The following is a 245,180-nucleotide window of genomic DNA, read 5'->3' on the forward strand; positions in this document are numbered from 1 at the left end:
CAACTCTACAGTAGACTTAGAGTTAATGAAGTCTATCATCCTCTTTGCAAACTTTGATCTGTCTAGATCTTTTTGCTTATTTTTAATGACCACCTCCTCCATATCCTGAATTAGTGTTTTTTCTTCAGATATAATCACCAGAAACTCCCAAATACCTCTGATAACCTCAATAACTTCATCCCATAGGATTTCTCTGGCTTGAATTAAGGACATGTTGCCCTTCATTTTCTCCTTTAGCCTTTTGATTTCATCTTCAGCCCTCAGGAGATCTTCCCTGTATTTCTTGGCATTATCTCTTTCCCTTATTGTTTCTTCTTCACTTAAATTCAATAGTTTGCAAGTTGTTTCTAACTCTCTTTGAGCTTTCTTCACATCATGCTTAGCCATTTTAAGCTATGTTCCCAATTGTAGAACCTGTGTTGTTGGATCATCTGTGTTGGCTGGCATTACCACTGTACAAATATGAGTGTCTACCTGTCTTTGTAGCTTGTCCAGAGTTTCTTTAAGTAAAGAAACTTCTTCAGTCTTCTGCAACACATCTTGTAGGAGCTTTTCATTTTCATTTTCTACTTCAGCTATCCCTGCAACTAAGGGATGCTCACCTGTAAGAAGATCCAAGTTCTTTTTCAAAGATCCAATCTCTGATTTAGCAGATTGCAACAACTTTTGAACAGCAGGTTGGTCATCAGGATTGACCCCTATTTTAATGATAATCTTCTTTAGCTTGTCAACTTAAGCATTCAAAGCTCTGGAGTTAGCTTTCCCCAGCTACTGCATTTGTCTTATATAGATAATTTACAATCAACTGTCCAGTTTGCATATGCAGATTGACCTTGTAAAGAATTGGAAGCTTGTGAGTGTCAACAATCAAATTTACAGTCTTGAAATTGCTAGAATATCCCACTAATATTTATGTAGGATGAGAAAAAGCAATTTTGAGTTGACTCTTCTCCAAATCCATGGCAGATAGCATTCTTGTTTGTTCAGGGGTTACCTAAGACTCAGCCTGAGCTTCCATATTTAAATTCATCTTCTGATTTTTCTCAACTATTTGAGCAAACATACTTTGAATTAAAGGAACTTGATCATGAACAAGTTCTTTGGAGGATGGGGAAGCAGCGGCACCTTCTGTTTCTCCTAACTAAATAATCAAACCAGGTTGTGCCAAAGACATTGCATCCTGAAGCTTGATCCTTTTTGTTGCTTCAGATTCCTCCTCATCCAAATCAATAACTTCCTCTCTAGCCCTCTTGACTCCTCTTTCTGTAATGCTAGGGGTTTCAATCTCTGTCCCCTGAGTGTTTTGCAAGCCTCCATTTGCCAATTTTTTGTCTCAGGTCTACTTTCATGTATAAAATTTGAATAGCCATTCTCCAATCTTCTCTTTGAAATAATTTGGTGAGGGTCATAAGCCCACTCAACCTCCTGTAAAAGACACATATCATTCAACAATCTTTCAACTTCTTGGGCAGCCTGTCTGGTGTTTACAATGAAGGGTCCCACTGCTTTAGGCAGCTTGAAGAAAAAGCCTTTCTTCATAGGGACAAAATGAACTTGATCAACATTTAAGCTTTGCCTTATAAATTCCAGGGAAAAAAGCCTCATTGGCACAAACTTAGGTAATCTATAAGGCTTGACAGAGGCTCCATAAAGCCTAATCTCTGCATGCTCTTCAAAGATGAACCAATCCCCACATCTCACATCCTTACTCAATTGAAGACACTCTTGAGCTTTAGGAAAGAAAGTTGGGGGTAGGCTTCCATTCAGAATTTTATAAGCCACTGGAAGAAATAAGGAAGTAAACTCAAATAAACCACTATCTCCTGGATCACTCCTTATTAGGTCTGTCTAGAATACCACTGATTGCTTCTTTTTATTGATATCAACAACATTTAACCCCAAACCAGAGAAATGTTCAGCATTCTGGTACAAAAATAAATAAGTAATGACTGAAGGAAACTTGAAAGAACCAGTGAGAGGCAAAGTCATAAATTGAGTATTGATAGCATCTACCCAGAATGTTGGGATGTCTAGTACTACCTCAGGCTTCATCATTAAGGAGAAAAATCCCAGAACAACTTTATCTACCTGCTTGGAGTCTTCTTTCCCTAGAATCTTAGCAATTACTTGCAACACAGGTCTTATGTCAACTGCAAACATTTCTAAAGAGAAAAGATTTCCATCTAAGAAGAATTGACTAGATTTAGGAGCTAAGAAAGAAGTGACATGAGAAAGCTCCTAAGGAGACATACTATCATAATAAGAAATCAGGGATTCTTCAGTAAATGTGGTGTAAGTTCCTAACACAGGGTAATTCAAAGCTTGGTGTATTAACTATGAAGTTACTTGAAAAACATTTTCCCCAGACTGATTCATTACAAAACATTTCTTGGGGTACATTGTTGAGGATAGCCATTGAATAAATTCATGAAATAAATGAGGTATGGGAACAAAAACGGCTAGAACACCTGAACTAACCATTTCCATGAATATAGGAGACTTCTTATGGTTCAGAATGACTTCTTGATATAATGAAAGATGTTTAATTGTACAGAGGGTATCAGAAATATCTCTTTCAACATCCATTAAGGGGGTATGAATAACTGATGAGGAACTTACTTTTTGGGCCATGGTGACTGTAGGTGACAGATACTAATGACAGTTACTGGCACGGTTGTTGACTTGGATTCGCTGAACTGGCTGCAAGACTGATTAATATTAAAACAAGACTAAAACAATGGGGTTTTGCTGATCTCTTATATATAAAATAATCAAACGTGGGGAAACAAAACTGTAATTAATGAACTTAATTAATGGAATGACAGGTGAAGTGACGGGGAACAATGGATGAAGCGGTTGATAATGAATGAGGGTGGCGGATGACGTGGAGGAGATGAGATGGAGTGAAGCGATGAGGGTGGCCTGTTGCGGGGGTAGGGAGTGTAAGGGATATTCATCGGGCTTGAACCCCTGCAGTAATCTTAGGCCGTAGATCTCGGTCAACCAGCTTGATGTCATGGTCAACTGCGGGGGTTGAGCCTGAGTTAAAACTCATGCTTGTTGCTCCCCCACAGAGCACTTTATCTACCTCTCGATCCCATGCTCACTTAGATTTTATGATACTGCTCGTACTTTAATATGGGTCGGGGCCCACCTTACATCGGCTTTGAATGTTGTCATCAATAAATAACTGCTTTGAACTTTTTATTCTCTTTTAATTTTTGGAATATAATATCTGATTTTTATTTTTGTTCATTTTTTATAAAATTAAAGAATGAATTTTAAATAACAATAGATGCTACAACATCTGGCTCCACCTAGGGATAGTGCTTTTGCCACAGAAGCACTAAGAACCGCAGATCAGTGCCTTCACCTCGGGCATGGAGTCACATATTGCTTATCCAATTAAAATTCTATGGAATTTGTACAATGAATTCACTCTGGTATCTACAATGATAGGATGCTTGTGCTTCAAAACTAGAAATAATGTTTGAGGTATTTCCCATTGACAGGCAGCTGTAAAGATTCACCATCAAGATTCTCCAGGAAGAATGTATTATTTGCCCTGGCTTCTATAATTCTGAATGGGCCATACCAAAGAGGATCAAACTTACCATGTTTACCCTTATCTTCTCTTCTAGTATCCCACCTTAATACTAGGTCTCCAACTTTAAAATCAATCTCCCTAGCTTTTCTATCAAAAATACTCTTCATCTTTGATTGATACATAATCAAGTTATCTCTTACCTTATCCCTGTTTTCACTTAACTCTACTACCTTATTCATTCTTCTTATCAGGGCATTGGGTTCTTCTTTTGCCTCCTGAATCATTGCAATCACAGGCTTCACTCGCTGACTTGGGAACAGAGCCTGGGTTCCATACACTAACTCAAAAGGTGATTTTCATGTAGACCTTCTTGTAGTTACTCTAGTAGCCCATAGAGAAAACTTTAACTTGGAATCCCAGTCTTTCTGGTTCTCTACAATAGTTTTCTTAAGGATCTTCATCAATGTTTTGTTCGTGGATTCAGCCAATCCATTTCCCTGTGGATGATAGGTTGTTGAATGGGATATAATAACATAATACTTTTGACAAAAGGCACTAAACTTACTTGAACTGAAGACTTGAGCATTGTCTGTTATAATTTTTACAGGGTGTCCAAATCTGCTGAAAATATTCTCCTCTAAGAACTTCATCACCACCTGGTCATTTGCCCTTTTAGTAGGCATAGCTTCTACCCACTTGGTGAGATAATCAATAGCTGTAAGAACCCACTTGTGTTGTCCACTTGAAGGTGGGTTAATATCTCCAACAAAATCTAATCCCCATTGTCTGAATGGTTCTTCTATGAAGACTGGGATCAAAGGCAAGGGAGCTAGCCTCTTCTTCTCAGCAAAAAGCTGACACTTCTGACAGCTTCTGACAAACTTATATGTATCACCAAATAGAGTGGGCCAATAAAACCCTGCCTGGAGGATTTTATGTGCAGTAGCCTTCCAACTATAATGTCCTCCACATAAATTCTCATGATAATCTTTGATGGTTTCTGTGAATTCATCCTCTGTTAAACATAACAACAAAATTCCTACAGGATCCTTCCAATACAATCTGCCCTCAACAATCACATATGGTTGTGCTTTGATCTTTAATGCTCTATACTTTGTTCTATCCAAGGATTGAGGACAAGAGAGAAAACACAAATAATGGACTATATGCTTGTACCATTCTGAACATAAAAATTTATACCTGATCTTCATACCTGGATCTGGTTTTTCTTCACCTTCTTCAATTGTTCCTTCATTCACAAGTGTCAGCAAGTTGATTCCCAATGCCTGAAAGTTTGACTCTGTCAACATCTTTGCCAATCCTTGCCCTTTCACCAGCTTTGTGGGCTTTATGTCCAAGTCATACTCTTGGATCTTGGCTATCCATTTTCCTCTTTTTCCTTCTACATCACTTTGGACTAATACATCCTTTACTGTAGCATTTGGCACATAAGCAATGATCTGTGACTGCAACACATAAGTTCTGAAGGCCTTTAGGGCTTTTACCAAAGCATATACCTATTTTTCAAGAATATTATACTTTAGTTCAGCATCCTTGAGAATCTTGCTAAAGAAAGCAACTGGCTGCTCCTTCTCTTCATCATTTTTCTGCAACAAGACAACAACTATTGAATTAGGTGATGCGAATGAAAAAACTTGGAAAGGCTTTTGATAATCAGGGCTTATTAGAATTGGAGCTGCTTGTAATGCTTCTTTTATCCTAGAGAATGACTCTCTAGCTCCCTTGGTCCAATGTACTTCATTCTCCTTCTTCAGCATATTTGTAATTTCCTTTACAATTTCTACATAGTTGGACACGAACCTCCTTAAAAAGTTTATTTTTCCCAAAAATCTTTGAATGTCTTTCTTACTCCTGGGTAGGGGTATTTTCTGCATAGCTTGCACTCTTGCTAGATCTATCTTCACTCCATCCCTAGAAACAATGTGCCCCAACAATTTGCCCTCTTTAAGAGAAAAAATAGACTTCTTAGGATTCAAGGAAAGCCCAAACTTTCTACATTTCTCAAAAGTCTTTTTAAGATGGTTCAGATGCTCCTCATTAGACTTAGAGAAAACAGTAATGTCATCCAAATATATCACTACAAACTTGTCACCCACAAAAGCAATGTCCATAGCCCTCTGAAATGTAGCACCTGCATTCATCAGCCCAAAAGGCATTCGAGCGTACATAAAAGTTCCCCAAGGAGTTGTGAATGCAGTTTTTTTTCTGATCTTCTTTATCCACAGCCACCTGATTATACCCAGAGAACCCATCCAGCATTGACATCCTGAATGATCCTGTTACCTTCTGCAATACATGATCCATTTTAGGTAATGGGTAGTTATCTTTTAAGGAAGCCCTATTGAGATTTCTAAAGTCCACACATAGCCTTATCTCTCCATTTTTCTTCCTTACAGGCACTAAATTGGCCACCCAGTCAGAGTACCTGAGTGGAACTATTATTTTGGCATCAAGCAACTTTTTGACCTCTTTCTCAATTGATGGTAAAAGTAGTGGATTTATCTGTCTAAGTTTCTGCTTAAATGGTTTTATCCCCTCTTTCAAGGGAATCTTGTGTTGAATAATACTTATATCATATGTTTTGAGATCCTCATAGGACCAAGCAAAAACATCAATATAGTCCTTAAAAAGCTTAAGATATCTTTCCTTATAATTAAGTGGAACTCCATCAAATAATTTGATTAACCTGGGCTCCTCCTGAGTTCCAATATTATAATCTTGAATGTGCTCATCCTATGGAATTTTTTCTGAACTGATAGCTACATCATTAGAGTTAAAAAGTCTTTCAAGAGGGACAAGTCCCCTTGGCAGAATATTATTTTTCAATTGAAATTTTTTTTGATTAACAATAGAATTTTTCAAACCACTTACTTCTGCACCTTCTGTTGCTTCATCTTCATCTTGATCAATCTCGGTATCCTGAAAATCTTCAATCATAGCCAAAAATTCCTTAATCTGCTGATCATCTTCAAATATCTGCCAATGCTTTATATTATCAGGGACAGAAGGCCTATGCCTCATTTCAACCTCATATCTTAGCTTTGGATTAATAGGAGGCCTAAAAGTACTAGCAGCCACAGCCAATGAGTCTGCTAATCTGTTTCCATCCCTTGGAAGGAACTGAATGTTGAAAGCTTCAAAGAAGTTCTCAACCAAATCCCACACTTCATTTCTGTATGCCCTAAGCCTAGAGTGTTTTGTCTGGAAGTGGTTTTTAATTTGTTTTATAATCAGCTCTGAATCTCCAAAACAGAAATTGACTTGACTCCCATTTGTTTAGCTATTTGCATAGCAATGATCAAGGATTCATATTCTGCCACATTGTTTGTTGCTTCGAACTCCAATTTAAAAGAAAAGGGGAACATATTACCTCCAGGTGCAATTAGAAGGAAACCAGCACCTGTTCCTTCCTTAGAATAGGCTCCATCAAAGAAGCACTTCCACATCCCTTCTGTTTGCAGCTCTGTATTTACACTAGCTGAAGTAAGCTGCTTCTGGTTATCTTCAGCCAATTCTGCATTATCATGCAGCATGAAGCAAGCAAAGTCATCTTTCTCCTAGCTATATACAGGTGAATTGCTTGCTCCATTTTTTGTAATTGTTTTTACAAATCTAGTCTCTCTATACAACCTCCTTTCTTCTCCACCAAAAGTTGGTATGATAGCATATGTAAAATCTAGCTTCAAAACACCACCCAATTTAGCCCCCCATGACCTAGATAGTAACATTCCAAACCTAGCAGGGATATCTGCTACCACTACATCCATTACCAAGCTCCTAGTTGGGATCTGGGCTAGTGACACCACCATATCTTTAATGACCCCCAAACATTTGACTTTATTTGAATCAAAAGAGTATAGGTCTCTATAGGGTTTAGTAACTTGTAGGTTTAGTTGTTTCATCACTGACAATGGCATAAGGTTATGTGAAGCTCCTGAATCAAACATACAATTATGCAAGAGGAAATCATGGATCAATAAGGAAATATAGAAAGGAGGTGTTGAAGGATCTACCTCCTCCACATGTGGACCAAAAACCACTACTGGTTTATCATCCTGCAGATTCACAGTGTCATTTACATTCACATTTTCTTTTAGATTGATAAACTCAGCAATCTCTCTTTGATAGACTAGTGTTTTGACCAACTCTGTGAGGGGAACTTGAATTCTGATTTTTTCCAATTCTTTGGTAAGACTAAACACATGACCCTGTTTAGTATTCTTTTCATTTTCATCTTCACCTCTCTTTATGACTGAAATCTCTTTTGGAATGGAAAAAAGTTTTTCTAAAGGGATTTTTTCACTTTTGTCTTGAGAAGACTCACCTTGAAGTATTTGAGTCTTGCTATTTGTATTCTATTGTTGCTTTCCTTTACTTGTTTTGCAGGTTGGGGTTCTTGTGGAGTCGCCTTTGGTAAGGGAGCTGGAACTTGCTGCTCACCTTCCTCTTCTTGACTTCTAGATCTTTTCCTTGATCTCAAGTCATATTTCTTATGTAATTTTGCCTGCATAAAATCATTAAACTGTTTCCAATACCTAGTTCATCTTCTCCCTCAACACCTAGTTCATCTTCATCTACTGCATACAACGTGGAAATCTGATCATCATGGTCCCTGGAATGCTCTGGTACTTCATCAGGATCTGCTTCTATATACAGTGGTGCTTGAATCTGATCTTGATCTTTTCTCTCCTTCTACAGAATTTGCAGAGGTTGTCTTCTATACTCAGGATTAAAATTCCTATTCTGTTGTGCTTGCCTCTGAGAATTCTTACTTTCCAACTCTAATTTAATCAATTTATTTGACAAAGTTTTAATCACATTACTCATACCTTCTAATGTTTGGCTTTGAGAGGATTCCACTTTAGACTTTCCCTTATCTTGGATAGGCTGTGTCTCTGGTGTCTTACCTGTAGCCACCAGATTTGCTTCTATCTCTAAGGCATCAGTTTGGATCTAATCAAGGGTTGGGTATCTTCTCTCCCTCAATGTAAATCCAAAATTTGACTCAAAATCCCCTGCAAAAGTTATTTTTGCACCAACAAGAGGGGGTTTAATTTCTACTGGAAGACTATTGTACAATTTATTAAACCTTCTGATGAATTCTACAACACTTTCATTAGGCTTCTTCTTAATAGCATTGAACTCTGTGAGTGAATATCCATGGTCTCTTTTCTCCCCCATCTCTGAATGAACAAGTGCTCCATCTCTTCCCATGTAGGAATAGAGTTATTAGGAAGTCCTTTAAACCATTTTCTTGCTTCGTTATCCAAGGATTGCACAAAAAGTCTTAGAACAACATCCAAATGTTCAACATTTAGGTTTTCTGCAAAATTACAAAAGACTGCTATATGATTCTCTGTTGTTTGTTCATCCTCTCCTATGAAACGAGGAAGAATCTTCAAATATTCTTGTGGCATTTGATTCAACTGTGGTGGCAATTGAATAGGTGCATACCTATTCATCAAGAATGCAGGTGCTGCCATATTGCTCCTGAACTTACTGAACCCTGATTTCTAGCAGATGTGGAAACTGACTGAGGGGTAAATGGAGTATGAGAAGGTGGCAATGTAGTTATAGGTTCAGGTTGAATAATTATAGCAGGTACTAAAAAAGAAACTGACTCTAGAGACTGTTCTTGACAGTTGGGTTCTTGTAATGAGTTGACTATACAAGGTGACTCTTGGTCAATAAAAGATGAATGTTTGAATGAAAAATGAGTTGAACTGCTGCCAAGTGTAGATAGTGTAGGACTTGGTGTTGTGAGGTATCTGACCTTGTATGAGGCCTTTTTGGAGCCAGAGTTATTAATTTTGGTTCACTTCAGCCAAATATTTCCTCCTCACTAAACAACCAGAGGAAAATATTGAAAACCCAGGGAAAAGTGTTCGTTTTCTTGTCTTCTCCGAAGGTTCTCAAATATCCTTCATAAATTCCTTCCGGGATAGTCAATGCAGAATGACCACATGAGCTCACAGTGTAGTGGAGGCATCAAAGAATTTAACGATCTTCATATTAATTACGGGGAAGATTTTTTTTAGTATATATACACACACACACACACACAATGAGCTCGATTGTGATGGTTTTGCATAATGGTTAAATAAATTTAAATAATAATTAATCAGAAATAATTAAATAATAAAAAATAATATATATAAATTAATTAAGCTAATTACAATTAATTTAATTAATCTAGATTAGTTAAATAAATAATAATATTTACAAGTTAATTAAGTTAATTAATTAAATGATTATATATTCATAGCAAAATTAGTTTAATTTTAAAAAACAAAGTAAAATACAATTTTATATATTTAAGCATAGGCAGTGAAAATCACCCAAACTTTGAAGAGACGTTATTTTCAAATTGTATGTCCAAATGTAGCAAAATTTGAATCGTTGTGAAGCTAGTGAGAAACCACACATAATGAAGCAATAAAGTAAAAATCCAAGAAAATTAAAAATCCCACAAAATTAACAAAATTCCAACATGAATGGAGTGATATGACCAAAATTTACATAGAGGGTCCCCATATCTTTTGTAAAAAAAAAATTGCGGGGGGGGGGGTTGGTTGTGGCCACAACAAGGTGGCATAAAGTTTGACTCCAGACTAAAAGGGAGAAGGGGTTGGTTTACAATATTCCATGTGAAAATGATGAAGAAGGTCACATGTATCCTTAGATCGGGAAAGATAAATTCCTTCCTTTGTTTGTAATATTTGTATGCCAAGGAAATAATGCAAATAACCTTCATTTCAAACTTCTTGTTAAGTCTTGATTCATGTGGGTTAGAATTTTAGGGTCACTACCAATGAGGATAAGGTCATTAACCTAAAGAACAAATATTATGATATGACTTCCACCTTTGTTAGTGTAGACATTAGGTTCAAAATGGAATCTAGAGAATTCAGTGTCAAGAAGAAAGTTATCCAATTTTTGCATACCAAGCTTGAGAAGCTTGTTTAAGACTATAAAGAGATTTCCTATGGTGGAAAACAAGGTTGGATTCACTCTAAATATATCTAGAAGGTTGTTCCTTGTAGATTTATTCTTATAGATCCCCATATAAGAAAGAGGATTTAACATATATCTAATAGACCTCCCATCCATGTGAGGTAGTAAGGACTAGAACAAAGTAGATGGAATTCATTTTGATGAAAAGGGCAAGGGTTAAATTGTAGTCAATTCCTTCAACTTGAAAGAATTCCTTAGGAACTAACCAGGCCTTGCGTCTTTCAACACTTCCATCTAATGCATACTTAGTTTAATATGCCCATTTAGATATGATGACTTTTCTTCCTTTTGGAAGAGGTACAATTTCCCAAGTATCATTTTCCATTAAGGAATGATATTATTCATTCATTATTGTTTCCCAATCTGAATGGCATGAAGCTTCTGCAAATGTTTCTAGATCATGAGTCTCTGAAAATTAAGCCACAATAGAGGATTCTCTTGGAACTGTGAATGAGTATGATGTTTCCCTATAAGATCATTGACAAAGTCACTGCAACTTCTCGTGTTGAATGGACCCATCAGGGAAGTTATGGAATCGATGCAGGTTCATGTTCAATGGACTCATATGGAGGAAGGTGAGCAAGTGAAGGTGGATTTTCATCCTAATTTTAATCATTTAAAGAAGAAACCATAATAGGAATATAAGGTGGCACAAACACCAAAGATGACTCGCATGTCAAAGAAAGCATGACCACCAAATTAGGATTGCAAGCCAAGAAATTTTCATCAAATTTAACATATCTTCTGATGAATATTTCATTGGAGTGAGGTTGAAGAAATCAATAACCCTTTACATCTTTAGAATATCCAAAAAACACACTTCTTGCTTTTAGGTTATAAAACTTTCCTTTTTTCATTAGGAATGTGAGCTCATGCTACATTACCAAAGATACAAAAGTGACTTACATTTGGCTTAATGTTAGTCCATCTATCTTCTAGTATTATATTTCTTAAATCCCTTGTGGGAGTATGATTTACTATCTAATTTACATAGTTGGTTGCTTCCACCCAATAATCAAGACTTAATCACTTAGATTGAATCATACAATTAGCCATTTCCTTTAATGTACCATTCTTTCTTTTGGGAACACCATTTTGCTATGGTGTATATGGAATCATATGTTTCATTTGAACGCCCTATAGTGTAGTAAGTTGTGACTTTGTTGTTGAGATATTCACCTCCACTATTTATTCTTAACCTTTGTAGTTGATGTCCAGATTGTTTTTCTACAAGGGCCTTGTATGCCAAGAATAAGTCAAAAACTTCACTCTTTAATTTTAAGAAATAAACCCAAGTACATTTAGAGAAGTCATCAATGAGATTTAAGAAGTACTTGAACCCAAAGAAGGAAGGAGAAGGAAGTGGATCACACAAATCAATATGAACAAGTTGCAAAGTGTTTGAGGCATGCCAAGAGGCACTTAAATTGTCCTAATGATGTTTGACGAAAAAAAAAAAAAAAAAAAAACTAGCAAAAACACCATTCCTACAAGAAACAATAGGAAGAATGGTCATCGTATTGTGATTACATAGTTTCTACAATGAGCGATAGTTTATATGAACAAATCACTCATGCCAAAGTTTTCTCAAGTTATCACTATAAGTAATAAAAATTGAGGGAAAAGGTGATGACCCAAAGTTGTCAAACTTGTACAATCTAGTAATATCATCAATTATTCCAGTGGAAAGGACATGCTTAGGATCTTTTAAATCCTTAATTACAACTTGGTGAGGTGAAAACTCTATTATTTTACCTTCACTTGAATGAGTGATCTAATATATTGATAGAAGGTTGTAGGAAAGACTTGGAACACATAATACATCATTGAAATGACCATTATCTACTTGAACTTTTCGAGACCCACTTGCTGGCAGTGAGACAATTATTATATGATACTAAGATATCTTCATCAGGACTAGTGATACTAAGGTATCAACAACAAATATTTTTTTGGCGTTGCAATCATTAAGAGAGAGAAAATGTCTTTATCTTTATCTATCTAGGTCGAATTTATGGTAATAATTTTGTTACAATTTTGTCATCAATCGGGGATCGTAAGCTTATGAAGTGTTAATCAATATATATATATATATATGCAAAGCTAATCTCAAAGTGTTCAAAACTTTTAAACTATCACACCACTTCCCAGATTAATAATAAAGCATAACCCACAAAAAATTGTTGCTCATCTAATGGTGAATTGTTAAGGTAGCATTGCAAGATGAGTGTAACACCCTCCTCCCACATTTACCCAAGTTAACCGGTCTGATGGGGTAAAAATGTGACGAGAGGCTACTATGATCTGATTCAACTCCCAATGTACAATTAAGGAAGTGGAACCAAAGAAACAAAACCATTATGACCATACACACATGCTACAGAACCTTCAAGGTGACCAACCCCCTTAGGCAACTTGAAATTTCACTAATATGAACCCCCAACCGCTCTCATGACAAGCTATGCATGTGACTGAGGCCTTCCAGTTGCTTCCACGGCATGGCTATGGCAATGACTATGGACTTTTTCAGCTAGTTCTGAGCCAACAACCCCAGATTATGTGCCACATTTTCAGGGCCAGGACTCAGGCCACTGCCCAGAACTTCATGAAACCTTTAAAAATGATAAATGACATTGAAACAAAAGTATTAATGCAAACACTTGATCAATGACTTGACTATACCCCTACTATCTATGATAGGTGTTTCGTCAAACATGTCACAAATATGTAATCTACAGGTCATAACAATAGATCTGAGCATAGGGGTCTCATACTTATCTGAAATTCGTAAAGAAGCATTGTTGCCTTATTACAATAGTTGCATTATCATCTATTAGGTCATATATTCATTGTACTTTCAACCACTAATAAAAACATGATGGAAACCATACATCAAGTTTGTCATAAAACATACTCATTGTTATGCTCCTATACCAATAGGTGTCATATTTCATGATTGACTGGTAAAATCCCAAATATGTTCATCCTTTCCATGTTGCAAAGGTTCCATATTTTGAAAAAAATCAAAAAATTAAAAAATGAAAGGAGGGTATGCCCTAAAAGAAAGATCAAAGGGCAAAAAAGAATGAAATGGTAAAAAAGAAGGAAAATGAACCCCAAATGAAGAAGACCAGGAAAGTGTGCTAGTCCAAAATGCCACTACTAATCTATTTTTGCAAAGAATCTCATGGTGCACAGTTGCTTGACTCTTGCCACAGTCGATGGATAGCCAAACAGCGTAATCTTGGCCAGTTCATGTTTAAATTTCTTGTTTTAAAGATAGAGAGAAAAATCTGTCCAAACAGTTCAAGCTTGGCAGATAAGTAGTTAGGTAGAGAAGCAAAGGTGCTCAACAGCTAAATCTGAGCCCCTAGAAGAAATAAGGGTAGACTTAGATAGGATGGCAGTTAAAAGAAAAGAAAAGAGTAAGGGTTTGCTAGTTTAAATGCACCCAAGGAAAAAGGAAGAAAAAATGTTAGATATAATAGGCTGGGTAGGCAGTTTTGATGTTGCAGAAGCAGGTTTATCAGTAATTTTGTCTTTCAAAGGTGATTCATCTCATGGATATCATAAGTATCATGGCAAGGTGTGGCTACAAATCAGGTGATGCATGTCTAACTTCCCTCCGTACTTCTACCAAAATCACTCACTAACCTCCCCATAAGGATGTTGGGATCTACTCAATACTCCTAGTTCACTTCATTTCATGAAAAAGACTAAGTGAAACTCTGTTTTTACTTAGGATAAAAGAAGCCACATTTCTTGTGTAAAATCCTTACTTTCCCTATAGCCTAAGATCATCACTTAGCGCTTCCCATTTCATGAATCACATTAATTACATTTTAACTTTATTATTTAACTCCCTATGGCTATTTCCCCTTTCCCGTATGTTATTAATATATAAAAACCCCAAAATGTTTAATATTCCCCGCCTCGGTTGTAATATCAACCATATCATTATATTTTTGGGAATTAGTGGTTCATCTGGAACCATGTAATAACCCTCCCCGTGCAAATATTGGAAAATTAATTAACGCCTGGTTAATTAACCATTAATCCCCCCGACAGCCAATAGCACATGCCCCGAGAAGTCTTAAACCATAACAAATATTTCGTGGGTCCCGCGCCGTGGTCCTCCACCATATCCCGTTGACCGCCAATCGTTTGATCATGGCCCACCGATCGGACGGCCCACAGCAATATCGCGGCGCCCTTTCACACCAATCTTTAACGCTCGGGGAACGATGGTATTCCCGTCGTACCAAGGGACGCGTGGCGCCGTCCCGTAGTGCTCTCTACCCTCCCCTCCGATACCACCTTGGCCCAAAAGCGGTGCGGGCTCAAAACCGCTTACCGCCCTCGTTGCCTCCCCGCTGACGTCATCGCCACGTTGCCCCGCTACACGACAAAACACCACGTCATGCTGACGTCATCCAAAAAAAAAGGTGCCAAAAGCCCGCCAAACCAATTTTTGTTAAAAACCTGTGAAAGTGTCGTAGTGTCGTTTTCGTTTATTTCTATTGGTTATTTTCACGAGACCACTGCATGCGATTTACGTCCAAGCATCTGCTCGACCATAAAGTTCGCCACCCAGCCAAATCAAGTCCACAATCCTGTCCTCCAGCTCGTCCCGCAACCTGCAATCCGCACAGTGCATTGTTAAAGACAGGTATTTACCTTAATTTTGTTTCCAAACCCTGTGAATTTTAGTTTTCTCTGCAAGTTGTCCAAAGGACCCAAATTCGAGTTCAATTCACCGTACTGCCTTCAAATAAGTGCACCAGAACCACTGCTCTTTACCCATTTTTGCCAAAAACCCTGCAAATTTCGTTTTTCTCTATAAATTTCACCCAGTGAGCTAAATTCAAATCGACTTTGGTCTGCAATTCCCGGAGAAAAGCCCCAGAACTGTTGTTTTGCCTACTTTTGCTACAAAAACCCAAATTCCAATTTGAAAATCACAGAAAATTGAGCAATGGAAGCTCCGGTGGCCCTGAACATTGCTCCCCTCAATGCACCTCATAAAGACCTGGAGTGGTTACCCCTGGCCGATAGAGATTTTCAAATCCAAGACTTAACTGGTAATGAAAGCCACCTCCAAGCATTTTGTGAAATTAGAAACAGTCACAGAAGTAACTCTGATTTATATGGAATATGGGAATCCAACCTGCCCAGGTACTACCTCCCCTCAGTCAATGTTTTTCCTGATATAATCCGCTTATGTTGTGCCAATTATGAACCTATACAAAGAGCAGTCAAGAGTCCATCTGGAACTGTCCTCTTTTATATAACTCTTGAGTCCATAAATGAAATGTTACACTTAAAACTCATTATGCCTCCGGCTCCTCTTTCTATGGGATTCTTACTTGAGCAGGGCCCTAAAATACCAAACTCAGAGATAACCCGCATTGCTCAAACATTCATGAGACCAGATTGCCAACCCAAATTCCCACCTCCCTTTCTACATGTCTGGTTCGACAAAGCTGGAAGATTCATCATTGATATGATATCCTATGTCCTGGGATTCAAGACAAGTGAATATGTTGATGAGACCACCCTAGTTTTGTTGTCCACATTTACTCCAGGACAGCCCCTTCTGTCAAATATGACTATGCTACTTTCATTGCCAACAAGATCCATGACCAACTCTTGAATCTAGACAGAGAAGAATTCTTCAAGTATACCTCTTATATATATCATTTGTTCCTATATTTCCAAACAGACAGTTTCCAGTTTCCCATCAGAAAATTGGATTCTAAAGGAGAAAGGAGGTCTGTGATCTTTTGGACCTCAATCTTCCATGAAGTCCATAACTCTTCTTACACTTACTGTGAATTGATTGATTTGTTTATACATCTGGTCTCCTCTCTATTGATGAGAACTCCTCCTAGAATCTCTGGTGATATGCAGAAAATTTTATAGCTCTCCAAAAGCTACAAAATAGGTGACTGGTACTTCTACCAGAATCACACTGAGATCAGGATATATGGCTGTGAGCTGTGCCCCTATAAACTGCCAAAATATGTGCCTATGAGACTGTTTGCTCTAGAATATTTCAGGCAATTTATCAACTCAGATTTGACTCACTTTTACGGTGCAAAGAAAAAAGCTCAGCTGAAATTAAGAAACCAGTTAGGCCCTTTTATCATTAACAAAAAGGAAGCATGGCAAGATGCTGACAAGATATTGGGAGAACAACTCAAATTAAAGAGGAGCTTTTGGTGGGTACCCTATGACCCAAATGGCTTTATCACTGAAAGAAAAGTAAAAAATAGGCTATCAACCTATAAACATTGTAGGATCCCTGAAATAGAGCAATTTTCTAATCAGGATGAGTGGGTAGAGGGCACATTGATAGAAGAGCTTACTGAGTAAGAGAAAATGGAACAAGCTATGAAAAATCTAGAAAAGACTCTTGACCTCGACTCTTTTGGACAAGTATTTTTCAAGTTGCCTCAACAAACCGAAGTAGGTACATCATCTGCTGGAACTTCATACCAACTTGCCCAAGAAAGCACTACACCAGCTGCAGGGACATCAAAGGGTAAAGAAGTGCTAGATGCAAAGCATCACATAATGACAAATCAGCCAGCAGCATCCAAGGAACAGGGCCAAGGGCAAATTCCTCCTGTCCAAACCAAAGCACCAGAGGTACCAACATTACAGACTCCTCTAAATGAGGAAAAGGGCAGGAAAAGAGACAGAGAAGAAGCCACACCTGTAAGTGGACCAGCAGAGCAACCAGGGGCAAAAAGGCAAAGAATAAATCCTCTACCTGAAGAGGAAATTATTGAGGAAACCATAGAAAGCCCAAGAGGCGAGAGGGCAACCAGCCCACAGATCTCCCTGGTAATAGAAACATCCACCAGCTCTCATAGGCAGGACCTAGAAAGGCAGCATAGTGTGGAAGTTTCATCCACAAGACCATCAAGCAAGCAGGCCTCAGATGTCAAAAGAACATTCACAGAAATTAAGGCTAGAAATGATCCATTGAGGCTGCAACTTTATGACCAATTTCTCAAGATGACCCCCGCCAACCAGCAAAGGCTAATGTCTACATATGACATTAAAGAAGGAAAAATGATCTTGAGCCACTTTAAGCCCAAGGTGCAGCAACCACAGTCAGCAGCTGACTACATTAGAACAAACCTGGAGATCCTTGCCAAAGACATTCATCCTATGGACCAGATTGAGTTGCACAAGCAAACTGGAGAGATGGTCTACTCTACATTGGCAGATAAGGCAATGTTGGCTTATAAATTGTAGAACTCATTAAACAACACATCTGCCCAACTAGATTTGGAAAAGGCATCTTCTTTAGCCAAGGACAACAGGATAAAGTCCTTGGAGGATATTATCATTGAGTTGGGGCATGATCCTAAGGATGCCAAAGGAATAAAAGCATTGATTAAAAAGAAGGAAGAGGACATTGCTACCCTCAGGAAACAGTTGAAGCTGCCTACTACCATGCATCCACAAACTACAGAGGTTGTACAGCAAAAAGCAGAGGAGGACATGATGGACTTGCTGATGAGAATGAATCAAAGATTAAGTGAGATAGATCAGGCCTTGGAGAAAGCACCACAAGATAAGAAGGGAGAGTCGACCTCCCAGCCATCTCAAATAACTCCAACAGTCACAACTACTCCTCCCACAACTACAACATTAGTGCCTCCCACTGTCCCAGCATCAGCAGCAGGTACTTCAGCAACAACAACAACAGCAGGCAGCAACACTACTATGACCACAAAGGAGTTAATAAAAGCTATGGAGGAATTAAAACTCCAAGTATCAAAATTAAAAGAGGCCAAAGAGAAATTGGCAAAATTAGAAGTGAGTTATGAAAAATCTAAAATGACTGTAGCAGAAAAGACAAGAGAGGTGAAGGCACTAGAGAACAGAGTGAAAACATTGGAAAAGGACCTCTCTTTAGATAAGCCTCTGGGAGAAATAAAAGGCATTTTGTGGGCTAACATTAGGGTATCCATTAGTAATGTGTGGGGATCTATTCAAATTATATATGAGCGGATTGACTTGATAGCAGCAGCCCAGGTGGAAATTCAAAAGGCCAGAAATTTATTGGGACATATGCCCGAACAAGCCAACAGGTTAATACATTTTTTGAACACTAAGACCAGTGAAGAACTAGCAGCACTGGACATCAGAGACAGGACAGGCACCATTCTAACAGTCAAAAGAGTTCTGACCATGAGAACCCTGATGCAGAACTTGGAGAGGAAGAGCCAGGACATGCAAGTGGAGGTAAATTCTTTTGTAGAAAGATTTGCAGTTTTGCATGAAAGGGGCTTGCCAAGTCTGGTGGGAAAAAATGAACGCCTGTTGAGACAAGCTGAGTACACGCACAGGTTGAATAAACATGTTGCTGATCAACTAAATGCATCATCAAGTACTTCAGCAGAGAAAACCCTTCCATCTAGCCAAACTCTCTACAACAACTTGGAAAATCTCTTCTATATTGAGCATGAAGTGAAACATCTCTTTACAGTCCAGCCTAACTTCTACAGGTACACAGACGCTGATGAGACTTTCAGAAAGCTGCAAAGACATCAGTTACCAGAAGAGCAGTGGTGGCAAAGCATGTTGGAAATCCTATAGGCACATTTCAACTTTTGTTTTACCCAGGATACAACAGATACCATAAAGCGGAGGGAGGAAACGGATGAGAGTTATGCGGGGTAGCAATGTATCAAATCAAAATTAAATGCACCCGAGGAAGCCAGGGCAGCAGCGCAGAATATCAGTGGAAGCAGCCACCAGCCGACTCACCAAGTTTACAACCAGCACATCGCACCAACTGAGCGGCCAACACAACAACAATTACTTCTTCATTTATTTCTCCTTGTTTCCAAGATCATTTATTTCTCCTTTTAAGTAGGTAGAATGAGTTATTGCTAGATATTATCTCATTGAGATATTTTGTAAACACTTTTGTACAAATACCTCCCCAAGCGAAGTATTCGGGGTTGGTGATACATTTATTGGACTGCACTGTAACTCTGAAAACCTTCTGAATACAAAAGTTGTTGGAATCCATTGTTGCTGGACTCTCTGGATGTGGAATTGATAGCAGAGGACTATGTTACAGAATTCCTGAATCATTTTGTGGATCAATAAGTCTCTCTTACTTGTGTTTTCAATTTCTGTGTTTACTATATCATATATGTTTCATGATCTGAATAATAGGGAAAAAGAATAACTCAGAATTTGTTTGCATGCACTCTGAGTTCAATCTCTGTTATTATTAATGTTTTCTTCAGAATTAGCATAAGCAGGAATTCTTAACTGCTCCTGTTTCCCCTGGTTCTTACATCTTGAATATTAGCTAAGGAATTCTTAACTGCTCCCTAGCAATATTCATCCACTTTCCCTCTGTCAACATGATGAAGGATTCTTAATTGCCCTTCACCCACTGACTCCATCCCACCTAATTCCAGCTTATAAATTTTTCCATGATTGATTACCTTGCTCTGTAGTACCGCCCTCTGGCAAAGAAACCATATCCAGCAGTTCATCCTCATAAACTCCATTAGCCCAATGGACCAAAATTCTCAGATTTACACCCCTGATCTATTGAATGTCACCACCCAAAAATCAAACAAACCCTTGTGCTTCATAACTAGCCTAATATACCTCAAAACAAAGCTAAATCATAAAGAGAGAGCCCTCTCTGGATGCAGATAGGCTAGAATCTGTGTCTAAAAGATTGGTCTGTGGTTACCTCAGCCGTATTCCCTTTTCTACAACTTTTGGGGAACAACCTGAATGATAACACTCATAACCAACATATAACCAACAGAAATACAAGGATATGACAACCATAAAATCCACACATAAGCCAGTACATTTACACACGATATACCGAGGAGAAAGGGCTTTTATTAATGAATGAAAAATCCAACTAGATATGGGACTCCCACGAACCACTCGACCATAGATTGGTTGAACCAAATATTTCTTTCAGCCAATCACCCACGTGCCATATTCCAAGCATGAATGTGGGACTCAAAACCAAACCAAATCAAGTTTCCCCAGGCTTTATCGCAATCCCACCAAATCACTAGGCCCTAAACAACCATGGATGCCATCATATTTCTCCACCTAAATCATGAGGAGCTTGCCTGTCTCCTAGTCTCTAGGCTTTACCGTATATCTCGCCATACAACGTCGAGGATTCTTAGGCCTAATCAAGACTCCACCCACCAGGATTTACCATATATCCTGCCATTCACTGACCAAGGATTCCTAGGCCTGATCGAGGGCACACACCTCCAGGATTTACCTTACATCTTGCCATACAACGGTTGAGGATTCCTAGGCCCACCAAGGCACACAAAATCTAGATTTACGCAATCCCAGTCCGGTTCAGGATTCCTAGGCCATGTGTTCTTTCTTTCAAAGATCACCTCACTTAGTTTCAAAACCATTCGGCAATCCAGCTCAACCAAATACAAGAGAACCCACCACACCATGGCTATCCGCAAAAGGAAAGGTTGTTGAAATTTGCAACAAGAAATGTTAAAAATAGTGTCTAGAAATTCCAATTTAATTTGTCCTTGAATTAAATTGTGAATTAAATCAAAATTATATTCTCATAGCAACTTGTAATAGTTAATTAGATTAAATTGACTTAATTGACATAGTAATTTCGAGTTGGAAGTCTATCTAGAGTCATGTAGAGTGATCCCTAAATTTTAGGGGCCTAGGTTGAGTTCTTTTGAGTTGTAATTAGATAACTCGGTCTAACTGAGTAATAGTCAGTTAAACTAGTTCTAACTATTGGACGAACTAGTAGAGGTCTAGTAGTGGAGTAGCGCATCAGTGCCACACCAGTTAACTGAAGATTCACTCATAAACAACTCATGCATTTCAGTTCAGAGGAAGACCCTGTTGAGATTAGAGTTCAAGGACGGTGTACTATTAGTTGTATAATTTTCCAAGTTGTACAGATGGTGCATGCAATTAGTTGAGGACCTATGCTTGGATTGCGTAGTTATGGAGAGGGAATTGCCATGTTAAATAGAAGTTAATTGCCTTAGGGATTGCACAAGAAAGTAGGGTCTTGGAAGGCTAGTAAATTGGCTAAGTGTTTCCTGGAGTCAGCCTGGGAAGCAAAGAGTTAGATTGTACTAGTGCGGGAATTGTTCAGGAAGAAAATGCATTGTAATTTATTCTTAGATCTTTTGGTTAATGCAATATAGATAGTCAGGGTTTTTAGCAGTAGCTTTCCCTAGAGAAATATTGTGTTATGTGCGATTGATATTCTTCCTTTTCTACTTATTGTTTTCATCGATCAATTTTGGTTTTCGCTAAAGAGTAGAGTAGATTATTGTCTTGTGTTTTAGCATATCACATAAGTTGTTGAATCTATAGTAAAAATATACATGGTATCAAGTTGAAGACAGTATAGAAGAGGAGAATTCGAGTTTGTTGTGCAAGTGAAATCGAATTTGCAAGTTCATACTTCAGAGTCAATAATATGTCATTCTACGGTTTGAGACTTGAGTATGCCCTAGAGGGAAGATCGAATTACATAGCTTGGAAGGATAGGATGGAGGTAGTGCTGGAAGACAATGGCCTCAAGGAATTCATAGATCATGACATTCCTAAGCCTCCAGCATCTGATGCTAAAGATATGGTTGAATGGAGAAAGTGTGTGGAAAAAGCAAGAAGGATTATCCTGGAAGGAGTTCGAGATCACATTGTCTCGAATATCCATGGTAAGGACACTCCATACTCAATGTGGAAGGAATTAACGAACCTGTTTCAAAATAGCAGTGACCATAGGAAGTTGGCACTGAAGGACAAACTCATAAAGATCAATATGGAGAAGGATGAATCAATTCTGAATTACTTGACCAAGTTCACTCATTGTCGGGATGAGCTTGGAAGTCTTGGGATTACTGTTGCCGAAGATGATATGGTGAGCCTATCTCTTCTAGAACTTCCCAAGAGATGGCACAGTTACCATGACTCAGTCAATGGGAGGGAGAAGCTACCAGATTAGGAGCGGTTGTGGTCGGATTTGGTACAGTAATAGATTCGGAGGAACACCGGAGATGGGACCTCTTCCAAATAAGTGGAAGAGGGCTTTGCTTTAGTCAACAAAGAAAAGAAAACCAAGGGAAATAATTCCCAAGGTGAGGCAAGCGGAAAGAAGAAGTACTTGTCAAATGTCAAGTGCTTTCACTATCACGAGTACGGTCACTATGCCATGAATTGCCCACAAAAGAAGGAAAGCATGAAGGAGCCAACAGTAGCAGAGGTAGGTGAAGCTCTAGCTTCACAATTCAAGCTTGATTTCACTCTCATTTCATGCATGACTAGCACTGTAATGGGAATCATGTGGTATCTCGACAGTGGTGCCTCGTTCCATATGTCAGGGAATAGAGATCTCTTCAATGATTTTGAGGAGAAAGACCTCAAGCAGAACATAGAGTTTGGAGATGACGGGAAGTATAACGCTATAGGGATTGGTACAGTTACCTTTCAGAGGGAGTCTGGTTCCCCTCTCAGAATTAAAGATGTGATGTATGTTCCAGGACTAAAGAAGAATCTAGTTTCCATTGCGGTATTGGAGGACCGTGGCTATGATGTGATTTTTAGTAAGGGAAAGGTTTTCCTTAGAGACATCGCCACATGAAAAATGAAACAAATCGATGTGCGAGTCAACTTATATGCTCTCAAGGTCAAAGATGCATGCAAATACTTGAGGAGCAAGGCAAAGGTTAGAGACTTGGTGGTTGAGAGGGGGCATGAATTACCTCTCAACATGAAACCCCAGAAGCAACCTCAGAAGCAGACTCAGAAAATTCTAGAGCAGCCACAACTAGAGAAGCAGAGACGAGACTGAGTGGAGAGATCCACTCAAGTAGAGAAGATGCAGTCGCAGAAAGTTGTGGAGCAACAAAAAATAGAGAAGCAGAGAGGAGACCGAGTGGAGACATCCACTCAAGCAGAGACCTCTAGTAGGGGGAAATTTCAAGCCAAGTGGGCAGAGGGAGCACATGAAGCCATACCTCTAGGTGAGAGGTGGGGCGATGTGAAGTATTAGTCCCAAGGGTGTAGAAATTTGGGCAGGGTCCATTGATAGGTTTTGTCTCATGGATCATTACCTTGCTATGGGAGCCCACAATACACAGTAGCAGGATGGATCAGTGGCAGTTGATGCAGTCAGATATTAGAGTGACAGAGGCAGGGACTAGCAACAATCATATACTATGGAGTGCATAGCAGAGTTGATAGAAGTGCAGATCGCATAGAGGCAGAGTCAGCAGAAGCGTAGAGTTTTCATTGGACAAAGGCAAAGCTAGTAGCAGTCAGAGATTATGGTGACAGATGTATCATACTGATTCAGTTTAATTTTTTTATTTTTATTTTTTATTTTAGAAGTTGTAGTAGCAACAACACTAGAGAGAGGTGTTGCATGCAGAACATTCCAAAGGTAACGGATCGGGATAGAGTTGAACTCCTTTCTTCTAGAAATTCCAAATTTATTTGTCCTTGAATTAAATCAAAATTATATTCTCATAGCAACTTGTAATAGTTAATTAAGTTAAATTGACTTAATTGACTTAGGAAATTCAAGTTGGAAGTCTATCTAGAGTCATGTAGAGTGATCCTTAAATTTTAGGGTTCTAGGTTTAGTTCTTTTGAGTTGTAATTAGATAACTCGGTATAACTGAGTTATAGTCAGTTAAACTAGTTCTAACTGTTGGCGGAACTAGTAGAGGTCTAGTAGTGGAGTAGTGCAGCAGTACATCACCAGTGCCACACTAGTTAACTGAAGATTCACTCATAAATAACTCATGCATGTTAGTTTAGAGGAAGACCTAGTTGAGATTAGAGTTCGAGGACAGTGTACTATTAGTTGTATAATTTTCCGAGTTGTACAGATGGTGCATGCAATCAGTTGAGGACCTATGTTTTGATTGCGCAATTATGGAGAGGGAATTTCCACATTAAATAGAGGTTAATTACCTTAGGGATTGTGCAAGGAAGTAGGGACTTGGAAGGCTAGTAAAGTGGCTAAGTGTTTTTTATGTAAATCCTCTCTGCGGACAGATACAATCTCTCTAGCCCAATGAGTGGGTCTAGCAACCTAAGTGACAATCTACCAGACACTTTCCTAAGTTGCAGTTGAAAAGAGAAACAAAGAAGATGGCCTACCTCGTTCTGATGTTATCTCGATCTCCTTTGTTAAAGACCTTGAATCACTTGTGTCACTGGCTTGTTCCTATTGCTCTCAGCATTTGTGCACCTGCACAAGATATCAAGACACAACAAGGGATGCAAATACAAACACCATATTCAAAGGCAACCTACTTAACTAATCAAGTGATGTTGAGATAGATGATACATGAGCATACACATCAATGGAAAATGAACCAGCAGTTGTGTATTAATAGAAAATAAGGGGAAGCATACAACCAAGCCTTGATGTTGATAGGCTCTCCTTGAAATGAATATCCAAGTCCAAGCTAAGCTCTCCAAGCCATGAGTAGCATATAGGCACAATCTTAGCATAAGGGTGAAAATAGGCATAGACCAACCATTTCTGAATAGGAATAGATGAATATATAGGCAGGGAAAGGGAGTTAGGATCTCTCCAAAGATAGGAGTAGGCCCTCATCTCAAGGAGGTAGCTCATAGGGATAATACCAAGAGCCCAAGTTGGGAGAATTCGACCTGAACAACCTCCAGCTCGTTGCCCTAGAAGCTTCAAGATCACAAAGCTTCTCATCCTCTTTGGGAAATTTTCCTTTTTGGGGATCATTGTGGGTATACAAGTGAACAAAGGGATGCCATCGTGGGTCAAGCGTGATGTAATAGGCAACCATCATGGTTTTTAACTTCATAACAACGATGAGTCTCAAAATTATGGTTTTAGAGCTATTTCTTCAGGGGAAAGCTCAAGGGATTTTCCAATCAATGTTTTAGGGAGGATATAAGCTGCATATCTGAATGAGTACACTGCATGATGGTCATGTTTCAGGAACTTCAGGGTATTTCACGGGGAAGTGCAGGAGGTGTGACAAAATACTGTGTAATAGATGACCCCTAAAGCATGAAGGTAGAACAGGGAGTGATGGCTGAGATGCTTTATGAGCTTTTGCAAGGACAAGGACAACCACTGTCAGGAGACCTGCAAATCAAAACACATATATACATATACGTATCTGATATTAGAACATGAGTCCAAAATATGGACACAGCCATTCAGATAATGAGGACTATATGAAAAGATCCATGGTATGGACACAACCATCCAGATAACGAGGATCATCTGTAAATCTAAGATCCAAGGAATGGGCATAGCCATCCATAATGGAAGGATCGTCATAAATGTAAAGTCCCATGGTATGGTCACAACCATCGCATAGTAGAAACATGTGTACAATCATGAATGATATATAGCTCCATGTAGCCTAAGTCATAGCAGACTAAACTCAGGGTCTTGTGCTCTATCCCAACCTGATCAAAGCATGATTTCTTACATGCGAATGGATGTGTCGAAGTTGAACATGCTAGAAAACCACCTAATTACCGGTCAATAATGTGAAATGTTAACAGGCATGAGAGAAACCACCAGTAATGACAATGGCTCTCAAGGTACAACAATACAATCCCTGAATGTGAAAAATGAATTTGGATTCGAACACTCATGGAATAACCCGATCGAAGGCCAATGATGAAAACATGTCGTCAGATGCAAAGAAATTGCCATTAAGGTATGCAAGCTCTAAGGTACTAAAGGGAGTTTTTAAGTCATCTTCCTGGATAATAAGCTGAAGTCGACATGAAGTGACTCGGCAAATGAGGGCCATGATGAATCCCTCGTCATCGACACGAAACAAGGAATAAAGTGGAATGAAATGAATATGATCCAAGACTATAACAAAGTTCAGACAATGTATAGGTAATAGATTGCAAATAGGACTTCTCTTGAACATCGACGACACGACTCCGGAGTGTGGCAGAATTTGACTCAACATAGGACTAAAGGTCATGATGACAAAATGGAATAGTCAAATGAGAGGTAAAAATGGATCACCCAAACCCGGGAGGACAAGTGACTGAGTGAGGATATCCCAAACCCGACACGAAAGCAGAAGAGTGTCATGTTCAAGAGTGACATGCTGCCTATACAAGAGATGTTTCATTTTCATTTTTCCCCACTATTTCTAGTGAGTACCCCAATTATTTTTTAACACAATCTTGAAGGGGATAGCATATGCTTGTCATGTAAGTTCATCCTTCGAATGAATCCATCCTAGTAATTTTTACGAGTCCTAAGAAGGAGAAACTTGGTCTCATCATGGTGACGAGTCTTTTGTCGTAAAAAGTTTTTAACGAGCCCAACGAAAGGATAACTCGGTGTCTTTTTCATGTTTAGATAATTTGAAAAAGAAACGAAAATGAAAACCCCATCATGTCCCTTTTCGTAATTTGTCTCTCGAATCCAAAAAGGTAGAAAACAATATTCGAGAGAACCTCTTGAGCATGTCGATCAAGGTGTACCTTTTTCGTAAATAGTCAATCTCAGCCCGAAAAAGGGGTAAATGTATACTGAGGTGACATCGATTCATTTAATTTTAACAAGTTCGAAATGACAAGTACTTGGCGATCTTTTCATGTTTCGAGAGTCAGAAAAGAGCTTAAAGATGACTCTAGCGGGGTTCCTTTTTCGTTTATTTTTAACGAGTCTGAAAAAGAGATAAAACAAAAACTCGTGAGAATCAGTAAAAAATAATCACTGTCCACCGAAAGCACCTGTAACTGCACAAAGAAATGCACCCATCACTAATATCAAGAAATAATAATAAAATATTATTAAAATATTGACAAAAAATGACTTCAAAACTTATAAATAACCAAAAGTAACATTATTTTTTACCATTTCACCATAGTAAGTTTTGAAAGTGCATTTGTGCCCTAATTTGCTCAATTTTCAAGTGACCATTGCGGGAGATTCAGGGCGCCATTTCGCGAACCATCTGCAGCGAGTAAGAGATATGTCCTTTCTCTTGCATTTCATCACATTTTCATGCATTTTTAATGGAATTTTGTGTGCTAAAAGGGAGGATTTTCAAATTTTTGAGCGTTGGTGATCATCGTGGGTTTGGTCATCGAACCCGCAATAATCACTCTTAAGCTAAATTACGCCCTCGATGACACCGCAATGTAATTAAAAACATAGGCAATGGTGCTGGGGCAGAATTTTTTGAGGAAAAACTCTTCTTTTAAGAAAAAAATCTCAATTTCAATCCATGAAAAAGGTTTTAATTGGTGTTAAATGATGTTTTGTAGGAGATCATGGTTCTGGAATGGAAAGAAAGAGGCCATGAGGCCAAAGACTGCCAAGCAACCTAGAATCTAGAATGCATCAATGCCTTGAGAGACTGTGGGTTGTCAAAGTTCTTTAGGACCACAGGACTGAGGGCTCAGATGGAATTATTGCCCTATTTGATCAGTCTTTGGAATGTGGATCGAGATGTCTTCATAATCAAAGGCCAGGAACTAGAAACAGAAGAATCAGACATCTGTTTCATCATGGGATTGTCCTGAACAGGAGAGAGAGTCAAACTCTTCGGATCTCGCCCAGGTGGTGAGAGTACTAGTGCTCTTATTAAGAGGCATTACCTAGGTGAAGAGATGACGAGGGGTGGGAAGGTGACGATCGCCACGGTCACCAACAACCTTCTTTTACAAACCATCCTATACCATAGCTCGTGTATCTAAGATGCAATCCCTACATGAGAGTTTAAAATCCCAATTACAATATGGAATTGAGTGTCCGACCCCCCACCATATTCAACTAGTGTGGAGGCCTTCTGGCGAATATGAAAAGACAACTAACCAAAGGGAAGTAGGGAAACCTTAAACAATTTGGGTTCGGCTCGATACTGGTGACTTTCTTCCTAGAGCAGGTGCCCTTATTCTGGTATCAGTGGGCAGAGGTACCAGATCCTTCCCCCCAAGACCCGAGGCTAGTGAGGTGGAGTCAACTCATGCCTCGAGGAGGGACGAGTCAGCAGATGCACTACCCTCCACAGTTTTTTACTTGGCTGTAGTGCCAATTACTCATGGTGGACGATTATGCATATGCTGGCACAGATTTTAGATGGGATCCAGATCTACCTCTGCCACTGGGAGAACAGTGGACTGATGCAGGTAAAGACTTGTTTTTTGGATTTTTTCAAGTCTTATGATTTTTTTGTAAAAGTGTAAACTAAGACTCGACTTATGATAAATGTACAGATGTGGGACCAGAAAAACCGCCTGGCATGTCTCCAATAGCATAGCAGGTTGCTCATCAGATAGTGGGCGTTGACTATGAGGAAGGGGCGGACCCCTTAACCGAGATGGAGCACAACCTAGATGTGATTACTCGGGGAGTTCCAAAGTATGCTACTATAGACGAGGTGCCACTGCACTAGCAGAGACACATAGTGGGAGTATCTGCAAGACTGCATCGGTTGTTAGGCCGAGTGATCAAAGCAGTCTCGTGCTACCATGAGCACCATGTAGGCTGATAGCCTTTCTAGCTATTTTACACATTTTGTAGGCTTTGAAAGCCAAGTGTCCCAGAACACTTTATTTTTTGAGATTTTGATGTAAAAACTTTGACAGACTCAAAATATATATATATGCATGTTTTATTTTCTACTTATGCGTCCAGAATATGATCGGTTTTAGAAATGACGCAAATGTCTATCAGGAACATAATTTTCTAATGCATATTTCCAGTAATCGAACACGTAGATACATATGCAATATTTGTGGATTTCTCACTGAATAATGATTGTTTAATTGTAACACAATGAGCTGTGAATCTAACTTGACAACTAAATCCCTAATGTCAAGAGCAACTGCTTTTGACAATAGTTCAATGACTGCACTGTATTCGGCAATATTGTTAGTTGTTCGATCGAGGCATATACCTTGTAAGTTAATCAACTCGCCATCAAGGGCGAAGAGTGCCCAAGTTGTGGAAGACAAATTTCGTGTGCTACAACAAGCACCATCAGCAAAACTGACATAATGACTTGATGACATCTGCAAACCAAGTGGAACACAAGGCAAGAAGAAAAACACATGTCTGCAAAGCAAACAAACACACAAAAAAAAAAAAATTCACACTAATGAATTCACACACTAATGTACAAAAAGATTACACGAATTTCACGCATAAAACTTTTTCAAATACAACCCATTTCGGGGTTGTGACAATGCATTTCCTTCGTAATCAACTAGCTCATAGGTGCCTTTTTGCAAAACACGTTTGACAATATATGGCCCATGCCACATAGGTTCGAACTTTCCAGCGCCTAACTTATCGTTAGCCTGATCATAAAGGAGGACCAGGTTGCCTTCCGCAAAAGTGCGTGGAGAAACGGTTTGGTCAAAATGAGTTTTGACACGCTTCTTTTGGGCTCAATAACCATTGTAGCGATATGACAGGTCTCATCAAGCCTCTCAAGGTAGAGTAATTGTTCCTCTTCAAGCGAGCTATTCGGAAGGAGTTCGATAGCTAATTTAAGCCAAGGGATTTCGCATTCGATCAGAAGAGTTGCCTCTAAACCATAAACCAGCTGGAATGGAGTAAATCCAGTGGTTGTCATAGCCGAAGCCCGGTAAGCCCATAGAGTTGAGAATAGCATAAGATGCCAATCTTTCTTGTGTTTCCCAATGGTGCGTTGAAGCATAGTAACCAAAACTTTATTGACCACTTCAACTTGGCCATTGCCTTGTGGATAGTAAGGAGTCGAGCTATCATGACAAAGGCCAAACTGAGAAGTCAACTCTACCATCATGTACTGACGAAAATGTGATCCATGGTCAGTAATAATGGCTTGAGGAATGTCCAAACGGGCTATGGCGTGGTTGAAGAGGAACTGAGCAGCAGTGATACCGTCAGCATTATATGTGGGCATCGCCTCTTTCCATTTAGTGAAGTAGTCGAGGGCGACGATGATATAGCCATGCCCCCTGGCCGAACGAGGGTTACATGTCATGAAGTCTATGCCCCATTTAGCGAATGGGCCAATAGTAACTACTGGGTTTAAGGGTGCTGGCAAGGCGTGATGCTTGCAGTTAAAAATCTGGCATTCATGGCATTTATGAACAGCCATAATACAATGTTTAAAGATGGAAGGCCAAAAATAACCTGCAAGGAGGATTTTATGAGCAGTGGTGTAGCCTGACATATGACCACCACAGGCACTAGAGTGGCAGTCATTCAAGACCCGTTCAGCCTCTTCAAGTGTTAGACATTTGCGAAGAACAGAGTCCACACCGACTTGATATAATATATCACCAAGAATCTGATAGGGTTGGGACTGATGCTAGATGCGGCGTCGTTTAGATCGAGACAAATCAGATCGGAAGGTCTGGGTTTGAAGATAAATGATAATATCTCTATACCATGGGTCAAGAGTGTTGATGAGAAACAGAGCCTCATCAGGAATCTACTCATTAAAATCAGTAGAAGTGCTTGCAGACGAAAGGGCACATATCAACTCAGCAAAAACAAGTGATTTATTTGATTTTACGGCTGTAAACTCCAAATCAAACTCCTGCAAGATAAAAATCCATTTGGAGTATTTTCCCCCCAGTAGTTGACGAGTCAATATATAGGTCATGGGGTTGCAATCGGAAATCACCGTAGTTTTCTGTAAAAGGATATAATGATGAAATCTTTGGACAGCATGGATTGTTGCCAAGGCAAGCTTCTCAACATGGGCATATTGAGATTCAGTGTCAAGGAGATTTTGGCTTAAATAATAAACCACATGTTTGTTTCCATCGTCGTCATCCTGAACCAACACCATAGAAATGGTAGTATCAGTTGCAGCCAAGTATAGGAAATAATCGCATCAATAATCAGGGGGATACAGTAAAGGAGCACTGATAAGCATGTTTTTCAAAGCATCGAAGGATTTCTGGGCAACTTCATCCCAAATGAAAGGGATCCCCTTCTTAAGCAAGCGAGTAAAACCCTTGGCGAGTTCAGCATAGTTAGGAATGAATCGACGAAGAAAGTTAGCCTTTCCTTGCAGGCTTTGCAATAGAAGCAAAGAGGTGGGGGGGGGAGGGCAGGGGGAGGCGCCTGGGGGGGTAAGTTGACAATAGCCTCAACTTTTAAAGGATTGATTCGGATACCTTCACGGGACACCATAAAACCCAAGAGTCGACAAAATTCAATGCAAAAAACACACTTGTGCGGATTGAGACGAACGTTATCGCAGAAAAAATGGATCTTAATTGGTCCGGATGGCTATGACACCTAGCAGAATGGGTTGGTAATTCGTCAAGATAAGGTTGAACAATGTGACGAATATCATGAAACACATAAGACATTGCTCTCTGGAAGCTAGCGCCAACATTTTTTAAACTGAAAGGAAGCTTCTTATAGGAAAAAGTGCCCCATGGATAGATAAAGGTCGGCTTATGTTGATCAAAAAGTGAGGTGTTGACCTGGCTGTAGCCAAAAAAAACCATCCATAAATGAGAAAATATCACTCCCAACACACTCGTCGATGATTTGATCGATAAACGGAGTGGGATAATTGTCTTTTGGACATGTGCGATTGATGTCGCGGTAATCAACACATACGTGAATCGTGCCCTGCTTTTTAGCAATAGGGACAATGTTAGACACCCAATCTGTCAATGGGATTGGATAGATAAAACCAGCTTTTAAAATATTTTCTACTTCTGCTTTAATAGCAACAACCTTTCGAGGATGCACGAGACGAAGCTTTTGACGAAAAGGCTTTGCACCAGGATAGGTAGGTATTTCATGCACCACTATTGTCAGATCAATACCAGGAATTTCCTCGTATGACCACTCGAAATTCTTTGAAAAGTTCAGTGTAAACCCTCATCTCATCGAGAGAATAGGACACCCCAATATGAATGTTCTTGACAATTCCAGGTTTAATGGAAATGTCAAGAGGCATAGTTGCAGTAATGTTTCCCATATTACCCTCAGACAGGACTTCGTGCACCAAAACAGGTGTTTGAAGTGGATGCATTGGGCAATGAGAAACAAATGCTTCAAGACATGAAGGCATCTCATCGAGGTTGGGAAGAAATGAAGAACGATGATGGAGACCATTCCAAGGAGTTTCATCCAAAGACATAACCTCAACGATACTCTCGTCGATGGGGAATGTCTCGTTCAAAGGATCCGGAGAATCCCAAGAACCAAGCCAAGGAGATGGCACATAAGTATCTAGGTTCATACTGAAAACAACATGACTTTCTAAAGCAGCTGTTGAATCCAAGACAATTTCTTGATAATCTTTCTCTAATGGACTTAACAGCATAGAATCACCAAATGAATCAATTTGAATTGGAGTAGGAATAATCCAAGGATTTGTAGAAACCGAGACCATATTGATCGAAGTGACATTCGGAGGTGGGAGAGTAAAAGTACCCATTAAAGCAGAGTCTTTGAAAAGACCTGCCCCAACACTCTCATAAGTATTCTCGGTATTTCCCACATATGGGACATTGTCGTTTGATGTACCGGAAGAAAAAAGAGACATTTGGTCAACGATGACAATTTTTCCTTTGTGAGGAAAACGAAGCACCCGAAACAAAGAGGAAACCAGACAAAACATAGCATGGTTCCATGAACTATTTTTGTATGATTAGTTTTTGTTGTCCTAATAACAATTACAGATTTCTAAACATGTGCTTGCTTATTGCTTCTTGTACTAAAGTTTCATTAGTTGTTTGTGTATGTAATCAGGTAAATTTCCTTAAGTTTAAAATGACATTCATAAGAATAGCTTCAAAAAAAATATTGAACTATAGACATTCAAAGTATAGCAAACCATCAAAGAGACACTTTAACGTATTGTTTTGATGAAGGAGTTCGCCCCTCCTGGGCTACATCTCCTTGGTCCAGCTTCCATGGCTTCGGCCTCTGTATTAGCTCAATATGGAAAAAATTTGTTTCTAAAAACTCTATGGCTCTTGATACCTGCACCAATATGTTTAGAATGTCCAAATTAGCCAAGAACACCTCTTCCTGAGCTCAATTTGGTCGAAAATTGCCTTCTCTTTGACTCAGTCAATCTTTTTCCTAGAAAAGTTCCGCTAAATCTGGAATAACTCAGTTAGCATGCTAAATGTGGAGGTAGGCCCGAAATTGGGGGCTCCACCAAAAATGCCACCAGACTAAACTCGGAGTTAACTAGTGTTTAACTGCGCTTATTAGCTTTAAACCCAGATTAATTAACAATATATTTGTGATTCGCGCAAAGACCACAGAGTTAGTGTTGACCACAACCGTCGGAGTTTTATGTGGTCACATGTGGTAGTTATCTCGCAGTTTTGGAGGTGACCGTGGGCTTCCGTTGACCGCAACCACCACAATACACGTTCACATGCCATATGTTAAACCACTGGAGGTTTTTTTGGGGCGCAGTTAACATAACCGCCTGCCAAACCGTTGTGGAGTTTGGTGTGATTACATGCGAAAACTGTTGCGGTGTTGGTAATTGTCTGTCACGGTAAAATAAACTGTATGCAGTTAAGCTCAATTGTGTTCACATGGGGGAGGGTTGGCCTGCAGGCTGGCCCTCCCCTAACCGCCCAAACCCACATCGCTTAACTTTAAATATAAATGGAAAACATATGGTGTAAGAAACACCGTGTAGTGGAGGTGGTTAGGACTTGTGGATGGTATGTCGGAGGTCGCAAATTCGACCCCGACCTCCACCATAAAATTTTGTTCCACTTCCGAGACTATTAAGGCCTTTTGGAGGTGCCACATGGCAACCTCCAAGCTTGCCATATGGCATTCTTTCATTGGCCCAAAATGAACCAATAGAAACGTGCCAACACACCACCTGAAACCCAATGAAACGATGCCACTTGTCCATATGTGATACATTGTTGACCATATTTGACTATGCCTAGTCACTTGCCACGTCAATAATACGGATTGTTGACTATGCAGCAACTGGTTTTTTTTTTTTGAAATTTCGACTGCTTAGCAAAGCAATCAGAGCACAATAACTTTCTCATACGAACTCCATTTTTGACGAAACGAGTTGCATTATGATCATTTTTTCGATACAAATGTGGTCGTTCAGGTTTCTATCCATTATGAGAACTTTGATTTTTGAGCTAAATACTGAGCACCTAATCATTCCTCCCCACTAGAAGCCTTTTGGACCCCAAAAGATACTATCAATTGTTCAGCATGTGAGGGTACAGCTCCCTCACCTTCTCGATCTGCAACTATTTGGATTGAGAAGGATTTTGTCCCTTGAGTCCTACTCTAAGGTATTCAACATCCCCTCTCTTTGAAGTTTTGGTTCTTCTATCAAGTTTGAGATCGTGCTGAAGTTCATCAAGATATTCTAGCGAGAAATCATCTATTGATGGCAGCTGAACATGCTCTCCTTGATAATCAATCAAAGGAGGCTCAAACAATCTCAAATTCTCAACATTAACAACAAAGTATATTTGCATATAAGGAGGCAAATCAAGCTTAAAAGCATTGCTACCAATCTTTTCCAGAATTTTAAAAGGACCATAACGGATTGGCTTAAGTGTTTTACCTTCCCCTTGAAGTCTCTCTTTGTTAATATATAACCAAACTTTGTCACCAACTTGAAATTTTTTATTAACCCGGTGTTTGTCATGCCTTGCCTTGTAGCTGATTTGACGTTTCTCAAGTTGTTCTTGCACTGTATGATGTATCAACTGAATTTTCTCTATGAACTTCCTTTCCTTATTGATGTCACTATGACCATCGATGGTGACATTTTTCTCAAAGATGAAGTCTAATGGTGATCTTGGCAAGTACCCATAACATGCCTCAAATGGAGATGTGTTTGTGGAAGAATGCTTTGCCCCGTTTTATGCATGATGTATGTAATGCAATTGTTCATCCCACAACTTGGGATGTTTGCTGCAATATCCTCTAAGAAGATGAATAACTATTCTGTTGACCACCTCGGTTTGTCCATCTGTTTGTGGATGAAAGGTTGTACTCTTCTTCAACTTTGTGTCCATCATGTCCCACAAATTTCACCAGAAATTCCCAACAAATCGAGAATCTCGATCACTTACAATAGAAGTAGGAAGACCAAAATGAACCCAAATATTTTGGAAGAAAAGATGAGTTGTTTGTTCAGCTGTAATTTTATTTTTACATGGTGTTAGTATGCACATCTTGCTGAACCTGTCTACAACTACGTACAAGTAATCATGACCTTTCCTTGACAATGGAAGACCTCCTACAAAATCTATTGTGATACTCTCCAATGGAAGTGAAGGTACCGAAAGTGGAGTGTATAAACCAAGTTTCCTATTGCTAGGCTTACTTGTAGCACATAAAGAACATCCTCTTATGAAACGAGAAACATTATCCAACATGTGTGGCCAATAATAATACCTTTGAAGATTCGCTATTGTCTTGCCTACACCAAAGTGTCCAGCAATCAATGAAGTGTGCACCTCCCTTATGATATTGTTTCTTTCTCCCTGTGGAATATACAACTTGCCCAAGTGATACAACAAATTGTTATGTACATGATAATCCAACTCTTCAATTTGGTTTCCTTGACTCAAGCTTGCATATACTTCTTGAAAGTCATTATCATTTGCATATTGTTCTATGTAACTTTCATGCAAAACAGAATTATGCTTGAGTATAATAGATGAATTTACAATAGGCCTTGAAAGCATATCAGCTACCTTATTGTAGATTCCCTTTTTATACCTGATAACCAAATGAAATTGTTGTAGAAAGCCCATCCATCTGAAATGTTGTAACTACTGCAACTTTGACTATGACTGTAAATACTGCAATGGTTGATGGTCGATATGGATGATGGTCTCCTTCCCCATCAAATAGTGCTTCCATTTCTTAGCACTTTGTACCAATGCAAAAAGTTCTTTGTCATAGGTGGGATGGTTAGTTACAGCTCCATTAAATATTTCAAAATAAAATGAAATGGGCTTACCATGCTGCAATAGAACTACTCCCATGGCATAGTTGCTTGCATCCGTTTGAATCTCGAATGGTTGTCTAAGATCCAGAAGTGCCAATACCAGTGTTGAATTGATATTTTGCTTCAAAGCATCAAATGCTTTCTGTTGTACATCTCCCCAATGGAAGACTTTCTTGACACTTGTCAATGCATGTAATGGAGTTGCAATGGGAGAAAAATTAGCAATAAACTTTATCCAAGATTGTGTTGCCCCTAAAAATCTTCTTACCTCTATCACTGTATTGGGCTTGGGCCAATTCAGAATGACCTCAACCTTAGAGGGGTCGATCTTCAGCTCACCTCCTCCAACAATGTGTCCCAAATGCACCAAAGAATTCTTGCCAAATTCACACTTCGACATCTTTAAAAACAACTGTTATTTTATCAAGACATCTAGTACTTTGTTTACATGCATGACATGTTCATCTCCAGATTTACGTAATATGAGTATATCATCTAAGTACACAATGACAAAGTCATCTAGAAATGGTCTCAATATATCATTCTTTACTCTCATGAAAGTAGCTGGAACATTTGTAAGACCGAAAGGCATAACAAGCCACTCAAACAATCCTTTTTTAGTTTTAAACATGGTTTTCCAGATGTCTTCTTCAGCTATCCTAACTTGATGATAACCACTTCGTAAGTCTAACTTAGTGAAATGCTTTGCATACCTCAACTGATCAAGCAAATATTCAATTATTGGGAGTGGATAATGATTATTTACCTTGATTTTGTTCAGTGCACGGAAATCCACACACATGCACCAAGTTCCATCCTTCTTTGGCACCAAGACAATGGGCGAACCACATGGCGAAGTAGATGGGCGTATGATACCTTTGTTCAAAAATTCTTGAATTTGCTTTTTGATTTTCATGCTCTCCATAATCGACATGTGATACATGCCTATGTTTGGAAGTGGAACATCCTGTTGCAGCTGAATCTCATGTTGAATTCTCCTCTTGGGAGGTAACCCCTTGGGTTCCTAAAACATCTCGCCATGCTTGCTTACCACATCAAACAAATCATATGTCAATTTATCATCACAACCTTCAAAAGATTCATAATCAATATTATTATTTTTCTTCAAAAGATTCATAATCAATATTATTCTTTTTCTTGTTCATGAGAAGCACAAAAATTTTACTTGCATTTACTAGTTTCTTCATATGCCCTGCATTAACCAAAGAAATCTTCAGCTTTTTGCGATGGGCTCTCACAATGTACTCCACCCCATTCTTTCGTAATATGTATTTGTTGTCATGGCAATAAAATATTGCTTTCCTATCATACAAATAAGGACTACCCAAAATGATTCCTAAGATGTCAAGTGGAACTACATCTAAGTCAACTTCATTAATGAACTTTTTAGTAATGGCGAACTTGAATAAACACTTCCTTGTAACCTATAAGTTTGCATTGTTAACTATCCAACCCAATGGATATGGTTTATGATGAGGTACAGTTTCAAGGTTTAGTTTTTTAACCAAGTCTTCTGCAATCAAGTTTGATTGTGACCCACTATAAAATAATGCATCAATATTTGTATGATTTGAAATCACTCTTACATGAAATGACTCTATTCATGATTCTTCATTTGGAGTGTTGTTTTGACTATGTGATGAACTAGTGCTTGCAATAGTTTCTTTCCCTTTTGTAACCATGGCTGAAATCTTGGTCTCATCACCAGAGTCTAAACGAAGGTCATGTTGGGTGGTAGCGGTCGTCTTTTGTTTTCCCTTATTGTTTTGTTTCTTAGGCCTTAATTCGAGATGCAATTTCCAGCAGTGGGCTTCATCATGCCCCTCTTTGGAATGGTGTTTGCATGTGATTTTCTCCCCTTCTTTCTTCACACTTGCATTCTTCTTTCCCTTCCATTTTCCACCCTTCTCTTTCTCCTTGCCCTTGAATGGCTTCCTCTTACTACCCTCTTCCTGAATGTCATTTCCTCTAGATTCAAGGTGCGTGGCTTCCACACATACCTCATCCAAATTATTTGGATTGAACATAAGGATGGTATGTTTCAAATAGGAATGTAAACCCCCAATATATTTCAGCAATGTATCTTGGAAATTCATATTCACTCCTAACAACAAAGCCCTTTTCCTAAACTCCTATATATAATCTTGGAATGTTTAGCCTTTAAGTTGCCTAAAATTTCGCCAACTCATAATGGCTTTTTGCATATAGGCTAAAGGATAAAATTGTCTTTTAATTACATAAACAAATTCAACCCAAGTAATGGATATCTTACCATGGATTTGCATTTCCTCTTGAGTCTTTGCTTCCCACCAAACTAATGTTGCTCCTTCTAGCCTCAATGAAACCAACTGGATTTTTATGTCGTCTTCTTGAAGGTTTTGAATTCTACAGTATACCTCCAACTGTTTAATCCAATTGTCCAACTTTTCTACATGCACCTCTCCATTGTACATGGGAAGTTCGAATTTTATGTCCAATTTGAGTAAGGGAGTCTTTCCTTTTGGGGTTTTTGAATGAGTATGGGCAATGTTAGTGGTGGTAGTGGAAGATGATGCTGTGTGAGATGATGAAGATGATGAGGAAGATAATGAGGATGGTGGAGATGGAGGTGGATTTCCACCATTCCCTTTCGAATCCTTCTTATCATATTTTTTATCCTCTGAGCTTCCTTCTCCATGTGGAGGCTTAGAACTCTCTCCAACCATTCTAGTGTTCCTCTCTTCATAGAGGACTTTAACCATCTCAGTTAAAGTGAAGAAAGCTTTCTTGAATTCTTCCTTCTCTGAAGAAGGACCTTCATCTCTCTTTCTCCAGACATAATGGTTGTGGATTCAAGCTCAGAAATTGGCACTGCTTGTACCTCTTCAATCTCAGTTGAAGGCAAAACTTGAGGAATTTCAAGTGCAACTCGAATTGGAACTTTGGGTGGTGGAGATTTTGGCCTTGTGGCTCTCCTTCTTCTGGGCATTGCCTCAGGAGTTGCAACCAATGACTTCCCTTCTCCTTTCTACAATTTTAACCTTGTAAGCATCACAATTTTGCAACCATTAAAACCCTAATTGCACAAACTCAAGCAATCAAGCAATTCAACATTTTCTCTAATACCAAGTTGATCTGCTTTTGTATGATTAGTTTTTCTTGTGCTAATAACAATTACAGATTTCTAAACATGTGCTTACTTATTGCTTCTTATACTAAGGTTTCATTAGTTGTTTGTGTATGTAATCAAGTAAATTTCCTTAAGTTTAAAATAACATTCATGAGCAAAATAGCTTCAAAAACAAATACTGAACAAAAGACATTCAAAGTACAACAAACCATCAAAGAGACACTTTAACATAGTGTTTTAATGAAGGAGTTCACCCCTCCTGGGCTACATCTCCTTGGTACAGCTTCCATGGCTTAGGCCTCTGTATTAGCTCAATATGGAAAAATATTGTTTTACAAATATCTATGGCTCCTGATACCTATGCCAACGTGTTCAGAATGTCCAAATTAGCTAAGGACACCTCTTCCTGAGCTCAATTTGGTTGAAAATTGCCTTCTTTATGACTCAGTCAGTGTTTTTCCTATAAAAGTTCCACTAAATCTAGAATACCTCCAGTTAGTGTGCTAAATGTGGAGGTAGTCCCAAAATTGGGGGATCCACAAAAAATGCCGCCAGACTAAACTCGGAATTAACTAGTGTTTAATTGTGCTTATTAGCTTTAAACCTAGATTAATTAACAATAAATCCGCGATTAGCGCGAAGACCACGAAGTTAGTGCTGACCACAACCGTCAAAGTTTTATGCGGTCACATGTGGTAGTTACCGCGCAGTTTTGGAGGTTACTGTTAGCTTGACCGCCGGCTTCCGCTGACCACAACCGCCAAAATACACATTCACATTCCATATGTTAAACCGTCGGAGATTTGTTTGGGGCACAGTAAACATAACCGCTTGCCCAACTGTTGCGGAGTTTGGTGTGATCACATGCGAAAACCGTTGCGATGTTGGTAACTTTTCATCGCGGTAACATAAACTGTATGCGGTTAAGCTCAATTGAATTCACATGGGGGAGGGATTGCCTGTAGGCTAGCCCTCCCCTAACTGCCCAAACCCACATCCCTCCCCTAACCACCCAAACCCACATTGCTTAACTTTAAATATAAACAGAAAACATATGGTGTAAGAAACACTATGTAGCAGAGGTGGTTAGGACTTGTGGATGGTATGTTGGAGGTCGCGGGTTCGACCCTAACCTCCACCGTAAAATTTTGTTCCACTACCGAGACTTTTAAGGCCTTTGGGAGGTGCCACATGGCGGCCTCGAGGTTTGCCACGTGGCATTTTTTCATTGGCCCAAAACGAACCAATAGAAACGTGCCAACACACCACCTGAAACCCAATGAAACGATGCCACTTGTCCATTTGTGATATGCTATTAACCATCTTTGACCATGCCTAGTCACTTTCCATATTAGCAGTACAGACTATTGACTGTGCAGTAACTGGGCAGATTTTTTTTTGAAAATTTCGCCCGTTTAGCAAAGCGATCAGAACACAATATCTTTCTCATACGAACTCGGTTTTCGATGAAATGAGTTGCGATAGGATCAATTTTCTGAGACAGGTGTGGATGTTCAGGTTTCGATCCATTCTGAGAACTTTGATTTTTGAGCTAAATATTGAGCACCTGATCAATCCAACTTCGCCCGAGAAGAAGGTTGTAATTGAGATTCACATCTACAACTTCCACTTCTAGCTCAACGGTCTTTCCTTCCAACGTGATCGACAAGTTTGTGAGAATACCATATGGATGGGAGCCTCTGCCATCAAAGGCCTCCAAAGTGTTTGGGGACTAATTGAGGGGAGGAGAGCTGATGGCCTTCCAACATGAAATCAACAAGATGCAGGTGGAAGCACCTTAATCAATAACAGTATGATGTATCGTCTTCCCTTTAATAATAACCTGAATCAGAAAAGCAATCTGATGGGGAAGACGAGGAATGTGGTTTTCAAGATCAAAGGTAATTAAACTCGAATCGGAAAGATCAATGACACATATAGCAGACAACAATGATTTTCGTTGCGTTGGACATGTTTGGAGAACTTCCAAAGTAGACATTGTCGAAGGTGCTTGAGCTAAATCCTCAACAATATTATAATGCTATGCAACTCTAGCATTCAGATTATAAGATGATTTCTGAAGTACACCCTTGGGAGGTGGTCGGATTATGGACTCATTGTTAGGACGTTCAATGTGGAGCGGACCAGAACTGGATGGAGTGGAAGTAGAAGGTATATTTGCTTTTGCAAAGTTTGATAGTCCTTTGTTCGAGTAGCAATCGAAATAGGCAATGAACCTTGCATCATGAAAACTTGGGAACCAAAGGAGGCAGAGGATTGTGGTTGGTCTACCAACTGTGTCTACTGAGATGGAAATGGTTCTTTCAAAATAGTCAGAGTCCCTTTCAATAATCGGTTAACTTCGAAACGTTAAGGACAATCCTTGGTATAATGGTCTTCCTCACAGATGAGTTAAGGATATTTCGTCTTCCGCTTGGAAGCATCATCAGCGGATGATTTGGGTGGATCTTGTTTCTCGGTATTGGTTTTGGCTTTGACTTTACCCTTTTTCTTATCTTTTGAGGTCTTATCTGTTGCGGTATACTAAACAGCATGTACCTCGGAGGATATACTAGGATTTGACAAATTTTTCGAAGGATTATTGGAACCAGTGTTTGAAACACATTTCTGCTTCGAAGAAGCCTTAGTGGAAGGTTGAGACACTAAACCGATTACACCATCAACAGGTGGTACATCGGGAGACTTTGAGGTTGTCGGATCCGAAGATGGTCTTGGAGCATCAGGAAACATCTCATATAACGTGCCAGATTGTGAATAGACTAAGTCTAGATACTGAGCACGAGCAATAGCTTGTTCTTCAGTAACACATCCACCCATAGCTATATCCTTATCAATCTTGTTAATGAATGATTTTGTGAACCATTCAATCAACAACTCATCAGAAATATCAAATTTGATGAGGCGACGTCGATGTCTCCATTCATGGATATGATCGGAAATGTGGGTCGTTGTATCTTGCTTAAGGGATGTGAGAAAATGAGTGCCAGTTTCATATCGAACTGACAATTGGAAGTGGGTGAGGAAGGCCATAACCAAAGAGTTAAAGTCAGCATAGGTAGCTCAAGGCAACTCGATATACCATTTTGCAGCAACACCTGTTAAGGTTCTCTAAAAGAGGCAGAGATGGATAGAATCGTCAACATATGAATTTGAAGAGAAACATAAGTGATATGTCATCCCATGGGCTTGCGAGTCCTCTTTAGACTTTCCTTCGAATTTAGGGCAATTGCTTGGAATTTTGGTAGGAACTGAAGACCAGTCAGGCGAATGGAGGATGGGATCATTCGTAAGTCGTGAAACATCAGGCAGTTCCAACGTAGCCAAGAAGGGAAATTGCGGATTGAATGGCATGTAGGGCCTTTGAGGAGGCCCAAACTGCGGGTTCCAACCTTGCTAGTAAGAATTCTACCCCCACAGTGGAGAATTTGACCATACGGGATTTGATTTTGGCCCCACTAAGGGGTACCTTGACCATAAGGTGGATTTTGTCCAGGGTAGATTTGGTATTGGCCTACTATAGGCCATTGATAATAATTATACGCAGCATACAGATTGTAAGATTGTTGGACCTGTTGACCTTGGACCTGAAGAGATTGGCCATGCTACTGCAGGGGTTGACCTTGTGTCTGCAAAGACTGAGCTTGCTACGGAGGTTGACCTTGCTGTTGCAAAGGTTGACTTTGTTGTTGTAATGGTTGACCTTGCTACTCCAAAGGTTAGCCTTACAGATACAAGGGTTGAGTAGGCTACTGAACAAACTGAGTTTGTTGTTGCAAAGGTTGTTGAGACGGCTGCAAAGGTTGCCCCTGTTGTTGCAAAGGTTGCCCTTGTTGTTGTAGCGGTTTCCCTTGCTGCTGCAACGGTTTCCCTTACTGCTGCAAGGGTTGTTGGACATTTCCTTGGGATATACCCTGTGGGTATTGGTAATTTTCGAATTGAATCTGACCATATCTGCTAGGAATAGCGGATTGAGCAGGTTGTACATAAGCTCCTGCATGTGGAGTGTAAGGTGGATTTACTAAGGCTTGCAAACCATAAGGGGACATAAGCTTGTTGGAGTGGAATCTGAGCCATATAAGGTTGTTGGTACTAGATATTACCTAACCCAGATGGACCAACAAGGTTAGGAATACTACCAGAATAAGGTTAATTGACTCCAACCATGTGAGTTTGTAATCCACTCACTTTGGTTTCACCTGACACGAGGAATATTCGGACTTTGACCCCCAGGTAGTGGCACACTCTGCCCACTTGATGGAGGGGTGGAAGAACTAACTGAAACCTGACCTGAAATAGTTGGTTGCACTGGAATGGACGGTTGAAACAACAATACAAGTTACGCTGGAATCATAGGTTGAACAGGAACTGACATGACAACAGTTTGTACAGAAATTTGAGAGGTCGCGTTTGGAATAAATAGACCAGAAGTAGGCATGGCATTGGAAGACCAAATGGGATTTTGATACAAAGATGAAGCACTAGGAGTTCCTGAAACTAACTGGGCTAGGGTTGTATAACCAGGTGGAAACATGGGCCCACTGGTTTCAAGAAGTGTGTGAGATGGGACTCTTCTTATAAAAGGAAAACCTTTTGGAGGAAATTCATACCCTTGTTCATCATCGACATGAGGAGTATGAGTAGCGGAAACTTCTGAATGACCCGGAGAAGAGGTTGGGATCTCACCTTCTGAATCCATGGGTGTAAATAACCGGCGACAAGGAATCCGAGATGTGCAAGAAGGATAACTCCAAAGGAATACCAGGCTAATCATAAGGACTGTAAGGACACTAAGGAGATATCACAACAAGATCAAATAATGGATTCGGCGGATGAATAACAAGCCTCTGCAGACTCTCAGGGGTCTGTATAGGATTGTCAAGGGTCTCAGGATCAGATTCTTGAGGTGACCAGGAATCCGATGGTGGTGGACGAGAAGATAGGGGTTGGATACTTGAAATAATCCCAAGTTCAAAACCTTGATCTTCAAATGATTGAGGAAGCTCTGGATGAACTCCTTGGGAGGACACTTCAGTATCAGACAACGAAGGGGAACTTTGTGGTGAAATCAATAGTTCAGCCACGATGACTTTCTCTCAAGAGAAGAAAAGGAAAAGAGGTTCGTTGAGGGCTGATTAAAAATAAAATTTACAATGATTTACTCAAGATGGGGCCAAGAAGCAACTGCATGGGTTCGACATGTTTATCATGGGCAGTTATTTTTAGAAACAAAAAAAATTCCTTTTCATCTTTTAAGAGTCGAGAAAAGGACGAAAAGGTGACTCTAATCGTTTTCATTGGTTTAGCGAGCTTGAAAGGACAAGTGCTCGATGATATTTTCAAATTTAAGAAGTCAGAAAAGATCGAAATGACTACTCAGGTAACTCTAGGCAAAAAGGAGTACCAAGTAATCGTGAATTGCAATATACACCTTAGCAAATAAATTTACCAAGGACTTGACGTACGTGCAGGCAATCTCCCCGAATGTTGTGTTTGGTGTATCACGTTTACAAGGTGACAGACTCGGCTTCCTATGGATAAAGGTTTGCAACCTATGAGGGTCTCCCTTTATATACTCAACGGTATGGGGAGCACAAGTCCATGCTAGCACTGTCTAATGCAAGAGTATTATGAATGACAGCTGCTAAGTTTTATAGACACCGGAACACGTCTCTAGCCTAGACCACTAAGTATGAACGTTAATGTTTCAAATGCTCCTTAGATTCATTGAGGTAAATTTTAAGTTTATCTTTGAATTAAGTTTCAGTTTTGAGGGCTCAACGATGTCACCTGCTCCTAGAATGCAACTAAATGATGAAAATGAAACTTTTCATTCGATGAAGGCTATTATAACAAAGGAAGAGAAACACCCAATCAATGCATCAAACAATCCAAAAGCATCTATACAAAATTTTCAATGCAGTAATGCAAAACATGAAATCTAATCTTTCATTTCATAAGCAAATGCAATTCCAAAATAAAATCTTAAAGCAATATACCTTAAGATATAATGATGATTTCCTTTTCACTTTAATGCAATCAATGTAATCTAGTGCAAAAGAGCAAAAGAGAATGCAAACAACTCAATAATCATGAAAATATCTTTCACATTGATGATTTTGAATGCAACAAATGCTTCAAAAACTACTTAAAAGATAAACACTTTCACTTTCGCTTTTCGAAACTCAAAATTGAAAGCAAATACTTCCTTTTAGTTCAATCAAAACAAACAATTTTGTAATCTATTGCTTGCCAACGCCACTAAAGTGATTTTCAAAGCATCTACTCGATTCAACATTAATGAAAACAATTTTATACCAAGGAACCAAAAGTGACTTGCAAAAGATGTCTAGATGCAAAAGAACTCTTTGAACAAAGGTAATTGATCTTTGAAGAGCAGACCAATGAGTGAATGAAGAGTGACCTAGAAACCTTAAGAACCCTAGAAAGCAAATCAAGCTCCAAACGCACTTAAACCAAAGCAAGAGGCAATTGCAGTCAAACAAACATGTCAACCAAGACAATGACACAGTAATCACACTGACAAACCACTGCTAGAAGGAAAAAAAACTAAAATCAAGAAGAGAAAACCTAATTTTATTTAACTTCTGGGATCATTGCACCTATCAAGGAAAAACTAGTGATAATTGCGACTATAATCAAAACATCCGCGATGTCATCACGGTTGTCAGGGAGAAAACTGTGATGGTAGAGAAAGATAAGATCAAACCAAAAAATCTTCAAGGTCAGCAAAAAACCAAGAACCTTCAAGCAATTACTAGTAAGTGAAAAAGTTACAGACAAACAAACAAGCCTGAAAATGGACGGTTGGTCAAACTCAACACAAAAGCAGGATGAAGGATTGAATGGAAAGGATTATAACTTCCCCAGTGGAGTCGCCATTTTGTTGTCTAGGTAAATCCTCTCTACAGATAAAGACAATCCCTCTAGCCCAATGAGTGGGTCTAGCAACCTAAGTGACAATCTACCAGACACTTTCCTAAGTTGCAGTTGAAAAGAGAAACGAAGAAGATGACCTACCTCGTTCTGATGCTATCTCAATCTCCTATGTTGAAGACCTTGAATCACTTGTGTCACGAGATCGTTCCTGCTGCTCTCAATGTTTATGCACCTGCAAAAGAGATCAAGACACAAAAATGGATGCAAATACAAACAACATATTCAAAGGGAACCTACTTAACTGATCAAGGAATGTTAAGATAAATGATACATGAACATACACATCAATGGAAAATGAACCAGCAATTGTGTATTGATAGAAAATAAGGGGAAGGATACAACTAAACATTGATTTTGATAGGCTCTTCTTGAAATGAATATCCAAGACCAAGCTAATCTCTCCAAGCACTCCCTCTCCAACCTAAATGAGTAGCTTATAAGCACAATCTTAGCATAAGGGTGCAAATAGGCATAGACCAACCATTTGTGAATGGGAAAATATGAATAGATAGGTAGGGAAAGGGAGTTAGGATCTCTCCAAATATAGGAGTAGGCCCTCATCTCAAGGAGGTAGCTCATATGGATAATACCAAGAGCCCAAGTTGGGAGAATTCGACCTTATCCACATCGAACAACCTCTAGCTCGTCACCCTGTAAGCTTCTCATCCTCTTTGGGAAAATTGCCTTTTGGGGGATCATCGCGGGTATACAAGTGAACAGAGTGATACCATCGTGGGTCAAGTGTGATGCAATAGGCAACCATCATGGTTTTTAACTTCATAAGAGTGATGAGTCTCAAAATTAGGGTTTTAGAGCTATTTCTTCAGGGGAAAGCTCAAGGCATTTTCCAATCAATGTTTTAGGGAGGATATAAGTTGCATATCTAAATGAGTACACTGCATGATGGTCATGTTTCAGGCACTTCAGAGTATGTCACGGGGAAGTGCAGGAGGTGTGACAAAATACTGTGAAACACTAAGTGTTGACCAGAGTCAGCCTAGGAAGCAGAGAGTTAGATTGTACTCGTGAGGGAATTGTTCAGGAAGAACAAGCAATGTATTTTCTTCTTAGATCTTCTGGTTAATGCAATATAGATAATCGGGGTTTTTAGTAGTAGCTTTCCCAAGAGAAATATTGGGTTATGTGTGATTGATATTCTTCCTTTTCTGCTTATTGTTTTCATTGATCAATTTTGGTTTCCACTGAAGAGTAGAGTAGATTATTGTCTTATGTTTTAGCATATCACATAAGTTGTTGAATCTACAGTAAAAATATACAAAGGCAAGGTTGAAGAGGTGTGATGACAGTAAGAGAACGAAATACACACATGCATGTACCATGCATGCCAAATCTAGCAAGGAAATCACACATGTAAATCGATACCTGCAAATAGTCTCGTTGTAGCTGCTTGATCTTGCTCTTCCTTACTTGATCTTTGCTTCCTCTTTGCCTTCTTTGCTTTCCTTGGACAATAGTTTAAGTGTTCCTAGAAAACTCTAAGTGTCGAAGAGTGAGAGAGAGGGAGAATAGAGAGAGAGCTCGAAAACTAAACTGACTAAAAGGTACCAACTAATCCTCAGAAACCTTTTTATTAATGAGGCCTCTATTTTATTCAATTTCCATTATTTTTCCTTAATTTTCCTCCTCACATGAAACCTGTGACCTTTCACCTTCCTTCTCTCCTAATTTCCATTATTTTCATAAATAAAATGTCAATTAATGCCTCGTGCCTTTTTCAAAGCCTTTGCCAATTTCCTTAGCCATAATTAACCAAAGGAACACCCTCATTAGGATGTTTTGCCCAACATCCAACTTGGAATAAGTGTCCCATGACCTTGGTTATTATTTTCCTTTATTAACTTTATCACATGGAATTTTGACCAGGGTTGTCATAATGAGTACAATACTCGACAACACTCTTTAGCATTGCAATTTGAGTACAATACTTGACAACACTTTATAGTTGTTACATCTAAGACTTTTGTGATCCATATTGTAAATAGTAATGTCTTTCGGATTAATCACATCATAATGATGTGACTAATCTAAAAGACATTACTATTAACACTTTATAGCATTGCAAGTTGAATATAACCTTTTAAACTTTAAAATACTATGTCTTAGTTCACTTTGGAAATTAGATTGACAACCTTAACTAAAAGCTATCAAAACAGGAGACTAACATTTGTAGACAAGATTTCTCATGGGAAGTTACCAATCAATGAAAAATGGAAAGCATGTGCAAAATGTATGGTTCTATTAACTTATTATGGTTCTCAATGGATTAACAGAAACAAGAGTTAATTCGAAACACAAACCATATAAAGATACATGATCAAATAACACTATTATTGGATCATATTTAAATCTACTATAGAAATTAAATGAATCACATTATTGCAAATGCATAAGAAAGATCTAATTAAGGAATTACTTCTTACATGAAGGGGGGTCTACCTTCACTCTGTAACAAGCGTGATACACACCTATGAACAAGGGAAATCACCAACAATTGTATCCAAATTATTATCTCAATAAAACATCTCAACATGCGGGAATGCACCCAACGATCAGAGTGATTGGAGAGTACTCCTAATTTCTAACAAATTGCATCCATTCCCCCATTGTCTATATCTTTATTTTTTTAATACAAAAAGGAGGAAAAATACACTCTTAATGAATCCTAACAATATACAACAACATTCTAACAACATATTGTTCTTGGAGAAACAATTACAACAATATTTGCCTTATTTGAGAGGGTCACAACTCAACAAGGAGGTTAATATCCTCATGTACAACATAATCCAAACTATGGAAGCCCAAAGGAAATCTAGAGAATAACCAATTTATCCTTCTTCTTTTTTTCCAAATTGAGTGTCGATTTTGACTTTTTGTCAATTCTAAGGATAGCTGCAATTTGGGAAGATTGATGTTAAAGATCCATCCATAACTCTAAAACCATTTAAAATGTTTGAAAGCAGAGCATTACTCAATTTTCTATGTTGCTCATAAAACCCATGTTTTACTTTTTTAATATTCTTCTTCGTTGGCTCTAAAATCAAAGTGGAAATTGACTAAGGTTATTATTATTTGTTTTTATTATTATTTAATTAAAAAAATATTTTTAAGGTTATTCTTATTATTATTTATTTAGTTATTTTATTATTATTAAAGTTATTATTATTTGTTTTAATATTTTTTAAGGTTATTATTATTATTTGTTTTTATTATTTTATTATTATTTATTTAGTTATTTTTATTATTGTTACTATTTTATCGTTTATTACTATTGAGGTTATTATTATTTGTTTTTATTTTTTTATTTTAATATTTTTTAAGGTTATTATTATTAATTGTTTTTATTATTTTTATTATTATTTATTTAGTAGTAGATGTTGTTATTATTATTATAATATTTTATTTTTTTTAATTTTTTTTTAATTTTGAAATTTATTATTATAAACTCTAATTTGATTTTATATTTAAATAATTAAGATATAATTTAAGTAATTTTTTAACTAACTTTTTAAGTATCTTTTTCCCCTTAACTATTTCTTAACCCCCTAACAACTAGTTTTTAATGGCTATTTCAAGACCCGAATGCTTCTCTGCTATTTAAACTTTTGTTAAGACTGTTTTTCTCACCATTTGTCCTGAGGATGAACCACATTAGTTGGTTCGAAATGTCGACCCATTCTATAACATGTGATTAATCCGGAAGACATACTGATTATCGATATGGATCACAAAAGTCTGAGATCTAATATTTTTAAAATTGTTGCAGATTTGGAGAGAAAGCTTAATTAAATGCTACAAATTCACACATTTGACTTGGGTGCACATTTCAAGGAAAGTAAAACCATGTTGGGCATATGGGGAATAAAACCTACGCCCCTAATTTTGCTAGAAGTGGTTGCACATATCCCGATGAATGATTCGGCTACAGGAAACTGGACTTCTTTGGCTACAGGAATTAAACTCAGAACCGTCATTAGCAAAACCAACCATAATCCTCTTTAATTCATCAAAAATAAAGAAAATAAAAGGAAATTAGTTACTTTGTCGCTTGTAAGCTTGTTGTAGTATAATCATGAAGAAACATGGTAATAATGGTAATGAATGGGTGAATAGGTGAGCTAAACAAAATGTTTTAAATGTTGAAAAAGATGACAAAATGGTGACTCAACAAGCCATATTATAAGATGCTCTAAAATCAATAAGCCACTCATTTGAAGAAGAAGTAGAGGTTGCATTGAAGGAGAACCCAAAAGCAAAAAGTGCATGCTCGTGGGAAGAAGTGCTAGAAGATGAATCGAAATTGATGTTGTGCCTCTTCATTGCTCCTTCCAAGGCCTCCATCTTTGACTCTAAATGACAATATTTCCCACAATATTTGCAATGTTTGTTAGTCTTCTTACTCTTTGATTTTAGTCCTTTGTCACGAATAAGAGTAAAAGTTGGTTGAGAGGGTTTAGGACCCTTATTTTGCTTGTTGTTGTGAAGATGTAGCTTCTTTGGATTCTTGGTTTGATATTTCTATTGGCTCACTAAGGCCTTGCTAGATGTACCTAAAGTGTTGATCACTCCAATATGCAAGAGTTTTTCTTGCTTTCTAATGAGGGAATCACATAAAGACTCAAGAGAAGGTTTTTATAGGATTGTGGATCTTCTCTAGTGGCATAAAATGTAAATACAAAAATAGAATATGTAGAACCAAGTTTAAAAATAATAACATATATGCAACATTCATCCTCTAGATCAACCTTACAGTCTTTAAGTAAATTTTTAAGTGTTTTGAACTTAGATAATTAATATTCATTGCAAGAGAAATCATTAGGACTTAAAATCATGATCTGATTTTCAAGCTAATGAGATCTAATAATACTAGGCTCACCAAATATCATTTTCAACTTTTCCTAGACTTCATCTAGGTCATCAATTCCTTGAATGTGGAATTACTATGAGAAACAAACATTTTCATTATCCACTTACTTTGTGATTCCTATTATCCCATTTGGCTATCTTATCAACATCAATGGGGCCTTTTTCTTTTCTCAAGGTAATCTAGTACTACTTCTTTACACATCATTCATGTGGGATTTCCAAGAGAAATAGTTCATATTAGGAAGCGAAATTTCACTTGGAGTGACCATATTAAAATATACAGACAATATGATTTCAAAATATGAACTTGACTATATGGATGGAAAGCTTTAGAAAAAAATAGGTGGTTTCAAAAAAACGGAACTAAAAAAGAACTTTGAATGTGCAAGTTATGCCCTTTTAAAAAAAAATCATTAACGGTAATAAAGAGTCATGTGAGAGGTAGAAGTTGGCCCACATCATGATGGATGTTGCTAAAAAAAAAGTGCTCACTAGCTTTGCCTTTAGACTCAAATTTACAAATAACTTACTTTATGAAGTGAGGCACTTTTATAAAACAAGTGAGAATCATTCTGACAATGAAGTTACTTTATAAATAAGAGTTGTATGCCAAAAATAACTTTAAAATGATTAATCTTATTTTACAGTGGTTCACTTTTATAATACAAATGAAATACATCTTACGATAAAGTTATTAAATATCTTAAGTTTGCACAAACTTTGTGAAAAAGGTAACTTAAGAAACGATTTGAACTCAAGAACTCTTACTAAATAAAGTAAATTTTAGCCAAGTGAGCTAGTGCAAAATACTCAACAATAATATTGAACAAGAATGAAGTGGTAGTAGTTGTTGTTGTGTGTGCTTACCCAAAAAAAGTGTTCATCCAAAAATTCCAAATACTCAAGACGATGGGTTAGATCTCTATCAATTTACACGGAAAATGAAAGTTTTATTTTTTCTTCTGATTTGTTGAGATCACACAAAGTGCATGACAAAGAGTATATGCAGTCAAGAAAACACTTTTTGTTTTGTTTCTGATTTGTCGAGGTCACGCAAAGTCCAAGGCATAGAGCATATGTAGACTAGAAATAGTAACAAAGTGAAAAAAGAACTTTTTAACAGTGTTCTGGACATAATGGAATAGTATTTTTCAGACACTTTTCAGACGAAATGAAAGGTGTTTTTAACTAAAAACAATGTTAGAACATAATGGAATAGTCTTTTTGGGGAAAATTATAGATAGAAATAGTAGATCTCAGAAATGTGACAACACGGATTAAAGATCTAGATCAACAATGGGAACAACTCTTCAAACACGCTTTGATACCATCTTTGAGAAAATAGGGTATTCCATATAGTATGAACCACTTTAGTAGCCACTCGTACAACTGGATCAAAAATCATAACACTAGTGTTTTTACATGGTTAAACCCCTCTATGAGGGAAACAATCCACACTCCGGACCAACATGCCACTTAAGGCAAATTTATTATTAAAATAGAAACTTTTTTATACAAGAGTTCTCACAATTGATCATCACCCATGACCCTCCATGCTCTTTAAATAAAAACCATGGACCAAATAGGTGTTAAGCCACTAATCAACAACCATTAGTATCAAGGAGAATATGAGCAGTTGTATCACTTTATGTTCAGAACATATTATGACCGTTAGATTATAATGCAACTAATGCATACTAAAGAAACACGCTTTTACCTAATAGATACATTATACTAAGTTGAACTCAACTAACTCCTATGTGCCTAAATATCCTAACATTATGTACATGACATCAAAGGAAATATTCTCTTTCAAAAAAAATTATAACATGTCAAGCCTTTGTAAGGTTCTTTATCTTTCGCTCACCAGGGGCAGCGCAATTGGCGATTGACGTGATATGAAGCATTATGTAAACCATGAGATTCAAGGTTCAAATTCCTTGTGGGTCAAGCCAACAAAAAAAAAGGTTCTTTATCATCCATTGAATTGTGTGTTCCATTATTTCTATGACCCTAGTTGATTATGGTAGGACCATTGCAATTACTATGAGCAATTAGATAACTCGATGTCTAAAACATATTGTGAGCATCAGATTACATTACAACTAATGCATACTAAAGAAACACACTCTTACCTAATAAACACATTATACCAAGTTAAATTTAACTAACTCTTATATATCTAAATATCCTAACATTATTTACATGAAATCAAAAAAAATATTCTCATTACTAACGAGCTTGAGTCAAGCCGATTCTTTATCTTCTATTGAACCATATATTCTATTATTTCTATAACTTATTTATTAGCATAAGACCATTGCAATTACTATTACTCATGATTCTTCTATTCTTATTCTCATGTCCCTGAACATACATTAATACAATGTATTAAGGAAGAATATCTATTAAATTTATTTTTTCCTTTCTTATATAATCTCGATTTGCAGCCATTCATTCACATTACCTCTTAAACTTTCGTGTGATAAAATTTTGAGCTACGCTCACATTATTTAGTAATTACAAAATATTAGTTGCTCGGGCTCACAAATATCAGTTGCTTCAAATCATAGATGTCACTGGCTTGGACTCATTATGTTTTTATGCTACTTAAGTCATTGTGTTTCTTATTTCACTCAATCTCTTTTAGATTGCAAATTGTTCTAATGATCACAACTTCTTGCCTTTTCGTATCTTTTGCGAGAGTCTTCTATTTTAATTCTTTGTGGTTTGTAAGGATAAGTTCATGAGATAATATAATATTTTAAGGATTCTCCCATGTGAATGATTACTTTGTTGGAAATAATACTGAGAGGGGGGGTGAATCAGTATTATTAAGTACTTTTAACAAATCTTCTTTAATTGTACTTTAAATTATTTTTGCATGTCAGTACCATAAAATAATGAGCATGAACAAAGAAAACAGATAGTCACACCAAAGAACACAAGATGTAAGGTGGAAACCCAATGTGGGTGAAAACCACCTGCTGCAATATGTCTATATCTTCTTTCAAATTAGAAACTCCTTTTACAATGGTTTTATACTGGTGCAATCCTTTACCAGTACGCAGGCTGCAACCTGCAGAGAGCTACAACTCTCTCTTGTTTTCCAGTCTCTCCTGGAAGGGAGCTACAACCCCCTATTTCTTTTCTTACAAGGACCACTTTTCATAAATTTTCAAACTGGATCCATAAACATCAAATGATCATCAAGTATAAGAAAATCACCCAGTCAACTGTAGTAATCATATCAACAATAATAGAACTAAACCCAGAACACCTTATCAACAGAAAAATACAGCCAAACAAAATGTCTTAAGACAGATACGCAGTTTTTATTTCTCTGGTCTGCGTGCGTACGCACTTCACCTTCTGCTCCCCTGCGTATACCCGCAGAGACCCTTCTGCCGCACTGCGTGCCCACGCACTGTTTCTTCAACCGCACTGCGTACTGTTACTGCAGGTATGCAACCAGAGACACTATCGCGCCGCGTACTGTTACTGCAGGTACGCACCCAGAGGTACTATCGCGCCGCGTACTTTTACTGTGCGTACGCACCTGAACCTTTGTCACTCTGCATACCCACGCAGTTCTCCTTCTTCTGCTCTGCATACCCACGCAACTCGCCTGTTTCTGCTCTGCGTACCCACGCAGATCTCCTGTTTATGCTCTGCGTACCCACGCATCTTTCCTGTTAAACACCTGCGTACTTCTGATTAGGGCCGAATTGGCAGTCCACCGGAGTGGCACAGTTGCTCAAATCTGATCATGCGCTCGAGAGATCACCCTTCACAGATTCGCTATCAACTTCTCTTACATATAGATCAAGCTTTTAAGACCATAACCCAATATTTCAGATCTTAAGATATTCAATTGCAAAAGATGCTTAGCCAAGTGATCTCCTTTGCTTTATATAGGCAAGCTCCTCCTAAAATCATGGATCAATACCACGAGCCAAAACCATAATAACACAAATACTGTCAGCTAAATACCAAGGGTTAAACATAAGAAACCCCACGTGTGCTTTTCTCTGCCTTGAAATGAGTGCACTGGGGGTACGCACCTCCTGAATGGCTGACCTACGTGTCTGGCCGCGGTCCCTTCACGGTGTACCTGCGGGCACGCACCTTCTGAACTGATCTCCTGCGTACTTCTTAATTTTCAACATATTGAGAGCCTTGCCACGGGTGTTGCCATCAAGTACAACATCTGTAACATATAGCCATACCAGAAACATAATGCCAACAATCTCCCCCTTTGGACTTGATGGCAACCTCAAAAACTTAAGCTTCATTCTCCCCCTTTGACATCAAGGGCAAAGGGTTATGCTCCCCCTTAGAACATGCTCCCCCTGAACATGAACCAGATCTGTAAAGAAGAACCATAATCCACCAGATAGAGACATATTGCAGCTATATTCAGACCAGCTTCCATGATCTCCTTCTGTACATCCTCCATAATGCCAACAATGCATTATATGCTCCCCTGAACCTGTGCCATCAATCTTCAACCAATCAGCCACCAGCACATGTACACATATACCCCAGATGAACCATGCGTACAACCATCAATCAGAAGAGTTTCAACAATAAGATGATGCATCAACAACCCCCAGCTTTTGCCTGAGGTATTCAAAAGTGTCCCTGGGCAATGGTTTGGTGAGTATATCAGCAACTTGTTCCTTAGAAGGAACATACTCCAACTTGACCTTCTGTTCAAGCACTTGTTCCCGAAGAAAATGATACTTGATTGGTATGTGCTTGGTTTTTGAATGCATGACAGGATTCTTTGAGATGCTGATTGCACTTGTGTTATCACATAAGATGGGGATGGGGGGTGTACAAGTGATTTGAAAATCCTGCAAAGTCTACATCATCCAAAGGAGTTGAGTGCAACAAGATGCAGCAGCAACATATTCTGCTTCAGTTGTAGACAAGGCAATCGAACTATGTTTCTTGTTGAACCAAGATACCAGTCTGGAACCCATAAAGAACGCACCACCACTTGTGCTTTTCCTGTCATCCACGCTTTCGGCCCAATCTGCATCTGTATAAGCATGAAGTGTGAGATCTGTATCTCTGGGATACCATAAACCATAATTTTGAGTCCCTTGAAGATATTTGAAAATTCTCTTCACTGCCTGAAGATGGGTCTCCTTCGGATTTGCCTGGAATCTTCCAACTATTCCAACTGCATGCATGATGTCCGGTCGGGTACCTGTTAAATAAAGTAAACTTCCAATCATGGATCTGTAGGTTGGTTGATGTACTGCTGCAGATTCATCATTTGCACTGAGGCTACATCCTGTGACCATGGGTGTACATACTGGTTTTGCATCTTCCATGCCATATTTCTTCAAAATCTGTTTGAGATACTTGGTTTGAGATAAAAAGATTCCTCCTTCCTTTTGTTGGATTTGCAAACCAAGGAAATATGTCAGTTCTCCCAGCAAGGACATTTCAAATTCTTTCTGCATGACCAAGGCAAAGCTTTGACTCATAGCTTCTTCATTGCTGCCAAAAATAATGTCATCTACATACACAACAAGTATTAGTAATTTGTCATTTTCAACTTTTATATAAAGATTGCTATCTGCTGATCCTTTTGAAAAACCTTGTTGATGAAGATATTTGTCCAAACGGTAGTACCAAGCCCTTGGAGCTTGTTTGAGACCATAGAATGAACCCATCTGGCTGCTCAATGTATACTTCTTCTACCAAGTCTCCATTCAGAAAGGCTGATTTCACGTCCATTTGAAATACTTTGAAGTTTTGAAAACTTGAGAGAGCAAGGAACATTCGGATGGCCTCAAGTCTTGCAACAGGAGCAAAGGTTTCTTCAAAGTCTATTCCTTCTTGTTGCGCATACCCTTTACAAACAAGTCTGGCCTTGTTTCTAATTACTTCTCCATTTTCATTCAATTTATTTTTGAAGACCCATTTTGTTCTGATAACATTCTTATCCTTTGGTCTAGGAACCAGCTCCCAAGTGTTGTTCTTTTCGATCTGCTCAAGTTCTTCATCCATTGCTTTCACCCAACATTCATCTTTGCATGCCTCTTTCACATTTTGTGGTTCAGTAGAGGAGAGTAATGCCAAATAGCTTGAAGCTTCTGTAACTGTTCTTCTTGTTTGTACACATGCTTCTTTCTGCCCCATAATCTGAGATTCTAGATGATTCTTCTAAACATATCTGGATGGAGTCTTTTCTTCTATTCTTGTCTACTCCTCTGGTTCTTCTTGAGTTTCTTCTTGAGGTTCTTCTTCTTCATCATTCTTTCATTGAGGGTAGCCTTCATCTTCTTCGATTTCTTCATGATGTACTTGCCTAGGAATGTATCCCTTCTCATCAACCACTACATCAATGTTGTCAACAATTCTGCCAAGTCTTTTATTGTAGCATTTGTATGCTTTGCTATGTGGAGAGTAACCAAGAAGAATTCCTTCATCTGCTCTAGGTTCAAGTTTTCCAAGCTGCTCATCAGTATTCTTGATATAGCATTTGCTCCCAAAGATTTTGAAGTGCTTTACCGAAGGAGTCTTACCACTCCAGAGCTCATGAGGAGTTTGAGTGTTGTTCACCCGAACATTTGTCTTGTTGAGAATAACAACCGCAGCATGTGCAGCTTCACCCCAGAAAGTTGCGGGAGTTCCTGACTCATCAAGCATAGCACGAGCCATTTGTTGGACTGTTCTGTTCATTCTTTCCACAACTCCATTTTGCTGAGGAGTTCTAGCTGTAGAGAATTCTCTTCTTATCCCATGTTCTTCACAGAAATCGAAAAATTCATTTGAGGTAAACTCCCCACCTCTGTCGGATCTGAGGCACTTGATTTTGTGACCTGATTCATTTTCAACCAAGGCTTTGAAAGATTTGAATTTTTCAAATGCTTCATCTTTGTGCTTCATAAGTCCTAACCAGACAAACCTGGAGAAATCGTCAATGAATAATATCAAGTATTCTTCTCCTCGAGGTGTTCTTTTCCTGAATGGACCGCATGTATCTGTATGTACTAGCTCAAGAGGCATGCTGGCTGATTCTTCCTTCTCTGGAAAGTTAGTTCTGGTTTGTTTTCCAAACTGACATGATTTGCATATGGTGTTGTCAGGAATTTTGATATCTGGAAGATCGCGAACTGCCTGATATTTGCATGCTTTCCTTATTTGTGAAAAACTTAGATGCCCCAATCTCCGATGCCATAACCAGTGCTCATCATCCTTGCTCAGATAGCATTGTTGTTGTCCTTCTTCAAATATGTACAAATTATTTGGAGTTCTTTTACCTTTGATCACTGTTTTACCTGTATCAAGATCACGAACAAGACATCCATTTGATCTGAATATCACCTCGTTTCTTTGATCACACATCTGGCTGACACTTAGAAGATTATGCTTCAATCCATCTACATACAAAACATTTCCAGCCTTGACCTTTTCTTTTAACTGAGCAATGCCTTTTCCTTTTATAGTTGCAGGAGTATCATTACCAAAAGAAACTTTCTTTCCTTTTTCTAGAGCAGAATATGACTCCAGTTTTTCTTTATCACCTGTCATATGCTTCGAACATCCACTGTCAATGTACCATAGATTTTCCTGTCCCTCTGCATAAAATGCTATCCCACATCTTTATGTTTGTGGTTCCTTTATTCTCCATGTTTTGGTGCTTGAGGCTTGTTCCTTTTTCTGCTGAAACCTGCTCCTGCATTCAGAATCTTCATGACCAAAGTTATTGCAAATAGAACATTCAACTTCATTTTCAAGAACCGAAAAGTTGTTATAGGTCCTTTTTGTAATCCCGGTCATACTTCTTTATTTTTGAGCTTCTCTCGTCATGATCGTTTTATATGCAACACATTGAGCTGCTTTGTGGCCAAAGTTATGGCAAGAAAAGCATTGTCCATTGAAAAAACTTCTGCGGTTATCAAGTCTACCAGCCAAATGATTGTAGTTTCTATTGTCATCCATTCTTGAACCAAATTGAGAAGATTTTACCTGTGGCTGGTTGTAGCTTTTGTTCACCCTTAAGACGGATTGCCCCTGATAGTCTCTGTTTGCAATTCGTCCCTGCTTTACCTGATGGTCTTCATTGTGCTTTTGCTTATTTCTTCTTGCTGCATCAAGATAACTTTTTGAGGTGGATGCTTGAGAAGTTTCTCCATTATAGCCCAGACCTGTCTTGTTTAGTGGAGACCGCTGCACATTGATAATCTTATCCAAAGTTTCAGATCCTTTGGCAAACTTAAGATTAATAGCTTTTGTTTTCTCAATCTCTTTTCTAAGACCAACAATTTCACCTTCTAATTTTTCAAGATGTTTTTCCTTTTCATCAATTTGAAATTGTAGAGTATCAATGATCATATTCTTTTCTTCTATACATCTCTTGAGTCTAGTAATTTCTTCATAAATGTTATCCACATCTATAGCATCCATATAATCATCATCTTCAAATGCCATTAACAATTTATATTCATTACCTCGTTCATCTTCATCACTGTTTGATAGACCATCACTGTCTTCATGAGTGCAGTAGCTCTTCTTATTTGCACTATGTTTCTTGTTCCATCTAGCAGGTTCCTTTCCTTTATCCTTATAAGGACATTTTGCAGCATAATGACCTACTCTTCCACAAGCAAAACATTTAAAAGGTAACTTACCTCTAAACCTTCCAGAACCCCTTTGAAGATTTCTGACAAAATTTGATTCTTCTTCTTCTTCTTCTGGGACGTGACTTGCTTCATAAGCAACTTCTCTTCTGTCTGAAGGACCTCCCTTTCTCATTTCATAAGCAGTTAGAATTCCGTGAAGCTGAGACATAGTAAGAATTCGTAGATTTTCCTTTTCTTCTATTGCAGATACTTTAGATTCAAACTTGGGGGACAATGATCTTAGAACTTTTTCAACCACAATAGCCTCTTTTATTTCTTCACCCAAATTTTTCATGCAATTAACAATCTCATCTACCCGAAGAAAATAGTTAGCCACACTTTCATCATTACACATCCTGAGGTTCTCATATTGAATCCTGAGAGTTTGAAGTTTAGCACGCTTTACCTGTTCATCTCCTTCGTAGCTCAAGACAATCTTGTCCCATATTTCTTTTGCGGATTGATATTGCATAACCTTTACGAATTTTGTTTGAGATAAGCATCCCAGCAAAGTATTGACTGCTTTAGCATTTGTTTCATATTTCTTCTTTTCGGCCGCATCTGTAGGAGTAGTTGAAGGAAAAGCGTAGCCTGTATCTATGATATCCCAAACTTCTGTACCAAGAGATTGAAGATAGGCAGTAACTCTTACCTTCCAATAATTGAAGTTTGTCCCATCAAAAATTGGTGGCCTGATTGATGCTTCCCTCTCGTAGTTGCTCATGATGAATGATCTTCCTTCAAGCGATCAAGCTTCTCCGAAGGACCTGGCTCTGATACCAATTGTTGGAAATAATACTGAGAGGGGGGGTGAATCAGTATTATTAAGTACTTTTAACAAATCTTCTTTAATTGTACTTTAAATTATTTTTGCATGTCAGTACCATAAAATAATGAGCATGAACAAAGAAAACAGATAGTCACACCAAAGAACACAAGATGTAAGGTGGAAACCCAATGTGGGTGAAAACCACCTGCTGCAATATGTCTCTATCTTCTTTCAAATTAGAAACTCCTTTTACAATGGTTTTGTACTGGTGCAGTCCTTTACCAGTACGCAGGCTGCAACCTGCAGAGAGCTACAACTCTCTCTTGTTTTCCAGTCTCTCCTGGAAGGGAGCTACAACCCCCTATTTCTTTTCTTACAAGGACCACTTTTCATAAATTTTCAAACTGGATCCATAAACATCAAATGATCATCAAGTATAAGAAAATCACCCAGTCAACTGTAGTAATCATATCAACAATAATAGAACTAAACCCAGAACACCTTATCAACAGAAAAATACAGCCAAACAAAATGTCTTAAGACAGATACGCAGTTTTTATTTCTCTGGTCTGCGTGCGTACGCACTTCACCTTCTGCTCCCCTGCGTATACCCGCAGAGACCCTTCTGCCGCACTGCGTGCCCACGCACTGTTTCTTCAACCGCACTGCGTACTGTTACTGCAGGTATGCAACCAGAGACACTATCGCGCCGCGTACTGTTACTGCAGGTACGCACCCAGAGGTACTATCGCGCCGCGTACTTTTACTGTGCGTACACACCTGAACCTTTGTCGCTCTGCATACCCACGCAGTTCTCCTTCTTCTGCTCTGCGTACCCACGCAACTCGCCTGTTTCTGCTCTGCGTACCCACGCAGATCTCCTGTTTATGCTCTGCGTACCCACGCATCTTTCCTGTTAAACACCTGCGTACTTCTGATTAGGGCCGAATTGGCAGTCCACCGGAGTGGCACAGTTGCTCAAATCTGATCATGCGCTCGAGAGATCACCCTTCACAGATTCGCTATCAACTTCTCTTACATATAGATCAAGCTTTTAAGACCATAACCCAATATTTCAGATCTTAAGATATTCAATTGCAAAAGATGCTTAGCCAAGTGATCTCCTTTGCTTTATATAGGCAAGCTCCTCCTAAAATCATGGATCAATACCACGAGCCAAAACCATAATAACACAAATATTGTCAGCTAAATACCAAGGGTTAAACATAAGAAACCCCACGTGTGCTTTTCTCTGCCTTGAAATGAGTGCACTGGGGGTACGCACCTCCTGAATGGCTGACCTGCGTGTCTGGCCGCGGTCCCTTCACGGTGTACCTGCGGGTACGCACCTTCTGAACTGATCTCCTGCGTACTTCTTAATTTTCAACATATTGAGAGCCTTGCCACGGGTGTTGCCATCAAGTACAACATCTGTAACATATAGCCATACCATAAACATAATGCCAACATACTTTACACTTTGGAATGAGTAAATTCTAACACATTTAACTACTTCAACATAATTCAACATCAACCATTCAGTAGGATTAATATAATTGTGTGAGTATTTAAGTTGTTTGACGCCATTTATTTTGTTCATTTCAACAAATTTTAGCTCATTTGATTGTTCCATAATGTAGAATGGAACATTAAATAATTTGTTATTTATTTTGGTACTTTTTGGGTGGAAAATTGGATTGATTGGTTTATACGACTCATTTTAGGTGCAAATCTTGTTTTAATGATGTTGTGTATAAAAACTTCCAAAACTTATTTGAGGTCTTAAACAATCATTTTGTGAATAAATTTTGGTGCCTTCCAACATTGTTTTACATGTTTGAGAGCATTTCAATAACATGAAAATCACTTGAATTAAAATTTGTATGGGGAAGTCATATCCCTTGCAAGTTGAGTTATCCTACTGACCACCATGATACAAGTGGATGTCACATCAACTTACATTACTCACACTAGTCATGTGTTGACTTTCAAGAATATTCTAGAGGGGCCAAGACCTTAACCCTAATTAGGAGTCCAAGCATGCAAAATCCTAACCCTAGCCAACACTAAATAACTATCAAATCATGTTAAATATTAGGGTGCTGGGATATGAAGAGGTTCTATTCTCATTATATTGTTTATTGTTTAATAGTTAAGCAAATCATCTAGGAGTGGGATATTGAAGCATAATAGAGGAAGTAGAAGATCCTATAGGAACCAATCAAGCCATGGTGTCCACAACAACCCCATAGTGAATGCACACTCTTTGTATTTGCATATCATAACTAGGAAGAAGAGAGCAAAAAGTAAGCCTTGCCTTCTAGTCCCATTTTCCCTAAGGCACATCTTGTGTTCATTATGTGGATGACATGTTGTTTTCTTAGCTTCTTTCACTTCACTTTCAATTTATTTTAATATTTCAAGTATTAAGCTAGTGTCAATAAATACGAATCTTAAGCACTGCATAAAATAGATTGTAAAAACTTCTAAGATCTATTGTGATAAATTGTTCTACTCAAATATCCAAACCAATTTATAGATCATTGTAGTTACTTGAACTGTTATGAATGTCAACAAATTGTTTTTATGATGAAGTGGTTTCAAAACATTGTTTTAAATATTTTAAACTATTATGAGTTGACTACATGTGACTTGATGAAGTCGATATGATGAGGTTTTGTATTAGATTTTTATCATAAAATTTAATTTAGATATGGTACTTTGTTAAATGAGTTATCATTATTGCGAAACATGCATTTAGCAAAGGTCTTCAATATTATTGTATGGTTCTAATTTAAAAATAAATAAATAAAAAAATAAAATTAGGGAAACTTTTATTATTCTAAGAGTAAGTTTAGTGGGGTTTTCACTTAAGATATATATATATATATATATATATATAGAGAGAGAGAGAGAGAGAGAGAGAGAGAGAGTTGATGCACAATACACATAAACAACAATAGGCATCAATGTAGTTTCTCTCTCTCTCATACACACACACACACATATTTAATGCATAAAAAAATACATGATACATTGATGTGCGATATATATAAACACAATGCTATAAACAACCACAATCGTTGATGTAATTTAATTGAAATGAAGTACTTGTGTGCATCATCAAAATATGAGCATCACTCATGGATGTGTTCTTAAGCCACATTCCTACTTTGGAGTGTGAGGCATGATTCTCCCATATTAACATTATGTATCAGTGTGCTTTTATATTGAAAGCACGTTATAGGCTCCCCAAATCACTAGTAACAATCCATGTGTCGACACACGAACTATATATTAACACATTAGTTCTTTGATGACATCATATATCACCAATGCATCACTATATTAAGATTGATCCAAATTGGATCAACAAGAAGATCGATTAAAATAGAGTTGACTAAAAATGTTTTTTTCTAGGTTATATGCCCAGGGAAAACCCTTAAGTGTTTCCCCTTATTTCGAGGATGGTAGCTACAGAAAACCCTAGAATAATCAAGGCACAAGATCAATCAACAACTAGGGGTGAAGCTATTACAATAATGTACTTGTTAAGAGCCTATCATGTTATTTGTGGGAATTGAACTCAGGAGAGGAGTATAACAACATTCCTCCCAGCCACCCAAACTAAATCCACTTGATAGAATTAATGTGGAAAATGAACTTGAGTGAGAAATATAACAACATTTCTCTCAACTACTTAAACCAAACCCAATTGATAAAATGGACCAAAAAATTACCATCATTATTATTATCAATAATAATATTTATTTTCATATATTATATAATCATATTATTTATTAAATTTAATATATAAAACTCAATAATGACATACACTTTTTTGTTTCCCGCGAGAAAAGGTATACTTCGAAATGTTTTGTTAAACATTTTATTCATCATATTAGTATACATAATTCAACATGTTACAACTTGTTATAGACATACCCCGTGACATCCTACATTGAGATCATTGCTTGCATGAGTGATACAATGTAGGAATACTAATATTTTTCTGAACTTTTTTTCGACAAATAGCTCAATATACTGTAATGTTTTCAATGGAAGTAAATTTGATGTGTAAACACTAATAAGTTTAGTGATTAAATTTAAAAGACTATTTTTAATTTCAAGGTGAAGGAATTTTACTTTTAAGTAAACTAGGTATACATTTCAAAAGAAAGTTATTTTCAAAATTATCAGCCTTCTCAACTTTTGTACCATTAAAAAAATATCTATCCATAAAATAAATTACAATTAAGTGTAAGTGTAATTTAAAAAAAATTAATAATAAGAGTATTTTGTAATTTTAGATTTGAGAGTTAGTTTAATTGATCAAGTTTTTGTCAATAAAGTACATTTTCTATTGATAGGTTACGTGTTCAATTTTTTCAACATTTCTGGAGTTAAGTTTTGTGCTTGAGCTAGCCGGGAGTGATCTCTTCTTGCAGATCTACTTGGTATAAGTATTTCATAGATGTAATGACCACCAATCTCCAAGGTTCGTGAACCACAGAGAGAGAAAGAGAAAGAGTATTTTGTAATTTCAAATGTAATATTCTAGAAAAAAAAATCTATAAAACTAAGAAACTATTTTTTTTGGGGGAATCGTGAAATTGTAAAAAATGATAACATAAAGCTTTTACAGAAGTTAGAATTAATTTTTTTATAAACGTCCATATAAGAGGATTTTTTTCATGCATCCATATGATGCTTGAAGAATACATCTTGGATTTTTCTTTTCAATAAATCTCATTAATACTTAACCATGGGAATCGACATTCTTTAAACTCCCAAGTGCAGCTAGTATGTTCATTGTAAATCTCGTTAGAAAAGAAGAAAATGTAGTAAACCTTGAAAAGGCCTTTGTTGTGGGATGACAATTATATCAACACTGTAAGAGCCATGACTAGAGCCTGCTTGTTTTATAGACCTCTAGGAACATGCAAATCTAACAAAGTTTCCAATCAAAAGAGTTCTCACTTTTTAGAGGTAGCAAAAAATCATCCGATTTTGAAAAATGTTGATTAAAAATACACCTTTTTTTGGAGCATATTTTTGACGTTTTAAATTTTTTTATGTATCAAGTAAGAACAATTTTTTTAAATGTTTGTGATTTTCATGTTGATTTCGAAAAGCATTGTTGCGACATCAATCCCTTTTAACAGTTTAACAATTTTTGAAGCAATTGTCTTTTTCATCTTCCCTCAGATATTTATTTTTCAAGTGTTTTTCAGGTTTGTGTTTTTCTGCTTTTCTTTTCATTTTTTTTGTAATGAATTTTTTTTTTTTGCATAGTAAGAAAAAAGAGGTCAATATTTTAAAGTTACGATTTTCTATATATTTATGTATCATTAATTAATATTTTAATGTACATCAAACAATTGTCACTAAAAAACTATAATTTTAAACATGTAGCAAAAAATACACATTTTGAATGATCATGATGATGATGGTGGTGGTTAACGTCCACTGAGACCAAATTGGTCTATCGGGCCTATAATTTCTTAATTTCTAATTCTCTGGCTCCTTGTCTTTCTTGGCGAGATTGGTGATGTAGCTTTCTTTTTCTTTTCTACGATTTTCCAACTTCCTTTATCTTGCATCTCCCTCATCTCTTCTGGTTCTTGGGACATTGGTGTCTTAGCTTCGCGATCTATTGTGTTCGTCCCTTTGGAGATAGTCAGAGAAGAAGTTTGGTCTAGGAGATTTGCTTCGCTGTTAAATGAAGATTTATTTTGCACGTTATTCGAAACCTCATAACTGTCAATGCTTGAGGGGTTGTTGAGTTCACATTTTTGTTGTTGGGCGGGGCTTTCCCCTTGCTTGTCTTGAGAGTTATTTCTATCTTGCCCGATTTCTTGTAATTGAGAGTTTTCTGAGTATTCTTCTTGGATGACAGTGTAGTGTTCTTTTTGTGCTCCTTCCCACCATGTAGATCTGTGGTGATTTTTTCTAGTAAAATTTTTCTGGGAGACTTTTGGGCAATTTTTGGCTAGGTGGCCTGTCTCAAAGCAAGATCGACATCTGAAGAGGACACTTTCATAATCGAGTTTCTGGTTCCATACATAGTCTTTACTTGTTAGGTGTATTTCCGCTGGGAATCCGGCATTGAAGACCATTTCTACACAGATGCGTGCATACGTGGTTCTGGCATATTCCTCTGTTTCTGGGCACCTGCAGTAAAATTTCCCAATTGCATTTCCAATGGCTTCTAGCGAAGAGAAATTCCAGAGATGCAACGGTAGATTTGGCAATCTCACCCAAACTAGTGTTGAGGTTATGACTGTTGTTGAGGGATCGAAAGATGGGTTCCATGGCCTCATGAATAGGCCTGATTTATCCCAGAACCAAGGTCCAGAATCTAGAATACATTGTCTGCTTTCACGGTTTTCAAAATCTACTATAAAGAAACCCCTAGCACAGGGGTAGATATTAATTGCATCAGGAATTAGAGGCTTCCATACCTCCGAGATCCAATTGTGGAGCGCTGTCAGCTGCGGCCAAAAACCATTGAATCGGCATATTAGGGCACTTTCAGAGAACTTCAAAGCCTCATTGAGTGAAGCCTGAACCACCTGGACAGTGGGAGCTGGGGCTTCACTCACGATATGGGCAGGAGCTTGCCCCCCAGAGGCAGACGAAGAGCCAACAACTATTTTCGCGAAGCTGGGAGCCATCTAGAGAATGTTCCTTTATGGAATTAGGGTTTGCCGAAGGGATTGAGGCATACACGAAGGTTCTTAACCCACGGACGTTCTAGATCCGAAGGTTTTGGCGAATCGATTCTGTTAAGGGCCACAAATCTAGAGAGCGGCAGAGCCGCACATCTAGACGAGCCGTAGAGTATATAAAGAGCCGCAGATCCGCCAAAAATAAAATTACCCTGGCCTTCGATACACTCCCAGAAAAGTGAGATCCGCTCTATATCTAATGTATACCAATTAACGCTACTCCGATGAATTAAAAACGTTGTATCTAAACCATGCCCCAACTTATACCGGTCAACTATACGAGCCACAGACACGCAGACGAGCCACAGAGCCTGGACGAGCCGCAGAGCCACAATACTAGTCGCAGACGAGCCGAGACCAGCCGCAGAGCCTGGACGAGCCGCAGAGCCGCAATACTAGTCGCAGACGAGCCGAGTCCAGCCGCAGATACTCTTTCTCACAAAGCCTGGACGAGCCGCAGAAAACAAACAAACAAAAAACAAAAACAAAACATTTTCTATGAATTTTATGTCCAAAAATAATAATATTCACTTTTTTTTTTCAAAAAATAATGATTCACATAAAAATTAAAGTGAAAATCAGATAATACAAATATTAAACATATAACAACAATAATTGAATATTTATTCTTCTCCTAAAATCTCAAAGTCAAAATTACAAATATAACTAAGGAACAATTCTCAAAATTGAACTTGATTTGCAAGCATAAATTAAATTTAATCAACAATATAATATAAATATAAATAAAAACGCAAAAAAAAAATATTTAAAATAAAAAAAAAATAAAAAAAAATAAAATACCCCATTAAAAACACATTAAAAAAACTCAAAAAAATATTTAAAATTTTAAAATTTTTGAAAACAAAACATTAAATAAATATAAAATAAAATAAATAAATAAATAACCAAAAAACAAAAAAACCATTTGAAAAATATGTCCCCCACTTTAAAAAAAAATTAAGAACATATAAATTTTAAAAAATAAAAAATATACATTTTCTTTTTTGTTTTTTTAATATTTTGATTTATATATATATATATATATTTAATTAGGACATTTCATTTTTTTAATGTTTTTTTAATGGTACATTTTATTTTATTTTAATGTTTTTTGTTTTTGCATTTTTTTAATTATTTTATTTTACATATATCTTTTTTTTATTTTTTAAGTGGGGTATTTTTTTTAAATTACATTTTTTTATTTTAATATTTTTTTAATACACTTTTTTTTTGAAGTTGTTTTTTTTAATACCAGCTATCTATTTTATATACATATGGTTTGGTTGTTACTTATGTTTCAAATGGTCTGAATTCAATTCCATGTTTATGTACAGGCATGCTTGTATTAATGCTTAATTAATGTGACAAATGCTAATATAACACTTAGTTAGCTAATGAACTAGACAATGATCATTGGTGGAAGCGATATCCCGGGTACTATGACTGCAAATACTACATCAAATTCAAATGGAACATATAAAAATTTAGCATCAATCATGAGAAGCGTCAAACCGAATCAGCTACACGCCAAAAGAAAAAGCACTACCAACACACAACGACTAAAAAGACACTATGTACAAAGCACTATGCAGCCTTATGGCTTAGGCTGAAGACTTCTTTAGGTAGAGCCCATTACGAGGCTCAGGGCAAGGATTCTTAGGTAGTTTAGGTGGAAACCAACCTCCATTAGGAGGTGCGGAGGAACCTTGAGGGTCTAACCATGGGTGTGCCTATGATGAGGGTCAAGGAGGTCCCTCAGAGACTGCATCATCATGTGGTCAGTGTACCATGTCCTTTTGTCCAGCTACTGAGGTGGGTTGTGAATGCTATAGTCTATTATCATGAGATTCATGCACCTCGAGATGATTAGATGATAGTCTCCTCCCTTTTTGTACCAGCTATGAATATATAGATCTATTCCTTCAGATGTATAGACTCTGTATCATGATGGCCATGCAGCCTTATTTTGGACACTACATCTTTTTTCAACATGATGTACCAGCTATCTATTTTATATACATATGGTTTGGTTGTTACTTATGCTTCAAATGGTCTAAATTCAATTCCATGTTTATGTACATGCATGCTTGTATTAATGCTTAATTAATGTGACAAATACTAATATAACACTTAGTTAGCTAATGAACTAACCAATGTGTTGGAACTCTTTCCATATATAGTCATACAATAACGTGTCATTCTGATCTGTTTATGATCTAAATAACTGCGCTTAGCACCCCCGCTCATTGAACGGCTCTGCTGCAATGGATGGCAGAGGGTCCGTAGTACCCTACCCCGAAGGCCGGGGGAAGCACTGGAGTGATCCAGTAGCCGGGAAGGGGCCTGATTGATAAGTGCCTACTGCTACACTTGGCTCTACACATTGACAGAGCTAACCCCTGTCCATCGGATGTGTCTGACAGGGTTGTTGGCTTGTTGGGGCCTAACCTAGGTTCAGAAGTGATTTAGCCAAACAAATCGCAAAACTACCGGCCCTTTCGGCAACAGTCTGCCGTGCGCAGACTGAGGTCTCACTCGAGGTAGTATGGGAGGGTGCTGGAACCAGGTTTCCGCACCCTAGGGATGTCTTGATGAAGTCTGGGAAGTTCGTGAACTGATCTTGCGCGCTTGCGCCGCTCCACGTAGCCGTCTGACCTTTGCGTAGCTCTATAAAGAGCGTGAAGAGGCCCTATCTAGATCCTTTTATCCTTATGATGTTATTATTATAGATCTTAACTTAATTATGTGGGCCCAATATTCTCCTCAATCGTTCAACCTTCATAACAAGTGCGTGCAATCATAAACTGGAAAGAGATGTAAAGATATAACAAAAGCATAAACACACCGATCTACGAGCAGATGCACAATATTTCATAATCAACTTATCTTTTATTAATCTTCTGTTCTAGTACAATCCCAACCCTGCCCTGCGCACTCAGCTACAGGGGTCCGCGCACACAGCTGCGGACTCTACCAAGCCTCTGCACACACAGCTGTAGAGCCTCTCCTTACTACTACAACCCAAGACTCGGACTTACAGACTCAAAGCGAATTCTTTATTCAAAAACCCATATCACTTAAGATCAAGACTAAAAACTAACTTCTACACTTAGAGCCTCGCTCTATTTATACATTCCCATGGTCCGCGGACCATGGGTAGGCCGACACATTCTATATTAAATTACAATATTTTAGGGCGGACAACCCTAGACTCTCACGCTCCGCGCCCACATTTTGCGAGGTCTTTACATTACATTGACAAAAACTTGGCTTTAAGCTCCAAAAACCCGCTATGGGGGGATCCGTTGCCCAACAAGGGTTCAGGGGGGCGGGCTGAAATCCTCCTTCCTTGTGAGTGAATCTCTAGATGCATGGATTTTTTAACGGACAAGGGGGGGCCAGAGTGAAGCCTATGGAATACAATATCCTTGGGATACTAATCAGTCGAGGGCCTATCTAGATATGGACTCTATCCTGCCCCATATGGAAGGTGGGGGCCTCCCCCCATATGGAGTAGGGATCTATGCCCTCGACTTGTTGGCCCCGCGTGCATAACTTTTTCTCATGCTGGATCTCCAAGGGCAGGGTTCGAATTTGAACCTACAGGTATGGTCATGGGTGACCTCCGAGGTAGATATCTGGGCGGGCGCCATAGATAATTTGTTCTAGGGTCTCCCTGGTCGAGTGCACCATATATAGAGAAGCGATTGGGACCAAATGAAATTGGCGACAAATGGGTGACAAATGGGGGAGCGTGACTGTAGCTACACAAATACATACAGGAGGTGGTTACTGCACAACTCTAGTTGGGACTCTATCCAGTCTTGGTAGGCTCATCTGATTGGAGTGGAGTGTTATTCGGAACGAGAACTCTATTCAGCTTTGAACGAGAGGCGTTCGGAGTTGCGTGCGATTATTTCGGAGAGAGGGTTGGCCCTATTCTCTAAACGGTATTATCATTGGTTTTTGATTCCTCTTCTATGGAGCCGATCTATGGCACTAGCTTAGCTTTATATCTCCCCCAGAACTAAACTCTCCAGGGAATAGTCAAACTACCCAGGGAATGGACAAAATCCTCTCCTCGGGAATATCCTAGGGTAGAAACCACATACCATAGGGTAGGGTGTGTATATAGATAGAGAGTCAATATAGATATAGATCCTAGTAACCCAGCTACTGCTATCATTCGTATTCTTTATGTATAAGCCTCGACCTCCATCTATACAGAGGGGGTTTTTGACCGGACCAGACAGTTCTGTTTCCGACCGCCTTATATTATCTACAGGAGATCGGAGATTGGGGATTGGAATTATGACCGGATAGGGATAGATTCATTACCAGATACCGGATACCCGCCCTATAGAACCATTAGGGCCTGATTGGAGATTGGAATTATGACCGGATAGGGATAGAAATAGGGATAGGTTTCTTACCCGATTAGGTCCCAGACCGGACCGGATTAGGTAGTTTAATGACCGCCTCCCCCACCCCAATAAGACCGGCCGCCACAGACCTACCGTGATTCAGCAGCTGATGAGGATCCTTATTCTGCTGCCTTTTCTCCTACTTATCCTTACTATATATATATAGTGGGTGTGAAAAAGCTAGTTTACACAATGGGTTGGGCCGCATTCGTTCAGAGTGATCCGGAAGTCCTGTGTTTTTTGAAATAAACCACCTTACTAATGAAAAAGAAGAGTTGAGTTGCTCGCCGAAGAAAGAAGCGTGAATCACCTTAAGAGCCCTCTATCCGAGGCAAGAGCTCAACCATACCATAGATCAGGCGGATATTTCCTCTCCCTTACGGTCGAGCCATGCTGTAGCATCATGTCCTGTTAGTCGAGAACTATTGGGGGCATCCTCTCCCTTATGGTCTTTAGGCCTTACTAACCTTGAGATGCGAGGTTGTTTGGTCCTTCTTTTGGTCCTTGTCCAATCAAAGAAGGATGGCTCACCTGACAACGGAAGGTGAGGAAGGCCTGGGTTGTTTGTTCTTGTGAAAGTGGCGCATCTCTTTTTCTTTGGCATCTTGGATGATACTTGTCTTTATTTGAGGTACTATGTGTCTTTTACAGCATTTTACTTTTTATTAATGTTAGTGTATGCATGAGTTACTGCAACCCTACGTTGCTTGCTTTAACCGGTATACTTAATATCTTTGTTAAGAACACGAGAGAAGCATTGTTGGTAATAGATCCCTTCATCATAATTTTAGACCTTGTCATTCCAAGTAGGTCCTCTAGACCTAGTAGTACCCTACGTGCTCCTACTAGGCTACGGAATACGTCACTGTTTAAGAGAGTTGCAAGACTTGACTCCATTAACCCTAGCCAAGGCACTGACCTAGTTTATTTATCTCTCATAGATACAAATTTGGTGGAGAGAACCTAAGTCATTCTTCCCAAAAATACCTAGGCGAGCCTCTTCTTGCCTCGCCTTCCATCCTCCTTCACTTTCTACCTTCGCCTCCTTCACTATTGACTTCGCCTTCTTATTCTCTGTGTTATTTTGACTCGTTTTATGGATGCCCCAGACCTAGGAACCCTAACGACCTAGCCCAACTTGCAACGAGGAAACCCCCTAAGACCTGATCCCATTTCACTTTCACCTCGCCCTAGGACACTTACTTAAGGAGACTACAGTATTGAACCCTGGTTGAATAGATCATTGAAGCCACAACTAGCTCAGCAACTCTCTACTTACCTTAGTTAGATTCTTCAGAGCATCAAACCCTGGATACTTCTTCATTAATAGCTACAACATTAGGAATATTCTTAGGTTGAATTACTAGTAATTACCACTCTTCTATCTCAAGAAGCTAGTGAAGAAGGAGCTTTCAGACATTAGAAACAGAACCACATATATTCTTTATATTAGGAGGAAGCCCTGCGGGGCCACGACACATAGGTTAGTTACCATCATTGGTTACTCTTAGGAAGGGACAGCAATGGGTACGTCCTCGCCCCCACCCTAGCCCCTCGGATATGGATTCTTAGATTAGGTTTTCTCTCTTGGTTCAGAAGCAATGAATTCTTTTATTGCATTATGGGGAAGCTGACCATGAATCTCTAGGTCTTATTCCTTTTAGACATAAGGAAGGATGGAAGGGAGAGACAATAGAAATAAGTAGAGTTTAGATTGGAAGTATTTCAATGTGTTTTTTATTAATAACTCAAGGTATGATTATTCAACATTGGTTTCACATGCAAAAAAATGTTACCATATAATGCTAATAAGAAAACACATGTTATGGGCATTTCCAAATTCTCATTTTGTACCAAATGAAATATGTAACCAAGAAATGAGTTGTAGTTTGAGAGTTACACGATCCCTATCTTTACATTATCAATGCTTATTTTCATAGCCCCTATGGGCCCCATCATCTATATCGAAACCTTTCAAGAAGTCGTCGTTTTCCTTTTCCCCTTTCCCAATTAGGAGAGCACCAGTGCCACTCCACTCCATTCACTAAGATTGAATAGAACCCCTCCACGTAATAAAAACAGCCAAGAGGGCCAAACAGTTAACCCGCATAACCAGAAGGGTAGATAGTCGGCTCAAAACAACATAAACTCCCCCAAGGAAAAGAAAATATGTTTGCCCAATCCGATGTGGAAGAGCCAGAATAGGAATCACTGTAGAGAAAGAGTCTGAAAATCTAGACACTAGCAATAGGTCTCAGATTGGCGAGGGCCTCTTGGGCACTCCTACTCTTATCACGTGGTCGCGGAAATGTTGGGGTTTTTACCAGGTCCATTTCATTTGGTAAACTCAATCGACAGATTCGTATGCTTCATTGATATACGATAGCAGTGGATCAAGGTAAGTAACTGAATGAATCTTCAATTGATGGAACCGTATCTGCTCGATCTTGCTTTCAAACTACTGCATCCGGATCTGAAACTGGCTTTGGGATTGGATTTGTATCTCGATCTACACCTGGATGATATGTGATGAACAGATTTGGACAAGCATCTGCCTCTGATGAGGGGGTTCTTGTTGGTGGTTTTGGGTCATCAAGTTAAATTGAATTGACTGGGGTAGGAAGGGGTGATGCTTCCACTAGCGCTGGATCCCTAATGAATGGAACTGAATTTGCATCCGCATTTAGATCCTAAGAGTATAGAACTGAAAGTGCTATTGATGGTGGCAAAACTCTTGCTAGCTTTGGCTTTGCCCCTACACCTGAAGGATATGAAATTGGCACTGCTCACGCTAAGGGTGGGTCTTTATCTCGATTTGGTGAAACCCCTTCTTCTGTTTCAAATGTTTTTGGTGAATCACCGGACTATGTTGCAATAGATCGTGCCTTTGCCAGGAGAGAAGAGCGACGCCGAACCCTCCATGTGGTCTGTGAATTTCGAGGTCATGAAAGGTGAAGTCCAGTGACTGGTTCATAAAGGGAAGATACTGAGTAAGCAGATCGTAGGAATAGAAGAGTATCGATAACATGTGTATGACCTGCCTATGCTCTCGCTTAGGGAAGCGAATATCATAGTGGAAAAACAAATAGGGTAGGCATTCCCTAAGCTCTAGGTTAGCCAGTCAGTTTAGGTAGTGAGGTAGGTTAGCCGGTAAGCTTAGTCGTGTCTTGTGTTTCTGTCGTTAAGTAAGCCAGCCACTATCGTGTCTTAGGTAGTTTAGATGGAAACCAACCTCTCTTAGGAGGTGCGGAGGAACCTTGAGGGTCTAACCATGGGTGTGCCTATGATGAGGGTCAAGGATGTCCCTTAAAGACTGCATTGTCATGTGGTCAGTGTACCATGTCCTTTTTTCCAGCTACACCGGTGGGCGGTGAATGCTATAGTCTATTATCATGAGATTCATGCACCTCGAGATGACTAGATGATAGTCTCCTCCATTTTTGTACCATCTATGAATATATATATATATCTATTCCTTCAGATGTATAGACTCTGTGTCATGATGGCCATGCAGCCTTATTTTGGACACTACATCTTTTTTCAACATGATGTACCAACTATCTATTTTATATACATATGGTTTGGCTCTTACTTATGCTTCAAATGGTCTGAATTCAATTCCATGTTTATGTACATGCATGCTTGTATTAATGCTTAATTAATGTGACAAATGCTAATATAACACTTAGTTAGCTAATGAACTAGCCAATGTGTTGGAACTCCCTGGAACATGACCATAAAAAAGAGAATCAAACTGGAAGAATTCGCACCTTTCAACACTTTTGAAGTAGAGTAGGATTTCTAACCAGATAGAGATTATTCAGCTGTTATACCACTAACTGTGAATCCAAATGTGCAACTAACCTGCGAATACCAAGAGCAATGGCTTTAGATAGAAGTTCAATGGCTACACTATATTCCACAATGTTGTTGGTTGCAAGATCGAGGCATATGCCCCCTGAACTCACCAGTTGGTATGTGGGTGAAAAGATCAGTGGTGGAAGCAATATCCCGCGTACTGTGACTGCAAATCCTACATCAAATTCAAATGAAACATATAAAAATTTAGCACCAATCATGAGAAGCATCAAACCGAATCAGCTACACGCCAAAAGAAAAAGCACTACCAACACACAACGACTAAAAAGACACTATGTACAAAGCACTATGCAGCCTTACGGCTTATGCTGAAGACTTCTTTAGGTAGAGCCCATTACGAGGCTCAGGGCAAGGATTCTTGTCGTAATCGATGAACTCATGGGTCTTTGATGGCATCATATGTAACACCATGACGGGGCCATGACACATAGGTTCGAATTTCCACGTTCCTAAACTATCATGATTCCATTCATGAACTAGAACCAAGTAGACTTAGCTAAAGAACGCTAAGAGAGACCAATTCTTGACCATCTCTCAAAGGAAGGGAAGGGACACATAAGAAAGGAAGGATAAGTAGCCTGCTAACTCACTCATTTATATGGGTTGGGAAACGTCCTTGCTTATAGGGACATTATACAAGATGGAGGGTAAATGTAGACCTATCAAAGACCTCTCTCAGGTAGGTGACATTCTATAAGAAGGTATAGGAAGAAAGAGTCTCTAGTAAGGTCCATTCTTCAAGCATACAGATAGTGTATGATCTAAGTAGTCATTGTCAGTTCTTAGGAAGGTGAGTGAATGAGAAGGGATTTGATCCAGCCATAGAGTAGATTTCCCTATGGCTACCTTTTTATGTAAATACAGCTACCTACCTTGGGAAATGCGTAGATTTGAACTACGGGACCTTGCCTTCGGTAGGGTTCAGTCCAACCTAGAATCATTTCCTTTTGTTAAGTCGGTTCGATGGGGGGTACCCACCTACATCTGCTGGTACTAAAGGTAGTGCCTCATCCATTAGGTGAGTGTCAGTCAGTCCCAAAGGGGTAAGAGCCCAATCCTTATCAGAGGTGACTTCGTGTGTAGCGTCGCTGGAGCAGCGTAGGTCTCTTAGACCGGAGTTGTCCCATCGTCTGCAATTTCTTCAAGCTCTGGATTGAAGTTCTAAACGGACCTTTCTGAATTGGGCCTTTTGTCAAGCCTTTCATCTTTGAAGTCGGACCTTGAATGTCAATGCATCAAATCAACAAAATCTTACCAATCATACCACTATCTCTATCGTTCCCCCTCCCTGTGGTCCCTGCAACTGCAATGGTTGGTGCAATGTGAGCCATTAGGTTAGGCCTATTCCAAGCGTACCTACAATATCTATGCTTCTAAATGGTACGCAACGGGTGAATCGAGCTTTGTGTCCTAGTAGGGGTACCTTGATAGGTAGAGGTGCAAATAGAAGTCAATGCCCAAGTGTAAATGTTACGTGCCTACATATCTGTACAGGTAGAATGCTAAGTGAGGATACTACCGACCAAGGAGGTAGCTTCCTGGGGGTTCCTAATACCCGTAGAAAGGGCGGGGGTATTTTTTGTTTTTTTTGTTTTTTTTAAATTGTGTTACTTTTGTTTTTTATTTTTTATTTTTTTTAATGTTTGAAAATTTACCCAAAATAAAAGAGTGGTGATGCAGCGTAAGTTGCATGTGTGTTTTCATGTTTTTTGCACAAAATAATTTGGATTTTACTGCCATTTTTTAAAAATGTTGAAAATTTTCCCTGAAAAAGAAAAGTGTTGATGCAACATCAACACTTTTGTTTTTGAGTTGTTTTTCCATGGTTTTGGGGGTTTTTTTTTTGCTAGAGTCATCGTTTTGAGGAAATAGTTCTCGTTTGATTGGAAACTATATTATCTAACGCGATTGCAATGATTGCTTATTATTTAGGCTAAAATGTATATGATGTGGAGGTTCCTAATATGATACAAGTACAAACTTAAAGGACTTAATCATCAAGACCACCAAGTATGTTATTCTTATTGGGGATATTGATTGTTCACTTTATCTCCTAAACCATGCAAAAGCACTTCTAAGTGGATGTTAAAGTATAACCCCTAATGCATAAATTCAATGATAACTACAATCATGTTGGACTCTTTGTAGTTTGCTTAAGAATCCTGCACAAGTATTAAAAATGTTGTTGCAAGCATTGATTATGGAAATGATACATCTCATAAACATTGGGCCTGAGGCATGAGGAAAGAGAGATATGGGGCATTCTTAAAATATTTGACACACAATGTATTATCACACTAATATCAATGTTACTCGAGACAATAAGGGATGATCAATATGCCTATAATTGAGAAAGGGATGATCAATCCAGTGAACAAGGAAATGAGAGTTTGATGATGAATATAATTAAACGATTAGAATTTGACATGATTTTCACCATTGTAATCCCAATTTGTATTATTAACAAGGATTTTTTTCATGTATCATTATATAAAATTAATTAAGAACATACAAGTTATAAAATTTCATTTAGCTTAATTACTTTTTTTCCCTACCAAAATCATCAACACTTTTGAGTGAAACAAAATTAAACCATGCATTATCTTTACATTGAGCTTGACCAAAACTATAAAAAAATAATGTATCATTGAGAGATTTTACATTCAATTATTAATTTTGTGTGTGTGATTTTTTAATCTAGAGGAAGTAATAACTTGCTAGGATTACCCAGGTTCAAATTTAGTTGGATGCCACTATAACCCCTAGGCTAGTGCTAACAACCTGTAAGTTAGTGCCTAACATGAAACTTGTGACTTGGAAATGATTGAGACGTCTAGAGACACACCCACAAGGGTGCTCCCACTCATGGTGGGGGTGAGGGATGCGTGGGGGGGGGGGGGGGTATCTACCCTTCTAGCCTTATCATAATGGGCCAACATGTCATTTGTGGGAATCAAACCTTGGTGATAGGAGAACAAACCATCATCCCAACCATCTGAGCTATGAACCCTTGACATCAATTATGTTTTGTTACCATTAAGTAGCTATTGCAATAATGGGGAATCAATAAATTAGATACTAAGTATTTGAGAGGTCGATTCCAAATGTGCTCAAATAATAATTAAATATCATGTACCAACACTATAAACATGTCATCACTAATAACATACAACTATTGAATATCATTATGGTGATAATGGGGTTCAAGAACAATAATAATGAATGCAATGCCAATACTCATACTGACAATGATTAACAATGCTCATAACACATGGATTCAAGTAAGGAATTAGAAAGGCAATGTTTCTAAGCTTCTCCAAGAAGCTTTCAGTCACTGACATTTAAACTAGTGGATACGCCAATCGTAGGATTATGTGGGCATCAATTGTGATGGATTTAATGTTGTGAAAGACTACATTTTTTTAGGGTGCTTCACGGACACTGAGTGGCCGCTACATCCACGGGAAAATCCAAGTAGATCAACCCGAAGGGACCTACCCGTCAAGCAAACTAGCTAGACTTAACCCTAAGGTCATCGAGGAGATTCGACCCCGTGACCTCCCGATAAGCGAGGTACTTAGCAACAAGAACTCGACCAACTGAACTATCCCTTGAGGCTTTGTGAAAGACTACATTGTATCAAAAAATAGATAGAATTAATGAGAATAGAGATGATTTTAGCCTTTAGATATCAAAAGAAAGTACTAAGTGTAAAACCATGAATCTTGATCATATTTTATTCAATATCAAATTTACAATGGCCTTTTATTGAGAACTAGAAGTTTAGATATTGATGGGTTGTTAAAAATGTAACTTCTTTTGAATGTTTATAATATTTATTACCCTTTATAAATGATAAATGAATTACAAATATATATATATATATAGAGAGAGAGAGAGAGAGAGAGAGAGAGAGAGATACTCTACACTTTTTCTCAAAGAAACAGTTACGATAATTTTATTAAAAAGGAGAAAAAAGAGAGTTGGGATCCGACCCAGAACCGTTACATTTCTTCAAAATTACCAGTAAACCATGTTGGATTGAGCATAGAGGCTCAATCCAATCTCTCAAATAATTTCCCCATAATACAAAAAAAATATTCCCATTCCATCTAAATACTTTCCAGAAAACTCCCAAGACCAAACTGCATTTACATTCCAGTTTCATTGTTTGATATCTACCAAAGGGGTTTAATGTGCATTAACTGGAAAAAGTCATCAATTTGGGATTGTCTTCGTAGTTTTTTATTTAATTCTACTTTTGCTTCTACGATTTATTTCTTAGAGTATCTCCCCTGTCCTCTTTTGGAATTTCCCATTTCTTGACTACTTTTTTCATCTCTCGAATTCATCATTTTATTTTTAGCCTTTCTAGTCAATGCTTTCCCAGTATCTGCCTCTGATTCCTTTGGAATTGTGAGCATGCTTCCCATTTTTTGCCCCTCGCTTCTCATCATGGCTTCCCCTAGCCCTGCCTCTAATACTTGGTTGTCCACAATCATGCCTTCCATCCCCTGCTCCTGATTTTAATTTCTAGCGGGTCCTAAATGATTTGTTGAATCTGGGGTTGTTCCTTGTTTCCTAGATTTGCATCTCTTGTGGGGACTACATCTTGGATTTCCTTATTTTCTTCTTCATTACTCAGCGCTTCTTCCCCTTTCTTTGGGTCTTATTTCTCCATTTCTTCTTGAGTTTGGTGTGAGTTTGTAGTACCTTGAAGGGATTAGCTGAAGATGAGGCCTTGTTTTTGTTTTGCACCTTAGGGTTTCAATTTGAGACTCATTTTTCTCTGTTTTCCCCCTTCGTTGAGTCTGCCATAACTCGTTCTCAGTTGTGGTTGCTTCATCCCCTTTGTAAAATTGAGATTCCTTGCAATTTCTTGCAAAATGTCCGTACTCATGGCATATTTTGCACTTGAAAGGCAACTGCTCATAATTGAGAATCTGGCGATGGCTCCATTCTAATTTTGTCAAGTTGATCTCTGAGGGTAATACTTTCTCTAAGTCAACCTCTACACATATTTTTGTGCAGGTGAATTATTGACCTTTTGGTTCAGCACGATCCAAATAATAACCTAGCCCATTTCCAATTGCCTTCAAACAACTCTAGCAAGCGAGTGATGGTCTTTGAAGTTTAACGCACACAAGAATTTCATTTGGAATGTCTTCATCTGGGTCAAAATCTAACGACCATGGAATCAAGTATATTCCTTTGGATTTGAAAACATATGTGCCATTTATGAAAATAATATCTTTGTCCTCTTTATATTCGAAGGGGAATGCAAAAAAATTGTTAACTGCAACATAAATATTGAGGTTTCCTTTTATCTTTGGTTTCCAGGAACTTTTAGACCATTGCTCTATGGTCTTCAAATATGGCCACATTGCCATAAATCTACCCACAAGGGCTCTATTAGAGAACGATAATGAAGTCTTGCAAAACCCTACAGGGAGAGTGACAAAGGGGATTATTTCTGGCCTATTAATGAAACGGGAATGTGAATTATTATACGGTCGTTTTCTTAATGAAACCACCAATTCATGGAAGGCCTCTACTTCATCGCAAGGAGGAGGGGGGATCTCAGGCCCCTAAGTCACTGTCGCACTTGGACGAGTCTGCCACCTAAATCGGGTGCGTTTAACCGATGAGCTAGAGGACGAGTTGATAGGCGCGTATATATACGACGGTGGCATCAAACCAAATGGAGATCATCCAAGCGAAGAACAAGTGTGAATACACGATACAGTGGAGAGTCGAGACGGGCTAGGTGGATGAGCCCGTAGGTCGGGCGATAACACAAAAAACGCAAAGTGGGTTGGGCAAGGGTGACCACAGCAGAGGCGGGTCGACCCGTCGCAAATCTGGGTGCGGTAGACAGTCAGGAAGGGCGACCACAGGTGGGTGGGCCTGCACAGTGGGCAGATACGGTGACAAGATGCAGGGCGCGAGCATGGGAAAGTCTACACAGGGCGCGCGAGTGTGAAAAATATGACGGACGAGCCAAGGACGTCGAGCGTGGGCAAGTCTACACAACGAGCTGTGGTCGGGTCATGCAGCAGGCCGACCAACCGAGTATCTCACCGGAACTATTGTAAAACTCATAAAACGGGTTGAGCTCATCTCCTCAGAAGATTAAATATTTGCAAGAGTTATATTTAACTGATATTTACATGGAAAACATGTATCTTGCATTTACAAAGATGTTATGACTGTTAGTTAAGAATTTCCACGCTTAATTGTTATAAAATGATGAAAGATGAATTAAGTAGGCGTAGTCCGGGAAATGTGAAAGAAACTAATGTGTTGAAGCATTTAGTCGATGCTGCACATAGCTCAATTCAGGAAAAAAGAATTAGGGTCATGACATATGGTATTAAAGCTAGTGCAACAACAAGATGCAGATACCAGGTATGTATGCAGTCTGGAATTTTGGAAAAGAAATCTTGGATACATAGTTTGGGGTTTATTGACTTGGAAGTTCATGGAAAAACTATCCAAGCGTTTGTGGACATAGGTGCCACACACAACTTTACGACAACAATGTTTGCAAGAGAATTTGGGTTGCAGATTGTTCCATCTAATGTGGAAGTCAAAGAAGTGAACTCGGAGGCTAAGGTTCTGGGATTGGCAGATGAAGTGACAATCCGAATTGGAGACTGGCAGGGTCGATTGGACTTCACAGTGATGGAGATGAACGACTTTGACATGATATTGGGGCAGGATTTTCTGAAGGGCAATAAGGTGATTATTGTCCTGTTTTGCGATGAGATTATGTTGATTGGAGGCTCACGAACTTGGACTTTGCCAACTCATAAGCAAAGGAAAGAAGTGAAGGTGCAGCATGTTTCTGCCCTAAGCTTGAGGAAGGCAATGCGAGATTCAGATGTGGAGACATATGCGACAATCATCAAGGAAGTTGACAACGATGATGGAGTGGGGATGCCTGTTCCAGCTAAGATTTTCGGTGTATTGGACAATTATGGAGATTTGATGCTCGATGAGCTACTAAAATCACTTCCACCGAGGCGTGTAGTGGACCATAGCATTGAGCTAGAGCTAGGGAAGCAACCTCCTGCGAAAGCTCCTTATCGTTTATCAGGATCGAAATTAGAGGAGTTGAAACGACAGTTGAAGGATTTGGCTAATGCAGGTTTCATACAACCTTCAAGGTCCCCATATGGTGCTCCATTATTGTTCCAGTGAAAGAAAGATACAAATGAGCTATGGATGTGCTGTGATTATCATGCTCTCAACAAGCAAATGATAAAGAACAGGTATCCTTTGCCACTTGCTGCATATTACTTCGATAAGCTTGCGAAGGCCCGAGTGTTTTCCAAGCTAGATTTGAGGCATGGGTATTATTAGGTGCGGATAGCGGAAGGAGATGAGAAGAAAACTGCGATTGTGACAAGGTATGGAAGTTTTGAATTCCTTGTTATGCCTTTCGAGTTGTGTAACGCTCCTGCTACATCTTGCGCTTTGATGAACGATGTACTACGTCCATACTTGGATTCGTTCGTAGTAGTATACTTGGACAATATCATGATACACATTGATAACATGGAGGATCACAAGAAACACTTATCTTTGGTGTTTGAGGCGCTGAAGAAGAGCTAGTTGTACTTGAAGAAGTCAAAGTGTATGTTTGCCCAGACCAATATTCCGTTCCTTGGACACATTGTGGGTCAAGGACACATACAGATGGAGCCTAGCAGAGTGAAGGTGATAGAGGATTGGGTCAAACTAAAGAATGTCCATGATATGAGGGTGTTCTTGGGATGACCAACTAACATCAGAAGTTTGTAGAAGGGTACTCCAAAGTGACATCGCCACTGACAAACCTTTTGAAGAAGGAAAAGTGATCGAATTGGATGGAGAAGTGTCACAACATTTGAAGACTTGAAGAAGAGGATGGTTACAACACCGATATTGAAGTTACCTAGCTTTGAGAGATCATTTGAGGTGCACACAGATGCTTCAGATTTTGCGATAGGAGGATTTCTTATGCAAGATGGGTATTCGGTGGAATATGAGAGTCAGAAGTTGCAGGATAGGGAACGACGGTATCCGGTTCATGAGAAGGAGATGACTGCGATCATCCACTATTTACAGGTATGGAGGCATTACTTAATTGGGAAGCCTTTTGTTGTCAAGACTGACAACGTTGCAGCGAGTTATTTTGCATCACAACTAAAGTTGTCAGCGAAGCAAGCTCGTTGGCAAGACTTCTTGGAAGAGTTCAACATGACAATTGAGTATACACCGAGTAGACTCAATGCAGTTGCAGATGCCCTCAACAAGAAGGGATAGTTAGCCGCACTTGAGGAGGAAGAAGAATGGGCAGAATGAAGTAGGAGTCGAGTACAGATGCCCGATGAGATGCAGCATAGACTTCGAGCGAACATTGAGGCAGATACTCAAGCCCAAAGCATCTTGAAGCAGGTGAAGGAGGGAAAGACATCGAGTTTTTTTCTACGAGATGGACTCTTGTTCTTTGGGAACTAACTATACATTCCAAATTCATCGGGACTTAAGAGGCACCTCTTGAAGGAGTGTCGCGATTCTCCATGGGTTGTCCATCCAGGGCAGCGTCATTCTTTGGCATTATTGGAGAGAGGATTCTTTTGGGAGAAGATGAGGGAGGATGTAGAGGAGTATGTTCATATGTGCATCATTTGTCAGCAGGACAAATCAGATACCCAGAGGCAGGGAGGATTGTTGCAGCCTTTATCGATTCCAGAGAGACCATGGATGAGTGTTTCGATGGACTTCATCACTCAGTTACCACAGGTACATGGGTATAATGAAATTATGGTCGTGGTCGATCATTTTTCCAAGTATGTCATCTTCATTCCAACGAAGATACCATGTGGAGCTGAGAATACTATTGAGTTGTTCTTCAAACATATTGTGAAGTATTGGGGAATTCCATTGAGTATTGTATCGGACCAAGATTCGCGTTTTATAGGTGGGTTTTGGACCACTTTGTTCAAGTTGGTTCAGACACAGTTGCTGCAGAGTTTGAGTTACCATCCGCAGACAGATGGGCAGACTGAACGGATTAATGCATTATTAGGGGACTACTTGAGACATTATGTGACAGCTGATCAGAAGATTTGGCTTGAACTCTTGGATGTGGCTCATTTTAGCTACAATATGCAAAAGAGTTCCGCAACCAAGTATAGTCCATTCAAGTTGGTGAATGGACAAGTGCTAATTTCTCTGCACACCGTGTTATCGAGAGGATTTATGAGGAATCCAAAATTGAAGAGATTCTTGACAGCATGGGAGGAAACCTTGGATTTAGCAATGGTGCACTTACACGAAGCAGCAAGGAGGATGAATAAATGGCTAAATAAAGATAGATGGGACGCACACTTCAGTGTTGGAGATATGGTTTTTATGAGGATCAACGGAGATCAGTTTCAGACACCGAAAGGGACTGTGAGATCTTTGACGAGGAAGTATGAAGGGCCATTCCAGGTAAATAAGTGATTTGGAGAGGTTGCCTATGAGTTAGAGCTTCCGAACCACATGCGTTAGAAACATCTTGTGTTCCATGTGAGTCAACTCAAGAGATGTCAACTTGATGCACATCAGCCTAAGAGGATGGAACCATTGAGGGGACCAACCATGATTGTGGACAGGCCACACCTTATTCTAGAGAAGATTTTGGATCTTCAGACTATGGGTGTTGGGAACACAACACGACGGGAGTTCTTTGTTAAATGGAAGAACGCACTGGAGGAGAGTAGCTGGGAGATGAAGGATTCACTATGGAGATGGAGGAAAGAGATTGTTGAGTTGATGAGAGTATCTGTATTTCTGAGGACGACAATGGCTTCTGGTGGGGGAGGATGTCAAGTCCCTGAGTCATCGTCGCACTTGGATGAGTCAGCCGCCTAAACCGGGCATGTTTAACCGACGATCTAGTGGACGAGTCAATAGGCGCGTTTAACCGACGAGCTAGGCGGGCCCGCACATAACTGATGGGTGGATGGGTGCACTTAGCCAACGAGCTGTGGTGGGTGAATTTAACCGACGATCCGGGGTGAGCACATTTAATCGACGATATGGGGAGTGCCAACACCGAAAATCGACTAAGTGTTGGACCCATGTGACAAGTTGGTTTATAGGCGAACAAGTTGGGCGATGGCCGACACGATGGGCAGACGCACACTAGGCCGACGAGTTGAGCATGGGCTGACGTGTAAGAATGGTGAAACATTATCAGGGATGGGTTGGCCGGACATAACCGAGCCCCCTCCCCACAATCGAACGTATATATATACGACGGTGGCATCAAACCAAACGAAGATCATCCAAGAGAACAACAATTGCGAAGACATGATACGGTGGAGAGTCGAGATGGGTCGGGTGGATGAGCCCGCAGGTTGGGCAATAACACAAAAAACGCAGAGCAGGTTGGGCGAGGGTGACCGCAACACGGGAGAGTCGACCCATCGCAAATCTGGGTGTGGCGGATAGTGGGGCAGGGCAACCACAGGTGGGCGGGCCTGCATGGAGGGTGGACACAGTGACGAGTTGCAAGGTGCGGGCGTGGGCAAGTATGCACGGGGCGCAGACAGTATGACATACAAGTCGAGGACGTTGGGCATGGGCAAGTCTGCACAGTGAGCTGTGGTCGGGTCGTGCAGCAGGCCAATTGACCGGGCAACTTGCTCGAACTGTTGTAAAACTTATAAAAACGGGTTGAGCTCGTCTCCCTCGAATATTGTAAATTTGCAGAAATTATATTTAACTGATATTTACATGGAAAACATGTCTCTTGCATTTATAAAGATGTTGTGATTATTAGTTAAGAATTTCCACACTTAACTTTTATAAAATGATGAAATATGAATTAATTAGGTGTATTCCTGGAAATGTGAAAGAAACTAATGTGTTGAAGCATTTAGCCTGTGCTGCACGTAGCTCAATTCAGGAAAAAAGAATTAGGGTCATGACAGGGGAGGCCCCTCCCAGGCCGACTACCATGAGATCTCAACATAAATTGTCATCGAGAGTTGCAGAGCTGAACTCGAAACCTTGGTTTAATTTTTAAATTACTCTACATTTTTTAAAATACTTTTTTCAATAACAAATTTTAAATTATTCAGGTAAGATAACTATAAACCCCCTTTAAAAAAAACCAATTTAATTACTATCTATAAGTATAAACAATCTTAATAATTTGAGATTCAAAATATAAATGATAATCTTCATGCAAATCAACTCATCAACATGTTAAAATGAAAATGAAATGATATTTTAAGGTCCACGAGACTAAAAATAGTCTATGAGACCATTAGTTCCTTGTTTTTTACTTTTTGCAATTCAATCCTTTTCCGATTCAAACTGATGATGAGCTGGCCCAACCTTCCAACAATCCCCTCGCTAAAAAGACAATGCCAAGAAACTGATGCTAAGATGTCCTCATAACTTTCTCTGATGTGTTTGAATGCATCACATTCCAAAATGAAATGCTTTTCTAATTCCACAACCCCATACGTGCAAAATATACACACCCGTTCTTCCCAAGCTTCTTTAGGCCTTTTCCACTGTCCTATTTCACACCGAAGTTGATGTGAGTTGGTCCTTAATTGAGCAGTAATAACCATTTCCCTCCACGAAATGCTAGCTCCAATGAACTCTTTTTGTTGTAGATCAGATGTAGGGTTGAATTCCTCAATGTAATATTTCTTCTTTCTACCCAACTCTTTTACCCATACCTTTTTACGAAAATTATCCATAACAAAATCCTTTATCTCCTTACTATTTGTGGGACAAACATTGAGGTAGATATTCCATTTTTGCATCCATATGTAGTTTTGTTTCATCCATGTTTTCTTTCTTTCACTCATGCCTTCATTGAAGATAACATTAGGCCATCTACCTACTCTCATTTGCAAAATTCTTTTTAGATATCTTATGAGCCACACCATAGCAATTACTTCAATGGGAGTTGCTCCTGTTTCACTCAACATTATCTCATAAGGTACTTTACTTTTTATTTTGAACTTGCTCATGATCAAGCATTTTTGGATTCTCTCAATTTGTTTCCATTTTGAGATGGGAGTGCTGCTAGCCACAGTTCACACCCATATAGCATCACTGGACAAACTAGGAGTCCAAAAAGCACTTTAATTGTTTTCCAATCCCATAACTCTGTCTTTCTACATCTGTTTTAAAGAGCATATAATGCTTTCCACCCTCCTAAAATTCTATTCTTTCTGCAGTTCTCCCAATTGAGTTTGTTGTTGAAATCAATCCCAAGGTACTTGTACTCATTTACTTCTTCAAGAATGTTGTCTTCAAAGAAGAAAGTATGTTGGCTCTGCTTCCTTTTATTAGAAAAACTATTTTGGTCTTGCTAGTATTGACTTGCATCCCCACTGCTCTACAAAAATGCTCAAGGGCATATAAGTGCATTTGCAATCCATGGGTCGATTTATAAATCAATACAATATCATCAGCATATTAAAGAAGTTTGATCACAAACTCCCCCAACCGAACACCATCCCCACCTTGCAGATTTAGCCACTCTTCCAATTTATCAATATATAGACCAAAAAGAGTAAGGGATAGAGTGCAACCTTGCTTGACTCTAGTGTCACTTCTAAAGCTTTCTGAAATACATGCTGAGGTTCTAATTTTGACTTTCACTTCTTCATAAAGTCCATGGACAGTGGCTCTATAATGCACAAGAATTTCAATTTCTTCCATTCTACGCCACAACATATCCCTAGGGACTGTGTCAAATGCTTTTTTGAAGTCAAAAAAGCAGCAAAATACTTCTTCTTTGTCCTCCCAAACCTTTTCAACAATGTTTCGCAACGTGATGCCACTATCCACTGTAGAATGTTTCGGCCTAAAACTTGCTTGCCCTCTTGCCCTATTTTCTCTTACTTCTACCCACTTACTAATTTTGTCTTCTACCATGCTGCCGAAAAGCTTTGCAAACAAAGGATTGATCATAATTGTTCTGTAGCTTGATGGATTATTAATGTCTCCACTTTTAAAAAGGGGTATTGCTAGGCTAGTTGTCTAGTCTCTTGGGAATCCTTGTTGAATGATGTTATTGAATATTTCCATGATGTGGGGCGCAAGAGCGTTCATTCCCCATTTTAGATACTTTGCTTGAAGTTCAACCAAGTCCTTTGCCTTTCCTGTTTTCAACTTCTTAATTCCATTCTCCACCTCTTGTAATGTGAAGAGCTTTGAATTTGTGTTGATCCTAGGGGGGACTCCACCTCAGATTCTTTCTCATAGAGTTGCCTTATATTCAAACCATTGATGGGCTGTAATATTATTTTCAATTTGCTTCTTCCTTGGTTGTAGTTCCTACCAGAAAAGCTTTGGATTATTCTTGCTTAAATATATTGACTCTTCTCTTCTTGTTTGCATGAACTCATCTTTTTTCCTTTTAAGTATTTGCTTATATAGCTTTACATTCATCTTCTCCTTTCATGCCTTTTTCAAGGTTCTCCTTGCCATTTTTCATTCCTCGTCAAACCAAGCATTTACAGGAAAACAATTTGATTATGATTTCCTATTTTTTGCTCTTTTGCACTTCTCAAGTGCACTTTGAATTATATTTGTTAACTCATGACTGTTGAAGCTTTTGAAACCAGTTTTACCTGTTCGAATTAATCTCTCTAACATTGTCTTGAAGACAGTACAATTTTCTTGTGTTAGTTTTAGAAGAATTTTGCCCCTTTATAGTGATTGTTGAGAGCATTGGGTTTTCCTCCTATGCTGCCTTTCTTCTAACCATGATAACCTTATATAAATTGGGTTATGGTCTGATTTTAAGTCCCAAATATGCTCTCCAATACTATCTTTTCTATTAAGCTTTGTGAACACATCACATAGTCAACGACACTTGCCCCATTGTATGTGTTGCAAGTGAAGTTCCCAGAGCTTTCCATCTATCTAGACCATTGCAAATAATTAAGTTGAAAGCCCCACATAGTGTAATCAACTCCTTTCCAAAATGATTGCTAACTTTGCCATCTTCAGAACACCTCACCCATTGGGGATTCTCCTCTTCAATGAGCCAAATAGGATTGTTATCCTCTTTGCAACAAAGAATGCTAGCTTTATTATTTGTTGTTCTAGCATTGAAATCTCCCACTAAAATAACTTATCCCTGCTAAGAGTACATGGAAATATCTTGTTTTAAAGCTGCACACAGATCCTTGTTGTCAAGCCCCTTATTTTTGTAAGTTTTTTAGACTTGAGGGGCAAAATAGCATGTTGCAATTCTTATGTGATTCTCATTCTCTGATACTTTCAACCATAAATATTGTTTATTTGCATCTTATTTAATTAATTGAATGTGACGACCTTCTTTTTCTTTCACTAAAACTAATATTCCCCCATACCCTTTGCCATTTTCTGCTACCTTGTTCCAAATTTCCAACTTCAAATAACCGTCAAACACATGAGTTTTGCAACCATCATGCTCATGAGTTTCTGTGAGACAAATTATGTCTCTACCTTCTGCAATAGGCCCTAACCTAGGTCCCCTCCTCCAAGGGTAACCTCTACAATTCCAACAAACTAAACTTAGGTAGACCTGAGTAGGATTTGACTGCTATGTAGTTTGGCACATAAGACTCAAATTTGAGTCTTCACCCCTTTTTGTCCATGCTTCTCTTGTTGTTTTCATCTCTATTATTGAATTCTCTGTTTTTTCTTTACTGCCAGCTTGCTGTCCTAATTTACCTGGAGGCCCAAACACTGCAATAACGGATTTCCCATTGTACAACCATGCCTTTTTTCCTTTCATTTCTTGTTGTTCTAATTTTCTCCACTTCATCCCTTCTCTCCTCTTGTTGTTTTTTGGTTAAATCTTCATCGAGGAAAAAGTGTGAGCCTTTCAAGAGTTTCTTTTTGCCCAAAAGTTGTCGTTTGTCTTATACACTTTCCATGGTGACTTTTATGGGTCGAGGCCTCTCTTCGCATATCCTCCCAACCCTTCTTGCTTGACAAATTTGCCCTTTCCAATGTAGTTTCTCTTTCAGAAAGTCTCTTGTCAAATTGAGAGTACTTTCATTCTTCCCATAATCTTTTATTCCCCTGATAATAAAGTTTGTTTTCCTGTCCTATCTTTCTTTGTGTTCTATTTCATGTGCTCTACGAGCACTTGCATCTTCTTCTTCCTCTATCCTTATGTAACCATTAGCATCTTCAGCTCTAGCTTTGATTTCTTTTGGACTATCTTTCCCACTGTTCATTTTTGCCTTCTCTTTGGAAATGTATGTTTGCTGAGATACTTGTATATCTACCTGAATTTGTTTAGAAATTATCACATCCTTGTTTGTTGTTATTAATCTTTTCATGCTTTGCCACACTATCTTCACGCTTTGTCATTCTTGTTTTCCTGTCTCTAGAGCCTCTTGTAATATTGTTACCTGTTATTTTAAAACTCTATTACCTTCCATTAGACATCGGTTTGCAACTGTGATCTCTGAAATTTTGTGGTCCCTTTCCTATTCTCTAGCTTCCAAAATCTCCAACCTTGTCCTGGCCTTCATCAGTTCTTGGACATATAGATATGATGACCAAGTAAGAGGTGTATATGTGGGAATGTAAATAATTGATTATCCTTTATTTTTGTTTCTCTTATTTATTTTCTTTCTCTTGATTGGTTTTCTCCTCATTTGTCCCCATTTAAGGCGAGCAACCCTACGCCTTAAAATGCCCTCATATTGCTTTGCGTTTACCCAAATCCACTTTCTTATTTTGTCTGTTGAAGCAATTTTGACTTGACCCAAATGATTTGTTTCCACAAAATCTGAAATTCCCTTGCTCTTTATGCCTTGGCTCTTTTAAACGTTTTCCATGTTCTGAGCGTTTACCTGAAGTTAACCTATGAGTAAACGAGACTGTGATGTAGCAATGTGAACCCTCTTCGCTCACGTCTGGCACTCTCACGTTTTCCTAGCACTCTAATATTGAACATCACTGTCTTGTATTCTTAGTCGTGTAAAATCCGTGAAAAAAAGATATGTAGAAAGTTCTGTCGGCTCTCCTCTATCTTTAACTGTTGTGAGCCCACTTGTTGTCTTTAACGGAGAATAAAGGTTTTGGGGTTTTTTTGAATTTTTTTCTATTTGTTACTCTCGGACTCCTCACCTTAGTTTTTCTCAGAGGCTAGCGCAGATCCGTTTGCTCCCCCGTCAATCACCTTTGTTTGAAATGGGTTGGTCATGCTACAGCATAATCAGATGTTTTGTCTCGAGGTTTGTCATGGATTCCTTCACCCAACATTTTGATGGTTGAAGTAAATTGGAGATTAAACCATCATGGTTGAGATGGCACATGGGTTTGATATACTAAGTATTATTGATGGCCACTTTGTTTGACTTGGTCTTAGAGGATGAACTTATTTATTTTTAAAATTTGAAATAATGATGATACAATCATTATAAATTTTTTTAATAATAACTTTATAGTAAACAACACTTTTATATTGAAAAGATTTGTTTTGAATCTAGTGAATAATTATTGTGGAAAAGACTCATCTTTTCAATCTAGTGAACACCAATTATGAAAATACTCATTCAATCTTGTGAACACTTCCCATTTACCAATATTAAAGGGAAGAAACCCTAACTATTATCCATACCGATCTAAGCACTTTGTTAATTTGGATATTGGAATCCAATACTCAAAAAGGTTTTAATGGAATACTCATTACACCCCGTGTTTTTTATTGCTGCACTATCCTATCAATAAAGCATATTGCCCTGTCAGATTGACATTGAATTGACACGTGGCAACGCTATGATTTCCCATTTAAGCCTTTTGTTTTAAAAATTGACAAGCTCCTACTTTTTACTTTCTTTACATATGTGGATACCCACATAAATGAAATAATTTATTTCACTCGCTTTGTTGGAGAAATCATCTTCCCAATTGGGAGGTTGACTGGTTGTTAAGCCATATATCATTTTTCTATGTGTAAAACACATGGTTATTGCTCATTGTGGTGACCCACTTTCATCTAACTCATTCTGCAATTAATTTTTTATTATTATTATAATATTAAAGTATAAACAATTCAAAAGCAACACAACTACGTATAATTTACGTCAAATTCAACGTTATGTTTTTTATAAGATAAAATTGTTTGGGACAAATATCCATTTTCTTATTTTGGATGAGATATAGTTAAATGTAATTGATTTACGATATTGTAAACATTTTTTTAATTAAAAGGTAGATAGATGAATCTATTTCATCAATTTACTATGATATTAAATATCTATTTTCGCAATTAATTTTTCATATGATATTTGAATGGATCACATTCATATTTCTAAAATAAAAAATTTGTTTTATATAACATTGTAGTTATTCTATTTTTAAAAATATAAATATTTTATTTATATATATATATATATATATATATATATTTAATTCTCAAAACAAAAATCGCAATTTTCATTAAGATGTTGAAAATTACATGTTGTAGATGCTTGAAAGCATATGTTGTAAGGGTGGATTTCCACTTGTCTGTGTGATACTATAAAAAATAATACTATCCCAGGTTGGGAGACTGATAAGTTATACATATGATATGTTTGTCAAATAAAAATAACAAAAATATATACATGAATAACTGAGAAAAAATATGATCATAGTCATATCTCAGAAACCATAGAATCAAGGCCTGTCTACCCCAAACTATTGTTGGTCATCATAAGGTCTATGGAAGTATCTGTAGAATTCATGTTCAGTCTGCTCCTGGATCATCCAGAGCCCCCATTGTTGGTGCGTGGCCTCCTTGGATAATCTGTCAGAAACCTGGTTGTGCTCCCTATATATGTGATGACAAGAGATATAATCAAATTGTGATTTCAGAAGCATAGTCTCATCCAAAATGTTCCGGAGTGTGTGCACGTGACATGCATATTGTTGGTTAAACCAATTTATGATTAGTTTTGAATCACCAAAAATTTGTATGTGACGACATCCCTTCTCAAGTGCAAAATATAGTAAATGTCTGAGTGTAATAAGTTCTGCAAAATTATTGGTTCCATCTCCCAGTCCCATCTGGATTCTATAAGAATGATTTTCAGTGATATGTAGTAACACACCCCCACCACAGCCTTGTTGCTGTGTTGAACTGTCAAAGTATGCCCAAGGGATGTTCTTGTCGATAATCTCAGTTGTGATATTGCGAGTAATGTGAGGGCGATCATCATTCGGTATACTGTTATAAATAGTTATGAGGCGTGTTGATGCGTGTGTCCAAAGTGGAGCGGTACCCATAAAGATAAGTTTGTTTCTCTGCAGCCAAATACACCAACATATCAGGAGAGGGAGGTTCCTAATCTTGGTTGGGTGTGCAACAGACCACCACGATTGCCATGCTTCCAATATATTAGCTCCATGCCAACGATTGGGAAGGTGTAGGCTTTCAAGTACATTATGCCATAATGCAATAGTAATAGGACATAATAGAAATAAATGCTCTCAAGACGGGGCCTCGCCAGATTGGAGGTCACAGGATCAATTCCCGAAAGCTCTTGGGGTCAGCTCTTGCAGTAGGCCGCGGGGCATCAAGTGCAGATTTTTCCAACGGACGTAGCGCCACCCGTTGACCGAAGGTGTCAGTGAACCATGCAAAAAATAATAATAATAATAATAATAATAATAAATTAATTAATTAAATTAAATTAAAATAATAATAATAATAAAATAAAAAATAAAATGCTCGATAGATTATGATGCATGCTTGCATAATATACACCAGGTTGGTCCGAAGTATGATCACTTCTGAAGATTGTCCCCTGTAGGGGCTTTGTTGCGGAGTATACACCACATGAAAATTTTACTTCTAGGAGGTGCCTTCAGCTTCTAGAGAGCGCACCACCACCAATCAGATGCAAGGGGCTTGTGAGCGGAATAGATGAGAGGATATCCTTCCTTAGGAGAATAGGAACCATGTTGTGAGTGTGCCCAGATGAGCTCATCCTCTCCCTTAGTGATCCAGACATGTGATTTTGAGAGTGCACTAATATAGGATTGCCAATCATTATGCCAGATGTTAGGAATGTCCAATAGATCAGTGGATTTCCAGGCTTGATAAAAGATAGTAGAATTGTCCAGATCAACTATGTGAGCAAGTCTATTGATACCTGCGTTCGAGAGGAAGTGAAGAAGCTCAAGGGGAAGATGAAAAGCATTCCCACATCCAGACCAAGGATCCATGCCAATACATACTAGATTACCATTACCAATCCTCTAGGTTAATCCATCATGGATGTATGATAGAGAGTTCAGAACCGCTCTCCAAACTGTAGATATATTTGTTTTGTTCCATGTTGGTCGCCTGATCCAATCAAGTATATGGAGTGGATTAATATACTTCTGTATGACCACCTCAGTCCATAGATTCTTTGAAGTAAGAACTTGCCAACCCATTTTGGCTGCTAATGCTTTAGCAAAGGCATCTAAATTTTTCATGCCCCATCCGCCCCATTTCTTTGGGAGAGCAATGAGGTCCCATCTTACCCATGCATATGTATGGCCTTCTTGTTTCCCTTTCCATAAGAATCTGCAACACAATTGTTGTATTCTATGCAATATGCCCCTTGGAATCCAAGCCAAAGACATCCAGTACACCAGTGTAGCTTCCAATACAAATTTGATAAGAGTGAGTTGTCCAACCCTAGAGAGCCATCTGTGGTGCCAGATATTCAGTCGCCTTTCAATTTTTGCCACAAGCCATACCCAGTCAACTATCTTATACTGTATGGGCTTGAGTCTAAATCCCATATATTTAAGGCCATCATCAAATGGGAGAATAGTGTAAGGAAATCACTGATGAGTAGTGAGAGTTTCATTGTGGGAACAACCAACAACAGTCAGAGTTGATTTAAGTTGATTGCATTCCATGCCTGTGGCAAAGAAGAAGGATCTGAGGATAGAAGAAAATGCAGTAGTGTCACCAATCGATCCATTGAGGAATATGAGGACATCATCAACAAATAGTAGATGGGTAAGAATGCAGTTATTGGTGATTTTGATACCCTGAAGTCTTCCCTGTCTTTTTTCCTCAGATATATACCGACTCAAACCTTCCATGACCAACAAGAAAAGTAGGGGAGAGAGAGGGAAGCCTTGTCTAAGGCCTTGCTCAGCATGAAAGAAGGAAGAGGCAGAACCATTGATAAGTACACTAAATGAGACATTGGTAATACAACACATGATCCATTGGATGAAAGCTAAGGGAAAGCCCAAATGAGTCAAAAGCATTCTCAGGTAAAGCCAGCTAGTACGATCAAATGCCTTTGCTAAATCAATCTTTAGGATCATACCTTTAAGCCTCTTGATCTTGATGGAATGGAGGACCTCCTGAGCAATACCAACAACTTCATGAATCTGACAATGATTAAGGAAAGCAAACTATTCTGGAGAGATATGCTCAGATAAAATAGGTTTAAGGCGGTTGGCAATAATCTTGGCTATGATCTTATAAATACAATTGTAGAGAGAGATGGGCCTAAAGTCATTAAAGGTATGAGGGGAGTCAAATTTGGGTATGAGAGCAATGAAGGTTGAATTAAAAGCATCATACATTCAGCCACTTACTCGACATTCTTCAATAACCTGTAGCAGATCATTGCCAATTACTTCAAAAAAAGCAAGATAAAATTCTACCAACCATCTGTCCGGTCGAGGGCTCTTGTCTTTCTTGAACCATTTGAGGGTACCTTCCAATTCGCCCATAGATACAGGCATGATGAGATCCTCTACAGCTTCATGATTGACAAATCTAGGAAACAACCTTGCCACTTTGATAATCTTAGCAAGAGTAGCATCCTGTGGTGCTTTGTAGAGCCGACTGAAATGAGTAGTACTGAGAGTGGCCAGTTGATTGAATGATTGTACTCGATGTCCAGAATCATCCTCCAAATTCCAGATAGTATTAATGGCTTGCCGACCATTTGCAAATTGATGATAAAATTTTGTATTATCATCCCTAAATTGAAGCCAAATGGCTCGACTCCTAAGACGCCAAGTTTCCTCTCTATCCTTTAGGATTATGGTCCTCTCTGCTTCAAGTTTGATAAGACAATCTTTTGTTTCAGCTGATTCAAATCCTCAGCCATCCGCACCAACCAGATTTTCAAGTTCAATTTCAATATCATTAAGGAGGTGATCGTCCCTTGCTCTTTTTCTCTGGCCTAGTCGATAGTTTTGTGCTTGAGGCAGAGAATTTTTTTAGCAAAATATTCAGTGAGAGTCTGTCCAGGAGGAGGGGGAAGTGCTTTCTAATAATCAGTGACCATTTTGGTATACTCCTCATCCTTGAGCCAGGTCGAGTTGAACTTAAAAGGGGATTTTGGCTTGCCATATGCACTTGAAAATTTAAGGTATATGGGAGAGTGATCAAATAATCCTTTGGATCCAACCCATTTCCTGTACAGGGATAATCGACCTAAAAGAGATTCTTTGATGAGGAAATAGTCCAGCCTTCTGGCAAGCATAACCTCTCAAGTCCCTCGATTCCACCAGGTAGGTTGGAGCCGAGCCATAGGAATATCAATAAGGTGATGATATTCCAACAGAAGACTAATGGTATTAGATAGAGGATCAACCTAGGCGTTGTGACCCCAAGAATTTGCATGGCCAATGGAGAAATTAAGATCACCCCCCAAGATGATGTTATCAGCTTGCATGTATGAAGTATTGAGGAGATTTTCCCAATATGCAGCTGGATGAATACAGTGGCCATATACATTGATCAGTCTCAAATCCCTCCCAAGATCAGAAGAAAAGATGTCAGCCCCAATAATACCACCCCCCCCCAAATATTGAGGAGCTTGACAGCCCAAGGGTTATAACCAAAAGTGATACCCCTAGAGCGACCACAGACATCAAGAGCATGAAAGCGCTAACCAGATATAAGCGCTTCAAGGGAAGGGACAATTTGGTCAATGAGAGCAAGGGTTTCCTGAAAGAATGTGATATCCACCTTCTCAAGTTGAAGCATTCTCCTAAAGGCTAGTTTTTTAGCAAGACTAGCCATCCCACAACAATTGAATGATAACCACTTCATGGAGAACCAAGGGAAGGGGATGTCATAACTCTAAGGACCTTGCCAATGGAAGGTTGTCTGCCTTGCGCTACGTCTAATCCAGCTTTGATGATAGCCTTTGATATATGGGAATGTCTGCCTTTGGTGGGTTTGATGGACATGGTGGGGGGGACAATGCCAATGCTGTAACAGCCATCGGATGAAGATTCGACCATAGAACGGAGGAGGTAAGGATGACTCGGTTGGGAACCACTTGAAGTCTCAGAAGAGGGTGCAGTGAGAGGGACATCAGGGACAACAAGGAGGTATCAGAAAAAATGGGCGGGGAGGATACTGAGGAGTAGGAAAGAGGGGAGTGGACAAATGTAGGTGCTGAAATGCAATGCGACATAGATGCACAATGATGAGATTCAGGAATAGAGATAGTAAAAAGAGGGAGAGAAGTGGAAGGATTACTCGAAGTGATGACAACTGTGACTGCACGTGATTTGGTGATGCGAGGTGAGGGAGGGCGAATAGCTTCCTTGCTCAGTCCATGCATCTGAGTAGATGTCTTTAGGGGGTGCCCAATAGTCTTTGCAGGCCTCTTGTCCTCTGATCTTGATGGAATATCCGGAGTGTTGTGATCAGGCTAAGATACGTATGCAGAACTGGAAGCAAGCAATGGACAATCCTTCTACAAGTGCGCAATTTTATGGCACCAAAGACATCTGTAGGGAACCCCCTCATAATCGAGAATCTGGAGGCGGCAGGTGTTCCTCCACAGAATTTGTGTAGGTTTTAACCACGTACAGAAATTACCTGCATACGAATTCAAAATCACAGAAAAAATAAACAATGCGAGAGCATAACACATATACATAGAGATTTTCCCTGGATCCCAAAACCGGGACTACTAGCTTGATTTTTCATTATTATTCCTTTCAATGTTACAATACATATTTATACATGTCGAAGCATCCAATACCATGGACCGAAAACCATCGTGTCCAAAACCATGGACCGAAAAACCATAGGTAGGTTCGCCCAACCTAATATAGGGTCCAAAAAAATTTTCCCGGGGCGCTGCCCCGCCCCCTCAAACCCCCCTGTGACCCCCCCGCTGCGCAATCGGCGCAATAAAGGGGGGCTCCGCCCCCCCTCTAACTCCCCGATTCACTACGTAGGTTAGTCGTGGAAAGAATATAACACAACCCAACAATCTCCCACTTATTGTTTTCTTTCCACAGGGGGCCACAGGAGAGCTTAGCCATTTTTCCAGCCCTGAAATGCCCATTGTTTCTCTACACCAAGAGAACTTCTCAGAGCTCACAGATTTTGTCAATGCATCTGCAGTATTCTTCAAAGTGTCCACCTTTACCAGCAACACCTTTTTGTCTTCTATCATATCCCTCACAAAGTGATACTGAACATCAATGTGCTTTGTCTTTGAATGATAAGCAGGGTTCTTTGCCAAGAAAATTGCACTTTGGCTGTCACAGTGTATTCTTATAGCTCCCTATACTAACCCCATACTTGAACAGAATCTCTGCAACCAAACTGCTTCCTTGCTTGCATGAGTGGCTGCCATGTATTCTACCTCTATAATTGATAGTGCCACTACAGATTGTTTCTTACTCATCCAACTGACTGCACCTCCAAATAGGTTAAACACATACCCACTTGTAGATCTTCTTTGATCCAGATCTCCAGCCCAGTCTGCATCAACAAAGCCACGAATATCCAACACTCTGTCCAATCCTGGTCTTCCTTGGTAGCACAAACCATAATCACTAGTGCCACGCAAATACCTGAAAACCCGCTTCACTGCTGTCCAGTGCTCCTTCCCTGGTTTTGACATAAACCTGCTCAATACTCCCACTGCATGTGCAATGTCTGGTCTAGTACAGACCATTGCATACATCAGGCTACCGACTACACTCGCATATGGAACACGGGACATGTCCTCTTCCTCTTCTTGTGTCTTGGGACACTGTTCAGTAGATAACCTCACACCTACAGGAATAGGAACCTTCATCGGTTTACTATCCTGCATATTAAACCTCTGCAGTATTGTCTTGACATACTTCCTTTGGTTTAACCAGAGCTTCCTCTTTGCCCAATCTCTTTTAATTTCCATGCCCAAAATATAGTTTGCAGCACCAAGATCTTTCATGTCGAATTTGGAGGACAATTGGGTCTTCAAATCCTGGATAATCTCTTTGTCATTTCCAACCAGCAACATATCATCCACATACAAGACCAGATAAATAACACGGTCACCAATTAATTTAAAATACACACAGTGATCTGCTTTGCTTCTGGTGAAGCCAAGTCCCCGTATAAATGTATCAAATTTCTGATACCACATCCTTGGTGACTGTTTTAACCCATACAGAGACTTCTTTAACTTGCATACCAGTTCTTTCTTTCCCTTCACCGCAAAGCCTTCAGGTTGCTTCATGTAGATTTCCTCTTCCAAATCCCCGTGAAGAAATGTTGTCTTCACATCCATCTGTTCTACCTCAAAATCAAAAGCAGCAGCAGCAGATAAAAGTAACCTAATAGAAGTTACCTTAGCAACAGGAGAAAAAATATCACCAAAATCAATTCTCGACACCTAGGAATAACTTTTTGCTACCAACCGAGCTTTGTATTTCTCCACCTTCCCTTCTGCATTTGTCTTCTTTTTGAACACCCATTTGCTGCCAATGGGTTTCCTTCCAGCTGGCAACTCCACTAGATCCCAAGCCTCATTTTTGTGCAAAGATGCCATTTCATCAACCATGGCCTCTTTCCAGAGTTTTCCATCCTCTGAATCTACTGCTTCCTTCACAGTTCTAGGATCATCATCAGTAACAGACAAAGCAAAATTTGAACAGAAAGCAGATGGACTATACCTTTCTGGCTGCCTTCTTTCTCGAATTGATCTTCTCAGAGCCAGAGTTTGTGGCTCTTCATCTTCTGATTCCTCCTCTGCTGCAGAGTCTGATTCTTCCTCCTTTAGCTCAAACTCTATCTTCTCAGGTTCCTTTGGTTGGACTTCATGTTTAATAACATCTTTTACCTCTCTGAACACCACATCTCGGCTGTACACAACCTTCTGTGTGACTGGGTTCCAAAGCTTATAACCCTTTAAACCATCCTTATACCCAATAAAGATGCACTTTTCAGATTTACTATCCAACTTGGTTCGTTTCTCCTTTGGAACATGTACATATGCATCACATCCAAATACCCTCATATGTGAAAGAGAGGGTTTCTTACCAGTCCATACTTCTTGTGGAGTCTTATCCTCCAATGCTGATGAAGGTGACCTGTTGACCAAGTAACATGCAGTGTCCACCGCCTCTGCCCATAATTCCTGTCCTAACCTGGCACCACTGAGCATGCTTCTTGCCCTTTCCATCAACGTCTTGTTCATTCTTTCTACGACTCCATTTTGCTGAGGTGTATATGGAGTAGTCTTCTGCCGTGCTATACCACACTTCTTACAGAATTCTTCAAATTCCTTGCTACAAAACTCTCCACCATTATCTGTCCTCAGCATCTTTATCTTCTTCTCTGTCTGATTTTCCACCAGAGCCTTAAATTCTTTAAACCTGTCAAAGACTTCAGATTTCTTCTTAAGGAAATATATCCATGTATTCCTTGAGAAGTCATCTATAAATGATACATAGTACACAGACTTACCTAGTGATGAAACCTTCACAGGTCCAAACACATCACTGTGCACAAGCTCTAATATATGTTTCGCCCTCTTAGCACCAGAGGGGAAACTCACCTGATTCTGCTTCCCATATACACAATTTTCACAGAAATCAAAATCCAGAGAGCTATTACTCATACCTTCTACCATACCTTTACCATGAAGTATTCGAAGGCCCTTCTCTCCAATACGTCCAAGCCTTTGATGCCACAACATGGTCTTCTCTCCAGAGACCACTAGATTTTCAGCTCCACTTTCAGGGACCACAGAACTATTGCACCCATCAACAATAGTGCTACCTTGCAGCTTGTACAGAGTTCCAGTCCGAACTCCCCGCATCAATACCAGTGCTCCCCGAACCATCTTGCAGGTATCCTTCTCGAACACTATTTTTACACCTGCATCACCCAACTTGCTTACAGAAATCAGATTTCTGGCCAATGGAGGAATATGCAGAACACCCGGAAGTGTTCTAACCCTTCCACCTTGCAACTTCAACTTTACTTTTCCGCGACCAATGATTCTAGCCTTCCTATCATCTCCTAAGAAGACATCACCACCATCGTATTTCTCATACTCACATAACCACTCTCTATGGGGAGTGAAGTGAAAGGATGCACCTGAGTCAATCAACCATGCCTCATGATCTACATGTGTACTTGAAGAAGCCAAGTACACATCCCCATCTTCATCTGAGGTGGTTTTCGCCTCTGCAGAAGGAGCATCATCAGATCCCTTTCCTTTATCAGGAGCTTTATATTTACAGTCCCTTTTGAAGTGCCCTTCCTTTCTGCATTTCCAGCACACCACCTTTACAGGTTTTCCTGGAGATTTAGATCTCCCTCTAGATTTAGATCTCCCACTCGATGACTTATTTTTGTTTCTATTCTGGGACCGTCCTCGTACAGACAAGGCATCACCATTCTGGCTCTCCATATTTTTCCGTCTCATCTCCTCCGTCAGCAAGGCTGAGACTATTTCATCAAACTGCAAAGCAGTTGCATTGCTACCTATTGCAATAACCAGACTATCCCACGAATCTAGTAGAGAACACAACAAACTGATGCACTTATCCTCATCTGAAATTTTAATATCAACAGACGCTAACTAACTTACCACAGTATTAAATGTGTTCAAATGCTCTGTCACCGAGTCTCCATCTTTCATCCTCAGGTTATACAGCTTTTTCTGCAGGAACAGTTTATTCACCAGAGACTTAGATTGGTACAAAGTCCCTAACTTGTCCCACAAAGCCTTCGCCGTAGCTTCCCCTGATACATTCAGCAATACTGAATCTGAGACACACAATCGTATTGTGCTCTTTGCCTTCCGATCCAACTTCTTCCATTCTTCATCGATCACTCCCATTGGTTTAGTACCTGGATCTACCGTGATCCACTGATCTTTATCCACCAACAGATCCTCCATCTTGAGTTTCCACAACTCAAAACTCTGACCATTGAACTTCTCGATCTCTATCTTTCCGTTGCTCGCCATCTTCTTTCACCACCAGAATCGATCTCACAGATCTCCCACTGAACAGGGTCTACCACAGGCTCGAGTGAAACCCCTCAGCAACAAAGGCATCCCCTTGAAGCCAAAACCTGGCTCTGATACCAAATGTAGGTTTTAACCCCGTACAGAAATTACCTGCATACGAATTCTAAATCACAGAAAAAATAAACAATGCGAGAGCATAACACATAAAACACATATACACAGAGATTTTCCCCTGGATCCCAAAACCGGGACTACCAGCTTGATTTTTCATTATTATTCCTTTCAATGTTACAATACATATTTATACATGCCGAAGCATCCAATACCATGGACCGAAAAACCATAGGTAGGTTCGCCCAACCTAATATAGGGTCCAAAAAAATTTTTCCTGGGGCGCTGCCCCGGACCCCGTAGAGGGGGGCTACCCGCTCCCCCTATGACCCCCCCGCTGCGCTGAAGGGGGGGCTCTGCCCCCCCTCTAACCCCCTAGTTCACTACGTAGGTTATTCGTGGAAAGAATATAACACAACCCAACAATTTGAAGGTTTTCCTCCAAACCTTCTCATGTATCTAATGTACCAAGATGCGAGCCATAGCCATATTCCCTGTAACGATATAGGTTTTATCATAGTCCAAATAAGTCCCCAAAGCATTTCCAATGCGTTTAAAAAAGTCCTTAGACCATAAATGTAGCGGTAGTCCAGGAAATTGAACCCATATAGGGCCAACCCCCATATGTTAACGTTCTAGGTCAAAAAGGAGGCTCCATCTCTTAAGTAAGACCAGAGCAAGCTCTATGTGCCAGAACTTAGATAAAACTCAGGGAACGTATTCTGAGCGCTAGAAACAGAGAGAAAACCATCCGCGTGATAAAAGTAACCACCAAAGGGAGGTCTTCTAACACTTGGCCCCAAATCTCTAGTATCCCTTGTCTGAGACAGGTGGCAATGTAGGAATGTCCCCAAACCCGGCCAACAAGAACCCTACTTGTAGTGTCGAGCACGTCACCCATTTGTAAGTCGTCGCTGAAGGTCAATGAGATATTCTTGCTCCGGACCTTGATTCCCTTGTACTTTTTTGCAGTCCGGGGCACTTTTCCTGTGGAGGGATTGACAGGGGGATCTGAGGCAATGCCATGTCTTGAACAAGCCCTAGAACCTTCTCCCAAGTCAGGTAGTGGGAGGGAGGAGCCTTAGAAAAACCAGAAGTAATAAGGAAGGATACCAAAGGAAGGGGGAAGGGGGCGGATGGAGTAAATGTAAGAAAGCACTGGAGGACTAGATCTGGGGGATTAGTAGGGTAAGGTGCCGTAGAGGAGGGTATACCCATGATATCCGGTGAATTAAAGGATGTAAACGGGTCCAAGCAGGAGGCAAAGAACTGAAGGGAGGTCAGATAGGGTGGAGAATAGTCAGAGCACGACAAGTAAAAGGATGTGTCCGGTGAGCTAGAAATGGGCAACTATGATGAAGGAGGATCGATCGGCGACATAAAATTCTAAGACTGAGCATAGGGATGAGAAAAAAAGGGTGCCGAGAAAACCCTAGGGTTGCTCACTAGTGTCGAAGGTAACTGTAGTGAGATGGTAGAGGAGGTGGCCGAGAGATGTGGAGGAGAAATTGTCCAGATATGCATTGATTCGAAAGGATCCTCAGAGTAGTTGACCATGTCAACCTCCATCTCAGCTGACAGACAGTGAAAGGATATTTGCAAAATATTCGCGCCCACTGATAGAGGCCCAGACAAAAGCACCAATGAAAACCCCAGGTGCCAGAATAACAGAAAATAGAAAGTGCCAGCAGAGAGCTGCAGTCACTGAGGTAGGTAGAATAGGGTCTTAACCACAGTCGCAAGCTGAAAGAGCCCTAGCTGAGAGCAAACGAGAGTTGGAGTCTTGTGATCGTAGAGCCATCCTTAGTCTCCGTCCCAACAAGTTTTTCCAAATTACCAAAAATTATTTATTATGGCGCATATTCCTTTTAATTATTACATTTGAATCATTTATAAAAATAAGTAAAACATATTTTTGAAATTTAAAATCTTAAAAGGAACATGAAACATCTTTAACCTATCAATTAACAAAAAATGAAGTGTTATATATGAAAAATTCCATCTCATATTACAATATGAAAATCTTAATAAATAAATAAATCAACATATTAAATATTTGTAGGAGATGGTAATTTAATGATAAGGTAAAGTATCTTTTTTTTTCTCGTTAAAACTATTCTATTATATACATAAACAGATAACAGTTACATCATTTCAAAACAGAAAGAACCAGCTGCCTGGAAGTAATGGCAGCTTGGAACAGCTGAGACTGCAATGTCCGAGGACTTAACCAGACCAAAAATAAACCAACCCTCGCAGGGGCGCCAGCAGAGCAACAGACTAATCCCGCGCAGGGGAAACAAACACTTCCCAACCACAGAAAAAAGATTCCAGAACCCAAACATAGACAGTTTGCCATCAGCTTTGGCATAAAGACAGTAACATAAAACCAAAACATAATCAAAACAGCAAGAGAGGCCGAAAGTCCTAACAGATGTGCCGCAGAGACCTGGAACGAAGGCGCAGCTATTCTTCAGGTTCCTCCTCAACCACCCGACACCACCCGTATTCCTCCACCTCCGCTGCAGTTGGAGCGGTTTCCATGTTGACATCTTCTTTTTGGCTGATCATCGCCTCCTGAGCCAGAGGGCTTTTTGAGACATTCCCTGGATCTGCAGTGGGCGTCTTCATGACTTTCTCTGAGCCGTCAGCTGGCTGCTTCCCCCGACTGTCTTTAGTATCGCTGCCATCAGGGGACTCTTCGATGAAGAGAACCGACACATGGGCGCTGATCCGGGGACAGTTCAAAGAACTGTTGAAATTGAAAATGGCAGAGCCGAAGGCGGGCGAGGAAGCAGAATCAGGAGCGCTTGAATCCAGGAATTGACTGGACTGAAGGGGGTTGGCTTCAAGGGTGCGATGGCAATGGCAATGGCAGCAATGGGGAGAAATTTCATCTACAGGAGGGCGCGAAGATCCTCCACGGGAGGTGCCTCGACGGCTGAGCATTCGCTGTCGAGGCCGAACCATGATTGCAGGGCCCAAATGTATAGAGCGCAGAGCGAAATTGAGAATCAAACCAGTCCCGGGGAGACCACGAACAGGCGGTGGGTTGGCCCAGACGGAAAGGCAGCCGCTTGGAGCTGCTCGCAGCTCCAGAGGTTGCATAAACATACCCTGAGGTTGAACAATGAACAGACCATAAACAGGCGCAGTGAAGCCCAACCCACCACTGCATTTATCATACCTGCCTGCTCCTCGAAACCCGTCCGCCATTACTGCAACCTTCATGTGAGCCGAGGAGCCGGACCCTGGCTTGCGTACAAGGGTGGACGGAGCATTTAAGCTCCCCTGGTATATGTCAAACAGACCACTCCCGCGCGGCTGAAAACAGGCCTGCGCCCATGTGTGTTCCTTTCGACTGCGCATGGCTGGCAGGTGGCCGCATTTAAACGCACGTCCCATCCTTTCAATCACCTGCATCCGGGGAATGATAAGGTAAAGTATCAATATGCAAATATTTTATATTTAAATTTTGCTAGATAAAGTTTTTTTGTATATGTAATTTATGAATCATAGTTTACAATTTCTAAATACAAAGTTGGCAGTGTTTTTTAACTTGTTACATTTTAGTAGTCATTCTAGCAACTCTTCGAATACAACGATACCAAACAATTAACTTGGAAATAATCAAATTAGTAGTCTCTATAACATATGTTGATTACCTTTCTTAGGCATGTAACAACATTTCAATTGCTATAAAACTTAGAGCATCACAACCTACAATCTATTATAAGTGTAAATCTATTCAATTAGTTGGTATATTTAATATTGAATGGTTTAAGTTTACTTAAATTCAAATATTTGATGAGGCATTTTTGAAAATGTATTTTTAATGAGATATTTGGTTTATTGTGAAAAAGTTTCGTTTTGTTTTTTATTTTTATTTTTTATTTTTTAGGAGAATCAATAGACCTATCGCTTATCATTGAGGAGACATGGGATCAAGTCAGTGGGATCGTAACTATACTCTTCAGCCTAGTACAACCACCCATAAGCCTTATTAGTCAGGTAATTTGAGTTTTGAACCTAGGTGAGGCCCCTATATTGGTTGACAAACACCTTCAGATGTGGGATGTCCACCGTTCAACCTAGCCCGATGAGTTGTTCATTGTGAAAAGGTTAAACGAATAGACATTGTCCATATGTATGTCATGTTGTTAACACTAACCTCAAGCTTATAGTGCATTGTTACACTAGCATACAATTTATAATGTTAGTTGAATTTGAACCTGAATCTTGTCCAAATAATCTCAACTAGTTACCAATTCCTCCAAATCCTAAAAAATAAATAATTTAATTAAAATTTAATCAATATAAATCATCTTAATTTAATTATATAAAATATTAAAAAAAAACCTAAACAATATACAAATTTATCAAATACTTATTAATCCGTATTTATTTTGAGTGGTTAGGATGAATGATTGTAATCCTCCTTACATAAGTTTAATTACGACAAGTGATATAATGAGTATATTATTGTGATGATTTTAAGCTTGCTCAGTTATTGTAATGCATTTTCACTCTAAAGTATATTTTATCCTTACTTACATAGTGGAAGGTGGAATGTTTAACTAATAATCAAATACTTCAATAATTTTTTTGTTGGTAAGTTGAGGTTTCTCTTCTATTAGAAAAAATATAATGTTCAAGCCTTACTTGTTAGTGGCCTGCCACTCGGGAAACCATAACGTTGACAAAACAACAAGCAATTAGTGGTAAACCAAGTCTCAAGTAAAAGATCACAAGCCACGAAACCATACATTGACATAGAGTTTGATAAAATGAAAACTCTAGCCGAGACAATACTAGAAAAGGCTTGGTAAACAAGGTAGACACCATGAAATCATTAACCCTGGCTAGATATGGAAACTTGCAAAATTGAAAATCATGATGGATGCAAATCATGGATAACCTGAGGCATCCACCTCTATGGGACTAGGCTAATCCTTGGTGTCTCTACTTATGAAAATTCTATTGCAGTTAATCTAATAATTATTCACCTATCTTTTAATTGATTATTTGACATAACAAATTAATTTATTGCAAATGCTGAATAAAAACACAATTGCAAATTTCACCAAATAATAAACCACATAAACTAATAAAATTACACACAGAAAATAAAAATCGATATTTTTTCACAAATTGTCCCTGGAAAAAACCCAATGCAGGGAAAACAAATTCTGTAGATGAGGGTTTTATTATTCTTCAGCAAATCTGTAATTGAAAATTACATAAACTACTTGTTGTAAATTGGCAAAGCACTGACAAATTATTTCCTTCACTTCTACAAGCTAATTCAACCTCCTAGAAGCAAATCGGTCCTTCAAAATCAACTTGGCCCTCATCTATGGCCTCCACTCGGCCCACACGTGCGTCCTAGAGAAAACTTAGCCTCCACTGGCAATTCGCACCTCTTGGAAAATTATTTCGGCCTCCACTAGAAAATCGATCTTCACTAGCACACTCGATTTTCCTCCTGCAAATTGACCTCTCCAACAAATTTGTCTCGTCTCCAACAAATCAACCTTCTTTTGGCAATTGGCACCACCTGGAGAAGTTTAATCTCTGCAGAATAATTCGACCTCCCTCTGTCATTAAGAAAATGGACGTCATTGTGAAGAAAACTCTTGGACAAATTCGTCTTCAATCAATGTTGAAACCCTTTGTGGGTGTCCCACGCTATCACTGTGCATCAACTGAATTGAATTGTATCTCCAAGATGCCCATCAACTTCTTCTTATAATCCCTCGTTGAGCAATCAATGACCACGATCTAATCTCAACTGATGGTTAGGATCATCTTGATTCCATCAAGTTACTTTTCTAAAATTCACTAGAGAGAAATCATCTTGTCTCAATTAATATTAATTAATTAATCTTTTTTCCTAAGTTAGGCTTAGGAAAATAATTAAAAATTGGTTAATAATCTAATTAAGGCATTTTTCCTTAGAAAAATAAACTAGGCTTGGAGATAATTAATCCTCTTGTGTTCTTATCCTCATTAACACTTCCTGAGACTAGAACACCTCTTTGAGCTACATAAACTAACACTACTGTGACTAGAGCTTGAAGGTAGTTGCTCATCTATGTGCTTGAGATAAACCTCATCTCCTTTTGATGCAGGATCCCTAGTTTGACATTTGAAGAATTGCTTCCTTTGCCTCATGTGTTTTCCATGACGACTTTCCCCAACAACAATTTGATTTTCCAGTATATATCTATAGTGAAATGGTATTGGTTTTGTCTTCCTCAAGTATGACAAAAGTTTGGACCTTAGTCTAAGATGTCAACTAAGACCTTCGAGTCTAAAATACAAGCATGATCGATTTCCACTTCCGCCTCGAGCTCATGTAGTTCCTCGTGAATAATGTTAGGTATTTATTCAACAAAATCCCACGATGAGGCCTTTGCATAAAGATGGGCCCTCGAACTTTCTAACCCCCTAATACTACTGCCACCCCTATAGACATGAGCATGTTGTTGGATCATGACAATAGATTCATTAACACCGTAAGCAAAGGACTAGAGGAAAATAGGAGCACTACACAAGACATGACAAGGGAGAGCTAACTAGAGAGGAGGAGAGAGTCTCCTTTCAATTGTAGAAGGCAGAGATGAAGAGGGACCCCTCTTCTGGAGAGAAACTAGAGATGTTGAGAAAATAAACGATTGAGCAATTAAGAGTAGCGATAGAAGCGTCGAGTTCCAGAAAAGAAACCATGAATTGCAATGGGGTTAGACAAGAATAATGGCAATGATGGAATGGGTTTTTGGAAATGATGGAAGTGGCACAAAGACCATCACATACTAAATAAAACTACATATAAATAAAATAAACTACATTTGAGCTCTCCAAGATTTAGCAACCTCCACCTACTTCGATTAAAATCTTGCATGCTCCACCTTGTAATATGATTCAACACTGGGAAGGCACATCACACATAGTTATTGTGCTAGGTAGAGCCTACATAACATCTCTTAACCCTTAATTATTAGCTTTATTAATATGCTAGTTCTGACATTTATTGTTATAATTTTTATATTAAGAAATAATTTATCTAAAAATGTATTTTTAATATATTAATAGCTTCAAAATGCTCAATTAATTAATATAAAGCACTTAAATAATATTTATGATTTTAAGGTCATGGCCAATCTAGACACCAAATTGGTGTATGAGACCCCCTTGTTCGTGAGATAAGAGACTCACCTCCGTGCAGTGATTTGGTGTATGAGACCCTTTTGTTTATGGGACAAGGGACCTACCTTTGCGTAGTGATTTTTTTGTTCACAAGAAATAGTACTATATATGTATTAATCCGAGCCCGATCACGACAAAAAATGACGAGAGATTTACAATTTAGCTACATTGTCATTGATAGGCTTCATAAGTTCCAAACTGACCATCCAAGCCCATTTTTCTTTCAAAATTACAAAAAGCAACTGTGCAACTACATAATTACTAGTGTAAACCTTACAAAATTGCCATAATAACAAAATACATTTAAAATTAGACATTAAATAGACATATATTGCAGACTACTCCTCAACGTTAGTTGGAATGTTGAGATTGAAGCCAATGTTTCTTCTGTTGGTTGGTAGTTCTGCATGACCAACTGAAATTGGAGGTCTTCGATCTTGCTTCTCAGTGCATCTACTTCATTCTCCAACTGCCGGATTTTGTTACTCTTCTCGATGTTCAACTCGTGCATTTTGCAAGCCTTTGCTCTATGATGTTGAAGACTCTTCTTAAGTTCTGCCATATTGGCATGCAGTTCGGAATGCTCCCTATCGCAAGAACCACATGCGGGGGGGGGGGGGGGAAGAGAGGGGGGAAAGGCCAGAGGTGGACACTTTTCCCACTTAATTTCGGAACGACCAACCAACTTGCCTGAGCATGGGCAACGACGTCCACTGGAGCCAGCGTCCATGATGCCAAAAGAAAAATGGTCCCGAGAGATAATTGACGCTGAGAGACAATTAATAGTGAGACTTTATGACCTTTCCCAGTGAACCAATTGACGCTAAGGGGCAGGAAACCCAACGAAATCCCAAATGATCAAACAGTGGAAGGACCTTTCACAGTGGGGCTCAACTATATATTTGTTCCAATTCCACTCTCCCAGCCCGACCTGAGTCGCCAAAAATAGACCCTCACCAGACTGGGGGAATGAGCTTCCCCCAATGACCAAGATCATCCACTGACAACCCAGACTCTTCCAAAGAATCCTATCTCCTACGACCCTCTGGATAGAGTCAAACACCTTCCTATTGCAAAGGTTTGGACAATTAATCAACATTTTATAAAGATGTCCAAACATAAACCTCATGTGGTTGTGAAAGGCGACGAGCTTACCTCCGGGATCGCACTGCGATGCCATGATTGCCTCGGTACATGAAACGACCTTCACCTCAAGCATCTAGACCTTCACGCGAGTGAACCATTTGATCCATATCAGGGGAAGTAAATGCGGCTCTCTCTATGAGGGTTTTGGCATTGAAGTTGCTTGATTATTCATGCTCCTGACCCAGATATGAGGAACAGACTGTGACGTTCCCACACTTAACATTACCTCCATGCCAAGCGACCTTACCTGCTTAGGATTGCTACCTTGTGTCGAGAGATGAAGTGGGATATTACTCAGCCGATGTTAGATGTGAGGGGAGAGGGGGCACACATAGAGAGGGAGGATGAGATAGAGGCAGGGAGGTTGACGTGGATGCAGGGGTGGAGGGGGAAGGTGATGAGGAGGCGAGAGGGGAGGCGGGAGGGGGGGTGAAGTGGAGGGTGATGTGGAGGCGGGGGTGGGGAAGAGGGAGGGAGAGGAGAATATGGGGAAGGAGGGTGAATTTTCCCGAGGGGAGGAAGGGAGAGAATTTAGGAGTTGTAAAATCCTCTATAACCTTGTTTTTCGTCTTTTGGACAAGATCCTTGTTGGAGGGGAGGTATTTTATCATCCAAAATAAGGTTTTCATTCAATGGCTTAAGGGATGGGTAAATAACCTTCAATTTTGTTGACCATTTTATAACCTTCTTTCATTTGGCAAGCCCTATTGGCTTGAGTATCCACTTCCTTATTTAGGCCTCTTAGGATGTGGAAAAATTGCAGTTTCACAAATAGAAGTAGCATGCCAAGTGCTCTCTTGAGAATTTGATTAAGCTTATTATTCCGGCTTGAAGATTTAGAGCTCATGTGTTTTATAACCAAGAGTGAATTGCCTAAGATGTTCATTTCCTTAATTCCCTTTTGATGAGCTATATTGAGGCCAAGATATAATCCATAAGCTTTTGCTTGGTTGTTGGTCTTCTTTCCCAAGCCCCAGGCATACCGATCAACAATTATTCCTTCGAGATTAATGAGAATCCCTCCCCCTCCTGCCACCCCACCTCTGCTTAGTGATTTGATTGCTAAATATAAAACACTTAAATAATATTTATGATTTTAAGGTCATCGCTAATCTAGACACCAAATTGGTGTATGAGACCCCCTTGTTTGTGAGACAATAGACCCACCTTCGCGTAGTGATTTGGTATATGAGACCTCTTGTTTGTGGGACAAAGGACCCACCTCCGCGTAGTGATTTGACTGCTAAAGTCTAGCAAAGACATACATACTATACCCCTCTGGTTTTGAACCTATGACCTCTTCCAATCTAACAAAGACATATATACTCTACCCCTCTGGTTTTGATCGTGTGACTTCTTAGAGGGGAACACATGCTCTTAACAATTAAGCCCACTCAAACTATATTAAAATAAAATTAAAATTAGCTCAAGCTACTTTACTTTACATCATATTTATAAAGTCTTTCAGTAGAAATCACATAACAATTTTTTTTGTTCGACGCGTTTCGAACCAACCAATGTGGTTCATCATTAGAACTAGATGAAAAGGCAGACCATGACAACAACGACTTCAGTAGAGAGCAACGTAAAGACCATAATTCCAAGTAATGGCTATTTTTGAAAAATAATATTATTAAGTAACGGCTAGTTTTTGAAAAATAATATTTAAATTAATTTATTAAAATCAAATATTATTAAAAATTCTATTAATGGAAATATTTGATTTTAATAAATTAATTTAAATATTATTTTTCAAAAACTAGCCGTTACTTAATAATATTTGTTAATATCATAATTTAAATATTATTTTTCAAAAATAGCCATTACTTGAAATTATGGCCTCTACATTATGGTCTCTACATTGCTCTCTATTTAAGTCGTTGATGAACAACACTGGTTGGTTCGAAAAAAAAATTTGTTACGTGATTTCTACCAAAAGTCTTTTCGTAATTCATTATGGATCACATGAATTCAGAAATCATATTTATATATTTAATCATAATAATAATTGATTATTAAATTCACACTAAAATGGTTGTGCAACCATCCATAATAATTATTATTTACAAGATAAAAATCCTTATTATTGGGATTTTTTTTTCTTCACTTGTGTATTGATTTTGTTTGTTTGTTTTTTCATTTATACATTAAAAATTAATTCATAAAAAATGGTTGTTTTACTACATTAGTAACTAGTTGTCTTTAGTGAGACTTTTAGGAAGTTTTTCACGTGAGATTTTTGGGTCTAATTTCTCTAAAATCTGGTAAGAATTTATTGAAATCACAACCTTTATAGGTAACTCTTGCAAAATCAAAGTGCCCTAAAGAATTTTCAAGGTGCTGAATCCATATATAAGTTGATAAGTATTTGATTTTTCAAATATTTTCATTAATAGAATTTTTAATAATATTTGATTTTAATAAATTAATTTAAATATTAATAATATTTGTTAATATCATAATTTAAATATTATTTTTCAAAAATAGCCGTTACTTGAAATTATGGCCTCTACATTATGGTCTCTACATTGCTCTCTACTTAAGTAGTTGATGAACAACACTCGTTGGTTCGAAAAAAAAAATTGTTACTTTTGATTTCTACCAAAAGTCTTTTCGTAACTCATTATGGATCACATAAATTCAGAAATCATATTTATATATTTAATCATAATAATAATTGATTATTAAATTCACACTAAAATGGTTGTGCAACCATCCATAACAATTATTATTTACAAGATAAAAATCTTTCTTATGGGGATTTTTTTTTTCTTGTATATTGATTTTGTTTTGTTTTTTTCATTTATACATTAAAAATTAATTCATAAAAAATGGTTGTTTTATTGTTTTTAGCGAGGCTTTTAGGAAGTTTTTCACGTGAGATTTTTGGGTCTAATTTCTCTAAAATCTGGTAAAAATTTATTGAAATCACAAGCTTTATAGGTAACTCTTGCAAAATCGAAGTGCCCTAAAAAATTTTCAAGGTGCTGAATCCATATATAACTTGATAAGTAATTCAGACACAATCAGAATGCCTTAAAAGTTTTTCCACCAGATTCTCACACCAACCATTCTAAAAACAAATCACACTAAATACAACTCCAATTAATAAGACAACTCCCATTAATAACTCTACTAGAATCATTGCCGATCCACCTAACCGTTAAAACTAATTATCGCTAGCATATTATAAATAAAAATAACCACGCACATAATAAATTAGATTGAACAACTGTCTCTCAATCGAATTCGCAAACTCTTCATTTTAAGCTCATGTGACCAGGTGGACAACTTGCTCCCACATCTCGTAGTCGAACTTACGTGGGAGATTTGAGAGTGGCCCGTCACTACCTTTGTTGGTATCTTCTAATTCTCAAATGTGATTTTTTTGGTTTGCTTCTCGGCTATTTTTGGCTGTATTTGAATAAAAATCAGAATCTACATTTACTGTACTGTGTCGTTTAACCTCCTGTTGATGGATCAGAGATGCATCTCAGGAATGTCATGGATCTGAGCATTCACAATTGAATTTTATTGCTGACTGACTGGTGCTCCAGTGGCGGCTGCTGCTGGTAACCTGTTAGACTTTTCTCATAGGCTCTTTGGCTTCGTTTCTGTGACAGGCAGAGCAGTTTCAGGTCTCTGCCAATCTCTGATGCTGGACCTCTTCGATTTCTCTCATAGGCTATCTGTCTCCGTTTCTGTGATAGGCAGAATAGTTTCAGGTATCTGTTAATCTGATGCACATGTATTTGCTTGCTTATTCTGCTCTCTGGCTTGGGAAAATGGAGAATTTGGTTTCTATATATCAACAGTAACTAAATTTGGGGTCGCTTAGATCACCTGTTTAGCCTATGCAGGTTACTGTTATTTGGGGCATTTCTCTTCTGTCAGTGTGGTTAAGGATTTCCATCTGTGAACTCCCATTGTTGTCTGTCTTATACTTTTGATTTTTGGGTTCTAGTGTATCTAAATAATTTCATATTCTGGGATCTTCATTTCATTACACAGTTTCATCCAACAACACATTTTTTTGTTTGGGATTGAGCAGATTTGGGTGGGTTATGGGGAGCCCTTAAGGAGACAAATGAAGTGGAAATAGCCATTCATGTTTAGAGGAAGGAGCACAGTGCATTCTGAAGGCTGAACAATGAGACCGATTACTTCAGATTCTGATTCCAGCAGCAGCAGCCGAGCTCAACTATATTTGAATGTCTATGATCTGACCCCTTTGAACAACTATATGTACTGGTTTGGCGTCGGCATCTTTCACTCTGGGATTGAAGGTGGGTAACTTCTTTTATCTTAAATAACAGACCTGTTTAGGGGCTATTATGTGTTGGCTTTTATCTCTTGATCCGACTGCTGCTAATAGATCATCACAATATATGTTTTGCATGCTTAATGTAGATTCTGCCACTTGGGTTAAAATAACACACACTTACCTGTATCTAGTTCTTCCAACTCCGGAATTTGGGAGATTGTCGATCTTTTCATGCTTCAGTCCTAGATTAGTATAAACATACCTCATTGTAACAGAAAAGTCAGTCGCTGCCCTTGTTTTTATCATAGAAATGGGATTCTATAACTCTGCGAGCCTTCTTTAGTTGGCTCTGCTCTGAGCTGGTGATCTGCGTCAAAACTCCTGGTCAAAATCATCTAGACACAATTTTTGTTTAATAAGTTGGCTAAGCTTTCCTGTGTTTTGTTAAGTTTATGTTCCCTGAAAATTTTTGAGCGCTTAACTCCTTATCTTTTAATGAGCCGAGCGATTGCCGAGTTACTTGATTCTCCACTTAGGGTGGAGTCATTGTGGAGTTACGAGTCATGTGACATTGGTTTCTAAAATGCCATCCTTTGTAAGAGGGAATCATAATAAGCCTTAACAATTGGTCTGAGGTCGCGGTTCATATTTTTGGAGAGCAGTATTTTGCCTCTCTTATTTGTGGACCAGGGCAAATTGTCAGCTATCATTAAGAAATTGGGCCTGCTAATCTTTAAATCAGACACGAACTGATAGTGTAGAGGGTAACAAGTTGGAATGGAAATAAAATGTTGCACTTAAAGCGCTATTTGACAAATAACTTATGAAGGCAATTTTCTTTTCTTTTTTATACTTGTTTGTTATATTTGCTTCCTTAGAAATACAGAGAGAGATAATCCTAGGGATTTTATTTTGATGATGTATCATAAATAATTTGTTTCTAATTTCTCTTCCTAAGCCCAATACTATTACCATAAGTTCCACATGAATTATATATTTTTGTGCGTACCTAAAACACTCTTTTTTATCTCAGCTAAAACCTAAGATATTCTGGTCTGATTTAGAATGAATAGACTTAAGGTTAGCAGCAAATGGAGATACGATCACAGCACTTAGTTTCTTGATTGTGATTGCATTCAAATCTCTTATGCTTCTTGATCACTTTGTAAAGTGGCAAAAGAAGGTATGGCCTGAATGACTGAAGTTGACTAATTTGTTGAGGGTCAAATCTGCCCTCTTGACCAACGTTGACTTTTCTGGTTAGGGCTATTTTGCTGCTGTTATAAATTATCAGATTTGTAAATTGTACTATCTCTCTTTGCTGAACTATTGAAGACTAAAAGAAGATTTCATCAAGGGTTTCCCCACATTGGGGTTTGTCCCTGGTTGGTGCCACATCTTGTGTCCTCTTGTCTGGGATTGTCTTCTACTGTTTATGTTTATGTTCTATCTGCATTTTACTTTCATGTTGATGTGATTGCTAATCTGAATTTTGACATTGGGCTTATAAAGAAATTGAAGTAATATTGCTCTAAAGCATAAATCATACCATTGTTGCCTAAAATTAACATGGTATCAGAGCTGAGGTGAAGACAAAGCCCAAGCAAGAGTGAAAGAGCAATCACCAAAGACAATTGGACAAGGACAAAAGGTTCAATGGGTTCATCATCCTACTTCCTGGCTGAAGACAAGCTCCATGATAAATCTGACTATCATAGATGGAAGGTGTCTCTTGATTTGACCTTGGAAGAAAAAGAAGCGATGGACTATGTGCAGGGTAAAATCCCTGAACCTCCTTCAAATGCACCCACTGCTGCGAAGACCAAACAAGAGGGCTGAAGTCAAAGCAAAGAAGATTATCAGGGATTCCCTTGACAAGCATCTGGTGGCCTACGTCTCTAAATTGAAGACCTCCAAGGAGATCTATGACAGGTTGGTCGACATGGCAAGGTTAGTAATGCTAATCAAATTCTATTTTTCAAGAATAAGTTGAAGGATATTAAGAAGGGCAAGGACTAGGATATTCAATCCTATTTATTGAGGATTACTGAGATCAAGAATGATCTACTCTCGATTGGAGAAGTCATTCCTGACAGGGAACTTACACTCACCACCCTTGGAGGACTCCCACCTGAGTGGTATATATTTAGAACCAGCATTCTTAACAATGATCAAATTCCAGGGTTTGAAGAATTGATGTCGAGATGCATTCAAGAAGAAACAAGAATGGTGGAGCAAGAAATTCCTTCTAATAAAAGCAACCCCACTGCATTCTCCGCTCATGCCAAAAGGAGAAATAATGCAGGGTCTAAAGGTCATTTCCATGGAAAGCCTGGATCTAAGGGAGGAAGGAAGGGCAGGGGCTTTGTTTGCAATAAGTTTGGCCACTATGCAAGGGAGTGTCCAAATAGAAGGGACACATCGCATGATCACAATCATTCCAGGGGCAACTTCAACAACAACGATCAAAGGAATGGCAGGTCTAGTGGCAAAGGAAAAAGGAATGCGAGACATCAAGGAAATGGTTGACCCTCCAAGAAATCAAGGAACTCCAGGTATGGAGAATCAAATGTTGTTAACAATAATCAAAATGAGTACTATCTTATATCGGCCCTCTCCACTGCTTCTCCTCCGGACACTTTGGAAAATTCGCTGATTGATAGTGGTGCCTCAAGGCACTTCACCGGATACAGGGAAGACCTCTCCAATCTGATAGAAAAGGAGACAAATTTGGAGATCATCCTTGGAGACGATGCCACCTATCTTGTGAAGGGAGTAGGGAATGTTACCCTTCAATTGAATCAAGGTAACACTTGCAAGAAGTACTATATGTACCTGATCTCAAGAAGAACCTGGTGTCCATTTCAGCCATGGAGGACAAAGGATTCAAGGTGGCATTTATCGATGGAAAGGTACGTGTTTGGAAAATAAATTTTAAAGGTACTTTTACTCTTGGGTTCAGGGTTGACACTTGTATCAAGTTGGAGGAAGTCCATTGGGAGCCATGTCTTGCGACACATCTCTACAATCAGAACTATGGCACTGGAGGTTTGCCCATTTTCATTATAAGGCCCTACCCGATGTGAGACATATGGTGACAGGTATGCCCGAGATGTGCTGAAGAAAAACTTACAAGGGGACCATTCCCCTCAAGTAATAGCCACAGATATATTGCAATTGATCCACTCCGACATATTTGGTATGATGCCTGTAAACTCTTTGGGAGGATACTTATATTATCTCACTTTACAGATGATTATTCTCGCAAGACCTGGATCTACTTCTTGAAGAAGAAGGATGAAGTTTTCATCTGGTTCCGACACTTCAAAGCCTTGATCGAAAACCAATCCGAGAAGAAATCAAGATATTGAGGACTGATAATGGGACTGAGTACGAATCCAATTAATTCCAAGATTATTGCAGAGAAGCTGGCATTAAGAGGGAGACTACAACGCCATACACTCCTGAGCAGAATGGTGTGGCTGAAAGGAAGAATCGCTCTATTGTAGAAGCAGTTCGTGCCGTGCTTCATGATCAAGGCCTTTCGAAGTTCCTATGGGCTGAAGATGCAAATACTGCTGCATATGTTCAAAACCGATGCCCTCATCAACCATTGGACTCCAAGACTCCCAAAGAAATGTTCACTGGTAAGAACCCTTATGTCTCTCATTTTAGAATTTTTGGAAGTACTGTATATTTTCATCTACCGAAAGAGAAAAGAAGTAAATTGGGTGCATCTGGGAAGAAATGAATCTTTGTGGGGTACAGTGAAAATTCTAAGGGATATAGAATTTATGTGGTTGGTCAAAAGGAAGTTGAGATAAGTCATGATGTCACATTCAATGAAGATATGGCCCTCAGGGAGATCAACAACCTTCCTATCCTAAGGAAGGACAAAGAAACTGACACCGGAAATTAAGGTGCAAAAGAGGACGAAACTATGCTTGATGTTGATAAACCTATGGATCCTATTGATCCTCCTCCTCATGAGCCCTCCTCCTCCAAAAGGAGACCCTAATGGCTTAGGGAGACTCTCGAAGACGCCGAGAGACACATTACACCAAGGGGGACTTTCCGTGAAAGCAAGAAGCCGAACAGGGATCAAGGATACTTGACCGTCATGAGCACTATCATTCAAAATGAGCCTTCATCATTCGAAGAAGCCGTGAAGCATCAAGTATGGAAGGATGCTATGAATGAAGAATACAAGTCAATTATGAAGAATGATGTTTGGGATGTGATCCCTAGATCCCAAGACAAATCAGTTGTCACCTCTAAGTGGCTCTACAAAATCAAGCATGAGTTGATGGAAGTGCAGACCTTCTCATTCATAAATGTAAGAGGGAGTTGGCTTCTGAATTTGAGATGAAGGACCTAGGACTGATGCACTATTTTCTAGGGTTGGAGGTCTGGCAAAAGCCAGGTAAAATTTTCCTCTCTTAAGGAAAATATGTTGTGAAGATATTGGAAAGATTTGGGATGGTGGACTGCAAGCCGGTGACTACTCCGATGTAACTTAACTTTAAGAAGTTATGTGGTAGTGCTGTTGGACCTGAATTGGGAAATGCTTCTGAGTATCATCAACTCATAGGAGCATTGATGTTCTTGGTGAACTCCCATCCGGACATATGTTTTGCAGTTAACACATTGAGCCAATATATGATCGAGTCTCATCATATACATTGGATTGGTGCCAAGAATCTTTTGAGATATCTTCGGGGCACAATCACTCATGGATTGAGATACACTGTCGGAGATGTGAGGCTGCATGGTTATTCTGAAACTGATTGGGCTGGCAGTGTGGTGGATCGCAAGAGCACTTTTGGATGTTGTTTTTCTTTGGGTTTTGCTTCAATATCTTGGATGAGCAGGAAACAGAAATTGGTTGCCTTGAGCCATGCCGAGGCCGAATACATAGCTGCTAGTATGGCCTCCTGTGAAGTTGTCTGGTTGATGAAGCTCTTCAGTGCGCTGTTTGGACATGTGCTGGATACCATCGTGATCCTCAGCGACAACCAAAGTGGGATCCGATTATCAGAGAATCCTGTGTTTCATGATCGCTCCAAGCATATACATATCAGGTACCACTTTATCCAGGATATGGTACAACGGAGAGAAATAAGGCTCCATCACGTTGGGACTGATGAGCAGGCCGCCGATATTTTGACAAAGCCCCTGGGGAAGGTCAAGTTCTTGGCCTTCCGAGAACGACTTGGAGTCGTGGAGAGACCCTCTTATGAGGGTCCTGTATGAGATGGACATTGAGCTCTGGGAGCTGGGGGTACTTCTTGGAGCGATGAGCAACCATAGGGTCAGTGGTTCAGCCTTCCCCTAGTGGTTTGCTGTGTACAGGGTGAGTGGTTCATCCTTCCCCTGCGATACACCTTGTCAACATGTAGGCAGGATGAGTGGTTCATTCTTCTCTAGCTGAGACATCCTACCCATGCAGTCTGGGACTCATGAGAAGTACCTCTCATTTGGCCAATGTGTAGGGAAATGAGGATAGGGACCATAGTACTACCGATGGACGCATCGTGTACTACTGTACTCCCTATGCTAGGATGACTGATATTGATCTGGGATCAATTGGAATTGACTTCAGGTCAGTGAGAGTGGTATGAGACTCTCTCTTTTGATTGGAACTGACTTCGGGTCAGTAAGAGTGGTATGACACACTCTCCTTTGGTTGAGATTGACTTCAGGTTAGTAGATAAGATAAGATAAGATAATTTTATTAATGTCCAACGAATGACCACAAAGTAGGTCAATGGGACTGTCGGTTACATAAGGGGCCGTGCCCAGTAGGAGAACCAATCGGTCTCCTCAGAAAGACAAATGCTGAAAGGAAGATAGAAACTAAAAACGAGGCGGGTTGGGAAGAGCGTATGGAGCTCCGATCCCGGTCACGCCTATTGATCTCTAGACTGCGTCATAGTATCACTGGTGAAGAAGATCCTGGGGACGCGGATGTGGGAGTCTGCTACTCCTAACATCCGAGGCCGAGAGAAAAGAACTGTGGGTAGTTCAGTAGGGTTTGCTGGTTTGAAGCGGTGGGCGCTGGTTGCCTCCCATTGTGTTGTCTCCATGATCTAATGATTCTGGGCCGCCTCTCGGGGAGATGCCTGGAATGGTTCTGCTGCTGGGCCCTCGTAAGCAAGGGGCCTCTCCTCTTAACTGAACGAGGGTCTGTCGATCTGTGTGAGCCGGATTGATCGGTACTCGGACTGGTTGATCTCTTAACTCCTCGGGCTGAGGGGAGGTTGGAGGATATGCTCCCGATGCTTTAGAGTTTCCTGGATGTAAAGTGCGACGCATCTCTGGTCTGTGTAGTTGAAGAAGCTGAATAGGTTCTGTGGTCCTCTGAACAGACAGTGGAAGCGACCTTTAATCTCATAATATATCGGACAACCGAAGATGAAGTGCCATTCGGTTTCCACCTCCTGTGTATGGCATAGCCGGCAAATCCTGTCAACTCTCTCTATCTGGTGGTCTGTCTCTACCCGAAGCCTATGTGATCCAACTCTGAACTGCCCGAGGGGGATCCGAAGAGCATGCATCCAATGTCGAAGCGTGTACTGGGGGCGAACTATAAGCCCGTCTCTGATACTCAAGAAGTGTTCTGCATAGAACGCCATCTTTGGACGCAGGCCCCCCGGAGGGTTAATCCATGTGACCCGGATAAACTGCCTGTAGATGTCTTCCTTGATGATCTTATTAAGTTCCTGCCTGGGGGGGAGTCCTCTGGGGGCGTTCAGGGAATACCGAAAGGGGGGGAGATGATCTATATGGAGACCCACTGACTCGAGGAACTTCGAGACCCCTGTATACCAACACTTGGCTTTTCCTGGTTGGGTGCGGTCGATGGCCTCAGAAGAGCAGTAGGCTAGATAAGGGTACCTTTCGCGTCCTTTCAATGTATCTGCGAAGCTCCGGGATCGGTGAAGAAAGGAGACCAGTTTGAACGCTGTCTCAAGGCGGAAGGGCTGTGCACCAAATTCGGCCAATATGATTTGTTGTGGGATAGTATGCTTGCAACGGATAATACATCGGAGGAGAAGGGTTTGGACTCTCTCAACTGCTGCCCAATCTGACTCAAGCAAGGAGGGGCCCCAAATTTCCGATCCGTACAGGACCGTGGGTCGGATCAGGGTGTCCATAAGGCTCAACTTTGACGAGATGTCCTGGAAGTGATGGTGGAAACATTGTTTCTCTAAAATGGCTAGAGAGCCATACCCCTTATTGATCCGAGGTTGCGGAGCTGGCCGCATACTGAACCGGGGGCCCGAAAACTGTACTCCCAAGTACGTGTAGCTATTGGTAATCTCCACTCTCTCTCCCTTGAAGAGAAATCGGAGATCTTGAGACTTCTTCGTCCCGTTGAAGACTATTAATTTTGTCTTGCTCAGGTTCACTGTCAATTTCCTGAGATCACAGAATAGGGCTAATGCATCCAGCTGCCTCTGGAGACCTTCTGGTGATGAGGATAAGAGTGCAATGTCATCTGCAAAGAGTAAGATATAGATCAAAACCTGATGAAGATAGCAATCGTCAGACTCCTGTATGTGTTCCCGCAGAAAGGCTTCAAGCTCATCAATATATATCCCAAATAGGGTGGGGGAGAGTGGGCACCCCTGCTAAATTCCAATCGTGCTTCGGATGAACTCAGATAGTCCTCCCATAGTGCGAAGACGACCCAGGACAGACTCGTAAAGACGCATAACAGCAGTCAGCCGGGAGTTTGAGATATTGGTGTCTTTGAATCGCTGTAGAAGATCCTCTCTCGGGACTGAATCAAAAGCCTTCCGGAAGTCCACAAAGCAGCAGTACACCTTCGAGGACCGGTGGCGTGCTTCCTCGATCACAGCACAGAGTGTAAAGATGTGGTCAATGGTCTGATGATCTGGCCTGAAACCAGCTTGGCCTCTGGCCCTGAGCTCTCTTTCTTCAAAATCGCCGGAAAGCTGTCTATGAAGGATAGTGGCATAGAGTTTTGAGAATGTATGACCCACCATAATTGTCCTGTAGTTGTTGGGGTCCGAGGTATCCCCTGACTTATGGATGGGATATATAATATGGTGGGACCATATGGGGGGGAACCCTTCTCGGACCACATGGTTGATAGAGAACGGTATGATACATTCTCGATCACCACTTCTTTTTCATAAGTTCAACAGAGCAAAACAGTGCATTGATGGTAGAGATAGTACAGATTGGCAGATGGATTAGCAGATGGAGTTCTCCCTAGTTGAGAGGGAGTGTTAAAATTGGCAACTAGGGCCAAACTCCACATGGGTCATCTTATTTATGACAATTGATATTTTTCTCGGATTCATCTCTTTGAGAGGTGTAGGATTGATCTAAAGATCATCCGATTCCGACATGTACAAATGAAGTTATGAATCTATTTTGATTATAGACAAATTGTCAAGGTCGGCCAGCAAACTTATGTAGGCTCAGAAGCCCAATAGTCACATCTAATCATCCTCAATTTTTGCTATAAATACATGATGACTTAACCTCATTTGGACAATCATCTTCACACCTCTCTCTCTTTTTCCTCATTGATTGGGTACGGATTTCTGGGGGTCTCTCTCTCCACACATCTGAAATTTCAGGAGAGTGAAATTTCAGGAGGCCGAATTTCAGGAGGCCGAATTTCAGGAGACCGAATTTCTGGACAGTTTGACCAAGCGTTGACTAGCAAATGTTGACCTTCTTTGATTGCGTTTTTGTGAGGGCTATCTTTGTTTGGGCAGGCCACATTTATGGGCACAAAAATCGAGGCTAAATGTTGACTGTCGACCAACAGTGACTGCAGCTAGGGCTGACCACAGGTTGGCTGTTTGACCAAATTTGACTGGGCTGATTTTGGACTGTTTTGAGGGCTGATTCATTTTGCTGTTTGGAGGTTGAAGTTGACTAATTTGTTGAGGGTCAAATCTGCCCTGTTGACCAACATTGACTTTTCTGGTTATGGCTCTTTTGCCGCTGTTATAAATTATCAGATTTGTAAATTGTACTATCTCTCTTTGTTGAACTATTGAAGACTAAAAGAAGATTTGATCAAGAGTTTTCCCACATTGGGGTTTGTCCTTGGTTGGTGCCACATCTTGTGTCCTCTTGTCTTGGCTTGTCTTCTACTGTTTATGTTTATGTTCTATTTGCATTTTACTATCATGTTGATGTGATTGCTAATCTGAATATTGATACTGAGCTAATAAAGAAATTGAAGTAAAATTGCTCTAAAGCATAGAACATACCATTGTTGCCTAAAATTGACAAAAATGTATGCAACAGTTGCAGAAAATAAGTGCACCAGCAACTGAGAGAGTATATGAATGTAATGTTATTGATTTTTGAAAAATACTATATATGTGAGTACATGAAGAGGTGACTCTTCTTATTCCATTTAATTACAAACTAATTAAAGGGTTTTTTTTTTCCAGTTGGAAAATCTGTAACCTTTTATTAAAAAATGAAAAGTTACAATTGCAGATGCTGATGCATTTCCATAAGCTGCCCAATGGGCTCCGGTGCCATGGCACCCAACGCATCGTTAAATGACTAACGTGCAAAAATGATGAGAAGAGAAAAGAGAGAGAGAGAGGGGAAGCAAGAAAAACTGAGAATACATATGTGAGTAAGACTCACGCTTCAAGTTTTTCTTCCTTTTTTCTTTTCGACCTTGCGCCACTCGCCTTGGGTGGGCTCAATCGAGGCTATGACTAACTGTGTTTCAACTTTCTGCGAGCCTGGTTCCTTGTCTGAATCTGATGTGTCTGATTGGTGGTACCGTTTTATCCCTCCCATGTTCTGGTCATCGTTTATCTTCTCTGCCTGATTTGGATGAAACTGTGGAGCCTTGTTGTCTGATATGTTTCCCTTCTGATTCCCTACTTCAGCTTCCTCTATGATGGTATCATCCTCTTCTGATTCTGATTCTTCATCTTCTGATGTAGGAGGGGCTTTCTTTTCCGGCACTCTCTTTTTTACGACGTCATCTATATTCTGCCATCCTTTGGGCTTCCTTTGTTGAGGCTTTTGCATGCATTGTACAAATGCCCTGTTTGTTGACATCCCCTGCATCTGAAAGCTGTGTTCTCATAGTCCAGAGATTGTTTCCACTGCGAATTGTTGAAGTTCAGATTGATGCTTTCAGGTAATCCTTGGCTAAGATCTACCTCGACACATATTCTAGCAAAGGTAAAAATTCCTTTTATATGTCTCTCTGTATCAATCTTTAATATTCTCCCGAGGGTATTCCCAATAATTATTAAGGCTTTGGAATGCCAAAAATGTATCGGGAGGTTATGCAGCCTGACCCAAACTGGCATCCTTGATACTACCATAGTGTTTGCATCAAACTCCGGGAACCATGGGGTAACAAAAAGTCCCGCACTGCCCCAAAACCATGGCCCTTGACTGAAAACTTTTTCCCTATCTTCTTCTAGGTTAAAGTTTACTATGAAGAAGCCCTTAGAGCATAGGTGTATTTGGCAGTTTTTTGTCCACACCGTGTGGATCCATTGGTGTAATGCATCAGTTCTAGGCCAAAAGCCGTTAAATCTACAGATAACAGCATTTTTTTGTAAATCTGAGAATATGTAATTTACCTCTGGTATATCCAGGGATGTGGAGGGGCTCTCTGGCGATTGATCCACGATGTACTGCCCTGGGGGTACATTAGCAGATGTGGATTCTTTCCCCTTTAGAGGTTCTTTCCCTTTGGCTGCATCGCGATAAGTACCTGTAGGTTTTGAGGGAGCACCCTTGGATCCACCTCGCAGTCGCAGATTGAGAATAATAGTTGAGTCCTTTGCAACCCTATAGTGCTGGAGTGTATGCTGGTCCTGTAGGCAGAGCCCTGAAAATAGTAGATTTTGTACTGAGACTGGAAGTCCCAATTTATCCTGGATCTCTTTTTTTAGCTCCAATACACTCATCCGTTCCCAGATCTGCACGCAAACGTGTCTGCCTTCTGTTGATCTGATGAAGATTTGCTTCAGATCCGCTGAATCTACCTTGACCAAGTCCAGTTTTTCGGACTGGATTCCTGAATCTGGCGATCTTCCCTCTTTCTTCTGCCTGGATCTGGACAGATCTGATAGAGCTGCCCCGGATCTGCGATTTTTGGCCCGATCTGATGGGCAATTTACCAGATCAGGGCTCCTGTTGGGGCGATCTCCCATTTGCACTGCGCATTCTGCTAACCCTCTGTTGAAATGATACCAATATCCTCCGATCTGCCGCCTGGGTACTTGGGCAGTTTGATCCGTTCTAGATCTGCAGAGATTAGGGCTCAGGTCGGGTAGATCCGTCCTAGGTCGGCTGAGTTTTGACCATGCAGATTTGTAGTGTGTCAGATCTGCTTCCCTCAGTCCTCCATCCTTGCATGCAGAGGTCGCGAGTGGAGGGACAATGTCGGCGCGAGCTATAAGACCAAACCCTGGCGATTTCCCATCTCCGCGGTGGATTTTGAGCCAAAAGGCCGTTTTCGTGTGCAGTTTTCTGCTCTCATATCTCTTAGCGATCTTCGCTTCCAAATCCGCCTCTGATACATGATTTGGGCGATTTTCTGCTGTCTCAGGGCCGTCAGATATTTCCCAGGCGTTAGGCCGCTTTGCCAAGCCCGTGCCGGCAGTCCAATAGTCATCAGAGCGTATGCTCTTGTGGCCGGTCCCGTGGAGGATCGTGGCTTTGGCTAGCCCTGCATCGCCTCCGCCATAGACCGCAGAACCTGTGGTTTCGTTACCGGCGCAAGAGGAAACCTCGGCGATGGCCATCTCGAAACCCTTCAATCCTTCTTCCAGGATCCGATTCAAGAAGATGGATATGTTGCCCAAACTAATTAAAGGGTTTGAAGCTAATCTAAAAGTTATTTTTATTTTATTTTATTTATTTTTCTCTCCACATAAAATTTTTGGGCATTGAGGTCCATCAAGGAAATACAATTCATTCCACTCTTTAGCCTGTAAGTGAGAATGAGATTTGCTGGTATGTTGCTGGCACCACAGAGATATATCCTCAAACAACAGCTTGCTTACATGTACATACCCTATCTCTCCACTGGAATTGAATATGTGACCTCAAAGGATAAAACAATGTTATTAACCATTAGGCCCATTCAAATTGTACAAATCTGTTCTAAACGTTATGACCATTACACATATACTTTAATGCCCTCTCTTAATGTTCTTAATAGGTACAATTTGTTGTCCCAAAGAATAACCAACTCATTTGGACCAAGCTTGTTGTAGGAACTATCTGCAGCTTGCTTCTGAGATGTGCAATGCATCAGCAACTGGAAATGAAGATAATGAAACTCTACCTAATGGAAATCCAGCAACCTGCAGTCCACAATCTCACACCTTGATGCCTCTTGAATAGACTACATACGCCTCTCAAATGCTCTCCAAAAATCATATTCTGAAGCTGCTACAAAATGAAAAGTAATGCTGATTGCATGGCCTGTAGCCCCCTGGCTGACGTAGAGCAATCACCTGACCCATCTATTGATCAATTGTTGACTGTTCAGCCAGATGAGAGCTGATGCTGGCCGAAAATTACAGCCTACCTACCATCGATGTGTTGGAAACTAGGCAATTACTGAGATGGGGGGTGAATCAGTATTGTGTCTTTTAGCAATTACCAATTTTAAATTATTTTAACAGCCTTTTAATTTTTTTTAACAATTAGCAGATTTATATAGGTGTTCAGCAATTAACCATGAATTCAAAGGCAAACATACAAATTACACATGCAATGCATTTAGACACTAGATATAAGTGGAAACCCATAAAAGGAGAAAACCACAAATTTTGTTGTTGTGATGTAAATGCAAGCACCCACTCCCTTTTTACATCAGCTTTTGTAGGAACCCACCTATAGGAGGCTTCAATCCCTCTTTTATTCTGCAAGCTACAACTTGCTGGAAACACCCACTCCCACTTCCCACTGCTCCAACCTGTTCTTTTTCAGGCTACAAACTGAAAAGAGACACCAATCCCCTGATGAATTAAAAATTTACTTTGCTGGTTTACCTGATTTTTAAATTCTGAACTCTTTCTTATCTCTGTTCTGTACTCTGTCTCTGCTCCTTTACAAGTGCTTATCTCCTTTGCTCCTCTATCTCAATTCTGTTTTTCACTTCAGCTTCTCTTTCTCTCTCTATTCTTTGTGTTGCCAGGCAAATATCTAATCAGGTCTCTCAACTATTCAATCAACTAGCAGAACTGCCTTCCGAAAATCCATCTTTATATAACTCGCTGTTACTTTGTATTCAAACGCAGGGATTTGAAAAAAACTGGTTATCTCTTTGTATTCCAATGTTGTCTCTTTGTGGTCCACCCATTCGTTTCACATTCTTCCAGATTTTAAAGATCAAAACAAAATAAATGGACCTTGAAATAACATAAGCCAACTCCAATGAGTGCATAAACCGTGCCATGTGATTATTCACCAAAAAGTTTAGCCACTACTTTTGCCAACATCTCAAGTGCTAGTTATGATTTAGAACAGCGAAAATAGTCCATCCAGTACTTGCACTTTCAATTTATCAAATGTGCTGACCATACTTGTCCAAGAGATGACTATGATGACACACATAGGTGAACAAAAACTACAATTGTTGTCAAGAGTGTAGAGGATTACAGAGGACACCATTACAGACCCCATACACAACTAGCCATATCTTTCTTCCACCTCACTAATAGGCTTGACAGTGCTGCCCTGTTGGTCTTCCAATACCTCCAAGATCATTCCATCTTCATCATGCGAAAGGCTATAGCGTGTTTGGTTCCTCCAAAGAAAACACAATAAAGCTGCTTGATGGAGATAAGAAGCTTAAAGAGTGCCCAGTAAAGCCACAGATAAGACAATGCCAAGCCAACTGCCAGACAATGTAACTCCATTTGCAAAACATGAGGTTCCTTGGATCATATTTCATCAACCTACCAGTGTCATCTCCACTGAGGATAGACAATAAAAAATGTCTTATATCGGTTCTGGAATCAGTGAAGTATATTGCTCCTCCTTCATCAAGGTCAAGATCATTTGTGGATCGAAATGGCACTCCCTTGGCTTCATTGGTGATGGCTTTTGCAGGCCCTCCTTTGGAACCCACAAGAAGCAAGTAAAAATTAGTATTTATCTTTCAAACACTGCTGATCTAAATCTGCTTCAGCCTTCATCACTTCCTGGCTGGCAACCTTCTCGAAGCAAGAGATCATAAGAACAATTTGGGCAGCTTCTGTGGTAGTCAACAATAGAGGTACTGCAATTGTCACAATACAGTCTTTCTTCTATATTGAGTTTAGCCCTAGGAACTTTCAGCATTTTTGTTGCTCCTCCTTGAATCCTGATCTCTGCATCCTGCTCCAAACACTGCTTATAACGGATATCCCCAACATGTGGCACCACAACACAACTTGTGGTGTGATCTCTTCCTGGTGATAATTTGGATCTTTAAGTCAACAACAAACTTTCAGAATTTCATTTGACAACTTTCTCAAACTATATTGAAGTTGGATCTGCCTCACACTTTTCCATCTCCCACATTCTTTTGTGGGTGTTGGTGCACAAGTCTTCACATTACATTTTGACTACAAGCTTTCTACCTTCATCGACTTCTAGTTAACTGGAACAGTATGTAGGTTCTAATCTGCTTTTACATTTTCAGGTACTCTAACATAGGGTATCTCTCACATTCAAAAATTGTGCTTTCTGTTACTGAGAGGCACCCACTTTACGAGTTAAAAATATATAATGCTCTTCTTTAAGGAGTTCTAGCCACTGATTTTAATTTCTCCACTTTACTGAGTAGCAATCTGCGTGCTCTGAATCCAGTGAGACAGGGGATGCAGTAATGGTCTGCGTGCTTTGAATCTTTGAAGTCTGCAAACTGCCTGCGGACAAGGAAATAGTTTGACCAGACCATTGACCGATGATTCACGCTACTTCTTAGTGACCTGAGTGTGACTGGAGCAACATACAACCATCTCAGGCCTTTGATCCTCAAAACCCATGTGCTCGATCTGCGCCAAGACACCTGGAAGTATGATAACCTTTAAACACCTGACGCAGAACTGAATTCAGCTAGCAGGAATCAAACCATGTGAGCAGGAAACCTTCAGCTAACACAGGAACACTGCTCTCCTTGAATAGGTGGTGGATGAAATTGCTCCAATGAAAACACCTTTGACATCAATGCCAATACTATTAACACGATGTAGAATCTCTTTTTTTTTTCCACTAGATGCACTTTTTTACATATCTGTAGCACAATATCTGAATGCTGAAAGACCAGGCCTTCTGACCTTGCCATGAACTGTAAAGAGCCCAACCTGTATGCTGTACCTCAAGCTAAACTTCACCACTCTTTACATTTTGGAATTTCTCAAGCCAAACTGAACAACCATCGCTAGCAAAATTGTGTTTTGCTTCACTGTGGAGGTAATTTTGCCGTCACTGTCCATGAAGGATTTCTTCCACTTAGTAACATATGGTATTGATGAAATATACCTTCTCCCGCTGCTTACCTTCCTTTTGGTCTCCTTCTTGGCCATGTCTGTCTTGGTTGAGGATGCTTCTCCAACTTTACATCTTCCAAAGTTCTGTAGTACCATTTTGGTATTATTTCAGTGTCTTACATACCTTGCACCAGATGTCCTAGCTGTTCACATGGGTTCACAATGTCACATTGCACAAATTCTGATACTGCTTTAGCTCTCCAAGTTTTGTCACCTTCCAATGCTACCTTGTGGTTCTTGCCTGCTACATATAACTTGCATATATCTTTCCTCCTTTCTTGTATATCTGGGAATGCAATTACCATTTTGCATTTTCTTAAGTAAGGAAAAATTCTGAAATTGGCGTGTCCATACCCTTGGTGCCACAATGAACAGCTGCTCCTACTTTCAGTGTGCCAGCACTTGTCTCTGAACCAGTAATTTCAGTCCATGGAAATTAAGTTCTAAACTTTTAAGTACCAGTCTTAGTAGGGGCAGATTCAGTTCAGCAAGTTCTCAGGATCGTTGAAAACTTGAGCACTTTGGAGACAACAAGATTGGGTTTGTGCAGGTCAGGATTACTTCTGGAATAATTTAAACACATGAAAATAGCTCTCACAAGGACCAAACTCAGTTTTCTTGGAGGACAAATAAGTGCTTTGTAAGGATAAAGATGTTAATTGGTATTCCACCAAGATCAAAATCAAGCCAAGTCTAGTGCATATATGGAAATATCAGAGCACCTTTTACAAGTTTGATTTCAGTGCTGTATGGAGAAGTCAAAATCGGCAGAAGAAGACCATCTCTTGCTTGTATATCGAATTTATAAGATTTGAGGACCTGGACTAGTGCTTCCAGAAGATCAATCAGGTACATGTATATCATCAATGCTAGTTAGCATGAGAAGAGAGTGCTCAACATGATCCTAGATTAGCAGCTTTTGGGTACTGCATCAGCACGTAACTAATGACAGTTGTGGTAGCTTCCAGTGGCAGTTCAATATATTAAAATTGGCATCTTCCAGTCCTTAAGGCTAGCGCTAGGGTTGAGGTTCCAAAATGGCAGAGATCAATCTGTGAGGTTAGCGCACTGCTGGAGATCTAAATTTAGCAGACCTCTGAGATGGACTAAGCAATTGCAGGTTAGTAGGCTAAGCACTCCATTTCAAGCAAATCAGACCTGTAAAGGAGTACATCACAGAAGGATAAATTTGGACAGGCACTTTTGTGAGGCTAAAAGTTGGCAGGTTTAGTTGAGCTATTGACCAAGATTTAATAAGCATAAATCCAGTGCTATTATGTGGGGAATAAAATTAGCATGTGAAAGTGTTTTTGTGAAGGGTGAACCAGCAGATCTGAAGTGGCTTGCATTGAGACCAAATTAACATATAACCAGTGCTCCAATCAGCATCAGAGGTTACTTATTCAGCAAGCAATGTAATGGTATGCATGGTGCATGGATGGTGGTGGACTTAGGTAATTCAGGATCACCACATGAGCATAAAGAGGAGTGCTGCTTTTGAGGTTATTAACAGACAAAGAGAGGTGCTGTTTTTGAGGAGCTGTTATCAACATTTGGAGCCGTTGCTATTGGGTGTGTGTAAAGTGTTTTGATGATGTGATTTGATTTACTTTTGAGAGGCTTATACATCATAAGGAGGGGCATTGCCTTGTGCTAAAAATGGCATTGCTGTTATGCTAAATTCAGTATGAGAACAAGTAAAGATGGGTGCTGGATTTGTATTAAAAATAGTGCCATTGAGTGTGAAATTCAGTATATAGATTAATCCAAGAATGGGCACTTATTTTTCTGGATTTGAAGCTTGACATTGTTAGGAAGGGAGTGCTTCTTTCTTTGAATTTTGGTGTTATTTTTGGTCAAGGAGGGTGCTATTCATTAGATCAAAGTTGCTGAAATTATGTTGATATCTTGTGTTATCTGTGCTATTCATTAGATCAAAGCTGCTGAAATTATGTTGATATCTTGTGTTATCTTCCGCTGTTAAAAGTTACAGGATCAGTGCTATCCTTTGGGAGACAATTAAGCATGGAGTATGTAGCCAAGCTTAGCGTGACCCTTCTTGGGAAGGAGAAAAACAAGGCCAAATTTAGGTAACAACTTCAGATTTGGAAACATCCTTCAACTAAAAGAAGAGGAAGGGCAGTCAAAGCAATTCATTGGCACATCTTCCATCCTCTTCCTGTTCAAACTTCATCTTATTCTTCTCTACTTCATTTCATAGCTTGAGTGACTATGCTGCAATCTAAGGTTTTCTTGAAGGAAAATTTTCTGCGCACTTCTAATGCAGATTGTATCACTTGGAATTGTGGAGGAATAAGAGTTTGAGTAGTGATTCTTGTCAATCCCCTTAGAATATTTTGATTAAATGGTCCTGATCTGAAGTATTTTAGACCGTGTACTTGTAAATGACTCTGAATATTTTGAAAGTAAGTGATCTTATTTCATTGTCTATTGTAAAATCTTTGGTTGTTGTGAAAATTTCTTCACAACTGATCATTCGAACTAGGTTTAAGATTCATATTTGAGATTCTTTTGTTAGTAGGATTCAATGTTTTAATTTCCCCCTTACTTTTCTCTCTTTCTTTTTCTCCTTCTTTTCACCCAAATTCAATGAATGAAGGCACCAGTCATATATAAATCAGTCTTAAATGTTACAGATGTAAAATCCTTCTTTGCTGATTTCAAGGTTTTATATGCTGTTTGAACTTTGAGGGCATTAAGTTGCTGGTTTACAACGTTTCTTTTCAGATGTGAAGTTTTCTCATGCTGATTTGAAGTATGCTGCAGATTTAGAGAGATATAATCAATGATATTTTATAGGGCTACCCTCTAGAATCAACAACTGACCGTGAGGCAAGAGGGAAAGGCACCAGTCACATATAAATCAGTCCTAGATATTGCAGATGTAAAAGTCTTCTTTGCTGATTTCAAGGTTTTATATTCTGTTTGAGGACATTAAGTTGCTGGTTCGCAAAGTTTCTTTGCAAATCTGCAGTTCTCTTGCTGATTTGAAGTATGTTGCAGATTTAGAGGCAATTGATGATATTTTATAGGGACACTGTCCAGAATCAACTAAAACTGACCTTGAAGCAAGAGGGATTGTGTTGATGGCAGAGGCATCTTCCTTAAACTATCCATTCATAACCCTTTGAGATTGGTTTCTCAAGGGAGAATTTCAGATGGTAAGTTACCAAGGCATGTGACTTGGTTACATCACACAACACAAACCTTTAAAGGTCATGTTTCTTTACCACTTAATGCAACTGCGTTTCCTGCTTTCTTTTCAAGCACAAAGCAATTATCTCCTCCCTTGAAGCTTATGTCCAAAAGTGGACTTTCATTTCTTATTTAACTCATTGAAAAAGGATTCGTTTTCAAGCATAGAATGTGAACTACATTCTAAATATGAAGACTTCGACTTCGGACTCACTCTGGACATTCCCTCTTCCTTCCACATAAAGATCTCTATCATCCCCCAAAATTACTGTATTTGATGTGAATCGTCCTCAACTAACCATTTAGGTCTGTTAGTCACATGTTTGATGCACTAGAATCAAAATGCTAGGCAGTTGATTTGCCTTCTTTCTGAGAAGCAACAAAGCAAAAAGTTATTTTTCCTATTTTCCCTCTTTTTCAGTAACGTTAACTTGCTTTTTAGTGAGTTTTCCATGCTTCAAATCATTCATTTGTTTCCTACACTCAACCTTCAGATGCAATACTTTACCACAATAGTAATGCTTCAAATTTTTAGTTTTTGATTTACTTTAACTTGAATCTGAAGTTGTAGGTCTTCTTTCACTTGTGCTTGCCCCTCCTTGCTTTTGCTTACCATTGTACTTCGCTGCAAAAGCACTTTCAGAGGTGCTACTTTCGTTCCTAGATTGGTTCTTCCATGTTTCCTTTTGTAATAGATGACTTGACTTCTTTTCAGAAGTTGTGTCAGTTTGGGTAGAGTATAGTGCACCAAAATGATCAAGATCAATGTAGATTTTCCTTGAAATCCTGCAACTGCTTGAATGAACAAATCTGAACTAATTTTGTTGCACCAAGGCACAGGATTTCTCTACGATATATAAGCAGTGGAATAAAAGAAACACAAAGATAGAGAACACAGTCATAGAATAACACAATATTTTTCTAGGGAACCCAACTGGGAAAACCCTCTCCTTGCCAATAGATTTTATTGAGAAAAAATGAGCAAACAGAATTCCTTACAAGGCAAACTGTTTCAACAGAAAACAAGGCTGCTTTCTGTGCTAATACTTAGCTCAAAACCTCCCTGCAAGAACTCGATCCGGCTCCTATTTCCTTGTGCTGTCCGGCTCCTATTTCCTAGCACTGTAAATTCCTATTTCCCTAGCGCAGATCTGATCCCCTATTATTTAGGAGTTTCTCCCTAAATCCTAGCGTGCATCACAAGGAAATTCTCTCTCTCAAACTGCATATAGGCTGCTCCTTACACGCTTTGCTAGCAAGAACTCTTTCTCATACAAACTCGTGCTCAACAATTATGATACAAATATGTGCCTTCATCCTCCTTTTAAGCTTTTCAACTCATGCTAAATCTGGCAAATTATTTTTTAGAACTTGGACTTGTGATTGATTTGTTAACTGAGTCGAACTGACTCTTCTAACTCGTCCTAGCCCCAATCAGACACTGAGACTCTCACTTGTCCTTTTCCAAATATAAACTCACACTTGGAGAGAAACAAAATTGAGCCTCCAAATTCTGTGCATAAGTTAATTGCTCCATGACTCGTCTTCGAACTCATGCATGCTAAAGAAGGACTGATTGAGGTCTTTTTTGAATAAGGCACAAGTCAAGAAGACTTTTCTCGCTACTATTTTCAACACTCCCTCTTAGCAAGGAAGGAATTTTGTACAACTCCCAACTTATCTTTGAAATGAACAAAACTACTTCTTGTCAATTCCTTGGTCAAGATATCTGCTGCTCCTCTATTGGAATGTACGGTAGCTTCACTATCCCTTTCTTCACATAATCTTTGAGATGATGATACTTGATCTCGATATGTTTGATCGATCATGAAACATTGGTTTCTCAGAGAGCTTGATGTAACTCTGATTATCACATTGTATCATAGTAGGTTCCATCCTCTGTTTGAAAAGTCCCACAAGCAACTTCCTCATCCAAATAGCCTCGAATGCTTCCAAACTGGCAGCCATATACTCGGCCTCTGATGAACTGAGTGCAATTGATATTTGCTTTGTGCTATACCAATAAACAACTGCTGACCCAATGTTGAAGACGCCACCTGAAGTACTCTTCCGATATGTGGAGCTCCCTGCCCAATCTGCATCTGTGAAGTCCTCAAGCCCCACTCCATCAACTTGTCTATACCACAATCCATAATCTGTTGTGCCTCTAACATGCCTCAAAACATGCTTCACAGCAACCCAGTGAATTTTGGTCGGTTCCATCATGAACTGACTCAGCTGGTTGACTGCAAAAAAAATATCAGGTTGTGTGTTGACCAAGTACCTCAACAACTCGATTAGCTGCCTGTATATTGTAGCATCCAATCGCTCTACTCTACTAGCATCCACCTTCCTCTAGTTTGTTACTAGAGGCGTGGTCATGGGCCTGCAATCCTGCATATGAAATCTTCGGAGAATCTCTGTAGTGTACTTCCCCTGTCCTACGAAGATCTCACCGTCACCCTGCCATACCTCCAATCCAAGGAAATAGTGCATTAGCCCCATGTCCTTCATCTCAAACTCCCTTGCAATCTTGTATCAAGCTTTTCGCTCCAATCAATATAAGGTCATCAACATAGAGCACTAGAGTGAGCGGAAGCCCTCCAACCATGATGTAGTACAGGTTGGCATTCGCCTCATAGCTGTCAATACTAGTGTACCATGCTCTCGGAGCCTGCTTGAACCCATAAAGAGCTCTCTTCAGCTTGCACACATGTGTGTCTCTGCTGAAATGCTCAAACCCCTATAGTTGCTCCATATAAATCTCCTCCTCAACCACTCCATTGAATGCTGTCTTCACATCCATCTGGTGGATCTTCCACCCCATCTGTGTTCCAAGTGCTAGAATAGTCTTGATGGATGAATACCGTGCTACTGGGGCAAAGGTCTCATCATAGTCTATGCCCTTAATCTGTGAGAAGCCCTTGGCCACAAACCTGGCCTTGTACTTCTCCACACTCCCATCTGCTCCATGCTTCACCTTGTACACCCAACGTGAACCAACTACTGATTTGCCCTCAGGTCGTGGCACAATCTCCTAGACATCGTTCTTCATGATGGAGGAATATTCCTCCACCATGGCATCCTGCCAAACCTGTTGAGAAGTTGCCTCCTTATAACTAGAAGGCTCAATGTCCACCACCTTTGTCATCAGTGCCATATAACTTGTGTACCTCTGTGGTTGCTTGCTCTGCCTGAACATGGTGTTAGGAGCTTCAACTTGCTCCCTGTACTAGGAGTCTCTAACTGAGTAGCTGTCTGCTCTCATCTTGGTCTCTTCTCATCATCCCCCTCTGCATCTTACTGTGTGGGCCTCTTGCCACTTGGCTGAGACTCAATCTGTGATCCTGGCTGAGGCTCCTCCTTGGGAGTGAGTAGCTCCTTCATCTCAGGTACTCCAACTTGCTCTTGCTCTAAGGAATTCCTTGGAGCTTTGGACTCCTCAAACCTCACATCTCGTCTGAGAATTGTCTTCTTGAGTCTTGGTAGATACATCCCACCCCGTATGCCAAAGTTGTCTAATTGTATCCCACGAAATACCCTTTTTCGCTGTGTGCTTCAGCGTCTTCCTGTTATATTTGGACACATGGTAATATTTTTTTTGGCCAGAGATACAAAAGTGTGAAACATTAGGCTTCTTGCCTGTGAAAGTCTCCTCCGATGTAACTTGTCCAAGAACCTTATGTGGACTCCCGTTCTGCAGAAATACTGTAGTGTTGCATGCCTCTGCCCACAAGAAGATAGGCAATCCCTGATCATTCTACATGGCCTTGGCTACTCTAACAACATTGCGGTTCTTCCTATCATCCACCCCATTCTGCTGAGGGTTATGGGGTGCTATTAGTTTTGTCCTAATGCCCTCATTCGCACACAACTCCTTGAAGGCATTGGAGACATATTCTCCACCATTATCACTCCTCACTGCCTTGATCTTCTTCCCGGTTTGGTTTTCTCATAAGAGACAAAGAAGAGAATGGCCTGCACACATTTGAATGCACCAGCTCCAAAATCCGTTTGGCTTTGCTGTCTCGACCCTGAAAGGAAGTCTTAGTGTACTTTCCAAGTGTGCACCCCTTGTACACATCATGCTGATCAAAACTGCATGCTAGTAATTCTGTGGCGATTTGTTGAAGAATCTTCAACGCCCCATGATGCAAGTGTCCCATGCACTCGTGCCAAAGCTCTCCAACATCTCTACTCTGCTCACCACCTGCCTTGCTTCTCAAGGCTGTGCATGTCTCAACTTGTAACTTGTAAAGGTTCTTCACCCTCCTATCTGCTTCATTGCTCTAGAAGCTAAGTGCTTGAGGTACGCCCCACCTCTATTGAAGATGACATCATATCACTTGTCCTCAAGGGTAGCTACTGAAACAAGGTTCTTTTTCAAGCCTGGAACATAGAGGACATTATTGAGATGGAGAGGGCTCCTAGACTCCCTCTCGAAGTTTATAGTACCAACTCCTCTAGTTGCGTACTTGCCATCATCTCCTAGCTTGATTTGAAATCGCATGTTCTCTTTTAACTGGTTGAAATACTCCTTGTTCTAGGTCATGTTGAAGGAGACTCCAGAATCGATATACCATGTGCTACTACCTACTGAGCTTGTCATGTAAGCTATCAATGAGAAATCTTTCTCAAACTAAGAAGCAAACCCATCTACCTTAACTGATGCAGCCGCATGATTCTTATTGGACCTCTTATTTTGATTAGGACACTTAGTAGCATAGTGCCCAAACTCATGGCAATGGAAGCACTTGATCTTATTTAGATCCTTTTGCTTCTTGTCGCCATTCTGACTAGACTCAACCTTCCCTTTGCCTTTCTTGCGCTTGGCTTTGCCTGCTAGGGCAAAGTTCTCCTCGTCCTCTGCCTTTGCTAATCTACCATCTTGGGTCCCTCTCCAAATATCCTCCTAAACGTAATCAGTCCGTAACCTTTCCCAATTGGGAAAATTCTCTCTGCCATTGACAACATCGTGGAAACCATACCAAGACTTGTGAAGTCCTAGTAAACCAAAACTCACAAGGTCCTGCTCAAGTACAGTGACACCCACACTGCCTAACTCATCTTGAACCCGAGTGAACTTCATAAGACATGTGACGATGGGCTCTCCTTGTCTCATCCGAATACTCAACTTCTCCTTAAGAGCAACCTTCCTGACATCACTAGTACTCTGATATAGATCTAAAATACTTTTGAACATTTGAAAAGTTGCCTTCTTCTCATGGATACGATGACGTTAGAGAAATTTTGAGGTGAAAAATGGGCTTCAAAACAAAAATGTACATCAAAAATCAACTTTATAAAAACCAATAGGATTCAATATGATGATGTCAACCATGGGCGATGATTCACCATTTTTGGAGTAAAAAGGTATAAAGATAAAAAAATTAAAAAAAACTACTTTTTTAACTTATATTTTCAACTAATCTCCCTATGATTTTACTCAAATTTCAAATGGGAGCACTTGTTGGATGCGAAATTTAATTTTGCATCCAAGTTGCATACTTTCAATGGACCTTACACAAAAAATGTGAAATACATAAAAAAACGTGATTAGAAGGAGTACCCATGTTGCATACTTTGGATGGACCCTACTTTACGAAAAATGTGAAATTTCAGCTTGTATTTTCAACTAATCTCCCTATGCTTTTACTCAAATTTCGAGTGGGAGCACTCGTTAGATGCAAAATTTCACATTTTTTTATCACATTTTCATGTATTTCACATTTTTTGTGTAGCAACGTCCATCGAAAGTATGCAACATGGGTACTCCTTGCAATCACGTTTTTTCATGTATTTCACATTTTCCATGTAGTAGGGTCCATCGAAAGTATGCAACATGGGTACTCTTTGGATGCAAAATTAAATTCCGCATCCAACGAGTTCTAAAATCGTAGGGAGACGATTTGAAAATACGAGTTGAAAAAGTAGTTTTTTCTTTTTTTTTTTCCCTCTAAAACTTGATGAGGTAATCTAATCTTGTTTTATTATTTCCACTATTATTTTATAATATTATTTTGGAGGCCCATTTTATACCTCAAAATTTCCCTAATGACTATATGATCTTTGATATTGAAATTTGGTACCGGAGGACAGGTGGTTCCCTTAGGCTTTGATCTCTGGCCTAGGGAAAAGTGTCCAAAAGAATTTAATTTTTCTCCTAAAGTAACTTTATAATTTTTATAAAGTTAAATCTAATTTAAAAGTGACTTTAAGTGATAAAGTTACTAAGTCTAATTTTAAAGTGACTTTTATAAGGTCAATGAAAAATTAGAAAGGAAAAGTGACTTTGGAAATAAATGACTAAGTGGGTCTTTATTAAAGTGGGGTGAATTAAAAAATAAAAAGTGAGATTTAAATGAGCATTTAATCTCAGCCTTAGATCTCAATCTATTTCAGCCATTGGATTTAGGGATCACCCAAGGGCCAAAAGTCACTTGGGGTTAGATTAAAGGAGGAAAAGATCATTCATTCTTTCATGAGCAGATTGAGAGAAGGAGAGCAAGAGAGCAAGGGAGATTTCTGGACAGTGAACTGTAGAGTTTCAGCAGAGCGGAGTTTCAGCAGTGGAGTTTCAGCAGCGGAGTTTCAGCAAGTCTGTACAACGGAGTTTCAGCAGGGCGGAGTTTCAGTAAGGCGGAGTTTCAGCAAGGCTGAGTTTCAGTAAGGCTGAGATAAGTTGTAAAAGTTTGCTTGCTGATTTTTGCTGAATATTTCTCTTACTGTAAAAAGGCATTTTCCAGAAATAAAGAAGAGCTCTCAAACTGGTTTTCCCCAAGAGTTGTAGGGGGTTTTTCCAGGGTCATATTGACCAAAAATCTCAGTGTTTAAATGTGTTTTAATGGCTGTTTATTACTGCTGATTTTTATTTCTGCAATTTCCAGCATTCTGTAAAATTTCCAGAATTTGTGTTTTCAGCAAATTTATTTTTTTCCAGCTTGTTAAATGTATCGTTATGGGAAAGGGCATTTAACTATATGGGAGAAATAAGGAGAAACTAAAAACCGGGGTGGGAAATGAGAAATTTCTACATGGTATCGGAGCTTGAGTGCTGAAGGACAGTTTGGGACAGCAAAAGGAAAAATTACAGCTGCTGATTTTTCACTCAAAAAATTCCAGCAAGCTGATTTTTTTTCATAAACAACAGTGTTATCTTTACTACAGCAGTGCTATTTTTGAGTTTTAGGACAACATGATGTCATTGGGATTGAGGGTGGAGGATAGGTTGGATGGGCATACAAATTACAGCGTTTGGAAGGAGAGAATGCAGAGTATCTTTGAGGAGGCAGAAGTCTGGGATATCATGGTGCATACCACACAAAACCCTGTTGTTGTGCCTACTGATGCTACTCAGTTGACAGCTTATAATAAAAAGAACAACAAGGGTAAGAGGCTGATTCTAGACGGAATCAAAGACCATTGCATTCCTCATGTGAGAGGAAAGAGCAATGCCCATGAGATGTGGACAACATTGTCCAATCTCTACCAGAGTACCAAGGAGAACCGGAAGATGGTCCTGAAGGAAAAGCTGAAGAACATTAAGATGGGTAATGATAGTGCAACTGGATATCTCACAAAGATTACTAATGTGAAAGATGAGTTGGCAGCGATTAGAGAGGCCATTCCACCCACTGAGTTGGTGCGGATTGCAGTGAATGGCCTCCCTCGTTCATGGTTGAACTTTGCTAATGGGGTTTGTGCACGTGAGATCTTTCCCACATGGGAGAGGTTTTGGGATGATTGCATTCAGACAGAGATCAGGAAAGGTCAGCTTGGGGCAGCCAAGCCAGTTGAGCAGGATGAGGATGTAGCACTGGTGGCAGGAGGCAAGAAAGGCAAAGGGAAGAAGCAGGCTTCCACAAGCAGTGGTGGGGGCAAAGGCAAAGGTAAAGGTAAACAGGGGAACACATAGAAGGACTATTCCAAGGTGAAGTGTTGGAATTGTTAAAAGATGGGACACTATGCCGTTGTGTGTCCGGAGAAGAAGAAGAAGACGGGGAAGAACCAGGACGTGGCAGCTTCAGCAGAGACTGAGGACTTTGCAGGTCGTTTTGACCGAGAGTTTGCGTTCACTACGTGTGAGTCCTCTAGTGCAGGATCACCTGCCACACAGGTTCAGAGGGGGCATGCTTTTCCCTCGATTAGCGGAGCATCTTTAGGTATCTGGTATGTGGACAGTGGGGCTTCCCGTCACATGACAGGAGTCCGTGAGTAATTCTCAGAGCTTTCAGAGAGTGGCACTGATATAGAGGTAGTACTCGGTGATGACAGAGTTGTTAGAGCAGTCGGGGTGGGGACACTGACATTTCAGAGGGAGTCCAAACCTCCCTTGAAATTGTCAGATGTTCTTTATGTGCTAGGGATGAGGAAGAACCTCATATCCGTCTCAGCTTTGGAGGACAGAGGATATGAGGTACTGTTCAGGGGAGGATAGGTGTTGATGTATCTCAGGGGCACTCCAGCTGATTCAGCTAGAGTGATAGGTGTACGCCATGCAAAGGTGTACAAGTTTGCATTCCAGCCCCTTTTGGCATTGAGCAGTAGTACCGACAGCAGAGTTAGCAGTTCTGAGCTGTGTGAGATTTGGCACCGCAGGATGGGACATATGTATCATGGAGCCTTGAGGACATTGCAGGAGATCACTACAGGTGTGCCAGATTTCAGTACTAATCACTTTGATACTTGCAGAGGTTGTGCGATGGGCAAGTTTGCCAAATCCCCTTTTCCCAACAGTGACAACAGAGCGACTGGGATACTTGATTTGATTCATTCCGATGTGAGCGGTCGGATGTCTCATGTTTCCTTGAGTGGATATGAGTACTACGTTTTATTCATTGATGATCACTCCAGGAGGACCTGGATTTATTTTTTGAAGACCAAGAGTGAGGTCTTCAAGCGGTTTCAGGAGTTCAGAGCTCTTGTGGAGACACAGACAGGTCGAAAGATCAAGTCCCTGAGGTCGGACAATGAAGGAGAGTACACCCTTGGAGAGTTTGTTGACTATTGTGCGGAGGCAGGCATTAGGAGGGAGTTCACTGTTCCTTACAACCCCCAGCAGAACGGAGTTGCAGAGAGGAAGAACAGATCCATCATAGGGGCTGCCAAAGCCATGTTACATGATCAGGGGTTGCCATTGTTCTTGTGGGCAGAGGCCTGCAACACAACTGTTTACTTGCAGAACAGGAGTCCGCATCGTGCCTGGGGGCACATGACTCCGGAGGAGGCTTTTTTTGGGAAGAAGCCTGATATTGGTCATCTTCATATCTTTGGATGCATTACATACTCCTATATACCCAAGGAGAAGAGGACCAAACTAGAGCCCACTGCAGAGAAGGGTATCTTTGTGGGCTACAGTGAGACCTCAAAGGCCTTTCGGATTTACATTCCTGCACAGAGGAGAGTTGTTGTCAGACTGGATGTGAAGTTCGAGGAGGACATGGCCTTTAGGTGGTCACGGGAGTTAGAGTATCTGGATCAGCCAGACCCTCAGCAGCAGTTGAGTCAGTCGCAGGGATCCAGTGGGCAGGGATCAGGAGGATCAGGAGGTACATCTATGAGGATGTCAGGTCCGTCAGTGAGCAGTGTCTCACCGAGCCAAAGGGGTGGTGCTCCGGGCAGCATGCAGAGCAGTTCACAGAGCAGTTCACTAGGGAGTCCACTGATGGACAGTTCACACGGTACCTCAGCTTCTACAGGTTCAGGTGCAGGCAAGAGGACAACAGACAGACAGTCAGGAGTTCAGGCTCCTGATGGTGATGAGGAGGAGGAGTTTCATTCTCCTATAGGAGAAGCATGCTCAGGGAAGAGGAAGCCCAAGTGGCTTCAGGACACCTTGAGAGATGCCACATCTGTTGCTGAGCCGAAGAGGCCGGTTAGAGAGAGTCGACCACCTGAGAGGTTTTGTAGCTATATGGCGATGGTTACCAGCATCCTTGAATCTGAGTCTTCTAGCTATGAGGAGGCAGCTAGCCAGTAGGTCTGGAGAGAGCCCATGCAGGAGGAGTATTTTTCTATCATGAAGAATAATGTTTGGGAGGTGGTGCCGAGGCCTGAGGGCAAATCCGTGGTTACTTCCAGATGGCTTTACAAGGTAAAGCATGCTGCAGATGGCAGCATTGAGAAATTCAAAGCAAGGTTTGTGGCTAGAGGGTTTTCCCAGGTAGAGGGAGTTGATTATGAGGAGACCTTCGCTCCCGTGGCTCGATATACTTCGATCCGCTCCACCAGATGGATGTGAAGACTGCATTTCTCAATGGCTTCATACAGGAGGAGGTGTACATTGAGCAGCCACAGGGCTTTGAGGTGCATGGGAAGGAGTCCCATGTGTGCAGACTGAAGAAGGCCCTTTATGGCCTGAAGCAAGCTCCCAGAGCTTGATACTCCAGGATAGATACATATTTGCAGGGGATGGGTTTCACAAAGAGTGAGGCAGATCCGAACCTTTACTTTATTGTGATTGGTGAGGAGCCTCTCATTCTGGTGCTGTATGTGGATGACTTGGTCATTACAGGTGCAGAGAGACTCATAGAGCACTGCAAGAGAGATCTTGCGACGGAGTTTGAGATGAAGGACATCGGCTTGATGCATTACTTTTTGGGCTTGGAGGTGTGGCAGGAGGAGGGGCATTTCTTCCTGGGGCAGGGAAAGTATATTGTGGACATCCTTAGCAGATTCCACATGGAGGATTGTAGACCCATGGCGACACCGATGATCACCAACTGGAAGAAGCTTCATGCTTCGGATTCCGAGTTGGTGGATCCCACATTGTACAGGCAGCTGATTGGTTCCTTGATGTATTTGGTCAACACTAGACCAGATATCTGTTTTGCAGTCAACGCAATGAGTCAGTTTATGTGTGAGCCTAGGAAGATTCACTGGGTGGCTGCAAAACACATTTTGCGGTACTTGCAGGGGACAATGGATTATAGTCTGGACTACAGGTAGGGAGATGGAGTGAGATTGGCAAGATACATTGATTTTGATTGAGCAGGTTGTGCTTCTGATAGGAAGAGCACTTCAGGGTGCTGTTTTGGGTTGGGTTCAGCAGTAGTGTCATGGTTCAGCCGGAAGCAGCAGTCAGTAGCACTGAGTTCAGCGGAAGCAGAGTATATGGCAGCCAGTCTAGCTAGTTGTGAGGCTATCTGGCTTCGCAAGATGTTGTTTGGCTTATTTGGCCAGCCGTTGAAACCTTCAGTGATTTACTGTGATAATCAGAGTTGCATTAAACTCACAGAGAATCTAGTGTTTCATGACAGGTCAAAGCATATCGGGATCAGATATCATTTCATCAGAGACTATGTTCAGAAGGGAGCTGTGAAGCTTGAGTTTATTTCCACTGATGAGCAGGTTGCAGATATTCTTACCAAAGCCTTACCACGGGGCAAGCATGTCTACTTCAGAGACAAGATGGGTGTGGTGAGGAACACCTTCCTCGGTAAAAGGGAGTGTTGAAATTTGGTACCGGAGGACAGGTGGTTCCGTTAGGCTTTGATCTTTGGCTAGGGAAAAGTGTCCAAAAGAATTTAATTTTTCTCCTAAAGTAACTTTATAATTTTTATAAAGTTAAATCTAATTTAAAAGTGACTTTAAGTGATAAAGTTACTAAGTCTAATTTTAAAGTGACTTTTATAAAGTCAATGTAAAATTAGAAAGGAAAAGTGACTTTGGAAATAAATGACTAAGTGGGTCTTTATTAAAGTGGGGTGAATTAAAAAATAAAAAGTGAGATTTAAATGAGCATTTAATCTTTTAGCCTTAGATCTCAATCTATTTCAGCCATTGGATTTAGGGATCGCCCAAAAGTCACTTGGATCACCCAAAAGTCACTTGGGGTTAGATTAAAGGAGGAAAAGGTCATTCATTCTTTCATGAGCAGATTGAGAGAAGGAGAGCAAGAGAGCAAGGGAGATTTCTGGACAATGAGCTGCAGAGTTTCAGCAGAGTGGAGTTTCAGCAGCGGAGTTTCAGCAAGTCTGTACAGCGGAGTTTCAGCAAGGCTGAGATAAGTTGTAAAAGTTTGCTTGCTGATTTTTGCTGAATATTTCTCTTACTATAAAAAGTCATTTTCCAGAAATAAAGAAGAGCTCTCAAACTGGTTTTCTCCAAGAGTTGTAGGGGTTTTTCCAAGGTCACATGACCAAAAATCTCAGTGTTTAAATGTGTTTTAATGGCTGTTTATTACTGCTGATTTTTATTTCTGCAATTTCCAGCATTCTGTAAAATTTCCAGAATTTGTGTTTTCAGCAAATTTATTTTTTTCCAGCTTGTTAAATGTATGGTTATGGGAAAGGGCATTTAACTATATGGGAGAAATAAGGAGAAACTGAAAACCGGGGTGGGAAATGAGAAATTTCTACATTTGACCCATTCTAGAATAATCCTCTTGGCCTTGATATCATTCTTAGTATGTTGGGTCAACTTTTTATCACTTAGAAATACCCCTGGCTATGGAAGGAAATAATTAAGGTAACTTAAAACCACTTTTAGGTTGAAGCTGGCCTTTCAACCCGGAGAGGGATCTCTCCGTAAAACTCAACTACCCTATGGTCACTGTAGTAGAAGGTTTTGTGCAATTGAGTTTAGGTGGCTAGATTTAGATGTATTGATGAATTGGTTGGGTGATCTTCAAAGCCATTGGGCATGGAGTCCAGCTATTAAACAAATGAGATCACAACTCCAATGAACAGGTTGTACAAAGCATGAAAAGTCACAAGTCCTTTGACTGTTTGGGAGATTTAGAAGAAAGAGGACTGAAGGAAAACATAGTTTATAGATGACCAGAATAATAAATATTAATGACTGATAATTTAAGAGAGGAGCATCAATGAAATCCAATCTCATAAACTAACATTCTCAGACATGGAAGAAGCTAATTATATAACAGAGAAAATACTGACAGGTTGAAGTAACACATCAATTTCCTACTAATAGCTCATTAAACATAGTGAATACATTCAAGATTGCTCAAATATATTTGGAGTACAAGTGTTTTTTTCATAAAACGCAACCCTGTTTACATATTCATAAATTGTTTATATAGTGCTTTACATAACAATTTTACAAAATAATAGTCCTCACATAATTACAGAAACAAAGATATTTTAAATATCTTTCAAGTTCATGAATGCAAAACTTAAAAATATCCTGTATGTCCTAGAATAACTATAGGAAAATATGCTTGCATTTAGGCAAAAGAAATATTTGTCAACTGTCTCCCTTGAAAGTAGAACAGGTCCCAAAACTGTAGTTTTAGCTTTTCTGCTAACATAACAAGTCCCTCTGCAATAATCCATCAAAACTACTTCTTCGCTCTTCTTCAATTTTGCGGGAAAATCTTTAGCCTTTAAGATTGTAAATTTGCTTATTATTGCTGATCCTCTGCCTTTTAAATTTGGAGTGGCTGTAGTTGTTTTCGCACAAGTTGTGAGCTACCCTTTCCAAACTGCCATTCCTCTTTTCCTGCGATTCAATAGCTGTTGACTCATCAATTTGTTAATACTCTATACTGTCTTATCGAAGAAGTCTCCACTTTATTGTTTCACCAATATTCCTCGGCCCTTTGCTCCTTGCACCTGCCGACCCATTCATCTCTTACCTTCCCTGTATTACACTACTAGAGTGCTTTATGCCCCGTAATATTTCCACGATGCCACTCGGAGCTTTTACTTCATCGAGACTTTCTAACTAAAAGACGTTACAAAACAACGAGTTCCGATGTTCCCTTGGCCCCCTTTTGTTTATCCCTTATTGCATTTTTTTACTATAAGACCGGGGGCTATGACCATCGGTTTAGGTTCGAGGTTCTAGGCATTTTAGTCGCTGTCGGGGCTATTTTCCTTTGTTAATTGCTTACAGCCTAAGGTTTCTTTGAGTCTTAACGACTGCGTGCCAGTCCCAACATCGGAGCCCCCACTCATCCGAACTTTTTCAAGTGGTAAGTATTACAAAGTGCCAATATCCTTCAACCTCCGACTTGTGATCTCTGACTATGACGTCATCACTACCACGTGGCACCTCGTGAGTGGTGACACGTGTCACCCTGATTTGCCCCCTTAGGACCCCTCAAAACGCCAAAACTGGCTGCCACGTGTTTTCCGTACCGTCACGTCATGCTGACGTCAGATGCCACGTAGCTTTATCGGAACCTGTTAGGCCAGGAGGTAACTCCTCAAATCAAATCATGTTATTCATTCAGGTTGTTCATTATTATATACAAGAGGGAGTGACTGTTCAGTTCATCTCTTGATGACTCTCCATCTTCTCTATTATTTATTTACACTAATTACAGTTGTTCACCCAATCCCTATGATTAGGTGTCAACATTCCCCCCTTAATCTGAAGGGATGTTGGTGAGTCCAAGCATCGTTCTGAATCTTTCAAGCTTTTCTCTTCCAAGCGCTTTGGTGAAGATGTCTGCAATTTGGTCATTAGTGGAACAATGGCGAAGATGGATTGTTTTGGCCTCAACATGATGTCGAATCAGAGGATATTTTGTATAGATGTGCTTTGTTCGATCATGGAACTTTGGGTTCTTGGCCAACTTTATTGCCGAGGTATTGTCAATCACGAGTGGAGTTGATTGTACTTGTTTTACCTGCAAATCTTCAAGAATTTTCTTGAGCCACACAATTTCTTTTGTTGCCTCAGTTGCTGCCACATATTTTGCTTCTGTTGTGGAATCTGCTGGAACTGATTGTTTGCGTGATCTCCAGGAGACAGCTCCTGATCCAAGACTCATAGCATAACCTGAAGTAGATACCCCAGTTTATTTATCTCCATCGAAGTTTGAATCAGAGTATCCAATCAAGCTCAAGTCGCCCACCTGTGTATACTTGATTCCAAAGTCTTGAGTTCCCTTCAAGTACTTTAGAACTCTTTTTGCAGCAGACCAATGTCCCTCACAAGGCTTTTGCATAAACTTGGAGAGGATTCCAACAACAAACGAAATGTCTGGTCTGGTAGTAGTTAGGTAGTTGAGACTTCCTACAAGCTGTCTATACTTTGTTGCATCCTCAAATTCTTTTCCTTCAATGGATGTGAGCTTTAAGTTTTGTTCCATTGGAGTAGTCAGAGGATTGCATTCAGTCATGCCAAACTTGTTCAACAGATCTCCAATGTACTTCTTTTGAGAAAGGAATATGGACTTCGGATGTTGAGTTACTTCAATACCAAAATAGTAATGAACATAGCCCAAATCTATCATTTCAAAACCTTTCCTCAATTCCTTCTTTATGGATGCAATGTAGCTCTCATTGTTCCCTGTCATCAAAAGATCATCTACATATACCACAAGATATACGACTGTTTTGCCAACCTTCTTGACAAACACAGTTGCATCATCAAGATCATAATGTTTGAAATTGAGTTTCAGAAGATGCTCAGTTAGTTTTTCATACTAGGCTCGTGGTGCTTGTTTGAGGCCATACAAGGATTTCACAAGTTTGCATACAACAAAACCTTCAGGCTGGGACATAAAAACATTCTCTTTTAGATCTACATTCAAGAAAGCAGTTTTTACATCCATTTGATGGACTTTCCAACTGTTCTGAGCTGCTAGGGCAAAGGGTGTCCAGATGGTAGCCCATTTTGCTATGGGGGCAAAAGTCTCCTCATAATCGACCCCTTCCTTCTGTGCAAAACCTTTTGCCACAAGCCTGGCTTTGTGCTTGTCAAGTGAGCCATCAGCTTTATACTTGTTCTTGTAGACCCACTTGCAGCCAATTGGTTTGGTTCCCAATGGAGGATCAACCAGCTTCCAAGTGCCATTCTTTATTAAGGCATCATACTTCTTTTGCATTGCTTCTTTTCATTCATCATGAGAAGCAGCTTCTTTGAAGGAAGTTGGTTCAAAATCTGTAGACAAATTCAATTCACAATCATAAGAAACATCCATATCAACAGGTGAATCAGAGTCATCTATATCACCTCTATTTTGCCGGTTTGAATTTCTAGTTCCTGTCTTTTCAACTTCATTAGGATGAACACTTTCAAGTGTCTTTGTCAGCCACTTTGGGGGACCTTTCTCAGATGGTCTAGGCTGCTCCATTGATTGAGTTGGGACTGAATCAAGATTGAGTCTCCCAATTTTGTCAATCACATCACTCAAACTATCATCCATTGTTGGAGTTTCATGCGCGAGAGAGAGTGCTTCAAAAGAAAATTCCACAGGTTGATCTAGTATAAGAATCTCCCTTTCAAGATGTGGAATCTGATTATCAAATTCTTGAAATGATTTTGCATTTGCGAATCTATCCAAGCGATCAAGTTGCCGCTCAACAACATTGTCAGTTTTGGATGATTCGAGAAAGATTACATCTCTAGATACAACAAACTTTTTATTGACTTCATCATAGAGACGGTATGCTTTGGAGGTGTTTGAATACCCTAGGAAGATACACTTACGACTTCTTGCATCAAGTTTGTTTCTATGTACCTTTGGTATCAAGGCATAACATGTGGAACCAAAGACCCTGAGATGCTTTACTGAAGGAATGTGCCCATACCACATTTTTCTAATAGCATTAGATGGACATCTATTCTTTACATATACAACACATAGAACTGCATTAGCCCAAAACATCAATTTTACATTTTTGAAAAACATCATGGAGCGCACCATATTTAAGATTGTCCTATTCATTCTTTCAACTACTCCGTTCTGTTGGGGATTATAAGGCAAAGTTGTTTGATGTTTGATCCCATGTTGGCGAAGATAGTTTTCAAATATATTTGAAGTGTATTCTTTTCCATTATCAGTGCGAATAGAGCCAATATGAGATTGTGCATCATTTTCAATCCATGTATGAAAGTTCTTGAATGTTTGAAAAGCATCAGATTTGTTCTTCAATAAATAAACCCAACATATTCTGGTGTAGTCATCAATAAATGTCATCATATATTTATTTCCATTTGCAAAAGGAACAGACATTGGACTACATAAATCTGAATGAATGAGTTCAAGTTTCCTATGTGCTCTTGAATGTGAATCATGAAAAGATTGTTTGCTATGTTTTCCTAGAATGCAAGCATCACATTGCTTAAGTTTCCTAGGAATTGTAGGCAAACCAGTAACACCATTTTTCTTCAACAAGCGGAGGTTGTCATAGTTCAAGTGTCCAAATCTAGCATGCCATAATAAACTTGATGGAAATGTACCTTTTTCATAATGAGAATTGTATGAGAGATTTTGTGCACAAACAGAGGTATCCTGCAGCTTGAGAAGCCTTTCTTCTTCTATCCCCGTCATGACAAGTGAGTGATCTGATGCTTTTCTCACCTCAAGCTTGCCATCAAACATATGAATGGAGTGTCCTTGCTGGCGAATGTGGACCAAGGACAACAAGTTTCTCCTCAGCTGTGGGAGATAGAGAACATGATGCAGAAGAAAGTCTGGAAGACTAGGCAATTTAAGCCTGATTGTGCCAAGCCCTGATGGCTTGAGTTTTGATTTGTCTGCAAAGTATACTGCTCCATCAACATTGTCAGTAAATTCTTCAAAAAATCTCTTCTAAAAGTCATGTGGCAAGTTGCTCCTGAATCAACAACCAATCATTTTTCAAGAAGCAAGTGAAGCATTAAATAAGCCTTCATCTACTCCAATATTACAGTGTGCCACAACATAGTGAGCGGATTCAGGTGCTTTACCTTTCCCTTTGTCATTAGTTTTACCTTTGGGTTGGTTTCTTTCCTGCTCAATTCTGTCCCAAGGTAACTTGCATGTGGATGCATCATGTGATCCATCTCTTTTGCAGCGTATGCAGTGCAAATCTGACTTTTCTCCTTGAGAGTGTCTGCCCCCCTGCCTTTGAAATTTCTTCCTCTTCCTCTTCGACCACCTCTTCCTCTGGAAGAATCTTGAGCAAGATTCTTTTCTCTATGAGCAAGGCACATAACCTCTTTAGAAGATTCAGGAGCTGTCTTCTTCCCAAAAGTTTTCTCTCTTTCAACAAATTTTTTCACAAGGGAGTCAAAGGTAATATCTTTGAGGTTTCCATTTGCTTGCAATGACTCAAGATAATTTGAGTAAGTGGGATAAAGTGCCTTGAGAAAAGCTATCAGAGGAATATCTAGTTCAACATTAGTGACTTTGATATCATGCATTATAGATTTTACTTCTGATGCAAGAGCAAGAGGATCATTATTTTGTAATTCAAGGGTGAAGAGTTTAATCATGAGTTGAACAACTTCAAGTGTAGAGTGTGAGTCATAGAGTTCCTTCAGTTTTTGTAAGGCTTCGAAAGCATTTGAAAATGGCGAAATATGGCGACTCACCTCTTCATTTACTGATGCTGCAATCAATGCATAAGCCTTGCTATTCTTATTTTCCCAAATGACGAATTCCTTGTCTGAGGTAGGCTGTTCTGGCTCTTTGTCTCCGTCTCCAACACACACTCCTTTCCACAGCTCATTAAAAATGAGAGTGTGTTTGATTTTCCTCGACCATTCTGGATAGTTCTCCTTCCCGGTGAGAACCACTCCCACAATAGATATCAATGAATGCATTGTAAAATCTGTGTACTGTAAAAAATATACTTCTGGTGGCAAAAAGGCAGTTCTGGTGGTTGGAATGCAAAAAAATGTAATCTGATATTTATGGGAAAAGGGGATACGTATGGAGGTTGAGGGATTAACCTGTGTGGGGAGGGCTGACAATATACCAACGAGGTATGGCAGTGTTAGCCTCTATATGGAGACCCATGGTAATGCATGAAGGGAGTGTTAGGATTCAATGTATTTAAGTATAAGTTACAGCGTTTGCCGGGCCAGCCCGAGCTGGGGTCTGCACTTTTAAGATCAACCCGTCAATGGAAGTCACAACCTTCTTTAAGGAAAGGAATTCTACTTGTAGATATGTCTGCAAGGATTGAAAGCTTACCTGTTTGTCTTGTGAACAATGTTAATGATAAGGGGCCACCACATTTTGAGTACATTATCAAAGTTATGTATTCAAACTCTGTTGGCAAGCTGGAGCCAATCCTGCAATCGCATTCCGATGCCTCTGCACTATTGGCGACAGCTTAATGGAGGTGAACTATCATTCAATTAAAACGGAAAGCTTTGGTCTATGAATGTGGTGATCAATGCAGGTGTCCTCCAAGTTGTCGCAATAGAGTTTCGCAGAAAGGTGTGAAGAACCAGTTGGAGGTGTTCAAAACAATGGCAAAGGCTGGGGCATGCGGTCTTGGGATCCGATTCCTACTCTGCACGTATGAACCAGAGCAAATGCAATGTTAAACAAATGCAACGTAGATAACGCAGGTATAACATTATGAGAAACGACAGCACAGGTGTATAGAATGCAAAGAAGGTGATAGTTCTGCAAAATAGGAAGAACAGGAGGGAGTTACAAAGCAGAGAGGGAAGCCAAAAATGGCACTGGCTCTGATACCATGTCAGACCAGGAGGTAACTCCTCAAATCAAATCATGTTATTCATTCAGGTTGTTCATTATTATATACAAGATGGAGTGACTGTTCAGTTCATCTCCCGATGACTCTCCATCTTCTCTATTATTTATTTACACTAATTACAGTTGTTCACCCAATCCCTATGATTAGGTGTCAACAGAACCAATCATATTCCACCATGCGTCTCGCTAGAGGAGAGAGAAAAGCCCCCTCCACTTTTGGTTTTGTGATGAAAATCCTTTGTAAATTTGTTTCGGCGCTCCCCGATGGTTTAACACTACCGACACTTTTTCTTGGCAATTTAACACTATCGACATATTTATATCGCAACTTTGTATTATCGCAACATTGCAAGGTTGTCACATTCTCTGATATGTGATCGCCAATTTGCCGATCATTGATGTGCGATGTGCCCTGGACCTCATCGATGGCCGATTGTCGATTATACAAGACCCGCCGATCGCCGATTTGCCATGAACCTCCGATATCCGATATGCTCTTTTTCCTTCATTTCAAAGGCTTCAAAACCTTAAACTTTAATAGACCATATATTTTGATCCAGGAGTCCATTTTGAGATTTCTACATATCGTTGGAAAGCTTTTCAGATCACCTTCCAATGGAGAGGGTCCAATGTAAGCTTCGAGTCTTTCTGCTGCTTGAAAAATGATTGAAAACCTTTCTGCTTATTTACTAGGATTTCCAAAAAATATTGACAGTACTGTTATCAAGAAATTTTTCCTCTTTATTACAATTTTAAATACTGACACTACAAATGTTAGCGTTTTCCAAAAAATATTTAAAAATGCGAAAAGTTTATTGTGATAACACAACTGTTGGGGATCTTGTGGTGGTGGTATAACGTTCCTGACAAACTCTCCCAACCCATTATCCTCTAATACTATCATGATCCTCCCTTTCCAAGAGACAAAGTTAGAGGCTCCCTCTAAACAGTGGTATGATCTCAGTCCTTGGAATGCCATCCTGCTTACCCAAAGAGCTTTCCTTCACAATCTAGCGCTAGCCTTCTTGACTGAACTACGGTGGTCACAAACTAGTCTCGGTGCTGGTCTTTATACTGATCTTTGCTTCGATACCATGTAGATTTTCCTTGAAATCTTGCAACTGCTTGAATGAACAAATCTAAAACTAATTTTGTTGCACCAAGACACAGGATTTCTCTACGATAGATAAGCAACGGAATAAAAGAAACACAGAGATAAAGAACACAGTCACACAATAAAACAATATTTTTCCAAGGAACCCAATTGGGAAAACCCTCTCCTTGCCAATAGATTTTATTGAGAAAAAATGAGCAAACATAATTCTTTACCAGGGAAACTGTGTCAATAGACAACAAGGTTGTTCTCTCCGCTAATACTTAGCTTGAAACCTCCCTACAAGAACTCGAATCAACTCCTATTTTCTTGCATTGTTTGGCTCCTATTTCCTAACATGGATCTAAGCCCCTATTATTTAGGAATTTCTCCCAAAATCCTAGCGCACATCACGAGGAAATTCTCTCTTTCAAACTGCGTATAGGTTGCTCCTTACACGCTCTACTAGCAAGAACTCTTTCTCACACAAACTCGTGCTCAACAATTATGATACAAAGATGTGCCTACGTCCTCCTTTTAAGCTTTTCGACTCATGCTAAATTTGGCAAGTTAATTTTTAGAACTCGAATTTGTGATTGATTTGTTAACTAAGTCAAACTGACTCTTCTAACTCGTCCTAGCCTAAATTAGACATTGAGACTCTCACTCGCCCTTTTCCAAATATAAACTCACACTTGGAGAAACAAAACTAAGCCTCCAAATTCTGTGCATGAGTTAATTGCTCCATGACTTGTCCTCGAACTCGTGCATGCTAAAGAAGGATTGATCGAGGTCTTTCTTGACTAAGGCACAAGTCAATAAGACCTTTCTCACTACCATTTTCAACAATTGAAGGAAAACACAAACTACAAGGAAACTTCCCTAAGAGCTATTTGGGCAGTGCTCTTTTTTAGTAAAGGCCCTTACATTTTCAAGTTCTTCTTTTGAGTGGGGTTTTTCTTCATGCATTATGCTAGTGTGGATTTTAATAGTAGCATGTGGGCTTCCCCTCTATTGACACTTAGTTCTGTGTATAATTTTTTGAAATGCTCATGTGCTTGTTGTTTAATTTGATTGAAGACTTTTGGTTTTTTCTCCATTTGTCTTGGTGATTTTTGAAATATTGTTTTTTTGATTCTCCTCGCATTGCTTTGTTCATGAAAAAATTGTTTTTTTTCCCTAGGTTTTTGCTAAATGTTTCTTGATAATAATCTCCAGTAATCTTCATGTATGGTTTCCTTGTAGAGGTTGATATTGCTTCCTTTTTTTGATGCAACAAATATGCTGAATATTCTTCTTGTTCTATTGTGCTTCAGATTGTTTCTAATTTATTTTTCCATTGTTTCCTATTTTTCACTTGTTCAAGGATGTTAAGTGGAACCCAACTTTGATTTTAGATTGCATGCCTCCTCTTGAAAGACAATATTCTAGCAATTTCTGATCAATGCTTCAAACCTTTCATGATCAAGCCAGGAAGGGTTGAAATTGAAAGGGTTGGGGCCAAAATATGTTGATCTTTAGACTTGTCGATATATGGATCTATAATGGAAGGCAACAAATGCCAAGGATGGTGGTAGGTGATGAGACTGTGCTATGAATCTTACCTGAATTCTCATGTTAGACCAAGTATATCTGCAATTTCTAGGTTTGATATCTACCAAATTCCAAAGGGGGATCATGTCCTCAACAATTATTTTGCAAGGATCTCTTACAAAATTCCCTTTTTTGTTTTTGTTTTTAGATTGGTAAGGTCACTTCATACTCCGAGGGAGACGCCCAATAACTCCATTTTCCAGTCCAATTGCTAGGTGCATATGCGTTAGTTAAAAATGATAGGTATTTGTTCAGTTTAATGATAGGTGCATAATCCAATATTTGAAGGTGGATATAATCATCAATCTAGAGCTGAATTGCTTCTAGGAGGCCCTTTTCTAGATCTACCTCTAGATTAATATTGGCACATGATTCAATATTTCCTTTGAGTTCTACCATATCAAAATATTAATTTAGGAGGCTAAGTTATTAAAAATGTGGGGATAGGATGCCAGAAATGGCATTTCTCATTTTGAGTATGGATATATGTTGGAAATGCCTGTGAAACATAGTTGAAACATTTCAGATTTTTGAAATGTTGTATATGAATTTTGGAATGATGTACCCATACTAAGACAACATACAAGAGAACTAACCCTAATTTTTGACCATTAAATCATCATTTGGGGTAAAAGTTGAGTGTATTTTCTACTGTGGAGAGAAGCTGGGCATTTTTGAGGGTTTGGAGGAATTTCTCACTCATTTGTGGTGGATATTTTCTCCATTTTATCCATGGGTGATCCAATAAAATTGTAGCACCATATTTTCTTTTTTATATGGAGATGTTGTTAAATGGCATGATTCACAAGAAACATCCCAAATTTGAGAGGATATTAATCATGTGGAGCTTCAATAGATAGATATAGATACATAGATATAGATATTTTTGATGACATGTGCTTTAAATTTATAATTTGTAATGAATATGATGTGTATATACTTTAGAGTCTTAGACTAAAGTGTCTGAAATCTAGATAAACCATAGTACGGAGTAGAGCGATGAGACACTCATTTAGCATGTAATGTTCACATTTCATTGATCTACCAATATTAATGATTACCATTTTGTTTTTATTTCCAAATTTGAAATTCATGATTGTTATTCTGATTTTTTTCCCTCATGGTATTTTTGCCATGTGTTGATCCATAAACTGTTGTGGATATTCCACTGGATAGTTCGTCACAACAAATCTACTAAAATATATTAGAAAATTCAGAATCTACACTTTTCTCAGGTTTTTGGATTTGTTAATTATTGTTTATTGCGTATGCATGCAAATTATAATTATGCAGAAAATAGAGAACAAATCAATGTTACTTGGGAGCGAGAGCGAAAGCGGGAGCGGGAGCGATTTTTTAAAAATATATATATATTTTTTATATTTTTTAATTTTTGATACATATATGTCAACAAAAACATGTAGAATGATGAATTAGATATAAAAAACATAAAAAAACATAGATTGATCATTGAACCATATCACATCAATCATCTAGAAGTTATAATCTTCATCAACCATGTCCACAAGTTAGTAAAATACATATTACAACTGCAACATGTTGAGTCTCGTGAATCATGGTTCATCAAATTCAATCTTAAAGTTTCAACTTCAAGCTTTCAAAATTGAAAATTCAATATATGACATTTATCATCATTGATCACCAAAGTTGTACTTGTAAGCTAAGTTTAACCATTACAAGAAATAATATCTTAGATATTTCTAAGTCCTAATTTCTCACTGTTAACATGAAATGAAATGTTATAAAATGAAACATGAATAATGAAATGAAATGAAACAACTTTAGTCTTTCACGAAGCATCATATTCATAATTCACAATCATTACCAATGAGTTATAATTGCCAACTTCAAACTTCAAATTTTCATTGTCACAGTCATATATTGTTTACAAAAAATATCATTATGATATGAAAGAGTCAAGAGTCAAGGACTCAAGACTCAATAGTTATGAAAACTAATCGAAACTAGAAAAGACAAGTCAACTGTAAATCTACATGTGGCCCTTGCCACGAGAGTCTCCAGGAGTATAAGCAGGTTGTGGTGGTCTTCTAGGAGTCTCCCGCACAGACCGACGATCAGAACTAGAAGGCACATGCCCTCCACGTGAGGGTGTAGATGAAGGTGGCAACAGCAAAGGAACAAGACTCGGAACTCGAGCACTGCTACTGGATGGTGGAGGTGGAGGTGGCATGGCTGCTGTAGCTACTTCATCTTCATCCCTTATAAGTTCCTCTTCCAGTTCTTCAAGATGTATAGTGCCATCCTCCAAATTGTCTTCCTCTGGGTGGTTGTCCCAAATTTTATATGTGGGATCCTCATAAGCCCGATCACAGTAATGACTCAACAACCTCAAGTTGTAGTGCACATAAACCAAGCTTTTTGCCCGGTTTTCATTGAGTCTGTTTCTTTTCACATTATGTATGAAGTTGTAAGTGCTCCAACACCTCTCTGCAGAAGAAGTATTTACAACCTGTGATAGAACTTTTTTTGCCAATTTTGGCAAAAGTCCATGGCCGCCATATGTTTCCCATCATGTGAGAGCATCAAATCTGTCTCTGTCTTCCATTGCATGGAAGGTACCAAACAAACCAGTGCCACTGAATTATTTGCCTATTTCAAGGCGCACAACTGCACATTCCTCCCTGTCAGGTATCAACTTTTCTAATGCTTGCAAATATCCACTAGTTACCTCTGCATCTAAATGGGGTTTGGTCCTAATCCCACCCCTTGGTGCAGGTTGGCCCAACCAAGATGTAGAGTAGTATTTTGGCGTAAGGTTATACGCCAAGCAATGTAGTGGAAGATTAAGTTTATTCCACTGTTCACACACACAATCATGAATCAGTTTGTACAAGTCGGGATCTCTGTTATGAACAATATCTTTTATTGCCCCAACATGGTATCCATTTGCTCATACACCTCGCCAATCACTGGTTTATCTGTATCTGCAAACCGAATCATGTGATAAATGGGCTTGGTGAAATCCAATACTTGCCTCACACTTGTCCAAAACTGACCATCAAGAGCGGCCTCCTCCACCAGTTCAAAACCTCGCCTGTCAGCTGCATTTGTAGCCCTTTCCTTTAATACATGCCAATGTGGACTTGATACCATGCTAGCCAATGACTCTCTTACCTTCAAAAGGTGCCTGAAGGTGAGGTAATAGCTACCAAATCTCGTCTTCGCAATCTTCAACAACTCCAATCTCGAGTGACCACGGAAAAGGCCATGGGTATTGCTATGATTTGTAATAAATTTTACCATTTGTTTGCCTTTCTTGTACAAATTACCAATCCATTTGTATTGTGCATTTTTGTTCTTGACAACATCATGCATCAGAAGGTTCAATGTGTGAACCAAACATCCAGACCAAAATATGTTGGGGTATTTATCCTCAATAATTTCTCCCGCTGCCTTACAATTAGGAGCATTATCAGTGATGACTTGGATGACATTGTATGGCCCAATAAGTTCAATTGTTTCAAGTAATGCTTCTGCAATGTTGATGGCGGTCTTGAACTTCTCTGAGTAATCATGTGCAGTTAGAAAGATGGTACCACTAACAGACACAGCAAGAACACTTATCAATGGCTTGCCTTTTACATTTGTCTATCCATCAAATACAATGGACACCCCATGGTTAGTCCAAGAACTTGTCATTGTATTCAAAGAATGTGATATTTTTGCTTTTTCATGATCAAGTCCAATGATTCTTGCCTTGTCATACCCAGGGCTCTTGTATCCTTTAGGGGCATCATTTATGGCAGAAACCATTTCGTGCCAATAAGGTGAGCGAAGAACATTGAATGGTATCCCACATGCATAGAGAAACTTGTAAACCTTTGAATCCACATCATTCCTACACCCCTCATCAAGGAAATCTGATATGGTTCTATGCCTTAAAGCTGATGACCCTGTGCCTCCATATCCACTGCCTTGGGAGGATGCTGAAGGAGTTCTTTGTGCTTGTGATTGTGAGCTTGGTTCAAAGAAACCCCTTGATTTTTTAGATTTGTATTGGGCTTCCTCCTCTTCCCTTATGTATTTGGCTCTATCCGTTGTTGACACCGCTGGACAAGTTTTGATTCCTATTTGTTTATCTCCATCCCATGGCCTTTTCCCGCAGAGGTGTTTTTTGGCACGTGTGTATGAACCTGTATAATTATTGTTTCAATGGGGGCAATAAAATTTAGTGGTTCCACCCCCTCTTCCTGCTTCAGGCCTGTTAACATATTTCCACAATGGGGTTTGGTCTTGTTTAGTTTTTTGAGAGTCATGGTCACCCTCCTCCAGCTCCTCCTCACCGGGGTTTTCATCAAATCCACTTTCTCCAGCTTCTTCATCCCCCTCTTCATTTTGGCCCCTCCGTTTCCTACTCTCTAGCACCATAATAACCATAAAAGGGACCAAGAAGAGGAAAATGCCAAGAAATATAGCCAGGTCCATGATGTTTGATATTTGTAGGTTTTTGAATCTGCAAAATTTAATGGGAATGGGAATGGGAATATGAATGAGAAAATTAATTTAATTTATTTAGATTAATTAATTTAATTTAGATTCATGATTTTTGTACTAAATAAAGTTAATAGACTAAACTAAACTAAATTAAACTAACTAAACTAACTAAACTAAACTAAATTACTACCTAAGATTTAAAATACTAAATTACTAAGTTACTAACCTCTTTGCAGGCTTGCTCCTCAGCGCTTGCTCATCGCTTCTCCTCGCTCCTTTGCTCTTGCTCTCCAGCTAAACTCAACTCATTCAAGTGATAATGAAATGTTTTTTGCCCCATTGTGATTTTAAAACATAATTTATTATTTTTATTTTATTTTATTTTTTATTTTATTTTATTATTATTATTATTATTATTATTTTTTTTCCCGCGTTCGTGATTTTTTTTTTTTTTTTTGGTTTTGCTCCCGGCGTTGCTCGAATCGCTCCTGATTTTGGCAGGGAGCGCGTTTTCGAAATCGCTTCTGTTCGGGAGTGATTTCGAGAGCGCGCTCCCGACCCGCTCCCGAGTCGCTCGCGCCCGGAGTGCGGATTGGGAGCGGGTTCGGGGGGGGGGAGCGCTCCCCCGCAACTCTGGAACAAATAGAACATCCACTCACAAACCACAATAACACAATATACTTGGGAAACCCTTTTGTGAGAAAACCCGGTTAGAAGGTGAGGCTACTATGTTCTCTTTTCCTTTCAATGGGAATGGATGAAAGTACAAAGGAGTGAGACTTGTGCCTTGTGGACTGCTACAGTAAACAAACCTTCTCTGTTTGCTCTCTCTCTATCCACTCTTAGCTACTATGCTCATCTATGGAACAAAATGCACTAAGATAGAATGAAACCTCTTTTCTTCCTAGTGACCCAGTTATAACACACCTAGATAGCCTACTAGTGGTTAAGTTTGACTCGTTCAACTCTTAACTAGAGTTACAATATGGACTCTTTTAGAGTCTTCTTTATCATAATCACGTGGTTAGCCCCTTTTCCATGAATAATGGGGGCTAACGTGGCATCTTCTTGAATCATGGTGGTCAAAACAGGAAGGTTAACTTCCATGTGGGATAACTTCTGCATGTGAACTCCGATTGATGCGATTCTTGTGTCATTATGTGTAGAAAAGCGCTAGGGTTGTTGTGCTTAAGCGACAAAGTTTTACCCACAAAAAAATCCTATTTAATGCCTCAAACTGCTTTCGGAAGGTTTCAAACACTAATTCACCAAATTGGGACCTGCTGATTTCTCCAAATTTTCTACTTTGAAAGCATCAAGATGGATGACAAATAATATAATGATTTAATCTAGCCTTGCTTGGAAGCTATTTTTTCAACCCAATCTACCAAAGGTCATGCTAGCTCCTTTCTTGTAGTGGTTAAACTTAGCTTACAAGTACAACTTTGGTGATCAATAATGATAAATGTTATATATTGAATTTTCAATTTTGAAAGCTTGAAGTTGAAACTTTAAGATTGAATTTGATGAATCATGATTCACGAGACTCAATATGTTGCATTTGTAATATGTATGTTACTAACTTGTGGACATGGTTGATGAAGATTATAACTTTTAGATGATTGATGTGATATGGTTCAATGATCAATCTATGTTTTTTAATGTTTTTTATATCTAATTCATCATTCTACATGTTTTTGTTGACATATATGTATCAAAAATTAAAATATATATATATATATATATATATATTTAAAAAATCGCTGCGGGATTCGCTCCCAAATCGGGAGCTTCTGAAAATGTCGCTCCTGCTCCCGTTTTCGCTCCCGCTCCCGCTTTCGCTCCCGCTCCCAATTAACATTTCACCAAAGGCTATTATGCAAACTCAGTTCTTGAGATTTTCCCGTAGTTGGTGCTTCTTTAATGTCTCTGGCACTTGCATCAAATTTGATATGTCCTCCTCCCATGTAGCACTGTATACCAATATTTCATCAAAATAAACAATCACAAATGAATCTATAACATAGCATAATATATCTATAACATAGATAATGCATTGCATAGGCCAAACGACATAACCAATCATACAAAGCTTGCTTGGTATTGAAGTCAGTCTTCCAGGTATCTTCTTCTCTAACTCAAAATTGGTGATTCCCTGAATTCAAGTCCAACTTTGTGAAGTATTTGGCTCGATGCAATTGATCCAGTAGATCATATATCGTGGGTAGGGGGTACTTGTTCTTTAGTGTAATTTTGTTTAGTGCCTTGTAATCAATACATATCTACCAAGTTTTGTCTTTTGGCACAATGATGATGGGTGACCTACATGATGAGGGTTTCTAATGGGTTAGACTTAGAAATTCCAACATGGTATCAAAGCGTGGTTGCAGATCACAAGAGAACTGAGGACATCATCCACGCAGAGCAGCAGTAACAGAAAACAGTTGTTCCGAGTGATAGAAATTGTTCCTAGCAGAGTAGCAGCAAGGAAGGGTGACACAGTGCTTGTGTCATCAAGATTGAGCCAGGAAGAGGCAACGCAAAAGCTGAGGGAGGCAAAGACAGGCTCACACAGAGCCCAGGAGGCTGATGCAGTTGGATGAAGAAGCTAATTTGTTGGTGCCGGGATTTCGCAAGAGCCTAGGAGCTCTAACCTTCAGTTTGTTGGGGTTTAGGAGGCTGTGGGTAAGTTGCAGAGTAGAGCTGGTGGGGTACTGTAGTCAGAACAATACCTAATAGGGCAAGGCCAAGGAGGAGGGAGTTGCTACCAAGGATTTCTAGCCGAGAAATCCAGATCAGTGGTGCAACTGCACTAACAATCAGAGTGGGGGCATCTCGACATTGGCAGAAGGGTTTCCAGAAGGGAAATTGAGGCTCAGAGGGAGTCACACCAAGAACTTCCAGGAGGGAAGTAGAGGAGCAGCAAGATGGCAGTGAACGGGTAAGAGACCAGGACAGACTGGACGGAGCCTCAAACTTCGTAGTCTGGAAGGCCAGAATCCTATCCGTTCTAGACAGGAATTGTGTCAAGCACTTCGCCTTGAGGACGATAGCTATCCCAGTTGACCCAGCTAATAATGACAAGTACGAGGAGGCAATGGCAAGGGCCAAGAGCATCATTCTTGATGGGGTCAAGGACCATGTAGTACCACATATTGCCGAAAAGGACACGGCAAATGAGATGTGGGAGGCCCTAAAGAAATTGTACTAGCATACTTCTGTGCAGAGAAGGATGTTACTAGAAAATCAACTGCGATCATACCAGATGCAGAAGGGAGAACATATCGACCCCTTCCTCGGTCGATTGAAGGAGATTCAGGATCAACTGACTTCCATAGGGGCCACGTCGGATCAAGAATTGATGGTGAGAACAACCTTGAACGCAGTCTTAGAAGATTGGGAAGTGTTTGTCTAGAGCATACTGGGCAGGGCGACCCTTCCAGATTGGGAGGAAATGTGGGTTGCTCTTCACCAAGAAGAGATCAAAAGGCTGAGCAAGGTGGGAAGCAGCGGAAAGGGGATCAGAATCAAGAAGGATGGTGGATGCTGCCCTAGCATCTGAGGGAAAGCAGGAAAAATGGAAGAAGGACCTCTCCAAGGTCAAATGCTTCCACTATAGGGAGCTGGGTCATTATGCGACCTAGTGTCCAAGGAAGAAGAGCAAGGGAGAGGCCTTTAAGACCAAGGTTGTGCCAGCAAGGGTAGAGAAGGATGTGGAGACAGATGATGACTGTACCATGAGTGCACACACACCACTTGAGCGAAAGTGGGGAGACATCGAGCTGTAGTCAGACGGACTACAGGCGATGAGGGGCAGGATCCTCAAGATACCTAACCTCTTGGATTAGACCTTGCTACAGGAGCCCCGAAGAGGAGTAGCAGTACTGGCGAATGTCAGTAGAGACAGATGTGGATGAAGCAACAGAGGGAGCTATAGTGCAGGATTCCCAGGACAGCGTGAGGCAGCAGTGCGAGAAGCACGGGAGTGTTGCACCAATGCAGGATGGCACAAAGAGGTGTGCAACGGTGCAAGATGCATGGAGTTGTTGCAACAACGCAGAGGTCAGAGAGGGAGCACTTGTCAGCATCGAGGGTGTCTCTAGCCTGACAGAGATGTCAGAGTTGGGAGATCAATTACTTCTTAGTAACTGAGTTGCAGTGCAGCAGTTAGCAGTGGTAGTGCTATGGGCAGCACGATGCAGCATGATGCAGTGCAAATGCAGCAGTGGCAGTGCAAATGCAGTAGTGGTAGTGGCAGGGGCATGGGCAGCAACACGGATGCAGAGGGAGTTGCAGTACGGATGCAACAGTGGTAGTGGTAGGGCCATGGGTAGCAGTATAGGATGCAACAGTGTAGAGGATGTTGGGAATCAGGCCTAGCATCAGCACAGGGACCGATGCCAGATGATCAGGGTGATACTGAGTGAGGAGTATTGCTAGAGCACAATCCTCGCTAAGAGGGAGTGTTGATTCGGGGTAGCATCGGATGTGCTCTAGCCACGAAAATTGGTGGAAAGGCTAAGGCACATGAGATCTTAAATACCCAGAAAGGGTTTGGGCAAATTCTAAACAGTTTGGGAGATATTAATATAATTAATATTTTTAATGGAGTCCCTAAGTCTAAACTTAGGAAAAATAAAATATTAATGTGAATTAATATAAAACTGTGTTAGAATGGTCCAAAAGTCATGGATCAAGCCAGATCTAATCTTAGTCGTTGATTAGGGACTTAATCTCGGCTGTTGATTTGTCAACAAGAAAAGTATAAGAGGAGGCTTGAGGTTCACTTGGAGAACACACCAAGAGTTCAAGATTTCGACTTTCTGGCGCTGGGTTTGTTGAGAAAGTTGAGAGAGTGATCAGAGTTGCAACTAAGGGGCAGTGAATACAGAAGCAGAGAGGTAGAGATAGCACCAGAAGGATCAGCGTAGTAGCCGGAGAGAGGGGCGCAGAAGCAGCCAAGGGTTCACGTAGAGCCAGCCAGGGCTCACACAGAGGTAGCAAGGAGTTGCGCAGTGCCTCAGAGGGCCAGCGTGGGTGATGTAGGGGGCCAGAGGACTGACGCAGTGCCTCCAAAGGCTGACGCAGGCCAATTCAGAGTGACGCTGTGCCAGAGAGAGGTTGACACAGTCTTTAGAGGCTGACGCTGGGGTTTCGTGGGGCAGATTGGAGCTGTGGAGCTGCCGGAGTGTTTATCCGGGGTTTGAGTTAGAATATCTGCTTTCGAGTAGAGAGGTACTACTGCTGAGATTTTTCTCTGTTGGGTGAGCCGGATTTGGCACCCAGATTGTATTCTGAAACTACTTAATAAATCAAACACTCAGATAGCTACACTGGTTTTCCTGCGTTGGGTTTTTCCGAGGACATTAGTCCAAAAACAACGGTGTCACTTGTGTGCTTGTTTTTGTTTCCTTCAGTTGATGATCTGTAATGTGTTGAGCATGTACTTGTATTTATTTTCAGTATTTACATGGTAAATAACTTGTTAATTAATAGAACAAGTAGGTAGGAATAAATCAGAAAGTACATGAAGGGTTTCTAACGAGTTAGACTTAGAAATTCCAACATTTGTGACTGCGGCTAGGGCAAAAATCCCTCAAAACAAGTGATGAAACTCAAAACACCTGCAAAACACAAAATTGTTAACCCTAGACTATGTGTTAGGCCTCCAAATGCTAGCGGCTACTCCTATTGGCCTATTTGGGACTGCGGCTAGGGAAAAAAGCCCTCAAAACCCTTGTGGCTAAGGAAAAAATGCTTTAGGCCTTGTGGCTAGGGCTAAAAGGCTAGATTAAACCCACTCCCCAACTCCAACTAACTCGTCTTTCACTTGAGTGAATCCGGTGAGATATGAGACCATAGACTTAGACTTCGCTATCTTGATGTTTCTTAGTTTGTCTTGGATTACTAATTTCCTTGCCTCACTCAAACCCTGGTACAACCCTATGATAGTTGCCCATATAGCCTGAGTTGTCTTCTTGCTAGACAGGTGAGGTATGATATGATCCTTGACTTCTTCAAGGATAATTTTTCTGGCCTTTGCATCTTTCTTATTGTGCCGAGCCACCTTCTAAGGGTTTGCTGGTTGGGCTGGTTGATTGTCCACAAACACCCAAACTCCTTGCTCCTCCAGCACTACACCAATCCTCTCTCTCCAAGAACAAAAATTTGAGGCCCCATCAAGGTGATTGTCAAATCTCAGCCCCAAATATGCCATGTTGTTGTTCGATCTGCACAGAAACCCTAGCACAGAGCTGCTGAGAGAAAAACCCTTGTGCAAATCTCTTTTTGGAAACCCTAGTGTAGGTGCTCACTGATAAATTGCGCCTTCTTTGTCTTTAACATGCTCTTGAGCAAATAAACAAGACTTTTTGTTCTTCAATCAGAGATCAAATTTGATACCATGTTAGTTTTTCTCTAACCCAGAACCTAAACATTGAATATCTAAAGCGAAGCAATTGAAACTGAAACTGAAACTTTAATTTAAATCCAATGTTATGCTGAGTTTCCTAACTTGCACGCACATCAGAAAAACTGAAGACCATAAAAAAAAGATAATACACCAAGAATTTACCCAGGAAACCCCAATTGGGGAAAACCTGCAAACTTGTGTGTTCTTATTATGCTTCAATGATTTACAATATTCGAACAATGATTACAAAGAGGAGGGAAAACTTCCCTTCACTTTGTAGATCCCTCAACACAAATTGATTCGTGCTTTGCTCCCACTCGACCTTACTACCTGCTTACTATACAGTAATCATACAAGTCTGTACGACTTGAGTATGGCCCCTCTACGCTGTTGAAATTGGCTTGGCTGAAGATGAACATTGGTTGGAAGGTTCTGAGGCTGCTTGGCCTCCCTTTCTTTCCCTTGTTGCACTGAATTGAAAACCCTAGGCGCTGAACTTAACACTCTTTCTCTACTGAACTGAACACACAAGTTATCTAGTGCATAATGAGCCAAATTTGCCTCATTTTCCCTCTATGAAGTTGACTTGGTCCCACCACTTCCATGAAGGGCTAAGATTAGATCTCAATGAATGGTTGAGATCACTTCAATTTTTTACTATAGGAAAACTAAATTTTCCCAAGTCGAATAATGAGATAAAGTGTGAAACTGTTCCTTGGTCCACCTATGGGCCCCCCTGCTAAGTTTAGTGCACCTCTAAACTTGGCTGAACCTTTCCTCCTCTAACTCCATTCAACAGGATGTCCCTGTCCGGTACTAGGTATGAAATTTCAACATCCTTGAGTGTTATGATGAGAAGAGGGAGTAATCATGAAACATGAGTTGCCCCTTTCCTCGACCTATTTTTACTATCCCTCTTGTGTGCTTTTTTCTTCATTGATTTTATTTCTATTTTATTGACATAACTTTCACTGACCAATCATTGGCCCCTTTAAGATGAAATGTTTCATTGCTCATCGGGGTTGGGATATTCAAATTTCCTTTTATTTTTAGGTAGCTCATGCATTAGCTAAGAATGGGTTAAGGGCTAATGAAGGGGTATGGTTCGTGCTAGCCTGCTAGGCTTTGAAGAAAATTTCAACCCCCACTCCGGTTATCAATTTTCCTTATCACTTCATGCATTTAGTTTTTAAATCCAAGCATGATAAAATTTTAAAATCTGGAAATGACAATAATTTTCTGAAAACACAAATTTAGAGATTTCACAATTGCTGAAATTGTAGAAATAAAACACAGCAAAATTATGACAGCCACACAAAAAATAACACAGTAATTTTTGGCCAATGTGACCTTGGAAAAACCCCCTACAACTCTTGGGGAAAACCAGTTTGAGAGCTCTTCTTTATTTCTGAAAATGCTAGTACAAAGAAACTGAAATACACAGTAAAAATTCTAGCAACCACAAATTACAACTTATCTTGATTTTCGTGCTTGAACTCCACCTCGAAAATCGTGCCAGTCAGTGAACAGCCAAAACAGAAATTTTCCAGCCATAAAACAACATTATATATTGTATGGCCAGCCTCAAAAAATGTGCCCAAAACTTGCTGTACGGACTGTATGGACAATATGGATTTCAGCGGTACGACTGCCTCGAAATTCGTGCCCAAATCTACCTTGAAATCTGTGCCCTTGTTGCTGTCCCTCTTCCTTGATTTCTGTGCTTTCCCTCTTCCTTGATTTCTGTGCTGTCCCTCTTCCTCGATATCTGTGCCTTTCTCCTGTTGTACGATTTTGCCTTGGGATGCATGCCAATAAACGCTATTGCCCAGATTTGCTGAAATGTCTTCTTGCTGCTCTCCTTCACTTCCTCACTGTTCAAAAATTTCTCCTTGCTCTCTCTTCTCTTTCTCTCAAATTCTCATGAAAGAATGAATTGATCTTTTCCTCTTCTCTTCTCATTTTATTCTCTAAATGACCTTTTGGGTTACCCTAAGATCTAATGGCTGAGATTCATTTATATTTAGGGATGAGAATAAATGTGCATTTAATTCTCACTTTCTATTTTTTAACTCACCCACCTAAATAAATAGTCACTTAGCCTTTTATTTCCATAGTCACTTTTTCACTTTCTAATTCTTCATTGACTTTAATAAAGTCACCTTTAAATTAGAATGTAACTTTATCACTTATAAAGTCACTTTTAAATTAGAATGTAACTTTACCACTTATAAAGTCACTTTAGGAGAAAAGTAAAAATAAATTTGGACACTTTTCCCTAGGCCAAAGATCAAAGCCTTAGGGAACCACTTGTCCTCTGGTACCCAAATTTTCATAGGGTTTTGTCCATGCACTTCCATTTATCCCTGCCAACCTTTTGCATTTTAACATTATGGCTCATACTTTTTCTTCTTTCTGCTGCATCAACCTCAAGGATGAGGAACACACGGAACCAATACTAGTAGCAGATAGCAATCAACGCGAGGATGGGGTGTGAATACAAGTATGGAAAGTGTTATGTATGGATTATCGTGGATGCGCAACATCAATCGGAGCCTCCTATTTGTGCCCCTCCTAGGTAATGAAAGAATGACCTCAAGGAAGGTCACCCTAGATTAGGGGAAATGATAAACACCAAGGTGAAGCATGGGAGCAAAAGAACAACCAAAAACATTCTATCATTCAATTCAGCCTGTGATCCATACCAAAATGCCCTTAAGCATTAAATAAAAACACTTGAATACAAAAATGGTTAATGCACCTCATATTTGATGACCCACCTTCATCGGATGAACAAGCTAGATGTAAAGAAAGCACTCAGTGGAGCATGGATGAGAGGCAACTGATGCTAGTTATCCGTGGATCATGACAGGGCAGTTGGCTGGCATGCTGAACAATAGGATAATATTTTTTCTCCTAGCAGTTATCCAAGGGTGGATAACAGTTCATATTGCTGATAAGTGGATGCCATCATTTCTTAAGGAACATAATTTACACTTGTAACATCTTTCATATGTCAATGGCATACTTGACTCTTTGATGTGTATGCTGTCCTTTAGCATAATTTATACAAATCTGGATCATAATAATTGGAAATCTACAATCTGGAATTGACATTACAGTCATGTAGATGATTCTCTTTCTCCAATACCGCATGGTTAATAACACTTGCTTTTGAATCATTTATCTGCAACACTGAATTTAAATTCTGGAATTTAGCATTGAAGCATTATCTTGTGATTGAAATTTGCACTAAATTTGTCAACTTCCAGCATATTTTGTGGGTGATTCAGACTTTGTTGTTATATCTTAAACACACTTGTACTTTGCAGTTAATCTAACAATCTTTTTGCACTACACATCACACTTCTCATCACCTAAAGGGCAAATTCATTGATTGACTTAATCACTTAAGTCATCAATCCATGCTAAAAAACATTCCCCCAAGCTAAAAAACATTCCCTTTTATTTACAACAATCATAGCTTGATTGACCATTGGAACATACTTTTAAGGTTAGGAAGCCCCTTTCTTAGCCTTAAAGCAAGAGCATGGGTGGCTTGCATTGTAGTTGCTTCTAGGCTGTTCTACAAAGGTTATGACTTTTCCTTTAATGAGAATTTCAGTATTAACACCCTCATCACATAGCAATTTTCAAGATAACATTCAATTACTAAATCATTGTTTGCTATTGGGCCATTCTTCACCTTCGTACTAATTCCTGTCTGATATTCAAATTTTACAAAATCTTTTCTGCTTTATTGAAACTGTGGCATCTAGACTGTTCTCTATTTTGGTGCCGCGTACTGGAAAGCTAAGTCACATGGTTCGGGTTCGAGTTTAGGTTCGGCAATGATTAGGTTCGGTTTGAGTTCAAATTTTTTGATGAGGTTTGGATGATGTTCGCCATTAGGTTCGTCTATATACATTTTCTCTATATGTACATATATTAAGTTTAAAACTATGTTGCCAAGAAACGTGGGTGTGGGGACGGGGATGGGCACGGGGACGGTATTTTTGGAAACAGGGTGCATGGGTTCGTCGGGTAATATAATAATATTAAATTTTAATAATTATATTTTATAAATTATAAATTTATAATTAATAATATATATGAAATTTGAATTTGTATATTTTTTCAACTTTAAACAAGAAAACTTTAATAATAATCATTTAAACATGCACATCACTGAACATTCAACATTGACATTGAAATTTCAAAATTTATCACCAAAAAACTGTTCTTTTGAATCTTTTCCGTGTAACCATGACACTGTGACAGCTATGTGAGAGAGGTCAAGGCTACTACTAAAACTGAAAATTCAAAATACATACTAGGATAAATGCTAGACTCAGCTATTTTGGTGAAACTTGGGATAGATTTTGGCACACACAGGCTTTAAAATAACTATGCAGCTTAGGTTCATTTGCAAGGATGCCTATCAATGAATCAGGCTGTGGTCGTACAGACCCTTCCTCCTACATAGCTAAGGAGTGTTAGCATTTCTGCCTCCTGCTCTAATTTCAAGACAGCTTCTCTCCTTATTGAAATTGCTCATTCTGGCTGGAGCTTGAGCTTGTAACTTTGCTTTGAATGTCTAGTCTCTCCCATATAAAAATACAATTTTTTCATAGGAGATTCTTCTCAACCTGATAGTGGTCTAGAATTTTCTTGATGTCTAATCATCCACCTGCCCCATGCATGGTGTGCTCTGTGGTAAAACAATCCCAAAAACAGTGGCAGCCTTACCCTTCCACAAAACACGCTTATCAATCTTTGTTTCCCAATAAAATGCACAGTAGCCATCGGATGGCTTGAGGGATAGTTTGTCTTTGAGTGCGAAGCTCTGCGTGAATATTAATTATCTAAACATAAAACATCTTCGCAGTTTTTAGAGATTACTTGGTGTACAAGTCTGTAGAGACCATATATGATTTAGGCATATTTTCCTAGTTTTAATCTTAACATGATGTTATCAGAATGCTGTGAGAAATTGGCAGATTTTGATACTTAATTTAGCCATTGTCCAAAATAGCCCTTCGCCATTTAACAGCGTCAGTCGATAACGATTACAGCTTATGGCTGGTCTCAACCCTACTTTCTATTTGACCGAAAATGTCTGAACCTGTATGTGTGCATTTACAGTTTATAATTTGATGGTTATTTGGCTCGGGAATGAATGTTTCATTCCAAATTGATTTACAAGAATTGATTTAGGGTTTTTTGGGTTTTGTTATAAGTTTTACCTTTTATAAGTTATTTTTTAAATTTCAATAAAAAAAAATTATTTGAAAATTAAATTTTTAATATAGTTTTTTTATGAAGAACCCAAAGAACCCGAAGAACCCAAAGAACCCAACCCGAAGAACCCAAGAACCCAAGCACACAAAGAACCCAAGAACCCGTTAAAGGAAAAGAACCCAATTTTTTTTTTGAAGAACCCGGTTCTTCATGGAAGAACCCGGTTCTTCTGGGTTCGTCTGGGAAGAACCCGTACCCGAATCCGGTACTTGGGTGTGGGAACCCGGGACGGGTTCGAGAACCCCACCCCCGGGTGCGGGTACCCATGCAACACAGGTTTAAAATGAAATATAAGATAAAATAATAAGATATCAACATCAATAAACAGAAAAAATGCTATCATAATCATGGAAATTGCAAGGATAGGTTACAAGCTTGAGTTGTGACATGAGGTTATGACTTTTGATCTATGGACTTGGTCAATGGCTATGAAGTTCGATGAGGTTCGCTGAACCTCAATTTTTTTAAGCTTTGCCAAAATTCGAACCTCAAGGTTGAAGTTCGACGAACCTTGTGACATAGCTGGAAAGTAATAAATTTGCTCTGCTCTTTCTTCTAAGGATTTCATTAAACATTTCAATATTGGCATATATCTTGGATGAAAAGAAGAGAAGCAATAACATTAAAAGGAAAACACATGTGGTGATATTTTCTCATAAAATCAAACCTACAATATGTGCATTAGACTTTGAAGCATTGAGATAGTTTGTAGGCCTGATATGAATTTCCTATTCCAGTAGATATGTTTATTTGCAGTGACCTTGTTAGTCGTTATATCAGTAAAGTTCAGGAAACTGTCAAATGCAGACTGCAGTGGATTGAATGTCTTGCAGAAATGGTACATTCATGTATACACGTCAGTCAAACGGTAAAGTTTCTATTGTAGTAAGATTTGTAACTGCTGTTTTACTAAAATTACCTGAGGTCGATGTGGAACGGTGGTCTAAAAAGAAGTCAAAACTTTGAAAATCAGAGTATCCTATACAGAGTGATGTAAACCTTATAGGGTTTTGGCCATATACAAAATTAAACTTAATATTTTTTTTGTCTATATTGTGATAGATCTTATAATCTTTGTTGATATAGAAATGTTGAATCTGAAGAAAATTCATGAATACCTAGAGAATTTGATATACATTTTTCATTACAGTTTGGATCTACATGAACGGATCTCAAATCAGCTCTAGCTGCAGTGGAACTGAAATACTGATCACCCCAAAAGGATTTGGTTGAATGCTTCAAAAGAGTCCTTATAGTGAAAGCTAGAGTAGTCAGTCAGTCAAGTATATGTGTTTCTGTATCTGAGCTTCCTGTAGACAATCTTAAGCATACAAATTATTGAAAGAGTTGACTACATGAAGAATTTCATGATCTTCGTCTGCAATTATGTGATTAATCCTTTGTTGCATCAGCCTTCTATCTGCATAGATCCGGGTATGCATTTGCAGCTGATAACAGAGAAAGTTATTGGAACCACAATGTATTATAATATATAAATAATCTTGGATAAATGTTCACCCTTATTTGTCTACTTAGAAAACATAAGTTTGTAATGTATTTTTAAATTTGGTTTGCCTATTTTTCTCTCACACAGAGATATGGGGGGATTAACTGTGTTTTTTCATACCATAAACAGCGCATGGTGTGGAATATGCTTTTGGAGCACATGATTACCATACTAGCGGAGTATTTGAAGTGGAACCCAAGGGTTGTCCGGGCTTTATATTCAGGCGCTCTGTTCCATTGGGCACTGTAAATATGTCTCCACTTGAATTCCGACAGTTTGTTGAACATATGGCAGGCAGTTACAATGGTGATTCCTATCATCTCATTGCAAAGAATTGCAACCATTTTACTGATGATATAAGTAGGCGCTTGACAGGAAAGTCCATACCAGGTTGGGTAAACCGACTTGCAAGAATAGGTATGTTAATTTCTCATAAGGTTTATTTTGATCAATGTCTAATTAACTGGTTAAAACTGCTAACTTGTAATAGAATGCATTGGATTTTTTACTTGGTTCATAAGTAAGACCAGTTGGTGTTGATTTGCCAGTTCAATGAATAGCCCTTAGATAAGGCTCAACTGTGTAATTGGATGGGTATTAATTTCTCTAATATAAAATGTAGGGAATTATATATATGTATATGGTTAGTCATTGCATTATAAAACTGTGGCTCTACTTTTTCAGTGAAAAGATTCAAAGATTATTAATTTTCAGGATGACTACAAGGTTCTGGGTCCAAACCCCCTTCCCTTAGAGGGTGGGGGTTTTCCAAGGGGCAAGTCTTCTCTTTCTTCTGGAATTTTATTTCCTTTATTACGAGGTACATTCACAAATCGATTGCATAAGAACTTGCAAAAGTTGTGCAGACTAAATCAAATTGGTCCATGCAAATGTGTGTGCAAGAATATTGACCTCCATGAATAGCCCTTAGATAAGGCTCAATTGTGTGCTTGGATAGGTATTAAATTCTCTACAATAAAATGTGGGGAATATATATATATGGTTAGATTTATACGTATATACAGATGATTAGATTTTGTATTATAAAGCTCTGTATCGACTCTACCTGTACAATGAAAATATTCAAAGATTATTATTAATTTTTAGGATGACTACAGTGTTGTGGGTCCAAACCCCCTTCCCTTAGAGGGTGGGGAGTTTTCGAAGGGGCAAGTCTTCTCTTTCTTCCAGAGTTTCTTTCATTTCCTTTATTACAAGGTAAATTCTAACAAATTGATTGCATAATAACTTGCAAAAATTGTGCAGACTGAATCAAATTGCTCTAAATAGTCACCAACAGATTAAATCACCATGAACATGTGTGACAATGAAGAATGCATTCTCATAAAGTGTTATATCATGTAAATAAAAGATGTTCTCCCTAGCAAAATCCCACCATGATAACAACAAAACAAAAAGCCCCACCTATAAGGTGCACACCACCAACAAGGGGTTATCACATGTTATCATCCACCCTTCGGAAAAATGTTAGATCACCATCAAATCATATGTGGTACCCCCACCCCCCTCTAACTTGTTAATTTTTCTTAGGACTGTAATGTCCTTTGCTTAAGATAATTGCATTATTGAATTCACCCCATAGCATTATAACTTCATAATATCATATGCAATTATGTAGAAAGAACAACATCATCAATAATGCAGCGAAACATAAAGGAACAGTAGAAGAAAAGCATGCACATAAAGAAACCAGAATTTGATCAGAGACCAGGGAAAAACCCCACAAGGGGAAAAACCCAAAATTCTTCTTATTCTTCTATTAGATTGCATCAATTATTCACCTGTGATGCAAAATACAAATATCACAGGCTGCCCAGGGACTATTTAAATTTTATATATCTCTTGTTCACAAATTCATTTGTGAACAAGATTCATCAACATTGAAGTTACATTATCATTGATGACTTGCCATATTGTTATAGGGATTGCAACATGAAAATACCCTCACTGCTCTGAGATACATTAAAGAGAAACTGTGATGCCTTACATACGACTGAGAGGAATGCCATACATATAACTGTGGATCCTTCCATATATTTGTGATGTCATATAACTGTGATGATGCCTTATACCTTACTGTAGTGTTACTATACTTATGCAGAGGAACTGAGTGCATGTAATGCAGAAATATGCAATTGAGACGATACTACTATTACTACTGAAGCCAAGACCAACTACAGAGAACTGTAGATCAATCATACAACAACTATGCTACTGTGATGCCATCCATTCGTATATATAACTGGACTGAGATATTCATATTCAATAATGAAAGCATAAATACAATGATACATTATAAAGCATAAAAAAATTATATACCCCGACGTCTCCCGTAAATTTCCCTAAAATTTGAGGGTACTCCCACACATCCCCCTTGTGTGTCTCCCTGTCCCGGAGTCTTGGTGGAACATTGAAAATGCTAACCCGTCCAATCATCAAGTGTATTTTGCATTACAAATTCAACACATGTGGACCGTGTCGAACAACCCCTCCTTGTGACACCAACATCATACATCAACACACCGAGTCACTAATAAACATCAACAACATCATGAATCCTCTACCTCCTAACACCATCATCTATGTCCTTGCAGGCTTAGACCTTCATCCATATCCAAGATAAACATTATATCAAACCGCGCCATAATGAGATATTATGCTTTGAAACCATCCAAAAATGCAACCAAGTGTGATCAACAAGGAAAACACATGTAAGAAGAACACCAAGCAACAAATACAATCATCCAGCCAAGGAGAATTGGGTCTTCCCCAGGCCAAAGAAATTAATTGCAGGAACAAACTACGAATCTTCATTGTGATGAAAACACAAAGTGAAACCTCATACGATATGAGGTGTAATAGGAAGCATGAAAGTGGATCTATTCCATTCTTCTCAGTAGAGTCTATTGAAATCTAGCATGTCTTCACAAGGAAAGAACTAGACCAAGTGACAACAATACGAGGTGGTCCACTGTCACCATAATCACCACCTCCTACTTTTTTGTGGACATTCTGTTAGATTTCCTTAAAACACAGTAAACTGATTTGCAATTTCTAAGTGCAAAAACCTAGAAACATAAACAACTGATATTATGGAAACTTAAATCACAAATACACCGAGTTTCTAACTTATTATGCACAATGGAAAAGAAATCAGATGACAAGCATATCAACACTTAGAACACAAGATAAACCAAGGAAATCACGATTCTGGAGAAAACCTGCAACATTGTGTGTCTTTTATTATTCTTCTTCAGCAAAGAATTTTCTGTCAATGCAAGCTTCTGTGATTCATGATCATATACCAAGTCTCTTCCAGATAAATCACATAGAATTGTTTAGGGCCGACGCATTTTGAACCACTTACTGTGGTTCATCATTAGGAAAGAGATAGATAGCCTGACCAAAGGAACAAATAAATATAATGGAGATGCAACGATTAAATCCCAGAAATTAATATTATATTCACAAATATCATTAGGCTAAAAAAAACAAACATCAAATTAAGTTAGGTATTTTTTTTTCAATTCAAAATTGGAAATAAATAAACGTAAAGTCAACAAGGGAGAAGCTTGCCTTTTATCACAAGAACAACTGATCAATCCTCTAAGATGATTCAACCCCCTGCCTGCTCACTAGATCTGCGAAATCCCTGTGCAAATCAGCTAAACTGCTCACACGTGCGAGCACAAATCTTCTCTCCTGTGCGCATGTGTGAATGATATGATTGCATTGTGGCTGTAAGAGCTCGACCCTCACTCGATTTCTTCTCTGATCCTCTATCACTGGGATTTGTTGAAACCCTCAGCTCTTACTTCGCTGATTTGACACACTCTGCTCGTGCTCAACTAACTTGCCACTAACTCTATTGAAGTTTCTAAGTCTACCAGTTAGAAACTCTCCATGCACTTTACTGATTTATTCCTACCTACTTGTTCTATTAATTAACAAGTTATTTACCATGTAAACACTGAAAATAAATACAAGTGCATGCTTAACATATTACAGATCATCAACTGAAGGAAACAGAAACAAGCACACAAATGATGCCGTTATATTTAGACTAATGTCCCCGGAAAAACCCAATGCGGGAAACCGATGCAACTATCTGAGGGTTTTATTATTAAGCAACTCTTTTCTGAGTACACTGGGTGCCAAACTAGCTAACCCGACAGAGATAAAAAATCTAGCAGCAATACCTCTCTTCGGAAACAGGTATTCGGAAAACCTACTCCACGAAATCTCTCTCCAGCACAATCTGAAGCTCAGTGTCAGCCTTGATGCCCTCTGCGTCAGCCTGAAACCCTCTATGTCAGCCTATTGAGGCACTGCACAGCCTCTTTGGCTCTCTACGTCACTCCTGCAACCTCTGCGTGGATGACATAGGCCCTTTCTGGCTCTGCGCAGTCTCTGTTGCCTCTGCATGGCTCCCTCTAGCTCTGCGTCTGCCTCTTTCTGCTTCTGCGTTGGTCTCTCGGCACCGTCCCTGCATCTGTGTCTCGTACTCACTGCCCCTCGCTGCAACTGATCACTGATTCTATCTCTCTTAGCAAACCCCGTTCTAGAGAATAGAATGACTGATCACTCTGGTGTGTTCTCCAAGTGACCCTCAAGCCTCTTCTTTATACTTTTCTCATTGACAAATCAACGACCGAGATTAAGTCCCTAATCGACGGCTAAGATTAGATCGTGCTTGATCCATGTCTTTTGGACCATTGTAATACAATTTTATATTAATTCACATTAATATTTTAATTTCCCTAAGTTTAGACTTAGGGACTCCATTAAAAATATTAATTATTTTAATATCTCCCAAACTGTTTAGAATCTGCCCAAACCCCTTCTGAGTATTGGAGCTCTCATGTGCCCTAACCTCTCCACCAAATTTTGTGGTTAGAGCACATCCGATGCTACCCCAAATCAACAAACTTGATCCATCTCCTCTTATAATGTCGATCTCAACACTAATCTCCCTCTCAACGACCAAGATAAATCGTGATCAATGGTTGAGATAAATTAATATTCTACTAAAGTGGCAATCATGTGGGTTCTTCTGCTAATCTTAGCACATAGACAAACAGAGCCCTTACTTCTCTACTCCAATCAACACTCCCTCTTAGAGAGGACACTGTTTTGCACTATACACAACTTCTCTCTGAGGTATACAAATCAAGTTCTTGGCAACGTCTTGGTTAGAATGTTTCTTGTCTACTCCTCTATTGGTGGTGATAACATATGTCAATGTGCTTAGAGCGATCATGAAATAATGGATTTTTAGAGAGCTTGATGCAACTCTGACTGTCACTGTGTATCACGATAGGTTCAAACTCTGTCCTAAACAAACCCACGAGAAGCTTCCTCAACTAAATAGCTTCGCACTCAGTGAAACTGGCAACGATGTACTTGGCCTCGACTGAGCTCAATGTGACTGATCTTTGCTTCCTGTTGAACCAAGAAACAACTGCTGATCCAACACTGAATGTGCAACCCAATGTGCTCTTCCTGTCTATGGAGCTCCTTGCTCAATCTGCATTAGCGAAGCCCTCAACTTTCAACTCATCAACCTGTTTATATCACAATCCATGCTCTACTGTCGCCTTGAGATATCTCAACATGTGCTTAGCAGCGACCCAATGCGCTTTGGTAGGCTCAACCATAAATTGGCTCAAAGAGTTAACTACATTACATATGTCTAGCCGTGTGTTCACCAAATACATCAACGACCCAATCATTTGCCTATAAAGTGTAGGATCTACTCGCTCTGATCTAGATGTATACACCTTTGTCCAGTTTGTGACTAGAGACGTGGTCATGGGTCTGCAATCTTGCATGTGAAATCTCGTCACAATTTGTAGAGCGTACTTGCCTTGTCCCACAAAGATTTCTCCATCACTCTGCCAAACCTCCAGCCCAAGGAAATAATGCATCAACCCCATATCTTTCTTCCCAAACTCTCTTGCAAGATCTCTCTTGCACTCCTGGATGGGCTTGTCTATGCCTATTAAAATCAAGTTGTCTACATATAGCACCAAAACAAGCGGCTCATCTCCAACAACAATATAGTAGAGGTTGGGGTCCGCTTCACTCTTGGTGAAGCCCAATCCTCGAATATAACTATCTATCCTAACATACCATGCTTGCAAAGCCTGCTTGAGCCCATATAATGCTCTCTTGATTCCGCAAACATGTGTTTCTCTGCTGCATGTCTCAAATCCCTTCTGCTACCCAATGTAAATCTCTTCCTCAACAACCCCATTGTGGAAGGTTGTCTTCACGTCCATATGGTGGATCTTCCACTCGATATGTGATGCAATAGTTGCAACTGCACAAATAGACAAATACTTGGAAATTGGGGTTAAGGTCTTGTCATAGTCAACTCCCTCTATCTGCGAGAACCCCTTGGCCACAAATCTTTCCTTGTACTTCTCAATACTCTCATAAGCTCCATGCTTGATCTTGTAGACCAACGAGAGCCTACCATAGATTTTCCCTCTAGCCTTGGCACCACTTCCAAGTTCCCAGACATCATTCTTCGTGATGGAGGCATACTCCTGCATCATGACATCTCTCCACACTTACCGAGTGGTAGTCTTTTGATCGCTGGAAGGCTTGGCATCCAACAACTCCGTCGTAAGTGCCATATATCATGTGTACCTTTGTGGTTGTCTGCTTTGTTGATCTAACATACTAGGAGCACCAACTTGCCCCTGCACCTCTTGGATCAACTTATCTGCCCATCTCGCTCTCCTTCTCCTAGTGTTGGGAGTCATTGCCTAAGTGGACTCCACTCACTCCTACATTTGCGTGTCCCTCTCATCCTCATCCTACCCATGCATAACTGTGGTCTGAGGTACTGGCTGAGCCTCCTGCTTGGGAGCCTGTTGCTCCTCCTATACAATAACTTGCTCACGCTCTAAGGATTTTTTCAAAGCCCTATCCTCCTTAAACTTCATGTCTTTTTTGATGACTGTTTTCTTGTGTGTTGGAATGTACACCATGTATACCTTGGATTTCTTGCTCTATTCCACAAAGATTCCCTTCTCTATCGTGGGCTCCATACAAGGCTACCGAATATGCGGAAATGAGACACATCTGGTTTCTTCCCTGTAAATGCCTCCCCTGGTGTAACTCGCCCCAACACTCTGTGTGGGCTTTGGTTCTGCAAGAAAACTGTTGTATTGCATGCCTCAACCCAAAGAAACTTGGGCAACCCTTGGTCATGAAACACGGCTTTGGGTGCTCTAACTATGGCCCTATTCTTATGCTCTGCCATCAAGTTCTGTTGCGGATTATATGGTGTGGTCAACTCCCTCCTGATGCCCTCCTTGGCACATAACTCCTTAAATGCATTTGAGGTATCCTCCCCATCATTATCAAACCTCAGCGCCTTGATATTTCTGCTATTCGGTTCTTAACCAAGGCTTTAAACTCTAAAAATATCCATGTCTTCCTCAAGTGATCGACTATGAAGGTGACATAGACTTGTACCCACTAAGAGACATTATAGAGAAAGGACCACATACATCTGAATGAACAAGGTCTAAGGTATCCTTGGCCCTGTTATCCCTGTTGGGAAAAGATGACTTGGCATACTTGCCAAGTGTGCAACCGTTGCGCACCTCATGTTGATCCATATTGCACTGTGGCAGCTATGTTGCTATCTCCTTAAGAATATTCAACGCTCCATGGTGCAGAGGCATACTCCTGCATCATGACATCTCTCCACACTTACCGAGTGGTTATCTCTTGATCGCTAGAAGGCTTGGCATCCAACAACTTCGTCGTAAGTGCCATATATCATGTGTACCTCTGTGGTTGTCTGCTTTGTTGAACTGACATACTAGGAGCACCAACTTGCCCCTGCACCTCTTGGATCAACTTATCTGCCCATCTCGCTCTCCTTCTCCTAGTGTTGGGAGTCATTGCCTAAGTGGACTCCACTCACTCCTACATTTGCGTGTCCCTCTCATCCTCATCCTACCCATGCATAACTGTGGTCTGAGGTACTGGCTGAGCCTCCTGCTTGGGAGCCTATTGCTCCTCCTATACAATAACTTGCTCACGCTCTAAGGATTTTTTCAAAGCCCTATCCTCCTCAAACTTCATGTCTTTTTTGATGACTGTTTTCCTATGTGTTGGAATGTACACCATGTATACCTTGGATTTCTTGCTCTAGTCCACAAAGATTCCGTTCTCTATCGTGGGCTCCATACAAGGCTACCGAATATGCGGAAATGAGACACATCTGGTTTCTTCCTTGTAAATGCCTCCTCTGGTGTAACTCGCCCCAACACTCTGTGTGGGCTTTGGTTCTGCAAGAAAACTGTTGTATTGCATGCCTCAACCCAAAGAAACTTGGGCAACCCTTGGTCATGAAACATGGCTTTGGGCGCTCCAACTATGGCCCTATTCTTATGCTCTGCCATCAAGTTCTGTTGCGGATTATATGGTGTGGTCAACTCCCTCCTGATGCCCTCCTTGGCACACAACTCCTTAAATGCGTTTGAGGTATCCTCCCCACCATTATCAAACCTCAGCGCCTTGATATTTCTGCTAGTCTGGTTCTTAACTAAGGCTTTAAACTCTAAAAATATCCTTGTCTTCCTCAAGTGATTGTCTATGAAGGTGACATAGTACTTGTACCCTCTAAGAGACATTATAGAGAAAGGACCACATACATCTGAATGAACAAGGTCTAAGGTATCCTTGGCCCTGTTATCCTTGTTGGGAAAAGATGACTTGGCATACTTGCCAACTGTGCAACCGTTGCGCACCTCATGCTGATCCATATTGCACTGTGGCAGCTCTGTTGCTATCTCCTTAAGAATATTCAATGCTCCATGGTGTAGATGCCCCATGCGCCTATGCCATTATTCCCCAAGCTCACTGCCTAAGTCACTGCCTCCTCTACTAGTCAATGTTGCCATTGTCTCAAACTGTAGTCAGTACAGGCTCTTGTGCCTAACCCTGATCTGCTTTGCCACCTTGGAGTCTGAGGGTTTTATAAAAACCCTACCTTGTCTAAAGGTCACCTTGTACCCCCTATCCTCCAGTGCTGAAACTAATGCGAGATTATTCTTGAGCCTAGGTACAGAGGGTTTCTAGGCTCCCTTTCAAAACGAATTGTACCAGTACCCTCTCCCCGGTACTTCCCATCATCTCCCATCTCAATATCGAATTGCATGTCCTTCTTTGAAAATTCGCTGAAATACTTCTTATTTCCCATCATATGACTGGATGCATTGTTGTCCACATACCATAAACTGGTAGCCCCTGAACTTGTTATACAAACAATGAGTGAAAACTCCTCAAAACGAGGAGAGAACTCATTTATCTTTGCAGAGGCTGCTTCTTGGTCCTTCTTGAACCCTTTCTTCTTTTTAGGGCATTTACTAGCACAATGCCCAAACTGGTGGCACAAAAAACACTTGATCTTGCTAAGATCATTTTTCTTCTTCTCACCCTTAGAACTTGGCTTACCACCACCACTGCCCTTTTTACCCTTGGACTTGGTCCCTTTACTGGCTAGAGTGAAATTTTCTTCATCTTCCTCGCTTTTAAGACGAGATCCAACTTGAGCTTGTCTGCGATATCCTCTTGGGTGCATTCACCCCACAAAGGATTTCCTCCTAGGGCTGTAAACTTTAGAGGAGCTCAAATATCAGGGTAGAGAGCATATTTATTGGTTGCTACAGATCTGGGCTAATTTTAGGGTGGTTTCTAGTGTTAAGGAGGCTGTGTATCTACCCACAAATAGTCACAGTCCTCTCCTGAAATTTTCAGGGATGTCAGCATAAATTTCAGGGAGCAGTTTGATAGTTGCAGTCCTCTCCTGAAATTTTCGAGATTGTCAACATAAATTTCGGGGAGCAGTTTGAGGGTGTTAAGGGTCTGTTCCTTCAGTGACACAGACCTAGACTTCGAGTAGAAGAGTGCAGTTTGAGGGTGTTAAGGGTCTGTTCCTTCAGTGACACAGACCTAGACTTCGAGTAGAAGAGTGCAACTGATTAAAGGAGCTTGAATTCCTGTGCTGTAGATGAAAAAAAGACTTGATTCCCTGTGTGTGAGCAATTGTCAAGAGACTGTATTCTTAGTTGGAAGGAGAATGACTGTGAAAATATCAATCTTAGTTTCAGTGTAAAAGAAGGATCTCTAATCAACATATTCAAAGGGAGGCTGTGTATCTCCCCACTAATAGTTACAGTCCTCCTGAAATTTTCAGGACTGCTAGCAAAAATTTCGGGGAGCAGTTTGATAGCCGCAGTCCTCTCCCGAAATTTTCGAGATTGTCAGCAAAATTTCGGGGAGCAGTTTGAGGGCATTAAGGGTCTGTTCCTTCAGTGACACAGACCTAGACTTCAAGCAGAAGAGTGCAACTGATAAAAAGAGCTCGAATTCCTGTGCTGTAGATGAAAAAAACACTTGATTCCCTGTGTGTGAGTAGCTGTCAAGAGACTGTATTCTTAGTTGGAAGGAGAATGACTGTGTGAAAATATCTATCTTAGTTTCAGTGTAAAATAAGGATCTCTAATCAACATATTCAAAGGGAAGAGATAAGCACTCTTGTTGTTAATTTTGTTGTAAATAATTTCCCTCAAAAGCAAATAAATCTCCTCCTCAGAAGACTGATTTTCTCCAAGAGGTTGTCGGGTTTTTCTGGGTCAAATTGACCAAAAATCACTGTGTCTAATACTGTGTGTGCTTGCTACTTTATCTAGTGTGTTAGCTGTGCAAAAGAATATGGTAGAGTAGCTCTAATGTTTTATGTAAATACAATTATCAGTCTTGTATTTCATGATGGGTTTGGGCATTAAACCATACAAAACATAAAACTGGGTTGGGCTATAAATTAAATTCAAATTTCTACATGGTATCAAAGCCAAAGAGGGGTCAGACTAGAGATTCTTGTCACAGCTGATACAAATACCGACAAGCTCAAACTTCTGCTAACAGTGAACAAAACTTATAAAACTTTGCCAGAAACCCAAAGACTTCAGCAGTTGAGAGGGAGGAAAGTTCTAGGTCACAGATTTGCTCCATTTTGTTGGTTGTGGGAAGGTCATGGCAACAAGGTTGAGGGTAGAGGACATATTGGCAGGGGCTGATAATTTTGGCTCTTGGAAGAAGAGAATGATGCTTTTACTGGAGGAAGTTGAAGTGTGGGACATTGTAGAGGCTCATGTGCAACCACCTATTGACCCAACTGAGTTAGTGGACTTCAACAAGAAGAATGTGAAGGCTAAGAGGATCCTTCTAGATTCCATCAAGGACCATTTATTCCTCGATGTGTCCGGGATGAGATTTGCCTATCAGATGTGGGAGTCTTTAGTCTCATTACATCAGATATCTAATGAGAACAGGAAAATGGTGTTGAGGCAGAAACTACGCAACACCAAGATGACCAAGACTGACCTTATGACCTCATACCTCACTAGGATCTCACAAGTGAAGGATGAGTTGGCTGTTATCGGAGGGGCTATTCCTGAGAACCGATTGGTTAGAATTGCTTTGGATGGGTTCTCTGAGAAATGGGATGGATTCATACATGGCATTGTGGCTAGAAAGCACCTTCCAGATTGGAGGAGGATGTGGGATGATTTCATCTAGGAGGAGATCAGGAGGAGTGCTAAGGAGAGCAACAAGAGTGGTGGGGGAAGTGAGGAGAATGTCGCCCTTGCAGTGAAGGGCAAGAAGAAGGTCAAGAGGGGGTCCTCTAGTGGGGCAAAGCAAGAGAAAGGGAAGCAAAAGGCGAAGGAGAAGGACATAAGCAAAGTGAAATGCTTTGCTTGTGGGAAGATGGGTCACTATGCTGTTCAGTGTCCCAATAAGAAGAATAAGAAGCAGGGAGTTGCAACTTCAACAAAGGTGGATGATTTCACTTCTAGATTTGACACTGAGTTTGCCTTATCAGTAGAGGTGGATGAGTTTGCCTTGGTGGTGAGTTTATCCACTCATATTACATCTTCCCATGCATGGTTCATTGATAATGGAGCATCCTGCCATATGACCAGAGTGAGGGAGTACTTCTCGAGTCTCTCAGAGGATGACATTAACTTGGAAGTTGTGCTTGGAGATAACTCCAAGGTTAGAGTAGCAGGAGTGGGGACAATATCATTTCAGAGGGAGTCATTGCCTCCTCTGAAGGTGACAGATGTTCTTTATGTTCCAGGGTTGAAGAAGAGCTTGATATCAGTCTCTAGCTTGGAGGATAGGGGGTATGAGGTGTTGTTCCGAAAGGGACAATTGTTGATATACCCTAGAGGAGTTAGTATTGTGTCTGCTCATGTGATTGGAGCCCGTAGTGGGAGGCTATATAGGCTTATGTTTCAGCCTATTAGAGCCTTGGTGGCACGACCAACAACAGTGAGTTGTGTGAGCTATGGCACAGGAAGATGGCCCATTTGCATCATGGAGCTTTCATGATGTTGAAGGAGATGGTTATAGGTTTGATTGACTTCAACACGGAGCATCATGATGCATGCAGGGGGTGTGCTTTGGGAAAGTACACCAAGTCACCTTTCGTGAGCAGTGACAACAGAGTTGCAGGTATCTTTGATTTGGTACACTTTGATGTTTGTGATCCTATGTCTCATGTATCATTCAATGGATGTGAGTACTATGTGACCTTCATTGATGACCACTCCAGGAAGACTTGGGTTTTCTTTTTGAAGACCAAGGATGAGGTCTTCAAGAGGTTCCAAGAGTTTAAGGCTCTTGTAGAGAACTAGATAGGGAGGAAGATCAAGGTGTTGAGATCGGATAATGGGGGTGAGTATACCTCCACGGAGATGATGGAGTTTTGTAGGAATGCTGGCATCAAAAGGGAGTTTATAGTGCTTTACAACCCCTAGTAGAATGGGCTGGCGGAGTGGAAGAACAGGGCCATAATGGGTGTAGCTAGAGCAATGTTGCATGATCAAAGTTTACCTTTCTTCTTGTGGGCCGAGGCATCTAACACTGTAGTATATTTGTAGAATAAGAGCTCACATAGAGTCTTTGGGAGCAAGACTTTCGAGGAGGTGCTTACCGGCAAGAAGCAGGAAGTTGGGCACGTTAGGATCTTTGGGTGCCTTACATATTCACACGCACCTGAGGAGAAGAGGACGAAGTTGGAACCCATTGCAGAGAAGGGTATCCTAGTGGGTTATAGTGAGACCAACAGAGCCTATTGCATATATTTTCCTGCACAGAGGAAAGTTGTCCAAAAGCGAGATGTGAGATTTGAAGAGAGGGCTTTGAGGAGGTCTCAGGAGGTTGATCAGGTGGAGCAACAAGCTCCTCAACAGGGGCCACACCACAGGTTTCAGGAGCATCAGGTGGTCCATCAGGATCAGGGGGATCATCTACTTTAGTGGTGATAGGGTCTCAGATTCCAGTATCACCGAGTGTAGGATCATTTGGTGCAGTGTCGTCAGTTTCAGGATCTTCGTTGGTTATAATAGAGCCTTCCTCGTCAAGAGGAGAGGCACCAGTTGAGGATTTTCCCATACCACCACAGGAGGCTACTATAGGGAAGAGGAAGACAAGATGACTTCGGGAGACCCTGGAGGAAGCACAGGAGGCAGTGGGGAAATCCAAGTGGTTAGTGAGGGAGAGCATACCACTAGAGAGGTTGGGTGGCTTTGTGGCAGATGTTGTGGAGATAGAACCAATTAGTTTTGAGGTCGCTGATCAACAGATCTTGAGGGATGCCATGTTGAAGGAGTATGCCTCTATCATGAAGAATGATGTCTGTGAGGTAGTGCCGTGACTTGATGGGAAATCAATGGTGAATTCCAGGTTGCTCTACAAGATCAAACATGTTGCAGATGGAAGAGTGAAGAAGTTCAAAGTTTGTTTTGTGGCACAGGGGTTGTCACAGGTAGAGGAAGTTGATTATGAGGAGACCTTTGCACCAGTTGCTCATTATACTTCCATTAGAGTAGTCATATCTATAGTAGTTGAGATGGATTGGAGGATTCACTAGACTGATGTGAAGACCGCCTTTATCAATGGTGTTATACATGAGGTGTATATTGAGTAGCCACAGGGCTTTGAGGTGCATGGGAGGGAGTCTCATGTGTGTAGGCTTAAGAAAGCCTTGTATGGACTGAAGCAAATGCTAAGGACATAGTACGAGAGGGTAGATGCCTACTCGTAGCAGTTGGGTTTCTAAAAGAGTGATGCTGATCCAAACCTATACTTCATTATGGTTGGTGACGATCCACTCATTCTAGTTCGGTATGTGGATGATTTGTCTATTATAGGAGAGGATAGACCCATCCAGCACTGCAAGAGAGATCTTGCTTTAGAGTTTGATATGACCGATATGGGGTTGATGCATTTCTTTCTGGGGTTGGAGGTTTGGTAGGAGGATGGGCATATATTCATTGGCCAAGGCAGGTATGTGGATGATATCCTTAGGAGATTTCCTATGGAGGGTTGCAAGCCTATGGCTACTCCTATGATCACCAACTAGAAGAAGCTGCATGCTTCAGATTCCGAGTTGGTGAACCCCACCTTGTATTGTCAATTGATCAGTTCATTGATGTATCTAGTCAACACTAGGCTAGATATCTGAACACGTTGAGTAAGTTTATGATGGAGCCCAAGAGAGTGCATTGGGTGGCTGCGAAACATGTATTGAGGTACCTACAGGGCACAGTGGATTATGGTCTGGACTATGTCAGGTGTGATGGAGTCAGATTGATTGGTTGCATGGACTCAGATTGGGCTGACAATGCTAGTGACAGGAAGAGTACTTCTGGGTGTTGTTTCTCATTGGGTTTAGCAATTGTGTCATGGTTCAACAGGAAACAAAGGTCAGTGGCATTGAGTAGCGCAAAGGTAGAGTATATGGCAGCGAGTCAAGCAAGTTGTGAGGCATTATGGCTTTGCAAGATGCTATTTGGTTTATTTGGTCAGAGGTTGAGACCAACTACGATATACTGTGATAATCAGAGTTGTATTAAACTCTTTGAGAATCCAGTATTTCATGACCAGTCAAAGCATATAGAGATTAGATACCACTTCATCAAAGACTGGGTTCAGAGGGGAGTTGTGAAGCTTGAGTATATATCCATTGATGAACAGGTAGTAGTCATTTCCAAGGGGCAAGCTTGTATACTTTAGAGACATGATGGGAGTGGTGAGAAACAACTTCCTCAGTAAGAGGGAGTGTCGAAAATTAAGGATGGTACCAAAGAAGTGTTTCCTATGGTCTTTGGTCTCTAGGCCTAGGAAGACACTTCAATAATTTTTGTAGCGGACTTGAGGTGTTATAATTAAGTCATGAGGCGAAAATGTACTATGTACTTTGTACTTTATTATTAAAGTGACTTGTGTTATAAAATCACTTTATGAGGAAAAAGTACATGTGACACTTCTTAAAATTAAAGTGACTTTATATTTTAAAGTTCACTTTATGAGAGAAAAAGTGAGCAAGCAAAAAAGACATTATAAAGTACTAGGAAAGCACTTAAAGATGGGCCAATGTATGAGGGTCCAAAACTGGGAATTAATCTTAGCCCTCCAATCTAAGATCTCAAGATTAAATCATAGCCATCCATTCCTAAGGTTTTCCCTCAAGCAAACAAAAGGAGAAAAGAGACTATCATTTGCTCATTATTCTCATGAGTATGTTGAGAAGAGGAGAGCAGCTTGAGAAAGGAGGATAAGCTTTGGATATCTACAACAAAACAAGAAGCAATCACCTAAAACAGTTCAATTTCCTCCTAGGGCCGAGTTACAGACTTTAGAGGAGTTCGAATATCAAGGCAAAGAGCATATTTGTTGGCTGCTACAGATTTGGGCTAATGTTAGGGTGGTTTCTAGTGTTAAGGAGGTCATGTATCTACCCACAGATAGTCACAGTCCTCTCTCGAAATTTTCGGGACTGTCAGCATAAATTTTGGGGAGCAGTTTGATAGTCATTGTCCTCTCCTGATTTTTTTGGGACAACATAAATTTTGGGGAACAATTTGATAGTCATGATGCTCTCCCAAAATTTTCGGAACAGTCAGCATAAATTTCAGGGAGCGGTTTGAAGGTGTTAAGGGTCTGTTGCTTCAGTGACACAGACCTAGACTTCAAGCAGAAGAGTGCAGTGGATAAAAGGAGTTCGAATTCCTGTGTTGTAGCTGAAAAAAAAGAAACTAGCAACTAGGGCCAAATCCCACTTTGGACAGCTCCTTTGAGGAAGACAATTGTGGCATTGAATTCCTCTTTTCGAGAGGACCAAAATCGGCTATAGAACACCAAATTTGGATAAGGGAAAATATTTATTTATTTAAAAGAAATTCTACAAGTCATGACTTTAAGAAATTCAAATTTGCCTCCAAAGGTTAAGGTCGGCTTCACCTTCATAAGGACAAATTGTCATATATATAGAGACATCCTCCATATTCATTTGCATCATCTAAAAGGGTCTCCAAGGTATGCTTGAGGTAGCCATACTTAAGGAGGATGAAGGTTAGTTCTGGTTTTGGGTTCATCTTCTACATCTAGGCCGAGATGCTTCAATTAGGGTCTCTGCTGATCTGGTCTCTTTCGTATGGGCATATTCATCATCGCAATTCTTACTTCTATAGCTGAATGGAGGGCTGAATCTGAGCGCTGGCTTATGAATAATAAAGAGAAGCGCATTGCAAATTGTTAAGTTTAGGTATGTTCTATGCTTAGACCAATTTATTTCAATTTTCATAGTTAGCTCAATATCTTTTCCAGATTAACAATCACATCAGCATTAAAGTAAACTTTAGATAGAACATAAACATAAATTGCAGAAGACAAGCCAAGACAAGAGGACACAAGATGTGGTGCTAGCTAGGGACAAACCCTAATGTGGGGAAACCCTTGATCAATTCTTCTTATATGTTCTTCAATAGTTCAGCAGAGAGAGAGAGAGAGATAGTACATTTACAACAGAAGTCAACAGTTTGACTTATCTAGATAAGAGCATAGATCATCTCTAAGAAGATGATACATGAGATCAGTTGAAGACAAGCTGCTTCAATTGATTCTCCATCGTGCTGCATCTCGTCATCATGCTGCACCCATTCACTGAGCTCCTCTTGTCACGGAAATGCAACCAATCATGGTTGTACCCATCAAGGTGCACTATGCTGCACCACTCACAGTTGTACCCATACAAGCTGCTGTACATACTGCCTCCACTATGCTGTAATCATTACAGTAGTACCTATACATGTTGCTGTACATACTGCCTCCACTATGCAACAATTGTACCTATACATGCTGCTGTACATACTGCTTCCACTGCAACAGTTGTACCTATACTTGCTGCTGTACATACAACTTCCACTGCAATAGTTGTACCTATACATGTTGCTATGCATACTGTTTCCACTGCAACAATTGTACCTATACATGCTGCTGTACATACCACTTCCACTGCAACAGTTGTACCTATACTTGCTGCAGTGCATATTGCTTCCACTGCAACAGTTGTACCTATACATGTTGCTATACTTACTGCTTCCACTGAAACAGTTGCACCTATACTTGCTGCTGTACATACTGCTTCTGTCCCATAATATGTCTAACATATCATACCTAAACATGGCCCTGCTGTCACCTACATCAACAACAGCTAGGTGACCTTTCAGGACAACAACCAACTGTAGTATTGATCCTAAACTAGGATCCAACACCCTTGCAAAACACTGCTGAACTGATATTTGCTTCTGCGTTTGTGACAACCCTGGTTAGGGCACGTGCTGCAGCCCTAAACCCTTATGATAGCCCACAAACCAACCCTCAAAGGTTTGCAACATTCCTAGTGAAGCCTCCTCTTTGTCCACGTTGCCTTCTGAGGGGCTAGTCCACCTTAGCAGCCCTCTACGCAGCTCTTTCTGTGTGCTAAGGCTTGCGGCCTAGCACTGTCATGAGACAGTCCCTATGCATGCCCAAACACACCTTCTTCTTCAGCGTTTTGTCCCTCTAGCTCTTCGGCCTTCACTACCAAACAACTTGGCCCTTGAACAACAAATCGAACTTGTCCTGATAGCCCTCAAACAGTCCTAGGACAGTTCGCAAATCAACCCAGCAAACTGTCCTCTTCTTGATCCTCTCTTGTTGCGGCTAGGGCATCTTTGAAGCGAACAAAGTTCCTTCTACAAATTAATTACTCTAGAAGACTTGGAATATAAAGATATCCATGAGGATATAAGAATATATTAAATGTCTGAATAAGAATATGATTACAATTGAGAATGAGGGTCCTGTATATATAGCTAGGTAAGTACCCTTTCACGAACAAGCATGTCTCTAAGACATGCCTTTCCATTGTCAACTAACTAATCATTAATTAATTATTTATCGTTTATTATATTTATATTTATATTTACATTTATTATTTTATTATGAATTATATTCATAACATAGTCTTCCCCTTCAAAAAAGCTTTGTCCTCAAAGCTTACTGATGAAAGACTTGATCTCTTTTCCTTCTTCGAATGTCTTCTTGTCTCATCATTGTCAACTTCGTTGATACTAGTTGATATGATCCTCTAAGTGACAAACAAAATTGTCGCACGGAGAAGGGATCAGACCAACCTAGATTGATCTTCTGTGAAATCAAATTGTCTGATGAATAGTTATCATAAGACTGTATTCTGCAAACTTTAGTATCCTTGGGAACATAATTTTGTTGTTTACTTTCTGAGTGATACTGGTATGTAGCTTGATTGGAAGGTCTACTCTTGTGATTTGGATGTCGATACATATCTCCTTTGGTTTGGCTTTCCTCTATCATATTAGTGGTTGATCCCTGATTTTCTTCAGGCACTATTGTTGTTAAGTTGGCGACTGAATCATCATTTGGAATGTCCATTGTTTGGATTGCATCTTCTGCATATGTTTTAACTTCTCTAGACTCATCTTCTTCCTTGCTTGTGATATTGACTGGATCAATATTTATTCCCTTATCTTCAACTTGGACTGAGACGATTGACGACTTAAGTACTTCACCTTGAAGTTGTTCTAACTTGTCATTCAACGATATTTTGTCATTTTTAAGTTTTTTTATTTGCGTAAGTAGGGTTTGGTTATGGTTTCTTAAACGTACAAGCTCATCCTTTTTTGAATTGCCGACTTTATTCTTAGTAGCTTCATCATCTTTTAGACTTTTGATTTGTTCTAATAATCTCTGATTAAGGCTTTTAAAACGTAAATTTTCCTCTTCTTTCTTTGATAGACTTTCGTTGAATTTTTTGTCAAAACCCTCGTTTTCTTGTTCTAACTTGTGCTTTTTATTTTTACACTTTTTGACTTGTGCAAGAAGTTTCTCATTGTGGTTTTTTAGATGCAAAATTTTTTCGTTGTATTCTGTTGATTTTGCATGATCCCGCTCTATGAGATCTTTACATCTCTTCTTTGAGGCTTTACTCATTTGTTGAAGTTTCGTGACCTCTTCCTTTAATAGTTTTATTTGCATTTGCTCATTTTCTTGATGTTCTTCTGTATTAAATAATCTTCCATACCTTGGCCAATTTAAATTGCAATTTTTTTGAATATATGTATATCCAATTACATTTAGGCAAGATGGACATTTAGTCCAAAATAGTGATTCTTGTGTGGAACCCATTTTGACTTTTTTTTTTGTTTGTTTGTAATCTTTTATTATTATTTTTTTAGATTTTTCTTTCAATATAATTGTTTAACTCTCTTTTTATTTAATTTATTCTTTTTATTTCTGACTTTATATATAGCTCTCTTTTTTTTTTTATATATATCACTTTTTTTTTTTTTAAATGACTTTCGGTTTGTTTGCTTTTTTTTAATATAATTTTTTTTTCTAATATATATATATATATATATTTTTTTTTTTTCTAACTTAATTAATTTATAGGATCCAAATAATTAATTTAACTAACTTATATATATATATTAACTTTTATAATCTTTAACTATAAATCATTGTTCACCTTGAATTGATTTTTTTAAACAGTGTGACGTTAGGCCTGTTGACCACCACATGTCAACTACCCATAGCAGTACACTCCCTTTTTCGCAAAAAGGGGACAACGCTGGATCGACATGTCCGTGCCATTCGACTGTCATCATCAACCTAATCAGGTTATGTTGTAAACCCACTTTGCATGTGTAAATTGTAAATAATCTTAGCAGATCTGAGTCATGTATGTAAACTGCCTAGGCAAACCTATTTTTCTAGTGATAATCTACATTCCGAAAGGTTTTTTGTCTCACCGATCCATGATCGACAGAGTTTTCCTTCAACCTAACCCCAAAGCCAAAATGAATTGTCATTAGGATCTTAGGGGAATCCTAGTGTGCTTCGAGTCTATGTAAAAGTAATTTGGAAATAATTCTAATTATTTGGTTAGGTTATTTCAAATTGCTTGATCTGCTAGATTATATTTGTGTCGCAAGACTCGGTGGTCTATGAGGGTCTATGTCAAATGGGTTTGCCCCCTTGAGATGTAAAATTGTAAAAGTCATGATGTAAAGTGTCTTGAGGGTTAGGAAATGTTTTAATCCCCTCATAAGTCCTAAGTCCTAGGTCCTAGGTGATTTTTCCAAAGGCTAAGTTTGAGGATCCAAAAAAAAAACAATAAAAAAATAAAAGATATAAATAATAAAAAATAAAATTAAAAAATTAAAAGTAACTAAAAAATAAAAAAATAAAATAAAATTTAAAAAATAAATTAAAAAAGATAAATAAAAATTTGAAAAATAAAATAAAATAATAAAAAATAATCAGTCCAAATTTTGAGGAAATAAATGCAAGATTTTAATTTTTTAATATATTAAAATGCATTTAAAATTTTGACAGATGAGATTGAAAGGGATTTTGATCCTCATTGACGGTCGAGATTACTTTGACATGGATCACTTGAACTAGCCGTTGGGAAATTTTCCTTTAAATAGGGTGTCAGGGGTCATTTGAGATCATTCGATCTTAGAGTCTCGTGCTAAAGAAAGCTCTCTTGTAGTCATATTTTTGTGCAATAAAGAAAGACTTTGGGGTTGAAAATCTTGCTGATGTTACTCTTCTGGAAGTGCTGTAAGATGTTTTATTTTTTTGCATAATTTTATTTTCAGTCTTTGATGATAGCTTGATGAAGATTGATTTAGGCACAGGTATCTTGTCTGATCTCTGGGGTTTGAATGATAGTTTAATTTCTGAATATAATGGCAGGTATCTCCATTTGATCTGAAATTCACTGTTGTTTTCTCCCTCTATGTTAATGGTTGATTTAAGTTGTGCAGGATATCCTTAATTTTGAGTTTACCGGGCGTTAGGGGAAGTTCTCGGCTGAACTAGCCAACTCCCGGATTGCATTTTCTGAAAGAGCCCAGATTTGGCTTGTTTGGAGCAGCTTCGTGATATGGGATAACCCAACTTCACATTGAAAGTGGCGTTTTCTGTTTGAAGAATTGATTTGAATAAGCTCTCCCTTTTGGTCGAGCACCTAAAGGTCCTATTATAGCTATTTTAGGACCGGAGGGACGGAGTCACTCACTATTCCGATGGTGAGGGTGCGTAAGCACACTCGACTGTCAAGGATGCGTAAGCAGGCTCGACTGTTAAGGATGCGTAAGCAGGCTCGACCAACGCCCCCCCACCAGTTTTAATCTCGGGCTTATCATTAGAATTTTTTGTTGTAGATGCATGGAGGGTTTTCTAAAGCACCTCACATTAAGTTTAAAATTGAAAATATTTCTGTGGCATAACAATAAATCTGGCTACCTAGAGCCTTCAATTTGTAAATACTGTAATTATTTAGCTTGTTCTTAGGGTTTTTTAGGGTTTCATTTATTTTTGCACTTTCAGGTTCTGGCTGTTTGTTTTCATTGTTTTCAGGAACAGGTTGCAGGTCGAAAGAAAACATTTTATCTGAACCCAGATCCAGGCCCCGGAGGGTAAGATTTGGCCTCAGGTTCAGTTCTGGTAGGAATATTTACTTCATCTCTGGAAAATTTTGCGGGGTTTTCATCAGGCAATCTGAAGCAAGAAGGGTTTAAAATTTTAATTAAGTTTCTGGACTATGGGTCTGCTACCTGCATTTTCATTTTTCACTGTTGCCTAGGGTTTTATTGCTGCAGAAAAATTTTGAAATTTTTTTAGAGGCCACAGTTTTTCGCTGTTGCCATACCCTTTGCCATTTCTCTCTTTTCATGCATCCTCAGCCACCACACAAACAACTGCTCCATCCACACACTTGCAAAGAGTCCCCACGTAGCTCCCTTGGCTCCCACGCTGCTGTCCAAAACCAAATTTGCAGTCACTTTTCCTCTGCTCCACGCATAAACCATCGAACTGCCATACGCTTGATCCAAACATGCGTTTCTCTTTGGCCTCCATCTTCACCCGCATTCTCCTCCAAAACTTCTCCACTTGCCTGCTGCTGCCATTACCCACGCCTTTCCTTTGCTCCATTTCTATTGCTCTCCTTACGCAGTTGTCATTCCCCGCTGGTTGCCATCCATGCTCAACCCGTAGCGCCGAGCTACGATTCCGCAACTGTCCTACTTACGTTGGCCATCCCACGCTGTCCGCTCATCGAATCTTTCTTTGTATGCAGCCATCCGCTTCTCCAAACGCTGCTCACAACCTTTCCGCCGTCGACCCTTCTCCAAACACTGCTACACCCTTCCTCCGTCGGCCATCAGCTTGCATATTACAACAGCAAAAACCAAAAAAAAAATTCGATTTTCTTAAGATGCGTATGGGTAGGTTAGCGTAAGTTTTTCTTTGTTTTTTTTATGCGTAGGTTTTAGTCTTAGGATTTGCTTAGTATAAGTTTCATTATAGTTTTCATTTACTTTGGTAAGTTAGTTTTGAAAAATTTTAAATTTATGATTTCGATTTTTTTTAATTATATATATATATATATATATATATATATATAAAAGCCATAAAATGTTAATTCTAGAGTTTGATTCATTTAGGGTAGATTTTTTATAATCTTTATTTAGTTTTTTAAATTAGATTTTTTTAATAATTTTTAGTTTCAACTTTCATTTTAATTGTATATATTTATTTAGTTTAGTTTAGTAATTTTAAGTTTTATTTATTTTAGTTTTTGCTTAGGATAGTTTTGTTTTATTCATGAAAATTAAAAAATCTCATAAAAAATTTAAAAAATATAAAAAAATATTTAAAAATTAAAAAATTCTGAAAAAAGACTAATTGAACATTGGAAATTCCTTTTAAAGTCTTTTCTGTTATGGTATAGTTAAATGTGCTTAAATGTTTATATCTAGAGATTAACTATTCGAAACTGGTTAGCATTTAAATTGTATGGTTGTTTAAAGCATTCAATCTTTAGAAATTTAATTGCTGGATCATTATTAAAGCATTGTGAGTTTATTGAATAGCTTGTATCACTTGGGTTATTTGATGATAAATGATTGTTTTACAAGGTTCATATTTCTGTAACATATAATAAATAATCATCTAATCATTAACTCCATAAGGCACTGGTACATTAATTTCTAAAATCAATCAGGTGCTAAATTGCCTTGCTGTGTCTCCCAACCCAACTGGTCCACAGTTGGTCTTCCTTTATCCCATAGGGTCTACCCCCTTTAGCTTCGGGAGACGGCTTAAACGGAGAGATCGGGGATCAGGGTGACAACCCACAATTTGAGTGTTGTCGCGCTGCCCAGACAATCTGTGCGACAACAAGGCCTAATTATGAAATTGGCGTACATTGAGTGGATTGCGGCGGACAGAACGTTGACTGGATTGCGGCGGAGGGCCCGAAAATTGGCGATCGTGACTGGACTACAACGGACGGCCGGAACAGCGCAATGGTTGTGCAGTCAGAACCGGGCTCACAGTCAGAAATAATGAATGGGCAGACAGGGATGAACAGGTGACAGGGACGCAAGTTGTGCAACAGTGGAAGGGTGCGGCCTAGGTGCGATGGAATGCTTGCAGCAACGAAATGAACAGTGGCAGATGGATAAATATTCAGGGCAGAAGTCATAAGCTGAGGGCACGGCGACAAAAGTCATGGCGGAGAGGGATGCACGATAGAGAGGGTAGTGATGGCAGAGATAGACGCACGACGGTGAGGACTATGGCCTATTGGTGGCGTGCATCGGTGATTAAGTCGTGGATGACAGATGTAGAATTCACGACAATGGAAGAGAAAAGGTCGTTGTAGCGATGAGAGGCTGATGGTGTTGGTGAGAATACTAGCAGCGAGTTTAGCGAGACTGCTCAGATGTCTTCGTATGGTGGCCAGTGAAATAGAGCGGGCGACGACTTGGTCTAGTTGAGTGGTAACAAGTCGACGAATTGTCTGCTGCGGTGTCTATGTAGTCGATTCTGCGATTGTGTTGTTTTTTGTTTTTTATTCATTTTTTAATATAAATATATAATTGTTTTTGTTTTATATATATGGTCAATTATTTTTTGACTCTTTTTTTATAACTTTTTTTTTTTCAATATATAACTCTTTTTTCCTTTTTTTTTTTGGCTAAAGGCCTAAATGGCAAAATGGAGAACCTCCAGAAACCTTGGTAGCGAAACGCTTCCAATTTCACAACGGCAACACAATTGACGATAGGTTGATGGCCAAAGTCCGGATCAGACGAAGCTCTGATACAAATGAAGCGAACAAAGTTCCTTCGACAAATTAATTACTCCAGAAGACTTGGAATATAAAGATATCCATGAGGATATAAAATATATTAAATGTCTGAATAAGAATATGATTACAATTGAGAATGAGGGTCCTGTATATATAGCCAGGTAAGTACCCTTTCACGAACAAGCATGTCTCTAAGACATGCCTTTTCATTATCAACTAACTAATCATTAATTAATTATTTATTGTTTATTATATTTATATTTATATTTACATTTATTATTTTATTATGAATTATATTAATAACAATCTTCATACCACCCTTAGGTAGGGCAGCGTAGGGCTTCGTCTAGTTGCAGATTAGGGCTCCCTTTAGCTGCGGATTAGGGCAGACCTAGACTTAAAGCAGAAGAGTGCAGCGGATAAAAGGAGCTCGAATTCTTGTGCTGTAGCTGAAAAAAAAGACTTGATTCCCTATGTGTGAGCAACTATCAAGAGACTGTATTCTTAGTTGGAAGGAGAATGACTGTGTGAAAATATCAGTCTTACAGTATAAAAGAAGGATCTCTAATCAACATTTTCAAGGGGAAGAGATAAGTACTCTCTTGTTAATTTTGTTCTAAATAATTTCCCTCAGAAGCAAATAAATCTCCTCCTTAGAAGACTGGTTTTCCCAAAGAGGCTAGGGGGTTTTCCAGGGCAAAATTGACCAAAAATCACTGTGTTGAATATTGTGTGTGCTTGCTACTTTATCTAGTGTGTTAGTTGTGCAAAATAATATGGTAGAGTAGCTCTAACGTTTTATGTAAATGCAATTATCAGTCTTGTATTTCATGATGGGTTTGGGCATTAAACCATGCAAAACATAAAACTGGGTTTGGCTACAAATTAAACTCAAATTTCTACATTATGTACAAGCATAATACCTGGGGAACATAAGCCTGAAGAAAGGGAAATCAAGTGGTTCGAAGTAGGATCACCAAGACCCTTCTAAGGAGGGGAAGAAGAAGTGGAAAGGGGGAAAATATAAAAGGATAGTAGCCACAACACACTAGTGCAAAGATCGTAGCAACCATTGTAACATAGAAGGTCATATAGAGGAAAAGCGGTGGAACTTGCATCTAGAGCTTAAAATGAAGAACCAAAAGAAGGATGCAAATAGGAAGAACCTCATGGCCACTGATTCGAGTAATCAGGTTGAAAGCAACTCAGACGTGGATGAGAAGATCGTCTGTACATTAGTGTTGAAGGAGGTGAGATTGAGTAGCCTTCAACAACAGGGAGAGAGAGAAAAGATTGCAATAGAGTTGGTCAACAAATTGGCATTGGAATTTCATGATCATTCAAGCCCATATCCATTGGGATGGGTAAATAAAAATGCGGAAATAAAGGTAACCAAACAATGCAAAATTAGATTTGCTACCATTTCTGATTTTACTAATGAAGTAGAACTAGATGTAGTTTTCCTTGATGTATGTAGAGTGGTGTTTGGAAGTCCCTATATGTACATGGGAGATGCAATTTTCATGCAGAGATCCAACTAATACTGTGTTGTCAAGGATGGAAAATCCTTCACCATCAATGCACACAAGGAAAAGTTCCAAATTTCATTGGTAAGTGCCAACCAAACCAAGAATTGATCAGTTCTAGCAAGAAGTATGTTTAATTTTTTTAAAGAGAAAATCAACGTGTAGAAGAGTCGGTGAGAGCAAAGTCATCACTAGAGGGGTGTACTAAGAAACAAAAACAATTGGAAGAGTTGCTACACCCATACATGGATGTTTTCTAAGAGTGTAAAGGGCTACCACCTAAGAGGGAAGTGGAGCACGAGATACAACTATTGCCGGATTCCCCATTGACAAGCATTGGGATAGGCAGTTCGTTATAGAAGCAAATGAGGTGAAGAACAACCACTGGAACATGGTGTCATTCAACCAAGCACTTCGCCATGTGAGTCACAATCATCATTGTGCCAATGAAGGATGGGACTTGGTGGATGTGTATTGATTATAGGGCGTTAAACAAAACTACGCTCAAGAATGGGTATCCCCTGTCTAAGATAGATGCTCTGCGGGATCAATTGCAATAAGCCAATTACTTCACTGAACTGAACTTAAAGTGAGGATATCACCAGGTTCGAGTTAGAGAAGAGGATACCTAGAAGACTACCTTCAAAACCAAGCAAGGTTTGTATGAGTGGTTAATCATGCTGTTTGGCCTATGCAATGCACCAACTACATTAATGAGGTTGATGAATGATATACTGTGCCCTTTTATCGATTCATATGTTATTGTCTATTTGGATGATATACTGGTATACAATGCTACTTAGAAGGAGCACTGAGCACATCTCACATTTGATGCAATTGCTACAGACATTAAAGAAGCACTAGCTGTAGGCAAATATCAAGAAGTGTCACAACAATCTTTGGTGTATTTAGGGTATATGATAGGTGGAGGAGAGTTGAAGTTAGATCCTGCCAAGAGGCCATCTTGAAGTGGTTGGTGCCTACGAATATTTTTGAGGTCAGGAGTTTTGCTGGGGCAACACAATACTTGAGGAAATTCATAACCTTGTTTTCAGTAGTGGCAACACCACTCCACGCCGTAATAGCGAATGGCAAGAATTTCCAATGGGGAAAGGGTCAACAAAGGGCCTTTGAGGAGTTAAAGAAGAAGATCAGTCAAGCACCAGTTCTGTCATACCTGAACTTGTAACAACCCTTTGAAGTAGAGACAAATGCGGGTGGGTATGCTATGGGAGTGGTGTTAATGCAAGGAGGAAGCTCTATATGCTACCATTCATGGGTCTTAACTACCCTACCTTTGACGAGGAGCTCTATGCCCTAGTGCAAGCTGTGAAAAGGTGGAAACACTATATGATGAGAAAGGAGATAGTAATCCACATAGATCACCAACCACTTCAATATCTGCAGGCTCAGAGTAAGCTACAATAAACCTTGCATTTCAAGTGGATCTTTTACCTGTACCCACTCGTCCTTGGGAAAACATTTCCATGAATTCGGTGGGAGGTTTACCAACAACTAGGAAGGGACATAACTACTTGTTCGTGGTAGTTGATAGGTTCTATTAGCGGGCAAGAAGCAATGAACTTGTTCTTTGGACAGGTTTGGGTACACTTTGGGATACCAAGGATAATTGTTGTAAACATGGACACAAGAATTTTTAGTGCATTTTGGGCTACATTGTGGGATAAGATGGCCACAAAGTTGAAGAGGTCTACAACATTCCATCCAAAGATAGATGAGCAAACATAAGTGGTCAATAGGACATTGGTGCAACTTTTGAGGGGTTACAATCAGAAGCATTTGAAGACCTGAGATGGAAATTTGGTATATATACAAGTTTACAACACACTTATAGAGAAATCCATACTTCTACTGGTAAGTCCCTATTTGAAACTTGTTTTGGATATTTTCCACCTTCACCTTTGGATATTGCATATGGGCAACAAGGAGTGAGGGAGGATCTTACAAGGGATGCCTTGAGAGCATAATTTCTTTTGAGAAGATCATGCAAATCCATGGAGAAGTACAAGAGACACTACAAAAGTCATAGGAAAAATACAAGGTCAAGCATCATTAACACAAGACAAAGAGGTCGTTAAAGTTGGGAGACAGATTATGGTTAATGTTGAACAAGGAGAGGCTTTGGCACCAGATGCTCAGGCAAAGTTGACAAAGTATACAATTTTGCAGAAGAGGTCCATAAATACAAAGAGGGGCAACATGACCTTTGGCAAATTGGGTTGAAAGGATAGCTTTCAAGCAAGGCTAAATGATACACCCAAGAGAAGGTGGAAGAAAAGTTTCCTCGCCTCATTCAGTAGAAGCTTTTTGGGACCAAAAGCTCCCAAAATAGGGATGTTTGATCCAAACTGGATCATTATATTGTTCATCATCCATATTGAAGCCTTCCGAGTGGAAAAAGTGGGGGAATCGGCGCATTGGACCTTTTTTACCAGTGGGACAGAGTTTGGCAAATTGGGGTTTGAAACCTTTCGGGAGTATATTGAGGTATGAAACTATTTCTTTTGGGGGTAAAAATTTGCTGCTTAAGCGCCACACATAGATACCTTTGCCAACAACTTAAGAATTGCTTCATCGGAGTCCATATGCAAAAGTTATGCCATTTGAAATTTGACCTTGCTTTGACCACCATACTTCGAGAGGATGCCACGTGAACCCCATAATTCATATTGTAACTCTAGTTAAGAGTCGATGGAGTCAAACCTAACCACCAGTGGGCTATCAAGTTGTGTCATAACCAAACCACTAGGAGGAAAAGGGGTTCCATTCTATTTGAGTGCATTGTTCCATAGATGAGCAGAGTAGCAGAGAGTGGATAGGGAGAGATCAAAAAGAGAGGATTTGCACACTTTAGCAGCCCACGGGCCACGGGCCTCACTTCTTTGTACTTGCATCTATTTTCCATTTAGAGAAAGAGAGCAGAGTGACCTCACTTTCTAGCTAGATTTTCTCTCGAAAGGGTTTCCCAGCATATGTCTTGTGTTAATTTGTGGCTTGTAAGTTTTATTTCGTTATTGTTAAAATTGGCAACTAGGGCCAAATTCCACTTTGGGCAGGTCTTTTGAAGAAGATAATTATGGCATTGAATTCCTCTTTTCGAGAGGACCAAAATTGACCTAAAAATCATCAAATTTGGATAAGGAGAAATGGGTTTTTGAATTTATGCCCACTCATATGTAAATTATCAAAGTCAACCTCACCTCCATGTAGGCTCATAAAGCTCCAAGGGCTCCAATGTATGTGTAAGGTAGTCGTGCTCTAGGAAGATGAAGGGCTGTCTTGTTTTTTGGGTTCTACTTTTGCAACTAGGCCGAGATGCTTTAGATAGGACAACCATTGGTCTTGAGGAGAATTCTGGTCTCTTTGTATGGGAAAATTCATTATTGCAGGTCTCATTTGAAGAGCAGAAAGGTAGGCCAAATTTGTGGGCTGGCTTGTGGACAATGAGAGGTAGAATCTCCCTCCTAGTAAGGCCAAGATACCTATCAAGGAACTGTCCAACCAACGAAGGGAACCATCATGTTTGCTAAGGAAAGCCGCAACAGAGATGAGGGGTTTTGGAACAATTGAGTGGGACAACAGTGATTTGCAAGAAGCCCTAACCAGACCTCGCTTTAGGAAGGTACCATCTGATCATTGTGACAAAATGCCAAAATTATAGCCTTTGATTAGGCCATCTACTTGTCTAGGGCAGTAACATTGGATCCCCTCGTTGGCAAGTCATTTTGAATTTAAAGTATTGTACTCTCCCTCTGCTGAGCATTTGATATTGATAATAAGAAGAATTGATCAAGGGTTTTCCCTATCTTTGGGTTTCTCCCTGGCTTGAGCCATATTATTGTGTCCTCGTCTTGGCTTGCCCCCTGCATTTGTTGTATATGTTCTTTCTTCAATTACTGTCAATATGATAATGATTCTTGTGATTGCTAATGGATTAATGAATGGGCTAGTATGGTGTTGACCTAGGTTGTCATTGATGTCAATATGGCAGTATTCTAGATACTAGATGATGATATGAAGCCAAGGGGAAGCAGAGCAGATCCATGAAAAGGCAGGAGCAAGGCCATCAGGATAGTCAAGCCATAAACAAGAGTCTGTTAACGGAGGAGTTAACAAAGGAGGCATATCAAAGCATATTGTAGAATATCAGAGCAAAGAGGAGGTCATTGAAAGACATTGCAAAGCCAAAGGGAGACATTGGAGCAAGAAGAGCCACACATTAGAGCAAGAGGAGCCATATCGGAGGAGCATTGAATGTAATACATGCCCAAGAAGAACCAAGAGGAAGAAGTCATCAAAAGAGGAGTTAACATGCCAGAGGAGGCAGAACAGAGCTATCGGAGCTACAGGGGGAGCCATATATATATGCCAAAGAACATAGCGGAGGAGCAAACAGAGCAAACAGAGGAGCAAACAGAGCTATCGGAGGAGCAAAGAGCAAAACAGAGCTATCAGAGAGCATATATGGATGCATTTACACTATCGGGAGCTATCGGGAGTAATATAGTGTATATGCATGCAAATACACTATCGGAGCAAAGTATGGCAAAGTATGCCAAGGAATACACTATTGGGGAATATATGCCAAAGAGCCAAAGTAGAGCGGAATACATACATATCTATGCGAAAGAGTTAAAGGAGCAGAGCTAAAGAAAAGGTGGAAGAGTTAAAAGAGGCAGAAATCATGTATATAGGCTATATACACTATCGAAAGCCAAAACTCATATATATATATATATATATATATGCATTTACACTATTGGTGTAGGATATCATAGTTATATCCAAATACACTATCAGATCGGAGACATATGTATATATCGGAGTATAAAGGCGGAATATGTATATATCGGCGGGTTCTACTATGAGCCAACACCCCAAACCCCCGACAGCGACATATATGTGCGGACCTGACGGAACATATAAGTTCGGGTGCATAAATAGTGAGGTCTGCCAAAAGTGTTCTGAAGCATGTTTTTAGTGTATTTCAAATTTTCGGGCTCTAAGCCTTGGCGCATAACATATATACATATATATTATATGATTGCGATATATGCCGCGGACCCGATGGTCCAATTGTAACATGGCTTAATGATATATCGCATCCGCCCATCGTAATAATACCCAAAGGGCTGTCCTCCTGCAAGTGCCGATTGCGATGAATGTTGCGGACCCGTGCAACATTGCAATTTGGTCTATTGTTATGTCGCATCTGACATATCGCAAGTGCTTAAGGCCTTGCTGCCTTGAAAGCGCCGATTGCGATTACACTGCGGACCCGATGCAGGTATTAATGCGGGCGTAATAAATTTGAAGTCTGCCCTTTAGAGTTTTGGTCGGATTTTCATAATTTTCCTGTGTATTTCAGTAATTGTATTGCGCGGGGTTTTTAGGCCAAAAGGCTTATGATAACAGTTTCGATAGTTTAGGAGGCCTGAACGAAAGCTGATTGCGATTGCGATTGGGACGTGGCATGTCCGTTAAACAATAAAGTCCTATGTATGCCTTTTATCATTGAAAAAAGGGGCTCTGTTACAGTTTTAACATGCAACAGTTTTTCTCTGGGTATTTGGTCCTCGCCATTAAATCAACGTGTCCCAGGAGTGTTGGTGAGCACGAAGAGACAGAGGAAGCTACAGCGACCGAAAAGCCAGGAAGCCGAAGGGTAAGCCAGCGCAGAGGAAACTGAAAAGCCAAAGCAATGAAGAAGAGGGAAGCCAAAGGACAAGCCAGCGAAGAGGGAGCTGAAGCGAGCGTTGAGGAAGCCAAAGAGCCAGCGAAAAGAGGAAACCAACAGTTAGAGGCATCAAGAATGTATAAAACAGGAAAAACAGAGAACAAGGCTGTTGAACGTTGTTGAAATAAGCTGGAGGAAACAGAGGCAGCTAGAGGGTCCAGCAGAACAGAAAAAGGGCCAACGGACCAACAGGACATGAGACAATTGAAGGGGAGAAGTAGTTAGCAGAGAAGCAGTCATGCTGAAGCATTCATTGTGACAATAACAACATATGCTGGAACATAAAGCTGGTTCTTATGCAGAGCTTAGTGCAGCTAATAATAGACTCACTAAAGCTGTGTGGAGACATTATCATAGATCATGAAGGCTATTGGAGACTCTGTTTGGACAGTATGAAGAGTTGTAAAGACTCCTTCTGAGAAGACTGGTTGTCATTGATGCTGTAGCATGGAGACTACAGTGAAGCTATAAACAGACAAAACTCAGTAAAGAAGAGTTCTGAGAGCAGAACATTACTATCAAACATGCCTTGACAAGATTGGGTTGGAACCCTTGGGGTTGGTGCCTCAGAAGTAAGAAGGATTGGAGTCCTTGGGGTTGATGCCTCAGAAGTAGGAAGGATTGGTGTCCTTGGGACTGGTGTCTCAGGAACTGGAAGGATTGAAGTCCTTGGGAGTTGGTGCTCCTAAGTCCAAGATTGTTGCCTTGGTGAAACAGAGGTGGAACTCTGGAGGTTGGAGCCTCACAAAAGTCCAAGTTGGTGCTTGGGAACTTATTGCAACCACTTATATATTGTATCTATTTTATTGCAAAGATTATATTAATAAAAGCATTGATACTTGTTGTTCATCTTGTGTTCTAAATATAAATGTTTCAACTGGTAAAATAACAATTGGAAAAAGAAATACTGATTCACCCCCCTCTTAGTACTTTCAACAATTGGTATCAGAGCTAGTACCTTCATTCAAAGCCTAACAGCTTGAAGGTTGATCTTTAGAACACAAATGGCGAAGTCAAGGAAGAAAGTCTCCAATCCTCCTAAGGATGTGTCTCCCTCTACTACTAAGATAGAAGACAATCAATTTGAGGAGGCTCCAAGGTTCAATGGGAACTTTAATATATGGGAAGCGAGAATGAGGAATTTCTTACATACTCAAGGCATTGAAATCTGGAAACCAGTGATTGTTGATAGCAGGATGGATGAAGAATCCGAGGAGTACAATGCAAAAGCAATCAAGGCAATCTTGAATGGGCTACCTGACTCTATAAAGAACAATCTAGGAAAATATTCATCAGCAAAGGGTATATGGGACAAACTTCATGACCTTCACTCGAAAGGAGCATTGACCATGACCATCAGTCAAGAAGATGATGGAAATCAAGAAGGAAATCCAGAACCCATCATAGAAGCTGAAAATGAGAATGATGACATCAAGGCTAAAGCAGACCTAGAAGATGAAGAGAATGAAAAAGATTTTGTAGAAGAACTCCTCGCTCAGTTTATGGCTGCCATGGAAGAGATTAACAATTTGAGAAAGGAAAATGAGGAACTTAAGAAGAAAGCACTAGCTGGTGACCAAGATCAAACAAGGGAGAAAGTTGACCTTGTCAAGCTTCAAGTACAAGAAAGGGATGAAGAGCTTGCCAAGCTTAAGAAGGAATTTCATCAAAGCAAAAGAAAGCATCATGAAGAAGTCATATCCATGACAAATCAATTGGATAAAGCAAAGAAACGGGAAGATACCTTATCAAGTCAACTTGAACAAAGGCACAAGAGCTTGAACAAACTTGAAGAAGAGATTGGTTAGTACAAGGTAGAGGTCTCCTCTCTCAAATCTCAACTACTAGAAGCAAGGAAACAAGCACAAGGAGCTGAGAAGACAATGGAAGCATTGGAAGTCATAGAAGGACAGGTTGATGAAGCAGGAAAGGAAAGAAACACCATGATATGTCAACTAAAGGCAAAGGATGAAGACATCTTCAAAATGAAGTCAGACATCATCTTCCTTAAAATAGAAGCAGATGAAGCTACTCGTATCAAGGAAGAAACAGAGAAACAACTTGCTAAGAAGAATAATGAGTGTGAAAGATTGGAAGAAGAGATTGTCTTCCTCAGAACAAAGGTTGAAGGGATGAACAAAAGCTTGAAGAGCTTTTAAGCCTTGGATGACATGCTCAGCTATCACAGATGTCCATTTGATAAATCAGGTCTCGGGTATGGAGGTGAATCCTCAAACAATAATGATAATGCTTCAAACAAAAGGGATGTGAAGAAGCCAGAAAGAAATGGTGATGCTCCTAGTTCCAGCAAAGGCGAGGAGAAACATCAAGGCTACAATGGAAGAAATCCTGCTCCAAGAAGAAATGTAGATGATGTCAAAGATGTGAGAGGCAATGGTTATCATCAAAGGATCTCAAGGCAGAAAGGCTTCAGAAGTACATCAAGGAAATCTCCATCTCCCAAGTACCAAAGTTCATTTTTTGGTTATTGTTATTCTTGTACAAAGTTTGGTCACATGGCAAAAGACTGTAAATCATGGCAAAAGACTGTAAAGCATATCATAAAGATAGATGTTATGGTCCCCAACCATCTCATAGAGATAGATATTATAGTCCCCAACAATCTCCAAGAAACAATTTTGCAGGAAGAAATCATGAATTCTTATTCATGAACAATGTAGAATGCTTCAAGTGTCATAACATTGGTCATATGGCACGTGATTGTAACTTAACTTGGGCTCTTACACAAGCTAGAACCATGCAAAAGAAGAAAGTTACACAAGTATGGAGAAGGAAGCAAATACAATCTGAAAGTCCCTTGAACTCTCCAGCCAACAGCATATGTCATTGGCCTGAATTTTGACAATCTAAGCATTTGATGGAAGACTCTGCCAAAAGAGATGATGCATACAGTTAGGGGGAGCCTGTGATTCTTGATCATTATTGCAGAAGCTATTAGTGAAAGGGTCCCTATGAAATCCTTGTTGAGCTATATTAACGGTTATTCTTTGTTAGGTCCCTATAATACTAGTGATTACCCCATTAATATTGTAGTTGTATCCCTTATTAATATTGTTGTGCCCCTATTGTCCCCATATTGTTATCACTGTGCCCCATAGAATCCCTCTATTTTTATTTTTGTGTCTTTATATTATTATTGTTAGGTCGGCTTGGTTATATTGTGACTCCTTAGACTCCTATATATAGAAAGGAGGTTTTGTCATTTGAATCATTTAAGAATTGTTCATTTATGTAATGTAAAGGAGGTTTCCCCCTCGAAGAGGCTGAATTCTAAGGCGTTAATCTATCTTTTCTATCTTTTTGTGAGCTGGTTTCATAACATTTGGTATCAGAGCTTTGAATTCTAGGGTTTCGCTGCTCCAAATAGGTCATCGTGGCATTTGCGCTATAACTTTTTTCTGCGACGTTTCAGATGCTACAAAAAAAACCCATTTGAGAAGAAATCGCACTGAACCTCGGGTCCGAATTTCAGAGCTTTTCGCGCAATATTTGCGGAGATATGATCTGAGGAAGTCGGTCTTTTTGCAGACTCCTGAATTACATTCCAAACAGGTGACCTGGGGAAAATAGTCATAACTTTTGTTTTGAGCATCAGATTGAAATTTCGTAAGAAGTTACAGAAAGAAGACGGACTGTAGTTTCCTGTGTATATTTTTCAGATCCTAAGGTCGAAACAGTGACACGTGGCACTTCATACAAGTTCGCTCTTCTAAAAAGGTATATAATCAGGTCATCTTGGGAGATTGTGCATAACTCTTTCTTGGAGAATCTAAATTCGATCAGACTGGTGGCATTGGAAAGAGGACGCAGAGGGTTACCGCAGGTCGCAATTTCAGAACTGGAAGATCTGAAATTATAGAGATACATCAGAGGCAATATCGAGCTCCTACAAAGTGAAAAAAGGTGTGTAGATTTTTTTAAATTTTTGCTTAAGCTTGGTTTGAAAAATTATTTTGAAGGAATTCAAAGGGCATAGTATAGCATTATTATCGGTAACTGATGCCCCGAGGAAAGAAAATGCAAACACCTAGTAAGCAACCTGAAAGCTCTAGCATGACTTATGAAGAAGAGGAAGAAATGCAACATGATATATCAAAATTACGAGACCAAGTGCAACAAATGTCACTCGCACAAAAAGTAATAGAATCTAAGATGGATGGTTTAAAGAAAGATGTAGAAGCTAAGATGAATGACGTGGAAGCTAAGATGGACGATTTGAAGATAGATTTGAAGACAGATTTGAAGACAGGCATGGCAGATTTGAAGACAGATTTGACAAATTTTCTACAAGAAATACTTACTAATGGTGAAAGGGTAGTAAAGGAAACTCGTGATGAGAAAAAAATAAATGTTAAGCATGATGTCATAGACTCTAACGTTGGATTTAAGAACCACCATATTCCAAAAATCGATATGAGGAAGTTTGATGGCAAGGATCCCGCAACATGGATACTACAGATGGAGCAATTTTTCTATCTCAATAATGTGCAAAACACACAAAAGGTACGTATTGCCACTTTATATTTGGAACCAAATTAGTTTGTATGGTGTCAATGGCTTTGCTCTCATAAACAAATTGTTGCTTGAGCAATTTTTACGGAAGAATTGACAACACATTATGAGGATACAAAAAGCAACATTTTTTTTAGCCAACTGATAAGTTTCAAACAAAAGGGTTCAATGATGGATCACATTGAGGACTTCCAAAAATTGAACATAAAGGTAAAAGATATTCCAGAAGAGCATAGGATTGATGTGTTCATAGGGACTTTAAAGGATAATATCCAACATGAGGTTCGCCTTTGGGAACCTGATTCATTGGAGAAGGCATTCAGGTTAGTAAGAAAAATGGAAAGCAAAATTATGGCAACTAGGAAGCCTACCACTCACAACTATAAAGATGGAAGTATTGTTGCCCCTAGCCTTCCACAACCTATAAGGTTGACACCACAACAATTGGAAGAAAAAAGAGCAAAAGGGCTTTGTTACAGTTGTGATAGCAAATACACTAAAGGTCATAGGTGTGCTGAGAAGAAATTATTCTACATAGATTGTGAAGAAGAGGAAGAAAAGGAACAAGAAATGTCAAAAGAAGAGGATATACTCCAGGAACAAACCCTAGATAAAGAAGTAATGAATCCAACCATATCTTGTAATGCATTGGCTGGAATTACAACTCCTCAAACTATCAAGATAGAAGGACATATCAAGAAGAAAAAGGTAATAGTGTTGATTGATTCAGGAAGTGCCCACAATTGTATTCATTGTAAGATAACAAAAGAATTGAATTGCTTCCTATATCCAGCACCAGTGTCAAGTGATGGTTGCAAGTGGAGGAATGATAAATTGCTCTGGAAAGTGTCATAATATCAAGCTATCTATGGGAGAATATGTATTGAGTAGCCCAATGCTTTCCATTCCAATGGGAGGCGCTGATGTTGTACTAGGAGTCCAATGGCTGCAATCCTTGGGTACAATAGCTTTTAATTTTCAAGAACTTTTCATGAAATTTTCTGCGGAAGGAAAGGAAGTTGAATTAAGGGGTATTGCAGGGAAACCGGGAAATATAATAAGCTCTAACAGTATGACAAAGCTTCTAAAAAAGGAACAAAGAGGTGTAATTGCACAATTATGTTCGCTAAATGTTTCCACATCGAAATCATCTATTTCTCCAGATCTTCAAAAAGTCTTGGACAATCATTCCAAGGTATTTGAGACTCCCAAAGGTCTCCCACCTATTCGTGATCATGATCATGCTATTCATCTGATTCCTGGAAGTGTTCCTCCAAACATCAGGCCGTACAGATATCCCGATGCCCAAAAGAGTGAAATTGAACGTATGGTTGTAGAAATTCTAGAGGCTGGTATAATTCAACCTAGTCAAAGTTCTTTCTCTGCTCCAGTAGTATTGGTGCACAAGAAGGATGGATCATGGCGCATGTGTCCGGATTATAGGGAGCTCAACAAGCTCACTATTAAAGATAAGTTTCCCATTCCTGTCATTGATGAATTACTGGATGAATTGCATGGATCAATTTACTTCACCAAGTTGGATCTTCGTTCAGGATATCATCAAATCAAAATGAAGATTGAAGACATTCCAAAAACAACATTTAGAACTCATGAGGGTCATTATGAATTTTTGGTCATGCCTTTTGGCTTTATCAGTGCACCTTCTACATTTCAAGGTTTGATGGATTCCATTTTCAAACCCTTAGAAAATTTGTGTTAGTATTTTTTGATGATATACTAATTTACAACAAGTCTTGGAAGAATCATGTTGAACATGTTGACAGGGTGCTACAACTATTGGAGGAGAAATAATTATATGCAAAAAGATCCAAATGTTTCTTTGGAGTACAAGAGGTAGAATATTTGGGTCATATTGTATCTCATGAAGGAGTTAAGGTAGACCCTAGCAAAATTAAAGCCATTAAGGAATGGAAAATCCCCACATCCATAAAGCATCTGCGAGGATTTCTTGGGTTGACAAGGTATTATCGCAAGTTTGTTAAGAATTATGGGAGAATAGCAGCACCTCTAATAACATTATTGAACAACATTATTGAAGAAAGATGCATTTTCATGGACTCCAGAAGCAACAAAGGCCTTCGAACATCTTAAAGAGGCAATGTGCCAAGCACTGGTCTTAGCTACACCGGACTTCACAAAAACCTTTATTGTGGAATGTGATGCTTCAGGAAATGGAATTGGTGTTGTTTTAATGCAAGATGAAAGACCCATTGCTTTTGAAAGTCGTCCAATCAAGGGAAAGTTTTTACACAAAGCTATTTATGAGAAGGAAATGTTGGCAATACTACATGCACTTAAGAAATGGCGACCCTACCTAATGGGAAGACACTTCAATGTAAAAACGGATCATGATAGCCTTAAATACTTTTTAAAACAAAGATTATCCTCTGAAGAGCAACAAAAGTGGGTCACAAAGATGTTGGGTTATGACTTTGAAATCATCTACAAAAAAGGGAAGCAAAATGTGGTGGCAGATGCACTCTCAAGAAAGGATGAGGATGTGGAAGCATTGTTGTGCGCCATTTCTATTATCCAACCAGATTGGATAAATGAAGCAAGGGAGGAATGAAAGAATGATGAAGTGTGGGCACTTATTCGAAAGTTACAACAAGATTCCAGTACATCTGATACATTTAGCTGGCAAAATGATTCGTTATGGTACAAAGATCGCTTATACCTCTGTAAGAATTCCCAACTCAAACAAATGATTCGTATGGAATTGCACACTTCTCCCTTAGGAGGGCACTCAGGATTTTTAAAAACTTACCACAGGGTTAAGAAGGAATTTTTTTGGGATGGCCTTAAATCGGATATTCAAAAGTTTGTGGCAGAATGTTTGGTTTGCCAACAAAATAAAGTTGAAACAATTAAGACCCTGGGCGTATTACAACCTTTATCCATTCCGAGCCAACGTTGGGAGGAGGTTTCAATGGATTTTATCACAGGTTTACCCAAGTCTGAGGGAAAGAGTGTCATCATGGTGGTAGTTGACAGACTTACCAAGTATGCACACTTTTGTGCATTATCACATCCATTTAAAGCCAGTGCAATTTCTACTGCATTTATGGAAATAATTCAAAAGCTACATGGAAACCCAAAGATTATTGTAAGTGACAGAGATCCCATTTTCACTGGAAATTTTTGAATAAAATTATTTTCTTGTCTTGGTACTCAGTTAGCTCATAACTCATCTTATCATCCTTATCTGATGGGCAAACTGAGATAGTAAACAAATGTTTGGAAGGAAATCTTCGTTGCTTTGTATATGATAAACAGACACAATGGGTCAAATGGTTGCCTCTGGCTGAATGGTGGTATAACACTTCCTTCCATACAACAACAAAAATGACCCCATTTATGGCACTTTATGGATATCAGCCACCATCCATCACATCATATTTAAGAGAAAATTCTAAGGTTCAAGCAGTGGAACATCACATCGAGCATCAACAACAAGTCCTCCAACTCTTAAAGGATAACATCGTGTTGGGCAGAATAGAATGAAACAATAGGCAGATCAACATCGCAACGAAAGAAGTTTTGATGTAGGTGATTGGGTATTCCTACGGCTACAACCATATAAACAAATGTCCCTCAAGCAAGCTAAGAAGGATAATAAATTATCACCAAAGTATTATGGTCCGTACAAGGTGTTGCAAAAGATTGGTATTATGGCATACAAATTGGAGCTTCTTGCAGCTTCTCGAGTGCACCTAGTTTTCCATATTTCATGTTTAAAGAAGGTGATAGGCGACAAGCTCCTAGTTTAAACAATATTGCCAGAACTTGATGAGGAAGGAAACATTATATTGGAGGTCGGAAGCAGTCACAGAAACAAGAACTCGACAGTTACGAAATTGATCAATTTTGGAGTATCTCATCAAGTGGAAGAACTTATCTGCTGAAAATTCCACATGGGAGGATGAGAATTTTATACAGAAGCATCTAGAACTACTCAAGCGTTGAGGACAACACTTTTTTTGAAGGAGAGGGGCATGTTAGGTCCCTATAATACTAGTGATTACCCCATTACTATTATAGTTGTATTCCTTATTAATATTGTTGTGCCCCTATTGTCCCCATATTGTTATTACTGTGCCCCATAGAATCCCTCTATTGTTATTTTTGTGCTTTTATATTATTATTGTTAGGTCGGCTTGGTTATATTGTGACTCCTTAGACTCCTATATAGAGAAAGGAGGTTTTGTCATTTGAATCATCCAAGAATTGTTCATTTATGTAATGTAAAGGAGGTTGACCCCTCGAAGAGGCTGAATTCTAAAGCATTAATCTATCTTTTCTATCTTTTTGTGAGCTGGTTTCATAACATTCTTTGATAAAGATCATTTGTCAGGGCTACTCCATTGAAGAACATGATCCTATAACCATTCTTTGGACTGTTGTTAAAGATGCTTTCCACTTAATCACTAAGTAGTATTTGGAGCAACAGAGAGTCATCTAATGCTAGAGAAATAGAGCAAATAAATATGGTGTTGATATTACAGATGCTAAATGTCTTGACTCGGGGATTTAATGTGAGAACAGATAAATTATGGACACTAATAGAGGCAATCTTCAAACAAACAGATACATCTGGAATGGAGTTTGAAGTAAGAGCAGCTGGCAGCATATAACAAAACTGAAGCATTGCAAGAAGATGCAAATCAATAGAATGAATTTAAAAGATAGTCACAGATTGGATATCTAAATCTGCTAGGGAAATAACTTGCTGAGATATGTACAAGAACACAAGGAAAAGATGGCTCATAGAAAGGAGAATGTTGTGCAGTCAAATATAACTTATGCTAAGACTGGTCATTGAGAAAATATAGCAACAGTAAGGCACAACCTCTCACCATTTCATCCAAATGCAGTGATGTTGAATACTGGATGGCAGTGACTCAAGGAGAAGCATAGAGACACAAAGGAACTCAGATCTAAAGAAAGATGGCAAGAAAGAAAATTTCAGTGGCATTTTCTCTTGATTCGGACTATGAAGGCCTCTCAATTCTGACTGTGGAGATAACAACATGGATTGAAGCATAAAAACCTGGACTTGGACACTTGGTGTATGGCTATTTGCAATTTGATTGAAAGCATTGAAGTAGAGCATCTTTAAGCATTGTTGAAGCCATGATAAAGTAGTTCTGAGACATGAAGAGGGAATAATGTGCTAATTGATGATAAAGCATCAATCCTTCTATCTTGAGTAAAAAGAAGAGCACTATGACAGGGGGAGTCACAGACCCATGAAAATCTACCATTCATGAAGAACAAAAGCAGTTTGATAGGGGGAGTCCTAGAGCACTCCTTTGCCATTGATGTCAAAGGGGGAGAGAAGAAGAATATTGCCATCAATAACAAAGGGGGAGATTGTTGACCTAGGTTGTCATTGATGTCAATATGGCAATATTCTAGATACTAGATGATGATATGAAGCCAAGGGGAAGCAGAGCAGATCCATGAAGAGACAGGAGCAAGGCCATCAGGATAGCCAAGCCATAAGCAAGAGTCTGTTAACGGAGGAGTTAACAAAGGAGGCATATCAAAGCATATTGCAGAATATCAGAGCAAGAGAGGCATATCGGAAAAGGCAGAAGCCATCAAGGTATGAAGGTATCAAGAGGAGGTCATTGAAAGACATTGCAAAGCCAAAGGAAGACATTGGAGCAAGAAGAGCCACATTGGAGCAAGAGGAGCCATATCGGAGGAGCATTGCATGTAATACATGCCCAAGAAGAACCAAGAGGAAGAAGTCATCAAAAGAGGAGTTAACATGCCAGAGGAGGCAAAACAGAGCTATCGAAGCTACAGGAGGAGCCATATATATATGTCATATATATATGCCAAAGAAGAACATATCGGAGGAGCAAACAGAGCAAACAGAGGAGCAAACAGAGCTATCAGAGGAGCAAAGAGCAAAATAGAGCTATCGGAGAGCATATATGGATGCATTTACACTATTGGGAGCTATCGGGAGTAATATAGTGTATATGCATGCAAATACACTATCGGAGCAAAGTATGGCAAAGTATGCCAAGGAATACACTATTGGGGAATATATGCCAAAGAGCCAAAGCAGAGCGGAATACATACATATATATGTGAAAGAGTTAAAGGAGCAGAGCTAAAGAAGAGGCGGAAGAGTTAAAAGAGGCGGAAATCATGTATATAGGCTATATACACTATCAGAGGCCAAAACTCACACACACACACACACACACATATATATATATCTATGCATTTACACTATCGGAGGCGGAAATCATAGTTATATCCGAATACACTATCGGATCAGAGACATATGTATATATCGAAGTATAAAGGTAGATTATGTATATATCGGCGATATTGTTATCGACGGGTTCTACTATGAGCCATCACCCCAAACCCCCGACAGCGACATATATGTGCGGACTTGACGGAACATATAAGTTCGGTGCATAAACAATGAAGTCTGCCAAAAGTGTTCCGAAGCATGGTTTTAGTGTATTTCAGATTTTCGGGCTCTAAGCCTTGGCGCATAACATATATACATATATATTATATGATTGCGATATATGCCACGGACCCGATGGTCCGATTGTAACATGGCTTAATGATATATCACATCCACCCATCGCAATAATACCCAAAGGGCTGTCCTCATGCAAGCGCCGATTGCGATGAATGTTGCGGACCCAATGCAACATTGCAGTTTTGGTCTATTGTTATGTCGCATCCGACATATCGCAAGTGCTTAAGGCCTTGCTGCCCTGAAAGAGCTGATTGCAATTACACTGCGGACCGGATGCAGGTATTAATTTGGGCGTAATAAATTTTAAGTTTGCCCTTTAGAGTTTCGGTTAGATTTTCATAATTTTCCTGTGTATTTCAGTAATTGTATTGCACGGGGTTTTTAGGCCAAAAGGCCTATGATAACGGTTCTGATAGTTCAGGAGGCCTGAACGAAAGCTGATTGCGATTGCGATTGGGACGTGGCATGTCCGTTAAACAATAAAGTCCTGTGTATGCCTTTTATCATTGAAAAAAAGGGGCTCTGTTACAGTTTTATCATGCAACAATTTTTCTCTGGGTATTTGGTCCTAGCTATTAAATGAACGTGTCCCAGGAGTGTTGGTGAGCACGAAGAGAAAGGAAGCTACAATGAACGAAAACCCAGGAAGCCGAAGGGTAAGCTTGCGCAAAGGAAACCGAAAAGCCAAAGCAATGAAGAAGAGGGAAGCCAAAGGACAAGCCAGAGAAGAGGGAGCTGAAGCGAGTGTTGAGGAAGCCAAAGAGCCAGCGGAAAGAGGAAATCGACAGTCAGAGGCATCAGGAATGTATAAAACAAGAAAAACAGAGAACAAGGCTGTTGAACGTTGTTGAAATAAGTTGGAGGAAATAGAGGCAACTAGAGGGTCCAGCAGAATAGAAAAAGGGTCAAAGGATCAATAGGACAGGAGACAGTCAAAGGGGAGAAGTAGTCAGCATAGAAGCATTCACTGTGACAGTAAGAACATATGCTTGAACAAAAAGTTGGTTCTTATGCAGAGCTTAGTGCAACTAATAGTAGACTCAATAAAGCTGTGTGGAGACATTATCAGAGGTCATGAAGGCTATTGGAGACTCTGTGAGGACAATATGAAGAGTTGTAAAGACTCCTTTTGAGAAGACTAGTTGTCATTGATGCTGTAGCATGGAGACTATAGTGAAGCTATAAACAGACAGAACTCAGTAAAGAAGAGTTCTGAGAGCAGAACATTACTATCAAACATGCCTTGACAAGATTGGGTTGGAACCCTTAGGGTTGGTGCCTCAGAAGTAAGAAGGATTGGAGTCCTTGGGGTTGATGCCTCAGAAGTAAGAAGGATTGGAGTCCTTGGGGTTGATGCCTCAGAAGTAGGAAGTATTGGTGTCCTTGGGACAGGTGTCTCAGGAACTGGAAGGATTGAAGTCCTTGGGAGTTGGTGCTCCTAAGTCCAAGATTGTTGCCTTGGTGAAACAGAGTTGGAACTCTGGAGGTTGGAGCCTCACAAAAGTCCAAGTTGGTGCTTGGGAACTTATTGCAACCACTTATATATTGTATCTATTTTATTGCAAAGATGATATTAATAAAAGCATTGATACTTGTTGTTCTTGTGTTGTTCATCTTGTGTTCTGAATATAAATGTTTCAACTAGTAAAATAACAGTTGGAAAAAGAAATATTGATTCACCCCCCCGCTTAGTATTTCCAACATATGGAATATTGAAGTAAATGTCTTAAGCAAAGAACATGTTAACCTAAAATTAACAGTTGTTCTCTATTTCTACATAATTATAATTTGAATGCATACACAATAAACAATAATTTACAGATCCATAAATCTAAGGAGAAATAAACCCGCATAATGTAGATTTCGGATTTTAAGCATAATTTTACCATATATGTTGTGATGAATTATCCAGTGACATGTCCATGGTAGTTTACAGATCAACAACCCTGTTAGGTGTTTCCACCCCCCAAGGGAAGTGACATGTCCCAGGTTAGCTCATCAATCTTGAGATGTGTGATAATGATAGTCCTGGAATGGGAAGGACTTCAAGGTAGGTTCCACAACCATGAGACTGTCTAATGGGGGTCCATCACCCTGAGTGTAATAATGCAAGGAGGGAGCAATTGTGGTAGCATGAGTTACCCCTTTCCTCGGCTTGCGTTTCCCACGCCTTTGGTGCACCCTTTACTTTAATGATTTGCATTTATTTGGTGAATAGCTTAGGAGCCCAAGCTTGCCTTTATATATTTTCAATACCCCTTTAAGATGTAGCAGTTTTTCTCTCATTAAGGTTGGGAGATTCAAGAGTTCCTTTATTTGAGATGAAGCATTAAATGCTTGAGGAATTGGGTGATGGCTAATGAGGGAGGTAGAGCTCATGCTCGGCTTTTTCCCATGCGCTAAATATTGTCCCAACCATCTTTTGCATTTTACATTTTCTTTAACTGTGACTTTATATGCTTTTCTCTTCTAGTTGCATCAACCTTCAGGGCCAAGTTTTCGGGCCCTGACACATGGATGTGGATGAAAGGTGCCAATCACAATGTGAATGACCAATGACTACCAACTCGAAGAATGGAGATGGATTATTGGGAGAGATGGGAAGTGGTAAGTATGAATTACCTTGGACATGCTATATCAATCAATCCCTCCCCAGTTGTGCCCTTCCTAAAGCTTAAGGCCTTAGAGGAGGTCCCACTAGACTAGAGTCACAGACTAACCTTCCGAGTGAAGTGTGAAAACAATTGAGATTTGTCAATTATCTAGTTCTCCTCATGATCCATATCAATATGCCCATAACATTAAATGAAATTACATGTTTGCAAGAATGGTTAGAGTACTTGTTGATGGATGACCTTCCTTCAAGAAAAATGCCATATGGGAGAGAGATCTGGTTGGAGCAATACGTGGAGAATTCTAACATTGTGTTATATGTTGACCATCACGGGGTTGTTGGTTGGATCGCTGCCAAATGAGGAGAATAATTTTCCCAAGGGTTTACCCACTTTTTGGTGGGTAACAAACAACATTATACTTTGTCCAAATCACTAGGAAGCTTAAGAGAAGAGACACTAAACTAATGTACTTCAATTGCAACTAGTTACAACCCTTGAGGCACATTATTCCGTGCATATAATAGATCTGAAATAATTTTGCTATAGCAAAATTTACAACAGTAAATCTACACCTCGTGTCATCAAGATATATGCTAAACCATGTAACAATTTCAGCCCTATGTTAGGTGACACTGGCATGAACAATAGATGCTGAAAATTTCCTAATGAAGAAGACAACACAAGCTTAAAATCAAATATGCAAGTACGCAATTATTGGATAGCTGACCTTGTTTATTTATATACAAGAGATGAAATACATATATACTCAGAGCTCATTACATGCTAGTACAATTTTAGGCTTTCCAATTCCTAGTTAAGGAGGTCTATGGCAGTCACTCCTTAGCCCAAATTAGTTACTCCACCAAGAATCCTCAACAAGCTAGCATCATACAAGTCCTCCTTGGTTCATGCAAAATGTCCCCTTCTCTTCTCCTCTTGAATAAGCATTTCAATAGCACTAGGGTTTCGAATAATTTTCCCCGGTTTACCCACTTTTTGGTGGGTAACAAACAACATTATACTTGGTCCAAATCACTAGGAAGCTCAAGAGAAGAGACACTAAACAAATGTACTTCAATTGCAACAAGTTACAACCCTTGAGGCACATTATTCCATGCATATAATAGATCTAAAATAATTTCGCTTTAGCAAAATTTACAGCAGTGAATCTAAAATCTACACCTCGTGTCATCAAGATATATGCTAAACCATTTAACAATTTCAGCCCTATGTTAGGTGACACTGGCATGAACAATAGATGTTGAAAATTTCCTAATGAAGAAGACAACACAAGCTTAAAATCAAATATGCAAGTACACAATTATTGGATAGCTGACCTTGTTTATTTATATAGAAGAGATGAAACACATATATACTCAAAGCTCATTACACGCTAGTACAATTTCAGGGTTTCCAATTCCTAGTTAAGGAAGTCTCTAGCAATCACTCCTTACCCAAATTAGTTACTCCACCAAGAATCCTCAACAAGCTAGCACCATACAAGTCCTCCTTGGTTCATGCAAAATGTCCCCTTCTCTTCCCCTCTTGAATAAGCGTATTAATAGCTCTAGGGTTTCCAATATCCTAGACTTCTCTTACAAGAGTTGCAAGATACAATGTTATCTTTATCCCTCAAGGGTTTATCACAAACCCTAGATTTCTTTGCTCCTTAGGGTGAAACCCTAACCTTAGAATTTCCCTGGCACACCAAGACAAAGAGAGATAGTACAATGAGTACATAAGAGAGAGAAACTAGTGTGCTTTACGCCTCACATCTCTTGTACAAGTGTGTGATGAATGAATGTATGAAATGCCACTCTCTCTCCTCTATATATATGAGAGGTAAGTGAGGTCCACAATGTTAGTTTATTGATTTGGGGTAGCATCAGATAGGTATTCTAGTCTCTAAGGTGTCAGAGAGGCTAAGGAACACGAGATCTCCAAAACCCAGAAAAGGTTTCCAGAGAAAACACTTAAAAACTTCTCCATTAAATTAATTGATCAATAATTAAAAAGTTCCTAACTTCTAAGTAATTAATGAATATTAATTTGGGAAACTGACTTTTGCTCTAGAGACTTCTAGAAAGTGACTTGATGAAGTCTAAGGTGATCTGAGCCATCGATCACGATTAGATCTTGGCCGTTGATGCTCCAACAAGAGATTATAAGAGAAAGTCGATGGGATGGAGATAGATAGAGTTTACATAGTTGTGGAGCAAGGGAGCAATGTGATGTGAATTACCTAGTGCACAGTATTCAATGAGGGTAGGGTTGGAGCCAGGGAAGCATCAGTGAAAGAGTTTCAACAGAAGTCGGAGAGAGGATTTCCAGGGGAGATTTCCAGAGTCAGAGTGAGCACTGAATTCATCTGTAGGAAGGTCGTACTAGCTGGTACTAATTCTCCAGTGCATAGATCTAGGCAGCAAATTGTTTCCTAATTGTCGAGAATAAGTTCTGGAAGGTAGCGCGAGTTTTCCTAGTGCAAGTGCAGAATCACCAAAAGAGTGCAGGATCAGTCAGCTCGATATCCAGTTAGCCAATGCACATTTCCAGTAGCCAATGCACATTTCTAGTAGCCAATGCGTAGAGCATAAGGGAGTGCGAAGTACTAGAGGAGGCCGAGTTGGGTTTTTGCAGAGGAAACAATGTCTTTCCAAGTCAATCTGCCAGTTGGAGTATTGGAGAAGATTTTTCGGAGCTTTGCCAATGTTTGGGAAGAAGATTATTGTACTCTTTAGTTTTGTTGAAGAATAATAAAATAAACCCTCATATGTTACGCTGGTTTTCCCTTCGGGGTTTTTCCAAGGACTTTTAGTCCAAAATAATTATGTCAAATTTTTGTGTGTGCTTCTATTTCTCAGGTCCTTATTTTACTTCCACAACATATTTTTTTTGCGAAGAATACATCGGTGAGTTATTTGCTATTTTCCATAAACAAATAAACTGTATTCAGTTAGGAGAATAATTTCTAGTCGGTGCATTCAAGGAAATTTCACATGGAATCAAAGCAAAATTGATCAGATTAGAGGCTCAGAAGCGAGAAGAAGCGAGATCATGTAGTTTCAGAGGGAGATCTGAAGCACTTTCTCCAGATTTGGGTAGGCTAGGCTAGGGGTGCGAATTGCAGAGGCGGGAAATTTGATTTTGAGATCCAGTTAAGAGGAAAAGTGCGAATTGCCTCAGACCAGAGTTTGCAGGCTGTGCAATTGTTGGGAAGCAATTCCGGTGAGTAGATCAGTTGTTTTGTAGAGTAGATCTAGGCACAGAGGATTTGTAGCAAGGATTGCAGTTGTAGATCTGTGCAGGGTAGGAAGAGAAAAGCACATGGAAGGGAATTTCCAGAATTTCTTAGAAGGTTTCTTGTTCCAGGAGGAGCTCTGTAATTTCCAATAGTAGAAGGCCATAGCAGACTTTCCAGTTTAGCCAGTGCGTGCTTTAGGAGCAACATTACGTGTGCCGGATTCCGGAAAAGGACTTCCAAGAGCTAGAGTGAGTTGCCCAGTGGAGTAGCAGGTAGTGCAACTTGCAAGTACCGAAGAAGGATTTCCAAAGGTAGGTGAGAGTAGATATGTGCATTCCAGAGGGAGCGTGAGTGGCAAAAGGAAGGCCAAGCAAGAAGGAGAGGGAAATTTCCAATACTAGTCTCCAGTTTATTTGAGTTTCACAGAAATGGCCACAACACAACTCAGAGATCAGGATAGACTTGACAGAGCCTCTAACTTTGGCATTTGGAAAGCCAAAACATAGTTCCTATTGGATGAACATGGTTTGAAGGAGTTCGTGACAAATGTCATCACAAAACTAGCAGATCCACAACAACTGGCAACCTTCAAGAAAGAGATGGCCAAGACCAAGAGGATGGTTCTCGACGGGGTTCGAGATCATATCATCTCGTATATTGCAGAGAAGGCAACAATAAAGGACATGTGGGATGTTGTTGTAAAGCTATACCAGGATCCATATGAGAATCGTAAAATGATTCTTAAGGAGAAGCTGAGGACAACAAAGATGCAGAAGGGTAAGAGTGTAACTTCCTATCTCACTAGAATTCATGGTGTCTGAGATGAACTTGTAGTTGTAGGAGACAAACTAGAAGATAGTGAGCTAATGTGGACAACTCTAAATGGGTTTACCAAGCAATGACGAACCTTCGTTCAGGGAATCACTGGATGAGATAAGCTACCAAATTGGGAACGCCTATGGAGTGACTTCACTCAAGAAGAGCGAAGACTCAGTCTTGCTGAAAGTACTATAAGCGACAACAACAAGGGACTGAAAGTTGAGGAGGAAGAAGAAAATGTAGCCCTTGTAGGTAAAGGGAAGGCGAAGAAGTGTCCCAGCCAGGGACAAAACTCAAAAGGAGGCGAGAAAAAGAAGGGGGCCTTGCCGAAGATCAAATGCTTCGGATGTGGTGAATTTGGTCACTACGTCACTTAGTGTCCAAAGAGGAAGAAGGATAAGAAGGGGCAACAACAAACAACAACTTCGACAAAGATAAATGATTTGACCTCTAGACCTCTAGATTGGACGAATTCACATTGGTAGCAGCGATACCTCTAGATAGAGGAGGAGCATGATGCTTCAAAGACTATATGGGCAAGGTCCATGAATGAACAACATAAATTCTAGATCAGATGTAGTTGTTGTTCACATGGATCAGTACTTTTGCTATAGGGGCCCACAGTACAAAGTACTAGGAGGATTGAGATTGAGCAAGGTGCAGTCAGATCTTGAGGATAATGCAGAGCTGCTGCAGTTGCATAGATGATGAGCGAATAGCAGGGACAATTGGGCGCATTCAAGTGTTCAATAGACAATGCAGAGGTAGTTGCAAATAGATGACAGATGAGCACAGTTAGAATGCACAATTAGTTCCAAAATATCGGGTTTCAGTTGTAGAGGCAGATCTAGTTGAGGAGAAGCAGGTGCATAAGGTAGTTGCATAGTTGAGTAGTAGTGTTTCATGTAGGAGATTTCTCATCTAGAAATAGATTCTTTTTGTTTTAGAGATGAGATATGATACAGTAAGTTGTTGCAGCAGCAGTGCAGTGATAGCAGCTAAGCAGTGGCAACAATAGTGTGAGGCAGATCAGAGTATGCACAGTAGCATGATGGACAATGTTGACCAGATTGACTTCTTCACAGTGATTTCCAGTGACAGGTAGTCAGATCAATGTGATATGTGAAGAAAGGAGGTGCAACAGATGTTAGACATCAACAACGTGAGCAGTCCAGCTACAACATGTTCCCACAGAGCAACAAGTCGCAAATATACTCACGAAGGCTCTAAGGAGAGCCAAGTTCACCTATTCTAGAGAACATATGGGTGTAGTGGAGAACACCTTTCTCACTAAGATGGAGTGTTAGTTTATGGATTTGGGGTAGCATCGGACAATGTGAAAATTCCTAGTCCAAGGAACCCCTACTGCAACAAAAGCTGAATTTACTTCTCCTACTTGATTTTAATATACATTATCAAGCTATTTTATGAATATTGAAGTAAATTACTTTTGCAGCCTACACTACTTCAATATTTGATCACATGAAACAAAAAACTGAGCAAAGAACAAGATACATAGGACACAGTTATATTTGGACAAAATAGTGCTCGGAAAAACCCAATATGGGAAAACTGTTGTAGTAGCTCTGAGGGTTTTCTATTATTAAGCAGTAATTCTGAATACAATGTTGGATGCCCTCCTGGCAATCCAGTGACAAAGAAAATATAATGGTGAAAAACTGAGTGAGTTTTACCTCACTTCACCCGACAGATTTTGTCTGATTCGGCAGCAGAAATGGCTAACCCTGACTATCTTTGCGCTAGCCCCGCGTAGGCCCTGCGTCAACCTTACAAGCTCTTGTGACAGCGTCTGTGCTGTCTCTTCTGCCTCTGGAACTTCTGAGTCAACCTCTCTCGACTGTTTTGGCAGTTCCTCGACAGTTCCGCCTTTCTGCGTGAGGGCAACTTTTGCTTCTGCACTGACCTTTCTGGCTTTGTGTCAGGCCTGCGTGGGCCTAGACTGGCCCAGTGGCAGTCCTTCTAGCTGCTGTGCTGCCTCCACTAGCTTCTCTTCGCCTCTCTGTCAGTACTCCCGAACTATCCCTGCCCCTCTGCTGCAGAATGATCACTTAGTTCGAATTCTTAGCTTCCTAGCCCCAGAAATCGAACTCCAGATCAATTCGTTCTCTCCGTGTGTGTTTCTAAATGAACCCCAAGCCTCCTTATACTTTTCTCGTTGAGAGTTCAACGACCGAGATTAAGTCTCTAATCAATGACTAAGATTAAAACTTGACTTGATCTGCCTTCTAGATCATTCTCACCCATATTTGATTAATACCCATTAATACTTTAATTTTCCTAAGTTTAGACTTAGGAACCCCATTAAAAATATTAATTATTTTAATAAAATACAATCTAGGTGGAATTTCACCAAACGGTTTTTGGGTTTTTAGAACTCATGTGCCTTAGCCTCTCCACCAATTTTCATGGCTAGAGCACATCCGATGCTACCAAAAACTAACACTCCCTCTTAGCGAGGAATGTGCTCTAGCAACAATGTCCAATTGCATGCTGCTCTATTTCTGAAGCATCTCCTTTCCGCACTGTTGCTACCACCAACACTGTGCTGCTGCTGCTATTGTATTTCTGCCCATGACACTGCCACTGCCATTGCTGCATCTGTACTACAACTCCCTCTGCATCTGCTGCTAACATTGCCACTACTAGCTTTGCATTGCGTCTTCAGCATAATACCATGAATGTTGGAATCTGACTGCTACTAGTCTTTGACCCTCTGAGTCTTCTGCACTGCTGTTGACTTCTGCACTGTGCCATCTACACTACTGCCAACCTTGCTCTGTGTTGATCAGTCCTTGGTCTCAAGCTATTACATCTGTCTCTCCAAACAATCCATTGCATCATCTGACACTAAGTCCATCTCGCTACTGCTAAATCTTGGGCTCCTGTCGCAAGGAATTGATCCAAGAGGTGGACTCCTCAAGGATCCTACCCACATGTAGTCCTCTTGACTACAACTCAATATCGCCCCATTTCCCTCTTGGAGATGCGTGGGCACTCATGGAAAACTCAATTTCGTCAATTTTTGCTGGAGCAGCCTTAGGATCATGTTTCTCATTCTTATCCTTTTGCTTCAAAGGACATTGGGATGCAAAGTGGCCCATATCGCCACATCTGAAACATTTCACCTTCGAAATGTCCCTCTTTCGCTTCTGTTGTCCCTTTGATGCTAGAGGTGCGTTCTCCTCCTCCTCTTGGTCTTCGTGCCCCTCCCATTGTTGCCATTGAGGTTGACCTTTACTAGGTCCCTCCTTAATTCCTCCTGTTGAAGGGCTGCCCACATCTCCTCCCATGAAGGTAGTCTTTCCTTGCCCAATATACTTTGGACGAAGACTTGCCATTCATCCGAGACTCCATTCAGGGCCGTCCTTACCATCGCGGTAGATTGAGGAGTAGACCCCATTGCAGCAAGCTAGTCTCTGGTGTCCTGAAGACGTTGAAGATAGGAGTTAACTCCTTCTCCCTTCTGCATCAATGTCCGCTGCAACTTTTGTTCTAGGTACATCTTCCATTGTTCGGAAGAACCTTCATACAGTGAAGACAAAGCTTCCCACATCTCTCGGGTTGTATCTTTGCCCTGCAAGTGTGAGACCACATGATCTCGAACTCCATCGAGTATGAACCTCTTTGCCTTCCCCTGCTTGGCCTTGTACTTCTTCTTCTGATCATTGTTAGCGGGAACTTCCACAACACTTTTGATATAAGCTTCGAGATCGTACTCCTCCAGAACAGCTAAGATTCTGGTCTTCCATATGACATAGTTGGAAGCTCCTTCCAACCTGTCCTAATCTTTGAGCCCATGTGATGCCATCTCACCCAAACTATTGAATTGACTCCTCTAATCACTGCGTAGCAATGGTCCACTGCCCAACAAGTGAAAAATTCGAACTTTTGGCGAGAAAAGTCCTCTGAGGAGAAAATTCCCCTTCTATGTGTCTTCGCTCTTTTTCGACGGATTTCTGCCCCGACAGAAACTGCGCCCTTCAAGCACTGCACTAAGGCTCTGCGTCACTCCCTCTACCTCTGCAAACTCACGAACTGGAAATTGTACCTCTTTGTCGACTCTCTCAGAGAGAGATTTCCTCGAAATCTTTTGCTTTCCGACAAAGACTGTGCAATCTCTTCAAGGGGATTCGAATTGCTGCCAAATGTAGCTCTTGGCCTCTCTACTCAGCGCTGGATTTGCTCTTCCTGTTTCAAAATCAATGCTTTGATACCATGTGAAAATTCCTAGTCCAAGGAACTCCTACTGCAACAAAAATTGAATTTACTTCTCCTACTTGATTTTAATATACATTATCAAGTTATTTTCTGAATACTAAAGTAAATTACTTCTGCAGCCTACACTACTTTAATATTTGATTACATGAAACAGAAAACTAAGCAAAGAACAAGATACATAGGACAGTTATTTTTGGACAAAATAGTCCCCGGAAAAACCCAATTCGGGAAAACTGGTGCAGCAGCTCTGAGGGTTTTCTATTATTAAGCAGTAATTCTGAATACAATGCTGGATGCCCTAATGACAATCCAGAGTTAGAGAAAATATAATGGCAGAAAATTGAGTGAGTTTTACCTCACTTTACCCGACAGATTCCCGCTGATCCAACAGCAAAACTGGCTAACCCCGACTATCTTTGCGCTGGCCCTGCGTAGGCCCTATGTTAGCCTTATAGGCTTTGCGTCAGCTTTTGCGCTGTCTCTTCTGCCTCTGGAACTTTTGCGTCAACCTCTCCCGGCTGTTCTGACAGTTCCCCGACAGTTTTGGCTTTCTGCGTGAGGCAGCTTCTGCTTTTGCGCTGGCCCTTCTGGCTCTGCGTCAGGCCTGTGTGGGCCTAGACTGGCCCAACATCAGTGCTTCTAACTGCTGCGCTGCCTCCACTAGCTTCTCAACGCCTCTCTGTCAGTGTTCCCGAACTATCCTTGCCCCTCTGCTGTAGAATGATCACTTAGTTCGAATTCTCTGCTTCTTAGCCCAGAAATTGAACCTCAGATCAATTCGTTCTCTGTGTGTGTGTTTCTAAATGAACCCCAAGCCTCCTTCTTATACTTTTCTCATTGAGACTTCAACGATCTAAATTAAGTCCCTAATCAACGACTAAGATTAAAACTTGACTTGATCCGCCTTCTAGATCATTCTCACCCATATTTGATTAATAATACTTTGATTTTCCCAAGTTTAGACTTAGGAACCCCATTAAAAATATTAATTATTATAATAAAATACAATCTCGGTGGAATTTCACCAAACAGTTTTTGGGTTCTTTAGAACTCATGTGCCTTAGCCTCTCCACCAATTTTCATGGCTAGAGCACATCCAATGCTACCAAAAACTAATAGACATGTGTTCTAGTCTCTAAGGTGTCAGAGAGGCTAAGGAACACAAAATCTCCAAAACCCAGAAAAGATTTCGAGAGAAAACACTTAGAAACCTCTCAATTAAATTAATTGATCAATAATTAAAAGGTTCCTAAGTCTAACTTAGGAAAATTGATTAATTAATGGGTACTAATTTGGGAAATCAACTTTTGCTCTAGAGACTTCTAGAAAGTGACTAGATGAAGTCTTAGATGATCTAAGCCATTGATCATGATTAGATCTTCTCGCCATTGATGCTCCAACGAGAGATTAAAAGAGCAAGTCAATGGGATGGAGATAGACAAAGTTTACACAGTTGTGGAGCAAGGGAGCAAGGCAATGCAAATTACCCAGTGCACAGTGCTCAATGAGGGTAGAGACCGAGCCAGGGAAGCATCAGTGAAAGGGTTTCAACAGAATTCAGATAGAGGATTTCCAGGGGAGATTTCCACAAAGATTTCCAGAGTCAGAGTGAGGGCCGAATTCATCTGCAGGAAGGTCATACTAGTTGGTATGAATTCTCCAGTGTGCAAATCTGGGCAGCAGATCATTTTCCAGTTTTCGGGAATCAGTTCCGGAAGGTAGAGCAAGTTTTCCTAGTGCAAGTGTAGGATTTCCAAAGGAGTGAAGGATCAGTCAGCTCGAAATCCAATTAGCCAGTGCACAAAGCAGAAGGGAGTGTGAATTATTGGAGGAGGCCGAGTTGGGTTTTGCAGAGGAAACAATGAGTTTGCAGGTTGATTTGCCAGTTGGAGTAGTGGAAAAAATATTCCGGAGCTTTGCTAGTGTTTGGCAAGCAGATTATTGTACTCTAATTTTGCTGAAGAATAGTAAAATAAACCCTAATCTGTTGCACTGGTTCTTCCCTTGTGTTTGGTATGCCTTGATTAATGGACATTTGATCTGGACTCTAACCTCTCTTCTAGGTTGAAGGTATGTCTTTGATATTTGATTTTATATGTTAATAATTTATTTCTGACAGGATCAGATCATCTCATCACTCAGTGCCAAAGAGAGTTTACTAGAAGTATAATAGAGAGATGATGAGGACTTTCTTGAAGTATGTTGTCAGAGGCTTGGCATGATGGATTACACTAAACTAGACTTTTAGTCCAAAATAATTGTGTCAAATTTTTATGTGTGTTCTTCTATTTCTCAGTTCCTTATTTTACTTCCACATCATATTTTTATTATGAAGAATGCATCAGTGAGTTATTTGCTATTTGACATAAACAAATAAATTATATTCAGTTAGGAGAATAATTTCCAGTCGACGCATTCAAGGAAATTTCACACATGTAACCTATCCAATGAGAAGATAGGCTCACATATGAAGCGCTCCCTCTACAAGTGACACCTGTCAAGCTCTAAGGTGAAGACATCTAACAAGCAAGGCTCCAAGGCAAGAACACTCCTTAAGAGGGTACAATGCTCCACCTCCACAAGTCTCCAAAGCTCCAATGCTCCTCCTAAGATATGTGCTCCTTTGGGTACACAGACTTGCATGATAATTTCCTCAATCCAAGTATTCTCATGTGAAGCACAAGCCTTCACGCAAGCAACCAAGTATGCCCATGAGCCTTGGGAGGCAGCTCAATTGTCGATCCTTGTGATAATGAAGTGTTATGTACCAAGAGATTCAAGATTCAAATCCCCTCGATTTAGCCATGTCTACGGAAGGGGTATATGTAGGCATCTAAGATTATAAAGGTTATAGTGGTAGCAGTCAAAATTGAACCCGTGTCATGCGAGCATGAAACTAGCCCAATTGCCGATTTGTCTAGTCATAAAAGAAAAAAAACCAAGTATGCCCATGAATTCTAGGGCACAATGCCTTCCACTAGGATGCCCAATGCCCCTCCTTCAAGGCAAGTCTTCCTCCAAGCAAGCCACTCACTCTCCATGTTTGCATCATGAAAAATGTCATCTTGCAATCTAGGTCTCCAATGCTCCAAGGAAGAATGATACGTCCAACAATCAATGTGCAAGCCACCTCACATGTGTGTGTCCATCACGTAACAATTAAGGGTTGTTCATACACCATGAACCCCACATCACATGAAGCATCCTTGAGAATGGTGTAAACACTTTTGGACTAACCCTGAAAGCTAACATTATGTGTGAGGATTTCCAAGGGAGATTTCCACTGTCAGAGAGGGCCGAATTCATCTGCAGGAAGGTCATACTAGTTGGTATGAATTCTCTAGTGTGCAGATCTGGGTAGTAGATTGTTTTCCAGTTTTCGGGAATCAGTTCCGGAAGGTAGAGCGAGTTTTCCTAGTGCGAGTGCAGGATTTCCAAAGGAGTGAAGGATCAGTCAGCTCGAGATCCAATTAGCCAGTGCACAACGCAGAAGGGAGTGCGAATTATTGGAGGAGGTCGAGTTGGGCTTTTGTAGAGGAAACAATGAGTTTGCAGGTTGATCTGCTAGTTGGAGTAGTGGAGAAAATATTCCGGAACTTTGCCAGTGTTTGGCAAGCAAATTATTGTACTCTCTAATTTTGTTGAAGAATATTAAAATAAAACCTCATCTGCTGCACTGGTTTTCCCTTCGAGGTTTTTCTGGGGATTTTTAGTCCAAAATAATTGTGTCAAATTTTTATGTGTGTTCTTCTATTTCTCAGTTCCTTATTTTACTTCCACATCGTATTTTTATTATGAAGAATGCATCAGTGAGTTATTTGCTATTTGACATAAACATAAAAATTGTATTCAGTTAGGAGAATAATTTCCAGTCGACGCATTCAAGGAAATTTCACCCACATGTAACCTATCCAATGAGAAGATAGGCCCACATATGAAACGCTCCCTCTACAAGTGACACCTGTCAAGCTCTAAGGTGAAGACATCTAACAAGCAAGGCTCCAAGGCAAGAACACTCCTTAAGAGGGTACAATGCTCCACCTACACAAGTCTCCAAAGCTCCTATGCTCCTCCTAAGATATGTGCTCCTTTGGGTCCACAGACTTGCATGATCATTCCCTCAATCCAAGTATTCTCAAGTGAAGCACAAGCCTTCATGCAAGCAACCAAGTATGCCCATGAGCCCTTGGGGGGCAGCTCAATTGGCGATCCTTGTGATAATGAAGTGTTATGTACCAAGAGATTCAAGATTCAAATCCCCTCGATTTAGCCGTGTCTACGGAAGGGGCGTATGTAGGCATCTAAGATTCTAAAGGTTATAGTGGTAGTAGTCAAAATTGAACCTGTGTCATGCGAGCATGAAACCGGCCCAATTGCCAATTCATCTAGTCATAAAAGAAAGAAAACCAAGTATGCCCATGAATTCTAGGGCACAATGCCTTCCACTAGGATGCCCAATGCCCCTCCTTCAAGGCAAGTCTTCCTCCAGGCAAGCCAACCACTCTCCATGTTTGCATCATGCAAAATGTCATCGTGCAATCTTGGTCTCCAATGCTCCAAGGAAAAATAATACGTAGAGCATTCACTCAAGGTCCAACAATCAATGAGCAAGCCACCTCACATGTGTGTGTCCATCACGTAACAATTAAGGGTTGTTCATACACCATGAACCCCACATCACATGAAGCATCCCTGAGAATGGTGTAAACACTTTTGGACTGACCCTGAAAGCTAACATTATGTGTGAGGATTTCCAGGGGAGATTTCCATAGAGATTTCCAGAGTCAGATTGAGGGCCGAATTCATCTGCAGGAAGGTCATACTAGTTGGTATGAATTCTCTAGTGTGCAGATCTGGGCAACAGATTGTTTTCCAGTTTTCAGGAATCAGTTTCAGAAGGTAGAGCAAGTTTTCCTAGTGCGAGTGCAGGATTTCCAAAGGAGTGAAGGATCTGTTAGCTCGAGATCCAATTAGCCAGTGCACAAAGCAGAATGGAGTGCGAATTATTGGAGGAGGCTTAGTTGGGATTTTGTAGAGGAAACAATGAGTTTGCAGGTTGATCTGCTAGTTGGAGTAGTGGAGAAAATATTCCGGAGCTTTGCCAGTGTTTGGCAAGCAGATTATTGTACTCTCTAATTTCGCTAAAGAATAGTAAAATAAACCCTCATCGGCTGCACTGGTTTTCCCTTCGAGTTTTTCCTGAGGACTTTTAGTCCAAAATAATTGTGTCAACTTTTTATGTGTGTTCTATTATTTCTCAGTTCCTTATTTTACTTCCACATCGTATTTTTATTATGAAGAATGCATTAGTGAGTTATTTGCTATTTGCCATAGACAAATAAATTGTATTCAGTTTGGAGAATAATTTCCAGTCGACGCATTCAAGGAAATTTCACACACATGTAACCTATCCAATGAGAAGATAGGCCCACATATGAAGCGCTCCCTCTACAAGTGACACCTGTCAAGCTCTAAGGTGAAGACATCTAACAAGCAATTCACAAGCAAGGCTCCAAGGCATGAACACTCCTTAAGAGGGTACAATGCTCCACCTCCACAAGTCTCCAAAGCTCCAATGCTCCTCCTAAGATATGTGCTCCTTTGGGTCCACAGACCTGCATGATCATTCCCTCAATCCAAGTATTCTCAAGTGGAGCACAAGCCTTCATGCAAGCAATCAAGTTTGCTCATGAGCCCTTGGGGGGCAGCTCAATTGGCGATCCTTGTGATAATGAAGTGTTATGTACTAAGAGATTCAAGATTCAAATCCCTTCAATTTAGCCATGTCTACTGAAGGGGCATATGTAGGCATCTAAGATTCTAAAGGTTATAGTGGTAGCAGTCAAAATTGAACCCGTGTCATGCGAGCATGAAACCAGTCCAATTGCTGATTCCTCTAGTCATAAAAGAAAAAAGCCCAAGTATGCCCATGAATTCTAGGGCACAATGCCTTCCACTAGGATGCCCAATGCCCCTCCTTCAAGGCAAGTCTTCCTCCAAGCAAGCCACTCAATCATGCAAATTGTCATCGTGCAATCTAGGTCTCCAATGCTCCAAGGAAGAATGATACATAGAGCATTCACACAAGGTCCAACAATCAATGAGCAAGCCACCTCACATGTGTGTGTCCATCACGTAACAATTAAGGGTTGTTCATACACCACGAACCCCACATCACATGAAGCATCCCTGAAATAGTGTAAACACTTTTGGACTGACCCTGAAAGCTAACATTATGTGTGTGGAGTGCAGTGCAATCCTTACATGTTCAACCACTACCTTTGGGAGTTCCCATGGCAACCTTAGGGGCCAGATGCCCTCATGGGAATTGAACCCTGATCATTGCTGAAAAGACTGCATTTCTCAGTCATAGATCCAACCCCATTGGGCTAAAATGTAGGGAACTTTTCAGGGATCTTGTTTAAACTTTATACTCCAAGATGCTTAAGAATGTAATTATTACTTTATTTTAGACATATGAATCTATTTGATGGAAGAATCCTACATACACCACAGTCAAAATACTTCTTGGTGAATTCAGGCTCTATATTTATACGACTGGTTTCCTTCATGTTTTATGCACTTCTCAATGTTTGAGCTGAATGCATTGCCTGACTTTATTTTTCACTAAGTACAAAACTTACAGTTTCTACAATAATCACAATTCTTTCAAGGTCAATAGAACAGGATTGACTCCAACTAGCAAGAGTAGAAGGTCTTCAAAGCCTTTATGAGTCCCCTTTGAAACATTGCAAGACAGAAGGAGAATCCAAATTTAGTATGTAACTGGAACAATAGCTAAATCTGAAAATTCCTTCGATTATGCTACATTAGAAATTAAAAGAAATTGCAAATTTGTCCACTCCCATGGAATTTACAGAATTTCAGTGAACTTATCTTGTATGTTCTATTAATGGAAGGTTCAGTGAAAGCATAGCAAGCATTTCCACTCCTTCATGGACAGTGTTCCAGTGATATTTTTCACAAGCACTATTGATTTATAAAATGTTTTTTTTACCATCCACTCAGATCATCATGGCCTCTCCAACAATGCTGTGAAGTTTTTGGTCAAGGATTTATGCTTTAGCAATTTCCAAGTTCAGTTAAATTTATCTTATATTTGTCCAAGTAGTTGTTTGTTGTTAACTATCTTCTATTGGAGGTAGATCATCATGGCCTCTCCAACTATGCTGCAAAGTTTTGGTTGAGGATTTATATTTTAGCAATTTCTAAGTTCAGTTAACTTTCTCTTATATTTGTCGAAATAGTTGTAGTTTTGTTTGTTGGTAACTCTCTTCTATTGGAGGTAGATTGTGTTTTAAGTTGAAAGAATATTTGTCTTTAACCTTGTTGTCATTGCATAGTTTCCATATCTGTTATTCCCCAAAGGTTTATTGCTGCAGTTAGTTGACTACATCTAAAATATCTGAGGCAGGGTTGTAGGAATCAAAAATAGAAATTTGAATTTTGCATTAACTGTAGTGATTCAAATTCCTCAAATGGGTGTGTTGCACAAAATGTCTAGGCAGCGCGACAACGCTTAGAGTAAGGGCTGTCACTTTTAAATCCTTACTCCGTTTAGACTCTCTCCTAGACAAGTCAAGGGGGGTAGTCCCTAGGTAAATGGATGAGAAAGCCTATGGATCACGAGCTTTAGGAGATTTTAAAGATGGACAACTTGATGAATCTAGATGATTAAAACAGATTGATAGATTAAACGCCAAAACAAGACACGACCACAAGATAGAAATAATTTTAGACCAGTGCCTTCGAGATTTGAATTAACCATCAATAAAACAAGTTACCCAAAACGATTTTCAATATGTGACGAAAAGTGATGATAATCCATATAAATGCCCAACACTGTAGCATGCAAGAGAATTCCAGATTAAAAATGATTACTGTTAGTGACAAGATCTAGAACAGTCAATATGATTTATCGCGCCTTGACCATAGAAAAATCATGAGAATTGCATTTAATGACCAAAAGACACTAAGGAAATTTAGATGAAATTTTTTTAATTTATTCCTTAGGAACTTAATTTAATCGAAGGGTAAAAAAAACAAAATTTTTAATGGGCCATAGGCCACATTAAAAATTCTAGAGTTTAAGCAAAAAGAAACCCCTCAATTTTATTTTAAATCCTTAGACACAAAACATTTTGAGATTTTCTTGATCTTTTTTAATGTTTTAAAATTTTATATTTTTTTAAAATGTTTTTGGAATTTTTAAAACTTTTTTAATGTTTTTTTTTGGAAGACTTTTATATAAAAATAAAAATAAAATAAAATGAAATTAATTTTTTTTTTAAATTTAAAAGGTTTTTAAATGGGTTTTTAGATTTTAGAAAAAGAAACAAAAACCAAATCGAAATTTTTTATTTTTTAAAGAACCAAACTAAAAGGAAATAGAATTGAATTTTGTTGTTGATTAAAAGAAATGCTATCAGAATATATGAAACCAACGCTAACCCTAACCTGGATATACAAAACAAAACTAAACTAACAAAAAAAAAAGTTGAAGTGTGTGCAGGTGAAGGTAGCAGCAGAAGAGGGAAAGCGTGAGAGTTCGAGGCTGCAGCTACGAGCTTGAAGGAAATAATGAGGAGCGGATTGAAGAGCTCCACGCTGCAAGTCAAGGAGAGGAAGGGATGCAACAGAAGGGGAGCACGCTGGCAAGGGAAAGGCTGTGGATGAGGCTGCGTTTGCATGAGGAGCAGAAGCCGCGGACGGAAGGGATCGAGCTGCGGATGGGAGAGCTGGAGGGCTTTCACGCAGGGTTTGTATGGTTTGATCGCAGTGAAAGAGGAGCAACGATGAGGGTTTGAACTTTGGACAGTTGCGAGAGAAGGGGATTTGATTTGCAGTAGGGGGAGAGGAGCTGAAATTCCAGAAAACCCCAGGACAACATACAAAATCAGAATTTTCTGCTAGAAAAATGACCTTAGGCCACAGAAAGACTGAAAACCCAGGCAGCAGATAGGAGAACTTCCACCAGAACCTCTAAATATTTTCCAGAAATATTAATAAATTTTTTAACTCTCTCTGCTTCAGATTTCTTTGAAACCCTTAAAAATTTCAGATTTTAAAAATTTAAAACTCTTGGATTGCAAAATCTCTGGACAGAAACCCTGCGAAGATGATGCTAATGGACTTCCAGAGATCCAGATCTTACCCTCCGGGGCCTAGATTTGGACTCTGCACAGCTTTCAGCTTCAGATCTGCAGCTGCAATACAACAAAAAAAAACACCCAAACGATATACACAATGACCCAAAAACACTAAAACCCTGAAAACCAAAGTCAAAAAACCAAAATTAATTATAGATCTATGTACAAAAATGGTAGATCTATCAGATCTAGGGAGTGTGAGTCCGACTCCACTCCCAGATTTGATGATCTGTGGCTCTCAACAGCCAGATCTAACGATTTAGCACAGAAAAATTAAAATTTTTTGAATTTTAGAGGAGGTACTAAGCTTGAAACCCTTCATGCATCACCCATAAAAATAATATCTTATGATAAGCTCGGGATCAAATTCAAATTGGGCTCTTCAAAAAACACGGATCGGGAGTTGGCTGGTTCAGCCGAGAACTTCCCGAATGCTCGATGATCTGATAATCAAGGATTTTCCTGCAAAACTCAATTCAACCGTCAATCATAGAGCGAGAGAACAATAATAAAATTCAGATCTAATAGAGATACCTGCTATTATATTCAAAACTTAAATTACCATTCAAACCCCAGCGACTGAGCAAGATACCTGTACTCAAATCGCTCTTCAGAAAGCTATATCAATGGCCAAAAAGAAATATATGCATGAAAATAATACATCTTACAGCATTTCCATGAAGAGTAACACCAGCAGAAGTTAACCCCAAAGTTTTTCTTTATTGCACATAAAAAAATTACAAGAGAGAGCTTTTCGCTTAGTACACGATCAAAAGATCGGATAATCTCAACTGACAACTGACCCCCTATTTAAAGATAAATTTCCCAACGGCTAGTTCGAGTGATCTTTGTCAAAATGATCTTGACCGTTGATTAGGATCAAAATTTCTTTTAATCTCATCCGTCGAAATTTTAAATATTGAGGAAATTTCGAATTTTTCAATTAAATGCATATTAATATATTCAAAAATTAAAATTTTGCATTTATTTCCTCAAAACTTTGACTTTGACTTAACACCAGGGACCTAAGACATAAAATTTAGCAAAATAATCAACTAACCTTAGTTCCTGGACCAGTTAAGATTTAATTTTTTAAAGGACCCACAAATTTTACCTCTGGAAATTTTAAATTTACCGAGGACTAAATTATTTTTCTAACCCTCAAGACATTTTACATCATGATTTTTACATTTTTACATCTCAAGGGGGAAAACCCATTTGAATAAGGCCCTCACAAACTACCCAGTTCTGCGACACAAATATAATCTAGTAGATCAAGCAATTTGTAATAAAATAACCTAACCAAATAGTTAGGATTATTCCCAAATCACTTTTACATAGACTCAATCTAGCACACTAGGACTCCCTAACATTCTGGTGACAAAATCCATTCCGGCTTTGGGGTAAGGCTGAAGGAAAACTCTGTCGATCATGGATCGGTGAGACAAAAAACCTTCCGGAATGTAGATCGTCATCAAAAAATTAGGTTTACCTAGGCAATTACATACACGACACGGATCTGCTGAGATTATTTACAATTTACACATGCAGAAAGGGTTTACAATATAACATGATCAGGCTGATGATGATAGTCGAACGGCACGGACACGTTGATCAAGCGCTATCCCTTTTGCGAAAAAAAGGGGGTGTACTGCTATGGGTCGTTGACACGTAGTGGTCAACATCTGGCTCTACTTGGGGACACGTTGCTGCACTGTAGGAATGTGAGAATCCAGAATCTGCATCCACGCAACACACAACAAAACATAAGTAGCGTCCATCCAAAAATCATCATATAACATTAAGCACAAGAAAGATATAAGCTCTTCATTTATTAACTATCTAGTAACATGAAAAGTAAATCTAATCCTAAGACAGAAATGAAATGCTGAAATGACAAGGTGTAGGGTTAGAAATATAATACAGAGGATGCCCCATGGCATCAGATGTTATCTTTGAAGAATAGCTTGAGCATTTGGCCATTCGTAGGTAAGTCAAGTGGTTCACCATCCAATCTGCTCAAGTGGAATGAATTTGGCCCAGCAATGTCTCGAATAATGTATGGTCCCAGCCACAAACTGTCAAATTTCGTATGTTTTCTCGGTTTTTCATTCTTGCGATTCTAAAGGAGCACCATATCTCCAACCTGCAAAGATCTAGATCGAGATGATTTATCAAAGCTTTTCTTAATGTTAGATTGACTTTTACATATATTATCAAAAGCTACCCTACGAGTTTCATCCAACTCCACAATTTGATCAATTCTATTTTGAACAACATCTTTATTAGTGGAGAATTGCTGAAGGAGTTGATAAGCTGGCAATTTTAGGTGCATAGGTAAAGTTACATCCAAGCCATAAACCAATTCAAAGGGACTTTTACCAGCAGCTTTCTTTTTAGTAATCCTATCTGCCCATAAAGCATACTTGATTTTGCTATTCCAAACCCGCTTATTATCTCCTACTATCTTCTTGATAATGGTTATGAGATTTTTATTACTTGATTCAGCAAGTCCATTACCCTGAGGATAGTAATTTGATGAATGAGATAAGACAATGCCATACTTGAAACAAAAAGATGAAAATACTGAAGAACTAAAAGCGTTGGCATTATCAACAGTGATCTTAGCAGGGACACCAAATCTAGTATGATATTATTTTCAATGAAATCCATTATGACCTTTTTAGTGGCATTCATAGCAGGGATGGCTTCAACCCATTTAGTGAAGTAATCAGTAGCAGTCAAAATCCATGAGTAGCCATTGCTAGAATTTTCATGAAACTTCCCAATGAAGTCCAGACCCCAATGCTGAAAAGGTGCCTCCACAACGACAGGTTGTAAGGGCAGGGTAACAAGCTTCTGTTTCCCAATGAATATTTGGCAGGCTTGATAACTCCTAACAAACTTATGCACATCAGAAAAAATCGAAGGCCAATAATAACCAACTCTTAGAAGTCCAGACCCCAATGCCGAAAAGGTGCCTCCACAACGACAGGTTGTAAGGGCAGGGCAACAAGCTTCTGTTTCCCAGTGAACAGTTGGCAGGCTTGATAACTCCTAACAAACTTATGCACATCAGAAAAAATCGAAGGCCAATAATAACCAACTCTTAGAATTTTGTGGGCAGCGTTTGGAAATATTGAGGGCAGACAGAGAGGGATGGATGACTGTGGGAGAAGGGAAAGTTGCGGGTAGAGAGAAGATAGCGAGGAATGGAGGGATGGTAACACGCTGGGAAAGGATAGCGGATCTGGAGCAGAGAGGGAGAGTAGAAGGAATACACAGGTTGATGGATAATGTGGAGTGAGGGTTTGTTCAAGCAAATCTGAACCAGAAGGATTTAAAATTTTTTAAGATTTCTAGAGAATTTTGAGGGTTTTTTGGGCCATCTGTCTGCTGCTGCCCAGGGTTTCATTTTTGTTGCAGGAAAATTTCGGAATTCTTTTAAGCAAGTTGTGTGAAGCCATTGTTTGTATCACTGCCCTTTGTGATTTTCCTCCAGATCAGCGTGCCACTCATTCGCTGCTCCTTATCTCTCCATCTGCCCGAAATACCCACGCAGCCAAAACACCTATCCTTCCTCTCTACGCTGCCCGTATTCTCCTTCTGCTGCATTCAGTCTTCAAACCCTCACTCATCATAGCTGCTCCTACCTCCACCTGATCCCCAGCTCCCCTCGCTTGAGCTCCTCTCTTCCCCGTAGTCCTTCTCTCCCCTGCGTTCTTCGCACGCAATTGCCCATTCGACGTCTCCTTGTTGTTGTCGTTGATTCCTTCAACCTACACACGAAAGCTACTTTCAAACTCTAGACTTGTGTATTTTCCTTCCATCGCTGCCTACTCTCTCGCGTTCCTTCGCTGCCATCGTTTCCCTTCAACTCTCACGCGACTCCATACCTTGGTCCTTCTTCCGCCGTTGAGCTCTCTTTCTACTTGCTGTCGAGCATCCCTCCGCAAACCTGCATTCACATCTATAACAAAACATTACGACCTTTTTTGTGTGGTTAGCATATTCATAATATTTTTTATGATTTAGGGTTAGACATCTGTTGGTCTTATTTTGTTTTTTAGTTTAGAATTTTATTTTGTTTATATTCCTTAGGTTAGGTTTCATTAAAAGGAATAAATTCCGATTTAGTTCTGTTTCATTCAAAAAAAAAAAAACTAAGCTAAACTTTTATAAGGACTAATTGAAAATTCCTTTGGGTGACTTCTTGTGCTAAGGACAAGATATAGAGAAAATTTTTGTGGTATTAACATTTTCATGCGCTTAAATTTTTTATATCTGAAGATTAATTATTTGAAAGTGATAAATTTCCTGGATTTGGGATTCTAAGCATAATCATTTTAATTCTAGGATTGGAACTGGTTAGCTTTTAAATTGTGCATCTAGTGAAATTGATCATTTTGCTTGAATTATTTGATGCTTGTTACATGTTAGATATTTTGCAAATTTTTTCAAGTAATCATTAATTACTTCATAAGCAACAGCTAATTAATTACTTTGGGTTGTTAACTCCATAAGGCACTGGTATTTTTCTAATCAAATTCTAAGTCTCGCTAGGCCTTAATCAAGTATTCGATTGCTTTGCTGTGTCTCCCGAACCGGCTGACTACTAGCTGGTTCTCCTTTATCCCATAGGATCTACCCCCCTTAGCCTGCTATAGGGAGACGGCTTAAACGGAGAGATAGGGGATCAGGGTGACAGCCCCCGATCTGAGCATTGTCGCGGTGCCTAGACACTCTGTGCGACAACACAATCTGCGTGACAACAAGGTGAATCTAAAATTCAATTATAAGTAACACCTAATAACTAAGTATTCAAATACCCTATGACTGTTCATTTCCAGTATGTGTGACACCTCACCTACTTGCGTGGCATTATTACACACACTATCTACCATCACATTAATTTATATACATTGGTCACTTGTAGTAAACATTGAGCAGTAAATACACGCATTTCCAGTCATGGAACACACACATGCTATCACACAATATTCATGCTTCTCATAGTGTTTCTATGACACTAACCTTATAAAGATTGCTTAATGCTGTGGGATCTGATGGGAAAGTCGATATTGCTCTTTCTTCAGGAAAAACCGTACTTATTTTTGGTCCAACCTTGCTTTCATCAATCTTGTTTGAAGTTTCTTTATGAGAAAACGACAAATTCATTGCATAAATTGCTTTGATTTCTAATAGTATTTTTTCTGCAATGAAACAAACCTTAGTACATTTGACTTTAAATGGAGCAAACATGAATTACTTCAGAACTTCACCAACAAATTTTGATTCCCCATTTTAGATATTTCCTCCCTAGACCTTATATCCATATAGAACTGACATGACCAAGATATCAAATAATAATGTGTTTTATTTTTATTCCATTAATTTCAGGTTCCTTCTGCAACTGTTTGTTGCCAGAAAGTATTCAGGTAACAGCTGTAAGGCATACGCCAGAATATCAAGGGTTGTCAGGTGAGTAAGTAACTTTGAAATAGAAGAAATAACTTTTAAATTAATGTCTTGAATAAGTAAAGACATTTCATTGCTTAGACGATCGATGTTGTAATTCCTTGATCAAAGTTTGTGCTGTAGAAGATGGGTCAGAATCCAGATCAACTGAAGGCGAAATAGAGAGTGATGGGGAGCAAGATCATCATCTGCTAATTCCTTCCAATGGAGAGGCTGACTCTATTGAAAGGGAAGCGTTATGGGAAACACCCTTGAAGCATATCAAGGAGATCTTGTAAATTTATACCCCGAGCATGTGTTTGCAGTTCATTAGGGAATACAGTATATTCTTTCTGGTTCGTAATCTTTCTGCTGCTCCGTTTCTTCTATACTGAAGTTAGTGCATATCAATTACTTGGTATGGCCTTATTTTCATGGTAAAGCTATTACTTGGGTCAAGTTTCACAGCACTGCAGCTTGTTCCATTTCTTATGAGAGCCAGGGTTATTTTTTCTTATTATTTTCAATAAGCAATGGCCTTTTTCCGTCACCAGCTCTTGATTTCCAGTAGGTAGTTTACCGTCACATTTGTGGCTGAAAACAACTAGTTCTGTTAGATTGAATTCATCTGCAGTGTGTTTACTTTCAATGAAAAATCATGGGTTTTGGAAGAAGAAATGAAGGAATATTGCACGAAGAGGCAGTGCTAAACCCCTATGTTTGATCCTTTTTGTCAGATGACATTGTGCGGGGTGGGTATTGCTGCTTGCATCATTTTGGAAATATCAATATTGTGTCTTTTATGGGTCAATTTTTTTTCTTGTGCAGATATTCCCTTTTCCCTTGAGGGCTCATTTTTTAAATTTTTATTTAACATTTCTGAACTCTATGATTTGCTTTATGCCTGAAACAGGCTTTGCTTTGAATTTTTATGGGCACGCCTTTACATGCCTATGTGAGCTCTATACTCTTTTTGGTTTTTTGCAGTCAATCAGTACATGTCTTCATACAGTATTAGTTCAGTATGTCCTTGATTAAGTGATCTTACCCATTTCTCTTTAACACGTTGATGCTATATTATAATTGGAAAATTATTAGCCTTGTGCTGAATTTTGGATTGTTCTCATCATTACTTGAATGATATTAGGATCTTCATTCTTGTTGAAATAAATCATTATTTGATCACATGTATAACATTTCTGGACCCATGAGCTCTTACTACAATTCTACAATTAATGTTGACAAACAGAAAATGCTGCAAAATATATTATATTGGCACTCCAAGGAAAATAGCCTCAAAGGTAAAAATGAAACCAGGGGAAATACAAAAATAAGTAACCATTTTAAGCCAATACATAAGCTATATAATTAATAATTATTACAAAAAAAACGACCTATCAAGGAACAAAATGACTTCAAAAATATAATTTGTCTTTGAGGATAGCAATAAGAAACATATAAAATAAAGGCTGCATGCAGATAACCATGTTAGGATTTTTATCTTCTAGATAGTTTCTGCCCCATCACTAAATCAACAAGAGTTCTGTAATCTTTAATTTTCATTTTGTTCTCATCTTTGTCATACACTTTGGCTTTGGCCTGGGCATGAATATGATACTTGACACATATCTTCTTTTTCCTTGAGACGATCATGTCTTATTTGTGCAACATGAACAATTAACTAACAATTGATGGTTCTTAAGATGATCCAATTCCATTTATATCTTTTATATTTGTCCTTAACCTGCATGGCACGTTTGCCGCTGATAATATTGCAATCAAAGTAAGATAGCAGTAGCGTGATGGTGTTTGGTGAAGACATAGATGCTATCTATGTGGTCTATTATTGCTTTTCAGGCTTTTGCGAAGCACTCGATACTATACCCAATCATATATTTTTCTAGAACATAAAGACTTGCATGTTTTGGAGATTGCTAATGTGTCCTTGTTTCTATATAAGTGAGTTTTCGCCAAGCCGAAATTCTAATACAATATATAGAAGAGTCAAACATTACCACAATCATATATTTTCTAGAACATAAAGACTTGAATGTTTTGGAGATTGCTAATGTGTCCTTGTTTCTATATATAGTGAGTTTTCGCCAAGCCAAATTCTAATACATATATTAGAAGAGTCAACATTAGTTCAAATTTTCCCA

The 245,180-nt window shown here is 39.5% G+C and overlaps 1 protein-coding gene across 5 annotated transcripts; it reads left to right on the forward strand.

Annotated features, from left to right (window-relative positions):
- Positions 1-114,957: 114,957 nt before the first annotated feature.
- Positions 114,958-243,571, forward strand: LOC149258215 (deSI-like protein At4g17486). 5 transcript variants are annotated; one of them, XM_089414915.1, is made up of 6 exons: positions 114,958-115,098; positions 115,363-115,464; positions 115,791-116,025; positions 174,669-174,956; positions 242,965-243,045; positions 243,154-243,571. In XM_089414915.1, exons 3-6 carry the CDS (start codon positions 115,890-115,892, stop codon positions 243,318-243,320), a joined length of 672 nt encoding a protein of 223 aa, XP_089271041.1. In that variant the 5' UTR covers positions 114,958-115,098; positions 115,363-115,464; positions 115,791-115,889; the 3' UTR covers positions 243,321-243,571. The 5 variants fall into 5 exon arrangements, with proteins under 5 accessions (XP_089271041.1, XP_089271039.1, XP_089271046.1 ...); XM_089414913.1 differs by lacking the exon at positions 114,958-115,098 and having other exon boundaries at positions 115,107-115,464; XM_089414920.1 differs by lacking the exon at positions 114,958-115,098 and having other exon boundaries at positions 115,107-115,464; positions 243,169-243,571.
- Positions 243,572-245,180: the final 1,609 nt, after the last annotated feature.

Source organism: Pinus tabuliformis, chromosome 6, assembly GCF_031772625.1.
Source record: "Pinus tabuliformis cultivar Carrire ecotype Pingquan chromosome 6, CPIR1, whole genome shotgun sequence".
Lineage (NCBI taxonomy): Eukaryota > Viridiplantae > Streptophyta > Pinopsida > Pinales > Pinaceae > Pinus > Pinus tabuliformis.

Coding starts and splice junctions, on each gene's coding strand:
- LOC149258215 (XM_089414915.1), top strand. CDS start 115,890: ATGAGACCGATTACTTCAGATTCTGATTCCAGCAGCAGCAGCCGAGCT. Junction 116,026..174,668: donor CTTTCACTCTGGGATTGAAG/GTGGGTAACTTC, acceptor TACCATAAACAG/CGCATGGTGTGGAATATGCT. Junction 243,046..243,153: donor AGAATATCAAGGGTTGTCAG/GTGAGTAAGTAA, acceptor CCTTGATCAAAG/TTTGTGCTGTAGAAGATGGG.